This window comes from Sander lucioperca, chromosome 6 (genome assembly GCF_008315115.2).
Source record: "Sander lucioperca isolate FBNREF2018 chromosome 6, SLUC_FBN_1.2, whole genome shotgun sequence".
In the NCBI taxonomy this organism is placed as follows: Eukaryota; Metazoa; Chordata; class Actinopteri; order Perciformes; family Percidae; genus Sander; species Sander lucioperca.
This window is the reverse complement of record NC_050178.1, coordinates 35,866,465-36,154,822: the sequence shown is the minus strand read 5'-3', so window position 1 is coordinate 36,154,822 and position 288,358 is coordinate 35,866,465. Positions and strand designations below refer to the sequence as shown.

At 39.6% G+C, this 288,358-nt stretch overlaps 13 protein-coding genes and 1 long non-coding RNA gene across 32 annotated transcripts in view; 10 read left to right on the top strand and 4 right to left on the bottom strand.

Annotated features, from left to right (window-relative positions):
- Positions 1-94,333, bottom strand: part of slc2a9l2 (solute carrier family 2 member 9, like 2) — a 99,244-nt gene extending 4,911 nt beyond the window's left edge. For 2 of the 11 annotated variants that reach the window (XR_004897633.1, XM_036002269.1), the window contains exons 1-12: positions 93,569-93,719; positions 87,172-87,257; positions 82,649-82,750; positions 79,053-79,213; positions 77,165-77,289; positions 74,876-75,021; positions 64,407-64,539; positions 52,592-52,779; positions 50,308-50,418; positions 41,453-41,554; positions 40,588-40,663; positions 16,062-16,189 (exon numbers count right to left, since the gene is read on the bottom strand). Coding sequence is in view for 10 of the 11 variants with exons in the window: in XM_036002269.1 (XP_035858162.1) it covers positions 16,062-16,189; positions 40,588-40,663; positions 41,453-41,554; positions 50,308-50,418; positions 52,592-52,779; positions 64,407-64,539; positions 74,876-75,021; positions 77,165-77,289; positions 79,053-79,213; positions 82,649-82,750; positions 87,172-87,240 (1,341 nt within the window). In the remaining variant the exon portion in view is untranslated. Of the gene's footprint in view, positions 1-16,061; positions 16,190-40,587; positions 40,664-41,452; positions 41,555-50,307; positions 50,419-52,591; positions 52,780-64,406; positions 64,540-74,875; positions 75,022-77,164; positions 77,290-79,052; positions 79,214-82,648; positions 82,751-87,171; positions 87,258-89,677; positions 89,767-92,211; positions 92,610-93,568; positions 93,720-94,178 lie in introns of those variants that run through there. The other 9 variants (XM_031277660.2, XM_036002270.1, XM_031277671.2 and 6 more) reach the window with 9 other exon arrangements.
- Positions 53,498-54,449, bottom strand: LOC116034938. Its single transcript, XR_004101245.2, has 2 exons — positions 53,880-54,449; positions 53,498-53,818 (listed from the first exon to the last, which is right to left on the bottom strand). It is a non-coding gene; the product is annotated as an uncharacterized LOC116034938 (long non-coding RNA).
- A 2,970-nt stretch (positions 94,334-97,303) lies between the features above and the next one.
- On the bottom strand, positions 97,304-107,323 carry wdr1 (WD repeat domain 1). The gene is made up of 15 exons (XM_031277650.2): positions 107,075-107,323; positions 105,615-105,736; positions 104,287-104,377; positions 104,043-104,190; positions 103,326-103,506; positions 102,423-102,500; positions 102,101-102,181; positions 101,480-101,713; positions 100,929-101,016; positions 100,570-100,726; positions 99,869-99,956; positions 99,601-99,711; positions 99,260-99,433; positions 98,988-99,132; positions 97,304-98,151 (listed from the first exon to the last, which is right to left on the bottom strand). Exons 1-15 carry the CDS (start codon positions 107,088-107,090, stop codon positions 98,045-98,047), a joined length of 1,821 nt encoding a protein of 606 aa, XP_031133510.1. The 5' UTR covers positions 107,091-107,323; the 3' UTR covers positions 97,304-98,044.
- A 5,261-nt stretch (positions 107,324-112,584) lies between these two features.
- On the top strand, positions 112,585-121,717 carry idh3b (isocitrate dehydrogenase (NAD(+)) 3 non-catalytic subunit beta). 2 transcript variants are annotated; one of them, XM_031277643.2, is made up of 11 exons: positions 112,585-112,671; positions 114,397-114,570; positions 114,833-114,953; positions 115,079-115,139; positions 115,232-115,364; positions 115,909-116,042; positions 116,200-116,302; positions 116,424-116,570; positions 116,829-116,923; positions 117,106-117,166; positions 121,160-121,717. In XM_031277643.2, the coding sequence occupies exons 1-11, from the start codon at positions 112,630-112,632 to the stop codon at positions 121,235-121,237; spliced, it is 1,149 nt and encodes a 382-aa protein (XP_031133503.1). In that variant the 5' UTR covers positions 112,585-112,629; the 3' UTR covers positions 121,238-121,717. The 2 variants fall into 2 exon arrangements, with proteins under 2 accessions (XP_031133503.1, XP_031133494.1); XM_031277634.2 differs by lacking the exon at positions 121,160-121,717 and adding an exon at positions 119,178-119,867.
- Positions 121,718-122,822: 1,105 nt separating this feature from the next.
- Positions 122,823-151,909, top strand: ptpra (protein tyrosine phosphatase receptor type A). The gene is made up of 22 exons (XM_031277624.2): positions 122,823-123,311; positions 133,009-133,055; positions 133,331-133,412; positions 133,522-133,959; positions 137,292-137,391; positions 137,593-137,666; positions 138,083-138,219; positions 139,598-139,688; positions 140,338-140,414; positions 140,506-140,542; positions 140,665-140,762; positions 141,280-141,399; positions 141,639-141,805; positions 141,909-142,044; positions 142,158-142,307; positions 142,461-142,554; positions 142,712-142,788; positions 142,958-143,092; positions 143,689-143,814; positions 143,974-144,125; positions 144,736-144,871; positions 148,102-151,909. Exons 2-22 carry the CDS (start codon positions 133,035-133,037, stop codon positions 148,174-148,176), a joined length of 2,523 nt encoding a protein of 840 aa, XP_031133484.1. The 5' UTR covers positions 122,823-123,311; positions 133,009-133,034; the 3' UTR covers positions 148,177-151,909.
- Positions 151,910-155,251: 3,342 nt separating this feature from the next.
- gnrh2 (gonadotropin-releasing hormone 2) lies at positions 155,252-157,902 on the top strand. Its single transcript, XM_031320786.2, has 4 exons — positions 155,252-155,363; positions 156,088-156,233; positions 156,357-156,440; positions 157,654-157,902. Exons 2-4 carry the CDS (start codon positions 156,099-156,101, stop codon positions 157,690-157,692), a joined length of 258 nt encoding a protein of 85 aa, XP_031176646.1. The 5' UTR covers positions 155,252-155,363; positions 156,088-156,098; the 3' UTR covers positions 157,693-157,902.
- Positions 157,903-158,450: 548 nt separating this feature from the next.
- On the top strand, positions 158,451-165,497 carry zmat1 (zinc finger matrin-type 1). 3 transcript variants are annotated; one of them, XM_031277614.2, is made up of 8 exons: positions 158,451-158,589; positions 160,999-161,105; positions 161,211-161,294; positions 161,613-161,748; positions 161,895-162,188; positions 163,273-163,363; positions 163,571-164,613; positions 165,011-165,497. In XM_031277614.2, exons 1-7 carry the CDS (start codon positions 158,451-158,453, stop codon positions 164,550-164,552), a joined length of 1,833 nt encoding a protein of 610 aa, XP_031133474.1. In that variant the 3' UTR covers positions 164,553-164,613; positions 165,011-165,497. The 3 variants fall into 3 exon arrangements, with proteins under 3 accessions (XP_031133474.1, XP_035858199.1, XP_035858200.1); XM_036002306.1 differs by having other exon boundaries at positions 163,571-164,616; positions 165,009-165,497; XM_036002307.1 differs by lacking the exons at positions 158,451-158,589; positions 165,011-165,497 and adding an exon at positions 158,625-159,117 and having other exon boundaries at positions 163,571-164,552.
- A 3,561-nt stretch (positions 165,498-169,058) lies between these two features.
- On the top strand, positions 169,059-173,723 carry cd8b (cd8 beta). The gene is made up of 7 exons (XM_031277604.2): positions 169,059-169,288; positions 170,574-170,924; positions 171,842-171,928; positions 172,243-172,329; positions 172,474-172,507; positions 172,636-172,686; positions 172,838-173,723. The coding sequence occupies exons 1-6, from the start codon at positions 169,234-169,236 to the stop codon at positions 172,643-172,645; spliced, it is 624 nt and encodes a 207-aa protein (XP_031133464.1). The 5' UTR covers positions 169,059-169,233; the 3' UTR covers positions 172,646-172,686; positions 172,838-173,723.
- Positions 173,724-180,253: 6,530 nt separating this feature from the next.
- On the top strand, positions 180,254-182,935 carry cd8a (CD8a molecule). 2 transcript variants are annotated; one of them, XM_036001846.1, is made up of 6 exons: positions 180,254-180,502; positions 180,811-181,137; positions 181,227-181,340; positions 181,430-181,537; positions 181,815-181,854; positions 182,425-182,935. In XM_036001846.1, exons 1-6 carry the CDS (start codon positions 180,466-180,468, stop codon positions 182,474-182,476), a joined length of 678 nt encoding a protein of 225 aa, XP_035857739.1. In that variant the 5' UTR covers positions 180,254-180,465; the 3' UTR covers positions 182,477-182,935. The 2 variants fall into 2 exon arrangements, with proteins under 2 accessions (XP_035857739.1, XP_031133450.1); XM_031277590.2 differs by having other exon boundaries at positions 180,367-180,650.
- Positions 182,936-183,671: 736 nt separating this feature from the next.
- cast (calpastatin) lies at positions 183,672-220,440 on the bottom strand. Of its 3 annotated transcripts, XM_031277573.2 has the most exons (36): positions 220,219-220,388; positions 210,597-210,647; positions 204,245-204,313; positions 202,020-202,151; positions 201,555-201,665; positions 198,348-198,479; positions 197,643-197,768; positions 197,211-197,255; positions 197,035-197,127; positions 196,841-196,921; positions 196,149-196,187; positions 195,274-195,360; positions 194,980-195,051; positions 194,771-194,902; positions 194,627-194,686; positions 194,412-194,516; positions 194,162-194,278; positions 193,403-193,495; positions 193,185-193,301; positions 192,333-192,452; positions 192,131-192,235; positions 191,862-191,978; positions 191,651-191,743; positions 190,368-190,484; positions 188,213-188,317; positions 187,924-188,040; positions 187,578-187,691; positions 187,350-187,457; positions 187,156-187,260; positions 186,954-187,046; positions 186,678-186,722; positions 186,436-186,573; positions 185,578-185,664; positions 185,245-185,274; positions 184,817-184,923; positions 183,672-184,710 (listed from the first exon to the last, which is right to left on the bottom strand). In XM_031277573.2, exons 1-35 carry the CDS (start codon positions 220,291-220,293, stop codon positions 184,825-184,827), a joined length of 3,330 nt encoding a protein of 1,109 aa, XP_031133433.2. In that variant the 5' UTR covers positions 220,294-220,388; the 3' UTR covers positions 183,672-184,710; positions 184,817-184,824. The 3 variants fall into 3 exon arrangements, with proteins under 3 accessions (XP_031133433.2, XP_031133440.2, XP_035857738.1); XM_031277580.2 differs by lacking the exon at positions 210,597-210,647 and having other exon boundaries at positions 220,219-220,440; XM_036001845.1 differs by lacking the exons at positions 192,131-192,235; positions 192,333-192,452; positions 193,185-193,301; positions 193,403-193,495; positions 194,162-194,278 and having other exon boundaries at positions 220,219-220,389.
- A 13,569-nt stretch (positions 220,441-234,009) lies between these two features.
- On the top strand, positions 234,010-249,085 carry pcsk1 (proprotein convertase subtilisin/kexin type 1). The gene is made up of 14 exons (XM_031277562.2): positions 234,010-234,568; positions 235,824-235,928; positions 236,030-236,152; positions 239,357-239,503; positions 240,590-240,666; positions 241,428-241,516; positions 242,278-242,450; positions 242,724-242,936; positions 243,106-243,206; positions 243,302-243,535; positions 244,735-244,892; positions 245,323-245,456; positions 245,576-245,737; positions 246,865-249,085. Exons 1-14 carry the CDS (start codon positions 234,380-234,382, stop codon positions 247,291-247,293), a joined length of 2,334 nt encoding a protein of 777 aa, XP_031133422.1. The 5' UTR covers positions 234,010-234,379; the 3' UTR covers positions 247,294-249,085.
- Positions 249,086-249,877: 792 nt separating this feature from the next.
- Positions 249,878-253,546, top strand: LOC116034799 (globoside alpha-1,3-N-acetylgalactosaminyltransferase 1-like). 2 transcript variants are annotated; one of them, XM_031277541.2, is made up of 3 exons: positions 250,346-250,626; positions 251,506-251,568; positions 251,906-253,546. In XM_031277541.2, exons 1-3 carry the CDS (start codon positions 250,593-250,595, stop codon positions 252,838-252,840), a joined length of 1,032 nt encoding a protein of 343 aa, XP_031133401.1. In that variant the 5' UTR covers positions 250,346-250,592; the 3' UTR covers positions 252,841-253,546. The 2 variants fall into 2 exon arrangements, with proteins under 2 accessions (XP_031133411.1, XP_031133401.1); XM_031277551.2 differs by lacking the exon at positions 251,506-251,568 and having other exon boundaries at positions 249,878-250,626.
- Positions 253,547-258,165: 4,619 nt separating this feature from the next.
- ell2 (elongation factor for RNA polymerase II 2) lies at positions 258,166-281,568 on the top strand. 2 transcript variants are annotated; one of them, XM_031277435.2, is made up of 12 exons: positions 258,166-258,388; positions 264,539-264,586; positions 266,344-266,468; positions 266,582-266,745; positions 272,038-272,297; positions 272,743-272,867; positions 274,466-274,538; positions 274,620-275,319; positions 278,099-278,171; positions 278,601-278,772; positions 280,070-280,114; positions 280,277-281,568. In XM_031277435.2, the coding sequence occupies exons 1-12, from the start codon at positions 258,215-258,217 to the stop codon at positions 280,391-280,393; spliced, it is 2,076 nt and encodes a 691-aa protein (XP_031133295.1). In that variant the 5' UTR covers positions 258,166-258,214; the 3' UTR covers positions 280,394-281,568. The 2 variants fall into 2 exon arrangements, 1 of the variants encoding a protein (XP_031133295.1); XR_004101191.2 differs by lacking the exons at positions 280,070-280,114; positions 280,277-281,568 and adding an exon at positions 279,842-280,039 and having other exon boundaries at positions 278,601-278,853.
- Positions 281,569-284,698: 3,130 nt separating this feature from the next.
- Positions 284,699-288,358, top strand: part of glrx (glutaredoxin (thioltransferase)) — a 7,333-nt gene continuing 3,673 nt past the window's right edge. Inside the window, exons 1-2 of the mRNA XM_031277504.2 lie at positions 284,699-284,995; positions 286,942-287,073. Of these exons, the coding sequence (XP_031133364.1) occupies positions 284,789-284,995; positions 286,942-287,055 (321 nt within the window). The 5' untranslated portion in view covers positions 284,699-284,788 and the 3' untranslated portion in view covers positions 287,056-287,073. The remainder of the gene's footprint in view (positions 284,996-286,941; positions 287,074-288,358) is intronic.

Here is a 288,358-nt window from a genome sequence, read left to right as displayed (position 1 = left end):
TATAAATAAAATAATAAATGCATGTATTGAATTATACTGAGTTAATAGTCATCCTGTTACAGAGAATGTCATAGCTTTGCTTCACCTTTTGATTTGCTTTAGTTAAGTTGTATAAATGGATAATTACTCCTTTAAAAATGTTTGATATGAAGCCGAGCAAACTGCTGCTCTTTGAAATGGAGACACTGGTATTTCCTTGTAACCCTGGAGCATAACAATGCTCAACATTGCCACATTTGGGTAGACTTCAAAGATAAAAACATAATTCCATGTTTCAAAGTGGGTGTCAATAAATCACGTTATCAGCTTGAGTTCAACTGAAATTATTGATGCTGGGAGTCCAGGGTCAGGTGTGTTCCCCCAACAGAGACAGTGACAGGTAGTTGGCTTGTTAGGATCAGAACTTCTGTAAAAAATTACCCATTAATCCCATTAATGTTTCTTTTTTGGAAAGGCAATCAAACAACCGCAAAGTGATGCGAAACAACTACAAAAAACAATGTGGTCGTGTCTTTTGTGTCCTGCTCGTTCCTATGTAGTAGGAACCTTTTGCATATCTGTGTCCAAGGTCCTGTTGTCCCGTAATGTGTCCACGGCTGTTGGCTATTTGGAGTTACAAATGGCAGCTATTTATTATTTATTTTAAGTTGTTTTATTGGCATGTCTTTATTACATTTAATAAACAATGCAACCATCAAAAATCTACAGTTTATTATTAGAGCTTTACATTTGAATTAGAGAATTAGAGTTTTAAATTTGAATTAGAGAATTAGAGCTTTAAATTTGAGTCTCAACCAATTTTTACTCATCTCCCAAATCTGCCACCCTTGTTTAAAACTGTGCTCCAGTCTGTCCAAACTCCCATTCAAAAGTGTCTAAACCCACCCGTGCAGAACCCAGAATGGCACCTCAGCAGTGGGCTGTCTAAAGGGATGTGACAGTGCAGCGGTGTGTTGTCTGAACAGGGGTCAGAGCTGGTTTCATGTGCCAGTCAGTAACCAGTGAGTCACTGCTGTGAGCTGGTGAGTTCCTGGGAGTAAGTGGGCCTGGCAAAACCCAAACAACACTGCAATATTTGTGGCACCGGGTGACTAAAAATAACCCTCTGTCGCTTTCTCTCTCACACTTGTTCGCTCCTTCCTCGCCTTGGTCAGCCACTCTTTTCTTTTCCTCTCCAAATCCATTTCTACGTGTCTCCTGTGGCATCACAACCTCTTTGCTGTATGCCTCTATCGTCTGTCTTATTACATATTCAGCTCCACCTCTACTTGCCCTTTCACTGACTGACTGATCTATTACCACCAGACTCATTGTACATTGATCAAATTGAAGGGTACATCGCATTACATCGCTCCTCTCTGTCTTCCTATCTATCCATGACACAGTCAGGCAGAAAGCATCATATGTTCATTTATATATATATATATATATATATATATATATATATATACTGTATAAATATCAATAAATGAATATATGAGCTCACTAGATCCAATCAGGCATTAGAGCATGATGTGACAGTGTAGAGAGACAGTGGTGAGGTGTATAATTAGTGTCCCGTGGATTTGCTGACACTCTCCATTGGAGTTTCCTCATACCAATGTAGATCTGGTACCGTTCTGATAACACAGCAAGCCCCTTCTAATCATTTAAACTAGTAGACATTGATGTGGTAGCTTATAGGATTACACATACCATAGCCCTTTCCCATTTCCTAAATTGTGCATCCCCAATTCCTCTACTCAATTCCTCGTTTTGCGTCTTAGTCCTGCCCACAGGAGATTTGAGCCGAGGAGTCGAGGAATAGAATCATGGAGAGAGGAGTCGGCATTTAACAAACATGAGACATCTTTGCCTCAGAGCCGTCGTTTAAACGCGATGTCAATTAAATATGACGTGCGGCACAGCTGCATCAGCTGTTCAATGTTTTGTCATACCCTGTATTTTATGATCTCTGTCAGATGAGCAAAACAGTGTTCATGACAACTTCTATAGCATATTTACTTTGAATTCAGTTCACAACGTGGCATAATATGATAAGAATGTACAGATGTCATATGGATTTTTATTGGTTTATAACATTTATATAATATAGGCTACATACAGTAAATAGGCTATATATAGCCTTCATAGGCTATTTTAGTGTAAAACACTACAAATGTTTGTATGAAAAGAACTATAGAACTATACAGTAGGCTATATTATATACACACAAACACCCTATCTTATCTATTATTATTGCGTGGATTGGCTCTTCATCCGAATCTGCACATAGGCTTAAAATCATCCACCCTCCACCCACCTGAATGAATTATTTTCTCCGATGTAAGAGACTCGCATGGACACTTCACTGCCTGTCTACAAACGCTCTATCCCTTTTTTAATCTCTCTCTACCGCTTCTCCTCTTTTGCTTTCTCTGTCACGCCTCTTTGTTTACATGCCACGGGTGAAAAGACATCCGCAGAGGATTCATCGGTGTATCCACGATTATAGCTCCTCCAGGGAGCCTCCTCAGTCCTCGATCCTTGCTCCTCGATGTTCATTTTAATAACTGGGACGTCCTTCAACTGAGAATAATTTCCAGGTCACAAGCCAGAGGATCAAGGAGGTACAAATTTGATAAATGGGAAAGGCCCCATATGTCTCTGACATGTTGAAACCAGTGGAGTTCAACACATTTCTGTAAATATGTCAAAGTTACTTCCACAACAGATATGTATCTATGTAGTGGAAAACAGGATGCCTCACTTACATTTGTATTAAGAAATAAACTTGTGGAGGATTCAATGACATGACTTTCCAGGAATTGTTAAATATTGGGCAAAATGCCTGGGAAAACTCTGACGAACTACCGGCATATTTGAGATTTGGTCTGCAAGTCAGTCTGGCCAAGAACCCATTCAAACCCATTTCCAATTTTTCCAAATCGAGGCACCAATCACAACCGTTGAGGCGAGCTTTACACAATGACGATAGAGCAGCTTTTTGTTTACATTCAACATGGCGGCTACCGAAGCGCAGCAACCCGTTCATGACGCTGTTGCTGCTACGTCACCCAGATCGTTGGTCTGATTGGTTGAAGGACTATCCAATTGCGCCCAGAGGCATTTGAGCGGCGTCCGTTGGTGATGCCCCTTTGGAAATGAGCTGTGAATGAACCTTCCCCAGACCCACTCTCAGTTACAACGGAGAAGGTTCTGGTGTCAACCAGGCTAGCAAAATGGTACTATTTGAACAAAGCAACATAATGTAATAATAATAATGCTGTATTAGTGAACTGTGCCTTAATTCAATAATGCATATAAATTCTCAATTTCTCAGTGTGTTTTGTGTTTTTTCACTGTAGAAGTGACTACATCAAGTAAACTCAGTTTTCTGTTTGGCACCTTTTATCTGTGTATAGATAAATGACAATGTGCCTACTGAATTAGCTGGATATGAAATAAGTAAAAAACATTGTTCTGCAGCACCACTAGTGGTCAAAAAGTCCACAGCGTACCTTAAGTGTTTGTATCTTGACACCTGAGATTTAAAGAAATTACACATACTATCCTTCTGTGAACATTGGGGAGCTAACCCATATCATACAGGAAACCTAAGTACTGGTATGTTTTGACCTTGTTTTCTTTATGTTTGTGCCCTGTTTCTGTTTCATCGTCAACAATTAACCGATCCTGTTAGAATAACTTCCTCCTCTAAGAAACCACTATCTGTGTGTTTGATATGCCCTTTTCAGTTACTTTGGTTCACTCTTTTCCTCCCACGCATGACACACTGCTGCAGCTGGCTGAAAGGACAAAATTAGGTTTGTCTGCAGGGGCTGCAGAGAAAACAGGCAGAAAACATTTGATGGAAGGTCAACCCAACGTCAGTACGATGTCCAGCATGCCGCAAGCAAAGGTTCACTCTGATCTCAAACTTCCGGACTGACTTTTGTCTAACTCTTTCTGTTTCTCTCTATGAACATGTCCTTCAAGTTACAGCAAGAGTAACAAAGCTTGCATGCATGCATGTCTATCATTGAGCGGAATGATGCATAATAGTTAATCCCTCAACCTTGTGCAAGCCCTTTCCTCAACCTAATGACACCTTTTAGTGTTTTGTTCACCATGACCATGTCCTAAATTGTATCTGTAGTTTGAGAAAGTATAGTCTATATCGATGACGTTCTCATTTATGGGATTGTTCCACTGCCACAGGAGGTTCTGCAGGATGTCCCTCATTTTTGGCTGGATGTCCCTCACCTTCCGCTTTCTTTGTGTTGCATTCTAAACTCTGGGTCGATTCAGAAAACATCCTTCGAGCTAGAACCGACAACCAAATTATATTCATCTTTTTTTTTGAGTAATCATCACACACTCGATAGCCATTTTAATTCCAGAGCTTGCCTCCTTACCTTCACATGTTCCACCAAAACAAGTTCCTTCCCAAGGCAATTTTGCAGAGGCATGGTACGTGCGTCCGGCGCTTAGCGCCGCCCAAGACGATTGTGATTGGTTTAAAGAAATGCCAATAAACCAGAACAAGTTTTTCTCCTATCGCTGAATGTTGTTTGGACTAGCAAGACCTTCCTCCACAGCGCTGTGGAGATGCGACTAGAGAAAGTGTAACTAATGTAATTTACATACTGTATAAAAGAAGTGGATGTAGCCACTGCAGTGTCACCCATTGGTTTGTTGACTGCCGTTTTGAAGCTTTGAGTTTGGCGTTTTGGCTGTAGCCATTTTTGTTTTTTGGAGCCAGAAGTGATCACATTTGCCCGGGAGGGTGGAGCAGGGGAATATCGAGTGGTGGATCAGACTAAAGTATATTTATTAAGCAGAGACATATACATGTGTAGATCCACAGGTAGTACCTGCCCTGCCTCTCAGAGCTTTGAAGCATGAATGCTTTCTTGCATTAAGTTTAAGTCAGCCACTGTTTTGGGAGGAGTATTCAAGGACAAATTACTTCATCAAAGCAGTATACTCCAAGTTTGTTCCCAATATTGGAATTATAATCATGTGTGTAATAAGCCATGCTTCAATATCAAGAAAACTTGTGTGATTTATTCATTCAATCATAAATGTAATAATAGGAAAATGCTATATCCCCTGTATAGTATTTTGTTGCGGTATGCAAAACAACTCTCTCTGAAAGATGAAAGCCTTAAGCAAAACCTCTCAACCTGCACCAAGTACTTCCATTAAAAGTAACTTATTGTTTGTAAGCAGCTAAAACCAAGCCCCCGTATCTCTCTGCAAAGGAATGCCAGAATGGAAAAGTAAAGCAGTGCTTGGATAAGTTGAGATAACTTCTAGGATTTAAAGGGCATGAACTTCAGCGTACATATCAATATTTTTTCTGCTCACGAAGATTGAAATGTCAAATGCCATTAGGCTCTAATGAGGGACAAGTGGGACATTATGACCGAGGGCAAAGTTGTGCCTCTATAAAAAGCAGAGCTGAACTATGTCCTCGGAACAGAGGGCAATCATTAGGCAGACAGTAGGACTTCGCTCATAATATACTATTGAATATATAAAATTCTATCTTCTGTCCTGTACATAGGTGACAATGATGGTCTAAATGCCTTTTTTATTGTTTCCCTAAGACTTTTTTAGACAGTTTCCAGATAATGGCACATTGTGTTTTGTTAAGAAGTTTTTTTTCATAATGGAATGTGCTGTTTTATCACTGCTTAAAGGTACAATATGTAACATTTCTGCATTAAAATGTCTAAAAACGACCATACCTATGTTATATATTTTTTGAGTTGTGTAGTTACACTATCCCAAATGTTTCCACCAAATGTCAAACCCAGAGAAATCTGTATTTTATTTTCAGACACGGGACATTACCTTTAGTCGCCTGTCAGTGGCGTCATATAACCTTTCACCCTCTAATTACTCGTAACTTCCGTCAAAACACGGCACCCAGATGATATGTTTGAGCGTAATTGTAAATCATACAATGTTACAGAAAAAAAATACTCCTAACCGTAATACTGCTTTTTCTGCCACAAGGCATCATTTTGTGATTAATTACACTTTGCAACACAGTAATACAGCAGAGATCTTATTTCTTGATACATATCAATATCAATCCAGCTTACTACAATGTGTTGGTTGACAAGTATGGGTTGCAATAAGATGCTTGTACAAAGACTTATGGGGTGGTTTTTGGGGGAGGACAGTCACAAAGTGTGATCTGTTATAGAGAGAGAGAGAGAGAGAATGAAAAACAATAAAAATATAATTGTGGAGATGTACACATGTAAAAAAGGTGAAAGGAACACCCAATGAAGTCAACTTAGCCAAAGTCCTTGGGAGAAAGATGTGATTGTACTGTGAAGGAACAGAAGAGGAGGACGCGAGAGAATGGAGACATAAAAAGAACACAGGGCTGTTGTACAAGTGCGTGGGCAGTAAAATAAAGAGCTAGACTTCACCATTTCAAAGTAAAATGTCACATTGATTTCTCATTCCAACCCGAATATGCTTGTGTATGGTAGAATTTACTTTACAAGCTGATGTATACTTTAGGTCAAGGTATCCACAAAAACGTCAAATTTAGTGTAAAGAGTGATGATTCATCCGATAGATTTTATAGGTTTGTGACCCATCACCTCTTGGCTGAGATGAATGTAAAGATTTGACATGCAGAAATAAAACAGATCTGTGAAAGATGATTATTGAAGCATCAAAGTACATCGCAGCCAGTTGGATCCAACTTGGTGCAGTAAGGATGAAAGAGGACCTCATTGAGGACGCCTGCCGAGACATTAAAGACTGCTATAAAACTTTGAATAGAAAGGGAAATTAAGCACAAGGCAGAGAAGGAGAGACAGTAAAAACAGGATACACATAAAGGCTATGGTACACTCCCCTCTCGTCTTCATCCTATCCCTCATTATGTTGTCTACACATTGTGCTAATCATTCCTTCACGTTGCATTTGCACAAAGTTCCTTCTTCTTCTGTTGTTCTCCATGGCTCGTCTAATTAATTTACAGTAGCTTACTAAGAAGAAAAAAATGTTTTAGTTTCTCTCATGAGGCAGCACACAATGGGTCAAGTACACCAATGTCATGATCATCAATAAAAACATGGGGCATTTATTGAGGTAACTGAAATGACAACATGTGTGATATTGAGTTATAGCACATAGTGCCTGTGGGATTTGTAATGTTCTGGAAATAAAGTAAATAAAAGGCACAACATATAGGAATTATAAATGAAAAATAAATCTTTCTTCAGGCAATATTTGCCAATTAGGAGTTATGGTGTGCTACCTCACTGCAGCATTCAATAATCCTGGAATTTTGTGATTGTAAAACAAAGCTCTGACTGCATCCAAATCTATAGGTGGTACACATTAGCACACTGCAGTCAACCAGATGGCTCTGAAACCACGCAGGATTTTACAATTTAATGTGATAGAATACCCTGCTCTCTTTGTGGCTTGACATGCCAGTAGAAATGATGATCCGCAGACTTCAGAGTCCAGTCTGAGCACAGCAATAAAGAGACACGGCTGAGCTGCTGGTGGGTTTTCAGTTGTCATATTCTGTTGAGAACAGGTGAGGCTCATTGATTGTGTGTGTTCCAAATCTTGCCACATAAAGACACTGTTCACTACCACCATTGCACACACTCTACCATAGCACCTTATCATGGCCATTGCATCACTAAAATGTCCCTCGGGATGAATAAAGTATCTATCTCTCTATCTATCTATCTGCTCACTGTAGGGTATTGTAAACAAGGTTTTGGGGGGATTGGGCGGGACATGAATTTCAAAACTCCGCACCAAAATGATTTATTATTTTTATTCAGGAATTCAACTGTCTGTCATGTATACCCGAAAATACAAATAAAAAATCATTAAAATCATGAACTCAAGTGTCATTATGAAACAAATAAAACAAACATAATGACTGCGCTTTAACATCAGCAACATCCAATCCAATCACTCCTTCTCGTGGCCGCCTGCACGTGCACTTTCCCTGGCCTCATGGCTGCAACTTGCGCTCTCTTTATCTACTCTATAACATAAAAAGGGGACAAAAAGGTTGTATTTTTTGTAATTAACCTGTGGTTAAGTATTTCAACCCCAGACTGTGATGTCCCTTAGCTGTGATGCCACCCCGTTGTCTCCCGACGGGGATGGGAGCTTTTATTTTGGAGACGAGGAGGGTCGCAGGCAGAGCACCCCGGACCATCTGCTGTCAATCACCATGAACAGTTTTTAACGTTCTATCAGACTATAACTACTTGAGAGTCTACTCTTGAGACTTTGCTCTAATTTTCAGGACAATTAGGGCAGGATTCGGGATTGCTTGGATTTCGGGACTGTCCCGAATTTTTCGGGACGTCTGGTCACCCTACTTACAACTCGACCCAAAAGACTTCAGACTTGACTCGGATTTGAGTTTCAAGACTTGTCAACAACCTGTTTTCATGCAATTATTGCTTTTTAAATCTAAATTTATTAATGTATTTCTATTTTCTTTTATTGGTGCATATACGTTGAGGAAACGTATGACGAGCTGCATGTCCCCTGTCCTTTGCCATAATGTGCAACGTAACGCATGCGCTATGCCTTATGTGCGCACACTCAGAGTTGTGCCTTTTGTCATTAGTTTTGCTTTCAATAACTTGGTAAACAGTGGCAGTAAGCGAACAGCTAAATGCAAGGTGTGTGGCACCGGATCAACAACGTCGAACTTCATCAGGCATCTCAAAACGCATCCAGATAGGTCAGTCACTTGCTAATGTGAAAGAGACGTTACATTTAGCATATATCGTCACAGGTAACAAGCTAACCATCGCAAAGTGTTGTGCTAATACTGGGAACAGGCACATTGTATCTTTATAGTTAGTAGTTGCTGAGGCTCAGACATCCATGGCGCACAGGAGGCAGGACGCAAGGATCCATCTCCCCAGAACAAACGCTGTGTCGGGTGATGCATACTTGATCCCGTGGATGATTTGTAGGCTACTAAGTGAACAAGGTGTACCCAGTCCACCAAACACTTGGCCGTCTTGACTGTCTTAATTCTGCACACATTTCTGTTACTGTAGTCCTATTAACTATTTCATTATTTCATCCATGCGTGGCGCAGCGGATCCGTGCGCACTGTCACCTGCCGTGGAGACGCTGGCCTCACTAACCTCTCCTCCTCTGAGTCGGATCTCCCTTGCGCTGGACTCAGTTTCACTGAGCGTACTAACGCTTAAAATGAATAAATTACATTACATCAGTGAGTTCAAACTGCTTATTGTGCGTAATTTGGACTGAGACTGAGATGCATGTTTTTCTGTAACTGGTGTGGCGCTGCCACTATTCTCTTGATTTCCACTTCGACATTAGACATTTTTTTGAGTGAAAGAGACGTTACATTTAGCATATATCGTCACAGGTAACAAGCTAACCATCTCAGTGTTGTGCTAATGCTGGGAACAGGCAAATTGTATCTTTATAGTTGTATCCATATGATGTGACTTAGGTTAATATTTCACCAGGTCCGAGGGCTAGAGGGATGTGTTAAGTAGACCCCATAAAGTTATCCTACAACTGATTTTGATACTGTACTGTATGGATGGTAGTTACAGGACATGCTTTGAATTCATAAGATTTAACAATACAATGTTAGGGACAGACCAGATGGCCAGAGACTTGAGACTTGACTTGGACTCGAGCTCCAAGACTTGAGACTTGACTTGGACTTCCAAAAAATGACTTGTGAACATCTCTGTCACAGACTCATATTCTCTAACCCCACTGGTACTGATGTGGGATCCGACCTTGTTGTTGTTGGACACCCTGATTCAACATTCTTTTTTAGAAAGTGAAAAGAAAGTGTTGTTGCTGAAGACAGCTTTGCTGCTGGCACTGGCCTTGGCCGGAAAAATGCAAATAGTCTCAGAGCTGTCCGGGATGTGCCTGCATGCTAAGCCTGATGATGACTTCCTCACCTCTCTGCATGTCAATAGAGCTGGTGGTGCCTCACTAATCTCATTGATCTTCTTAAGTGAAATGTAAATTAACTTCTGTCTGTCTAGTGTGTACGCGTTGAGGCAAGTTTTCCACTATAGGATTTTAGCCCTGATTTTCTGCTCATGGACGGTTTTGGGAGCTCCCCAACTAAAGCCGCAGATTGGAAGCAAATCGGCTTTGGCTCGGTGCTCGCATGTTCAAGCGTGATGTGTGAATTGTTCCAAAATGCAATTCGAGAGGCTCACTGGTGCCTCGCAGACACATCCTAGATATCTAGCAGGCTAAATATCTGGAGTTGTTGCGGACTCTGCTGGGGAGCTCTAGCCAATGAGAGTGCAAGACACAGGCTGAGGCGAAACCAGGGTGGAGGGGTCGCCTGTTACTTTACTGTATGTGTTGCATTTGCAGCACGGACCGAAGTTGTTGCACCTAGAGAAAGCAGGCTATAAATAGTAAAGACATGTGGAAACAAGCTATTTTGTGAACAAGTGTGCCAACCACAACACCCTCTAAAAGCACTCTGTCTGATCTTTCTTTCCTTCTGGTGAAAGATCTAGTAGTGTTCGAGTTCCTGTCACAGGTCAGTCAGGTAAAGGTGTGAAAAAAACAGCAAGACAGCAAGTTTTGTAGTGAATTGTACAGCGAACTAGCAACTCTTGTAGTGGGAACTTAACTTTCCTCTCACTGATCATAGTCTGCCCCTAGAACGGCTAAGCTCAGTGTCTCTCCCACTTGTTTGTGGAGGACAGTTTTGGCTTATAGATGTAAAGGGATGAATGTCATCATGGGCCACAGACCCTACTCTAGACAGGGCATCACAGGCCTTGTTAAAAGGGGGTGTCTATACAGGACATTTGACCCCTCAGACTCATTGCAGATTACAAAGGGTACTTACTCTCTTTGGGGTTGTCTATAGCCTCGTTTCCAACAAGCAGTCTGGTTCAGTTTGTTACATATTAGAACGGCTATTTTTGCGTTTCCATTGTCAAAAGTTGTGGATGGTACCAATAGAACCACTCCATTCTGTCCTTTTTCCTGTTAACCCTCTGTTGTGGTACCCAGAACACTGATCCAATTTAAAAAGGTGGAGCTAGAAACACTGCACTCAGTGATTGTTGCAGATGTTCCTCTGCATCATCAGTGAAAAGGAAATACTGAATACTGAACTGAGCATTAAGGAAAAAAATGTTTTTTCAGCTCGTTTTTCAGTACATGGCTGTCCACAGCTCTTACCATCCGGTAACAACCTCTCCTACAAACGCAAAACAGATTTAGTGTTTAGGTGCATGTCCGTACAGGTTACCTATGGTTCTAAAGGTACTATACTGAAAGTGTTTGATGGAAACGCGGCTTATCTGGATAGGTTGGCTTGGGAGGGCAGCAAAATGGGAGCAGTCCCTATCTCCTATAGATGCTGAATTCATTTCAACAAGGCAGCAGTTCCCTACCTTGTACTTGTTTCAGATTCTACTCATGTTAATACTTTACATGGTTTGAAATCTAACTGATAAGACTACAAGGAGGCAATGAATAAACTATAAAGTGCTTTGGATAAAGCAGTCAGCTATGTCTTTTTCTCAGTGTTCTTTAATGTTTTGGTCACATTAGTCAAATGCACAAGCGTAGCAGAGGCCTGGCGGCAATTAATGGAATAAGAAGACAGCACTAAGGGACTCAGGACATTTACCTGGAGGCATAAGCGGAGTTTGCGGGGGCCCCCCTGGTGGCTGAAACGGGCAATTGCATTGTTTCAAAAATGAGTGGAATAATTACTTCTGGTATGACCAGATATTTTATAAATATTTAAAATAACACAAAACAACTAAATGGTGGTAGGTAATACATCTGATTTCATATAGGCCTACTGCTTTAGTAAAAAAATATTTTTTCAGGGCTCCGGCTCTCACCTGAGACCATTGTCGACGCATATGCAAGACGCAAAAAACGAAAATTACTGTTGCACTAGTCTGGACATCTTGCCGTGCCAACCTTGCAATAAAGGTTTCCTAAATGCCATGTATATACATTTGCTGTCATCTTACTAATTGATTGGTTAAACGACAAAGTGGATCTACTGATCGCTGTGGATTACTTTTTTTTCGTGTCATTGGATTACGGCAAAATACGGATCTTTTTTCTTAACGTGACTTAATGTTTTATGGTGTGATTGCGCTTTGTTTCTGCGTTTGGAGAAGCATCTCAACAGACTGTAGGTCAAACACTGATTATTCACTTTTACATTTGAGTTGAATTTAAGTGTCGGGGCATTCCGCCACCGTCTGTCTATTGCGTTCCAAAACAGCCGTGCCGCGATTTGATTTAATAACGACGAATTTGTAACAATGTAATTTAAAATCTGCTTTAAAAATAAACATATGTTTATTTAGCATGTTTGTTTTGTCCATATGTGCTCGTGCTGTGTTCCCCAAGTGGTAGGCCAGGTCTCAGCTGCTACAATGAGGGGAAAACAACAATTTTGTTTTTCCCCTTCCCTGGCTCGAATGTCAAATTCCGCTTATGCCTGGAGGGGGGATTAAATCCTGTAGAACAAGTGGAAAACTGCACACTACATCAGACAGGTCTGACTATTGGTGTTTTTCCACTACATGGTACCTGCTCGACTCAGCTCGGCTCGGCTCAACCGCGGTGTCCCGTCCTCCTTTTTCCATTGCAGATTTAGTGATGATGCAGTTATTAGTGATGATTCTCTCCGACCAATTAGTATTCTGCAGGTTTTCACGTCACCTTTTGGTATCGCCTCAGCTCGCTTGGAACTTTGACGGAGGTGATACTAACAAAAGTACTTGTTGGCAGGTACCAGGTACCTTTTTTTCATAATGGAAAACCAAAAAAGGCGAGTAGAGTCGAGCTGAGTCGAGCAGCAACTGCTGTGACATAGGGCCACCGATACATTACTTTTAAACATAAGATCAAACATCTTACCATCATTCTTACATGTTTTGGGCAGAATTGTATTGTACAAGGTCATTGAACAGGATTTTTGAGTCAGAACTTTTTAAAGTAAAGCCCTTGTTAAATTAAAAATAAAATAACTTTTCATTGCAGTACTGTTTTGGAGTGATTCATTATTACTAATGTATTTTACATATTAACTCTTAATAATAATAACACCAGTTGAGTGTACGTTGACACTGTCAAGTGTTATCTGATCACTGGCACAGTGTTGACTAGTTACTCCATGAGTGTCAATAATGAGTACATTTTGAACACCAACCTAGTGTTATTTTACTCAGTTGTGGTGTTAATATATTACACTATAAGAGTTTGTCATAGTGTTATAATTTTTAACACTTTCAAAAGTGTTAATTTAACACTTTTACAGTGGTTCCCATATAAACCCAGGGAGAGTGTTAATTTTAACTCTGAGAGTGTTAAATTTGCGTTTTCAAATTTGCTGTGCAGACAAGGATGTACTTTCTTTAGTTATTGTGTGATAATTATACAGACACTCAATAAATCCCTTCCTGATAAATATATTTTCAATCACTGACATCTTATATTGATTCCAGCTACTTTTAGGAGTCACTCATTCACTACTCCCTACAAACAGTAAATATAGACTGAATAATTTACTCTATAGTGAGCAGGACATTGAAATTTGGGACATTTATGAAACATCATAATCTGTGTAATGACACATAGTCACACACTGGTCATTTTCTATAAAAATGTTCACTGTGGGTTTGTTAGCAAAAAGTAGTGTACATGCCACATGCACTACTTTTGTTTCGCTCTGCTGTAGAAATTTTCGAGTGCACTAAATTTCAGTCAGAATTCACACAATGAAATAAAATAGCGGACAGTAATTATAGTGAACTATACAGTATAGCAAACTGGGAGTGATTTCAGACACAACCTATGAGTGAATTGCTGAATGAAAAGTGAAAAGAGCTACATCCAGTGATGCAGGAACAAGGCAAATAAGATCATCAGACCCCAATCACCCTAGCCACAAACAGCTCTGCATGCTGCTGTCTGACAGATGGTACCGCAGTATCCGGTCCCACACCATCCGGTCCCACACCACCAAGCTCAGGTTCATCCCATAGGCCATAAGACTGCTGAACTTTTGAACTCCTCAACTCTTGAACTCATCACTTGACACTTTACTCTTTGCATTGGTACACTTCAACTTTATACTACTTCTACTACCTGTTTATGAGGCCAAAGAAAGAGAGGCATAGAGGGAAAGAAATGGACGAGGTAAAATGAGAGGAGGCAGTGATGTGAAGCCGCCAGGAGCAACAGTCAGGTTTTAGAAGTTGAAAGAGGACCCTGCATTTCTTGGTAAAGCATTTCAGTGTCAAACACTAATTGGCTCTTCTGTCTAAAAACTGTTATATTTGCTTATTATACTCCTTACAAAAAGTCCTTAAAGTGGAGTACTCAGGATGTTCATTATTTTTAACAAAAAGATCAAGTAACAAGTAAATAGGATTAAAGGATTCTACAGTAGAGGGCCAACGCCTGGCCAACTTCTGTGTTAGCCTCTGCATCACTGCTTTTCATTGCTCAGTGTATTTGCTTATAGGGTTCGTTTAAAAGGTATTTTTGTAAAGCTAAAAACATGATAATGTTTTGTTTTCTGACTATATTTTAAGATAACCAGATATCCACTTCTGTACTGGCTGAAAAACACCTGAACACTTCCTTATTTCAACCAAAATCAACAACAATTATTATTTTGGTAGCAATGACTACAGCTCCTATGAGGCTTTGAAAGTGTCTAATACTTTGTATTCAGCTTTCTTGCAACATCTCACATTTCACGTGTAACATCTTGCTTACAAGGCCAAGCAGCAAAAGCAGTATGTCAGCAGCACAACAGTCAGTGTCCACACTGGATCTGTTCATCCACAGTACTGCTGGGCACTCTAAGCACACAATACAAAATCAGGTACCTAAATCAATCTGCCTAAGAGGTGAAAAAAATGAGTTGAAAAAAACATCTGAAACATGTAATATGATGTAGATGAGATTTGAGACTCCAGTGATTTAGCATTGCACTTCCAATAAGTCACAACAGATGAGCTCTAAAACACCAGATCCTACATCTCCCATAATGCACCTCAATGGTAGAAACCCTGGTGACATAAGAAGGGGTATTTTCTAAAATTAATGCAGAGCCACAAAACACATTACACAACTGTTTCTGAGAAATATCTGTGTTGTGCTCCTTTACAGTATGTTTTACTGCCAGTATCTTGCAGTTATGATGAGAAAATCTCACAGATTGCCACATTAACAAGGGAAATAAAAACTGTGCTTTGTAATCAGTGTAAAGCAAATGCCCATTGGAACACCCATAGTTTAGCTGCTATTCCCATAGCTATAATATTGTTTTATATCTATGGCTGTTCCTCACTGCTCTGCCAGCCGAAGTGGTGATCCCATTGGCTCACAGTAATGGAAGTGGGACTGGAGTTTTCATTTCCAAGTCTATTGTTAGGTCAGGTCTGAATTTAAAAGCATCTGCACCAAAGCTAAGAGGACATTACCTTATGGTTAGGTTAACAAGTATGATTAAATAGAGGACATCTGCATCAGCTTGCTTTGTATAATCCAGTATTGTTATTCAATTTACTAAAAAGGAACAAAATGTACAGCACATGTTCAGTCAGGAACACTTATCATTAAGTTAATACCATTATTGTGAAAAGCTTGTAAATTAGTCACTGACTCTTCCAAGGACAACCATTAGAGCTCAGTAGTTGCATATAATATAAAATACATAATGTAATGTGATAGGACTACAGAAATATTAAGTATGTTGACTAATGAGGTGGAGGTGCTGATGGAGAGCAGGCAACCAGTCGACAACATGGTGTAAGCAGCAACTGCAGGGATTAATGAGGGGCTGACAACTTTAATGGACTGTGAAAGGCTGAAGCGCCAAACCTGGGTTGGTTTAGCTGACAATCAGTTGATGACTGTGTGTGTGTGTGTGTGTGTGTGTGTGTGTGTGTGTGTGTGTGTGTGTGTGTGTGTGAGACGCTTTATTTAAAAAAAAGTGTCACTTGCCTCTGTTGACGTTGTAAACTGAGGTAGAGGTAACTCACTTGAATAAATGGGAACAGGAGGCCCACAGCAAAGTTGGACAGCCAGTTAACTGTGCCAGCAATCATGAAGGCGGCAGGTCGGAAGGATTGTTCAAACAGTTCCCCGGTCAGAACAAAGGGGATGCCACCTGACAAAAAAGGGAGAAGATCATTAGTTACAACATACCAATGACAGCAAATAACAGAAACAAAACTTCACTCTGAGCATTATTCTGTGCTTACAAACTACATAAAGAAAAGAATTGCTCATTGTTTTGCTCCTACTGCAGGGTAACTGTGTTTAATTCAGATAAGGCGCAGTTAAAATAAATGTGATGTCATTATTAAGTGATATTTTCTCATTTTTCTTGTCCTCTTACCACATAGTGTAATGAATAGCAGTGCATGTCTAACACCATATAGCATCCTCCTGCTAAATTCCCACAACACATAATCCCTTCTATCAGAAAAAAAGCTCATATTAGCATTTAATGGCCACTTTAAAGATACAATCAGCAATTTATTTGACTGAATTGAAATCTTGAATATGTCCATGTTGAGTTTGACTCATGTGGATAAACACTTTTCAAACTTTCTTTGACTGTTACTGTAGAATGTAGTTGTAATTCACTCCAGAAAAAAACAAAAACTTAATATACAAAAAGTGCATGTAAAATAAATTCAAGCTCTGCTAATAATTTTGGATTGTAAAAATAAAAATGATAATTTGTAATAAATACTTAAACAATTCAGTTTATAAATAGAGCCATGACTATATGTTTCAATAAGGGCTGACATACCACAATCACAGTTTAAACATTTTAATATGTTGGAAGTCAAAATTCCTCTGGCCTCTCCTCGAGTACAATGTGCAACCAACATTTTCAAACCTCCGAGAGCAGATGTTGACATTTGGATGTTTTGATGGGCAATGACATCCAACTATAAGGCTGAAATTTAAAAACTTGGCCCACTGAGTTCAAATCTAAAAGTAGTTCATCTTGAAAGATTATTGCAAGATCAGTGGAGAGCACGGGGCAGTCATTCAAAACACATATTCTCAAGTTAGGAGTAAGGAACAATGCTGCTGCTGTCTCATTTAGCTGTCTAAAAAAAACTGGTAGATTTATTTATCTTTTCTCTTCCCCCTAAAGTTGCATTTGGGTGTTCACTTTTGACAGTAATTAAAAACAATTCTCAACACAAACCCAAGAGTCTACTGAATAATAAAAAGTTCTCAGTTCACAGTTAGTTTTAAAGCAACAGTAATACGTTGGAAGAACGTTTTCAGCTTTTAAAGGACTGTGGAGGCCCATTTTGAGACTTTTGGAGATTTGTGGGCACTCAATCAGGGAGAGTGGCTTTAAGCTGAGTGATTAGGTGTTTCTTACCTCAGTGATCATTTCCATTGAATCAGTTTTTTTCCCCTAACACACTGTTAAACAAATAGATTGTAATGATTCAATCAGGAGAGCTTCCTGTTCCTTATTAACATGCTCAGTCAGCAATCTTGATATTTGGAATCGATTGCTTTTTAACGATTCCAAATATATTTTTCTGGCAATTTCAGATAAGAACAGCATAAGCAGCAGGTAATTGGCACAGTGAATGATATGATAAATAATATATGAAGCAACTAAAAAACATTATAAAACGATGCAACACATTTTATTTATGAGAATCATTTTTGGTCTATTGAAACGGAGAAAGTTTTTACTGTATTGAAACAACATTGTTTTACATCCCTGAAGAGACACAGTTGCACTTTTCCTGAACACACAAGACTCATCTAGACAGGATTTGAAAATGTCTCTTGACCATATTTCAGCAGAGAAAAAAACCTTCAGGCATTCTTATATGAACCCCTGCTGCAGAGATTAAGGTGGAAGAGAGGCTGTGCTGCTAGTGACGTGTGCGGGTACTGCATACAGTATTTTGTGCAGCAAAACACGATTATGGGTCTATGTTGTCGTTTTTGCTTGAATATGTAACTGATAACATTTCAAAAGTTTGAATTCCCACATTATCAGTACTATTTTAGAAACTGCACAAACAAAAAGATAAAAGTGATGGAGGAGAGACACGAACAAGTACATGTAAACATTGTTATTCACAGCCAAGGCACTTGATAATATTATAAGTTATGTCTTATCTAGACTATGTGTTATCTGGCCCTTTCTGAATAAGCTGCAGTCTGACAGAGTATAGGCATATGGGTGTAGATAGTGTTTATTGTGGGGAAGGCATGCTGTGAAATGGTGTACAGTATGTAAGCAAACTCAGGGAGCTAGCTAGCCAGGTAGCCGCATATCTCACAGTTTTTCCTTAGATATATTGGCCAGGTTGAGCCTGTTTTACATTAATCTAATTGTTAATGGTATGAATGACATTATTATAACATTATGTACTGTACATGTTTCTGCAGGCTTGTCTTTTATCATCTGAAAAACCCACAAAAACATAAACAGAGGTTACAAAATTGTACTGTGTATACCTCAAAATCTGAGGATGTTGCATTTTATCCACACAGCATGTTATTTATTATACATAATTGCCTCTGAGCCTGAGCTACAAACCACATGAGCATTTTTGATTAGAGCTGAATAAAGGGAGGTATGGCTCACATTATCCCTCAGCATCCTGTAGATTTAATTGCTTGCGATAATAAACCAGCTCATTATTTGAATAGCACGCCTTGCTGTTTAACAAATGTGACCAGCTAATTAAAAGTGACTGTGTGTGTGTTCATTCATGCACAGAGTTGGCCAGATTGCATACAACAATAATGTGCATAGTAAAGACTGATCACAAAAAAATACAATAAATTAAATAATGGTCACTAATAAGGAATGCAGATGTCCTTCCCCTGAGAGTACATTACATCCACGCTGAGGAGGATAAATACGGAAACATGCTGTGTCCACACTAGCGTTTTTAGGTCGTTTCTGAAAAGTTCTTCCACAGTAAAATACCAAAGCAATATGAAAATGGCTAATCTTTTCTTTTTCGATAGATTCTTTATTGTCCTTTAACAAGGAAATGTGAGTGAACATTACTCATGGCTATGTGACTACACCACAACAGGACTACATAGATATCAGATACAGTCACACATATACATAGAACCTACAGTAAACACGTTTTCTTTCCACTTCTTTCGTTCAGCAAAACCCCATAATTGTGCATTATGGGACAGACACAGCCTGGTTACTCCAGTTGCTCTGCTTACAAAGAATGTTTGAGGTGAAATGTCTCCTCTTAACTTAAGCGTTCCACTGCACCAAATTCCTACCTGGTAGTTTTGGAGAACCTCAGTTTTCCACGTCCATGTGGTCTGTATCTGGATACATTATTTGGATTTCTGTCCTTGTTTTAGATGTCTGTCTATTCTGTGTAAGTACTGTACATTAAGAGCAACAACAAATTGGAATCAAATTCTTTGTGTCTGTACACCTAAGTTCAAATAAAGTGAAAGTCACTCACTTTATTTGAATATTATTTTTTTTGTCCTGCACCAGCAACTATGTGGATGTGCACAAAATCATCTTTCTTGAACCTGTACACAAAAGTTTCCATTAAATGTGATTATAATTATGACATCATATCCACTGGCCTTTGCATTTACACCTGGTATTATTAAACTTTCTCATTATCTCAAATCTGAGATCGGATCTCAATATGCAAATTAGTTAGGCAGAACTGCAGTACTGACAGACTTTTCATAACAGATGGCAAGCAGGCCACCTCCAGACGTGGCCTGCCCTCCAGATGTGGCCTGCATGGTCACATACTGATCACAAGCGCATGTATGCCTTAGATTAGCATGCATTTTTCCTTATCCAGACAGGCTAAACTAGATACGGATCACATGCTAATGTCATGTGTAAATGAGGTCTATACCTTGAGGCCTGAATATTCAGATTCATCGACTTTGAGTTTTTGAAAGGCTCAGAATTAGTGTGGACAAAAAGATAAAACAGAGAAAGATATGTATTTCCAATTTTAGCTGACTGGTGTGAGCGTGCTGTGGCCTAAGATTTAGAGAACAACCAAAAAAGACAGCAGTGTGTTGATATGCAATGAATCAACTGTAATACCTAGTGTGACCAGCAGAGGGAATTAGTTAGTGATATGACCATGGTGTATGTTGGTGTGGGCACGGACGAATAAGAATGGCTAGGGAAGCTAGGTTGTGATGATGTTCAGTCGTACATTAAAGTTTGAGCACAAGCTCATTGTGGATTAAGAAAACTAAGTCTCATCTTTAATACTCAAACAACACAAGCAGCAGCAGATAATAAAAAACAGAACCGAACATTATAATTTCTGATATGAGCCCAAGGTATTTACAAATCATTGCATTCTTTGCAACTTCCTGAAAAAAATAACATAAAATCCCTTGCAATATGAACACATACTGCACTGTGCAAAGATTTTGAACAGTTTTATTAGTATTCCTCTAATTTTAACAACAAAATAAATCTGGAGCAAAGTTTAAATGTCAGCTAGAGTCGTTATTAACACAGTACTGCTCTAATGGTCGTTTTACATTGTGTGCACCAAATATAATACATGAACTACTGACTACAAAACTGCACGTCAAGGGGGATCACAAATTGCATGGGCGCTATCTGGGAAATGTTAGTAGGTACGTCCTGTTCTTCTCTCTGTTACAGTAGGAATCCCTCAAACAAAGGAAATGCAACTTTAATCAATATAAATGTAATACGTTTCCAATAAAAGTAGGACAAGCAAGCAACAGTAAGGGATTTTTTTCTGGATGCAGCAGCCACAACAGCACTGATCTCAGTTCTAGGAGAGGACAAATCTTCGCAAATGATGCAGGGAGGGTGGGGTTTTTGAGCGTTTGGTATAGATCTGTTCCAAATTAATCCGCTTAGCACAAAATAGTGTTTTCCAGGGACATGTGTACCTAATAATATGTGAAGCTTGTGTGTGTGTGTGTGTGTGTGTGTGTGTGTGTGTGTGTGTGTGTGTGTGTGTGTGTGTGTGTGTGTGTGTGTGTGTGTGTGTGTGAGTTTGTGCAAGAGGGAGAGAGAAGAGAAATAGGTCAGCCGAAAAATAAAGTGATGGTTCAACAATCATTATTTTCTTTATAAACACTGATAAATTAAGCTACTGTTAGCATTACACATTTATGTTAGCTGCAACCTGTATTAGTCATATTTCACACAATTCTGATCCATAATATTGTAAAGTATTTCCAGCCTTAAAACTGAGTGCACTTGTTGCTACAGCATGTTCCATGTCAAGCCAAATGTATGAGTGAGCCCAGGGAATGTACACTAACTAGGACATGTATGTTATTTGGCAAGCATATGTTTGTGGAGGGCCTCAAAGGAGACAGCATGTGTTGAATTATGTGGGATGAAAGTATGCAGACTTGTATTCCAGGCAAACACCACAGCAGCACACTGATGTACATTCAAGCAGAGAGTAACAGTCCAACAAAACATTCATCTTAAAGGTCCCATGGCATGAGAATTTCACTTTATGAGGTTTTTTTACATTAATATGCGTTCCTCCAGCCTGCCTATGGTCCCCCAGTGGCTAAAAATGGCGATAGGTGTAAACCGAGCCCTGGGTATCCTGCTCTGCCTTTGAGAAAATGAAAGCTCAGATGGGCCGATCTGGAATCTTGCTCCTTATGAGGTTATAAGGAGCAAGGTTAACTCCCCTTTCTCTGCTTTGCCCACCCAGAGAATTTGGCCCACCCATGAGAAAGAGAGAGGCATCATGGCTTTCAAACGAGCAAAGTGGTAGTTGGTCAAGGCCACACCCCCACTCTCCACCTTGCCCCAGCCCCCCCATTATGGATTAATTTCCATAATATCCACACTGAGAAATGTATGTATTTTATGTATGTTTTTCCTGCTGGAGGGATTGACATATATCAAAGTCATACTGGCTAATGTCATCCATTAAAACAGCTGGGAATTCTCAGATTATAATTGGTTTAATGCTGCAAGTGCAACACAGAGCAAGTGGATGGAGAATGCATCAATTCCCACAGTCTGAAATAACACATTCAAGTTCATGACGACTCAAACATACAAATTGTTTTGCTTGTACCAAGTTCTGACATCCACATTGCAAAAACTGTAAAAGTTTTCCCTCAAAATCAGTATTGGGAGCCTCTTTGATAATCAGTTCAAAGTCATTACCTCTGGAACGTTTATGGTTTCCATTCTAGCCATGGAATCAGTAATAATTTTACAAGCATAATTCATTAACTGCATTTCACCAACTGACACAATATAAATGGGCCATTCATTTTCTGAGGTGGACCAGAACTGGATTAAAGGACAACTTTCCTAATGATTATTAACTGAACGGATAATTATTGGTGGTGACAGATTTAAAAACCCAATTAGAAAAGATCTAAATCACATCAGCAGCCCAAAATGACATTATAACACAAAGATGATCAGACGGAAATTCTTTTTGGTTTGGATTTGTGACAAGAGCTTGTGCGCTGCCTTCTGTTTCAGCTTGACCTCGTGAGACCATACATTTTCGTGGGTCAGCCATACTCGACCAGTGCCAGAGCCTTGATCTGTTGTGCCTCAGGCAGAGAGCCACAGATGACAGGACAGCGGTGAGAAGGTAGCACCACAGGGCACTGCTTTTTTCACTCATAATTGGTTCTGACAGAAGTTTTAACTAGCTCAACTGAATAGTTTATCAGTGTACCAGCAATCTTATTTCATGGCTGAGAGATGGTTAGGATTATAAACCACATTTTGATACCCTACATTATAAATACAGAACACATTATTATAACAGAAATGAATGGTTGCATCAATCTAAAAAGGATTTTCTTGTAGTACTACCTTTGCCCTTATAGTGACTCACATGGTATGCTTGTGATATTACCCAACAACAGCACACACAGTATAAATAAAGACTAAATAATATTACCATTTTAAATGGTAATATAAAAATATGAAAAAAAAAGTTGGTAAGGGACTGTTCATTATTTATTTCAGGGTTTTGGGATCTGTCAAATAGACCTGACCCTCCCTTCACCAGCAATACATTTTGGATGACCCTCCAAAATGATAAAGAAAAAAGGGATGACCATCCCCAACAATTCATTGATGCCTTCTGTACTGGTTTGAGCTTGTCAAAGATGTACAGATGCCTGTTTTTTTTTTTTACAGCCATGACATACATGACTAAACCTCTGCATTCTCATATTATACACCATACTCCTCTGTTATTTGAGGATTTGGCACTGATTTACTCACTAACATTGTTATGGAAACGCAATAAGCATGAAAACTAAATGCACGCTTCCTGCATTACTGCATTACTTCAAATACTAAGTTACTTCTCTAGTAAACAAGTATTCCCATGAAATAAGACAATAAAACATTGAGACCATTCAGCAAAGCACACTGGGTAATAACTAATTCAACACTGGTTGCTGTGGACTCGTCACTAGGCTTCCTCAGTCATTGTATATTTTAGCATAGGTAAGCTTGCCGAAGCTGAACATTATCCAAAACTCCATTTCTCAGATGAGCATCAATTTGGGGGCTTGCATGCCACCACTCCTTCCTTCTCAAATGCCTTGAAAAGGCTGTCGTTTGCACAATTTCACAAATAATCACCGGGACCGAAAGGATATTTGAGTCGGGTATGGCTGCAGCCTGCAGACCTCCCATCTCATGTATGCCCTCCCGGATGGTGCAGCCGCGAGCATTGACTTTTCAAAATAAAAGCTTGCGTCTGGTATGTTTTCATACAGTGTTTTGGATGTTTTTGAACTAAACAGTACGGCAATCATGCTAATGAATAAAATTATTTTTCAGCAGATGTCTTAGTTACAACACGATGGGGCTAGCAAAGCAGTTTTGTGCTAATATGTGTGAGCGGGATTTCAGTTTGGGAAATCCCACGGTCTCTACAGCTCAAATTGTCTGGCTGACTAAACAGCTGACTAAACAGGCCCCTATTGCTAGCAATAGGGGCCGAGACTGAGAGCTACATGGAGCTACATGGATAAATATGCACCAAACAATACCAAAACAAAAACAAAACCATACTGTCCACTACCACAAACAAGGCCTGGCTTTTAAAAAAAGTTCCTATCCTAACCAGCATAAAACGGAAATATGATGTTAGAATCCGAATGCGGTTGGTTTTATTCATGGATGTATTTTTTTCCTTTAACCATGGGAGCGTAAGCAAATAAAGTGTGTGAAGGAGCAGAAATGGGGAGACGGATATGAAGAGGTCCAGCCAAATAAATAAGATATGAACGCGTCTTACGCAGCCTGGCGGAGAAGTAAACGATGCTGTGGAGAGAAACAGATGGCAACTATGATTTAAAAACGTGAATAATAACAAAAAAAACATTTTCATTTTCACTTTTACCAGAGGCTGTATTACCGAGGGTCAGAAGCGCTGTGCCCGGGCTCTGGAGCACCGGAGCCGGCTTGGAAGCCAATGAAGGCTCAGCGGTGCCCCATATATCTATGGCAACCAAATTTCACTGGTGAGACAAATGTGGGACGGACAGGAAGACGTTTTGGCAGGGGGAAAAACTGATCAGAAAATGTAACGAAAATGTAACGGAACGTTGTAGAAATGTAGTGGAGTAGAAAGTATAGATAATTGTTGCAAAATGTAATGAAGTAAAAGTCAAAAGTATGCACTATTGATTCTACTTAAGTGAGGTACAGATACGTGAAAAATTGACTTAAGTACAGTAACAAAGTATTTGTACTTCGTTGCTAGGCTCTAGCTTAGGAAACGCAAGGTCTGTCGGTCTGTCTGTCGATCAGTCCACCACTTTGGTCCAGACTGAAATATCAACTACAACTACTGGATGGATTGTGATGATATTTTGTACACACATACATAGTCCCTAGAAGTTGATTTACTACTTACTACTACTTGGAAATCTCCTGATTTTTCCTGTAGTGCCACCAGCTTGTTGACATTTTATGCTTTTAGTGAATTTACTGAATAAATTGCCATGGAATTTGGTACGGACATGTATGGTGCTTAGAGGATGAATTGTAATAACTATGACATTCATGTAGTGCCACGTTAAAGTCAAACTTTCCATTTGGTTTATGACCAAATACCTGCAAAACTAATGACAGCTGTATTTTGTGTTCACTGCCTATTAGTAAATGTTAGCATGTTAAACAAAGATGGTGTAAATGGTATGTATACCATCAGCATGTTAGCGTTGTCATTTGAGCATGGTAGCATTCCGTCGCTAGCATTTAGCTCAATGTACTAGCATGTATAAGTACAACCTCAAAGAGCGGCTGGCATGGCTGTAGACTCTTAGACTTATTCTTGTCATTGCCTTTTATTTTCAACATTCATCTTGGTCATGCCAAGACTATACAACAGCACTTAAACTTATCAGCTACTAGATCACCTAATACACCCTGTTTTCGCTGAGGCCTGTGACAGGGAGTTCAGCTCACATTCTGCCCAGTCTGGAAAAACACTAGTTGAAGTACAACACTGCAGCAATTGGTCTCTCAGCTTGGACTATAGATTGCAGATGGAAACCAAAGGAAAGGGTTGTTGTGTTGCCCAGGAGAGAGCAGAGTTGTGACACGCATGGGTGGATCTGATTGGAAACAATATTACATGGCCGTCCATTGAGACAGAAAAAATGATGATTAAGCCCACTGGTTGTTTGACTTGTTGATGGTCATTTGGGCTGTGGAATGAAAAGAGCAGCCTTTAAGATCCTGTCAGCAAGAACCATGACAGTGGAGTTAACTGTGGCGTGAGGGAGGAAGGCCATGATTAAAATCCAGTGAAAATAAGACCAAGGTTGCCTGGAGGACTTTAACTGAGCTTGCAGTCACAAGGGAATAAATATCCCACCTCGGAAGCATCCTCCACTATGACTTAGTGTAGAGGGTCAGGGATACTCAATACTGGGGCAGTGATACAGCTGCACTTTAACTATTGAAAATGCATGTTCAGCCTTTGCACTGTATACAATTAGCATTCTTCTTGCTAGTGAGAGCATTGGTGCAGCTGTGTTTGCAAAACACAAATTGGCATTATGTATGTATATAGATAATTGTTTTTAATATATAATTTAATGATGGGCAAAAAATGTATCATTGCTTTAACAAGCACTTACTAAACAATAACTAACTATAAAAAACATCAGTCCCAACTTTACAATAGCCATCCAGATAATGTTTATAGATGGTTTACCAACCAACTAGTAACCCTTAACAAAGTGTTAGGACTATCTGGTCCATCTACTGTATCTATGTAATGTTTATAGATGTTTTTAAAATGTTTTCTTAAAGGTGTACAATAATTTTTTTAAAATTTCCTGATACCTAATATAGTATATGAGGGATATAATGTGTGTAACAATAAACTGTTAATTTACAGCACTACTAATAATTAGTAAACATTATTAATTATAATGTCATTGTTTGTTAAATGACTGTTTGCTAACAGTTAAATGACAATTAACTAAAGATTAATTGACTGTCATTGTATCATCTATTAACGACGGTTATTATAAAGTGATACCCATTTTGTTATTTACATTGACAAAAACAAATCGTTAAGAATCTCTTGGAGGGCGTATTTCATCCTAAAAGGCATCCAGGGTGTGAAACAAGGCCAAATTGCATCACCACATACACATTTTTCTTTCACAGGCACAGTTTAGCCCACTTAAATCGCACCAAGCAGTGAACACACACTGCGGCCTCACAACAGGAGACCATCAAGCAAACCCATACTGTTGTGGTTTGATAGCAGGTCTGTGTTCAGCTCTCAGTACCTTTAAAACGTATCACTGAATCGCTGTGATTTGGAGTTTAGTTGCACTCCTCCGTTCATCTTCCTACTTTCACCCTTGTTTTACTGTTGACTGATGGAATTGTGTTAAGTTACTGCAGACAACTAAAGAAAAACCCGCTGCAGCTGAGCGAGGGATGAATCCAGATGTGTGGACATTTCAAGTGTACTCTTCCATAGCGGATGTTTCAGGACCCCAAGGAGAATAAATCCTTCCCTGCTGAGGACAGGCCCCTGGCAGAAGATCAATGTCACAAAAGTGTGTGAAGAAAACATTGTTTCCTGCTTTTTCTCAAACACCTCTCAGGGGTCTGTGTACACGAGTGGAATATTACATAAGTCTGTCTAACAAGAGACCTCAGCCTTGGGAAGCACCACAGTATTTGTGGGGGAAACTAGGCAAGGAATGACAACATCAGGACTCTGCTCCTCAGGAGGCTCTAATTATATATGGGATGCAAACAAACCAGGGGCAACTGAAAATTACAGGGAATTCTCGAGATTTATGGTTATAATTTCTTTTTTTAAGCTAAAAGTTAATGTGGCAAGGTGCACATTAAAAAAGGTCCTTGATGTTTTCACTGATAAATCTAAATTATGGTTTATTCAAACCACATACAGTATGGCAAGACTTATTAATCTGTGTACTATAAAGATAAGATAAATAACAAGACATTAACGAAATGAGGTAGTAAACACACTATACACACCCATACAAATAAATTCAGGTGTTCAGAGACCATATCTCTTTCACAAATTTGTAATCCATCAGCCTTTAATTCTTCCTTCATTTCTTTTGCCCTTCTAATTAAATCTCGAGCTAACGCTGGCTGCCACACATCATTAAGTTTCACCTTGGCTCGAGTTCAGTCTCCTCTCATTACCTCTGCCCCTGGATATGTTGCTCGTGGCTCCTAAAAGCAGCAGGTGCCACTCTTGTCAGGACGTGTTCACATCTCACCCCTGGTATTTCTTATTACCTGCTAACTCTCACAACAGCAAGTCTGACTGTCCAACATGTGTTGGTTCCCAGGTGAAAGGTGATTCTTCTTGTTCAATGGTCTTCTGTCTTACTCTCTATGGCCTGTCTGTCACCAGCACTTTGTAACCCCCTCTCTATCTCTCTTCCACTTATCTTTTCTCTTCCCAGGAGAATTGAGTGAACACACCATCCAACTATATCATGAGATCACAGGGTCTGCTCAACCATGCTGTGTGTGCACTGACTGCAAAAAATGCCATGGCTCTCAAGCAAAAATGCACTTGTTCAAAAGGGGGAACGAAATTAGTTGCAAAGTTACTGCATTTACAAACTTTTAATTGCTGTACTTGATATTGAAAAAAAAGGGATCTGGGATTGCCTCCACGGCTCTCACAGACCATTCCCTAACTCGTCAACTACACTTTGTCACGACCCCCTGATACCGACGCACAAGGCACTCACATGCACTCACATGCATACACAGGCACTCACATGCACACGTGGCTGGACCGGCAATCAATATCAAAACACAGAACAGAGAAGCTCAGATTACAACAAACACAGAGGAAGTGTGACTTCAGTCTTGCTCAGGATGGCAATCTCCCACTATATCTTTATATAGCAAATAGTTGTTTACTGCTATATTAATGTTCTGAAAATTGAGTACAGTCCCTTATATTTAGACGTAATTGAATACCTTCATTACGTCTACAACACATTATTTGTGAAACAACAACTGTGATTTCATTTGGTGCCCATCAAAGCTCCAATAACATTCATATTAAAATATTTCCAGGATGAGAAAAATAGATTCAACCCATGGAAGTACAATATTCCAGTAGAAGTATAAAGCAGTAGAAATTGGAAACATTTAAAGCACTTAATTCCACCTGTGTATGTGACCTATGTGTATGTGAGACCTATATAGGAACTGATTAGAAATAGCTTAAAGTTGTTAATTGTATGTCAAATGACTCCCTGTAATGTGCAGGAGATGCTAAAATACTGCAGATCCCGACACACTGCTGCTTAATGCAGCTTTAAGAGCTCATTGAAAATGCTCAGCATTCTTTACTGTTTGGTGAGTGAGAGGAAGCAGTAATTAATGTGTTTGAATAGCTAAGCTGCTTCTTGAATCAATTAACAAACATCAATTAACTGTCACCACCAATTCATTCAATTCAATTGTATGTATAGTGTCAAATCATAACATAAGTTATCTCGGGACACTTTACATATTTTACAGATAAAGTAGGTCTAAATTACTCTCTATAATTTACAGAGACCCAACAAATCCCCCCCAAAAAAAGCATTTGGTGCCACAATGGCAAGGAAAAACTTCCTTTTAACAGGCAGAAACCTCGGACAAAAGCTAACTCTTGGTGGGCGGCCATCTGACGCTGCCGGCAACATTAAGTGCTTAGTGCTTAGTATAGTGCATAAGTATTTTATTCAAATCATGGATACACATATTTTGATAAAGTCATTGTATTCAAGTAGAGGAAAAATTAAACAAAACCAGGGGAGCATTTGTATCTCGTCATCTGCCTCTAAAAAGTGAGGACCACGCCATTTTTTTTTATGTTGACACACAATTTACATTAGGACAATGAAGGGTTCGGTGTGATTTGACAGGTGACAATTATCACCATATTCTCCTCCAGGCAGTCTCACCATAGTGCACAAACGAATATCATTTGCATTTTATCTCACAAATAAAATTCAGAAAAACCCCACTGAAGTGAGACAAATGTTTTTTGTTTAAATCATGATCAGATCATGCACTTGTAAAGATGTTGAAGAAAATATGAAAAATGAAATGTGTGAGCTCATAACTGTGTCGAAAAAGCAAGCACAGAAGTATTTGCCTATACAGTACTGCCTATACAGTACCAGCAGCAAGCCCTGATCAGACAGATCACAGGGAAAAAGACAAAAGAGAATAGGTTGGAACACAAGGGGTGTATGCGGTTTCAAGTAAAATGTTTGCTCCTTGATGTCAACTTCCTAAAAATATTATATCAAGTCCCTAAAACCTTAAATTCAGTTTAAATTTATATAAACTCATATCAGGGAAGTAATATTCTGTCTAGTTTTTACTTCCAGCAAGGGCACAAAATGCTTGCATGCTTTTGTGTATTCCACAAATCACTGCAGTGTGTGGGAGGTTGCATGGGTCAGACACTAGGTGCTCTCTATCAAAAAACAAATCCTGACATCAAAAGCATTTTGATATTTAATCTAAAAAGTTATGCATGCAGATATGGAAAATGTGTGAGTGCTTCTTTGAATAACTAAGCTGAAAGAATGCTTGGCCACAAATGTAATTGTGTTTACTACTGTTTTACTGACACTGCTGACCCCACTGCCAGTCCTCTTTTTTTAGGGATCAACGCTGTCATTTTAAAGTAAGAAAAATTGACTCTCGTTTTTTGGTTGTAAGGGCCTTTCAATTTTAGCTTCCATTGATCCCTCACCCTTGCTCTCTTGCTGAAGAACAGAAGGCTCACTTTTTTAGATCACAATACATAAAGGGAGTGAGACAAGAAAGAAAAAGTAAGGAAGAGGAGAGAAAAGTTTGTCCCATACACAAAGTGAGAGAGGATATGAGCTTTTGTAATGCTGGAAAACTACCTTGTATAACACAAAAGAGGCACAGGCTCTGTGGAGTTGCATGACAAACCTGCAACACACATATGTAGGTGTTGTGAGAGGTGGCAGCATGGGTGTGAAGTTTATTTTTATCCAAGGCAACAGTCTAATCTCTGTTTTACGAGACAAATGAGTCACCAGAATTAATATCATCTGTGAATTGAGCACACTCCAATTACACATTATGATTAGATCTGAAAGTATGATACCTTCATGAACGAAGGCCACTGTGCCAAGTATATTGGGTGTAAGTCTCGTATTACCAGACCTTTCTCCACACTAGATTTGCACTGCTGACAGAGCAGGCTGAACACACACTCACACATACAGACACATTAATTCTCACGCTTATGGACAACGTACAGAATCACAACTTGCATGTCTTCAGACGCCTTTAAGCCGCCTACACATTATCAGCAGTAAAATCGTGAGGAATGGCACTGGGCAGGGGCGTCGGACTGGGGGGAAAAAGGGGACTGAGTACCCAGGGCCCTCATGAAAGGAGGGCCCAAAAATATGCTAGAATGAATAGCTGTGGATGCGGGGAGGGGCCCATAGAAAATGCCTTTCTACAGGGCCCAGAATTTTGTGCTACGCCCCTGGCACTGGGCATAGTGCAGACACTCCAAAGGCCAAGTGCAGTGCAGGTATACATCATCATCGCTTCTGGCTGACTACTTTTGTCATTGGTTGCAATTTGAAAGACCAACAGCAAAAAGGTCAAAATTTAGATTATTTGAATTTTGGGCGCAATGCTCAGTGACAATATCAAGCAGGGGCCACCCTAACTGTAGCACTTCCTCCTAGTTGTCTCCACCGCTCTTCCCATAAGAAAACAATGGCACAGCCAGCACAGATTGTTTTTACCACTGATCATGTGCAAGCGGCTTTAAACTGTGCGACAGCCATAATTGTGTATTTTTATTACATGCCTCACTGTGTGAGATGGATCTAATAACATCTTGGTTGCAATCTGTATCAGATTGAACGATATCAATTTGAAGATGTCAGATTGTGTGATGATGAATGCGTGTTGTTTTGGTGTCTGATAAAGCTTTAAACACATTAACCTGTTACTCCAACTGGACTTATTGGTTCGTATTTCATTTGCTCAGCTGTACAGTATACCTTAAACAACACGCTCCCACCAATGCAGCCCCCCTTGGCTGTTTTAGCACAGGGCTGTTCCTGTCCAACGCAAATGTCCATTTACATGAAAAAAAGTCATGCAAATGACATCTGCAGAGGAAGAACAAGGGTTCAAGTAATTCAAACTTTGGAGAAACAACTAGCACCTGCAACTGCAGCTGAGTCACTGCTGTCATCAAGAGAACTGCAGGACCATAAAGTATGATGAAGCTGCACCAAATGTTGAGTGAGACACAAGCCGAGAATATTGTTTCCTTCGATGAGATGGCTACCACACAATTACACTGCATACAGTATAAATCAAAAGGAACTTGTTTATGAAATAATCAAAAATTGTGAATACATTTGCACATAACATTTTTACCCAAACCCATGCTAAATCAAACGTTCAGAAGCAGCTGACTGCATATTCCACATATGTTATTATCACCCAATCACCTAATAAATAGGTAAATCATTCACATGATGTTAATTAGTGTGAATTTACACAATGCCACTGCCATAGAAACATCACATTAGAAAAAACTTAGAAAAACATCTTCAAAATCTGACACAAAATGACACTAAAGAAAGCGCAAAATATATATGTTTCTCAATAATGAATGCAAGACTAAACATTAGGAAGTAGATCATGCTGTAGGTGTTTGTTTGTCATTTTGTCCTCGCTGTAAAAGGTGTTAAATTGAAGCTGCTTGATTTTAGGGTCGTAAACAGCATCTCACAGCCACTTAAAGAAACACACAGTAAGTACCGTAGGAAAAAGCTTCTGGTCCCAAACTAATGAGCACATCAGTGCATCCTTGGGGAAGTGTTTGTCTCTGCTGTCCCACATAAACAGTGATAACCTCTTCAGTGTTGATACTATTTACTTATCGCCAGAATAGAAGAGACAGGCAGTAGGAAAATATTTGTCCATGATTTCTCAATTTTCAGGAGGCTAATATTCATTGACTTCTGTCATGTGTGATTTCTTCTACATCGACAGCTCCAGGTGTTATAATTATAATGTATACAACACTAATCCAAATGACAACTTTCATCCCATTCCCCGTGCAGAATTCAGAAACAGAGGCGTATGTGGTCTGTTTTGTTTGTTTGTCATATTTGGTCTTGTTAGTTTTTCATATATATATGCATCATCATTATAACGGTTGTGAAACAGCTCGGGGAGAGTTGTTTTCTCTGGTTTGACAAGTTGGCAGAATCTGACACACTCAATAGGAGAGTCAGAAAGAGAGAATGAACAATTTTCAGTTAATGAGATGACAGTGTCAGCCTGCAAGAAGAGGCAAAAAAAGAGCCAAGAACCTTTGTACTGAGTTAAAATCACACTTTTTTGATTTCTTTGTTTTAAATGGAAACTAGTTTTATGGTCTAAAATTAAGTCTAAATGTCAGCTTTTGAAACAATACTGTACAAGAACTTTGGAGTGCACGTTTTTGATCCACTGAATTAAGAAAGTGGAAATACAGGAATGGAATAATCCTGCAACTACAGCATAACTATTGCCATTCCCCTAAACGTCAAAGTAGGATCTCCATACCGTTTGCTCGCTGTCTCTATGGTGACAGCCGAACAAATACAGTGGAAGATATACAGTGACTCCCTTTCACAGCCTCCAGCAGGGAAAGGACCCAATTAACCTTGACTAGACATATCTGAACCATGGGTACTGCTCACTAGTGTAATATAGACATGGCCTTGGAAAAAAACACACAATTAAGCAGTATTATGATACTTGACCTTATAGGTCATTATAAACATTCTTTATAATGTGGTATGATTGTTGTTATAAAGCATTATGAATATTTCTGAGTGCTTATAACTATACTTATATAGCGCTATAAGCAAATTATAACACATTATAAATGCATTTACAATGCATAGAGACAGGCTTCATAGAAAGTATTACCAATGTTAACCTTGATAACTTGTAATGTTTATGAAACCTATTCCAAATCAATAAAAATCTTTTCAGTGTGTGCAGTTGTCAAACTGTTTCAAGAAAACTGACTGTTTTCTTGAAGGATAATGTTTTGACCCAAAGCCCTCTAAAATCTCTTGAAAAACCCATTAAAGAGACATAATTCTAGTGCTATATACAATAATATCTTTATTACAATGAGCATAGCTAGCGTAGTTTATTCTGATGTCACCTTTTTATTGTTTCAGTATCGCTTTATTATTACATAATAGTTATTGTCTTTGGCCCTTCAAAATCCAAAAATTCCATCCCTGCCAATCTTGGTCCCGTTGCCCCCTATGTTAAATCCCATGCACGTAACCTGGGTGTTATTTTAGACTCCCATCTTAACCTGGACAAACAAATATCATCTGTTGTAAAGACCAGTTTCTATCAATTAAAGGGGTGATAGAATGATTATATAGGGTATTTTATACTGTTCCTTAAGGTCTCCTAATAGGGTATGTAACATTAGTTGGGCTGAAAATTGTCCGAATGCTATTTTATTAGGCCCTTAACTACCCTGTGAATATGGCTCTATTTGGAACAAGAGCTTTTCTTCCAAATATGGTATGCTCATGAATATTTAGATGAGCTGCGCGCTGATTGGTTTGAGCGAACCACATAGAAACACATTGGAGACGAGACAACAGGTCTCATATTTCAGACACTGCAAAGTTATACATTGTTTGTCGGGCTATTTCGTTATTAAATTCACTTCACTTTTCACAAATTCACTTTTTTAAGCGAGAAATCAACTATATAAAGCTCAAATATGGGCCATTTTACGAAAATTGATGGCTAATTGCAAATTTCGTAAGACGTGTCGGACTTTAGCTAGGAGCTCCACACAGTCTGATGAGAAAGCGGCAACCTGAACCTCCATACCCAGTGAAAGTCACCGTTTCTCGGGCTCGGGGCTCCTGGCTGGCTGCCAGCTGCCGGCATAACTAGAGTAACTATATTTACAATTTGAATTTCGTCACGCCACTTATATAACATGTACCCCAAGGTCTTATAAAGCTAACAATGGTGTCCGATTTCAATTTAATGCATTTCTGTGAACATTAGGGATTTCGTTAGCTGCTACTGTCCCTTCAATCCTACGTGTACAGGTAGCAGCTAGTTAGCTTCACTTTCGGCATAATAAACATATATTTACAGTTTGAATTTCGTCACGCCACTTATATAACATGTACCCCAAGGTCTTAAAAAGCTAACAATGGTGTCCGATTTCAATTTAATGCATTTTTGTGAACATTGGGGATTTCATTAGCTGCTACTGTCCCTTCAATCCTATACAGATCGCGGCTAGTTAGCTTCACTTTCAGCATAATAAACGTATATTTACAATTTGAATTTCGTCACGCCACTTATATAACATATACCCCAAGGTCTTATAAAGCTAACAATGGTGTCCGATTTCAATTTAACGCATTTTTGTGAACACCAGGGATTTCGTTAGCTGCTACTGTCCCTTCAATCCTATGTGTAGCTACAGATCGTGGCTAGTTAGCTTCACTTTCGTCATAATAAAAGTACATTTACAGTTTGAATTTCGTCACGTCACTTATATAACATCTACCCCAAGGTCTTATAAAGCTAATAATGGTGTCCGATTTCAATTTAATGCATTTTTGTGAACATTAGGGATTTCGTTAGCTGCTACTGTCCCTTCAATCCTATGGGTAAAGATCGCAGCTAGCTGCAGGCCCTGGAGCTCCATCAGGGCCTTGGCATTTTGTAGTCCAGTAACCCAGTAACCGGTGACTTTGCGCGGGTATGGAGCGCCGCTGGCTTCCCTTTGTGACGGAGATCCAGCTAGCTCACAGCGAGTCTATGAAGTAGGACACGCTGGGTGGCGAGGCAGCACCGGCCGCTATCACGTAGCCTGCTGAGCTCCTGCTGAACTGCGACACACAGTCGGACAAAATTTGCAATTAGCCATCAATTTTCGTAAAACAGCCCATATTTGACCTCTACATAGTTGATTTCTCGCATAAAAAAGTCTCAGAAGTGAATTTAGTAATTAAATAGCGGACCTCTGGAGATCTGCATGACCTAGCTAGATTCAGAAGACTAAGCTGACCTCAGGTCATTGGTGTAGCCTATGCAAATGTTTGGGCGTGACAAAGACTAGGAATTGAGATCATGACGTCAACATCCAGCTTTGTTGAGATTCGCCCGTTTTCAGCGGCAGTTTCAAAATGTGAGATTTGCAGAGGATAGGGGTATCAATGGGATTTTGAGCTTCTATGTATGTCCTATTTACCCACCGAACTGTCGTTATTCAACTATGACAAGGTAAAATCGGTTTTGCATTCTATCACCCCTTTAAGAATAATTTCCAAACTCAAGTCTGTCCTAGTCTCCTTCTAAGACAGGTGGAGGATTTCCCAGTCTAGGATACAATTTAAAATACTGCTGATGGTTTTTAAAGCTCTTCACGCCCTGGCCCTCAGCTACATAGCTGGTATCATTCATCCCCATGTAGCCCCCAGGTCCCTCAGATCCTCCAGTCAAGGTCTCCTCCATGTCCCACGGTCCCAGCTTAAGTTAAAAGGTGACAGAGCCTTTTCTGTTGCTGACCTTCAGCTGTTGAACCAACTGCCACCTGACATCAGAAATGCCCCTTCAATTACAATATTCAAAACCAGGCTCAAAACTCACCTATTTACATTGGCCTTCCCTGTGTTTTAATTGTCGTACCCTGTTATGTCTGTAATTAAGTGTTTGTCTCTTGATGTCGTCTTAGCTTAAATCACTGATCTGTAAGTGTATTTATTTTATTTTATTATTCTGTGGTTAATGCGCTATGTACAGCACTTTGGTCAGTGCGAGCTGTTTTTAAATGTGCTATAAAATAAATTTTACTTACTTACTTACTATATAAACAATGGAGTTCTATTGCACAGAGGAATAAACACAAACAATACCTGTTCATAAGATACATTTATTGTTGGGTTTGTTGATAGTAAAAATTTAAAATAACACAGCTTTATCCTTTGCGTTTTTAATAGCTGACCCTATGATACATGAATACTGCAGTAATTTGTTGTGTTGGATTTTATAGGGTTTACTCTCACTAACACCTACAGTGGAAAAAGTATCTTAAATAGAAAACCAGCTTATTTATAAACTGAAGCCTGTAATTTAAAACGTCTGTCACAATTTCTTACGACTTATGAATTCCAAAAAACATTTCTCTAAGCTATAGTTTTATGAGTTGTCTATTTTACTCTACTATTATCTAAATTAGTCTGCTTTATAACAGCTGTACCATCTGAGTGGTTTGTCCACACTCCCCAGGTTCAGCATCATCCATCATCAAGTGACTGCTCTGCCCACCTGTGATATTACCCTCAGGTGTAGAGGCATTTAACAGAGATCGTCCAGTCCAAGTTATTTTATTGTCTCATCCCACGACTGTTACATATGATTTTGAAGATAAATGAAATACTGTACAGTGAAAAAGGTAATAATGATGTGAGTGAATCAAACAAGCTGATATTGACCCAGTGTGGAGTCTTTTCATCCTCAACACTTGGCTCTGCACAAACTCTGAATGACAAAAACTGAGCGTTATCTCTTATTTTCAAGAGGTACACATTTCAAAACATGTAATTCTGTAATCACGGCATGTATCATTACAAGTATGTGTGAGTTCATGTGTACCAAGCGTGTAATCGCCACAAGGGATGGGGCGTTAAGTCCCCCCAAGTCATCACAGCCTTAAAATTCATTCAGAAAAAGGGGAAGATGTATTGTACACGCCTGGCTCAATCTACTTCATAAACAACTCTAAATGATATATCCATCTGTGTGGTGGAGAGCATACACACAAACTGGCACATTACTGTTTAGTAGTTTTATTGCCAAAGCCAATAAAGAAAATTAAAAACACAGCCAGCTCAGTGAAAGCTCCACATGTCACTTAAGGTGTGTATACTCCTGCATTAAAAATCACACCATAAGCTCAAACATAAACACAAGCTGGTGCATTTTTCCACTTTTACGGCTGATTTAAATAAGCAACAGGCTTTTACACAACCCAAAACAACTTCCTTATCTTTGCTGCAGACCCAACTGCTGCAGAGGGCAGCAATTTGCAGGAAATTACAGTTTTTAGCATCAAGATTTTAATCAAACAGTTTTCACGCCAAGCCTAATCATCTCAGTAGGTGACAAAGTGGCCTGTCACGACGAAAGACCTCTTGTACACCTGGACCTTAGACACAGCGAAGAAATTAAACTGAAGCCTTCTGTCTGTATGTCCTTTTGACATTCATTTCTAACACTGCTACCAGGGAAACTGATGAAGACCCACCCCCTTGATTTAACACCTAATTTATCTCAGTGTGAAGCTCCACTGAATAAAATAAAGGACGTTTGATGATAGCAGATCTGAAATGGGTCATAATGCATAATATACAGTATAATACTGTATTCACAGCAAACTTGCCTCCAGCAAACCATACTATACAGTGTGAAATGCATTCACCCATACATCTACACAGTATTTATCCATGTGAGCATTGTGTAAACTGAACCATTTATCCAATTTTCTAAGAAATTATGATTATGATGTCACTAGCAGCTAGTTGTTATGGTCCTTTTTTAATTGGCATGTTAATGTTTTGCAGCCACACAACCATGCAAACACACATACACACACACACACACACACACACACATACTCCATCACCCCTGTTGTAGCATTACTAATGTGAAGGTGTTGAGAATATTCTTCTGACAGTGCAAAAGTTTGACAACTGCACTACTGCCCATGACAGCCGTATCCAACAGGCAAACAAATATTATGTACCTCTTACTTGTTTTCAAGATGTTTAGGATGGATTAAGTGCACACATACAGTAACTTCATATTCCTTATGATGTCTTATGTACAAAGTACACCTGCTCTGTTTATAATTCCACTATAGAATCAAGATCATAAATCTAACTTCATTGTATAATACCGGTAAAAGGGTAGGTGGAGTAAAAGGCCATTTATTTTGTTCAATAACCAGGCTTTTGATGGGTAGGCCAGCTCAGGCAAACTTAGAAAATCAGCAGGCTGACAGAACACCTACAACAGGAAGTCAAATCAGTCACGACAGCAAAGATGCAACATACAGTAGACAATCTGGCAAACAAGATGTGGAGACCTAAAGGAGAAGCTGTGCAGGCAGGGGGCTAATTGCAAGGGCAGTCAGGTGGTTCACAGAGAAGGAAACACAATGAAAGTGCCCAATGGGTATGGCTACACTTTACAATAGACATAGAGGCCAGGGAGAAAGAGTGTGTGAGGTTGAAGAGAGAGTGATGATGCAGGTGTTGCAGAAAGATATTCATGACATAGCTTACAAATAAGTTCGATAAAAGGATTTATGGGTTACTATATAGTATAGTATGAACAACATATTTTATATAAAGCATACACTAAATCACCCCCAATTAAATTCATACAGCCAGATAATCTTTGTGTTTTCATTAAACTTTTATATATCTGGGCCATTGTTTTCATGGTAAAATGACTTGAGAGGATTTGTGGCTCCTCACATTACACGCTTACAAGCTCAAAGCACCACTGGGGTTATCCCTCATGCAAATTTTCTTCTGTTTCCCTCCCAGTCATTTACCATCCCTAAGCAATGAGGGGCATCATTTGTTTCAATAGGCCATAAATCATCGCTGTGAGGTCAAAATAATGAGAAATGAGCTCTCTTCCTTCAACAATTACCACAGAAGTGCACCTGAGCAAGGCACTGAACGATTAAAAGCTGGTGTTAAACAGTGACATTGGCACTGTGCAGCTTGCAGTTGTGTGGATGTTTTGACGTTTTTTTTGTCTTCTTTCTCTTCTTCTCTTTATTAAAGAACACAGCCACTACGGTTAGGAAAATGTAACGTGCTTGCTCTAGTATTCTGTATGTGGTAGTTGTAAAACGTTTTTCCACATTTTCTACCACTCCACTGTTCTCATCTCATCCTGATACACTCAGGCACTTCATTGGATTAACACTCCCTGGAGACATTATTACTCAGAAGTGAAGTATATGTGTGATGACAGCAATAGCCTCACCTTGAAACTCAAAGTCAACCTCCCACCGAGACCAACTGTGCACACTCACACTGTGCAGTGCTGTGCCATACACAGTATATACTGTAGGGCTCCTATTTAATATCATAGACTGTATAATATCAATGGACAGAGCATGTGTGACGTCACCCATTGGTTTGTGGAGATCTGCTATGAGTCGTCAAGTTTGCCGTTATGGGCACAGCCATCCTGGTTGCAGATGTGACGATTTTAGACGAGAGGGAGGAGTGAGGGAGGAGCTGCTTACACTCTATGTTACGTTACACACTTTCACTGGTAATCAAACGTCCTAAAACACCCCCTGCTTTATCGCCGACTTTAAAATCAACGAGACCATAATTAAAAAAATGAACATCATTCTGTATTGCAGAAGACATAAAACTAGCGATTGAGACCATAAACTCATTATGAAAATGTTTACTGAGGCAATAAATCAAGTGAGAAGTGGGTCACTTTCTCATAGACTTCTACAGAAACCGACCTCTTTTTGCAACCGCACATGTCGCCCCCTACTGGAATTCAGATAGAATGCAGGTTTAAGGCACTTCCGCAGTCTTGCAGAACTTCGCCGAACCGGATGCTTTGTCCATTAATATTATACAGTCTATGTTTAATATGCTAACATATGACAGCACCTTCGACTGTGATTCGAATTACTGACACACTTGGCTGATTATTCCAACTGTTCAAGTCTAAAAAAGCACTGCAAAAAAACAGTTCTGTTTCCCTTTGCCAGTTTTAAAAGTGAACGCAATCTGATAACAATCTGCAGGGTATTTTCTCATTCTCTTTTAGGTGCAAGAAGAGAAGAAGAAAGAGAAGAAGAAAACGGAGAAATCACAGCCAGTAATGTACGTCAGTAGTTTTACCTGGCCCAGAGCAAAAGGACGCTATCACAGCCAGTATAGAGATGTAACTGAAGTAGGGCATCCATGACAGCCTCTCCTGGATAAGAGAGCGGGAGAAATGAGATTGCAATGACCATAATCATTATGTTGGCAAAAAAAACTCTAAATTACGACTCAGGTTTGAGCAGGAATATCACAGCAAATATATCAGGGAAATGAATAATTAACAGCTACATCCTATATTTTGTTTTGCTTATGTGTAAGGAGCCAATATCACCAAATAATTCCTGAAAAATGTAATAAATATATTGTTATGATAATGTGTGTGTGATATATATATATATATATATATATATATATATATATATATATATATATACACTATCGGTCAAATGTTTGGGGTCACTTAGAAATGTCCATTCCACTCCATTATAGACAGAATACCAGCTGATCTGAGTGGGTAGCTGATCTTTAATGCAATAGCTACATTGCCCATTATCAGCAACCATTCATCCAATGTTCCAAAGGCACATTCTGTTTACTAATTTGATATCATTTTAAAAGGCTAACTGAGAAAACATTGGAGAACACTTTTGCAGTTATGTAAGAACATAATTTAACCTGAAAACTGCTGCCCTGATTAAAAAAACAATGCAATTTATCTCAGCTGGTATTCTTTCTACAATGGAGTGGAATGGAAATTTCTAAGTGACCCCAAACTCTTGACCGGTAGTGTATATATAATGCAGATGTGATGTATAATAACCTCAGAGTAGGAATCCTGATGGCAATTTGTTCACAATATAATTGGCCCACAGTACAGAGCACCTTTTCACTTACAGTGTGTCTGGGATGAGGTCAGTAAGGAAGAGAAAGAGTGGCTTGCCTGGAAATTGAGGAACACTGTGAGTAGGCTGAAGAATACGGCCATGGCAGAGAACCCAAAGATGAGGAGGGGCCTCCTCCCAATTCGTTCAATCACTAAGCCCTTGGAACATGACAAAAAAACAGTATAATATTAGAAGCATTTCAAGGGGTTTCTGTACAATGGCTGTGTGACTGATTATCAACCTGTTTTTGCTAGAGGCATGGCTCTAGGGCAAGGTTATAATCGTAAACGAACAAAATGACGAAAACTAGGTGGGAAAAAACATTGTCGTAAACTGAAATAAACGAGGCATTACAAAAAAACGATAACTAACTAAAACGGTAATGTCTGTTTGCAAAACTAACTAAAATAAAATAATCGAGTAAATGTCCTTAGTTTTCGTCTTTGTCAATGTCTTTCATAGAGCAAATAACGTTATATCTTTCAGAGTTGACATTTCCGACTATATACCTGTTTTATACAGTCTATGCCGTAGACATATATAGTTTCGGACTGGAAACCCAGAAATTCCGATATTCCATGTCAAATTGAACACAACATAGTCCATGCCCCTCGCCTGGCATCATGGCGGTACTGAAAGTCAGAAGAAAGTGGCAGAGACCTATTTGATTATGACTGTGTCAGATAAAAGCAAGTGCCTTGTAGTGGAAGATGGTAAAATATGTGGACAATTTATTAAAGGGAAAAATCCCACTAATTTGAAAGTACATTTGAGAAGCACGCACAAGGAGACTAACCTAGCTTACCTTAGCAAGGTAAAGGAGAAAGCAAAGCCCCCTTTCCCAGAAACAGAAGCTACAGGGCATGGATGTATGGGTACAGGGCCAGGCAGCATGACGGAGACAACCGTAGGACAGAGAACACTACAGGTTAGTACGCAGGAACACTAAAAGCGAGAGGAAGCGTGGGTTAATATGTGAATTGATACTGGGCTGTCTACACAACTGTGTGAGTCGATTGACTTCAAAAAGTTCACCACTTTACTTGAACCAAAGTTCAAAACACCTGTTGATGTATGTCTTCTTTAGTCTATTGGCTATTTAGTTTTTTTCCTGGAACATGTCACTTACACATTTTGCACTTACTGTGGCGTCTTGTGTAGACTGTTTACATATTCATGCTCATCATATGTACATTGTATGTACTGGTGTTATTATTGACTACATTGTGAATACCTTTTCTGACCTTTTTGAATCTTGCCCCTGACAAATAACCTATATTACAGAAAAGACTAAAACTAACACTAAAACTAAACTAAAACTAAGCATTTTCAAAAAATAAAAATTAAACTAAACTAGCAAACCCAGTTTAAAAACTAATTAAAACTAAACTAATTAATACTGAATTTGAAAACAAAAAGTCAAGACGAAATAAAAATAAAAACTAATGAAAATTGCAAAACTATAATAACCTTGTCTACGAATGGCAATGTCGGTCAGTCCCACTTTGGTCCAGACTAAAATATCTTAACAACTGCGTACTGAATAGATAGCCTTGAAATTTGATGCAGATGTTCATGTTGTCCAGACGATGAATCCTAATGACTTTGGTGATCACCAGTGTTGCCAACTCTTTTCCAATGAAAGTAGCTAGCACCAGCTCCAAAAGTCGCTAAAAGTAGCTAGATGACGTCATACGCTCATTTGCATATTTGTGACGTCATTACACAATCATTTGCATAAAGTTTAGTGGTTGTGTCAGCAAGGTAGATAGAAGAAATAGAAATCTTTAGCCAAATAATCACAAATTCAATACAGGAATTTATTTTACCTTATAATTATTATTTAGGTAGCATATCTTTGAAGTAAAAAAATAAATTTTACAAAGGGAGGGAAAAAGATAATCGATAAAGAATTCTTAAAGAAGGCTGGCTTGCCCAGGACCCCCGCACCCTGTCCCTTCTCCCCTTTCTACCTGCCTGCGCACTGTGCGCAGTGCTGCTGCACATGAAGAGAGCGGGGATGGGCTGCTCCTCTGTTCCGCAGTGAGTCACAGCACAGAAGAGAGAGGAGACTGTTTTGGCGGCGACAGGAGAGAAATACCTTGCGTGCCCGCTGGACAATACTGATTTATCGCTAGTCGCTTTTTTGAAAAAAAATTCGCTGAGGGGGTCTGAAAAGTCGCTAAATCTAGCGACAAAGTCGCTAAGTTGGCAACACTGGTGATCACTTAACTTTTCATCTAGAGGTCAAAAATCCAATTTTCACATTACTTTGGTTTGTGACCAAATACCTGCAAAACACGTTAAACTAAGATGGTAAACATTATACCTGCTAGGCATCCACATGTTAGCATTGTCAATCTGAACAAGGTTTACATGCTGACATTAGCATTTAACGTTTGCATGCTGATATTAGCATTTAACCCAAAGCACAGCTATGCCTAAGTACAGCCTCAAATGTCTTTAATGTCCCCAAGGGGCAATTTGGTTCACAACAGATAGCCAACACATACACATTTGCACAAAAACACATAAAAACATGAGATACTAGATTGATAAGAGCATAAATACACATATACACTATACGCAAATAAATGAAAAAAACAATGTGCTGTGACATGGTCAGGGATGGCAGATGACCTATAGTTTGTTGAGAAACCCAACAGCTGATGGTACAAATGATTTCAGATATCTGTTGAACCTGGCACATTTCCGAAAGGTATAACTCCTTCCTGATGGTAGGAGGCAAAACTCAGAGTGTAGTGGGTGAGTGATGTTAGCCAGAACGGCCGTTGCTCTCTGCGTGGCTCTGGCCTCATACACATACCCAATGTTACAATCTATTGAAGAGATTGTGCATTTTCCCAGCTTTCCATATCATACTGCGTGCGTCATATGGTAACATGACATGACAGTCCAAGACACAGAAATAAAAACTAATTTGAAAGCAAATATTTGTTGAAAGAAGAGGTAGCATAAATACATTTATTTGCTTAACCTTTCAAACCCCCAGTGAATTCTACAGAAAGCTGGTGGTGGAGAATACTCTATACATAATGCATCATATGGTGATATTTACTCACAATACTGCATGTGGCTCATCAATAATTTCACAGGCACTTCTCACTCTCCACCCAGGTGTCTTTCTACTTTGGTCATAGATGGTGGAGGCCCGACTCATTCACGGCCTGACTCAAGCCCAGACTGAGCCCCAAGCCAAGCCCTCGCCACAGCAGCAGGCCCTCAGAGCAAAAAGCATTCATGACACTGCCCTCAAACTCACCTAACCAGTAGGATTTCACAAAGTTGTGGAATAATGGCACTGGTATATGTATGGTATGTATACCTACACGGAGGAGCTTCTGAATAAAAACAGGTTGGAAAAGATAATTTGTTTTTCCATGTGAATGTTTGTGTGGTGTAGGAGAGGTGCTGGGTTTCCTCACGATAAGAAAACAGGATCAAGATCATCTTGTCCAGTGTGTGTGTGTGTGTGTGTGTGTGTGTGTGTGTGTGTGTGTGTGTGTGTGTGTGTGTGTGTGTGTGTATGTGTGTGCGTGTGTGTGTGCGTGTGTGTGTGTGTTGTGTCTGTGTGTATCTCAGTACATTCCACTGGTCCCTGAAGGCATAGGACGTTTCTCTCCAGCCACACACAGACAGAAGCACACACACACAGCAACCACCTGCCAAAAAGGTCTCTAAAGGTATAAGAGGCTATAAATAACACTATGAACTACTGAAACTGTAATAAATGAACGCACTCGCACAATAATAAACACAACTCTGTGCAGACTAGCATAAACACACTGACATTGATGCTTTGATTGTTTTCACACTGGTGACAATCAATGCACAAATTACCTTGTAGGACAAAGATTAAAGAAGAATACTAATATGTTTGCTTCTTAGATTGTGCCAACCATCTATGTAGGCTGCTTTACATTATCCCTGCTTATGTCAGCAGTCCAAGATAATAGGGCTTGTGTTCCTGCCTGCACAGAAAGTCATTGGCAGATAATCGTATTTGTAAAGCATTGACAAACAAATTCCACAGGCAGAATTAGTCAGGCTAGAAAATCCATCACAATGAACATGAAGCATTAGCTTAGTTTTGTTAGTGGGACTATTACTATTCTTTCATTACCTTGTTATCATAAGGTCAGTTTTTGTATTTCGTGATAATTTTTTCCTGTTTAGACTTTAACTAGCCAAAGGGCTACGGAGTGTGACGACACGGCTGAATGTGCTTGATTTAATGTGGGGTGGCACACACTCCACAGTTCTTGTGTGTTAGCCAGCCTTATAGTGACAAGTGTGCCGCAGTGAAAGGGTGATGGCCCAGTAGGGCACTAGAAAAGGGGGCAGGAGGTGAGTGGATAGCATTTTGCATTAAAGGTGCACTATGAGTTCCTGCATGGTTTCAGCGCAATTTCATTTTTGTCTCAAATCGTAGGCATCTCTCCCTGATCCGCTAGCTGCCTGCCCCCTGAATACACTGTGAAAAAGCCCGGTTTCGGGAGACAACACAGGGGTCATAAACGTCAAACAAACACTAGGGGCACAGGCTGTGCACCAAAATACAACAAACCATGTTTCAGCCAATCAACGACAAGATGGTTGGGGGAGGGGGTGGGGGTTAATGCATCTTTTTCACTGAAATTAAGGCTGCTGCTCTAAAAGCACCCCCTCCCCCAACCATCTTGTCGGTGATTGACCATGCAGGAACTCATAGTGCACCTTTAAGTAATCGTACATTGTAACAGTTTTTTTCTTTTTTCTTAATGTGTTTCACAATGATGCTATAATAGCTGTGTTGCGATCCAACTATAGTGAGCAGCGAAAGAGAATTTAAAATAGAATAGATAAGTTAAACAGAGCTTAATAAAAGCAGAATAAACAAGTCTTTGGTTGATGCTTAATGGTGCATTCAGATTTAATGAGATGCAAAATTCAAAGGCAGCATAAATGCATAAAAGGCCAATGAAAAGACAAAGAAACCCAAAAGGACATGAATTGATAAAAATGTCACACCAGGCAGGCGCGAATGGTGGGGAAGATGTTCAACTTGTTAACATCTAAACACCAAGAAAATTTAAATTATTAAAATGATCTTGAGTTGTATGACAGCACTCCATTAATGCACAGAGATGGGAGCACAAAGGAGAGGGAACATTGGTGCTATCTTGCGAATTAATCCACGTTTCCACCAGTTTTGAGCGGAACCATTTTAATCAAGGCTGTGTCATCAATGGAGGAAGTAAACAGTAGTAGCAAGATGTCGGATTGCATGATTGCTTTTTTTTATTACAGATATTTGTTTTCATTCCAAAAAAAACAAGCATGGACTAACTAACTCTGCACTCTCTATTTTTCTGACAATGTGTCACTTGACTTCTCCTTCCTTTCTTTCCAACTTGTAGGTCAAGGAAAACCTGCCATTTGTTTGTTCCAGCTGGGAATCAACTTTTGATATTCTGTTTAATGTTGCCTTCTGTGATCATGGTGCAAAGCGACAGACCTCGATCATTGACTTGTGTTAAATAAAAGATGTGCACTTCTAGCCTTCTTTGAAATGCAAGAAGAGAGCAAATCCTCATCATGAATTACATCAAAATGATGCCGTCTTATTTGTTTTACTTGTGATACAGTCACTGCTTATACTACTCTCAAATAAAATGACAATAATAATATGTCACTTTAACATTTTCATTTTCACGCAAAATCCATAAACGAGAGCCCTCTTCTTCTGGTATCTTTAGATAGGTTTCTATAGAATAATACCAGGTTAAATGGTGTCTTCGCGGTGCACTTGATGCCCAAAACTCATTAATACCAAATTACAGAATGCAAAAATAATTGCATTATTTTAAAACAAATAATCTTTCCTTGGATTTTGCAGGTGACCTACCCCTCCATACACCAAGCTTTCTTCCTTTTTTAGATCATTTTTGGGGCTTTTTTAATTTTTGCTGCAGACGGACAGGACAAGAATGTTTCTCTTTCCTTTCTGAATATTGTAAATATGTTTAGGCCTATGTCAGAAATATTAGTTTGTGTGTTGCCAGGTTTGTGTGGTGTAAAGGATTTAATAATAGAATAAGGTTAGAGCTACAGCTAAATACAGGATGTGGTGTTTTAAATAGCGTATATCCCAGGATTTAGGGATTAAATCTCACCTTTGAAATGTTTGCCATCTAAATGAAAAAAAAGTCTTTTTTTAAAGCCAGGTGACTTTGATTTGAAAAAGCATAAATATTTGAAGCCCCTGAAACCACGAATCAAATTAATCTTTGTCACCAGATGTCATGAACATGAGACTCATACAAATGGTATCTCTTCAATGGCAATTAAATATTAAAACAGCTCTGTAAAACTCTTGAGGTTTCTCTCAAAGAGAAAGCTGTCAAATATTCTGCTTTTTTCCCAAAGGAAATTCTGTCTGTTTACTTTTTTTTTCCCTGACAGTGGCTGAAAGCTTGTACAGTTTATGGTTATAGCATCTTGTTCAATATATATAAAAAAAAATTGACTATCACCATGAACAACAAAAAAGCAAAAATCTATTTATTAATTCGATAATATAATTAGATCTGTCTATTTCCTTAATTAAAATTCAGTTTTACAACTGATGGATATGTGAATTTAACAGAGCCTTATATCATCTTTCAGCTCAATGTTTTGGTTTTACAGTATGACCTGCACCTTTACACATTGTGTATTTTTAAAGTATATTCTTCAAAATGCAAGAAAGGTTTCTGAAAAATCGTATGTCTGTGGTCAAAAACGGTCATCGGTCATAACGAAATCAACCAGCTTTTAAAGCTATCCTGCGTAGTTTCTGTCGCCCCCGTGAGGAATTCTAAGTAATGACAACAACACTGTCAGCGTGTCCACATGACCCAAGCCTTCCGTGATTGCGCACGCACACCCACCTCTCCTCCACACAGTTGCTAGTAGCCATGGAGGACACAAAGGATTAAAAACACCTGAGGACTCTTTAGAAGAGGTCATTATCTTCACACAAGCTTCTGCGCGGGAATGTCACCGGACGACACAATCTTCTGAACATAGCCATACTGAGAAATACAGAGAGAGTTGTGTGGAGCTGAAAGTCTTAATTAGCTTTGTAGCAAATCATTTGGCAATGGCTTGGATGTAACAGACGTTCATTAATATCAAAAAGTTACGCACTAAAGATTTAAGGTAGTTATTGTGTGAGGGGATAGCACAACACAGCCTGCACAGTTCTACCTCACTCAGTGTAGTCTGAATCAATAGCACACTGCCATCAGTAGGTCAGTATTCCTTTTCTCTCCTGTGGAAACCTTGTGTCAAAGCAGTTTGTTGCTTGGGAACAGAAGATGTGATGGAAATAGGACAACACTGAATCGGGACTCGTCTCTTGGGTATGTGATGCTGCTACATGTCAGAACAGTGGTCAGTGGACAGAAATCATCACATAATGCTCTGGAGTGGAATGCTACATTCTCTGCCTAACAAGCTGCCAACAGAGACTCTCCCAATTGATAACTCTACTGAGCTGTTGAGTGCTCTCTGCTCCATCATTTAGCGACAGATCCGCTGCCAGAGCGGGAATGTACTCCTGCTGACAGCAGTGCCTTTTCAACCGAGCTGAGGATGTTTGAGCAGCTTTGCAGTTCGCGAGGTTCCTTCACAACAACCAAGCATTACAGAGCTTTGGTCATTGGTGCATTAGAATTACGAGTGGAAAACTGCGAAGAGGAGATAAGTTTGGTCTCAGATTAGCAAAACTTCTCTAAAAAAAACAGCAAAAAGGTCTTTCTATGTACATTATTTCCTGTAGGAGACGTATTTCAATGTCAACTACTGCCTATTTATGTATTTACTGATTATTTGTATGTTTTTATATAATAATTATATGGTGAAGAGACATACTGCTTTCTCTTTTTCTGCAAATCTTTGCATTTTCACATGTCCCATTTTGGAGAAACTAATCAACAAACTGACAGTAAAACAAATCTTTAGTGCAGAAGTGAACTGCCAGTAGTGCAAATATACATTCCTGCACTGTGGAGTTCTGTGGACAGCTTTCTTAAAGTGCCCATATTATGAAAAAATCACTTTTTCTGGGATTTAGGGTGTTATGTTGTGTCTCTGGTGCTTCCACACACATACAAACTTTGAAAAAAATCCACCCATGCTGTTTAGAGTGAGATACGGTTTCTGAATGTGTCCTGCCTTCAGTCTCTAGGTGAGCTGTTCAAAATCGGCACGGCTTGTGACGTCACAAGCCGAAACGAGCAGGCTAACCGCAACCATTAGCTCGTAGCGTTAGCATGCTAACGCTAATGCTAACGCTAGCATGCTACCTCGTTCTCAGTAGCAAAGCACTGCTACAACACACACAAGTTCACCATAATCTACAAAAGAACTACTTACATGTGCACCCTCATTTAGAAGTCTCCCAGCTAATCCTGACTTGTAACTGACCGAAGTCAGCCTTTCTTTTACTGTCTATGGAGCTAGCTAGCTGACATGATCTACATCTGAGCTACTGGGCATGTGCAGTGCAATCAAAGATAGTACAGAAGAAGAAGAAAAGAGGTCTCACTCTGTAGCTAAAACAGAGACCAGCTGAAAAGAGGATCTGCAGCAGTGAGAGAGAGCGGTGCAGTACAACAAAAAGATGGTGTTTTTTGAAAATTAAACCATGTAAACCTATTCTGGTACAACCTTAAAATACAATTATGAACCTGAAAATGAGCATAATATGGCTGCTTTAACATCAAGATTGTAAGAGACATTTCCTTAAAGGTTTCTTTGTGCTGTCTTTTTAATCAACTGTGCATAATGACAAACTGGACACATACATACATAGTAAAGTCCTTTTCAATTAATAGTTTGATTGATTTAAAGTAACAATACTCACCGAGATGATGGCAGCCAAAGTCTCTATGGCCCCAGTGCTCAGTGTGATGTAGGGGATAATGTTTTCGGCAAAGCCTGCTTCCCGAAGTATCCCATTGGTGTAGTACCAGATCTATGAAAAAATAATGTATTTATTAAGGAATTTGATGATGATGAGCTGATATTGTGACAGAATATTTCTTAGCTGTCAACCTCAGAATCAGTTTCACTGCAGTCCAATACAGCTCTGTAACATCACTCAGTCACTGTCAGACTATAATATGTACTGTCATTCGACAGGTCTGATGGGGATAGCAAATTCAAATAAGACCTCCAGATTGACCTAAATTAAATTCCTGTCTTCTTGAAATGAAAATATATGTAAATCAAATCATGTTCATATCTGTGATAAACCAGGTGAGCTTTGTTATTTGAAAAACTCCATCAACCTATCAAATGTGAAAATTGAACACAAATATTATTCTTTATGATATTCATCCTGGAGATGTATTTGGGGACACGATAATTATTAATAACAATTTGTTTGCATTTCATACAGCCTACAATATGTCGGTCAGTGTGTTTGCCCACTTTAATTTTAGGAATTTTAGTTTTAATATGACCAGTTTGGATGGCATCCGTCTTGCTAGTAGAGCCTTAGACACATCGAAGTTAAAAACCACCCCTGTTTTTCAATAGAACAGGAGCTCACTTGTCTTCTGATGGATTTAAATACAAAACATTTTTTTAAAGGATACAGTATTAACTTTTAAAAATGTACTTTTTTGCCAATCACTGAGATGTTTTTACCTTATTCCTGATGGAGATGGAATGTACATAATTTAAGTCCGTTTTTCTCTCAGTTCACTGTTGTCATTCTCTTTATCAAGTACCGGATGGCAGCAATAAGCAGCAACTTTTCATGGCATCTATATGGAAATTGCATTGGAAATCCAATTTCCTGCTACATGTGATCCACTGACAAGCAGGCACTTTGTCACTGATAAGACGGTGATAGGACTGCATACCCAAGTGTTTCTGCAGTTAACAGTCAGTTCTGTAATTCTCTGTCCAGCATTCCTGCACAGTTTTTTTTTTTTAAACTGAATGAGAGAGTTAGAAATGCTTTTGCGTATACTTAAATCTACTGTTACTAGAGCTGTAATCTGGCTTTAAAAGTTAGGCCCGACAAGGCCCGAGCCCGACAAAGTACATTTTGATTGACAGCTTTTTAAAAGCCCTAACCCGTTTACAGCCCAACATTATTCAAATGTGCGCACGCACACAGCTCTTTTGCCTTTTGTCAAGAATGAGTCATATATACATTTTTTAACATAATTTATTCATGACTAACGTAGGCTATAGGCCACTTGGAAGTTTGAACAAAGAAATAAAATAAGTCCTCCAGAGGCCAGCCTCTGTTTCACCTCCTCAGCATCCATTTTCACGCTAATCACACACCATCTGCAACAACTGGCACCACCACACCAGGACTTAGGGACTGAGCACCTCTGAGTGTCAAACTGTATGCAATGTAAGCACTCCCTTACCATCCATGCTACCTCATTGTCTTATGTATGCATTGGAGATTGTGGGTATGTGGTTTTTTATGTTTTTAAATTCTATTTTATTTATTTGCAAAGCACCAAGAGGAATTCCATCCAATTTCATTGTGTCCTGTACAATGACAATAAAGAATTCTATTCTAATCGAAACGCATCACCTGACCGCTCATTTACCGCTCAACCTGGAGCGCAAGCCCGAGCCCGTGTAAAATGATAGAAATTAAGACCGAACCCAACCGAACCCGTCGGGTCCCGTCGGTTTCGGGTAAAGATCTTCAGCTCTAACTGTTACTCCATTGTAATGCACCAGGGAGTTAGCATTCACATGTCAACCTAAGACTATGCAGCAAGCGGGAGTTGTTTCTCAGCTTAATAAAAGCCTTGTGAAGCAGTAAAGGGATGTTTGATTCGACAAAAACTACAGCTCCAATGTGAGGGTAAACCAGGCTAAGCATTAAAGCTACACTCATTAATATTGTTATATTACTTCATGCAAAGGGTGTTGAAAGAAGGTATATCTATAATCCCATTGTACCACAAATTTGCATTATTGATTATTTTTATAAAATGTGTTTCATATTTAAAATTTGTATAATTATATAAATACCAAAGAAATTGCTGATTTTTGAACTAGAAAAGAAACAGTAACAATGTGTCCTAAACATCTTATATATAAGATAGTGTAAAGAACAGGATTCCACTGACAATCTGAGAAAAAGTGAAATAAGAAGTTCATCTCACAGCATTGAGGCCACAGAGCTGATAGCAGGCCATGGTTATGATGATGGTAATGAGCTGCCAGCGAACACCTGGGCTCCTCAGCAGCTGTAACACAGAGGCGGTGTGCAGGTTCTCCTGAGCCCGAGCCTCCGCATGAACCTCCTCCAGCTCCTGGGACACATCTTTCTTTCCCAAAAACCTCTGAAAGGCTGACACACACATACACACAGTGTTAAAAATATCCATAAATAAAAACAACCATCAAGCCGAGATCAAAGAAGTTGAGGATTTATTCCACAGCAAATGAAGACATCCTCATAAATGGATCAAATTGTTAAAAACTGGACACTCAGACTAAACTAAAATCTGTTTTCTGTAGCTTTATCAAGTAAGCTGTGTTCAACTCCTGTATGTTTGTGATGTCTAATCTGAATTCTAACCATGAATTATGCCACTTTATTTGACTCTTTTGGCCTTCATAAAGTGAGTATTATGGATAATGCAGTCTTGCAGTCTCCAGGTTGTATGTGATCGATGTGGATATTAAAAGTAGAGTCTTTGACTACTCAAGGTGGAGAATTTTTGTGGAAAAACAGAATCAGCAAACTAATTTATTTCGGTTCATGGCTTTATTTATTTATATGCTTTTATGTTTTTATTATTTAAATGAATCTATCAAAAGTTCTGTGTGAGTTAATCACGAGGGGCACTAATGACCAATGTTTTGAGTCGGTCCCAGTTATGTTTATATTGTGATTTTTTTTTAAAGATTTTTAGAAATAAAGAATTGGTTTTGCAATTGTTTAATGAGGATGGAAATGCATTTGTACATTTGTTAGGCCTCAGGGATACACACAATGCATGTTGATGAGAATAATGAACATAAACTTAACTGATCTTAAAGTGATGTATGTGTGACCTATAATATAAAGATTGACATCATCAGTTGGAGCTAATTGGCTTGGGGCTGAGAGCCAGGGAAAATACTGGAAGCTGCTGAGAGATGGACTATGCATTATTGTTTAGGTCTTCTCATGGGACTTGTTGACAATAATAAAAATATAGAATAACGCCACGCTTACCGTTTACAGTAAATTAAAACACAAATGCCTCCACATTTTCCCTTTCAGACCCTCTAAGTTTTTGGGCCACAACAGCGACATGGAGTGGAGCCCCATTGTCTTCCTGCATTGAAAATAAAATAGGATGCCTCCGTGGGTACAATGCCACTGTTACAACTGATATTGACTGCTCCAGTATCATTCTGAATTAAAGCAGGTTTCCAGAGTTTCTATCAGCAGAGAGAGACAATTGAATGTTCACTTAGATTCTCATCTGGATGATAATGTTGAGGTAAGATCTCATGGTGGGCAACTTATTCTGGTATCAGAGGATCATTTCAGCATGATGTGTTTTTTTTCTTCTTTTTTGTCCTTTCTTTCATTTCTTATGGCTGTCACAGCTCGTCGTATCAGCAGCAGTTAGTAGATGTGTTTAGCTGCTACAGAGCTCTGCGACACCGGCTACGTTGCTCCGCATGGTGCTCCGCATGGGGCTCTGTCAGGTCAGTGGTAGTTGGTGGTTCCATTCTCCGAGAAAAGGGGACTGTGAGCCGGGTACAGAGCACCGCAAGCTGCCAGTCATTTCGGCAGAGATTACGGTTAAGTTTAGGCAAGAAAAAGTGAGCGTTATGCGGCAACAAAATTTAAGTTTTAGGTACTAAAACGACTAGTTATTTAGGAAAAAGATTGTGGTTTGTATTAAAACACTCCCAAGGAACAAGCATTTCCTGGGTGAAAGTCTTTAGTTTTCCCCGGGAAGCAAACTCAGCTCCCTGGCTTGAAAGTCCTGTGCGCTAATGCCCATCCATCACCCCGACTTCCTCCCTCCGTGGCAGTCAGTGTGGCGCACATAGCAAAAAAAAAAAAAACATTACAGTGCTTATCTATTCATAGCTTTTCGAACATGTGGTTCATGAGTACAGGCTGAAAATAGATATAGGCTATATTCAGACAACTATAAAACAAAAACACTTCTAGCTATGATGTGTAAAAACGAGTTTCAATTAATTTGTACAATTGTACCAGGTAACATAGGTGAGTCCTGCTTTCTCTGCACTCGCACACTGTTGAGGAATTATGTTACAGTATGTGATTTATGTCACTCTTTAGCATTGGTTATTTCCTTCCTATAGATGCAGAACGTACATTCCTAATACTTTGGGACAATGATTAAAAAAACGGAATATCAAATAGTGGGACATTCAGTTACAGCACACTTGTAAGTTTCAATCTTGAGGTGGGTTTCTACTATATTTAATTATGAGGTATTTTCTGAGATATATAGTATCAAAATCCTGCCTAGTTTTGTCATCAGCCTGTACCCACCTTGAATCCCCATAACACCAAGGGATTCACCTTTACAGGAGAAAGAATTAAAGTGAGGTAAGAGGATTCTTCCCTCGTCCAGTCCATCACGTTCATGTAGCACACATTTCAACATCCTTCATCTGTCCAAGCTGCTTGGACAGATGAAAAAAATGATTGCCAGAAACCTGGTTAGCTCTGTACACACAAATATAAAATGTGTGTGTATTTCTGTTTTGCTTCCCTGCCTTTTAAAGGAAAGGAGAAAATATATACGCCAAAAAATCCCCCTTTAACGTCTGTATAGAAAACACCGGGCATAGCAGCTGCTCAACTGCGGAGCTGTAAGATGACGTAGTATTAAGAGCGACAACATTAGCGAGTAGTATTTGTCGGTACACGATCCGTTCTGCCTGCACGATCCGTTCTGCACATGCGCAAGATAATACTGTTTTACGTATCCATACGACCTGCACGATCTGTTCCACGCTAGCCTATGGCTAGCCTCCACCGGGAAGCTAACGTTAGTTTAGCTAACAGCTAATTCGGCTAACCGCTAGCTGACAGCTAGATTCAGTCTAAAATAACGTTAACTCAAACGTAATGGGAAAAGCAGGCTACAGCTAAATTAAGACTTCACAGTAATAACAATAAAGACAAGTATTGAGTGATTGTATTTTAAATGAGCACAAGTAAAGTAGAACTGACGTAACAGCTGTTATATATGTCAACGTTTATTTTCAAGTTTTATTTTGAGGGTCTTTTAAAGTTATTACATGCTGTCTCAGCTAGCAGTTAGCCGAATTAGCTGTTAGCTAAACTAACGTTAGCTTGGCTGTCGACCGGAAGCGTGGAACAGATCGTGCAGTGTCGTAAATCCTTGTACAACCGCGCATGCGCGAACATTTTGCGCATGTGCAGAACGGATCGTGCAGGCAGAACGGATCGTGTACCGACAGTATTAAAGACCCATGATCCTTTTCTAAACCTAACCGTCCCGTTCTTGTGCCGCATGTCATTTAAACAAGGTATTTGGTCGAGACTCTTGGCATCACTTTTCGATACTCTGGGTCGGGACGGGACATTCGGCACAAGAACGGGACAGTTAGGGTTAGGAAAAGATTGTGGGTGGGTTTACATTTCACATACATTTCAGTGTCACCCGAGACAAGAACGGGGACACGAACCCCGGTCTCTTGGATAAAAGTCCTGTGTTGTTTGACCCATCCACCACCCCAACCAACCTCTTTGTGCGGATTTTCAGTCTTTCATACTGCTCGCTACCGTTGTCGCTCTTAATACTAAGGCCGGCCACACACCGGCTGCGTCGCGTGAGCGTGGCGTTTCTGTTGCGTGTCAGCTGTGTGGATTTTTCAATGTCTTTTCACACCAGAAACGTGTCTGATGCGACGCTGCTGCTACTAGCCTTGTCTCTACCCATGTATGTTTCCCATTGATTTACTGCACTCGAGCAGTATACTTTATGTTACATAAATATATTAGGGCTGTCAATCAATTAAAAATTTGTATCTAATTAATTACATACTCTGTGATTAATTAATCGAAATTAATCGCATACATAATTAACGGTGCCTGAACCGATACTTTTTAAGAAAGTAAAAAAAGAAAAGAAAAAAAAGGGTACTAAACAACAGTTGGCAACATTAAAGAAAGGCTTGTTTATTGCTAAGGCCATATGGTCAAAATTAAATGATTTAATAATAATGTATAACAATAACAATAACTTATTTTACTAGTAAATTGCTGTTGAACGACAAAAACAACAACCAGATAGGAAAAGGACATTTACAATAACTTCAAATGCACCAAGAGGCTGTAGTTTACCAGTTTCATTGAACGCACCGTCTGTGTTGTTTTTCCAACGGCAGCTGCAGATTGTTACATACGGGTGTTGAATCCTCTACAGCAAAACACAGTCAAACTTTACACCGTTTAGCGTTAGCTGTCAGCATTTTAACCGTGTTTAATCCAGCTACTAGCTAGAGGTAGGCTAATGTTAGCTGCTGTTGAGTATAGTGTTAACTAGCGTCACATGCAGCGGTGTTTGTGTTTGCTGTAATGTCTGTTTCAGAGCATCAGAGAGAAGCGCAGACATATCAGTGGCACCAGATTTTCGTCTGTATGCAAACGTCAATATGGAATGGATTAATCTGTTTTTTTTAACGCGTTATTTTTTCTCAGATTAATTAATCGAAATTAACGCGTTATTTTGACAGCCCTAAAATATATACTGATTTGATTACAGCAAAGACAACGTCGGCAGTATTGACGGCAAAATAGGCTACAGAATATTTCGTTCTGTATAGGGCTTGGGCGTCGTGACGTCACTACTTGGTGTGGCCGCCATGTTGATTGCCTCCTTTACCGCTACTCGGACTACTGCGCACTGTTTATAGACGTAACGTCCCTCTCAGTCGTGTGTCTTAAGTGAAGATTGAACATTGAAAATAAGGGAAATTTCCCGGGTTTCTCACCCAAAATACGGGAAAATTTCAACATTCAACATTCATCTTTCTGTTGCTATCCCTCTGCTGACAGCAAAAATTTGTACTACAAAACTGCTGCATTAACTAAGCGAGTTGTGTGAAGCTAGATCTAATGTGACTTTGCTTACAAATTGGCGTGAAATCGTGCTCTCACAACAACCACGCTGTTAAAAAGGCCAACATCACGCTAAGGTTGCTTTCAAGTAAGCAAAACGATGCTTTGAAAACATCTGTTTCGCTGGAAGGGCAAGGGGTAGCAACAGGACAACAGTACAGAGACTGACAGGTCCGATGGAAGGGCTAACATTAATGTTATGAGAGTATTCAAATACGGGATATTTTACAGGAAAATACTAAAATGGGAAGACAGCGGGAAAAGAGCTCAAACACGTGAGAAACCCGGAAAAAACAGGAGGGTTGACAGCTACTAACTACACTTTTGAAACACATAGTTAAAAGTATTACATGTGTGAATGGTTGTTAACACTAACGGTTACTAAACTAGCAGGAGCGCAGCCAATTTTGTCCACATACCGGTCCCTGGCTTCCCTATTTAAAGTATCCCGGTAAATTCCACATCCTTTTCTGGATTTTAACATCTTTTTTTATTTATTTTTTTTCTTCACCACGTCCCAGAATGCAACGCGGCGCCCAAGCCCTATTGACAGGTGCAAATATTTAAAAATCAATAATTTTATTTATTTTTTTAAATTACATTTATATTTGCATTTATGTCAAAACCTACAGACTTTCAAACATCAACATGTCATTTATAAATATGTATTTGTGTCAAAATGACATATAAAAATCTTTTCCTATTCTATTTTGCCTGGAAACGCTTCCAACACACTTGCGTGTCGCGTGAAAAATAGGCGTCGGTCCTATTTCTAGCATGCACGCGTTTTCGGCACGGCTCGAGCCGTGCCTGAGACATGCGTGTCACGCAGGCAGTGTGCAAGCTCTAACCTGTTAACATGGGAGCCGAAATAAAAACGGACACGCCACGCAGCTGACACACTCACGCGACGCAGCCAGTGTGTGGCCAGCCTAAGACATTTTACAGCGCCGCCGTCGAGCAGCTGCTCTGCCCGGTGTGTTCCATAGAGATGCTAAAGGGTGGTTGAACAGACTCAAGGTTGAAATTATTTATTTTGTGAGAGCAGCTATAAACAAAGACAGATGGCAAAACAAGAGTGAGCTAAAAATAAAAGTCCTACATCAAGAGAAGTACAAGCACCATCCTTGAATTCCAAACACTTTTAGCATTAATAAGCAAAAACAATGTGGCTGAAGACTTCCAGTTATAAAATCAAGCCTCACAGTATTATGAACTTGTTGTGGCGTCTGATAAGCCTTTAAACTCATAGATCTGTTACTCAAACCCGACTTTGTGGATCCTATTTTTATGTCTTGCTGGTACCTGAAGCACCCCCAGCAGTACCATCAATTTCAACATGGCTAATTTCTACAACAGAGGTAGCCAACCTCCTATGCATGGTAGGATCTTCTCCCACATAACATACTTTCTTTCAAGCTGGTCACAAGCAAAACACTTGACTGAAATAGCTATCGCCCCTGCCACAAAAGAACAATTGATTTAATTGTAATAGTTTTAAACATTTTGCAGGTGCTTGCCTCAGGCAACAAGGGCAACTACCAGAGAGGTCTGTGTTGTACAATACCGATGTAGAAGTCTTCTCAGTCAGAGCCACCCACTACTGGAATAATCTCCCTATTAATTCCCTAACCTCTAAACATACATTTAAGAGATGGCTTAAAGCAAACCAAACTTGCAATTATGAGTTATCATACTACCTAAAACCTGGCACTGCCTTTATTTCATTGCATATATCTGCTACTTTTGTAATGCATTTATGTATTTTATTATTTTGTATTGTATTGTATTGTATTGTAAAGTGTTGTACTGTAGTATTTACCATTAGGCCAATGGTAATAACCCGCGAAAGGACAACAGATGAAAAATAGCTCATTACCTAACTCTGGTACATTTACACTGAGGTGGAAACTGAAATGTTGAATAATGTGCATTAAAGTGATTTTTGTCATTAATTTAATTTGGTGTGTGCTGTGCCAACATTTCCTCTAAAGGGGACACATGTGGTGTAATCATCATGTATTGTTCTTAACATCTTATTATGTTTCTATGAGATGTTATTAATACCTTATTATATTCCAATGAATGAGAAAGGCATAATGTCTCACATGCTGTATAGTAGGGTACAGCAGTGGTGACAATTTCATCAATTATGTTCAAATGTCATAAAATCAATCATTAAATGTTTCCCCCTTTTTTAATGTTGTTTTATTATTACCAAGCAAGTCTATTTCATATGTATGACTGTATTTTGGATGCTTTTGTAGCATTTTTTTTTGTATTGCAAGAAAGTTACAGTACATACATAAGAAGTCAGGTAACCCCAACCATTTGATTTATATTTTAAAAGTATTAATACAGCAGAATAAAATGAATTGTTCAAATGCATTCATAGTTTTCTCATGGGTTTTATGTATTTTATAAAATAACAAACAGGATGGTCGACATTACAAAGAACACAATCGACCAAATCTTTAGAGACTGCCCATCTATAATGAATACACATAGTAGCAGTTTAAGCTACTACGCCTCTGCCCCATGCTGTTCCTTCTCATGGTCTGTCAAACCTTCCCTGTTTAGTTTTTCTGGTCCTTCAATATCTGCTTATGGAAGCTACAGTATGTTTACACTTTAGCTACTAAAATAATTTGGTTTAGGAAAGATTGTGGAGATGGCATGGAGATGGTTAAGGAAGATAAGCAGATTCCCATCTGCTTTGCTGAATAAAAGCTATTTGTTGTGCTGAATGGGAGTGGGAGGTTATTTTATATTTTTTCTAAATAATGGAATATTAAAGAAACATGAATTAATGTGTTTTACTTTTACTTTTACTGACCTGACTTTTAAATCTCACATACAGTACAGTAGCACACAAACTGAAAACATCTGTAGCACACGAGGACATTAAGCAAAGATACTGTGTGAAGTGAATTTGAGTCAAAAATAAACCGTAACTCAGTTAAAGGAGAATTCCGATCGACCGGAATTCTTCTTTAAATCTTAAAGCTATAGTTCATAGTTTCTGTCACCTCCATGAGGATTTCTAAGTAATGACAACAAAACTGTTGGCGCGTCTACATGATACAAGCCTTCCATGATCACGCACAGCCCCCCCCCCCCTCCACGCAGTTGCTAGTATCCAAGGAGGACATGGATGATTAAAAAAACATGGACTCTTCAGAAGAGTTATTATCTTTACTCGAGTTTCTGCTCGCGAAAGTTGCCGGACAACACAGTCTTCTGAACATAGCCATACTGAGAAGTAGAGAGAGAGTTGTGTGGAGCTGATTGTCTTATTTAGCTTTGTAGCAACTCATTTGGCAATGGCTTGATTGTAACGGACGTTCATTAATATCAAAAAGTTACGCACTAAAGCTTTAACATAGAGATGAGTCAAAATGACTCCTAACACCTGTGTGGTTTAGAGTAAGTTACACAGGTGTTAGGAGTTATTTTGACTCATGTCTGTTATACTGTAATGCTGCAAAGCATATAACACTAAACTGTAATTTAAACTTCTGTAGCACTAAATGCATTGCAACATTTTGACAAATGCAATATCATTATCAAAAGAAATGAAATAGCATTTCTTTTTACTGTTGTCTTACATTTATAATGTAATATAAATATATGAGGTGGCTATATCTGAGGCTGAGGACTGAGCCTGTAATTTTATGTTTTACATAGGGCTGTCAGCATTAAGGGCAGAGCATAACGCGTTCATTTTTTTTTTAATCGCATTAATCGCATGCCACCATTTATTAATTTATTTTACACTTCACTCGGCTTCGCGTCGTGCCTAACAGGCTACTATTTTCACCCTTTGCTGCACCTTTACTTATCATCAAGCTGCCATACTTCCTCATAACATCCTGCTGCTGCAGGCTGCAGGCATGATGGAGAAAGACAGCAGCAACACAATTCTGAATGGCGCTTTTTATTTTCCAAAACTCCTGGACAGCTCAGTAGACAAGTCGAAAGCCACATGTACATTGTGTAAAGCTGAATTAAAATATCACGAAGCAGGTCAAGCTTGAACTACCACCTACGAGCTAATTAACGTGACTCAGGTTGATATAGTGGGCTCATGCAAAGCACTATTTTGGAGAGTGCTACTCGCCAACCTGTTGATGAAACCAAATCCCAAAAAATTACTACAGCTCTTGCGAAATGGGTGGCAACTAACTGCAGACCTGTCAGCATCGTAGAAGACTTGGGTCTTAAAGACGTACTACGGTTGGCATGTTCTGACCCATCTTATATTATTATTATTATTATATTTTTATTATTATTATATTACCGGTGATTACTGGCTTTCAGTGAGTAATCAAAATTATTTAGAAGTTACTACACTTCACTATACTACTGCACTATATTGACTCTGGTAAGGATAGGGATTTTTAGTTTTTCAGTTAGGTAGGCTACTTGGAGGAATTGTGCAATAATGACAGATTCACACAATTTTCTTTTGTTTACAGTAAATAAATAATAAACAAATACAAACCTTAAAGTCAAGTTTATAAAGCAACTTTCCTTACATTCATTTGATTCCCAATCAATATACACTGGTAAGAATTGCTTTCCATTGTTAATATGTACTTAAAAACTGTTCTGAAATGCAAAATAATAGAATTTTAATCATGTGATAAAACATGTGATTAATCGCGATTAACTATAGAAATTCAACGATTAATCGCAATTAAAAAAATGAATCATTTGACAGCCCTAGTTCAAACCAAACTTCAGAGCAGCCATTTATAATGTATGGACATAGACATCAAAGAGTTCAAGCCAACCCAGAGACAAAACAGATCTCATATCTGACGTCACATTTTTCTACATGCATCATTAACACATGCAGTTTAAGCTACTACACCTCTGCCCCATGCTGTTCCTTCTCATGTTCTGTCAAACCTGTTTAGTTTTTCTGGTCCTTCAATATCTGCTTATGGAAGCTACAGTATGTTTACACTTTAGCTACTAAAATAATTTGGTTTAGGAACAATTGTGGAGATGGCACATGAAATATGGTTAAGGAAGATAAGCAGATTACCATCTGCTTTGCTGAATAAAATATATTTATTGTGCTGAATAGGAGTGGGAGATTATTTTATATTTTTTTCTAAATAATGGAATATTACAGAAACATGAATTAATGTGTAACTTTTACTGACCTCAGACTTTTAAATCTCACATACAGTACAGTAGCACACAAACTGAAAACATCTGTAGCACACGAGGACATTAAGCAAAGATACTGTGTGAAGCAAGTCAGCTTTGCATTACGATGACGTTCAAACCAAACTTCAGAGTAGCCATTTATAATGTATGGACATAGACATCAAAGAGTTCAAACATCCACCAAAATCATATCTGATGTCACTTTTTTTTACAAGATTCATTAACACATGCTGTTTGAGCTATGCCTCTGCGCCATGCTGTTCCTTCTTGTGTCATTTTAATGTTCAACTAGATCAGATAGAGTTACGCCCATAAAGTCTTTGAATTCTAAAACTATTGGTTGGACGAGATGATGATTGGTGGAGAGTACGTACCTAAATCATTTCACATAAGCTACATGGACATTGCATTATTTTGATTGACACATTCTTGAGTTTTCAGACTTCTTTGTCTTTAAGGAGACTGTAAGAACTATAATGAGCCATAACACAAGCGTCAGTATTTTACGAGTTGGGAGTGAGAACGGGTTGGACAGGAAGCATCGTACACATGTTAAAGTGTCGTTGGTCACAGATTAGACACGACGAAACATACTTTAAATACCTGCATTTGGAAATATGCTTCACCCTCTCTCTCTGTGGTCCTGTATGGGAGTTTTAAAGTGTCTGTGACAGAGAGACTTCAGTTATTATAAATCTTTAAGTTCTGTAAAATACAGTGTTTTTAAGGTTTTATATAAAAGACCTTCTTGAAAAGGCCTTGGACTTCTTTAATTATTTATAAATAGATGTCTCTCTCATGTGTCTCAGTTTGTGTTCAGACTAAATTTGTTCAAACTGATCAGACTGACACACTTTTAAGTGGTTGTGATTTGTGCTCAGAGAAACCCAGTACAGCTGGTTGGCCCTTCAGTATCTGCTCATGGACGCTAAAGTATGGTTAAGGTATGGTTACACTAAAATAATTTGGTTTGGGAAAGATTGTGGTGATGGCATATGAAACATGGGTAAGGTATTGTTGAAGATAAGCAGATCCAATCTGCTTTGCTGAATGAAAGATCTTGCATGTGCTTAATGAGAGTGGCAGGTGATTTCATAGCACTTCTAAATGATGGATATTACAGAAATATTAACTAATGTTTGACTTTTAGTGATGATATAATGATTTTATAGGACGAGGACATGAAGCAAAGAAACTGCTTTAAAGCAATGTCCAATATGAACAGGAACAATGATTGCAATGTCCATATGGGAACCTGGCGATTGTTATTTAGACAGACTTGTACAATTGTGAACCTATTTTTTAAGAGTTTTGCACATTGAAGCTGTGTTGTAAATACTAAGCTAAAGCAATTGTGAAATACTGTAAAAGCCACAAATCTCAGCAATGGGAAAAGTAATCAATGAGTCTGTGGTTAACAGCTCTATCAATCCCTTACAGATATACTATGGTAATTTGTGCAATGGTACAGTGACACTCTTACGCTTGTAGAATGATTTTTCAAGCTCCAGAAGTGTGTGTGGATGTGATTGGTACAGACCAGAAATGTCTTAAAACATAACAAGCATTGCAATGTATTTGAAACATGAAAGCCTAGTGCGGTAGCATTCTGCAGATGTACTTGAGTGAGAGGGATGACTAATGTGTTTCTGTACTGCATACAATACCTCTTTCAGCTCCAGCCTCATCCCTCCTCTCTATCAGCAGGTAGCGAGGACTCTCAGGGAGGAAGGGCAGCACACACAGCTGCAGTATTGCCGGCAACGCCAGGAAGGAAAACAGGTAGCTCCACCTGGATTCCTGCAGTCAAAACATCCACAAACGAGCTACATCAAAGCTTCAGACATGGTACAGTATATGATATATATCATATTATACAAAAAAGTTACACAAAACTGGTGCTCCATTGAATAAGTCAATGCACATCTTATTCTCATTAAGAATTTCTGCAATCAGTAATGATTATCATTTTAATGTAAAATAACAATGTGTTACAATGCTTGTAGCAAATATGGCATAGTAAATGTTTGAATGTGAAAGCTTAGTATAAGACGATGTTTTTTAAGTTATGCATTTCTTCATTCATATGTTTCCTTGAAGTAAGAAGCAATGTCAGTGCCTGTAATAGATGGATTTTGAATTGAACTAATACCCGTTTTCTGAACAAGCACACTTCATAAATGGTTTTGTTTTGAAGGAGGAAGTTACTTTACAACAAAAAAACATTTATTGCTGGACTTGGTCGACACCAACTAGAATATTTGCTGAGACCAATGGCCAAGTCTGAGACAAGTCCGAGTGCAAATACCTACGAGTCCAAGACAAGCGCAAGACAATAGAAAAACGCCTTGAGTCCAGAACCGGACTGCTGTGTATACAAATGGTGACTTTGTAATATACCTCCCTATAATATTACAACTGAATAGATATATACTAGAATAGAAAAAAGTGTTGTGGTTTCAGTTTTGCCCACATATCTAAACAAATACAAACATACAAAATCATAATTCTTGTTAGGTAACTCTCATTATGATCGCCTCCGTAGATTCATTTACAGCATGTTTATGTTTTTAAGTGGCACCTCCCTCTTGTCTTACGAGTGATTTTGGTCAAGGGCGTTTCTGCCTTAATAGATGTGATAAACTGAAATATTGAGTTGGCTTTTTTCCACAACTATGTTATGGAGTGAATATAGCCTGCATGGATGCAGAGAAGACAAACAGCCAAACACAAGTGCATTAAGGTGCTGTTAATCATCTAGGTCGACTCAGTTCTATTTCACAGTGATTTTTTTCACAAAATGCCTGAGGCTAAATATTTATCAAAGTCTGCTAGATTCATGGAAGCTGGTAGTAAACATGGTCGATGAAGCAGCAGCAAAGAGCACTTGAGTCCTTCAAAATAACCTTGGATTTTTAAATCATCCTCCATCTTTTCAGGAAAATACAAGTTGCCACGTGTTTACTCGAGAAAAAAAAAAGTTCTATTCTAACATAAGATATCCTATTTGATACAAAGTATTCCTTGAGTGCATCAACACAAATCTGAAAGTGTAGTCATCCTCCTGGGCTTATTATGAAAATGATCTCACTTGAGCAAACGGGAGGGAGACATTTTGTTGTTATGCATAGACTGTGGAAAGAAGCTGCCCTTTGGAGAGAAAATGTCAGCTCTCAACTCATAAAAAGTCTGTTGGGGTTTCAATTACCTAACTTTTACTATATGAAAAAAATCGTATCCGACTGTAAAAGTTTAAAAAAAAGAAAATGTAATTAATTTTTCTTTAACAGCTCTGATGTATTCAGCCCAAGCTGTAAATTAACTGCAAATTCACAAGTTATGTAGTTTGCAGAACTTGTCCACCAAAAGTTAGCAGTCCAGTCAGTTAGTGTGTGTGTGTGTGTGTGTGTGTGTGTGTGTGTGTGTGTGTGTGTGTGTGTGTGTGTGTGGGGTGGATTGATTAATCTGATGGCCTGAGGATGAAAGATGTACCTCGTCCTGGAGGTCCTGCATTTAATATGTATGTATATCCTGCTAGAGGGCACACATGTGAAAAACCTGTGTCGGGGTGGTTGGAGTCTTTGATGATGCTGCAGGCTCTTTTGTGGACTCCTTGTAATCTTCAGAGCAGTCCTTATCACTCTCTGGTTCTTAGTGGTGCTGTTCCCATACCACACAGTGATGTAGCTGGACAAGATGCTCTCTATGATGCAACTGGAGAAGCTGCTGAGAATCCTGGGTGACATGCTGAATTTTTGTCTCCTTAGAAAGTACAGCCTTTGGCTCGTCTCATCCCAGCTAGAGATGAGAGTGGGCGTTTTGATTAGACCTCTCAGAGGCTGCTACACAAAGAGTTGAATTCATGTTCTACAAGATGTGGTGTGATGTCTGTGGTCTTTACGACATACATCTTATAAAAAACAAACACATTTTTACCTCTATATTATTTTCTGGTACGATATAATATAGGCTGCTGATGTTGACTGCACTCACATACTGATTATTTCTATTGACAGGCATGTTAGTTATGTCCCAAAAAATAAAAGTTGACTGGATGAAAGAAAGCCCTGCTATGACCTGGAGTGATACTCTTTTATTGTAAACTGAACAAAGCAGACAAATGGTTTAGTGCTGTATTGCACAATCCTTGCCGTGTTTCCTTTCAGTTCTCTCCTCCGTAGAATGCACGAGGCTGCAGGGTACATTGTCATCCTGTGATTGTACATAAGCAGAGAATGAAATATCTTGTTTTGTGTCGCGCTGAGAGGTACAAAACAGAGGAGAATGGGCACCTTATGAAACTCCGGCCAAAGACAGAGAATGTTTTAATGTGAACAAGTAACCTCTCAGAGAGGTAATGGAAATGTCAGGTGGCTACATATGTGATGTATCCAATTATACAAGCTAATATTATCTGTGTTGGGTTAGTCTTAATTACTTTACGCTGTTGTGCTTTCTGGACCAACTGGGTGATGTTACATGCCTAGGTGAGGGCATTACTGATGTGGATGCCCAGGAAATTAAAGCTGCTAACCCTCTCCACCTCAGATTCCAAATCATTAGCAGTTAATTACGTCTTGTCTCCTTTCTCATGTCCATTATTATCTCCTTGGTCTGGTAATCTGTGTTGAGAGAGAGGTTGTTGTTGTCACACCATGTCATCAGACTGACCACCTCTCTCCTGCATGCTGTTTCATCACCCCCAGTGATCTGACCAATGACTGTGGTGTTGTCAGCAAATTTCAGGGTAGTGTTGTCCTTGTGTGAGGCAACGCAGTCATAGGTGAATAGTGCATAGAGCATAGGGCTAAGGACATATCCTTGTGGAGTTCCAGCGTTCGTCACCACATTGTTAGAGGTTAGATTTCCAATCCTGACAGATTGCGGTCTCTCAGTAAGGAAGTCTAACAGCAAGTCACAGAGTGTGGGATTCAGGCAAAGATTGTAGGGTTTGTGGGGGAGGACTGTATTAAAGGATGAGCTGTAATCGATGAAGAACATTCTGATGTAAGCGTCTTTGTTTTCCAGGTTGGAGAGTGCTTTGTGCAGAGCTGCAGAGATAGCGTCCTGATTGGATCTGTCGGGGCAGTGTGCGTACTGTAGGGGTCCAGTGACTCAGGTGTATTATGCTGGATGTGGCCCAGAACCACTCTCTCAAAGCACTTCATTATGATTGGAGTGGAACTGGCCTGTAGTCATTCTGACAAGAGCCTGGGTTCCTTTTGGGGACTGCGATGATGGTGGTGGTTTTACAGCAGGTTGGGACTGTGGCCTCTGCAAGAGACAGGTTAAAGATGGAGGTGAAAACATCAGCCAATTCTGTAGCTCATCTCTTGAGGGCCCACCTAGTGGAATTTATCTGGGCCTGCTGCCTTACGGGGGTTAAAGGCATACTATGTAACTTTTCCCTCTTCGGTCCCCCTACAGGTTGTCTCATTGGAACTACAGCTCGTGCGGCTGTAGTTCCAATGAGACAACCTGTAGGGGGACAGAAGAGGGAAAAGTTACATAAGCCGCTTTCTGACCAAGTAGTTACAGGAACGTAGTTATAGGAAAAGTCCACTTCTAAACAGATCTACTAACTACTCTCCCCCAAAACCGTTTTTTCCAATTGCATTCGCACTGGCAAAGTGGCCATAGGGACTGGTAGGAGGGGTAAGGGAGTGATGCAAGCATGGCAACGGTCTTTTATAGCGTTAAAATTAGAAAACAAATACACCAAAAAAAGTATGAACTAAATACTAAATCTAATGTATATAGCATATTTGTCATAATTTAAACAAGTCTCCCGAAGAGAAATGTATAGATACATTTCTCTTCGGGAGACTTGTTTAAAGTCATAGACGGAGGAGAGAGAGCTCTCGCTCCCCCGTCTCTGCCTGCTGCGCTGTGGACGTGTGTGTGACTGTGTGTGTGTGTGTGTGTGTGTGTGTGTGACTGTGTGTGTGTTTGTGTGACGGCCGGCCAGCCGCAGAACACGCTTGTGGAGTTTAACTCCGAAAAGACAGTTAACCACAGGTTCCCGTTAATCTTATGATGGACATGTGTTGTGATATTTAAACAAACAAACTGTCAACGGCGAAATAAAAGCCTTTTATTTATGAGACCGGTCTGAGAGACCTCCAGCTTACAGCAGGGTCTCTGAGCCAGTCATGGCCGAGCGACGAGCTAGTGGCCGGGGCAGGCGCCTGCTGGCTGTCGCTTCATTTCATGGAGCTTCTCAACTCCGAAAACTTTGAAGCAAATTGTCAATTTGGCATCAATTTACGCAAGACTGCCTATATTCGAAATCTAAACAGTTCATTTCTCACCTAAAACGTTGTCAGAAGTGAAATTAGTGATGAATAAGATGGCGAAAATTGTTAAAATTGTCCCGTTGTTGGTCTGTCTGTACTGGAAACCCGACCCTCGTTGACCTAGGTTCATATCCTGAAAAGGGAACAGCGAAAAGACCCTGCCCTGAAGTAGGAGCTGAAAGAGTTACAGGAACTGCGGCCAGAGGAACTTAAAAATCCCCAAATTGGTCCAGTCGGAACACGAGAAAAAAAGGGTCATAGGAATTTTATGTTCTAGGAACTGCAAAAATCCCTCCGGTCAGAAAGCGGCTATAGTATGCCTTTAACTCTCTACTTTGTCTACATCAGCTGATGAGAGAGTCAGTGGGAGTTCACGCATGTTCTAAGTGTATGTACAGTAAGTGTATGTATGTAACATGTGTATTCAGTTAAAAACCTCTATGGCAGTAGGTAAATATGCTGAAATAAAAAATATATCACATTTACATGTAACAATGATTAAAAATGAGAAAGGGAAGGAAGAAGAGGAACCAGAATGAGTGAATCCTTACCTAGCTATCTTATGCAACATTGTTGAAGTTTTGAGCTTGATTATCTTTCTCTGCAAGGCCCTTTGATATTTCTTGGAATATGAAAAAAAATTGAAGATGTAGGCCTTTTTGCCTCTGACTGATAAAACGGGCTTGTCTACACAGGTGACAGCCCAACTCAACAGCTAGAGATGAGAGTGTGCATTTAGATTAGACCTCTAAGAGGCTGCTACACAAAGAGTTGAATTCATGTTCTACAAGCTGTGGTGTGATGTCTGTGGTCTTTACGACATACATCTTATAAAAAACAAACACATTTTTACCTCTATATCATTTTCTGGTACGATATAATATAGGCTGCTGATGTTGACTGCACTCACATACTGATTATTTCTATTGACAGGCATGTTAGTTATGTCCCAAAAAATAAAAGTTGACTGGATGAAAGAAAGCCCTGCTATGACCTGGAGTGATACTCTTTTATAGTAAACTGAACAAGGCAGACAAATGGTTTAGTGCTGTATTGCACAATCCTTGCCGTGTTTCCTTTCAGTTCTCTCCTCCGTAGAATGCACGAGGCTGCAGGGTACATTGTCATCCTGTGATTGTACATAAGCAGAGAATGAAATATCTTGTTTTGTGTCGCGCTGAGAGGAACAAAACAGAGGAGAATGGGCACCTTATGAAACTCCGGCCAAAGACAGAGAATGTTTTAATGTGAACAAGTAACCTCTCAGAGAGGTAATGGAAAACTGGTGGCTACATCTGTGATGTATCCAATTATACAAGCTAATATTATCTGTGTTGGGTTAGTCTTAATTACTTTACCTTGCCAGACCATTCCCTAAGTGAGAAATGAACCTGCTCCGTACTAATCTTTACTAAGTTTGGTACAGGCAGCAGTTAGTTCATTGCAAATCTTTATTGCCACAGAGGTCGGTGAAATTTAATTGGCTGCCACTCACTGTTGGCTGGTTAGAAACTAATACAAGATGGATTGCAAGGTGCATTTCAGGACAAAACCTTGAGATTGCCTTCTATTTATATTTAAATGTTCTGCTATTCTGGAAGAGCAAATAAGTGGTAAGTTACGTAAGTATAAATAAGTACTGTTTTATCGATCCAGTGATGCATATGACATGCCAAATGATGGCATCTGCACAGATAGCAATCTGCTTTTCCATTTATACTTTGTTTCTCGTCACGACTTAGTAGTTTGCCACTCAGCTGAAAGATAAACATTTCTCCGGAGATGTATGTCTGTAAAAAGGATTAGCACAACAGCCCTTCCACATTTGATTCTCACGAAATGAAAATCTTCTTGGTAAAAACCTCACGTCACCACAATCTCAGCCTTCAGAATACTATATAGGTGGAGATCTGCCAGGATCAGGAGAAAAGCCCATCATCCCTCTGCCTGCAGCTGTTTGTAATGAATGGCACCTGCTCTATAAGCTTATTTTCCTGATGCTCTGTCAGAAGAGCAAAGTGGCATTTGGCCCTTGCAGTGTGTGTGCTGCCCCATTCTTAAAATATTACAGCAGCGCTCCAAATAGTTTGGGGAAATGGTTTTCCACTGGGATTCACACCTTACAGGAGCGGTCAAAATAGCGAGAATGTGATAAACAATGTTACAACGTAAAAGGGATCACTCGTAGCGATGAACCAACAGAGAATTATCACCTGAACCTACCCTCAGCAACTATTCCTTTAATATTATATGACTGTACAAAACAATTACTTTTAGATTTTCCATTTTCGTATTTCATAGTCAACAATGCCTGAATGTTTATCAGAAATTTGGAATTCAATCTGAACGAAATAAAGTGTTTCATGCTGTCTTCACAATAGGTCAAGTGCTCAGCTGCTCTTTTTTGTTTTCTTGTGTGTGGTTGTACAGCATACTGTGTACTGTATGTTAAACTGCAAAGAGCTGAAATCATACTCATACAGTACAGTACACGCACGGCACCTTATATAGCAGTCATCAGTAATTTAGAACACGTATGACTCTTGTGTCTGATACCCAGTGTGACAACCATCTAAAATGAATTGCACTTCACTGACCATCCCCACATGTAACAATCCATCTTTTTTTTTTAATTATTTTTTACACAATCTAAAGGCAGGTGTGATGGGGAAATTAAAGGACAGACAAGGGCCCATCATGGGAATTGAATCTAACCTTACTGGTGTAATCTGCATTTGAAGCATGCTGATTAGTTCCGTCTCTTAGGGGAGTTCAGTGACAGACTGCTAAAAGCCTGTTCTTGCTGTAATAAACATGCGTCCCTACTGGGAGAAGGTCAGTGGCTAAGCATGAAGGTTAGGGTAATTATCATTTGTCAAAGCTTATCACCAGTTTGCTCCCCACAAAGTGACATCTTAGACTGGCTCCCATTGCTGTCACAGAAGCCTCCACTGAGATGAAAACCTGTTTAAGTCTCATAATCAAAGGCTGGAGGGCATAGTGAGGGGAGAACTTGGTCAAATCCTTTGAATACAACCATGAACAAGGGAATTCACAGCTCAAGACATATTTCAGGTTCCAACAGTATTGATGTTTTCTTTCACTTTACTTGAAAGTAAAAATACACATTGATTTACAGGAGGAATACATTTGCTTTCTATTTTTGTTAAGGATCAGACATCAAAGTAAAGTGGTTTGAAAGATGGCAGCAATGTTTTATCCAAAGCAAGAAAAGAACAGGTATTCCATCTTCTTAAATACATTTTTTTTTTTTTTAATACTTGTATTACTTTACTGTCTCTCAGTTTTATAACAAACGCTCATGGAATACATGTTTGTGTTCCAATGTTTACCAGATGATGCTAGATAGCACCCAATATACGTGTCAACGTCAACACGGCATACTGTGCCGATGTCAACACTTGGGCTTCAATCAACACCATTCAACAAATGTTACTGCATTGTTTATATTTTACATACACTGCTACATAGCTACATGCTATAATGTCAGGAAAACCTGTGATCTTGTTTGCCGATGTTGTTATTGTTGTAATTATTTCTATGCGCAAATTATTTCTCTGTTCTCAGTTGTGTAGTTTAGAAGTGGTTTAGAAGCCTTTATTGGTGATTGTGCTGCTATGCTCAGTAACAGTATTTCCACTGCTACATGTAGCTAATCTTGGTTGCCAATGTTGTTAATTTCTCCCTGTTTTTTTACAGTAGAAAGTGCCGCTATACTTTGTTACACTGATGGTACCAGTGTTGCCTTGCAGCAGGGTTCAAATAACTGTCTGCTAAATGGTGTTGAAGCCCAAGTGTTGACGCCTGCGCAGTACGCCTGTGTTGGCGTTGAAACATGTACCGGGCAGTTTTCCAATCTGACTGAGGGTTTTGCAACTATGAACCACCAATAAGTTCAACTTAATTTAATGGCAGACCTCCAACAATACCATGCATGTGCTGATGTTGAGAATGTTGTTATCTGGTAGACTCCACACAGTGGCCCAATTCCAATCCAGCACCTACAGCCTCAATCTACCCACTTTCACTCTGTTTTCGCGTTCGCATGGAGAGTAGCCAAATGTCACGACCCTCAAACTTACTGCACATCAGCCAAAAAAGTACATGTTTTGAATTTGGGAAAGCAATTTAGAGGAAATGTATTCATCATTAGTGTTTTAATACAGTGCCAAAAGTGGGCTAAAGTCAACAGAATATGCCAGTGCTTAAAATTATTGGCTTTCTGTTCACATTACACAACTGAATTTATTTGGCTTTTAAAGCATAAGTGCCGTAGGCTAATGCCTTTCATCCCTAAATGATAAACTGAACATTGAGCATGAATAATCAATTAGATTAAGACTGGATCCCTGTCATGAAAATGTCTCAGCAGTAGGCCGAGTCGACGACGCTTAAATTGTGGGCATGAAGGTGAGAAGGGGGGAAAGTTGATAGCATTTCCTCTGGGTAGTCTGGCTCAACCCAGGGGATGAGAGGGGATATTCCTCCCCTCTCGCTATCTCCACTATTAAGGCTTAGCGCCACCCAGGACGGTTGTGATTGGTTTGAAGAAATACAAAAAAGCAGAGCGTTTTTTTTCCCCCCTATGCCAGAATAGATAGGTGGTGTAGCCAGACCATACTGCAGCGCTGACACAGCACCGTGGAGATACTGTATGTCTGGCAATGCAAGATTTCCTCTAAGGTAAACAAGGTGTGAGAATTCCTTCTTCTATCTTATTGAAACAAGGGACAGAACCAATCAAATACTGTGCAGGGTAAAAACATTATTCTTTGCCAAGAAAAAAAGTGATGTAAAATCATTAAGTGCCAGTAGAGGATTCTGTCTTTTTTCTCAGGTACAAGCTCACTCTTGGATGTCAAGTGGTAATGAAGCGAGCTGCTGGACTGTAGCTCTAGAGTTGAAGAAGTCTGCCACTCCAAGAGGCTTCATCTACTGACAGACGGAAAGGTCCTTGGCAATTACAGCTAATCACACCGTGATGTCACATGAGAGTCGCTGAGGTTGTTTAGATCACGTGGCAGACGTGACAGACACAATAACTACAAGAATTAAGATGTGAATTGGTGTGAAACCGGGGGATATCAGGATGGCTTTATAGCAAATAGGGATGGCACCGGCTCCAAATGCCCCAAATAAACTGACTGTATACTTGGGCCAGTTTTAATTAACTGATAATATATTTACTTTTTATCACAAGGTTCAGTTGTTCCCATGCCTTTAGGAATTTCAAAGTTAGCAATTTGTGTTTTGACATTAGTATTCCTATCATCCAGTGTGATTTAATGAAGATTCTGAAATCTGATGTGTTAACCTGTGCATATACTTTTATTGAAAAGGCTTTACCAAACAGGATTACACTATTATTGATTTGATATTAATTAAAAGGTTGGGTTTGTAACTTTTATAAAAATAAGTTTTTGTCATATTTACTGAAACTGTCACTATATCCTACGAGGCGGATAATCTGTAAAAAAAAAAAAATATATATATATATATATATAACCTGCTATATATATATATATATATATATATATATATATATAACCTGCTATATATATATATATATATATACCTGCTATATATATATATATATATATATATATATATATATATAGCAGGTTCCTCTGCCTCCTCCTAGTGCTCCCAATGACATTTGTAAGATTCCAGTGATAGGAAAGATTGCAAAAAGCTTAATCTAAAGCCCAGCCTTTCAAAATGTCCTTTGAAAAACCTATATAGTTAAGTTTATATGCAGGTGACATCACAAATATTACTTCCATGTGTTCCTATAGTATACAATCTCTAACAACACTGACCTGACCCAGCAGCTCGGGTAGTCCCAGCACTTGTCCCATGAACACTCCCAAGCAGATCAGGATGGAGTTGAACTGGCCTATTGAACCTCGGATATGTCTTGGCGTAATCTCTCCAAGGTACATTGGGAGGGCACTGAGAGCTATGCCTGTAAATAAAAACATATTCAAATCTTGCTATGGAAAGGACAAAAGACTCATGTTTGATGTGATACATCATACCCGGCTTAAGAGCCGAGGTGATCGAGCTTTTAAGTCCATAGCACCTGAACTATGGAATGCTCTGCCTCATCCTTAAACAACGGTCCGCTGTTTGTGAGGATTCTTTTAAAAATCAGATAAAGACATACCTGTTTAGACAGGCGTTTTTGGTTGACCGGTCTGCACCTGGTCTGCACTTTCAATATTATTGTGTAATACTGATTGTGTATTGTGTTCTCATTCTGTTTTATGTTTCTTGTGTTTGCCCATGTAAAGCACTTTGTGACTTATGACTGTGAAAAGTGCTTTATAGATACATTTTACATTTTATATCAGCCTAAACACTCCAAATTATAGAGGGAGCATCACTTTTATTTATGTGATACCACTCCCCTGAATGGTGAGAGGAAAAACAAGGCGAGCAGCTGGGTAGAGCTGTGGTACCAGGAGAAGATTCTATTATCTTGAAATTGTATGTCTGGATTGTTTCTGAATCTGGATTGTTTTTCTACAGAAATGCACAAACACAGACAAAACCAATGACCTTAAAGGGGCACTATGCAGTTTTGGACATTTCTTCGCTTTTTGCTCGCAGGTTTCTCTATAGAGCTCCCCCTACAGCTTCAGAATAGATATTTGGCAGCTCCTATGTTTACTTGTGTCTGACTCCTCGCTCAGTCAGTCTGCCGATTCCTCTTTCTCTGTTCCTCCGACAATGCTTTCCTAGCTTTTTGCTTCTTTTTTGCCGGCTCAGCCATGATGATAGTGTGAAAAACTCCATCACTACCTTGTTAGCCGGTTCCTGAATGAGCGTATGTGTGCAGTGCCGTGAAGCAATTCGTTACATCGCGAGACCTGATATCACGCGATACTTCCTGACGCTGAGGCCGGCGTCAGGAAAGCCGAAAGTTGCAAAGGTGTTTTTTCCGCTCACAGGCGCTAGGGGGAAGCGAGACGACCACCATTCAACTCGAAAAAAAAGTCATATAACCATTCCAGTGACTCCGAAGTTGTTCAGTTAAGGTAAATTAAGCTAAAAAAAAACTGCATAGTTCCCCTTTAAACCCACACTGACTGATGATTCAACATCCAGCAACATTTGAGAAATACTGTCTTGAATTGTGTGGCAGTGTCCTGGGTACTCACATGGCCTCGCCTGTGCATTAGAAATGGTCTGCTTTGGTGGAACATTTAATCCTTAGACAGCTTTTTGCACAAATCAATTTCCATGGTTTAGAAATTGTGATTGTGCTTTGCAGGAAATAAGTATATTTCTTTAGGTACCACACATCGGTGCTGAGCTGGATATTGTTCCTGAACCTCTTAACATTAAGACCTTAGACTTGCTTGAGGATGTAGGTAGCGCTTGTTCTGCAAAATCATTGTATCTCACTTACACATGATCAATTTCTACCAGGAGCAGATTTTGTAGTTACTACAATTTCTCAAAATCTCCTGGAAATTTGTGTCTGCAGGTAACACAACCCACAGAGATGAATGAGCACTGATTTTAAACTCTTCCTCCATGATCGGAAAAATTCTCTCAGAAGGGAAAGTTAGACTAGTAATCAATGTTTGTTTGTCAAGTTAACCCCCTTGATATCTGCCAATTCCAATAGGTGTTTCTTTTTCCTTGGGGTGGATTTAGACCAAAAGTCTTTATTCATCTTTATGATTTGCAACTTTATTATTTCTTACATTTTTGATCTTATATGAAGCTTTTTTTTTTTTAAGTTTTAAGTTTCTCTGAGGCAATGTTCAGCAACTCAGGTAAATGTGTGTTTATTTTTTAAGAGGCTCTGTTTACTGTAGCTGTGATCCAAAGATGGTTACCCAACTTCATATCTAAGTTTTGGGAACATTAATATGTGGTATTCTTGGGAACAAAAGTATTTGTACAATGTTAAGCAAACACAGGTTTCTTTCACAGGTAAGCTTGTCTGTGCAACTTTTGATATTAGTAGTTCAGTATGCTGACAAAGTCTGTATTTGACTTACATTATTACATTTTCTTTTCTCTCTCTACCATGTAGTAGTTTCCTCCACACTGTCTTTTGTGCACTGCCTGGTGAGTATAAAATAAACACCTACCAGAGTTTACCCCGATTATGAGCCGGCCAATGATAAGCATCTCAAAAGATTTGGCCCTTTCACCCAGAGTCAGCAGCAGAGCAGCTATTACAGCAAAGATGTTATTCAGCAGCAAGGTTCCCTTTCTAAAGTCAAAAAAAGAATATGGTTGAAAAAAGAAAGAAACATCACATACTGGCACAGGTGAAAATTATCCCACTCAAATGCTATATCAATTCTAATCTCAGATAATGTATTCACTTCAGTGCAATTTGTCAAAATGAGCGCAATTAGGTATTTCTGATATAATTTTGAAATAGCAGAATTGTTCACAGCTAGCTAAACTAACTTCTGAAACATATAATAAAATGTATTGATATAGCACTGCAGATAAAAGCAAAAAGAAATGAAAACAACAAGGACACTCAAAAACCCTGGAGGATAAAACATAAAAAAAAATGTAAAACAGCAAGAGTGGAATGATAAAAACCTAGAAACATAATAAATCTTCATAAACATGTTTCTATTAAAAAACGTTTTAAGAAGGGGCATTCAACAAAGTGTTTTGGAGCAAAACTGGCAGGTTAAAAAGCTTTCATATAAATGAAAATAAGAGTGGCAATTCATGGCTTCAAGAGGATAAAAAAGGAGTTAGAAGGAGGTGTAATATTCTTCAGAGCCAGCAAAGCAGAAAAATCAATGTGTATTCTCCAAAGCAGGCTGCTCAAGGCCGGTCAAGCTTTATGTGGCTTTATGCGTGAGAAAAACCAAAGAATGATCACTTCAGAATTATCTTTATAAAGACTGAAAGGTGTTTTGTGTCTTAACAAGTGAGAGAATAATAACAAATGTTTACATATATGAATTTGACTATCACCCTTGGGATAAGTATTATACCAAATTAATCATGATGTGGGTGCAATGTCACCCTCATAGAAAGAACAAACAGATCCACACACCAAGTAGCTCCCGTCAGAAGGATTTTAATGCTAGTGACATTTCGAGCCAACGGCTCTTCCTCAGACAATGTCACCCACACCACACTATGTATGTGTCCTAATTTGAGTTCTGGATCTACCAAAAGATGCAGCTGATTAACACGGGTCTTTCAGAATAAGGCCAGTCTGAATCTTGGCATATTCTCATCTTCTTCGCCTTACGAGACTCAAACTAATGGTGCATTCAGGCAGAGAGACCTGCCCATTTTCCACCTAAACATTTTTTTTTCCCACCATTTTCCAGTTTTTGCACATTTTGGCTGGACCGTAGGATCGTAGGACCAGCCCTCCAACCTCAAAACTCTGTCCCTCTGTCACTGTGTGATGACGTTCCACCATTGGTCAGAGTGAGACGGAGTGTGCTGATGTGAGTATATGACTGACTCCAGCGTGTCTGTAGAAAGCTTCCAGACTTTACGGGCTGACAGGAAGTAACAGTTTAGTAGAGAGTTGTTAGGGCAACTTGGGGGCCAAAATCAACAGGAGTTTTAATGTCAAACTTGTGCTAATTTCATGGTGGGGCAGCTGTGATTCTCGGTGGTGCTTAAGCCCCATCTAGCGCCACCTATGTATCCAACATAGACACACAAGTATCAGCTCGTGAAAAAAGGACTGTACTTGAAGAAAAAACAGAAAATCCAGAAGAAACAAACTGTAACAAACAAGACATGATTGACACAAAGGCGATCTCAGTGTGAAATCAAGAGTACAGTCATGGGAGGTTTTCTAGTTGTTTTGGCCGATTGGCAGTTTTTAAAGTAAGTGTATGTTGTTTATGTTGCAGTTTGCTTGTGACAAAATTCACAGAAATCTGACAAATATGCAAACAGTTTAGAAGTTAGGAATGTACTTTAAATATGAAGCAATATATTACTTTACACATCAATATATGTGTAAGGGAGTCAACTCACCTTCCCAGTACTTTGAGGATTATAGAGACGGCGAGCGCTCCAAGAAGGCCACCGATAGCAAATATGGACACCGTGACGGACCAGAGGAGGGTGGCTGTCTCTGCTGCAAGAGGCTCCCCATATCTCTCAATCCATGTGGTATTGTAGAAAGCTTTAATGAACTGCAATACAAAGACACCTATTTAAATTCATAGTTAATTTAATTACACGGTTGCCATTTTTTAATAACCTTTAAAAGGCAAAAACCCACAATTCAAATGTAACCAAAAGGTAGTTCCACTATGACAACTTAAAACATAAGGCTGGATCACGCAATGCAGAATGTGTAAGTGTTTCATACCTAAGTGTATAAACTGTGAGCATGAGGCAAATGCACATTGACTTGTGCAATGTGGCTTCATGATCCCAACCAATCTACATCATTTGCCTAGTTAAAAATATTTTAAAAAATGACTTTTACAAAATGAGTACTAAATTATCTGAGGAACTCATTTACAAGTGTACAGAAATGGACATACTTATTTAATATGTCTGTTTACATGTCTTAATGTAGGGGTGGTATACTGTATATCTGTGTTTTAAGCCCCCAACATTCTAGTGCCTTCCAGGCAGCATTAGGATTAGGCAATGGTTATGGTTAGGGTTAGGTGCCTTGAAGTCAACGGCCGCAGTGCTGCCTGGAAGGAGACGCTGGGGGCTTAAAACACCATCGAGCTGATATACAGCAACCAGTTGTCCCCGGAACAACCTGATCTCACAGAATTCCATGAAATGAACACGGCCCCTTAACTCAAAATCTGTGGCAGTTTAACGTAATCCCCCAAAATTCCGTGATTGGCCCACGGAAGAATTCCGTGAAATGAACACGGCCCCTTAAGTTAAGGAAAAGATTGTGGGTGGGCTTACGTTTCCATGACACGCGGGACAACAACGGGACGGTTGGGTTTAGGAAAAGAAGAACGGGACGGTTGGGTTTAGGAAAACAATAACGGGACGCGGGACAACAATGGGACGGTTGGGTTTAGTAAAAGAAGAAAGCGACGGTTGGGTTTAGGAAACGTGACACACGGGACATGATCCCCGGTCTCTTGGGTGAAAGTCGTGTGTTGTTTGGAATTTTCACACATTCCGTGCCACCACCACGTAATGCGGTGTTAACAGTTCTTGAATATTTCACGGAATTCTGTGAGACCAGGCTGCCCTGGCTAACAGGTTTAATAGCAGACAACATTTAAACAGTATAAACCTAGTGGTAAAAGTCCGATGGACAGTGGTACTGCAGTCATTTCCATTGCCTGCTATGGCTGTCCTTGCAAGCGTCAGGCAGAACAGCGGTGAGTGCCTACCACGTTTAGCATCAGACTGAACTTACTTTTGACGTGACATCTGAAAAACACTATTATCCTTACTTTTATTGAGATTAAAAGAAGGGCCCACACTGGTTTCTACCAGGGTTTTAATGTAGTTAATGTAGTTAGGATCTGACTTTGTTACTCCCTGCAAACATACACCAAGCTCAGTCAGTAATGAGTTCACCCAACTGTCCCTCTAATTCCCTTTGTTAAAGCAATCCCTGTGCATTTGCTATGTCACAATTAAATGAAAAGTATTTGTATTTGTTGTTGCAATTTAGTTTTTTGACTTTAATAATGGAACTAATTGTTTTTTGCTGTGACATGATTTTTTTTACAACACAGAAAACTAAGTGAGAGGTGCATTGCATTTCGGAATCAGAATGAAATCTATTGCCAAAGTAAGTTTTCACTTGCATGGAATTTGCCTTGGTGTGTTTGGTGCATACAACAAACATAAGAAAAAGGAATACACAAACAATAAAGCAAAGTACTGCAACAATTAAGAACATAAATATAGAATAGAAATATTGCAATAAAAATAAGTAAAAGACACAATAACAAATTTGTTCAATATAACTGTTTTAGAAAGGAAAGGAAGGATGTACCTTTTGTGCAGGGAGTGCAAACATATTAATCAGGGGATGTACAACAGTACAGTTGACAGTATATACAATATGTGCAATTCAGGGATAATAGTCCAGGATGCGTGTTGATGTAGTTTCAGTGTTAACCTGCAGAGAGCAACAGGACTGGCAATACTATATGCAAAGCAGTGGTGCAATACAGCTTTTTCTTTTTTGAAATGGAAACCTAACTATCATGCCAAAGTGAAAAATAATCAACTGTCCAATCAAACTTAGGGGCCGGGCCATGGGCATACATTATCATCGCTGACATGAGCTGCCCTCTGCTGAACAACACTGAAATACAATACACCTCTTCACTTTGTTTTCTGTGCTGTAAATTCATTTGGTTATTATAAGACAAAAGCCTGAATAATCATGCTTTTAACATGTGTTTTTCACTTAATGATACAGCAAATGCATATATTAAACCAATTACAATCCTCTTGGGCAGCGCTAAACTCCAGATGCAGTGACGGTGGCTTTGCAAAATGTTCTCGGGAAGGAACTTGTTTTCGTGGGACAAATTTTCTTCAAAACTTGCCATTTTCAGCTTGTAGCTACCTAGCTCGAAGTTTGATGTTGTTTCTCGAGGCAAAGGGATTTCGAGAATGGCAACACACAGAGACCGGAAGGTGAGGGACATCGCGTCGGTCATCAGGCAATTATCCTGGAAATGTACTTACGTTGATCCAGACTAGTCCTGGTGTGTCAAGTGTCATTTTAAGTCCCACTTTATATTAAAATATTTTGAATATGAGGATGTTTTGCTTCTAGAAATGATCTTTCTATGATCCCTACCCCTGTATGAAGTCTTTGTAAGGCACATGTGAAAAAGCTAATTGAAAAATGGGTAAAGCAAAAAAATCTGGCTGGGTAAATAAGATCAGAAAATCAGATTTCTCAAAAAACAATAACATTAACTACATAAAGCCAACAGTATTTCATCACCTTCCAACTGATTTGGAATGGAAGAAAGAGGAGTGATCAGCTATTGTTCTTGTGAGCAGAAGCTGTAGAAAATTAAGTTTAAGCTCAACATATGAACTGGTGAATTAGCTGCATTGGCAGAAGGAGAGTATCTGGGATTTTGACAGGAGCCACTGAATTAATGAGAAATGACTATAAGAAATACATCTCTAATTCCCTAAGTGAGCTGCACCGATAGGTGATGTTGGCTGTCCGTGGTGCTAGAGGTAATGCTGGATACACTTTAGCGTAACTTTGCTCATTTAACGGTCTGTAATCCATGCTATATTTCAAAAATACATCACAAAGCAGAAGTGGTGTAAACGACACAAATGGAAGTCAATTATGTAGGAGATATACTTAGGTTTTGGCCAACATTTCACCTTGCCTTTCAGGGCTTCCGTACAAAACACAGTGTCTAGTTATTAAATGACAAATAATAGACAACTCTACAGCAATGAATATGTAATGGGGTTTAGTATACCGATAGTCTTTTTAAACTTGTGAACATGTGTATTTTTTGGTTCTGAAGCACCATCTAAAACAAACAGCGAGAAATCCTTGGGGCTTCTCCACGAGCCAGGTCGGCTCGTGGAGAAGCCCCAAGGATTTCTCGCAAAACAGTTTCTCGCAAAACAGTTTGACTCACCAAAGCAGGAGCGTTGACCACGGAGAGGTTGTAGCCGTAAATGAAAGACGACCCCAGGGCACCAAAGAAGGCTGCGCTCAACAGACAGGCTGTGATTGGCTGCTAAAGAGAGAGCACACATACATAACAAACAAGTGGTTCATACTAAGCTGCAAACACAAACACGTTAGAGGACTTGTCAGTGGCAGGCACATTGTTGTTGTTGCTCAACGTCAAGATTGGACCAAAACCGAACAAATTCAGCATAGGCCCAGGTATCTAGGCCAGGAAACTGGGTTATTCCCTTCACTTTGCCACTGAGCGCATAATTGACAACATGCATGCACTGACATAGGGTGAGCAAAGAAAGACCACTTAATGGAAAATGATAAATGCAGCTGTCATACAAGGGCTTTTACTGGAATAAGAACTAGACTTTAAATGAACAGTATGCTGTAGCTGTCATCAAAAATGATATGCTACTAAGGAGACACATAACCAATCATCTAGAAAAGTGAATGGCATTGCCAAGACATAGGACTGCATAACTAAGTTACCATAGTTATGCGGATGACACACAAATGTATATAACCTCATCGCTTAACAACTGACTAAGTGCATTGAACAAATTAACGACTGGATGTGCCAGAACTTTCTTAAATTAAATGAAGAAAAAACTGAGGTGGTTGTTTTTGGAGCAAAAGAGGAACGATTAAAAGTCAGCATTCAGCTTCAAACGATAATGTTAAAAAACAACAGACAAAGGCAGAAATCTTGGTGTAGTCATGGACTCAGACCTGAATTTTAACAGCCACATTAAGACAATTACAAAGTCAGCCTATTACCACCTTAAAAATATATCAAGGGTTAAAGGACTTATGTCTCAGCAGGATTTGGAAAAACTTGTCCATTCTTTTATCTTCAGTAGACTAGACTACTGTAACGGAGTCTTTACAGGTCTCCCTAAAAAATCAATCAGACAGCTGCAGCTGATTCAGAACGCTGCTGCTCGAGTCCTCACTAAGACCAAGAAAGTGGATCACATCACTCCAGTACTGAAGTCACTGGCTTCCAGTGCCTCAAAGAATTGATTTCAAAAAACTTTTGCTGGTTTATAAATCACTAAACGGTTTAGGGCCAAAATACATTTCTGATCTGCTAGTACACTATGAACCACCCAGACCTCTCAGGTCGTCTGGGACAGGTCTGCTTGTTGTCCCCAGAGTCAGAACTAAAAAGGGGGAAGCAGCGTTCAGTTTTTATGCTCCACATATCTGGAACAAACTCCCAGAAAACTGCAGGTCTGCCGCAACTCTCAGTTCTTTCAAATTAAGAAAGACTTTTCTTTTTGATGTTGCCTTTCATTAAATAACTGTTCATTTCTTATACTGAAGTTGCATTGTTGACATTGTATGACAATCTATATAAGCATATAAAGAGAAATTCCGATTTTATCTGCTTTTATATATTTAATTTTTTTAATTGCTCTTCAATGTTTCATTTCTTATACTGCACTGTAACTTTTATTCTCGTATTTTATCTGTTTTAAATTTAATAATCTGTTTTCATGTAAAGCACTTTGAATTGCCCTGTTGCTGAAATGTGCTATACAAATAAAGCTGCCTTGCCTTGCCTTACAGTAATATTAGATTAAAATGATGCTGGGAATAGGTAGTGCAGGTACAAAAGGAAATCATTGCAAGACTAAAAGTATAAAGGCTCTCAAGCAGTTCATTAAAAAATCATAATGGAGATCTTGCTACTCAGACAGCCTCACCACTTAATAAAAAAGTTTAATAATAATAAGTTTATTTGATATAGCACCTTTTACAGACAAGTCACAAAGTGCTTCACGTGATAATCATTTGTTAAAATATAGTAGGATCCAACATAAAATAAGCAAGGAAAAATAAATGAAAGACCATTGAAAATCATTTAAAAGATTAAAAACCTAAATCCCAAAGTTACAAACATGAGACAAAAGTGAGTTAAAACAAGTGCGTCTTCAGCTGCTTTTTAAAAGCATCAACAGAGATTGCAGAATGTAAGACAATAGGAAGGGCGTTTCACAGAGCCACCACTTCAAAGGAACGGTCACCTTTAGTTTTTAAGCGAGTGCGTGGGACCATCAGTAATCCCTGGTTAGAAGACCTGAGTGACCTGTTAGTAATGTATGCATGTAGCAGATCAGAGATATAAACAGGGGCCTGACCATGCAAAGCTTTATAAGTCAGAACAAGAACTTTAAATTGGATCCTGAACTTGATCGGAAGCCAATGTAACAAGGATGAAATAGAAGTGCTGTGCGACATTCTGCTGGACCTGGTCAACAGCCTTGCAGCAGCGTTCTGGACCAGTGGTAGACGGACTTGTTGAGGCAGGTGAAAACAGTAATCAGTAATCAGTTGCAGTAATCAAGCCGGGATGATATAAAACCATGAATGATCATCTCAAGCTCAGAATGTGAAACAACGGCTCTAAGTTTGGCAATGTTTCTTAATTGAAAGAAACATGTGCGGGTCAGTGATTTTATATGTTGATCAAAATACATGTTATGATCAAATATAACACCAAGATTTCTGAGTTTGGACTGTACAGCTGAAGAAAGGGAACTCAAAAGCTGAACAACCTTGGGAGCTGTAGTACCCGGAGCAACAATAAGGACTTATCTTCATTAAGCTGTATGGGGTTGTTCGCCAGCCAGTCCTCGATGGAAGACAAACATTTAAGCAATTCCAACACTTTGTCAGTTTCTTCCAGGTTAAAAGAAACATACAGCTCGATGTCATCTGCCAAAGGATAAGATATCAATGATATCTTGAAATCATTAGGTACCACTTACAGTTACACCAACAGTAGTGGTGTTGCTGAGTTGGCTCAATTGTGTGGCAAATAAGACAGGGGTAGTAACTGAATAGATGTTTAGAAATATCTCAGCTTGGACCTTGCTCAGTTGGCACAGCTCAAACCTGCAGTCCAGGATCGTACTTTGGAAGATTGGAAACCAACTGGCTGTGTTATCTTTGAGGAGTGGTTTACTGTTGATTAGTAGGAGGCTGTCAATAAAACCGGCATTGCCCAGGCAGCTAAATCAAAGCTGTAACTCTAATGTTTGCATGCAGTTCATATTTTTATAAAAAAGTCATCATTAACACACATATATAGACACTAATGAACAAAGCAATAAACATGTTTAAGTAAAAAAAGAGAGAGTTCTCTGCGCTTCTGCAGACCACAACAATCCAGTGCAACCAGGGCAGGACAAAACGGTGTAGAGTAAAAGACATCTGTGTTGCACGACGATTGACGATTTTCTTTTACTCTACAATAAACATGTTTCTTTGAATTTTCGCAAACATATAATTCTACATATTAAATGTAACTTTTTAAGATAACTAGGACTGAATCATAGCATTTTTCTTTATTTTTATATTACTGAACATCATTCCATAATGTTGTGTGTCAAAGGTTACCGCTTAATTACATCATCAATACAGTTTTTTTTCCTTATTACTTAAAGTGGCCATATTATGCTCATTTTCAGGTTCATAATTGTATTTTGAGGTTGTACCAGAATAGGTTTATGTGGTTTAATTTTCAGAAAACACCATATTTGTGTTGTACTGCACATTGCTGCCGCTCCTCTTTTCACCCTGTGTTCAGGTCTCTGTTTTAGCTACAGAGTGAGACATCTCACTGCTGTAACATCTTTGTTGGCAGTCGCACATGCGCAGTAGCTAGGTAAGGATCACATCATTTAGCTAGCTGTTTGTTTCTACAACTTCAGTAGTACAAGGCAGGATTAGCCGGGAGACTTCTTCTAAACGAGGGCACACTTCCAACTTTGCGTGGAATACCTGCAGAATAGGGACATGTAAGTAGTTCTTTTGTAGATTATGGTGAACTAGTGTGTGTTGTAGCAGTGTTTTGCCATTCAGAACGAGCTAGCATGCTACGGTTAGCCACCTCGTTTCGGCTAGTGACGTAAAAAGCCCTGCCAATTTTGAACAGCTCACCCGGAGACTGAAGGCAGGACACATTCAGAAACCGTATCTCACTCAAAACAGCATGGATGTTTTTTTTTCCAAGTTTGTATGCGTGTGGAAGCACCAGAGACACAAAATAGCACCCCAAATCCCAGAAAAAGTTCATAATATGGGCACTTTAAATCTAATATCGATGTGATTAAAGCACAGATTCAAACAGTGGAGAGGGCCTCTGTGTCAGCAGCAGGTCAAAGCCTCACAAAGTAACAGCAGGATTCAGGATTACGTCACAGAAATGTGTTAATATGTACATTACAAAGTTCATGTAAATACTGTATTTACTGAAGGGCAGTTTGCTCACAAATACATCCTGTCCATGCCTACTACCACCATAACTGGTTAATGTATGACATAACAAGCAAATAACAAAAACATGTTAAACAGCCATGACCCAGGACAGGACTGTCAATCTGTCCAGCCAGTCAAATTTGATACAACACAAGTTATAAAGTCATAAAGATATGAGCTTGCCCATTGCATATTCAGTAAGACACTAACCTGTTCAGAGTTCTTCCTAGAGTCGCTTATCTTGTGATCTGCTGGGTGGTCATTCTGTGGTTTGCCCATCTTAACGTTTCAGCAACCTTAAATGAGAAGGTCATATAATATTAGACATCTAGCTCACACAGAATAGGGGAAGACAAGACATGTTTCACAACAAAGAGAGGGAAGTGGAATTTATTTAAGAAACTGATGAGTGAAACATCTGCTGAAAAGGAAATAACAGTGCCTCAATGTGCTGACGTGCACATAGTGACACTGGTACAAGAACACAAAGGATTATGGATCAGAACTTGGTCACAAGTTTAGGATTTACCCAGAAGTCAAATCAGTTTTCCAACATGCAAAACACTTTGCAACATTTAGAAATCTTACTAGCTGAACCTTGGCTACAGTTTGAAGCATTGGATTTTTGTTCGGTTTTTGAATAAAAAACAAGTCAGAACTTCTACTGCATCACATTATAGAATTGGAACAAGGGCTTTTATAAAGCTCAAGTCTCCCACCTAGTGGTTGTAAGAATGATAACACTCAGAAATACTGGACAGCAGACATGTAAAAATGCAGAAATTATATGAAGGTCTCTAAATTAGGCATACTATTTTACCAAACACAGTTGGTGCAAGGCATGCTGGGGTGTATTCCAAGCGTTTTATATCCTTTGTGGGGGGAAGCAGCTAGGCTTTCACCTTCTAAACACACTTAACAGAAAGGAGTCAGTGACCTGCAGTGCTGCTGATTTCCTTTCCTACCCCACACTTGATAACATTTAATAACATTCGGTCAGCTTCCAGAATGTAAATGAGTCCCTGATTGGATGACTAGAATGAAAACCAGCAGGACTCTGTGTCCCGAGGAGCAGGATTAAAAGCAACAGCTGTGGAGTGAATTCATAAGAAGACCTTCCCTCACTACAACTATTTGATTAAACCACTGCTTTGATTTGTGCCATTTATTCCAATGCCATTTCAAACTGGATCTTTTCTATTTAAGCTTTCAGAGATTTTTTTGTAACCCAAATTCCTGAACCGTTTAAGTACAACTTAAAAAAAAAAATCACAGTTCATGTTAACAATTTGTCTTCACTATCGAGGCTCCATTATCACCAAATGTAATATAATTGAGCATGAAAGTTTACCCTTAAGAACAGTTTGAAAAATAAAATCTGAATTCAAATTACCACATGAAGAACTTCCTGTGTGATAACTGAGCAAACCAGAAGTTGCAGTTAAAAGGCCCCAAATTGAATGTACATACATATATCACACAAATTAAAATAAAATACTGTAAACATTCAATGAGGTATGAGACAAAATTCACCATTAGCCAGAGAATGTGGTTGTGCATGAAAGCCAATTTAAGCTATAGTGGATATAAAGTGTGACTGTATTTGCAATTACTGTCTATAGCAGAAAAAAAGAAGTTCATTCAATGGGATCAGAAGAGTCAGCTGTCTTGCTGTTTGTATTAACATTCTCAGTGGCATCCGATTTAGCTTGATACCCTGACTTCATCTTCTGTTGTGCTGCAATTCTTTTACTATTATTATGTCTATTGTTTTCTCCTGCTATAATGAATGTTTGCTTTAGTGTTTGTTTTGATATGTGTACCTGTTCAGCATGTTGGACAACTTTTTTTAAATGTGCTAAGTTTAACTTGATTTGACTTAAATGCAGAGAAAATCAGGTTTGGTTGGTTATCAGGAAATGTGGGTATTGTCTTTAGTATACTGTAACAGCCCCGGGCGTGAGACATGTAAAATATTGTTCTGGAAAGAACAGGAAAATGATGAGACCGGCAACAGGTATTGTGTTTCCTTTTCTCGTTTCTGCCAGACTTTATTATACACATACAACTGTACTCCAACTGTGTTCTCAATTTCATTTCATGACCAAGTAGCATAATCACACAACATAAGTGTTTAACATGACAGGGGTCTTACCAAATAATATCACAAAGGAGCCTCAAAATAGACTGTTAGTTCTGTTAGTCAGTTAACTTGCACGCCTTTAGCTGTACCATTCCAACCACATCTGTGTGTTTTTACCAGTGAATAACCTGTAAAGAACAGGTAAATGATGAGACCGGCAACAGGTAGCCTACTGTGTTTCCTTCTCACTTCTGCCAGACTGAAAGACGGGAGTTGGCTACAGCCATAACTCTTTAACTGTTTGTGAGTTATGTGGTTGAAACCATTATGTGGATTTGACCAAGGATATTTCCTGATATTGTTATGGATCATGATATGGCAAATGTATGTGCTTAATCATTCATTTGGACAGCTAAAACTTGTAAAATGATAACATATGATACAGTATAATTCAACTGAAAGTCAGTGACTGATAATACTTCCATATACTACAGAGGCTAATACTTCCAAATCCATAAAGTTCTGTGAATAACATCTAAGAAAATTGTTTGGTACAATAAGTACATAGGTACAATACGAACAGACCATGACATTTTTCAACAGACTGAGAAGTATCCCTACGGGTAAACTTACCCACGCAAATACTGTGTATCCAATGCTTCCAGGAAGACTAGTGACCCAATAGTACCAAGACATGACAGTCATAATGAGACTGACAAATGTTTAACTTTGATAAGCCCCTCCCTTTGTCTCACTTTTTGCAGTCATATTTGGGTCAGCTACACTCCAGAGAAGAGAAACATTAACTGCATTTTTGTGTTATTTGAGACCACAGCTCTACTGAGATTTGCAAAAATGTACTTACTCTTACTTACAGAGCACAGGGGTGGTTTGATATAAAACAAATAGGACAGTGATGAACGATAAAAGGTACTTATTCAGTAAAGTGGTCCACATTCATGTGGGAAATGAACATTTCAGATTTAAATGTATTTATTTTGGTGATGCCTGTGATTCTCTGTGTTTAAGTTTGGAGGTAATCAAATGAGAGTCAGCTCAGCAGCTGAGCTATTAAAGAGTGACTTAACATCCCCTTAATGTTTTGTTTTTGCTGACCTCCAGTGGTTAAACTTCTTATCCTCTTGCACTGATGTGAACATGTGATCCCATGACATCACTGTTGGGTGTGGTTACAGGTGCAACAAAGCACATTTCCAAATCATACCCAGGAGGTGTTCAATGACAAATCTTCAAACACATAGGACAGTTAAACACTGCTTTTCAGCCTGGTGTTAAGTTTCTCCTAAAATAAGACTAAAGCTCGGCAGACACAATGCATTTTTATGAATCGGGAACGTTGTTTCAATTTACACTGCATGTTTTCATCAGCCAGAACCTGTGACTTTTACACTGTACGGGTAACAGATCAATTGAGCTGCCAGAAATGAACGTAAGCATGAAACTCCCGTCAATTTTGTCCCCTGACAGTTTAATCAAACTAGACAATTTCATCCTCAACAGTGTCGACAAAAGAAGAGAAAGACAGCATTACTTTGTGTTATTCTACTACTGTCTACCGCAGGCTGGAAGATACAGACAATATGGTCTGTCTGTTTAGTTTCAAATCACAGCAGTCTCACAACATGTAAAATACTACTCCAATAATATCAAATATATCAATAATATCAAATAATATCACTATAGTTTATAACTGATCTTTTTATAACAGCCATGTGGGAGATCAGGCCATAGAACTGCTCAAACTGCAAGACACCCAACCAAAAGTTTGGACATGCCAGAAATCCAATCAATCGTCCGAGAGCCCGATTGTTGATCGTTCAGTCAAGTAATCAGACGCCTCAAACTGCTCCTCAAACGACAACCGACTGACTGAAATTCAGACAGATATGAAAAGAATTGGTTGCCCCCACTGATTGGTCATTCTTTGCAAATTAGCACTAAACACAAAGTACAGCTGAGACCCATGGGAATCTCATTAGTTGTGCAGGTATTTAGTCATAAACCAAAGTATTGGACGAATTAAAAATCTGACCTGATGATGGTCATTCACCAATGTCAGAAGATCACAAAAGCCATTAGGATTAAGGGACCACTTTCATTCAGAACTATATCAATACATCATCATCTCCATGAGTTAACTACCAAATAGTTAACCAAATAAAAGGTTCAACATCACATTCATATTAGTTATGAAGCATTTATTAACTGAGTATTTCTTTTCTCTGAATAACAGACACTGAAAGAAAATGTTCACAACAAACTACCAAGACAAGCAATTAAGTATGATGTACTATTCATAGAGATGATGTACTTTATTTTAATTCACCTAACCCAGCAGTCTGGATTAGGTTCAACTTCATGCATTTAATCACATCAGATACAGCGCTCACTTGAGTGAACTTTACACCAACTATTTATTGACTGATGTCTTTCATGGCCGACCAGTAACACAGAGTGCCATCTATTTTTTCCTGTTTACTGCACAACATCACAGAGTAAAAAATAATGACGTGGCACCTGTTTGACTGGGAAATGGAAAGAATTAAACCCCTTACAAACAGAGCAGAGTAAATGCGGCCCATCTAAGTGTCAGTCACAGGTCAGATGTGGCCAACATGCAGAAAGTTGAAATCATTATTCTTATGCCATGTGTCTCCATAGGCTGGGGAGAAGACCCTTCTTTCCGAAACTCTTTCTCAAAACATCCAGGGTCATTTAACTTTGAAAGATTATAGAAATATACTACACTACTCCCTACAATCATTACAACTGCAGCTCTGTATGGACACTGCTGTTGAGTTAATCACATTACATGTCATTTAGCTGACGCTTTTATCCAAAGTGACTTACAATTGCTATATATCAGAGGTCACACACCTCTGGAGTAACTAGGAGTTAAGGGACACATTGGTTGATGTATCACAGTGGGAATCAAACCCTGATCTCCCACATCAAAGGCATGTGTCATATCCACTGCGCCACCACCAACCCAAAACTCTGAGAACCAAAACAAACATTAACATTTGCTTTTAATGGGGTCTTGCCTGATAATCAAAAGTGTATTAAATTATATTTCCAAAAACTAAAATGCCAAAAAATGTTATATGACATGTTTAGTGACACTGAGCCCCTCTTCTGGTACTTACCTTGGGTAGTGTATAGATACATCATGGCACTCAGTCAAAGTTTAAAATCCGAACGTACAGATACTGTACTGGAAGAAAATGTCTGTTTCTCCTACCATAAGAATTATAAGAACAATGGACAGTGCACTTCCAGCGTACCCATGCTCCATTGTACTGCAGCCTTCCTTGCAGCATTTATGTTAATTTCCTGATAAATGGAGCGACAACGGTATTCTAGACGAAGAAGAAGAAAAACTTTCTGCTACTGGTGGAACTTTTGCACACACACTACAATGTGAGGTACATACAAGAGCACAAGAGCTTGGTCTTCAATCCCCAAAAAATTTCCTCTCCTCATGCAGCTTTTTCACTGATCAATGGCTGCTTTATTCTCCCTTGGCTTCACATTAATAATATTGTTGAAACTACTGGCTGGCAGTTGTCTATATTACAAACATGTGAGCCACATTTATGCTATGTGGAAACTGCATGAAAGAGCACCTTTGCAAACAGAAGCAAACCACATGACAGTTTAATGGTTTGATAGCTACAGCACAGGGCTGGAGGAATGAGCAACTCAAAGTGTACAAGGTTTGGGTCAGGAGCTGCCATGGAAAGAAATATATGGCCAAGTAATGAAACTCAGGCTTGTAAGTTGAACACCCCCTTTGGGAGATCTTTTCTCAGCCCTGGAGTCTAGGTAACTGACATATTAGGTTCCCCAGGGTGTAGATAGACGTTACAGTGGGAAAGGAATCCATGGGCTGTGTGTGAGTGTCAAACCATTGAAAGTATAGTTGAGATGACTAAAATCTGTTTTTTCTTCTGATATTTACATTTCAATTTCACCTATTCATTTTGAACAACTTTAAGCAATATACAATCACGTTTGTCATATTTTTATACAGCACATTTTCTAAAATCTTGCACTACTCATGTCTACAGAAGAGTCCACTCCAGACTACATTATTACAGCTAATGTATGCATCTCATTGTGCACTGCTACAGATATTAAATAATATATTATCTATGCATAGTCTACTGTCATATCATACAACACGGTCCACTCTGTATGTTAAGTATTACTGCCCTTGTGCCATGTGTCCTAACTAAGTAGGAAATAAAAAGCAATCTACTACTGATTCTGTCAACATTGCTCAAGTTCTTGATTTTTTTCAGCTGTAGTGCATGGTCCTTAAAACTGATGTCAGCAGCAGTGTTAAACATTGACTCTTCCACTGTGTCACCTACAAAGAACCAGTACGCACCAGTTATTGTGAAGGAGTGGAAAAATTAAATGAGCATAAGTGTTAAATGTACTTCTTACAACAAAGGAAAATTCACTCTGTAAGAAATCAATTAGAGAAAGAAAACTTACAAGGCAATCTCAAGACTTTCGCCGTCCAAAATCAGGCTATTCTTGCAGATTCCACAACCAAAGTAACTGCAGGCACATAATGAAAAAACACCATTATCACATGAGAACTAGCTGGCTAACTTAATTTACTGTGGCTGGACATGAACCAAAAGTGGTTGGAGGCACAGTGTAGAGTGCTAAAAGAGGCAACCCTCATTTCTTATCAGTCAATCATCTACTCTATGTACTGTATTCTGTATGGTGAAGTTAATAAATAACTTAATATTAAACAGCTTGTCCAAACAGTATATTTATACTTTGAATAAATCCCAAAGTTTTGAAAAAACAACAATTAATTACTGGAGACGTTCACAATGTAATGCATCACTGTTGTCATGTGAAATCCCTGTATATGTAGTTTGGGTAATTTTCCTGTAAACATTGATTAAAACCTTGAAACCTTTTGAGATTAACTCCAAAATGCATGGTGGTCAGGCTGAAACAGGTTTAGTGTAACAAACATTAGTGACACATTATTCATCCCATAGTATGGCTACATCTAAAACCTAACACAATATGCTATGCTACTCTTACAACCTGAACTGCATGAGTGTGTGTATGATCCACTTACCTTTTATATTTCCTTACAGATTACTCTGACAAACCCAGCCAAGTTATTCCATTCCAACACAAATGATGGTGATGGAATCATGCAATTTGTTAAATGATCTACTGCATCTTCTAACAGAAGTAGAAGAAGCATTAAAGTGTTAAGTTATATATGCTGTGGAGTCAGCCAATAGGCACACCATTGTTTGACCCACTAACCTGTAGTGGCAGAGGGTGAGGAACGGCTCCTCAGATAACCCTTATCTGTTTTTTTTAGGAGCAAACTGTGTGCATAAATATTGTGAGAGAAATACGGCCCCCTATTTCCCTCCTCCTCCCTGGAACAGCAGGACTGGAAAGAAACTGGACTTGAGAATACACTCTGACCACTTGCATGTTACAGAATTCTCTAAAGATACAAGACAGAAATGGCTAGTGTTAATTATCATTTATGTTGGACAGCTTGTGTATGATATTATTAATTCAGTTTGCTTTCCTGTGTTCTACTCTGAGTCTAGATGAAGGTAAGTCAAAGTATTTTTGTAAAGAACGGTTGTAAATGAGTTGTGTTGTAAATTGAAGATTGGCATATACACATTTCCAACATTAGAGCCTGAGGTAAGAAGGGTAGACCCAAATGTAAGGTCCATTTGCAAAGCAGCAACATTTAGCACTAGGTTCACTGCCTTCTCAGCATTGGCGATTTTAGACCCTTTTTAGGGGGGCTCAAGCCCCCTAAATTTCATCTCAGCCCCCCTAAAAATTATAATAATAAAAACAATTTATTTTTTTTATTTACAAAAAAAGTGACAGATAGTTAGTGACAGAGGACAAACAATTACAAGTTCAAAGGGCTTGAAACAGGTTTAATATTCTGTGTGGCTGTCGCCGATGCTATGCACCTGAAACCCAGTCAAGGAAAGGGTTAACAGAAATGTAGCTTTGGTCAATCGGAGGTGGTTGTGCCAGACTACCGCCACTACAATTGCTGAATGTTAGAACATTGTGTCCAATTGGTCGTTATTACTGAGACTTATAAAGTGTCAGGTTTAGTTCCATCATAGTGTCAAAAAACATTAGCTGACGTTTTTGTTCAGTAGCTATCTCAGAGATTCAGGGCTTAAAGTGAAAAGAAATCCTGAGCCTGAAACTTTTTTTTGATTTCATGATTTTGTCCATGTTGATATTAGTTGCTTCATGTACATTTATTAAAAACGTCGCATTGTATAGCTTTTCATATAGCTAGACGTCTAAACTCTGGGGCAAGGCTGTTATGTTTAAATAACTGCCATGCGGATTCCAAACAGACAGCTTTGTCAAGGCAGTTTGGGCTTCAGATATGAAATTAGAATGACAAATCGTGTTCCGCTATGAACGTGCACACACGTATTGTTTGTATCACAAACACGGTTGGTCAGTGAAGGAGCAGTCGAACGGTAGCGGTAGCCGTCGTTGCCGTTAACGTACTCGTATGACAGAGTGCACGGACCGAAGCTTTGTGACTAGCAAGCACTTTCTTACCGCTGTTGCCGTACAGTATCTTCCTTGAACATGCGCTGCAGAAGCACCCGGCTCCCTTAATTTGAGGCATAAGTGCTAAACGGCTTCCCGTCTCCACCCTTTACCTCTTGTCCTCTATTCATGCCCAACGCCATTTGTTTTTAACTCCTTTCTCAACTAAAGCTGTATCTACATGCTCCAAGTTTGACAAACTTTGCATCCATATTTTTTAGCCGCGTTACCACGGAGACCACACCGCACTCTCGCTTTTCGGCAAAGACCTGGCCTACTTTGCATCTGATTGGCTAGAACTCATTTCATTGGTAGGTGGAAGTTCGATGATTGGTTAAATCCAGCGCATCAAAACAAATCCCATGTGGACTTTTAAAATGTATTTTTCTAAAATAGTCAAACGCCAGAAATCGGGCACCAGGCCCGAATACTTCAGCCCTGCGTTAGTTAGAGCTGCGTTCCTCTCATATGATTGGTAGGTGAAATCAATAGACTTGAAAATAAACGGCATGAAAGTTGAAAGTTTTTTTTTTCTCTCACAGCCGCATGCCGGAGATCCGGCACGGTGCCGGAATACTTTAAGCCCTGGAGATTATCGGCTAATGAAATTACTGATTTAGCTGGGCACTGCATCCGTGTCACATTCTCATTAGAGGCTGAGCCCCCCCTAAAGGTCTGATCCTAGAATCACCCCTGCTTCTCAGACAAGGACATTCAATATAAAGTTATGGCCCTGGTAGGTAAGGTAGACCTACTAACTTTATTAGGCTTACGTAAAGCTTAATTACCATGTACCTCTCTCTTCTCTCATTCGATTCATGACAGTAACAAAGAGAATTAAAACCCTATACTATGTAAAATATTATAAACCAGGATATGATGTTTACATGTGCAACACATAACCAGGATACTCCAAGAACCTGATCATAACCAGGATGGGTATGTGAACACACTCAGTAATGGTTGTGGTCAGAAACCTGCGTGTCACGGTGGGCCTAGGTGGACCACACATACCTGCATGAAAATTTCACTATGAGGTTTTTTAACATTAATATGAATTCCCCCAGCCTGCCTATGGTCCCCCAGTGGCTAGAAATGGCAATAGGTGTAAACCAAGTCCTGGGTATCCTGCTCTGCCTTTGAAAAAATGAAAGCTCAGACGGGCCGATCTGGAATCTCCTCCTTATGAGGTCATAAGGAGCAAGATTACCTCCCCTTTCTCTGCTTTGTCCGCCCAGAGAATTCAGCCCGCCCATGAGAAAGAGACAGTCAGGCAGTTGGTCAAGGCCACACCACCACCTTGCCCCCCCCTCTCTCCTCCTCAATAGCATTTAAAGCTACAGACACAGAAATGGCACATCCTAAGTAAAGCTCATTGTGTGACTGGCTCTAGTGGCTGTAATTCTGCACCAAGGCTGAATTTCAGGAAAGAGACTTCAGATACAGTATTAGGGGACCACTAAGGCCTATATAAAAGTATCCAAAGAGCAGCATGTCATAGGACCTTTAAGAGGGACCCCTACTGGTAACATTGGTGTGTGTCTGAATGCCACGTAACGGTGATGAAGATACCCACTAGACAATCTGCACATAAATGTGTTTGACAAGTAGAAAGAGCATGTATGAAAGGGAAAATGCATAAAAAGTTTTTATTATTCATGAATTACTTCCACCTTGGAAGCAGATGCATAAAGACATGGGGAAACAAGTAAGTGCGACAAGCATAGTGGGCCCAAACAAAAACACAGCATCAACACGGGACCTTCAACTAAACAGACAGCATCTTGATTGTATACATACTCTGTTCTTTCAGTTCCCATTATTGCTCCCGAGTCCAACAGGAAAAGTTGTGAACATAAAAGCATGAAACCTAAGACAAAGCAAAACACCCAGCCCCTTAAAACCAAAAGGTTTCATTTCTTTCAAACATGATTTTGTTGATTTAAAAAAAGAAACAAGAAACTCGCTTTTAGTTTATCCATTAAGTTAGGATGCATTGAGCCAAACCACAGACAAGGATTTTGGTTTAAACTGAGTGAAAGCTATTACCTATGGAATGTTGAGCTTACAAATATTACTGTGGGTCCATCAAGCTTCAGGAGATGTAAAAGAACTCGTGGTTACATCATATATTTCAAATATTTGTCTCTGTGTAAATTGAGGTTATCAGCATGAAAGAGACGTGTCTTGGATTATTTTTTATGGGAGCTTTCCCCAGCCATATCAATTTACAATTCAGATGTTTACAGACAGCATAGAACACCGTGTAGATAGTGAAAATACAGTTAAAAAAAAAAAAAAATGAAAAAAGAAGGAAAGATTGAATTCTACAGTAGTCCTTGTCCCTGGAGATGTGGATGTTTGTCTGCTTGCAGCTCAGTATTTAACAGTCCACTGCTTGATGCTGGCATCATGGGAGGTGGTGACTAGAGTGTGCTCATTGACCCAGGCCAGGCCACTAACATGGTGCAACCGGTGAGTGTCTGCAGACATCAAAGCATCAAACAACCTTGTTACAAAAAAGGTCTTTGGCAGAGAAAAGTATTACATTAAAATACTAATATTTGCAGCCAAAATACATTTGTTCAACAATCAATACATACTGAGCTATGTCTTCAAGTTATAATTCTTGATCTTTATAAAATCAAACCCTGTTTTTTGGTACTATTTATGGTCAGCATTTTAATGCAATAGCCATTTTATGTATTTATATTCTGTAAGAACCTCTCTACATTATTTTCATCATTAGTGGCAGAGTCTACTATTCCAATGCTGGCTTCATAGAAAATGATACATGCATGTAATCCTACTGTTTAAACAGGAAACAGCGAGGCTGATACAATAACATTTCAATCTCAGTTTCCTACTGCTGCTACAGACCGCATGCCTCCAACTACACAGCAAAGTCACCAACTTCACTGTGCTTTGCTGGTGTGTGGAAAACTTCTTGCACAGCATGACACTAAATCACGGCATCACGTCATTTTTAATGACTCATTTATCAAAACAACATGAGCTGGTTTGGCTGCACTATGAACAAATACACGGGTTGCTTTTCAGTTTTATTTCTGACAAGGTAGCTGCTCGAGGAGTCTCTGCAATAGTAATAAACCACAATTGCTGTTACTTTAAGTCCAGCTACATGCACTAAATGCATGATTTATCTCAGCTCAAAATCTCCTGTTGCCTTTTATTTTGCATGTCTGGAAATTGTTGCCAAGTGGATTTATATAGCTCAAACAGAGCAACTTCCACATCTGTGTATACCTGTGTGCATGCCAGGCATAACTGAATGCACACGTTCACGTGTATGGCCTACCTGCGAGCTTAATCCTGTTGTCCGGATCACCAACTGTCCAGATAAACACCATCATGTCCATCCCACTAGTTGCAAAGTGCTCATTGTCAGGCGACCAGGCCAAAGCCACAGTTCTGGCATGGTGTCCGTAAAACTCATCTTTGACCTGGTAAAAAAATAATAATTTTTTTTATTTTTTTTTTTTTAAAAGAGACAATGACTATAATTTATATAAAACCGCTATAGGCACTGGATATTGAGCAATCCACAAAATATGACAGACAAATGTTTACCGAGTAGCCGTCAGCCACAGTAAAAGTTGTGGCAACTTTCTTATCATCTATGGCAGCCAGATAGGCTCCATCATTAGAGTAGGCCATGTCTGTGATCGCCCCTTTAGCCTCAATAGCTTTACCCTGGTCCTTCAGAGTGTTGCCCTGAATGGAGTACAGACGGATTTTCCCATCCTAAGGAGAAAAAAAAGGAGTGTGATGAAGAGTGTGTCATTTCCTGTAATGGTTACACACTGAGAAATGCTGATTTTTTTTTTTCTCCCTGAACTCAAAAAGCATTTTCTCAAAAAGAGCAAAGCAGACTAATCTCATGTTTGATGAGATCTAAAATTTCCACTTACTGCTCCGCCCACAACAGCAGTGGTGCCCCCAGGGTGGATAGCTCCAACCTCTGGTTCATAGTCAAGACTGTCCAATGTGAAGACTCTCTTCTTATCTTTCAGCAAGACAACCTAGAAAAAGCGAGAGATGAGGAGTGATGCCACCAATATTAAGACACCAAAACTTTAGAGGGTTAAAATATCGGGTGGGTGATGTGAAACCTTGAAAATGCAAAAAAAAAATGTGTTCACAGGGGAGACATTGAACTAAGCGAGGTAAAGGCTTTACCTGCCCAATGCACACAGCCAGGGACAGCCCTCCTGCTGCTACGGACACACTTTTAGGCTGGAAGTCCATCTTCACCACATCAGAGGCACTGAAAACCACCGGTTAGGGTTATTTATATGATAACTAGGCATTGTAACATTTAGAAGAGGACACTAAATGGAATCCTGAAAGCCAATATTAAGTTTAAGGTACAAGAGAAAAAAAAAAGATATTCCAATGACATCTAAGACTTAAAAAGGCTAACATAATGGACCTAATAATAAATAATAACAACAACAACATATAGGCTATGATAGTCCTAGTGTTGGACTGTACATCAGTTAATTTTTATATTTAATTTTTTGAAATGCCATTTTCCATGCATGTACTACTAAAACATTCACTTTGATACACGTCAAAACATTTTTCTTGGTATTGTGAATGACAAAGAAATGTGTATAAATACATGTTCTACCCATACATTTGTGACAGTGAAGTAACAATATTAAAAAGGAACAGATCACCAAGCGTAGGCATATCCACGTATTACCAACAGTCATAATAAAGCTTAATTCAAAACTTAAAAATGTGTTTTCTCCCAGACCACTGCCCTGCAAAGACTGACTTCCATTGTCCTTACTAGACAAAATGCAGAACAACACAATCCCCACTAAGTTCATATCATAGCCGTTATCTGCCCAGGAACACGTAATGACCCCTACCTGTACTCCGTCTTGTTGATGTTGGTGTAGCGCAGTGTATCATCCATGCTGCATGTCACCAGCTCGTTGGCTTCGTCGGTCACCATCTTGCTCACCTGGTTGCTGTGGCCCTTCCCCGAGAAGCAGTCGTTCTCTCCAGTTTCTGCATCCCAGTAATGTGAGGCATTTGTTAAGGGGACAAAAAAAATCAACTGTAGACATGGATAGTTTACATTGCAGGAAAGTGGCAATGAAGTGCAAAAGTGAAGCCACTAAGAGAAATGATTAAAAACAACATCTGCCAGAGCAGTTTTAAATGATCAAAGATAATCTACATACAGTAATAAAGAGCACTTTTTTTTGAATCAATGAAAGGATATTAATGTGTCCATCGTGACTCCCTGAGTAGATGTATGGTCGCCCGTCCTTTTTGTGAACTGTCAGACACTGGATGGATTTGCTGTGACCCTGTAGGATGAACAAGTACATGTTTTCAGATTTACTTATAAAAAGGCACATAAGAACAGTTAATGTAGACCATTATACATATATAAAATACACTTTAATACATCAAATCTAGTCTTGTGGCTGGGTCAGTCCACTACACACTGACATTTTGAGGGGGTGGAAGTTGAAGAAATACTAGTGTAATAAATAAAAACTTTTTTTTTTTTTTTTTATTCATTCATTCATTCATTCATTCATTCATTCATTCATTCATTCATTTATGTATTTATTTAACAAATGCCAATACATGTTTGCAAAATTCTGGTTATTTATCTTCAATATTAACCTTTTTTTCAGCAACAAGATTAAAAGCATCCATTTTTTTTCAAATGTTTTCCCCACTTAAAAAAAGGTAATATGCAAGGTTTAACACAAGGTTTTATCATTATCAAGAAACTCTATCTATCCAGGTAAAGAGTCTGACCTTGATGGTGCGTATGGGCCGGCCAGGGTTGTTCTTGTCCAGGTAGTTGATGTATCCCGACAAGGAGATGGTGAGGAGGTGGTCTTTCTGCCACAGGCAGCCCAGCTGCTGGTCTGTCACATCAGTGCCCAGGTTGAAAGTGGTGACGGCCGTACCTGCACCAACATCCCAGAGTTTCACCGTCTTGTCCCCTGAGGCAGAGATCAGTTGGGAACTGTCAGGGCTCCAGCTGACCTGGAGGATTTAAAGCACGGGGGCATTGAAAGAAAAAGTTACGATATTAATATGCATGTAACCCAAGTTGCAAATGTTGTGTTTGAAGACTGTTCAAGTGCCCTATCAATGTTTACTCAATGACAGAAACACTAACGCTATCTAGACAAAGAAATAATCAGTTACTTGAGGACAGGAGGAGGTCGCTTTCAGAACACATAATTGCTAATTTGAATAGAAAAAGAAGCACTTTCTGCATCCACACACTCTAGGCAGACTGCATGCCAACTCTATTATTATTATTATTATTATTGCTCTTCTGATAAACAAAACCCATCCAGCCAACCACCATATACTGAATGTGGTGTATTCTTTCTTCATATAAAAAAAAAAAAAATAAATACTTACAGCATATACTCCTCCTTTGTGGGCCTTCTCTCCACCCAGTGAGCAAACACGCTCACCATTTGTTCCATCATAGACAAATATCTGTGGGAAATAATACTCATTAGAAAGACGAGGAACATTTCTTTTTGTACACAACTACATTTTTGTGATTCTTTCTCTTTAAAAACCTGCCACTTAGGTTGAGATAGATTATGTTTTTATTATTTCTGTAAACATCATAGTGATAGTTACTTAGATTATTTTAACAAAAGGTAATCTTACTTTAAAAAAAATGTTCATATAGTCACATGGCCACACCTGGTAAGCCTCACTGATAACTCACCTGGCCATCAGCGCCAGCTGTGACAAACCGACTTCCATCTGGAGAGAAACGAACACAGTTGACAAACTGGCTGTGATCCTTTAGCAGTCACCGGGGAAACAGAAGGGAAAAAGAATAGAGGAAAATGATCCATTAAGAAAGATTGTGCACATTAAAATACACTCCATAAAAATACACTCCATATTTGTATTTTATTTGGCACAGTGTTTGACTTTCAATCTGCCATCGTATAAGGCATAACATACTTCATAACATGTCACATAAGTCAAACTTGAAAGTGGAAAAAATACACATACACATTCTCGTTCTCTGACAGACAGACATGCACAGTCCTTCCTCATTTTAGACCATCAGGGCTGAGATGAGAGACACGCAACTATCACAACTGAGCATCAGTCAGCATTAAATAATGTGCTATACTTGTATAAGGTAAACCAACTGCAGACAGACCACAAGGATTTTTAAGTAGAGGAAAACATTTCGTGATCGAAAGTGTATTACATGTTTCTAGCAGGGAAGGTCTGCTTTTAGAATGTGGCTCACACATTCTCCAAGAAATGACAGGGGAAGTGGGTTACGTAACAGACAAACAAGGCAACACTGTCAAAAACCACCAGGGTGTGACAGACTTGAGATGACCAACGGGCATTACAAATAAGACAGCTGGTTCAAAGTCACAGAGAAATTCCTTAATCCACTACTATGTCTGCATTTGTTGAAGGCCAATATTTTGTTCCTACTAAGACTGCAAGTTGAAGAGGGCTTTTAGCCTTTGGTTAATATGGTCCAGCAAAATAAGCTTGGCTCCAAGTAATTTGTTTAAAACCCAAATGCCCCATTCCAAAAGCTGCACAAAGACCTACGGGGAGAAAAAAAGAAGCAAATGTTATCTCTGCAACTCACTCGTAATGTGAACTTGAACTTGAAGGGAGGCCCCTCGAAGAAGGACCCACAGGTGTCATCACTGGCAGTGGCAAGGCGGTAAGGGCGTTTCTGCCTTATGTCAACACTGTTGATTAATTTGGCGTGGCCGGAAACTTCCCCCACTGAGGAGCCAGAGTCCCACAGGAACACAGCTCCAAACCTACAGCAAGAGATAAACATGCATATAATCGTTTCGGGTTTCTGTGAGGTCTGAGAGAGGAATAAAAACAACAAAAATATATTTTATAAGTCTATAAGTCTCCCAGGATGAGGAAAAAAATATATTCTACTTATGCAGAATATGGTTTCATATCGACAGTCTCACTAAAATATTAATTATGCTATGGGTTTTTTTTTTCTTTTCACAATTGTATTGATGGACAGTTACCCAACATATTTGGTAAGGCAAGCGGTGTGCTGGAGGACTGAAGGTGTCTTTACTGCTTAACAGTGATGTACAGTAAATAGCATTCACTGCACAACAATTCTATTTTGTACAATATGACATGAAGCAAGACAATCAATAATTAAGATACAATTCAATCCAAACACCAACTTGTAATGTTAAACATAAAAATATCTAAAGAAAACAATGGACTTGTGTACAGTGAAGAAGCTTCTCATGCTGGTCTGAGTTTAATGAGGTTAACAACTCCTCTCATTTCTTAAACATGTATGAAAACCCCTCATACTCACTTCTCTCGTCCGTCCCCAACAACAGCAATCCTCTTGCTATCCTCAGTCCATGCAATGTCCTTGATCTTGCCTGAAATAGGGGTGTACTCGTACTTGAGAATGTGCTCCTTCTGGGTGGTGTCCCAGATACGGACCTTTCCTGATGCATCTAAAAAGTATTTAAAAACAATTGTTTTATTACCAGTACACACTCACACTCACACTCACACTCACACTCACACTCACACTCACACTCTCTCTTTACCTCCAGATGCAATGTAGTATCCACTGGGGGCATACTTGGCAACAGTAACCGTATGGGCATGTTCGGTGTAAATGTCTGCAATAGCCGGATTCTGTAAAAGACAGGAAATGTGAGACAACAGCAGGTCTACGACTGACAAATGACACATTAGGCAGTTCCCTCCTAAATTAGTCAAATGGAAAAATTCTGTTTCATTTGTTAACCTAGACCTTATTTTCAAGGTTTTGGCCATTGTTCCTATTGCTTATGATGACATTTTAATCATTAGATGAATTGAGGAGATTTGAAGGGACACAGCATCTCAGCTTGACACAACCCTGCGATGAAGAAATGCAAGTGATCTCACACACACACACACAATTTTAACAAATGCTCAGTTAAACCCTAATATTCTAAACCACCAAGCAAATAAAAGATAAAAACTGGGGTGCCTGGGTAGCTCACCTGGTTGAGCGTGCGCCCCATGTACAGAGGCTCAGTCTTTGCCGCAGCGGATGCGGGATCTATTCTGACCTGTGGCCCTTTGCTGCGTGTCATCCCCCCATCTCTCTCCCCTTACATGTCTTAAGCTGTCCTATCAAATAAAGGCCTAAAAATGCCACCAAAAATCTTGTTGCCCAAACTGTCACTTAAAAATCTTCATTAGATTTTGTTCAACTGCTTCCTGGTTAAAGAACAATTGAATACCAGCTGAAAATCTTATTTTTGCTAACCTGTGGTGTTTGAAGGTATCACCTTGCTGTTAAACTCAGTGTTCAATACACCCTGACATCACCCATAGGTGTGGTTACAGGTGCAACAAGGTCACACTCCATTTGACCCATACTCTATGTGGTGGCATGGTGCAGGTGGCGAATGATCAATGATCTATTAAGCAGCAGGTAGCGGGGATGCTGTTGTACTTGTTAAGACTTCTTGTTGAGGATGACTTGTGCAATTATCCTAGAAATAGTTCAATGTAAGGAAGTGCAAAATTCCAACCATGCGAAACCATTCTTTATATGCAACAGACAGCTTGCAAGCGTTGGCAGAGACTGAGCAGTATAATTTCAACCAACGCAAACCGACATTATGCCGACTGGATATTGGAGTGCACTAAGAGCACACTTGTGACCACACCTAACACAGATGCTTTTGAGGTTTGTGTTGCTTTACCCTTTAAAATTGGACTCACAGAATTCAATCCAATCAAAGCAATTTACTGTAATCTGTGAGTAAAATGTCATCATGACTAATATGAATAATGGCGATAACAAGCCCCAAATTGGTATAAATAAATAACATGCAACACTTGTTAAATATGTTTTTTAAAAAAAGATGAACATTACTTCAATGTTTCTGATGATGACACACTTCCCATTGGTATACAGGAAGTTGTTGCCTTTGGGATCACCGCCAATCACTTTTGCAACTCCCCTCTCCATCTGTGGGAGACTGGCGAATACATGTTCTAAAAAAAGTAGACATGACATGTCAAACAGACAGACAGATAATGAAATGCATTAAAAAAGGTTAATTCAGTTTAAATCAGCATACACTGAAAAAAGCATTAAACCGAACTATTTAATAAGGGATTGACAGACAGCATTACATTGTACATCTCGGGCTACATGAGTTAATAGAGCCTGAATTCTTGCACTGCCTGGATGAATATATTTTTAAGATAGGATACAAGTATTCAAAGTCAATCAGCATCACTTAGTTCTTCATCAATCATTTGGAGGACTTGATGTGTTGAACATGGCTACTGACCTTAACGGATCTGTGTCAATAAGAAGTTTGTTTGTGTTTTTTAACCAAAAAAAAAAAAAAAAAAAGATGGTAGAAAGACACAATGTGGTAGCATTTAAGGAAATACTGTACACAAATATTATCCTGTGTGCAAAAAAAATAAAATAATAATAATAATAATAATAATAATAATAAAATAAAGGATATAAATGCATTTCCTGAAATTGTGCCTAATCTCTTTTGGCATTTTGTGGCAAGAGGTTTCCAAGATTATTACTGCTAACTGAATGGTTGATGCTGCTTTATTTTGTAGATGTAACGTTAATGTTTGGGTTCTTCGCTTTTAACATAAAACTTAAATCATCACTTATAATTCTCTTGGTGAAGTTTTATATACATAAATTCACCAACAAAAACCATCTGCTGCTGTTTACCATGAAGAATGGGAGAAGTAACTGACGCCCATTAAATCTTACACTAACAAGAAAGCTGGAACCTAACGAGGTTGTTTCCGCTTTGGCTCTAAAATCTGTTTTCTGATTGAGCATATTCGCTTTCATGTCCACCAGCTTGACATAAAAATGGCAGCCAAAAACTCTTTACTTCATGCTTATTCAGCAGGCACAAACCATGTTTCTGTTAGCTACTTCCCAAACAGCAGTTCCTGACTATCATCCAGCCTCTGTCTGGACATGTCATAACAATGCGATGTGAGCACAACTATTTCCTATGACTGATTTTAGCTCAACTAACGTTAGCTAACGCTAACTTAAATGAGCAGTCTGTAATGAGCTGCATTTTGGGCCAGAGCATATCCACAACAAACCCGTGCGTATCACTCACAGGTGTATATTAAATGTGAATGAATCATCGCGTCGGGATTTTGTCTTTAGTATGCAAAATGAAGTGTCAAAATCATGCAGCTATGGGCGAGGCTAGCTAGCTACGGACTAACGTTACCTGTCTGACTCGCTCGATCTGCTGAATAATGTCGCCAAACAAAAGAGTTTCATTGCATTTTCTCTCCGCCGTTGCCATTGAAAATAAACAGACTTACTCAGTTCAAGCGACATTTTCCCTGCTGGTCACTTTCTTAACGTTACTCTTTACAAATGAATGAAATAGTTGAGCTCCTCCGGCTGTGCACTCCCTGATCACACAAACACGGAAGCGAGTGCAGCTCTCCTTCTGCCTGTCTTTGCCCATATATAGTAAACTCAGAAACTACGCTGCGGCTGTCAGCCACTAGCTATGCACGGCTTTGTAGGGTGCATAAATCCCTAAATACAGTCTTTCAGGCTCCAAGGCAATTACACCATTCATTAGCTCCACCAATAAAATTGGATAGGTTAACCCGTTTGTGCTTCATATGTGCAATCATTACATTCAGGTCACAGAGCTCAGCATTCGTTTTTTTATGAAAGATAAATCCCAGATGCCATTTGAAAAACCATTAAAGAATATAACAACATTTTGCGAATCCTCAAAGACTCATTAAACATATTGATAAAGCTAGCTAGATAGATAGAGAGATATATAGATAGATAGATAGATAGATAGATAGATAGATTTCTGGCAACCATCTTTATTTGGATGAGGAGAGCTGTAACATTGAAATGGGTTTAACATATTGTTATCATACAGGAGATTACATTTTTTTCTAGGGGTTCACTATGGATTATGGAAATACTCTCATTATAGCAGAAAAACTGTGGCGCGAATGTAACAGTTAATGTATGAGAGGAATCAAAATATTTAGGAGGCCTAATTTGTTCAAAGAGGAGGGACTGCCTGAGAGTCCTGGCTCAGGTCAAATTCTACACAAAGTATTAGATGCCTAGCTTTGCCCCCAAAATTATGCTAGCATGAATAACCATATGAAATACCCATGCCCAGTAAGGTAAAGGGGGACTATTTAAGTGTGAGAGGGTAGCCTGGTGATCTACAGTTTCATAATGGGGATTTTAAAATCCGATGTCATCCTGTGTGTCAGCAGAGCATCACTTGCCTGGAATAGGATTGGGAATCCCCTGAGTTATTTAGGATGGACCCGTTTTAGAGGGTGGGGGCCTTGGCAGCAGCAAGTATAGTGTTACAACAATACAAAATGTTAAAGCTAACTAAAAGTTGGACTCATAACTGTTGCTGAGGTTCAAAAAGCCATCAAATGATTGATTGATCTCCTTGCGCCAGTCCTAAAATAAATGTACAATGAGGCTCTTTTACATCACTGCCTACCGGACACCCTGTCGAGGGCCAATATTTCTCTAATTCTTAAAAAAAGAGAAAGATCCCCTGCTTTGTAGTAGCTAGAGACCATGCACTCTTAAATGTAAACCTCAAAATCCTATCCAAAGTTATTTCGCTCCTCTTCAACAGGTGATGCCCTCTGTTATCTCGTTTGATCAAACAGGATTTATGGCAGGCCGACAGCCCTCCCACAACCAGGGGGTCATCATCCATTCGCAGAGCAATAAGGTCCCCGGAGACAGTGACTGTTTATTAACTCTTTTCCAATTAAATGATCTAGCGTAAGCTCCAAAAGTTGCTAAAAGTCTCTAGATGACGTCATACCCAAGGGGGTAAGCTTCGCTTCAGAGCCAAGGGGGTAAACTTCTCCTCGGACCGCGAACCTCCTATGGCACTATTTTGATGCTAATAAGCCATCACCTCCCATTAGCATTCCATTGACTGCCATTCATTTTGGCGCCACTTTGACAGCGAATAACTTTACATCTGAAGCGTTTAAAGACTTTTTTTGTCCATTGTTTATTTCTAAAGAAACACGACAATGTATAAAAGGCTCCATTACCTTGTACCTCACGTTATGGCTCCGTAGTATACGTTTTTGTAAAAATAGGCTAACGATTGTGTCATAACCACGCGACTTACTGTCGCATAGTAGAGGAATTACCGTATAGTACAGGAGAAGCGCGCAGGCAGTTTCGACTTACATTAGCTGTTTAAGTGTAATTACTAATGTTAACTAGCATTTTAGTTAGCAATAATTAGCCTGTGTCCACGTTATCTCCTTACATATACCTACGCTCTCCGTCTCTGCTAGATTGGGAATGATTGAGATTTCTCTTGGCACAGCTACCAGAAGACTTACAACTTTCAGACACGTTGCTCACGGCACATCTACGTCGTCTCTCTCAGTTGGAGGCTGCGCAGTAACGCTCAGCCATCACCGGAAAAGTGCTTCTAATATCCTTCACTGGTCTCCGTCCAGAACAACGGGATCTGTTGGTCCATTTTATATATGTCAATGTTCAGAGCTTGAATCTCCTATGGCGCCATTTTGATGCTACAAAGCGATCACCCGACGTTAGCATCCCATTGACTGCCATTCATTTTGACGTCACTTTGACAGCGAATAACTTTACATCTGAAGCGTTTAAAGACTTTATTTGTCCATTGTTTATTTCTAAAGAAACACGACAATGTATAAAAGGCTCCATTACCTTGTACCTCACGTTATGGCTCCGTAGTAGATGTTTTTATAAAAAATAGGCTAACGATTGTGTCATAACCACGCGACTTACTGTCGCATAGTAGAGGAATTACCGTATAGTACAGGAGAAGCTCGCAGGCAGTTTGGATTTACATTAGCTGTTTAAGTTTAATTACTAATGTTAACTAGCATTTTAGTTAGCAATAATTAGCCTGTGTCCATGTTATCTCCTTACATATACCTACGCTCTCCGTCTCTGCTAGATTGGGAATGATTGAGATTTCTCTTGGCACAGCTACCAGAAGACTTACAACTTTCAGACATGTTGCTCACATCACATTTACGTCGTTTCTTTCAGTTGGAGGCTGCGCAGTAACGCTCAGCGCTCACCGGAAAAGTGCTTCTAAAGGCCTTCACTGGTCCAGAGCATAGACTGTATATAAGAGCATAGGCTGTATATAAGAGGGTCCAGAGCAACGGGATCTGTTGGTCCATTCTTATATACAGTCTATGGTCATACCTCATTTGCATATTGGGGACGTCATTATGTGTCATTTGCAAAAAGCTTAGTGGCTGTGTCGACGGACTGCCTGCTGCATGGCACAAGAGTAGAGGGAGAAAGAGACCCGTGCTGTTGGCATGGGAGCCGTGTACTGTGATTTACTCTGAGGAGCATGCATGGAAATCCATTAAATCTATGGTGCGTAGTTTCTGTCTCCCCCATGAGGAATTGTAAGTAATGACAACAATTCTGTCAGTGCATCCACATGACACAAGCCTTCCATGATCACGCTTCACCCCCACCCCCATCATATTTGCTAATAGAATGAAGTACGTTCTGGACTCTATCATAGATGAGTCACAATCTGGATTCATGAGGAAACGTCACATTGCTAACAATGTTAGACTGATTTTGGATGTGCTAGACTATAACGATCTCATCAATGATAACAGCTTTCTCTTGTTTCTTGATTTCTATAAAGCTTTTGACTCTCTTGAACATGGCTTCATTTTGAAAGCTCTTGATAAATTTAGTTTTGGTCACTTTTTTTGTAAAACTATTAGAACCCTGTATAAAAATGGCAATAGTGCAGTAAAATTAAAACTTGGTACATCACCAAGGTTTAATGTGTCTCGTGGGGTTAAGCAAGGTTGCCCTATCTCACCCTACTTGTTCTTAATAGCTTCTCAACTCCTGGCTCTTCATATCTCAAACAGTGCCTTACAAGGAATCTTAATTGCGGATAGGCAGATTATAATCAGTCAACTTGCTGATGACACCACAATCTTCCTGAAGGACGCCTCCCAAATTCCTCTATCATTAGAATTAATTAAAGGTTTCTCAAAAGCCTCTGGTCTTCATCTGAACTTAAAAAAGTGTGAACTTATGGCTATAAAAGATTGCTTGGTGCACTCTATACATAACATTCCTGTAAAAGATCAGGTCACTTATCTAGGAATTATCATAGCCAAAGACTTATCTACAAGGTGCTCTCTAAACTTTAGTCCTACCTTTCAGAAAACACAAAGGAAACTGAATTCATGGTTATAAAGAGACTTATCTTTAAGAGGTAGAATTTTACTCTCAAAAGCTGATGGTATATCCAGACTCACTTATGGTGCTCTCTCTTTAGCTGTAGATAGTAGTGTGTCCAAAAATATTTATTCAATGTTGTTTAACTTTATATGGAAAAACAGAATACATTATATTAAAAAAATCTGTTATAATGAACTCTAATCAATGGGGGGGTCTGAACTTTTTAGACTTCACCACATTAAATAACACATTCAAAATAAACTGGATTAGACAGTTTATTAATAACCCCACATCCTTATGGAACTTTATCCCTAAATATATTTTTTCTAAAGTTGGTGGCCTGAAGTTTTTATTGATGTGCAATTACAAGATTAGCAAAATCCCAATCAAATTGTCCAATTTTCACAAGCAAATGCTTTTGACGTGGTCTCTCATATTTAAGCATAACTTCTCACCTCACAAATGCTACATTTGGAATAACGAGAACATTCTCTACAAAAACAAATCTCTTTTTTTTTGAAAACTGGTTTAACAATAACATTACCCTTGTTAGTCAACTTTTTGATCCGAACGGTAAACTATACGAATACTCAGATTTCCTAAGAAAATATCAATTTCCAGTAACTGTCAAGGAATATGCTATTATTTTTGATGCAATTCCCACTGGGATTATAATGTTGTTAAAGGGTAATACTCCCCCACAACCTCTTACTCATCTAATCAAATTAACGGATACTTATGTGGGCCGTTTGTGCTTCTCAACAGAAAATCGCAGTATTAATAAGAGAATTAGAGCTTTATTCCAGTCTGACATTGTTACTATTCCCTATGTTATTCCATACTGTAATGGTATAGTAGAGAATATTCCCTGGAAGAAAGTGTGGTCTTTACCTGTTAAATACCTTGTTACTAATAAAGTGAGAGAAGTCTCGTTTAAACTAATACACAGGTTTTACCCAGCAAAATCTTTCCTCAAAAGATACAAACAGGATATTGAGTCTAACTGCTCATTCTGTAATAGCACTGAGGAAAACGTGTCACATCTTTTTTGGAACTGTCCCCATACAGTAAAATTCTGGTCAGAGTTCCTAAAATTCATTCACTCTGTATTAATCCCAGATTTTTCATTTTGCTTTAAGGATGTTTTCTTTGGTATGTTTGACTTTGCAGCTGAATATGAAGGAAAACACTTTATTATAAATCTTTTATTTCTATATGCTAAATACCACATCCATAGAAACAAATTCTGTGGTTCTAAACCATTCTTTTCTGGTTTTATGTCTGAGTTTAGAAATTACATTAATTCAATTAAGTACTCAAAAAACGCTAAGGCCGTAAGAACTCTGGATCTATATGAGTTGTGTGTGACCTCAAAGGTTTATTAATGAGGTTTTATTGTTATATATATGTATCTATTTATTTCTCTGCCTACCAGCTTGTCCACTTAGGCCTATTGTGACTGTGGCTGTACCCCTGTATACTGTATATCTAATGTCATGTTGTATGTCTTTTGTTCTTTGTATTTTGTGTTGTATTTGTCTGTATAAATAAAAAAAAAACAAAAAAAAAACACTGCACCACAGAAGAAGAAGCTCAGTCGCTGCCTGCTGCATCTGTAACAATGGCGGCCGCCCTGAGAGGAAGCTTGGTAACATTGGTCAAGGTGAGTGCATAGATGGTGTACAAGCTTATTTTAATCATACGTCGGTAGGGAAACGTAGGGAAGGAGTTGCAGGAGTTAAAGTTGTATATGTTAAACTCAAGCACCATGTTATCTTAAGAGTTTTACTGGCTGGTGCCATTCGTGTATTGTCGCTAACCACGAGCCTCCGTTGATTCAAATAGCTTCAGATAAAAAGTGATAGCTAGTTGTTGTTGTTGTGATGTATGGCTCCATCTGGTTTGGTCAGTTCGTCATCGAGAAAATAAATCTTAGTCGTTAGTAGGTACTCGTCAAACAAGTGAATGGCCATATAGTTCAGAACTGTAGCTTGGGTTATGTGAGATTAAAGTGAGCTAACGTTAAAGTAACGTTGGCTAACTGACATGGTAAGGCAGAGAGCAGGCCAGATAAGTCGGTTTGCCTCTTAAGATAACATATAGGCCTATTACGCTTGTGATTTCATAACTTTGTTTAGTTGTCATCTTCCAGTTTTCTCTCTTGCCAAATTCTTGAAGGTCAGTGGGAGTCAAAAGATGTGCAGTTGCTTAGATTATCACTTTAAAACTAGCTACAGATGGCATGGTGAGTTCCCTTTTTGACAGAGGACAGCAAGTGAATTGTTTATATTATTTCCCCCCTGTAGATCACATTTTGTCTACAGGTCAGTGGCTGATGACCATTCAGGATCCTCTGGAAACAGAGATTAAAAAAAAAAAAGAAGGAAAAAAAAGTCACACCCATCTCTACTACCTCAATACTGTCTAATAAAACGTGCACCATTGTGACTAGCAGTGGGCAATATGGATAAAATCCTCTGTCAAATTATCACAGTGTGTGTTATTTTATATTGTAATATTGATGTATATATTTTGATCAAGATCATTTTCTGGAAAATAAATCAACTTTATGGATAAAATAACTGGACAGGAATGTCTGGTTTGGTTTATCCAGCCAATTTGATATCTGATATACATGCAAAAATCCTATAAAAATCCAATATTGCCATAAAGCCACATTTCTCATAATACTAATCGACTAATCATTTCAACTCTACCCAAAATATGTTTATTTTTGTAAGCTTTTTCTCTATTCGTTACCTTTTTCTCCTCTGAAATTGAATAGGAAGATGGGAACATCCTGGGAATTGCGTACATCTCATAGGCATATGCAAACTGTGACAAGGGGTCAGACATTGCTTTGTTTTAATGGTTCACAAATTAAGTTGGTAATCATCATTATATCCAGAGATATAAAAGGAATAGCTACAACTACATGTCTGAGAGTAGGCACATTGATATTGTTTTTTTGGTATACCATGTTGTAGGGCTGGGCGATATGGAGAAAATCAAATATCACAATATTTTTGACCAAATATCTCGATATCGATACCGCAACAATATTGTAGTGTTGACTATTGGTGCTTTCACAAAATATTCACACAATGAGATTTTTGATAAATAATCATCAGTAATGTGGATATAATGACTAAGTGGGTAAAGTTAAATAATAGAACAGTTACAACAGTCTGGTCAGTTCAGAAAATGACATCACTTTACTGTAATGCAGCCTTTAAAACCAGGAAAAGACAACACTTATGCCATATTACGATATCCAAAATCTAAGACGATATCTAGTCACATATCACGATATCGATATAATATCGATATATTGCCCACCTCTACCATGTCGTGCTTGTTGTAACTGTGTCTTCTTTCCTATCCTCAGGGCCTGAGCGGCCCCCGGTGGCAGCAGCTGACCTCTCGACCATTGAGTGTGTCTGCTGCTTTGTGTGGCCCAGAAGCCCCACCCGCCCGTGCTGATGCTACCTTCAAGGTCACAATGGTGCCAGGGGATGGAGTGGGACCTGAGCTGATGACTGCTGTCAAGGAAGTGTTCAAGGTACATTTTACAATGACGGAGATGGAATGATCGCTGCCCTTTGTCTTTTTAGAAATAATGTGGGGCACTATAGCTATGAGTAGAAGAAAATAAACCAAAGAAGAGGATCTTTTTTTCTCACAAACATCCATAGTAAAAGGATTTTCACCATCTCGTAATTTCATTTTTGTCCCACTCTTGCTCACTTATTCAGCCTTTTATATATGTTGATGGCATGTCTTTTTAAAATAATAAAGTTGGCTGTTTTTTGTCTTGTCACCAGGCAGGAGATGTCCCAGTAGAATTTGAGGAGTTCCACCTGAGCGAGGTGCAGAACATGGCCAGTGACGAGAAGCTGGAGCAAGTGTTAACCTCAATGAAGACCAACAAAGTGGCAATGAAAGGTAGCTTTACTTGTTATTTTGTCTCCTTTCATAGTTCACCCCCATTTATTAACAACAAAAGATGAGTTCATTAAAAGGCGGCAACGGACCTAACGTTTATGTTTGTCACATGCTTGGTTATTCAGGAAAGATTCACACACCGATGGAATTTAAAGGGGAGCTGGCTTCATACGAGATGAGACTGAGGTAAAACAAGTTGTGCATTTTGATGTGTGTACTTTGTGTGTCTTTGATGTTTAAATAAAAAATAAACGTATACCTCCCTATCCGTTGCCCAGGCGTAAACTGGACCTGTTTGCTAATGTGGTTCATGTGAATAGCCTGCCGGGCTACAGCACTCGCCACAACAACCTGGACCTGGTCATCATCCGCGAACAGACCGAGGGGGAGTACAGCTCCCTGGAGCACGAGGTAAACAACAACAACAACACTCCTCCTCACTGTAGTCAGATAAACCATGGTTTGTAAAACCCACGTGAAAAGGATTTTTTTTCTTTGAAGAGAGGGAGATATCCCTTCAGCACCCAGAGATTTGGCCAGCCATAAACGGGTATCAAAACAAACGTGTGTGTGTGTGTGTGTGTGTGTGTGTGTGCTACTTGCTACTCATATGATTCTTTAGCAGTCCTGTATACTTTGTCCTGTAGACTTTATTATGCAAATTTGTTTGCAGTGTAACCATTTACACCTTGTCTTCAATGGCCACCTGATGGACTTCAAGTCTAAAAAGACAGTTTGCAGTGATACGTGTGAAATACGAGCTGTTACAGTGTAGACAGCTTTGCTCATTAAAATTGAAGTGAATCTGGTCCGACAGACATATGATATAAAACTGAAAAATGGGTCTGCTGTACGTAGGGCGTAATGTGTTTTCATTCTATTGCACTGTTAATTAGTCCGAGCTTAAATAGGAATGGCTTTATTAAAATGTATGTACCCTCTTCTTGCTCTGTAGAGTGTGACGGGTGTGATCGAATGTTTGAAGATCATCACCAGAGATAAGTCACGGCGCATCGCCAAGTTCGCTTTCGATTACGCCACTAAGAAGGGACGAAGCAAGGTCACAGCTGTTCACAAGGCCAACATCATGTAAGGATATCGCAAAGCTCCCTCTTTGTTTTTTTTTTATCGTTTTTTCTTCTTTTAAATCATATTCTTTTATTAATTCTTAAAATGGTGTTAATTAGGGTTGTGATCTGCATTATAGTCACAGTAACACATGTCCTCATCTCCTGTCTTATTACAGGAAATTAGGTGATGGCCTGTTTCTGCAGAGCTGTGCAGAGATTGCCCAACTGTACCCCAAAATCAAATATGAGACCATAATCATTGATAACTGTTGCATGCAGGTACATACAGCCACACAATTCTTTCCCCTGACTTTATTAATCAATAATTTGCTGATTAGGTTTTAAGTGTCACTTTTCCATTTCTTGTTCAAACTTCTCATTGTCTGTTACTTTGCTTCAGCTGGTCCAGAACCCATACCAGTTTGACGTGCTGGTGATGCCCAACCTGTACGGTAACATCATTGATAACCTGGCAGCGGGGCTGGTTGGAGGAGCAGGAGTTGTTCCTGGGGAAAGTTACAGTGCAGAGTATGCTGTGTTTGAGACTGTGAGTTTCCACTTTTATTTATGTATTCAGCCAGTCCTTCTCTGGTTTTATTCTGATTCCTCTGTTTATGGTTTGTCCTTTATACTCTAGATGAGAATGTATGGCAGAAAATATTAATGATGCACACTATAGAAAATAGCAATAGCTATGGACATAGTTTTACTATTAATTCAACTTCACTCTTCTCTGGTGCTGTAATTGGTGATGGAGAGGACTTACAGGACTGTAACAGTGTCATTCTCTTTTTCTTTCTTTCAGGGTGCACGCCACCCCTTTGCACAAGCTGTAGGAAGGAACATTGCCAACCCCACAGCCATGCTGCTGAGTGCTGCTAACATGCTCAGGCACCTCAAGTGAGTCAAGACTCTTAGGTCTTGTTGTAAAAAGTGCACCATTTCACACTGTACAGTACTTCCTAATCCTCTGTCTTGGCTCTAAAGCCTTAGAAAACCACCTTAAGTGTGTTTGTGTGAATTTTGACAAGCGTACAAGAAAGTTCAGGCCACCTCTTAATTGTCACTGTATTGTGTTGCAGTCTGGAATATCACTCCCAAATGGTGTCAGATGCTGTCAAGAGGGTCATCAAACAGGGAAAGGTAAGGATGTGTGTGTCTGTTACGTGTTAGTTCTACCTACTGTATGCACACTGGTGCATTCAGGCTGTGAATGTGGAGATGCCTGCCATGACAATAACACTATTAACACTCCGAGGGAATGTTTTCCATTAATACAAGCCGAGCAAAATAAAACGGGTTGTTCTGCTTCAGAAATGTGGAGCCAACCGAATTTGTATGCCCTACTCATGTCAGCTTGTGTTTATGAATTAACATGTTGCTCATTAGTTTTGTGATTCACAAACAGTCATCTCATATGTACATTTTCAAAATGCCGCAGGCGCTTAAGAAAATTAAAAATACAATATAAATTTGCAAGAGCATTTTCACATAAATCAATCAGATACCAGCTTTAGCTGTTCTTGACCCACTGTTTCTCAAATCGAGGTATGCGTACTCCTAGGGGTACTTTGGAGTACTGCAGGGGTAAAGATTTGTTTAAAAAAAAAAAAAATGTTTTATGTTTATTGAAAAAAATATCAGTTATGCATAATTCCTAAAATAATTTTACACTATAATGAATGGATTTAGTGATTCTGAACATTTAAATCAAGACACTGATGGCGCAGCTCTGTGTTGTGCCACTTTATATAGATAGGAATTTATTTTCTACCGTTTTCTTTTTTTTTTTGGGCTGGCCAGGGTGTACTTGGATGAAAAAATATATCAAAGCAGGTATATTAGTGAAAACAAGTTTGAGAACCACTGTGTTAGAGAGCCTTTAATTACTGTTGTTTGAGACTCTATGTATGCGTATGCATCTTTCTTTAGCTCTTCTCTTGCATTTCTTTCTCAATTAATTGTGTCCTTCTTATAGGAATCTGCACTTGTTACCACCACAACTATCTGCCTTTTGCACCTGCTCCATGTTGATACTAACATACACTGACACAAACGCTAGCATAAAGTTGGCCTTAGTCCCTCAGATAAAATGCAAGGTCGATTCAGCTCTATCGCTGCAAAGATCAGTTGATTAATCGATTAGTTGTCAACTATTATATTAATCACCAACTATGTTGATAATCGATTAATCATAAATATCTTTAAAAGCATAAAAGTCATTTTGAAAAAGTTGAAAAATTCTTTGATTTCAGCTTCTTAAATGTGAATATTTTCTAGTTTATTTACTCTATGATAGTAAACTGCATATCTTTGAATTGTGGACACGTTTGCGGACGTCATCTTGGGCTTCATATGTGACTTGAACATGCAAAGTCTTATAATTGGCACACAAAACATGTTTCCATGCTGGTACTCTGGGACATACCAGCCTTTTATATTCTGTTCTCTGGCAAGATCCTGTAATTTCTAATGGTTTTATGTCTGAACATCAAGTCAAAACATGGTTTATGTATACTTTCCATCCATCCATCTTCGTCCGCTTATCCGGTATCGGGTCGCGGGGTTAATGTGGCTCGGGAAAGGGAAGTTTGGGGTCCCCTGCTGGAAAAAAAAAAAATTTATACTTTGATATTATTTATTAACTTCAAGTTTTAGCTTCATTGCTACTTGATTTATGAGATATGAATAATAAATAAGATAAAACATTTGTGTGCTAAATCCTTGCGTGAATGTTATTTCAGAAAATATTTTTTACCATTCTGACATTTAATACACCAAACAGCTAATCAAATAATCCACAAGTTCAGTTTCAGCCCCTTTTCAGCTCTAAAAAATTCATTTTCAGCAACATCTCCATGGCAAATTGTTTTTTCTCTTTCATTGCTCTTAAAAAACAAGATGGCAAAAGCAGTTTTTTTAGTTGGGGTAGCATTACAGTATATCTGAAGCAACTGTGTGAAAATATAATTTTCAAGGAAAGCCTGTCATTGGAAAGCAGATTTTGCCTGCATGTTGTTTGAAGTGCCCTTCCTCTCCCTCTTCCCTTTCCTTTAATTCCCTCCTCTCCTTGTACCCCATTACCCTATATGTATGTATGTGTGTGTGTGTGTGTGTGTGTATGTGTTTGTGCGTATCTGTGTGCACGTCCCAGGTACGGACACGAGACCTTGGCGGGTACTCTACCACTGGCGACTTTGTGCGTGCTGTTGTGGAAAACCTGCGTCACCAACCTATTAACTAAGATGTGTCGTCGCACTCCTCGCTGACATTTCCTTAAATCTGGACATTGTTCTTAACATGAACTGGACGCATGTTAAGACTCACCTCACCTCTCATTGCCAGATGACAGTTGTGCCACACAGTTTAGACAAACACCATCAGTTGGATCATAATATATATGGTTTATGCCGGATTTTCTAAAAGATCCAGTGGAATCAGTGGTGCCTTGTGTTGTAATTTACTAAAATATGTGCAGTTCATTAAGCTTCCTCTCATGGATTTACATCATATCATCTATATTATCTTTCCTCATAGTAACTGTCCATCTCTTTGCATCTTCTACTGTTGCAGTTTTTACTTGACTGATTGAGATCATCTTTTCACTCATTCTGGGGGACCTTTGTGTCTGCTTATTTTATGTCTTTGTCCTTGTTGCTTCAACCATGTTGGCCATACACAGACTACCTCTCTGCTATCACACAGTCTGTAAAGCAACCAGTTTATATCGGCTAATCTGCTTTTGCCTCACACTTCAGCTCAACTTACCTCACTTTTATCTCATTTGCACATTGTAAATTACTATACAGTATGGTATCACTGCTACATCATGATCAAATAATACCGTAACATTTCCGACCTACAAATTTGTTCATGTTTTTAATAAAACTCTGTTCTGCCATTGCAGTGCTGTAAAGCTAACTGAGTTTTTTTTGCAGTGAGTTACTGTATGGCAAAGGCAAAGCTATCCTAATGCAAAATTCAGGTTTGTTGCTGGAGATTATCAATACAGATGATATTTTAACATTAGCCTTTCAAGAAAACCAAAAATATACAATACTTTCAGGTATTACTCCATTGACTGAGAAATTAGAACTGTTCTAATCATTTATTTTACAGTTTAATAGCCACAGAAAATCTCCCTTTATGTCGTCACATTTCCCATAAAGCCAGTCCTCTATTCATTGTGAGTGGAGCAGTGCACAACATTTACACTATGTTGAATTATGAATTGGTATACTGCAGATTATCTTAGTTTTTAGTTTTGCAGCAACAAATTGATTAAATGGGTAAAGGCATACATTTTATATATTTATATATCATTTCCAAGGACTCCTAAAAACAAGTTTTGTATAAGATGGTGCTGCTCATTCCCACAGAACTTTTCATGACACCAATGCTGAAAGAGTTTAAAACACTGCTCTGTCTCCTCACTTTGGCTGTCATGCTTTTTTTCTTACTGTGCTACAGTTTAAGACTTCACAAGTAGTCGGTTAACCACCAATAATAAGAGATAAAGTACAATATAAGTCACTGAACTCTTGTTTTGACCTTGTGGTGCAATCTAATTTTTTTTAAACTTTCTGGAGAATGTACACCGCCTCGTGTCCTTTTTTGTTTATGAGATTTAGTTTCCCTAATTAGGGAATAGTTTTCCCTAATGAATATGTTATGGAGATTTCATACCTGCAACTTCTCAAAAGTGTGATGTCATTTTGAATAAATAACATTCAGTCTTTTCTACATAGTCACTGTTGGACTGAATGATGTTTTTATGGCTCAATAACTAATAAGATAAACCTATGTTGGACAATGGCAATGTGTTTCTTCTATTGTTGACATTACTACTGTATCTGGTTTATAGACGTACCTTATGTGACTTGATATATTTTAATTCTCAGCCTCAAGTAATGCAAAAGATTAAAAATGTGAGAAAATAAAGAAGAGAACATAGCTTAGGAAATGACACTGCTGATTGTTTTCTTTAAAAGTACACATCTAGCTGATCACACTATTTGTGTATTCTGTGAGTGCAGTTTTTAAAGGCTCTCTAACATGCAGGCCATGATACTGTGTGTGGACATGTGTTGCTGCAGCTGTGCATATAGTAACAAGCTGTCCTTATGTTTGCAACAGGTGCGCACCGGAGACCTGGGGGGCTATGCCTCAAGCGACGAGTTCACCCGGGCTGTCATTGCTAACCTGGCAGTCTAAGTGTTGTATTGGCATTGTATTATCTGTCAGCTGCTAAGACGCACACACTTTTTGTTATTTTCATCCTGTTTAACAGATCTCCTGACTGATTATACACATACAATATATTCCAGCAACAAGTTTCACACTTTCCAACTTAAACACAGTGAAATGCAGATGAAATGTGTAGCTATAATCACTAAAAAATGGTTTAATTTGAGCATAACACATTAACTATGACATCTAAGGCAAAAAATATGTGACTTGAACATGCAAAGTCTTATAATTGGCACACAAAACATGTTTCCATGCTGGTACTCTGGGACATACCAGCCTTTTATATTCTGTTCTCTGGCAAGATCCTGTAATTTCTAATGGTTTTATGTCTGAACATCAAGTCAAAACATGGTTTATGTATACTTTGATATTATTTATTAACTTCAAGTTTTAGCTTCATTGCTACTTGATTTATGAGATATGAATAATAAATAAGATATAACATTTGTGTGCTAAATCCTTGAGTGAATGTTATTAGAAGACTGATGTAGCATTTAGTGTTATAAAATGTTTATCATCGCTGCTGGTGGCTCTGATTCAAATTGCTTGTTTTGTCCAAACAACAGCCCAAAAGGTCCAGACCCAAAGATATTCACTTTGTTTACTATAATAAAAGACTAAAATATTTACCAAAATATTTATATTTGCATAAACATTTACCACTGACTAACATAATTTCTGACATAGATGGTAGTAAAATGTTATTAAAATTATCACCATAACACATTGAGCTATTTATATTGACTTTTAAGGCAATAGGCCGTTTCCTGTATGATATAGAGCCTCAACACTGAAAAAAATGTATTCAAATTTGATCAGACAAGTCAAAACAGTACAATAAAGGTTTAATACTTTTCCTTCAAACGCCAATCACTTGGTTTAAAAAGGCAAAAGTGTAAAGCTTAATATTTCTTTTTACACTTTTAATTATTTAACTAATATATTATTTATTAATGTACTTAGTTATATTTTGTGATAACCTTTTTCTACATGTTCTCAGTTTCTGGGGTTTCATTCCGGAACCTGCTGTTCTTAATCATTTTTTCTTATGATTCAAGCTTTTATTTTTTTGTTCAGGGTTATGGTCTGTTTGCAATAAACTCTCACAATCACTTTATTTATGAACAGTTCTTGTGGACCACAAACCACCTTCAAAACATGTAATGTAACATTTATTTTAATTTTATTTTTTTTTTATCAAGGAGAACACATATTAACATCAATACAAATGTAGCCTAAATGTATCAGATTCAGCGAAAAAGCTCTTTTTCATTTGTACAGCCTGGATAGGTTGATGATTAAGTAGCCTAGAGATTAATAGAAACAAGCAAGCATAGACCTATATGCCTACAAAAAGCAGACAAAACAACGTCAGCTCATCTGCGAGGTTCTTTATTAGTTGATGGGTTGACTGAAGCAAACTGAGTCAGTGGCCCTTCACGGACCTCTTGGAGTTCCCCGTCGGCCCTCGCTGTGGGAAGCACTGGCCCAGCTCGTTGCAGTGACTGTATGGCACAGTCTGAACCGTGTAAGCTCCAGCTCTGTCAGCAGGTGTCGCTGCGGGCTATGGAGGAACAGAGTGGAGAAAAGACGGGGCCTGGCCTGGGAATTTGCTGTTCGCTTCCCATTCTTCCTATGCAGACAGTCAGACACACAACATGGCGGACTAGAATAGTCGGCCGACGCGCCCGGATACAACGGATAAACCGTGGGATTTCACATCCAGGAAGGCCAAGAAAGTACATTCTAAAGGGAAGATAAGTTAGGGCGAATCAAGGATTTTGGGGGGGGATGCCGTCCTTGCCTGGATTTAGCAGATAAACTGACTGCGAAGTGTTGGCTGTGTATCCCAGACCGTGCTTCCCTCCTCTGCTATCACCCAGGTCCCCCCACCCCGCTCACACTCTCGGTTCCTGGGGTGTGGAGACAGGGGCCGGGGTTGAAAAACGTGGAAGAGAAAAGAGAGGATAAATTCCTACTTGGCCTTAATCCCCCCCCCCCTCCTTTCGGGTTTCCTCTGGGTGCTACAGGAGTTCTGGTGAGTTTTCTTGTTTTGTTGCGCAAAGCCCGAATCACACTTGTTACAATGTCGCTGTACCAGCATGTTTCCTCTCGCTGTAACATTATGTCACCCACAAACAAACACTTTGTCCCCCCACATGCAGTCTTAACAGGATACATGATAGGCCTACCTGTATCACAGCGGAGTTTATGTTGGCTTATGCAAAGAGTAGGGCTCTGTTTAATAGTTACACACCTCTTTGTAACGCTTGGACGTTTCAGAAGTAGCTCGGAGGCAGGGAGGGAATTTTTGGCGAAGGGGGCTCTCGAGAAAAGGGGGCTCAACGATGAGTGCGACAACATTTTAGAAGTCAGAGGTTGTAACTCGGTTTGTTGCGCTGGCAGTGGAACAAAGAGAAGGTCCAGGGTCGGTCCTGCCTCACTGGAAAGTACACTTTATTGATCAACGCTTTGTTATTACACGTTCCGAGAGGGTGGGGAGCTGGCTGGGTGTAAGGGGGGGGGGGGGGCTTCACGCGACCCACAACAGGAATTAGGTCGCCCTAACATTAACATGTAGGCCTATGCCTGTGTCAAATCACAACGAAGGCTGCTCTGTGTTTCTTCTTCTGCACCCTGGACACGGAGTCTCTAAAGTGTGCATTCCCCTTTACAACCTCTCCCAAAGTTTTTTTTGTAATGATTAATTGTCTCCTTTCTTTCTGAATGTTGGGTGTAACGGAGCATACAATTTCAATATTGTGGGTGTTAAGGGCTGTTTATGGGGTTAGGGTGGACTGCAGGTTATGATTTGTTAGCTCATTAGAACATTATTATTAACAGGAGTATTCCTTAAATGACTTTGTCATTGGAAATGGTGACTATTAGCCAAAGAATAGGAATGAATCCAACAGTTGCTGCTTCATTTGAGCCAAACGTCAACTACAAGAACATTGCACCAGGTAAAAGTGTTTGAATGCCTAAAAGTCGGAGCAGAGAGAAGCATCATCCAGGCTTAGGAGGCATGGCTTGACATATATGACAAAGCCTTTGCAATGTCTGCCTGGACCTTGACTCATCACGTCTGGACCGATTTACTGAACTGCAGCACACATCCACCATACCACAATCTCTGTGACTTTCAACAACAAGCTTTCCACTTAACCCAGGTCACCATGTCATGTTAGGGTCATCCAAGTGCAAAACTCAAGCTGCATCTCCCGCAAACTTATGTGCCTACCTTGACCTCTGTTTGTCAGGTCTGGACACGTTTCCCAAAATGCTGTGGTTGTATTGCAACCCCATCTTAGGAAAGCCCGACAGTGTAGGAAAAAAAAGGCAGAGCTGTTATCATCTTGCTTGCTCTGTCCATATCTTCTCCAACCTATTTCAAGAAAAAGGATTTGTTTCCGTCTTGGAACCTGAAAGGGTTTTTAGCAGAGGAGCTTGAGTGATCCTCACACCACACATTTCATGATTGGCCTAGTTTCTAAAAATAAGAATAAAGTATAGCTTGAAATCGCCTTGTGGAACTTTGCGTGAAGTGTCAATTTGTGGGATCTTTGAAATCCCCCCTCCTTGTTGTGAAATTTCACAGTTTTAGGGTGCTGACACAATATTATGAGTTGGCTCTTTGGGTGGGGCAGGAGATATATTTTTGTTTCCACCTGTGGGCCAGGCCTACATATTTTACTGTGGAAGAGCACTGTAATTCTGCCTTGAACAGGATAAACACAACTGCATTTAGAGGATTATGAAGCATTATGGAGCCTGATTTCAGCCACATGTCATTCGGCCTCAGTGGCATTTGTTTCACAATACAGAAAATTAAACTGGTTGATAACTAACCATTCATAAATCAAATGTCTGTCTGACTGGGAAGACTTCATCCAGAGTCATTCAACTTTGTTCTGTCCCTCTGTAGATGCAGAGTAGTAGTTATGTAAATTATTGTGTAAATCTTTGTTTTAGATCCTCCTGATGTGGGATGATTGATGGTTCTTGTTCACCACAGCTGTGATGGATATTCATAATTGTTTATGTCTTTTCAGTGGACTTCAAAGACTAGGTGGGACTTTGTATTCAAGAAGGATTTTAGATGTGTGAGAAGTTTCTTGTGATCTTGTATGCTCACGTGTGATCCGGTGAAAATCTAGGGTGCTACTTCCTTATTCCTTCATCAGAGTTTATTTTAGGCACTGTTTTTTTGTCACCATAAGGTGGGATAATGGCACTAAATATTGGAGTTGTGGATGAAGGGGAGGTGAGTTTGGCCAAAACAGTATATTAACACTCTTACACATGAATGATTACACTAGTCTGTGCCTCTATACTCACTACAGGTACATACATTCTTTGATTGCTATAGAGTACGTCTTGGTAACAGATACAGTCATGTTAATGTGCCCACTATTAACTGTTTTTGTGGGCTTAAAATCCAGATTTTCTCATTTTGTTAAGGAAAAAACAGAAGTTATGAGCAAAATGACACATTCAATCACATCATATTATTGTCTTTCAGTCCGTTTTTGCTTTGTTTTTCTTAAACAATGCCTTCATTGTCGAGGTCAAATTTAGGTCGGATTCAAAACCAGTTGAGAGCCGTAGTTATAAATATTTAGATTTGCCTTTGGCATCAGCCTTCGAGCCGACCGACCTTTTTGCCCTGCTGTGAAAAAATGTTCAAAGAACATGCTAGCAAGCGTGCGTAGTCTATGAATGCGCCACTTAATAAAGATGGGCGTGGAGGAAAAGGGATTTTGGAGAAGCACTGTCATGACACTGCTGTGAAGTTAAATCTCAGATGATTGTCTCTTCATCTTGGATGGACTTCTTATCTTTCAGAGGAAGAGGAGGGGACGAGTGCAGCAGGATGGTCACTTCAGATACGAGAACCTTGACTTTGGTTTCCCATTGTTACAGAACCTCAATGACCAAAGCAAAGACAGAAAGTGTGGTAGGGAAATTAGGCAGTACCTAGTCTGTTTTCCTGCTGCGCATAGAGCTGAATATCATTTCAAACGTTTTGATATTACCAGTGGTGGAATGTATCAAAGAACATTTACTCAACAGTATTTATTATTTAATGCCACTTTATACTTATATTCTACTACATTTCAGAAGTAAATACTGTACCTTTTACTCCACCATATTATTTGTCAGGTGTTAGATACTTATTTCACAAATTAAGGGTTTATATAAGCACATCTTTAGAGCTTATCATATGAGGCATTGTTATAAATTGATCCACCCAACAGTATATAAAACAAATAAGAATCAGATGAACCTTAGCCAACTATGACAGCTACTTATAATACATCAGTTATAATAATTCAGTAATATAATATATAGTAGGAAACACTCACAGGGTTAATTTATCCTGTATTTAGTGTGTTTACTTTTTATACTTGCAGTACATTTTGCTCATAATACCTCTGTACCTTTTACTTAAGTAATTTTCAAACCAGAACTTTTACTTGTAAGAGTATCTACAGTGTAGTATTGCTAGTATTACTTAAGGAAAGAATAAAACATTCTTCCACTGGATATTAGTGCAAATATGGTACCTGAATGTTCTAATACCAAAATGACTTTTTTTAATTCTTAAAAAGATATATATAACAAAAGATATCAAACTTCTTACATGTGGTCATAACACCATCAACTCTACAGGACTACATTTGTCAAATTAGAAAGGTATTTTATCAAAGAATTAGTGGACAAGACTAGGAATTCGACCAGGCATTTGATGCCAACTTTCAGGGCTTGAAAGATTTTGGCACTTGGTGCTACGGATATGTTTTGGTCCGTACCAAAAAAGTATTAAGGTTTGATGCCCAGCCATAGCTGCATGCTAGATGTAGAAATCCGTCTTGGTATTTATGGGGATAGTGAATGAGGTTTCGTTGTGGCCCTAAGCTGGCCGTTTGGCCCCACACCACGCTTCGAGGTCACAGTGGCTTCTGTGGGGAAGCCATGCTTTGCGCCTCTACATCCTCTGTGTCCAATGTGGGAAAGCTTGAGAGGCCCCTGGCATGCTCTGTGAGAAACCCCACAACGAAGCAGACACAGAGCAGAAGTTCACTGACTCACCACTTTCACTCATTGAAACAAGTGAGTTTTCTTGATCCTTGCAGCCTGATGGAACCAAATCATCATTACAGGCTTAATAACAGACACAGCGGTCACTCTTGCCTGTGTGATTAACCAGAATAGTAATCCTTGGCTTCTCTTCGTCTTTTCATCAACTCACCAGCCCATGAATGAAGCCAACAGGAACACAAACCACACCAGCAGGGAGTACTATCCCTCAGAAAGGGAAGTCCAGAGGATTGTGGCTGTTGTATGTGGCACTGGGGACATATAATCTGTGGTCTGTTTCAGAGCAACAGTCCTAGCGGCCCTGGGCTAGGCCTACTTCAGTCTCCCGTGAAGAGAAGCATTCACAGTATTCCTGTTGCCCCAGTCCCCCACCCCTCAAGACATAGAAACAGTATTAATATGCCATGAATGGAGACAGACAGACAAGCATTATCTAGCGCTGCAGCAGCTAGAGGAGCAGGATGCCTTGTAGAAAGCCAGAGGGAAATATTTCTCTGCATGAATGGTGAAGTCTTCTTGGCCACCACTGCTGGTGTCAAGTCAGCAAGGCTTGTGGGGTTTGTGTCTGTTGGTTTTCCTGCTCACCAATTTGCCTAGGGGTATCCTCTTTGAATTATTAATACGATTTTGTTGATTTTTTTATGAATAAATCCAAACATAGATGTGCAGTGTTAGTAGTTGTATCCGTTTGGCCACATTGGGATTCTGCAAAATCAAGATCAAACAAGACTTAATAAACTGAGGAAACAGCTGGAACTATTCAGGAGTCTAGTCTCAGGATAGAGTATTTTCTTCCCCAGAGAGATCCCTTTTGTAAAATCTATCTTCATCGTGAGGTATTCATTAATTCATGTCCGTGCAGTTGGGAAAGATACTTATTACTTCACCTAGGGTCGTGGGTAAATACAAAAGCATTAGTTAAATCCACAGACTTGAGTGGGAACTCTCCATAATAAATGACTACCTTGAATTGATCTTACGTCTTGGCCTTTGGTTGTCATGGAGATATAATTGGACTTCCTTTATATTCTACCTATAAGTGTTCCTTTCACTGTGTGAATGAAATGGCATGGGAACAGCCCAGCTCTTTCACAACTGTGTGATTGCACTGCCATGAGGCCTGCAGTTGGCTGCAAGGCAGAGAAGCAACTGTCGTTATTAGTTGGTTGGGCTCACTGCTTGCATGCACATTGAGCATCAAGTTCTGCTCAACGGTACTGACTTAAAGTTCAATATAGTGCAGAGAAAAATAAAGACCCTTTGGAGGTACTGACATTTATGCATAATTTAGCCATAAAATGTGGTCTGATCTTAATTAAAGTCACTATAATAGACATATACACTATGAAACTAATAACATTCAAATACCGGTAAGTGTTTTCCGAATTGGCATATTTATTAAAAAATTCAAATGGGAAATGGTATGTGAAGCCAGATTTTCCCATCAATGAGTTGAACTTGTAGTATGTGCTTAGTTGTAATTTCATCTTATTTGCCTGTCAACATGGTGAATATCTGTATGGGTGCATCCCTAAAAACTTTAATAATAAACACAGCTTTCTTCAATTAAAGAAATATGCCAATCTACTGAATGCATCAGTATTAAATAAAGATCTTTGCCTGGATAAAATACACTCCAAAGTTATAAAATGTTTTGATGCTCAAAATGCTATGTGCAGATTTTGGTAGTTACTCAACTGGTATTAAGATTTAGCATCCCTGTGTAATTCAAGCTAGTACAGTAGATTCTTCTGATACTGCAGGTAAGCTTAGTGTATAATAAAACTAAGGGGGAAAAAGAGATGATGGAAAAGGAAGAAACCATAGTCAAGTTTGATTTCCATCAAAAATGAAGAAAGTTTTTGTGTTGTGTTTTTCTTATTCCCTCCACTCAAGCTATCGATTCTTGCTCGTTATAGTCTTAAGAAAGCTGTGGCAGTTTGCAGCTTATCCCAAAGGCTTGATCGATGCGCTCTTCCTTGTCTTGAGAAATATTCACATGGTTGCACAACACATGCCCAAAGTCAGAAGAGCGTGAGCACGGCATGACCACCTTTTTGGGTACATTCATTCACTAATAGATGGGCATTTACATGTTTCCTCTGCAGGGAATAGTGTGATAAAGCTGTTGGAAACAAGACATCAAAACATATTTATCTATTTTTTTTATATCATATATCATATTACACCAAGTGAGAGGCTGGATTAAAAGAAAGCAGACTAAAGATTTAAAGGGCTTTATCAATTAAATCTGTTTATGAAACTTAAGATCAAATCAATAAAAGTATGTTTTGTTTTAAAAGAAGGCTGCTTTAGCCATTGTGTATTAGCCATTGAAGGAACATTATTAGAGCCTTATAAAGAAGAGGGTTTTACTTAAATGATATTGTCCTGTATGTTAATGTAATTACACATGCAACCAAATTATTGGAAAAAGTTTCTTAGCTATGTCTGCTGCATCCTTCATGATTTGAGTGTGACCTATACCAACCCATCGTCCAGAGTAGCTTTTTAATAGAGAGCACTGACAGCACAAAACCTAAAAGTGGCACAAATAGAAGCACTTGCCCAGTACCTCTTAAATTAATTATGTCCTCTGCCAACACACAAGTCTGTTAAAAAAATATAATGCATGCATTTTCACACACACAGACACACACACACACACACACTGGAAGACTGCTGCTTCTCAAGAGGCCAAAACACTTTAAAATGCATTTCTAGGGAGTTGTACTCCCAGGTCTACAGTCTCTAGATAAAAACCTATTGGGCTCTCTTGCAGCATTTGTGAAGTGGAGGTTAGAAACAGGACCGGCTTAAATCACTTACACCTACACAGTGACACGTCATCCAGCCTCCCAGGATGGCACGCAGAAAACAATGAGTCATGCTTCATTAAGAAAAGTTTACCCTAAGAAAAGCTTGTTGGTGAACATACCTCAGTCTCTCACGAATTTAGCCTAATACAAATGCCAGATGCCTTTTTATAATGTTAATTCACGCAAAACAGGAATTGTCTGTTGTCTGTATTATATGACATGACTGAAAAGAAAGGAAGCAACATGCACTTTGATTTATGACTTAAAGCGTAACTCTCGGCAAAATGCAACCTAGGGTCTTTTTTATGAATGTACCCGAGTCAAACTTTCGTTTAAAAGCATATTTAGGACGGAAGCGCCACTTTTAAGATGTACCGTATTCTCGTTTTTCGGTCAAATGGCCTTTTGAATGGGAGTGCTAGGGGCACTTTCATGCTAGCCTCAAAATAGCTATTTTACTTATTTTAACACTAAGAAGGCTTGACACAACATGGAACTTTGCTCGAAGTATGCCCAGGGTCTCTAAACCTTAACGAAAGCATTGACAACATTGTTTGTGTACCCACAGTTTACTAAAAGAAAAGGTTTTGAACAACTCACTGTAGCTCTTGTTGTTTCCGGCTGCTACCACCTCGGCAGTCAAAACGAGTCGATAATAAAACAAGTAGCCACAGATTTAGTATATCCCTTGTGCACCGGTGTAGTTAAGGTGTAGAGCCCCTGGTGAAACTTGGAGCAAAGTTCCATGTTGTGTCGAGCCTTCTTAGTGTTTTAAAAATAGCTATTTTGAGGCTAGCATAAAAGTGCCCCTAGCACTCCCATTCAAAAGGCCATTTGACCGAAAAACGAGAATACGGTAAATCTTAAGAATTTACGCTTCCATCCTAAATATGCTTTTAAACGAAAGTTTGACTAGGGTACATTCACAAAAAGACCCTAGGTTGCATTTTGGCGAGAGTTACGCTTTAACAGAAGTCTGGACAAACTACCAGTGTAGAAAGACACAGTGCAACTATAGTACTTTCTGCTTCTTTTTTTTGGCCCACACCTGTCACTCACTGGCAGAATTTAAATATATATTATATGAATTTAAAATACTATTTGGCCAGCATGTACCTGCATCTCATTAACTGTGAAAAATGCCAAGGGTATGTAAAGGCTGTTTTTCTGTCTTTGAGGTGGTTAAGACATAATAGAGTTGAAACAATTTTTTGATTAATCAATTTGTTTTGTTGACAGAAATGTAATAGGCAACAATTTTGGTATTCATTTCAAAAAAAAAAAAAAAAGCCAAAGTTCTCTATTTACAGCTTCTCACATGTAAATAAAAACCATTTTCTGACATTTTATAGACTTAGCGATTCAGCAGTTCATTGACAAAATAATCTGCAGATTGATAATGAAAATAATTAGTTGCAGCCCTAATGGCAATCTAATTCAGTCAGTAAGGTACAGAGAGACAGTTGTGATTCAAGACCCTCCTGTCAAATTTAGAAACATGTCGATGTAGAGAACAGAAGCACATCCTGCTCTCATTTCTCTTTAAATAGTGTGCCAAAAGAAACTTTTCCAAAATCCCTGTAGTGTGTATACCAAAATGGCAGTTGTAGCATTTTGATAATCATACTAAAATCTGTCAAATGACTTCCTAGATTTATCCATTGTTCTTTTTTCTCAAGGCATGAATTGTTTTTTTTGGAAGCAGATATTTGCTGGCTAAACGGATGCATGGATGGGTGACAGAGAGAGAGTGATGGCAACAATTAGATTTGTAGGTTAATAGCATTCTCATTGACAACATAACTTCAGGCTGCAGTCAGAGCCAAACAGCGCTCTGCTAAAACCAGAGTGTAAGTACTGCAAATGAATGAGCTTAGTTGGAAACACCAGGAGATTGGCAACTGGCACTATTAGAGCTTTTAGCGACCAATTTATCTTCTGCCCACTGATGCAATAATCCCAGATGTAAAGTATCAGTTTGTGTGCGGTAGCACTGCAGCATTTGGCTCGGTGCAGTGCTGAAGTATCTCTGTAAACAGTGGCAGACGGTCTGGATTATTCCAGGGTCAGGACCATGGGATTAGGTCCAAGGATTATAACAGTTCAGTCAGGGAGACAACAGCGTTGTTGGCCTCTGGGAGTATACAAAAGACTGACAGTCAGCCAGGCCGACCACCCAGCCGCTGTCATGCTTTCTCCAAGTTTGTCTATCCTCTGGCCTCCAATCGCTCATCCCCATATCTGTGGATGAAGAGCGTCGTAAATGCTGATTCACTGTTGCTGCAGGAATTTAAATGTGACACTAATTCTGTTTTGGTCATGCTCCTGGTGATGAATATATCACATGTAACACACACAGCACATTTTTAGGATGAGACCCTGTTGCAAAAAGAGAAGAGCTGGTGATATAGTTGAATTATGTAACAAGTCTTTTTTTGTTAGTTTTTAACTCATATAAACTATAATTTTAATATAATATAATTTGAAGCACCACATTTTGTAGAATGAAAATATGATATGAGCATATCAACATCAACATGGTAAGCTTCCACTGGAAGTTGCCAGTTAATGTAAAGGATGGTCAAGCCCTAATAAAATTTTAGGGAAAAAACTTGAGTTACGTGCTAACTTCACACCTGTGTCTCTGAATAGACCAAATATGTCTGTCTATGTGTCTCAGAATAATGCTGTCCTACAATTTTTATACTGATCTTGCAAAAAACTTTTTGCAAGGAGTAACATTTAGTAAATAAATTATATGTCGTCTAGACTGTTTAAAGCACAAGAAAATAATGTCTTCTGTTTGCGTTCCAGGACCACGCTGTGCGAATGAGTGATTAATGCCAACTTCGCTTCTTCAGGTAAGTGGCATTTGGCACACACATGGTAACATTATGCAAGTATTTCATTTTCATTTCAAATGTGAAAGCATTAGCTTCCAAAAATGAGCATGTGGGATTAGGATAGAAGATTACAAAAATATATAGTGGATTATACAACACATAAACCCTGAATCTCTTGATCTAAATAAAGACAAAAATTGGGTTCAGTAACTTTTATTATTGATTTGAATGAGGTTTGAGGTTGTTTTGACTAATACCCTCTTGTCCCCTTTTGTTGTGCATCCTCCATGTAGGGCAGAATGGGTGTGTGTCCCCTGCTCCTGCTGCTCGGTCTAGCCCTCGGGGCCTCAGCCCAGGATCATGTCCCCATCACAAGTACGAACCATGTCCACCTATGTCAAATCGCTTAACTAACTCACGGTTTTAGGTTAAAAGGCTCAAAGTGAAAAAATGAAATTATACTTTGCTGTCTTCTTCTTTCCAGGTCCTCCAAATATCACTGCCAAACCCACAGACCCCCCAGCCGCACCCTCCCTCAACTTCACAGTCGCACGCACGCGAGCCCCCACAGGCCCACCCACAACGCTCGCCCCCGCAGTCTTCCCGGTGACGACAATAACAACAACAACAACAACCACAAGCCCAGCTGGTGAGGAGGATGTACAACTGGCGGGTCCCAATGCCACCGGGCGGGTGTTACCAGTCCCTGCTCCCTCACCTCCAGCTCCAACTCATGCCCTCCAGGCACAACCGAGCACCGAGCCTCCCCCTCCTCCCACCCTGGCCGGGGTTGACAACAAGACCACAGCCTCCCCTACAGACACCCTGACTCCAGATTATATTGATGGGGATGTATTCACTGTGGAGACTGAGACCACCACAGAACCTGGGATGGGGTTCACCTCAAATACCAGCCCACTTGGTGAGTGTGCATATTCAGGACACTGTGTGTTTCTTTATTTAGTGTGAGAATATATAATCTCTTTTTATTTCTTTTGGGGGGGGGGGGCATTCCCCCTGAAGCACTATCCCCAGAGTCAAAGAGCAAGGGCTTGTGTGTAAACTTACTTTAATTATGCAGCAGCTTTCTACAGTCATACTGGAACAAATCATAGAAGACACAGAGATGCCAGGTACGCTACCAATGGGAGCCTCAATGGTCCAGAATGCCACGAAGCAACAGAAAGAGATGTTGAGTTGTGATTAGAGAAGCTCTGACTCATTGTATCTTGAATGGAAAAACACCCACCTGCCATGGCGTGGGTTTTGCTATCACTTTGTCCGTGCATAAAACGTACAGCTGAATGAAAGAAGTTACCATTCTTACATTCCCTGCAGTTGTTCAGAGTCATTCAGAGAAGTGTGGTAAGTCACTAAGGCACTGTTCAGCCCATGTGTGTGTTGTACCTAGGTATTTGTGGATTGTGTCATATGTGGGATTTTCTTTGTTGCTTACATTTGAATTTCGCTGTGGCAAGAACTCCAGCTGCTGCTAAAACCGAAAAAATAGACTTGGTGACTGTTCTGTAGTGGTTGTTCTTATCCAAGTTGTTTGTCACTGGCAGATCAACTGTATACAACTGTGTCAGGGAGGGTTTTCCTACTTTGCACACACTATAAGATGACTGCGGTCCTTATGCGTGCTTATGTGTTCCTCCTAAATTGGGTTTGAATTCTCAACACATTTTGGGTGCATTCAAGCATGAATTTAGCCGCCACTTGTCATCAGATCATCCAAGACACATTTTATTGCTACGTGTGAACAGGGCCTAACTGAAGTACAAGTACACAAAAGGTTAAGGGAATTTGGATACAACAAAAAAAACAAAGCGTCATTAGAATACATAAACATCACAGATTGATGGTATACTCTAGAACCACATAAGAGTGTCAGGGTGTTTTTTTGTTGTTGTTCCATCTAGCTGTGTGTTATTCATGCAGGCTGGCAAAGCAGCAGCAACAGCTAGAAAGAGTGAGCAAGTGAGCTTTCTGGTCAAGAGTCAACCTTTAATATTTTAGATAGCTGGACACTTTTCTGCTTTTAGACTCCATTGTAGCAGCGCCGGAAATATCCTGACGTGACATACCTGCATTTGATCAGTCATCCACAAGATTCAGAGTACCGCCAAACTAGACGACCCGGACACTGACGAAAGCTGTTATTTTAATATGAAAATAACCGGCGTTGAGGGAGGATTTATATGCATCGTCTTCATTTTATGGAACATTGCTTTTAGGTCAGTTTAGTTTTTAGCATTACACTTAATTTCAATACTTTAAAACTTAAGAAATGCTCAATCTTTTTTGTCTGTTTACTGACCATCCTAATAAAATCCTTGTAACATGACCCATACCCCTTTCTTTTACATGAATCACTCATATTACATGATTATGGAGAAATACTCAAATCACTATGGAATGTCACTGATTGATTCAGATAGATAGTATGTTAAAGATTTTGAAACTTAAGGGAAGCTGTAGAAGTTCAGATAAGTATTATTCACTTCTGGTCAACATAAACACAACAGATGTGCCCGTAGTGCTAATATGGTCTGTCCATTGTATAACATAATCACCTCATGGGTTCGTAGGTGTTATGTGATTGCTCTATTGTCTCCCGCTGGCCGTCTGTGGACCTCGTGTGGAAAGCTGTGAGCCGTTCTAGATGCCATTAGATCTGTCAAGGCTGTGTCAGTTCCACATGATACCCACAGCCTTTTGTGCTGCTGCTCTGTTCAATGTACACATTGTCCGAGGGTGAACACTGAAAAGTCCTGGGAATTTTGTCTGAAAATGCAACATAACTGGGCGGCGTTCCAAACTGCTTCCCCCAGAAAAGTGCATATGGAGCATGAAGTAAAATGATGCATTCTGTGCAGCATATTTTGTCTGTAACGTTAAGAGCTTTCTTGAATTTTGACTCGGTCAATGGAACAGCTGATTTTGTCATTGCATTGTCATCACCACGCTGCAGTTTTCTAGAAAAATCTCTTCTTTTGTTGTGGCCTCGTGTGTCTTCCAGGCCAGTCATCAGCACACAAACAGCAGCCTGTTTTTTGTACACCAAACTCCTGTTGTTGTTGTTGTTGTTCTGGCAAATGTAACTGTTAGTGAAAAGTCGCCAGGAAGACTAATGGATTGCCTTCAACTCATGCACATGGTGAAAACATATACAAATTGGTCAGCTATTGTAATCAACAGGATGCATCCCAAAGAATGGATAACTTGGTCCATGTAATATCTAATTCGTAGTGTTAAGCCTATGTGACCACAGTGCTTTTTCACCAGCCAGTGGCATCACGTTTTTTGGTTTATGACATAAAGTATGTGATGCAAATATGTGATGTAATATTTCCACTCTAAATAATATATATATTATAAAGATATAATTCACAGCAAACCTCTTAAATGTTTCAGTACTTTATACCATCACCTTGTGTTTGCTGTCATCTTGGGTAAAACCAGTTATAGAAGCGGAGGGTCCACCTTTAGTTAAACTTTGATTTATCGGCTCACTCCAAAGGACAGCTGTCTGTCTGCTGTAGACGGCCAATGAAATATTAACATGGTTAACCATTATGGAAAGGAAAGATGCAGGCCCGTTTTGAAAGAGGCAAAATGTCACTTTATGTCCTTAGCTTATTTTATTTTAACCAACATTCTAACATGTTAACAAGCTGAACATCTGTTTTGTCTTATTGTAAATGAAAACTGTGTTTTTGGGACTCTAAACACCCACTAGACATATCTATTCAATTGTAGATGAAATATAAGTAGATTCATGAATTAGTCAGTAATGTGCATATATCACTCTCATGTCTGCACATTAAATAGAAAGCTGTCGCCACTTAGCTTAGCATAGCATAAAGACTAAAAAAACAGAGAGACTGCTAGCCTCGCTCTGCCACCTATAAAACTCACAAATTAACAGGTTGTCTTGTTCTTTTGTGGTTTTTGGGTTGGTTATATGCTGGACTCTTTCTTGGCTGCACAGAGTGACTGCCTTTTTAAAAAAAAAAAAAAAAAAAAAAGGTATATAACATGTCAGATTTTGGTAGAATCACTCTTCAGTGTTTTGTGTATATTGTATTATTTCTTGATAAACAAGTGTGACAGTAGTAAGATTTAATTAAACATCCACAATTAACATATAACACCCCAAGCTTACACCCTCATTGATTTTCTTTGTTTTGTTAAAATCTAATGCATGGTACAAACAATGTATGTTCCCTTTTCTTTCTGTCTCTGATGTAGACAACAACCAGTCTGATGACATGCCAATCATAGCAGTCATGGTGGCCCTGTCCTCCCTGCTGGTAATCATCTTCATCATCATCATCCTCTACATGCTCAGGTTGGTGAAGTGCAGTCGATTACACACGGCACACTTAGCAAGAGACCTGTGGTGAAGGCCTAAGGTGCTCCTGTTACCATGGCAATGACTGATTGGCATTCAGCTGTGAGACTAACGCAATGTGTGTTTATTTGGGTGTGCGTGTGCATGTGAGAGAGACTGTGTGCATTAATATGCACTTTGATCTGTGTTGATTGGCAGGTTTAAGAAGTACAAGCAGGCAGGAAGCCATTCAAACTCCTTCAGACTGACCAATGGTAGATCAGATGATACAGGTAAAACACCCACACATGCATTAGTTTGTGTCTACTTTTGATTTGTCGCCAAATGTGACCGCATACGCACTGAGCACTAATTTATTTGTTTTTGGTTTCGATCAGCAAATATGTACAGCCAGCTTGACCAAACTTGTTACTGAGTTGTTTCTGATAAGACTTGATTGATCTTGCTTCCCTAACAGATAACATTTTGCAGAAAGCTTTTGTTCACCATGATTACCTAACCAACAGGGCTGCAGTTAGCCCCCTCACGTCAGTGTTGAATCACATCGCCATCTGGTGGGCATCTTTAGAGAAGCCAACTCATTTTCTCACCCTCTTCTCCCATGTCTTTGTCTCCACCTGTCTCACCCCTCCCATTCCTTCCCTCCTCTCCTCACTCTTGCCACCTCCCTTCCTGCTTGTCTGCACAGAACTTCAGAGCGTCCCGCTATTGGCCCGCTCACCCAGCACAAACAGGAAGTACCCGCCCCTTCCCGTCGACAAACTCGAGGAAGAAATGAACCGTCGCATGGCCGATGACAACAAGCTCTTCAGGGAAGAGTTTAATGTATGGCACACTCAAACACACACACACACCCTCTGATAACATACTGATCCTGATATTCACCTTTTGTCCATATCCCTGTAGCCGAAATAAGTGAGTCCCAACCAGGGTTACTTGTAGCCCAGGGCGTATTTCAGTCGCCAGTGGCTGATCGTGGAAATATCCTGGAATGTTTTTATTATTACAAGCGCAACTAATTTGAAAAAATTGAAAGCTTGATTTGATTTAAAAATAGATCCACATATTTGTGTTTAGGGAGTATTAGGAGAAAAATAATCATCCAAAAAAAAGATTACAAATGAATGTGATGCTGATTTTTAGTACATTTATAGTCACAATAACCAGTAAGCCACCAGCTACAGTAGGCTGACTGCACACTACATACCTCCCACCAACCTGACACAGTTTAACTCCTTAAGGTTGCAAAAAGTGTTGCAATTGAGAGTGCATGGAAACTAGTTAGCAAGCTAGCAGAGTTTAAAAAGTTGGCAAAAAACGTATGGATGAATGGTTAAAATGGTTAGCTAAAAGAAGAAAACATTTGAAAAATTAGCTAAAAGTAATGCATAAATGGTTTAAATAGTTAGCTCATATAAATAATAAACAGCTGAAATAATTAGCTTCCATGATGTTATTAGACGTGTGAGATCTCACCTGATTATAATATATAATCAGCCTAATGCTGCAGCACATTTGCACAAAATTACATTTGGGGTTATCTGCATAAAGGCGCTGACACACCAACCCGATAATCGGCCGTCGGACAGTCTGGCGAGGTCGGTGACTCGAGTCTGTTCGGTGTGTTTATCTGAGGAGCTGTCGGCCTTCATTTTGGCCAACCTGACACGTTGCGTCGGCGGGCAGTCGGACTCCATGACCAATCTGATTGGTGGAGTGCTAACCCGGAAATGATGAGCGGAATGAGCGTGACTAACGCCTCTCAAAATCTGACGAAAATCTTTTAAACTGACCTTTGTCGATCTGAAATGAAGACAGATTCAGAAACTGCACGGCCTATTTCTCGCTTAAAATGTTTTCAGAAACACGTTTCGGTGAACTATTTTAGTACAATATGAGATTGTATTCTGAACAAGCCGCCATGACAGTCTGGCTTTGAATTTCCAGAGAAACCAGACCCACGTTACACGTTCGGCATCTCTTCGGGTGTGTTCCGAGGCACTTTTTTTGGCCAACTCGGACTGCCTTTTCTGCCGAAGGTCGCTGTCCGGTTGGTATGTCACCGGCTTTAGACACACAGCGGCAAAAAGATGAAGCCTAAAGGAAATGATGTACAGGGTCACACGGCAGGATTTGAAACTGAAATGCATCTGTCTGCTCTACCTCTGTTATCTAAATGTATTTTTTTTCCCCGTGTGTTTAGTCGCTGCCAGTCTGCCCCATCCAGGCATCATGCGACGCTGCTTCCAAAGAAGAGAATAAAGAAAAGAACAGATATGTCAACATCCTGCCATGTGAGCGACAACAGAACCACGACACTGTCTGACATTAATAAAGAAGCACTCGGTGTAACTGAGTTCTTATCTGCTATTTCAAGCTTTTAGAAACATTACACAGTACACTCATATTTAATATCAAACGGCTGACAACTAAAGACAGTTTACAAAGTGATTTACTGAGTTATATTTAAGTGGGCAGAATGGAAAGATTGTAGTGTACCATGTGTCATTAAAATTCCCTCTCTCATTGTTAGGGATGGGAATCACCAGAGGCCTCACGATATGATATTATCACGATACTTCCCTCATGATACAATATTATTGCAATTTTAAACATATTGCAATAGGCTGCGATATATTGCAATGTATTACCTTTTTTCCAACTTCAAATTTTTCAAATTATGTCCCCAAAGGAAAACTTTGTCAACATCCGTTTTATCTAAAAAGATACATCTCTCTGTTTGTTCATCTCACTTCAATTTTATTGCTGCAAAATGTAATTGTCGAGCAGACAAACTGACCAACACATATATAATGATAGATCAATACTTGGCGGCTGTGTATTGATACAGTATTGCCATGGAAAATATCACGATACTATGCTGTATAGATTTTTTCCCCCACCCCTACTCATGTGCTCCTCCTCCTCTTCATTTTCTCTCAGATGATCACTCCAGAGTGCATCTCTCATCTCTGGAGGGAGTCCCAGACTCTGACTTCGTCAACGCCTCCTTTATAAATGTTTGTATAAGTGCAGCATTTTGCCACAAAAAAGACTATTCTGCTCTAAATATATTGTGTCACAACCTAACATCACTTCTTTATTTCGCAGGGTTACCAAGAGAAAAATAAGTTTATTGCAGCTCAAGGTAAGGATTGTGCCTTCATTGGCAGCCAAGAAACAATGCTGTAGTTTAATTATCAAACAAACTACCTGATTATTAGCTTATTACTTGTCCTTTGAGTTTCTGTATCTGTCTCGGCCTCTCAGGGCCCAAGGAGGAAACAGTAAATGACTTCTGGCGGATGATCTGGGAGCAGAACACAGTCACCATTGTCATGGTGACCAATCTGAAGGAGAGAAAAGAGGTAGGGGAGCAGGAGCGATGATGATGCTTGTGTTTATACACTGTCTTATAAGATGATACAACAGCTTCAAAGGGCACGTATGCATTTTGTATAGAATATACATCCGCTGTTGAGATGTAAAAGAGTGGTTAACCCTGTTTTAAAAGCACCAGGGACCAAAATCACCTTCAACCTCTGCATTGGTTTCATGTTTAACATGTCTTTATTTTCAAAGTAAATGTTTTTATCTATAAAGTTAGTTAAACTGTGATTTTTTTTTTTTTTTTTTAAACCCCCGTGTGAATTGTTGTGCGAGGGCAAGCATGATGAGTCTTTTAATCACGAGTTCACCTGAATCTCTCTTTGCTTTTTCACTATACCCCTTCTGTCATAGATGCAACATAGTTAGAATATTGTTCATTTGGATAACCTCAGTTTTATTCGCACCCTTTTTCTCCCATAACTGAAACAAGTTGATGCTGTTATTGCACACCGCTTTATGAGTGTGCTCGACGTTAAATCACTCTCTGTGTTTCAGTGTAAGTGTGCCCAGTACTGGCCGGACCAGGGCTGTTGGACGTACGGGAACATCCGCGTGTCTGTAGAGGACACAATGGTTCTGGTGGACTACACAATCCGCAAGTTCTGCATCCAACAGGTAATATCTTGTTAGTGTGGGTACCAGGATATACTTGTTTAAGTCTGTGTTCATCCTCCACACATACACAAGAAACACTGGTGTAGTTTGTATCTACAATCATCTTTTGAAAAAGTATCGGGGCACACACTACAGATTAAAAATACATTTGAAACTTTGGATATGATGTCATTTAAATTTAGTTTAGATACTCATTTTGTCGTGGCTTGGTCTATGACCTGGTTGTATTTGTATCTCAGGTGGGAGATGTGTCTGGGAAGAAGCCTCAGAGGCTCGTCACCCAGTTCCACTTCACCAGCTGGCCAGACTTCGGGGTGCCCTTCACCCCTATTGGCATGCTCAAGTTCCTCAAGAAAGTCAAGAATTATAACCCCCAGTATGCCGGGGCCATTGTGGTCCATTGTAGGTAAGTGGATAGAAGCTTACCCTCTTACTTTTGCCTAGTTTGTTGTGTGTCTTTGTTTGCGTGCCACATACAACTCACAACCGGTCATATTTCTGTCTGTCAGTGCGGGCGTGGGGAGGACCGGTACCTTCATTGTGATCGATGCCATGTTGGACATGATGAACACTGAAAGGAAGGTGGACGTGTTTGGCTTTGTCACCAGGATCAGAGCCCAGCGCTGTCAGATGGTCCAGACTGATGTGAGTCCAGTGTCGACACACATGCATTCACTCTCTCCCATGATGCGGTGTTTTCAGCATTTGTTTGTTTTTGGCTTCCAATTTCTCTTCACCACTTTCTCTCTGTCCCACAGATGCAGTATGTGTTCATCTTCCAGGCATTGTTAGAGCACTACCTGTACGGAGACACAGAGCTGGAGGTGACTTCTCTGGAGTCCCACCTAGCCAAACTATACTCCCCCTCACCTGGAGCTGGCTGCAGTGGGCTGGAGGCTGAATTCAAGGTCTGTTTGTGTGTTATAATCTCCCAAAAAATGACATGTATCATACCTCTGCATCTAAACTGTTTAGGGTGAGAACAATTGGTATCCGAAGTTCTTCTGACATATTTATTTTGCAAATGCTCTAAGGCTTAAGTTGTGATCTCTTCTTTTTAGAAACTGACATCCATCAAGATTCAGAATGACAAGATGAGAACAGGGAACCTGCCCGCCAACATGAAGAAGAACAGAGTCCTGCAGATCATTCCATGTGAGTGATGCAGCTGTGGGTTTATACAGTATCAATGTGGCTACACACAGTGATGAGCACCATGATGCACATAATGAAAGTGCAGATGTATAGTCCCTTGGTCAACTCTAAAAGCTTTTCCTCAGTCAAAGTTAATGTTTGTCCTTGCTTCTAACAGATGAGTTCAACAGAGTGATCATTCCAGTCAAACGAGGAGAGGAGAACACAGACTATGTCAATGCCTCTTTCATTGATGTGAGTGTGATAGCAACTGGATAAGAGTGGATCATTTCATTAATGCAAGCAATCAATCGGGTGTTTAAAGTCTGCATTTCTCCCTCCTGCTGTTTATTTTTGTATCCTCCTTTCATCCGTCCTTTCCCCTTGGACCTCACTTCCTGCCATTTCCTGCATCTGGTCACAGGGCTACCGCCAGAAGGACTCCTACATGGCGAGCCAGGGCCCCCTGCAGCACACCATAGAGGACTTCTGGAGGATGATCTGGGAGTGGAGAAGCTGCTCCATAGTCATGCTCACTGAGCTGGAGGAGAGAGGGCAGGTGTGTGTGTCTGTGTGGATGTGTGCGGATACAAACACTCGTATTAGATATCAGGTCAATAACTGGCTAAAATAGAATATTGATATTAGACACTTTACTCAATGCTAACTTGACGCCACCAGTCTTGTATAACATGGTAATAATCTGAGCAAAATGTCTGGATCTTTAGTGGATATCCAGCATTTCTTAATTATGTCATGTATTTAATAAAATGTGATCTAAAGTATTAGTGACCAAGTTATCCAGATGTGTTTAAATGCTACAGCAAAGTAATTGTTGGGAATTGTTGAAGTTGATCAGTCATACCACGAAATCATCTTTGATGGCCAGCACTGGAAGTTTAGAATCCAGTTATTTCCAGCAAACATGGTGGATTTGATGTCAGTTCCCTTCTCACGCTCATGTAATTAACGATTATGGTAGTTCAAATTAGGTTTTCTCTTTAATAGTTATTACTGTTTCGCCATCTGCAGAATTCTATAATTACTATCCGGAGATTTAGATGACATTAACATTTTAGATTTCCTTGAAATGTTCAGAATCTTAGCATGCCGTTAAGCTTGGTAATTTGACCATCTCCATTATGGGTCCTTCAGGAAAAGTGCGCTCAGTATTGGCCTAGTGATGGAGTGGTGGTCTTTGGGGACATCTCCATCGAGATTAAAAGGGAGGAGGAGAGCGAGAGCTACACAGTGCGTGACCTCCTGGTCACCAACAACAGGGTAACGAAAGACTTAATGAAACAAGCAGACGCTCCCAATACAAACACACTAAATGTTGTCAATTAATATTGTGCCTTTTTGAAGGCCTGACAACATACCAACAGCAAACGTTGCAATACTAACTAATCTCTTCCTTTTTGCCGTCGTCCATCTTTCCAGGAGAACAAGGCTCGGGCGGTGCGTCAGTTCCATTTCCATGGCTGGCCAGAGGTGGGCATCCCCACTGACGGTAAAGGCATGATCAACATAATCGCTGCGGTGCAGAAACAACAGCAGCAGTCTGGCAATCACCCCATAACTGTGCACTGCAGGTAAAACACACAGTTTGTTGATGTTTTAACCTGTATGTACCAGTGTAAGAAAAAATGGGAAACAAAGCCGGTGATAATAAGATAATTATATTGATCTTTTGTGTTACTGTTGCACACGGAAATGCTTCTGGCAATCAAGTGTGTGAGTTTGTGTCTGGGACATTGTCGCAGCTATTAAATCACAGGAAAAAACAGCTCAGGAGGATTGTTCTCTTCTTCCTTGTGACATTTGAACTGCTCCCAGAAATAGTGCTATGCTCTTTCTTTTAACATGTGTTCTCACAACAAAGTCTTCTGTGTGTATGTTACACATGCACATGCTGTTGTACTGTATGTTGATGTATGTTCTGCACATTACTTGTGTGTGTGTGTGTGTGTGTGTGTGTGTGTGTGTGTGTGTGTGTGTGTGTGTGAAAATGCATGCATTATATATTTTTAACAGACTTGTGTGTTGGCAGAGGACATAATTAATTTAAGAGGTACTGGGCAAGTGCTTCTATTTGTGCCACTTTTAGGTTTTGTGCTGTCAGTGCTCTTTATTAAAAAGATACTCTGGACGATGGGTTGGTGAAAGTCACCCTCAAGTCACACTGTGTGTGTGTATGTGTAGTGCTGGTGCTGGCCGGACGGGGACTTTCTGTGCGTTGAGTACAGTCCTGGAGAGGGTGAAGGCAGAGGGCATCCTGGATGTCTTCCAGACAGTCAAGAGCCTCAGACTGCAGAGACCACACATGGTGCAGACACTGGTGAGTGGACCTTTGAACCTTAATAGGAAATAACTTTAGATGATTCCTTTAAGGGCCCAATAAGAAACTAGTTAATCTCTGAAAAGAACATTTTGAAAAAGTGAGACATTTGCTCTAATCACATGTATTCATGAACTTGTGATAATCCCTTTTCTAAAAATGCATATGTTGCCCTTTTTTCCTCAAGAAGCAACAGATTGAATTACGAAACCAAAAGCTTGATTTAATACTACTGCTGAGGATGTATTTTCACAGCTGTAATTGTATTTCTCAGCACAGGGTATCTCAACAACTTGGGTATTTCCATTAATATTGGTATTCAAATTGGGCTCTAGCCAAGGAGCAACTAGTGAGATTTTTAACTGTGGAACCAATAAACGTAGAAAGTTGATCCCAGGTGAGAAGGTCGATACTACTCATGTCTGTAAGGTAAATATGTAATTGGATCCAGTAGCTGCTTAGCTTAGCTTAGCATAAAGACTGGAAACAGGGAAACGGCTATCCTGGCTCTAACAAACACGTTATATCTCGTTTGATTATTCTATATAAAAACCAAAGTGTAAAAACAACAATTCGCTGTCTCAAGGTGAGTTATGGGCTGGACTATTTCCCGGCCGACACCAGTTGCTTGGCAACAAGTGGGGGTTACTGGTCCCAGTTAAGTAATAGTCCGACACATAACCCACTCAAACGAGATATGACGTGTTAATTAGTAAGCTTAAGAGGTGCTTTTTCAACTTAGTGTATATTCTTCTGTGTTTTACATCTAGATGCAAAACAATGTTTTAGGAACTTTTAAAATGCATTAATACTTAAAGTGCTCATATTATGCTTTTTGGCTTTTTCCCCATTCCTTTATTGTGTTTTATATACAGTACTGTGCAAAAGTCTTAGGCAGGTGTGAAAAAATGCTGTAAATTAAGAATGCTTTCAAAAATATAAATAATGATTGTTCATTTTTATCAATTTACAAAATGCAAAGTGAGCGAACAAAAGAGAAATCTAAAATCACATCAATATTTGGTGTTACTACCCTTTGCCTTCAAACCAGCATCAATTCTTGTAGGTACTTGCAAAAAGTCAGGGATTTTGTAGGATTACAGTCAGGTGTATGATTAACCAATTATAGTATATAGGTAGTTATACTGCATCAGCAAGGTCTCTCCCAGACAAATATTTCAAAGCGGACTGGTGTTTCGAGATGTGCTGTTCAAGCTCTTTTGAAAAAGCACAAAGAAACGGGCAACATTGAGGATCGTAGACACAGTGGTCGGCCAAGGAAACTTAGTGCAGCAGATGAAAAACACATCAAGCTGATTTCCCTTCGAAATCGGAAGATGTCCAGCAGTGCCATCAGCTCAGAACTGGCAGAAACCAGTGGGACCCTGGTACACCCATCTACTGTCCGGAGAAGTCTGGCCAGAAGTGATCTTCATGGAAGAGTTGCAGCCAAAAAGCCATACCTCCGACATAGAAACAAGGCCAAGCGACTCAACTATGCACGAAAACATAGGAACTGGGGTGCAGAAAAATGGCAGCAGGTGCTCTGGACTGATGAGTCAAAATTTTAAATATTTGGCTGTAGCAGAAGGCAGGTTGTTCGCCGAAGGGCTGTAGAGCGCTACAATAATGAGTGTCTGCAGGCAACAGTGAAGCATGGTGGAGGTTCCTTGCAAGTTCGGGGTTGCATTTCTGCAAATGGAGTTGGAGATTTGGTGAGGATTAATGGTGTCCTCAATGCTGAGAAATACAGGCAGATACTTATTCATCATGCAATACCATCAGGGAGGCGTACGATTGGCCCCAAATTTATTCTGCAGCAGGACAACGACCCCAAACATACAGCCAAGGTCATTAAGAACTATCTTCAGTGTAAAGAAGAACAAGAAGTCCTGGAAGTGATGGCATGGCCCCCACAGAGCCCTGATCTCAGCATCATCGAGTCTGTCTGGGATAACATGAAGAGACAGAAGGATTTGAGGAAGCCTACATCCATAGAAGATCTGTGGTTAGTTCTCCAAGATGTTTGGAATAACCTACCTGCCGAGTTCATTCAAAAACTTTGTGCAAGTGTACCTAGAAGAATTGATGCTGTCTTGAAGGCAAAGGGTGGTCACACCAAATATTGATTTTATTTAGATTTCTCTTCTGTTCATTCACTGCATTTTGTTAATTGATGAAAATAAACTATTAACACTTGCATTTTTGAAAGCATTCTTAGTTTACAGCATTTTTTCATACCTCCCTAAAACTTTTGCACAGTACTGTATTTTTGTGCACTTTATAGGTTAACAACGTGAAAAAGCCTAAAGTCCACCCCAAAGGGACTTACCATCTCCAACAGAAAACACTGTTCACCAACTGCTCCAAACAGCTCTATTGTAGTCCAGCCTTTACTTCTGTGATGGATGTGCGTCACTTTGTAACATACGTTATAATGCTCGCCTAGCTGCTAGCGTGGCACGCCCTCATACTCTGTAACTGACAGCTAGTAGTCCTTACAGAGCTACTGCGCATGTGCGACTCCCAACAAAGATGGAACAGAAGTGAGATGCCTCACTCTGTAGCTAAAACAGAGAGCTCAACACACAGGGTGAAAAGAGGAGCTGCAGCAATGTGTAGTACAACAAATATATGTTAGTACCACATAAACCTTTTCTGGTACAACCTCTAAATACAATTATGAATTAGAGGATGGATACCCGAAAAACCCCGTTCGGACAGAGGCATTGAACATTTTAAATTTAAAAAAGCTTATTATGTAGGTGCACGCCTGTGTTACATGCGCTTGTTGCCCGGTGTGTGCTGATGCGCTCATCTGTTGACATTTTCGAATGCCTTCCTACAGTTGCATAATAACAGCGGGCTTTCCACACAAACAAACGTATGTATCATTAGTATGAGGGAAAAAAAACGAGATTTTAACTGTGTCGGGCTCGGACATAAATATCTTAATGCCTGTCGGGCTCTGGCCGGGTTCGGTTACTGCTCTGTCAGACGCGGGCAGGGCTCGGACAGAAAAATGCGGCCCGATCCCCACTCTATTATGAACCTGAAAATGAGCATAATATGAGCACTTTAAACTACAGCTGTGTGATTGTACTGCTGTCTGTACTGTAAGCCTTTAATACAAGGGATCAGTGATTGATATGTGACAAATTTCAGAAAATTATAGTGTTAGTAGTTCCAACTGACATGGCTGTTTCTCCTGTGCCCTTCCCCATCCTCAGGAGCAGTACGAGTTCTGCTACAAAGTGGTCCAGGAGTATATCGATGCCTTTTCTGACTACGCCAACTTCAAGTAGGAACCTGCCATGGAAGGATGGATGGATGGATGTCTGCATACACTTCATACAAGCATATGCACGCACCAGAACACACACACACATACATTACCATGCAGAAAGCTGCATATTCCCATCTGATGGATTAAAAAAAAAAGACTCATCACAACTTGATCTGTGGATGGGATGAACTGCCCGCAGGAAAAGGGAACCGAGGCCTCGGCCCGGAGGACAGGGCAGCGCAGTCGGACAGACAAAATAACGGAGATGCCTTCTTGAATATTTTGTAATATTGGTCTTGTTAATACAGCCCTTCACCCCTATTTGCTATCCCCCCCCCCATATGTATATATACTTAACTGTGTTGCATGTTATTACTTTGGTTTCAGACACAGTTTTGAGTTTGGCTGCATTTTTGGGTGGCACCTGTAATGTATTTTATTGGTATATATATAAATATATAAATATATATGAATATAAATCCAACGCTTTGGAGGCTAATGTAAAAAATCCAGAGTCGAGGCAATGATGTTTGGATTTTTGTTTTTTACTTTTTAGGGACAGAGACTTAAAACATTTTGGCTTGGCCAGAGCCATGCTAAAGCAACGTGTGTTGTAGCAGAACCCTAAACATTTACAGACAAAATCTGGACAGTTTTTCACTCCTAGACATTCATACAGTACACACACACACACACACACACACACACACACACACACACAAGCAGAGCCATTTGTCTCGACACATATTTAGTTCCATCTATCGAGCCACTTGAAAATGTATCCCCTTTAAGTTTCAGGGGTTCAAAGTTCACAATTGGATATCAGAACCTCTGTGATGTAGCTCATAGACTCAGGTTGACACACACACACACACACACACACACACACACACACACCAAAATCCAGGAGCCATTAATTTGTGTGTGTTTGTTTGAACTAGAGCTTAAGCTAGCAGAGAAGACTGTTTTGACATCACTGTCTTCTATCTGCTGAGTGCCAAAGTCATTCACTCCTTTGGTAATGCGGCTCTGGAGTCTGAAACCATGTTTAGACATTCAGTACAAGACCGCTGTTTTACTGTTCAAGGATCTGTAACCAACACACTGCTGGACTATAACAGGAAGTTACTGAAGTAGAAATAAATACACATTTTTTTACAGCATACATTAAGGAGAATTGGTCAAGCATTTATGTTGAATCTCTAAAATTATTATATTTACAGTATCGTTACAGTATCTGCAGCAATGTTGATCATGTCGACAAGCCAAATCACAAATAACACAATCGCAAGTAACCCCATTATTGCATTATAGAAAACAACGTGTTATATACCCAGCATATTTCTTTTCTTGTTTACAGACGCATGTCAGTATTTCTTGTAGATTGTATTGAGCATTTCTTTTCTGTAGGGTTGTCCTTTGAGTCTGCCTGAATTAACTCACATTTTTTACATCTTTTATATCAGCCTTGCATCATTACGCTGTACTATCACTTTTAAAGAATGAGTCCCTTTTTATTTGCCACCATGAACACTGATGCCGAAGAATGTCTCTTTTAATTTGAATGCTGTTGCTAACGTATTCCTAAAAAATTTATACATTGTTACTTAAATAGTGGTGTGCCATGCCATGTTTGCTCAGTTTTTCTTTTTTTTAATGGCTGTCCTGTGAGGACACGAACACTTGAATTATAGTGGGGGTTTTTTTTCAGATGAGGTCACATTGAGGCTATGCACTCATTTGTGATATTTGATGTCAGTTAACTGCAGGGCTTCAGGTCAGTCATGTCATCTTGTTCAGCTCAGGAAATGATTGATTCCAGAATTGTTTAAATTTACAAATTGAAATGAGTTCATCTCCAAAGCTGACTCACATTTAAATGGTTTGACCTCCCCACCAGAAGAATATTCAGACAGCAAGCCTTGTATGGATTTGAACAGAATTTAATGACATGATATTAAAAATGAGATTTTTTGTAAGAGTTTTCAAGCTATTTCAATGTTTATTTTAACAGAGAACAGCCCCATTATTGTACATAATTACATCCCACAACAGTCTAAATCACACTAACAGTCCCTTATTAAATTACTTTTCCTTACGTGAGGAGCACAATCAATCCTAATTTATTGATAGTGGACGACTATCAATATGCTGATTTATTTTATCATTTTTTTTTAAGGAAGGTTAATGCGTCAATGTTAATTGTTGAACACACTGCACTATTTGCACCAAAAGTAAAGCCCTTAAAAATACGGAACCAAATGAGAGATGAGGTGAGAATGATGATATGGCCTTGAAATCAGAATATGGCAACTATATTAGCTCTTTCAGGTCTCAAAGCCCTGGGTTAAGCCTTCTGTAAGGCCCCTGTAGGGACTTAAAGTAGCAGATATTTTAATTGACCAGTCACTGAAATTGTTGGCTGTTCGTGCATCGTCATTGTCATATCAGGTCTTCTTTCATTTCCATTCATCACAAGTGTCCGAACTATTGGTTAGGTGCCATTATGTTCTTCATGTATTTACTTTGTCACTTATCGTGTCTTTAGTTAACGGAGGAAGGGATGCTTTTTGTTTGCCAATTCTGTCTGTGCTTAAATGACATGGGTTTATTGTGTGTGCTTGAATCGTGACTGTCTCACTGCAATTTGACAGCAAAACATGACACTGTGCCAACCCATGAGACCCACTATTTTGCTATTATAGTGAAGTTAAAAAAGTGCCTCACTTGTAGGTTTTCAAAAACAAAAACATTACATAAAATATGTGCTGCAACCACTGTCATCCTAAAGGCTTTCCTTTGCATTTTCCCAACTCGCATGTATTTTCTCAACTGTCACCTGCAGACCAATGACACACCTCTTTGTATGACAAATCAATAGGGCCAAAACTAAGAGTGGGTCCTTCCTTTTACATTCCCTCTAGTCGCATATCCGTAGATTCCTTAGTTGTGCAGATCAAACTAACATTGAGGTCACTTTTTAAATAAATGCCATCTTGATTAAATGGCTTCATTTAATTCCATATCACTGAAATGTGGTATCCATGACAAGTAATCAATTGTGGGTACCCGAATGTTCAACAGAAAATCATAAATTTTCCCCACAACAAAAACAATTGCATATTTTATGCATAATCACCAAGGGAAACCAAATAGTTGTCTGTGTTTCATATGCCTTTATTCCTGGAGCTTTTCACCAGTGGAGTGTTTTCAATGCCCCGGAGAATTAAAATACATCTCCATTTCTAGAGCGTCGGACTGGAAGAAGACTAGAGTCCAATGTCCTTTATGTCTCCTGTCCAGTTCCACTCTCTGCTGTCCACTTATCGCTTTCTTTTCCTTTTTTACTTTGTCCTAGGACAAAGGCCCACTTGCTTTTGTACATAATGTAAGGTTATTTATATTGCATTCCTGTTTGCTGCCTTGCTTATTATATTTTCTTCTCTCTCCACCCCCCCCCCTTCTTTTTTGAAATAAAAAAGATGTATATTGAACTGTATCGGGACCATTTTGAAATGTATTAGAGATGTTTTGTTTCGGGCCATTTTTAATTTGGTATAATTGTCTTAAGCAAATCCTATTTTTTAATTTGCCAATGTTTGTTTCTAGTGTTTTGTTATTCAACATTTGAATATATGTATATATAATTATATATATATATATATATATAATAAAATTATATATAATTATATAATGCCAAATGGCCTTTCTAAGCAAGATACTGTTCAAACCTAATAAAGAGCTTGACATTTTATCATTTCTATTTCTTATGTATTTAAATGTAACGTTAAACACAGGTGCAGTTACATTACACCTTTCAGACAATGTGTTTTTGCTTGTTTCACTTCAGGACAACCTGATCATTACAGCTCAGTCTACAATGAAGACTAATGGTACAGTGGTGCAAAAATAATTGCCAATCGTTGTGTATGTACCTTATAGACATATGGGTTTTCAATCAGTGTTTAACCCTTCACCCTGATCAATATTCACTAAATAATTAATTACTTGGAATACATTTTAGGAAACATTACATTTACATTAGGGTATAACCCTATTGAATGAACCTGTTATTCAGTTTGGTGGGGTTTAGACAGAGGGATGAAAAGATATCCAGTATAATCCTAAACAACGTGATTACATCCGTTCAGTTTACTCGTCACAAGGACTAGTACTAAGCCAGTTGTATAATGTCTGCTGCAGCTCTGGACGACTTTTCTAGTGTTTGAAAAAATAACCATCCTGATCTCACAGAATTCCGTGAAATGACCCCTTAACTCAAAATCTGTGGCAGTTTCACGGAATCGCCAACAATTCCGTGATGGGCCCACGGAAGAATTCCGTGAAATGAACACGGCCCCTTAAGTTAGGAAATGGTCATGGCAGGAAAACGGGACGGCTGGGTTTAGGAAAACAATAACAGGACACGGGACAACAACAGGACGGTTGAGTTTAGGAAAAGAAGAACGGGACGGTTGCATTTAGTAAAACAAGAAAGCAACAGTTCAGTTTAGGAAATGTAACACGCGGGACATGATCCCCGGTCTCCTGGGTGAAAGTCCTGTGTTGATTTTCGGGCTTTCATACTACTCGCTACCGTAGTCGCTCTTAATGCTATGTCATCTTCTCGTTGACTTTACTTTGGCATTGTTTTCCGTGGTGGCCACACAAAATTTTCTGTTAACAGTTTGTGCTCATTTCACGGAATTCTGTGCGATCAGGCTGAAATAACACTGGTGATGACATCATCAGGGTCAGCTTGAGACTTAAATGATTTAACACAAAGTCTGAAGAACTGAGCATTTAGGAGGTTGAAAGGAAAAGATGGTTTCAAGTTGCATTAAGGGAAATGTAGGATCCAGGAATTTTGGAGCTTGACTCATACTGGAAAGTCAATGTCTGGAAATCCTGGCATTTGCTGCTTCGATGTTGACCATTCTTTTTTTTTTATTCTGTCTCTTGTGAGTCCCTAAACTTTAAGTTTAAGTGACCTTTAACTTTAAAGGAACACGCCGACTTATTGGGACTTTAGCTTATTCACCGTATCCCCCAGAGTTAGATAAGTCCATACATACCCTTCTCTTCTCCGTGCGTGTTGTAACTCTTTCCGACGGCTCCACCGGTAGCTTAGCCTACCAGGGATCCTGAAGGTAATCGGTTCCATCTAGCCTACTGCTCCGAAAAAGTGACAAAATAACGCCAACATGTTCCTATTTACATGTTGTGATTTGTATAGTCACAGCGTGTACAAATAACAACGTCACATGAGACACAGCCATCTTCTAACCGTATATAAACTGGGAACTATATTCTCAGAAACGCGAAGCAGTGCTTCTTCTGCTACTTGGGCGGAGTGATATGCTAGCAGCACCTGAGAAGCCCCGAGCAGAGAGTAGAAATGCTTCGCCTTTCTGAGAATATATATTTCCCAGTTTATATACGGTTAGAAGATGGCTGTGTCTCATGTGACGTTGTTATTTGTACATGCTGTGACTATACAAATCACATGTAAATAGGAACATGTTGGCGTTATTTTGTCACTTATTCGGAGCAGTAGGCTAGTTGGAACTGATTACCTTCAGGATCTGTGCTAGGCTAGGCTACCGGTGGAGCTGTCGGAAAGAGTTACAACACGCACGGAGAAGAGAAGGGTATGTATGGACTTATCTAATTCTGGGGGTTACGGTGAATAAGCTAAAGTCCCAATAAGTCGGCGTGTTCCTTTAAGTGCAATGGTGAATCACTAGAGTACCCCTTTAAGATGAAATGATTAAGGATCAGGAAAACGTTGATCCACATGTTTCTTTAATACATGAATAAACAATTTAGTAACAAACCTTTTACTGTCAAGCTCAATCTGCAGAGGCCCGTGTGGAGGAAATCAAGAGAGGGTTAATTCGACATGCATACCAGCAAGATATTCACACCAGTGTGTTTATCGGTTAAAAGCTTGAAGACATTTTCGTTGAATTAATGCTGTGAAATCTCAGGACAAAATACAAGGTGACAGGATGGTCAGACCTCTGATATTAAACCTCCATGTGCTACACTATTAACAAGAAAAAGAAATTGCAGATAACAACATGGCCACCTATCAGTATATGTAACATTTGTAAAGGTTCATTCACAGGCTTCTGAAGGTAATTGCTCTTGCTTCACATTGACAGGTGGTCATGTCTCATCAGTGACTCATCTTGGAGTCATCTCGCTTCAACCAATCAGTGGCACCAAACAGTCCTGTGTCACAACGCTCAAGCTGGCAGTTAAACTGAGTCAACAGCAACATGTCACACTGTCAGTCACTTCCTGAGTAAGAACTGGCTCTGCATCTAAAATACATTTCCTCATCAGTGGCCTGGACAGGAATCCACTATGTTTGTTCCCGTGTCATCAGATGCCCCTGTTTCCCCTCACGGAAGGGTCAACAGGGTTGAAGGGAGGATGTGGTCGGTCACTGTGGTCAAAACAGGTGCAAAAAAGAGGAAATTGGATCTATTGAGTTTTACATTCTGACAAGCACCTACTGTAGTTTGATCTGAGCGATACGGTGAAATACTATCAGACAGACATAAATGTCGCCAGGGCCCAGACTATAGAAGCCAGAAACTAGGCTATTAAACCCCAGCACACATTTTCATGAGTTATCTGTAAGTGGCCCTCTACTTTTCCTCTATAGATTTAATACATTAAATAGCACTTCAGAGACATTTTCCATATTTTAGTTTCTTAAGTCTGTGCTTTAATGTACCTGAGAAATTATGAATGGTCCCATCATTATGTCATTATTCTTCTAATTGAATGACTTAAATCTGTTATTCAGCCAGAGTGAGAGTATTTGAACGTGGATTAGGGGGATGTATGTGAGCAGATGAGCATCCCAGGGCTGTCAGTGCTGTTTGCAGGTCATAATTTGGATTGAGCATGTCTTCTGGACCTCTTGTCCCCAGGGACCGTTCATTTCACCACTGGGAACAGAGGGACCAAAGGGGTCAGTGATGGGCGGGGCAATTAGGGAATGATAATGGAAATGTGAGTTGGGAGGGGTACATATATTGAGGAGGAGGATGAGTTTGAAGACAATCTCTACAGTAATACACTTGTAAAACTGTGAGATACCTTTAGCAACTGACCAACTGAAGGGCAAGCAGAGTGAGCTTCTGGCAGGACGTCAACGGACACCTGTAGTGATAAAGTTGTGAGACTAAGGTAAGGACGCTTACTTACACTTCTACATAGTTTTACTGTACTCTGTCTGAAGTAGGCATTGGAAATATTAGTATAAATATTACAATGAATGTTGTTGGAGACCTGAAGATTTGATATTTTAATAATTGATATTTTAGTTCAGCAGTTTAACATTTGTCTTAAGAACTCCATGTATCTATAATTATCACAGCATAGCATTGGGGAAAACTGTCTATTTAAAAGGCAATAAATGATTAAAGTCTCTGAAATGATAGCCCATGTAACACTGTTGTTCTAAATGTAATAACGTGTTTAGCTGATTTGTGGCAAGCAAGCATTTTACATTTTTACTTGTCAAATGAGAGAAAAATGGAGACTTTTTTTTTTTTTTCGCAAACTTGCAGGAAAATATTTCAGTCTAAATGTTAAAACTCATAGCATTATTGTATTTTAGCCCAAGTGTCTTGATATTATTGCATAATAATTAGAGCTTTTTGGTGACAGACACCTCTACTCTATTTACAGTATGGTCTAGTCTGTTGAGTTTTTATTGCAGGAAAAGCAGGATGCCTTTTCAGTTAAATTTTTCTGCTACACAAAAACTATATTCCAAATTTGAATGATGGAAAATATAATATGGTATTTAAACGCTTTGCAATTTGATTTTTCTAAGTTAAATACCAAAGGATCAAAGATAATAGCCTCTTATAGTCAGAGCCAATCGAGTGTCCATCTTTGCCTTCAGGTGAGAATACCATGTGTGTGTCTCGACTGGTTTTGCTGCTTGGGCTGCTGCTATGTGTGGGGGCTCAGCTGTCCAATGCCCAGCACTGGTCCCATGGTTGGTACCCTGGAGGCAAGAGAGAGCTGGACTCTTTCGGCACGTCAGAGGTCAGGATCAGTGTTTGTGTGCCAGTTTTCTCATTCAGTGAACATTTCCCGTTAAGACTGAAGCTATTCTTTACCTCTTTACTATTCTCTCATATTCTGGATCTCACTCTCTCTGTTTCTTAGATTTCAGAGGAGATTAAGCTGTGTGAGGCAGGAGAATGCAGCTACTTGAGACCCCAGAGGAGGAGTATTCTGAGAAACATTATTGTAAGTGAACTAATGGTACCCTATCCAGTGCTGCATGGATGCAGGTTGTATAAATAAAAGTAATTTGAGCTGCCTAATGTCCTACTGTAATCAAAGGGGTGTGTTAACCAGTTGTGGTAAAGAGGTAATTAGCTGATCAATAGCTAATGTGTTATTCACCAAACTAGTGCAGTGCCCGTTGAAAATGTCCCTTTTTGGAACGGGCCGATTGCTTGGCCTGTGGTATTGCTGCTTGTAGAATTCATCAATTGTACCCCAAAATTACTTACAGAAGGACCCCAAACCACTTAATTATGCAACTCCCCTGTATACCCTACTACTAACTTACTGATTTACCTGACAGAGAACGTTGCAGATTCAGAATGTAATCACAAAATATCACAATGAAAATGTGGAGTAACCAGACATTAGCCTCATGGACTCATGGCAGTGCGCTACCCACCCAGCCCATTATGAGAGCTAATCAGCACATATCTGCATTCATTAACCACCAGAACCGGACTGTGTGTGTGTGTGTGTGTGGCACACTATGTGCACAGAGAGAGAGAGAGAGAGAGAGAGAGAGAGAGAGAGAGAGAGAGAGAGAGAGAGAGAGAGAGAGAGAGAGAGACACGGTGTCTCCTGTCGTATGATCGTTAACAAACTTTAATTTCAGCAGATCTGAGGTGTATTTCACATTTTAGCTGCCAAAGCTCCGCTGCTTTCTTACTCAGTGTGCAGTGTGAGAGAGGGAGTGGCCAGGAGCTAGAGCGGCAAAAGCCAATGTGTGCTTCTTTTACCGATCTATATTTAACAATATATTTTGCATTTCTAATCCAAACAACGTCAAACTTGACACCGCACTTACTCATGCCCGTAGCAAGACACGTGTCAAGTTTGAAATCCATCGGACTAACGGTTCGAGAGATATGAGCATAACACACACACAGGCGGACAGGCGGACAGACAAACAGACAGACAGACAGACGTTCCTGCAATTTATAGATATAAAATCCATGTCAATATAATTTCTTTGATCGATACATGATCAATTTTTTTCATATGCAAATTTGGAACAAGATAATATAATCAGATCATCTACTCTACAGTACAGTGAATCTTGATCTGTTTTGTCTTTACAAGAATGTGTCTTCACACAAACGCATACAAAGTTGTACTATAGCTATTTATTAAGTGTATAGTGTATCTGACTTTCATGTATCACTCTTCACAGTTGGATGCTTTAGCCAGAGAGCTCCAGAAGAGAAAGTGACAGCTTTCCACTCTACACTGCTTTTCTACCTGGTGACCTTCTTCTTCAGTGTCCTTTTCTTGACGTGAAACAGCTTTATGTTGATCATCTGACCTCTTCTATTTGTTATGTTTCTCAGTAAAGTTGTTTTCCACCATACATTGATTTCCCCTGTGGCAAACAAATGTTGACATTGTAATGTCCCAAAATAAAGTATTTATTTTGATATGAATTTTTTTCATTTTTTGTGTCCAAGATTATCTATATGTGTACGGTAAAAAAAAAAAAAAAAAGTAGGAACCTTAGATGTTAAAAAAAATCATGAATTTCATTTAGATATTTAGGATCCTGGTATTGTGAATGCTGGCTCAGTGTCTTGGTTTACCAGTACACTTTAATAGAACAAAAAAAACTCAATTGAAAGAAAAGGGATTTTTTTTTTATTATAGTTTTAATTTTAAACGTATTTTTTTATCAAATAGGCTATATTTTGATAATTTTTCAATTCGTTTTTTTCATGGGGATACCATAGGCTACATTAAATAAAACAAAATTTAAATACATATATTAGCCCAGTGGTTTTATAGGCTGTGTCTCGCAAATTATCATTTTGTATGACATTTAAATTATACTTTTCTAAGGATTATCCCAGTGACTGTAAAAAGAAGATTATCCATAGATTTATAATACATCCATGCAGGCAGGATTTTCCTTCACAGCAAACAGAGCCAACACCAACGTGACGTCACGGCGCAAGAACCAAACTGCTAGGGCAAAACATGGACGGCAAAAGTGTCTGTACTCCGCTGCTTGCGGAGTCAGAAGCTCAAAATAACACTACTAGTACCCCTAACGCGGCTTCTGTCACAGATGCTGACAAAGTAATAAACACTAAAATAGATAGTACCCAGGTTAAAGGTGAGTTTTGTCTAGAACGTGAAAATGCAGCTGTGTAGTGTCCTCTAATGCCGAGCCAACGTTAGCTTTTTAGCTAACTGGCTAGCCAGCTCGACAATCGAGTGAGCTGATTTAGCTTCTTAGCTAAATGCGCTAATGTCAACTATATAACGTTAGCTGTAACCTTAGGAGTTTGGCTCACTGTTTTAAACCGGTTCGTGCGTACATGACTCGTAAAAGCTATCGCCCACGAAATCCTTAGACCACCCTAATAGTGAAACCATACAAGTCAAGAGGTTGCTCGTCTTCCGAGGTCCGGGAATAGTTGGCCAGTTGCTAGCTAATTGTTTTGCGAACTAGTGTCTGCAAACTCAGCCCCAACCCAAGCAAACTTTTGGTTTAAATTAACGCCAGTCTCACATACCAGTGGTTAAGGTTAGCTAGCTGGTTGGGCAGCTAGCATGTTTTGGTACCGGAGGCCACCCAATAACTAGCTTTACCATTGGGTATGGGTGACATTCAATTGGATCATCTCTCTGGCAACAGCTGGTAACTTAACTTGAATTAGTCAAAGCAATGGACTGCAATACACAAGCTATTGGCAAAATGTACAGTCTAAAATGTAGTTGTGTAAAAATATATAATATTCTCAGGTTGGTGGTGAGTTTGAAGGATCTCAGACTGACGTTAAAATGGCCATCTGCCCCGCACTTGGTGGTCTCGCTTACCAGTAGAATACTAAAACTCTCAAAATAAGGGTGTGAATAGAAAAAATCTCCTATTCAAACATGTTACGTTGAGATACAGTACCCACAATCTCTGTTCTCTTGATAACTGCTACTGTGATTATCATTTTTGGTAAGTACAGTATTTGAAATGTATCCACAGACATATCAAAGTGTGCATTATTGTCCTCATGGCAGTGCTTAGTTTATTTGAGCTAGATATATTTTACATAGATAGGCTACAGAGGGAAATGCTGTATTTTAGTGCATAATTGTTGTACTGCATTACATTGGAGAAAGTTACAGTTCTGCCATCACACTAGTATTGGGACTCAAGATATTTTGAAAGTATTCCATAGCTCTTTATTCCAGTGTCTTATTTTTCATAACCTCAGTTTCACACTAGATAGGGCTGCAATGGTCATTTTCAGTGTTGATTAATATAACCATAGTTTTTGATAATTGGTCAGTGATTTATTCAGTGAAAATTTATATCAGAAACAAATATGTAATGTACAATTATATTGTGTATATAAAACAAAAGCGAGCACATCTTGCATTTGAGACATTAAAAAATATTTTTTTTACTGAATAAATTAATGTAAGGTAATTGGTTTAAAATCAGTATTTTTTTATGACTATTTGAGTAATCGACTGATTATTTCAGCTCTATTTACAAATTTTCAGTCACCACCAGTCATGTCCTATGATTAGCTCAATACAGCATATCATGTGGAACCATACAAATTATGAAGATGTATTAATGATTGGCAGCAAGCATGTAAACAAATTGAGTTTCACAGTAACAGCTCAGTTCCTATGTATTGATTTAATTTTAATATAATATCTAAACATGAAAATTCACAAACAGCACAGTTTTGGAAAGATAGCCAGACTTGAGCTATTATAAATAATACTCATCCATAGTGTTGTTGCAAGATTTAGTTTCAAGTGAAAATTAGCAGAGCACGATATACTTTTGATATACTATTGATGCGATCATGGCAAAGCGGCTGACCTCTTCCTGCATGAAAAAAAAAAAGTGCAATGAAAAATGAATATTTATCAGACATTGACTAAGTATAATTAATTCACTCAAGCATTAAACCACGATTTTCTCGCATGTTAGCAATATGCTACAAGTGTGGTTTTGTTGTATCGTACTGTAGGAGAAGTGTTGAGTTGGAATAATAGTAGCAATTCTTATGGCAATTTAGGAATTTTAATGATGTAAGGAACTAGTTTACTGCTGTCCCAAATAATCCTTTTGATAAATATATGTATATATAATGTTATACAATGGATAACATCTTGCTTTAAATATGGTCTAAGGGGATGGGTGCATCTCTTTCTTGCTGTTGTCATGTGCAGAATTCCTGATTTTGAATGTTGAATGAGACCTTTCTCACATTCAGACAATGACAATTGTAGGAATTAGCATTTAATTCTGCAGCTTTTAATTTTTCAAAAAGTAATTTGTCTTCATATTTATCAAAATAAATAAATAAACAAGAGCACCAGTCTGATTTTTAAGTAGTTTAACTATATGTTATCTAATATAGGTTTGCATTATATAGAACTGTGTAAGTGAACAATGAATGAATGAGTAACTGTAATATAATATGTTGATTGTTCATCATGCTCAAATAATCTTCCATTTTATTCTGGCTCAGTTGTAACGCTGATAGTATATTCTGCCACACAGGAGACACGAGTGAAGAGGAGCTACTAAAGGCTCTCCTCACCGACGACTACTGCCATGTGTGTGAGGCTGTGCTGCTCTTTGAATCTCAGCGGCTGTCCCACTATGAGGTGTGTGCTACTTTCCAGGCGTTAGTCATGGAACTGCGGTTCAGTTTTATTGCCCTCACAAGGTCGGAGCCTTTGTAATAATGTCTCCCGTATCCCCGACTGCAGGGAAAAAAACACGCTCAGAGACTCAAGGTGTACCTGCAGGCCAAGAGAGGTGAAAAGATGAACAAAGAGTCCACAGCACCCCAGGTTAGCACTCATTTAGACATTTTACACTTCACGTGTAGGTGCAATCTTTAATCTGTAACATTAAACAATGTTAGAAGAATCAACATAAACCATAATGCTGCAAGCATTTCATGGTAAGCATTTTAATAAGAGCTGTAACTTTAGTGATATCCTTCGTTATAAATTATGATCACATAAGAGAGAGGTGCACAGAGAAGATCTAAGGGATCTTCTAAGACATCGCTATTGTTCTCTATTCATTGTTTTGTTTTCAGTTTACATACTTTGTCAGCAAGCATATATCTGTCTCTTGACAAGTCTTGTGGCTGTTTTTTGCAGCGGACCATGACTACTAATAAGAACCATTTCTGTGAGCTGTGTAACATGGTGTTTAGTTCCCACGTGGTGGCAAGATCACACTATGAAGGCAAAGTCCATGCAAAAAATCTGCGTAAACAAGGCATTCAGCCCCCAGGCAAGTGTGGGTTGTGTGATGGAAAAATACTGTAGTGATCTGAATTTTAATATTTACGTGTCAAAAGTAAATTCTGTTGACAGTATGATTTAACTCTCTGCTCCAGTTAGCTCAAATTAACGATTTTTGATGATTTCTCGTTGCAGTTATAGACAGGTACACGGAGGTGCGTACTTTACCAAGTCTGACTCGGGATCCTGATGATGCTGACCAGAAATCAGCCCCAAAAGGTAGCATGGAGCATCTTCTGGACCCAACAGCCACCACAACTACCCCCAGCACAGACGTTGATCTGAAGGACCGTAACAAGTACTGTGCCCTGTGCGCTGCTTCCTTCAACAATCCCCAAATGGCTTTGCAGCACTACAATGGACGCAAACACCAGAGGAATCAGGCTAGACAGGAGCTGCTCAAAGAGCTCGGAGACGATGTCCAACAAGGTAACACGCTCCTGGCTATCCGCAAAGCAGTAATAATACAAAGGGCATCAGACCCCAGGAGTCCGGCGCAGTGCGCACTCCACATAAAACACCACATTACATCACTTCCAACAAGCTACACAGAGAACAGTGAGGGCAAAACAACATCATGCAACTGTTTTACCCGAATATTCTCTGGTCCAGCTCAGCTAAAAACACAACACAGAATCAGTCAGCACATTAGCGTGTTGTTCGTTACAGAGCCTGTTTGTAACCGTTAGGTTAGTACAGTTAGGCTACCGACAACGTTATCTTCGTGTCAGAAGAATACGTACAGATGCATCGTTGCATTTTAAGTGTTGCATACGGTAACTTAGCCTGGATGTATCGTGAGCTAAACCGGGTATCCCTGTCACTGTGTCACGTGCCAAAGCATTAAGAGTTTGTTGTAACAACCAACATAATAATAACTTAGATTAATATAGCGCATTTTATGAAACCCACGGACGCTTTACACAAGTACAGGGGGACAAGGGAAAAGAAAATAGTAGGCCAACACAAACACGGACTAAAAGGACTAAAACGTCCACGCTAAATGGAAGAGGGACGTAATTTAATGTCGGCTACTGAGGTACAACCTCATCGCGCAATCTAATGTTATTTTAAGAATGAAATAGACATATTACATACCTGAGGACCAATTCAGGGTCAGTTTTGAATAATTTACAATCCCGCAATTGTCTCCATCTGTTAAAAAGTCAAACCGAGTGTGACTCGGATTTCGCCCGTCGTCTTTTACTTTCCGTTAGCTTTTAGTTGTTCTTCGTTTAATTTCTTTCTCTTTGTGATGGCTCTGCCCCACTATCAGCCATAACTAAAGCAGATAACTTCTAAAGTACAATTAGAATACAATTAGACCTATATAAAGAAATCTCCTGCTACCCTTTACCTGGCTGGATACACTAACACAGGCTTTTCCGGTGTTATGCCGAAATCTGTGACCCATCAGAATGTGTGATCTGCAGCGCCGTCTACCTGCCGTAAATAATAAAATTTGATCATTGATGCTGTCTTACCTCCTTTCCCACGTCTACGTTGTTTACAGCCAACTCCCTGATGTGTCAGATGTGTAGCGTGCAATTTAATTCTGTGCAGATGTACCAGGCCCACATGCAGGGAAACAAACACCAGATTAGGTAAGAGCAAGAATTTCCTGACAAACACTTCATGTTGAGTGTCATTGTGTCATCATTTATACTGCACTTAAAATGTAATCACTGCTATACTGTACTTCAACTAGTTTTTCTAGATCTTTGGCAAAATGAAAGCTCTATTAAGTGACTTCTTTGATACTTAGACCAACTGAATAGCAACCTACTTCCTGTTTACATGTTCTTGACCAGGGAGAAGAAGGTTGTTGACCTGTGCAAATCCCAACAAAAAGACTACAACACGTTTGCAGATGAACTGGCAGATTACATTCAGGTTCAGAAGGTGCGTGGAATCATCCCCAAGGCCAGTCAAGTCCTCCCTCTGGCTGACACTCAAAAAGAGGATGAGGAAGAAGAAGAAGAGGAGGAAGCATTAAACAAGGGGGATATCATACAACTGAACAAACCTATGCCCAACCTCCCTCCCACCTCTAACCCTTCTCATCACCCCCGCCCCGGTTGTTACTATCCAGTTGAAGGGTGGCGTCCTCCATATGAGGGCCCTGCCTGGCCGTCCCGTGGCTGGGATTACAACTGCCCTCCTCCAGTCCTCCCAGGCTCAGACTCTCCACTGTTCACTAGTCGGCCCACAAAGAGAAGGAGGCACAGGAAGCAGTCAAGCTCCTCCTCGTATACTACTTCATCATCTTACTCCTCCTCCTATAGCAGCAGCACAAGTGACAGTGACGACAGTGAATACAGACGCAGAGGAAAGAGACGGATTAGAAGATCCAGGAGGGAAAGAGACAGGAGGGCAAGACATGAGGACTCAGACAAGGAGGAGAAGAGGAGGAAGCGACGGAGGAGGGAAAGAGATAATGACTCAGAGGAGAGGAGAAGAGAGGAATCTGGAGAGTCAGAGCAAGAGAGGAGGAGAAAAAAGCAAAAAAATCACGGCGAGCGGAGAAGGCGAGAAAAGAAATCCCGGGAGGAGGACTCTGAGGCGGAAGGAGGGGAAAGGGTGATGGACAATTCAATGCCAAAAGACACGATGGGCAATAGAAAAGAGACTGACGTGCGTATTCAGGCTGAAATGAATGTTGAGCATGGGGAAGATGGACAGGACAAGCCAGCCAAACCTAAATACAGGAAAGAGAAGAAGAAAACAAAGGAGAAAGTAGACACTAGGACAGAGGAGGAGAAGCTGTGGGATGACTCCATTCTGGGCTGTTAAACTCAAAAGGCCCTGTTAAACTTTGTCTGTTGAACTGCTGACATTTAGGCAAAACATGAAGTTATCATGTAGCCTGGGTAAACCCTGACGAACTTCCGGCAAATTTGAGATTTGCTCTGCAAGTCAGTCTGGCCAAGAGCCCATTCAAACCCATTTCCAATGTCCCCAAAATCGAGGCACCAATCACAGCCGCTGAGGCGGGCTTTACACCAATCACAACCGTTGAGGCGGGCTTTACGCGACGACGATAGCGCAGCGACGGCGAGCAGCTTTTTGTTTACATTCAACATGACGGCTACCGAAGCGCAGCGTCACCCGGATCATTGGTCTGATTGGTTGGACTATCCAATGCGCCCTCGAGGCATTTGAGCGGCGTCCGTTGGTGACGCCCCTTTGGAAATGAACTGTCAATGAACCTTTCCCAGACCCACTCTCAGTTCTGGTGTCAACCAGGCTAGTTATCATGAGCATGACGTTGAAAAACTCATAAACTGTCTATGTTAAAATAATCTTTATAGCAGTTAACAAATTAGTTTTTACTATCTGCCCTGACAGCCCCATAGTGTTGTTCTCCATAGATGTGCTAGCTGGCTAGCCATGTTTAGTCAACTTGTATTTGTAAGGAATGAATGAATTGCATTTGGAGGGGTTTCTTACACACATCCACAACTATAATAGCTTTATTTTTCACTATGACACTTATTAATATCTTAGATTGAATTCATTTGCACATCTTTATTAACTGTTGGCTATATTATGTCTTATTTTTTTGCCTATCCTTTGGATTATCAAGAAGTCCTCTTGACCTCTTAATACATCAATATGTTGCTGTATTTTTGCTTCTGGCAAGGACTTGATAGATTGTGATCCCTTTAGCAGCCTGTGGTTGGCACTGTTGAGCTTCATTCAGAGCATCAGTAAAGCAAATAAAAGCCTATAGATGTTTGAAGCTTAGTCATTTCTTTTTTTAAGCTGTGTGCTTTCACTCAGAGGCACACGCTGAAAGAAGCCTATCAGAGTGCATCTCTGATAGCCTAGACAGGTTTAATATGTATGTTGTAAATAATGGAATGATACAATTATAATAAGTTGTCTGTTGCACATCAAAACTATTTTTGAAAAAATGAGAGTTGACATTGCCCTAGTCTAGAGTGCATTGTCTGCATGTGCATGTGTTATGGATGTATTTGCACATCCAAGCAGCTCACAAAGTATTTGGGGTCAGACAGGTGCAAAGGTTCAAATGAGGACAGCTCTTTACAAACTTCAAAATTTATGTTCAGATGCAGTCTGTGAAGAATTGAACAAAGGCAGTCTACGGTATTTAAATGTGACTGAAAAAAAGAGGCAAAGTAAAGTTGTTGCAATTAATTCCAATTTCCAACTGTCCTCTTGACTCATAAGGAGTCAAGAGGACATATTTCTAAATAGGTCCTGAAGAGACTAAAATAGTCTAACAGTCTAAATGCCTAGGCTGGACCAGCCGCTGTTTGATCTTATTGGCACAGCATTCTTATGCTTGCTGTTTTTTGGGCCACGTTGCAAAACTTTATCAGTAAGTGCTACGCAAGTTTCTATCTAAGGCAGCTTCATGAATTGACAGAGGGCTTGTTTGGCTATGTTAAAAACTAGATTTCCAGAAGATTCAGGTTTTAGGTTAGCTTGCACTATGGACTCTGATAACAGACTAAAAACCTGCTCAAACAGGCCTGCAGATTAAATATCTTATAAAAAAATAAACATTACTTGTTTAAGACGTGTTACAGTACATGGACTAACTTTAAAGTCTGGCATTTGTGCGGTTTATTGCTGTATGTCAAATATTTGTTTGCATTAGGATCCTGAGAGCACAATGGTGCGCAATATGTGGCTCTTTGGAACAGGAGAACACAAGATTCAAGCCAAAATAGTGTTATACATCAAAAACATGAACGCAGCTCGTAGTGAGTTTTAAAGTTAAGTCGTTGTTGAAAAAACTTAGATGTCAGCTTGGATACTGTTCAAGGTACCGGTGTTGATAGCAAAAGAAATGTGAATGAGAGAAACCTTCTGAAGGGAGGTCTCGACTTTAAATAGTATTTGTTTAAAGCATTGCTACCAATGACAATCAAACAAACTCCTAAATCTGTGACACTTACAATAATATGGACATGAAGTGTCTTATCTGAAAATACTAAACTTTAAAAAAAAAAAAATGAGCTGATGAGAGGGGCAGGGAAATGAAATAAGAGGCAAACTTCTCTGCAGGCTGCTTTTGACTCTGCTCCGAGTCAAAAGTCAGACCAACAAAGGCTTGATAGCTCAGCGATGTGTAACGAGCAGCTCTGAAGCCCCCTGAGATCTCCTGTTTTCAAAGAATCCTGTGGTCTCGTTCCCTGTCTCACTCGAGTCTCCGACCCCCGTAGAGCTATAGGGTACCCACATCCTCTTACTTTAAGACCCCCACCAGACCGTTCTACACCCTAACCTTTCATGCACACACAAAACAATCCTGAGACAAAAAAATCCACAGAAAACACTCTTAAGTGCAAATTAGGTTTGCAATAAAACGCAACTTTATTGTCTAGCCAAGGCCAGAAAATCCTCTTTATTAAGGAAGTTCTGAGGATAATCAGACATTTGGACATTCAGTCCTCATTTTAAGGGCAGAATGGCAAAATAAATAGAAATGCCAATAAATGTGACGTATTACTTTTAATGTGGAGCAAAGATCATAAAATTAGGTTTTTAAGTAAGATATCAACTGCAACAAAATCTTCAGTGCCTCCTCGACACTTTCTAATGCAGTGTACCTCCGTAAGTCATTGCTGTTCATAAATCGCAATATCGTTCACATATGGTTCAGGGTTGATGAAAAGACAGTGTCAGCCTCAGTCTTTGGAATATCCACATACAAATTTTATTGCTAAAACTACTACTTTATTAATCGATTTTTCAGTTGTTAGAAAATTCATCGACAAATTTGGATAATCGGTTTATTTTCACTTTTGCAAAATGCCATTATTGCTGCTTTTCTTTGTTTCATGTCATTATAAATGAAGTGCCTTTGGGTATTAGACTGATATTTGGCAACAATTTGAAGACGTCACCTTAGGCTCTTGGAGATTGCGATGGTCATTTTTCACTGATTTCTGACATGGTTAATCGATTATTAGACACATTACTCAATGCTGAAAATAATTTGTAGTTGCAGCCCTAACAGACTCATTTCAAAGGCAGGTGTTTCTAAAAGTCTTTTTTTCATCTGTAAGTGGCGAATGAAATTGAACTGGCACGCATGCATACTGTACACATCGATCTGTCACCCCTGCGTTATCATTAAGGACAGAATGAAGAGAGTTTGCTACTTTTTACAGTTGGAGTCTATAATGGATTTGTGCAGATATTACCTTCTACGTCATTAGGAAATTTAGGAAGTACATGTCTTCGTTTGATATTTTTAAGCATGTATAGACTTAACACAAAAAAATAAATGAGTTTGGGACATTCATTGTCAACTGGAGAAATTCAGAGGACAGGTTCTTTATAATTCAAATTGAACTGAAAGATGCCATACTAAATATTAAACATATTCAGTTTGTTAAACTAATTGAGAAATAGCTTTAGTCTATTGGAATAATTGACAATGAAGGATTTGACTATTGAACTTTTTTATTACATTTTTTCCTTAATGAATTGAAACAAATGTAGCTTTTAACAGAAGGTAAGCGATAATATTAATGTATGTGATTTGTTTTGACAAAATGCTTTGCGTCAGTTTGTCACGCAGAAATCTAACAGGGTTTTGTTGTAGTGCTTTCTTAATTGTGTCTTGATACACTTTATACCCCATACTTTATGCAAAGTTAAATAAGTGATAAGAAAGAACTGAAAAGCTGTATACACACACACACACACACACACACACACACACACACACACACACACACACACCAGTGAATATCTAACAATAATCTACAGAATTGTGGATTAGGGTTTGTTTCACTGATCCTTCGTTCCCAGTACCTGAAGTTTAGGCTCTGTACATTGGTGTACCCTCGCCGTGCTCCGCAGTGAAGCTGCATATGTAGAACTCTGCTGAGCTCTAGGTCATGCACCTGGGCAGAGACCACAGCACTGCAAAAGTCTGCTCTGAGAATAAACAACTTTTTTATTGCTTGATATGTGTTATCATAGCTCTGATAAAACTTCACCACAATTTCAGCTGTTTGTCATGATCACTGTATGTTGAACTGCATCTTTCTTTTTTAACAACCCGCATCTCTGAGGGCTAAACACAATTGTTATTTGTTGGGTATATATGTACTTTTTAAGTAAGTCAAGAATGTCAAGACAGATGATTAGCATTGCTTTGTCTGTTAGGTTTTATGCACATTTCAATTTCAAGTTTGTGTGTGTGTGTGTGTGTGTGTGTGTGTGTGTGTGTGTGTGTGTGTGTGTGTGTGTGTGTGAGTGAGAGTTCCTTGGCTGGTGTATGGCCCTGTCTGATAGGCCCTGTGTGTGTGTGTGTGTGTGTGTGTGTGTGTCACACTGGGGAGTTACCTTGACAACTCAGGGCCCTGTCAGCTCAGTTCCTCCCATCGTCTCTGACAGATAGATAGCAGGAAAAGAAAGTATCAGCACCGTCCCTCAGCTATTAGTCAAGCTACACAGCTGGTACACACGCTTGAGACCGGACAAAATGATTCTGCTGCCACTGGCATGGACACTGTTGACAGTATACCTGTCGTCACCAGGTAAGACCACAAAGTTTCTCAGATGTTTCGTAAGCCTCAGGCGTTCTTTGGCGTTCTCAACATCATACCTCAGTCAGGGGCCTGTAGCGAGGGATGTGTTGTTATCCACTCTCAAACTGAAGCTTGTCTTATGTTTAACTTAAATCATGTCTACATTTATTAAATGCAGTCATAACCATATCTTGTGTTGAATGGTGAAATTTGTTTTTAATAGTCCAATAGATGACACGGAAGGTTTAAACAGACTAAGTACAACGCCGTAGCTTTTTTGTTCATTTGTTATAACTGTAACGCTCAAACTGCCAGTTGATATAATTTCATTTATCAGAATTGAACAATTGAACTGGTATAAGTTTTTGATCTTATGCAACATCAATGTAATGTGTACAATCTTGATTAAAGGTTCAGTGATGATAAATGATGAGGGTAACAATACACTACCTGTTTGTGCTCTGCGTTAGGTCTATATAAAATTTTTTATTTACATTTATTTTGTTTTTTTTATATATCAGCTCTATCAAGGCATTGAAATGGATTGTATATTTGTACTGTATAGAGCAACTCGTTGGATAAAGATTAAATCAATTTGGTGTGTTCTTGAACGTCACGCAATTTGTGCATTTCATACATGTTGGGCAGAACAAAATGATCATCCAAAAGACGTAACAGGGAGCCTTTAACCTTTTGAATAATGGAAGCTTTTGAATTTCTGCTTACCTTTAGATATTTCATAAGACTAGTGATTGCAACAGGTATATGCCTACATACCTGACTAAAAACAAATCAAATGCCAAATCAGTCTTCCTATTTAGCAATTTCAAAATGTCACCTTCACAGAGTTTAAAATACGTTTCTTCATAGTTTGGCTTCATTTCCATTCTTGCAACACTTTTGGTGATAGTTGTGTTTCTATGCTGTATTTCTAGTTATGTTTGTTCACTCTGCCTTGCTTGAAGCACAATTACTTGTCTGTGCTTTAACTTTACAATTAGTTTTTATTTTGTTAAGTAGGATAGACTGCACATGCCCTGTTGCCTAAGACTTTTCCTTAAATCTTTCTAAACACCAAATGATGGACAAGTCGGCTTGAGACATCCCAAAGAGTAACCTTTTTGAGAAAATACACAATTCTTGGGAGTTTGGGTGTTTGGCCTTGACTTTGTTCTCGTGTTTTAGAGCCCCGGCTGTTAACGATATATGACCCGAAAGTCGCATACTGGACTTTATGAGTTGTACAAGCATGTGCATGTTGAAATCTCAAACATCCCTCTATTTCCACTCCTAGGTTCGAGCCAGATCCTGCAGCAAGAACCCGTCACCAATCTTTATCCCAAGATCCTCAGTACAGAGGAGATTGGGTGTAACTGGGGTAACATCTCCTTTGACTATGTCTACTGGTTCCGCAGTATTTCCAACCACCGCAAAGTAGAGTTCCTAGGCCAATGTACCATCGTACGTCCTACATATGCGGAGAATGTGGACAAGACACGATTCAAATTCATCTCGAAGAGCATGTCCTTTACGCTACGCATCATCAATGTGACAGAAGAGGACGCAGGGATTTATTCTTGTGTTCTCAAGAGCAGGAAAACAAACGAAGAAATATGGAAGCCTGGGACTCTTCTTCTGCCTGGAGGTTTGTATGCTGAAATCTCAAGCGCTTCATTTACAGTAGTTAAATATGACGTGAAATATCAAGCAGCTGTGAGAGTTTCAGTGCATCTGTCTGAATTCAGGTGGCAGGCGAGGACTAAATATTTTAGAGGCTCAGTGCAATCTATACCAAACCAAAGCATTTAAATCTGGTGCTCTATGACATTGTGACTACAAATAATTATGTGCCGCTATGTACCATGTTGAGTTCATCGAAGGAAGTTTGTCTCACGTCACCCTCTCTTCTTATGTTTTACAGTATAACTTTCCACTACTGTACTATAACTCTATGATGTATTTATCCTTTTTCTCCAGAGTTATTAGTTCTGACCAAAATCTTGGAGCTTCTTATAGTTTGTCTTGCAAACCTCGGTGCGACTGTCTTCTACCACCACATAGACTTAGTGGACACTCTAAAGAACCTCAATAGCACTGTTGTTGCTTTTGTTAAGAGATGTACACATGTAACAGGCATGTATGATAGATATTATAGTTTTCATAGGTGTTACTTTGGATTGTGGTTGAACACTTCTTTTTGACTGGCTGGTGCCGCCTTTCCAGATGATGGATAAAATGAAAATTACATAGTTACAATAGATTTATCATAGCTATTTAGATATGTGTGTAGAGTCTATTAATCAATATGTGAATGTATTTAAGCTGAGCTGTCCACAGCCCTAATAGGACTGTACTGGAGAGTCACATGCAGGCAAACAGCATACATTATGTATATGTTGATGAGATCCTAGTCATAATAGTTTTTTTATGATGGATAAAGATGGGGAAATGGGGACAGGTCAGAAATTACTGGGTTCTCCTTGATTCTCTCTCTTTACACTCTCGCTTCACTGCTGTTTAGTCATCACTTGTCTTTATGGTTGTTTGGTCTTTATCTGACAGTGACCCCTCCAACATTACCTCCTAAGGCAAAACCCACACCACCAGTCAAGTCAGTCTGTCGCTGCTCTGAGAAGAATTCTTCACAGGGTAAGTTATTAAGGATTTTTCATTAAAGGAAAAATAGCACATGTATGCACGTTTGTGGTAGTGCGTAATTAGTATGATGCTCTGCTGCTTACAAATTTGATGTTATATGTGTCTGATATATACAGTAAGCATTTTTGTCTGTGAATATGTAGTGTAAAAGTACAAATCTTGTGCATTGTACCAGATTGCGATGATGTAAATACAACCGGCTGTACTAAAAGAAGAAACTATCTAACGATTGATTATATCACCTGGCGATACAATGCAACAAGTTATAAGTTATTTAAATAAAACCATGTATATGTTTGTTTTAGGCTGTGGCTCCCTGGTTCTGTGGCCGTTGGTTGGACTTATTGCGGCCCTTGCTCTAGCTCTCATCTGCACACTGTACTACTTCAGCCGTGAGTAGTCCTTGGTCGATACAGCACATTATGCTCACAAATGGTTGTCAAAGTTGTTTAACAGCTTTGAAATGTAAGAGTTAAAAAATTTTTTGGTTGTATCTCTGAGTGTTTTCTTTTGTTTGTACACGTTTTTGCTTATAGGGCTCCCCAAAAAATGTCGGCACCACTTTGTGAAGTAGGTAGATTACTACAAATGGTGAAAAGATCAGTTATTTTTTCTGTATAATCAAAAAATAATAATTTCTGGATTCTTTATATTTCGTCCAATACTTCAATCTCTTTCTTTTGTTTTTCTCTATGAAGGAGGCGATAGATGACCCAAACACTGCATCTACAGCTTATATCTGAATCAAAGTATGTACCTAATGTGTGTCATTGTATTTATTTATATGTAAAACATTTACCATACAAAACTGTTTCCAGGTGCGGTGGTTTCCAAGGTTGATGCAGTGTATGAATATTGAAAATCTTTCACATCCACTAACACTTGCCTCTGTGATTGCAGTAGCTGGAGTGCTCCCTAAAGTGATCCCTGAAGATCTCCTCTGCCAACACCAACCTTCTGCTGATGTCAACTTTATTAACAGCGAAATGTGCGCCAGTCAGAGAAGAGTTATGTTTTCAAGAGCAGCAACCATGTTAAGTAGTGTTAGGGAGTGTGGACTAGTAGCTGCAGAGATGCCAGTTCACCTCCTGAGCACTGCTGAGGTGCCCTTGAGCAAGGCACCGAACCCCTAACTCCTAACTGCTCCGGGCGCCTGTCCATGGGCAGCCCCTTCACTCCGACATCAATACATTAAATGCTTGTGTATAGTTCCTGTTTGTACATGTGTGTATATTTCAGTGTGTGTGTAATGTGCATAAACAGTGAAACATTTGAATTTCCCCCAAGGAATTAATAAAGTATGTCTTCTTCTTCTTCATATATTGACTTTTTTTATTTTGTTACATATATTACAAGACAACTCAATAGGTTCACCACGTTTAATTATAATAAGCTCTGCGTTGTAACTTCTGATCTATAATATTTTTTGATTTGTCAGTATGCAGATGACATCATCATTTATCCAGGTGCTTTTTTTCATTTCAGCAGATCTGTGATCTGTAGCTTTGGTTTTTAGATTATTATTATTATTAAATCAAAACCAAACCGGGCAGTACTTTTTCTCAAAGCCCACACCTAATCTGTTTATTTACATACAAAACACATAGACCTCTAACCAGCTACATGGAAATACAGTATATGTTCATTTGCTTTTTGCTCTCTTTTCGGTATTTATTTGTATTTTTGTCATTCATAGTATTGCCAAGCGTTTTGTTTTAAACTGCACTGTAAAGTGGGTTTTCTGTGAGCATAATTCTGTTTAATCAATAAAATTGTATATTTCCAATCAAGTGGTGACTCTTCTTTTTATAGGCGTTAAAAGTTATTGTATTATCCTATAAACAAATTCTCTCTTTTTTTTTTTTACAATGATTCAGTGCCTCATTACATCCAAATAAGTGCCAAAAGGCAGAGTTACCCACAGATTAGTGAAGCTTTGACACCTTGCTCAGGGGCACTTTTGCAACAGCAGGAATGATACAGGTATAACCTCGGGGTCAAACGCTGTGTGTGTCTCCAGTGACAGCTTTGACTTGTGCTCAGATAACTAACAAGTCCTGTTTCAAAATGCTTGCAATATTGCATCGTACATGTAAACAATTTCTGTTCACACGTATGGAAAAGAAGAGAAAGAGGTTTGGAAGTGGGTGTTGTACATCCATTGTCAATATTGTGTTTGGCGGAAGTTGAGTAGGTGAGTGACAGGGTTTGGTTTCTTTCTTCACCTTTGATGTGTAAACTTGCATCACATTCAGTTTCTGCTAAACTGCCTCCTGTATGTGCCAACATGCTTTATTGTTATAATCCTAAATTACAGGCAACAAAGTCATTTTATAGCAAAGTGTGTGCTGTCTCTCTCTCGCTCTCTCTCTCTCTCACACACACACACATACACACACAAGCAAAACACATGCACACCTGTGCGTTTGAGGAGTGTGAAGAAACGACTGAGTTGGTGGCTGGGTCTCAGGGAGTGTGCGCGACCCTTTCCTGTGTGCTGGAGAGAGAGAGAAGAGACAGAGCCGTGTTCACTGAGATACTATCACTTTGCTCAGCTTTGAGCTCTTCATCTAGTCTCTGAAACAAAAAGACCACAAAAATACCACAGACTGAACCACAAGCACTGACAGAGACACAGTGAGACAGAGAGAAAGACAGAAGCGTTACAGTTTTGAAATGAGTATTGTAAGAAAAAAAACCCTGAAAACTTCAAGACATCTGCTGTTGCAGTGTGTTTTATTGGCTATAATACACTATTATAAAATGATATTACCAAATGCGTTTAATTACAGTGTACATGGTTTGGTAACTACAGGTGGGTATCTACATAAGAGTGACATGACAGTGTCATGAACACATGACACATGAACCCTAACCCTAACCATAACCCTAACTTGTCATGACAAAAACCGAATGACACTTACTGACAGAAGCGTTATGTCATAAACGTTTATGACTTGTTTCTAATGTTTATGACACGTTCATTGTCATGTCATGCTTATGTAGATACCTTCAAGTAAAGTGTAACCCATGGTTTTAACTGTGTGTGTGTGTGTGTGTGTGTGGGTGTGTGGGAGGGCAGGGTGTTTATTTGTTCATTTTTTAAATCATAAGTTACTATTGTAGTCAATTATAAGGACAGTAAAGGAACAAGTTTGATGGATTCCTTTTAATACAACATGGGTTAAGTTAAATGAACAAAATCAAAAAAAAAAAGCTTCATCAACATTCATTTTCATGTAAAACTGTTTACTACATGTTTTATCACCAAGATAACAAGCAGTTGCCAGCTACACTCTCAGTATAACACAATACAGTGCATCAGCACCACAAAATGCAGCCTCCAAAAAGACGATAAAGTTGAATCAACACTTTTAAACAGTTTCAAGAAAACTGAATATTATAACCTTTATGATGGTAGGATTTTGTTGCATCATACAACTTGAGTTATGCCAGGTTTCCCTAATAAACTAACAACTGCATGTACAGTATTTTATAATCATTCTGTGTCGATGCTTGAGAAAATAATTATTTCGTGTTCTTCAGTTCCAGGAAACATGAATGAATGCAAATGTCAGCAGTGGATGTGTAGGACGTCAATGACATATGATTTATGCTGTTATATCTGCTGTTTTCTGGTGACAAGGTGTGGATAATAACACACAGACTGTAAAAATTAAATACATGTAGAGACGGTAAACTGTACACAATATATTTTGTAAACCATTTGTGTGTGTTGTATCCTGCATCTTCTTCTGATAAGTATATTCCACATGTGTGAGTTTGTATTGGTACTACATTATTTGTAGTTCATTTGTTCATATAATAAAATAATAATATTACATATTATAGTAAATAAAATGATCTGTTAACATGTTAAATCCTTAGAAAGAAACATATGTATGTTAATATTAGTGTTTAAGTGTTTATTTTTTTTATTTTTTTACTTCTATTTTAGTGTATATACCCCTTACTATTAATTTTTTACTTTCTCTATTTATCTGTATTTATTTCGGTCTTTGTGTTGCTGCAACAACCAAATGTTCCCTCTGAAAATTAATAAAAGCTTATCATATCTCTTAAAAGTTTAAAATGTTAAACAAAAATACACCCTACTCTAATAAACTGTACATGAAGACAAAATGCTTTCTCTAAAGGTATTTTGTAACATTAACTTCTGTCACAATTTCAGCTGAACACAGTCAATTCATCTCAGAGAACCAGAAGCATAAAAGACAGAGGAGCACAATATGTGGCAGATGTTAAACTGAATTATAATCACATGTAACTACAGTTTATTTTATATATTTTATATTTATAAGCATTTTTATTTTAATGTATAGTTATATATAACAAAAGACACTTGTGAATTCATCATGTGAGACAGTTTCACATAACAAATTCACATTTAGGCATATGTGATAATAGACAGTTTCCATGTGGAATGTGGGACTAAACATTTAAAAATCTCTGCTTTTTCAGCAAGAGATAGTTTGTACATGTTCATGATTATAAATATTACATATAAAAGACGTATCAGATATATCAGTGATAGGTTCTGTAAAATGCAACATTTAAACGATGAAACAAGACACACCAGCATATCAAGGACACAAACTGCTTATGTGAATGCAAAGCAACAATGTCGAATAATGCAAATACCGTGTGGTGAAATCCTGTAGACAACATATTGTGTAATATGTCAGCTTATGCTTCACAGGATCAACTTTTGTATATTTTAAAGGTTTAATTTGTCACACGTTTAACAATTAAAGTCACAAACTGCTGGATGAGTACCCTGCACACAGTATATTCACGTATGATGAAAACAGTGAATAATTTCTTCTGAATAAATCAAACATAACACATCAAACTTTTCCCAATTCCCAATTAGACATGTTTTTTTCTTAGCAAAAGGTAAGTATAAATATGGAAATTATTTCCAGAAACGCACATCTACAATCCTAACAGTAAGATATGAGCAAACATGTATTCGTGTACAGGCACCTGCATGTGTTCAAACTTTGTCCATTTCCGAGCTCTCCATTTCTACTTAGTCCTCTTGTTGCTCTTGGTTTCCTTTTCATAACTTCATATCCCATAATGCCAGGAACCGCCAGTACAGCAACAGAGCAGTGACAGGTCAGTCAAAGTGATGAAGAAATGGTGAACAAGCACCTCGTATTGATGTTGATTTACTGGTATTAAAGGTGTTGCTATTTTCAGATTGTAAAGACGTCTGTTCTGAATGCATTTGAATGTCAAGCTATGCGATGCTACTGTACAGGGTACTCTCTTTCTCACTGGCTTTCCCTGGTCACCCACTACACACACACACACATACACACACATAGATGTCAGTTTCAGGTTGGAGACCCCCCTGTGTGACTAAGATAGGGAAGCCCATGCAGGTGTCTTTGTGAGTGACTCAAACCTGAAACAGAGAAATGGAAAGGTGAAGTGGGCTAACTGAGAGCGATTTGACTGGGTCTTCCCTCTAACACAGAGCATCAACAGAATCCCCTGCTTACTGACACCTGAACCTGGTTTCCATCATGGTTTCATTTGAAGTGAATGTCAAAATAATGTATTAAATAACAAAAAACAAAGTTAAGTAAGGAAATTGTGTGGCGGGGTGAAGAAAATGCTCTATAGTACAGGTAAATGATACACAATATTGTCTCTCCCCTTTCTGTCATTTAAGTCTCCCTCTGTTGGTTTCTCTCTGTCTCTCTCCTCCCACCCATGGAACAGATAAATCGCCCACTTACCATTACTAAATCGGTGCATTTACTTTCCATCACTGAACAGGAAATAGGACGGGCTCTCAGTTCATCTGAAGGGAGTTTCACTTCCCTTCAACTGTTAGACAAACTTTCACATAAAGTGACAGATAGACTTGTGCTTAATTGTTGCTAGGGTAGAAGCTATGTACGTTGTTGTTAATGGAAAATGCTGTTTTACAAACTGGGTTCTATTTACGTCCCTATTGGTTGTGCTAACTTTTTACTTACCAGTCCAATACAGCTTTACATGGGCCATCAGATGTCCAACATGTCCAGTTATCTGAACCTGTAATGTAATCCATTCATTTAGAAGGTAAATGCACAAAAAATAAAAAAAATAGTTTTCTACTTTGGCGCCCTTGCATCTTCAAACTCTGCCTTCATTTTGATCTTTGTAAAGTTTTGTGACTGCATCTTGCACTGTATTAATGTATTGCAGTGACAAAATCTGGCCGCAGACAGACATATAAACACCTGGCAAAGTACTCAAATCCTTTTCTGTGGTACAAACGTAGTTCCTGCTACAGTAGTTGTCTCCAGGACCACATTTTGCCATAATGACACACACACACACACACACACACACACACACACACACACACACACACACACACAACAATGTTGTGTTGCGACTGGTAAAAAGCTGAAATCTCCAAGTCCAAGCCAAAAGCATTTCATTTGAAATAACCCTGATGACATCATCAGGGTTATTTCAAATGAAATCTATTTGAGGGCCAGTAATTGCACTTCTATGCACAGCAGTTGTTTTCCATTATCTTTTTCCCCCTCAGCTGTCAAAGGTAAAACACTGCGGTGACATCACTGGTTAGGATGTGGCCAGTAATGCAACACACTTTAAAGTTCCAGGCCTTGCAGAGCAGAGCAGCAGTTTTGTGACTCATGATTCAGTGATTTACTGTTTAATCAATGACAGAGCTATAAATCCTGCTTTTGCTGCCATCTAGCGGTTAAAATGTTCACCTTGCTGCATTGATGTTAGACTAGTCTATATCCACAACGTTCCACTTCCGGGATTGCTCCGTTGCCGTCGGAAACCGCCAGTTTTCACTCTTTTCGGCTGGATGCTCGTTAACTTAGGCTTTCTCTGTGTTGTAATTTTAAACTCCGGTGGATTTCTGAGGACTATGGCTAACTGTTCCTCAGATCTCTGCAGGGTAAATCCAGACAGCTAGCTAGACTATCTGTCCAATCTGAGTTTTCTGTGGCACGACTAAAACAACCTTTGAACGTACACACATTCCACCAAAACAAGTTCCTTCCCGAGGCTATTTTGCAGAGGCACCGTGGCTCTGTCTGGTGCTTAGCGCCGTCCATGACGTGATTGGTTTAAAGAAATGCCAATGAACCAGAGCACGTTTTTCTCCCATCCCAGAATGTTGTGTGGACTAGCCAGACCCTCCTCCACAGCTCTGTGAAGGAAGGTCTGGCAAAGCGATACTAATGTTGGACTGCATTATATTGCATTACATTGGGTGTCGGGTGTGGTTAGCGGTGCAACATGGATGAAACTGTTTTTGATTAGCATGCCATTGTCATACATTTAGAAAAAAATATTTAAGGTGATGTTACAATTTGACAGGTTTATTTTAATGCGCCAGACGGAGTGATATAATCAGCATAACTAGACTCTTACTACCTAACATATTCTTAAAACAGTTAAGCGTGTAAGCCAAATACTTCAAGTCCCACATGAATAAAGGTCCAAAATGAAATGTAACTCCTGCTAAAATAGAATATAATAGATGCATTGTGTGGACTAGGTGTAAACAAAAGACAAAGTGAGGTTAGAAACCACTTGAAGCTACTCAGGTGTAGACCATTTCTTGATGTCCTACACTACTCTGCCTTTTGTCTTCTAAACCAGGAAACCACACCACACACAACAGCAGGCAGGGACATCACAGCAAATCTAATGTCTTTCTGCAGACAGAATATGAGATCAATTCAATTTTATTTATAGTATCAAATCATAACAAGCGTCATCTTGAGACACTTTACAGATAGAGTAGCTCTAGACCACACTCTATAATTTACAAAGACCCAACAATTCCAGGAATTCCCATAAAGATCAGTGCACATTGTTTAGGATATATAGCATTGTTTACCTTTTATATCCCTTTACTAGTATTACTTTTGTGTAACATTGCTTGCACTTGCCTTTTTTATTTTAAGATTATTTTAACCTTAATCTGCCACTATACTTTACTATACTTTTACTCTGTGTAGATCCATTATTTGCAGCTACAAGAAGTAATTTCACCAGGAAAATCGATTTTTTTTTTGGAATTTCAAAGGATAATTTCAATCCTTTCACAGCTCCTCTGTGTCCCATCAAACTCAGGAGGGAGGTCAAAGTCAGCTACAGAGCAGTGTGTCCCTGCAGCTCGACGACACTTCAACAGGCCCACATTGGGTATAAAGACTAAAGAGTCTCGTGATATTTTCACTTCTTCAAATTCACCATTTGATTTGTGCAGAAACAGTGTTGAGTTGTGTTTGTAGAAAGTGGGCTGCCTGTTTTTACACTTCCTACCTGCATCGTTCTCAGCCTACATACTGTGCACTGCTGCGTTTGTGTGTCAGTATCTGGTGGGTAAAGTCAATGCTGTTCAATGCTTCACACCAAGAGGCAAAGGTGAAGTGCAGATCGGTGGGCTCCACTTCAAACATCTTGCAGACCACGGCCATGCTTGCAGGAGGTCTCTGCAACACTCTGCTGCAATGATCCCATTTGACACAGCAGAGAAGAAGGTTACAGGTGGGGCGTGGTTTGATATCTCACTGAATTATCTCCTAGCAGGCTCCAACAAACACCACAAAGACATGTTTAGCAGCTATCGTCGTCTGCAACATTAAAATGGACCAAAAGTGGATTCCAATTCTGGTGATTCTGGTGTTTTGCCAAAGTAAGTTTAACCTGAATTTTGAAGTCTATTCACCGTCGCCATCGTGTAGCAGCTTTAAATTGATCTCTGGTCTGTTTCTTAGTCTTTTGCCGTTTGGTTGCCTACCTAAAACACGGAGAGGTGAAAAATATAACTGATCCTATTTTATCACATCTTTTAGAAATGACTTCAGGAGCTGGTGAAGACATAGTTGCAAAGGAAGGGGAGCAGGTTGAAATCACATGTAAGCCTCATGACATGGGCAGCATGGTCATCTGGTTTCGAGTTCTGGACACATCTGGCATGGAATTCATTGCATCTTTCAGCAGCATTGGTCTCACAAAGTCAACCGCAGCCTCCTTCCCTTCTACCTTCAGTAATTCAAAGATTCAGCAAAATATCCTAATACTGAAGTCATTCAACAAAGCTCAGGACAGCGGCGTTTACTGCTGTGCGGCTCTCAAAAACAATGGACTGAAATTCGGCATAACAACCCGACTGGTCGGAGGTGAGTTTTGTTTCATACAGTTGGTCTTATGATGATATGATGCATGCTTTTCAGACTCACTTTCTATCACATCTTTCCTCTCCCTTCATAAAAAGGTAAAGTCGCAGTAGTGGAAACAACACAGGCTGCCGCCACCACCACCACGGAACAAAATCTATGCACAACTGCTGCATGTGTTTGTGACAAAAACAAGAAGAAGCTAGGTAATTGTTCACAATCACAGCTGTGTGTAGTGAGCCCTTATCATCTTCATATGTATGATGCTGGTGGTAAATGAGCACGTGCTTTGCAGGGGAAACCAGTCCTCAAATGTTTTGTACTCCAATCATACTGGGCCCACTGGCCGGCGGCTGTGGCCTTCTTCTTCTACTCCTCATCATCTCCACTGTGTACTGCAACCGTAAGTTCATCGGATATCTAAAACGCTGTTGCACAAAGTTTAATATGCAGTCAATAAATGTCTTTGGGAAGCTGAAAATTATTTTAAATGCTGCAAGTGTTCCCAGAATTTTGTTTGTCTTTTTTTTGTTGTTGCTTTTCTTGATTTAAAACTTGGATGATTTGGCTGTGATGTGTGTGTGTGTGTGTGTGTGTGTGTGTGTGTGTGTGTGTGTGTGTGTGTGTGTGTGTGTGTAATGATTTGCAACGTGTTTAATAACACTTTGGATTTTATGTAGATATAAGGACACGGAGATGCCCACACCATTACAAACGAAAGTAAGTGATTTATTTATTTTCTTTTAATTTAATAGTGTCTTTCCATTTAGGGCCGTAGCCAGACATTTAGGAATACTGAGGTCAATAGTCCTAAATTTAATAAAACGTTTTCAAGGAACTTTCTCTGAAAATCAAAAGTTGTTCATAAACGCAGCTAACTGAACTAATTGAAATTACTGTCTGAACTTTGTGGTTCTCTTCAGTGCTCTTCCTAGGAAATGATAAGAACTTACTCGCCCGTAAAATAAAGTCTTTTATTTCAGAATGCTGTTTTAAAGTATTTCCAACACTGCCAGGATTATTGGCGGAGAAATACTGAATTCTTTACCTATTTATTAAATCCAGTCTCACATGTCGTAAAAAAATGTCAAGTTTTAACACATTACGGAAGACATAACCTCAGTGTCCTCAACTGTAGCTACAGCCCTTTCCTTTGTGCTTCCATTTTGACAACAGAACTGAGTCACTGAAATAAACGATTTATTATTATTATATTATTATTATTATTATTACTATTATTATTATTATTATTAATAATAATTTTAAATACCCTTGTTTTATCTCATATAGACCACGGTCGGGGGATCTTGAAAAACTAAAACTGGACAAACGACAAGTTTAATCCAAATGGTGTGTGTAATTTCATGGACACTGCTTTAAATGGCAATTATATTACAGGCTTGTGTTACTGTTGCAGAAATCATTTTTTCATCATTTATTCAGTTTAATCCCATTTCTGGGGAACATGTTGCTGCCAACTTAAAAAAGTTCTTCATGTGAAGTGTTTAAAATCTTATAAAAGATCTTCAAAGCTCTTCGCCAACATCTCTAGTTTGAACGTTGTTGTTTTACGGCTGATAACGCTGCGCTGTCACATTACGATTGAACTCTTCTAATGAAATAACATGAAATGAAGTAAGCACTCATTTACATGTATGCATACATCATGCAAACAATTGTATATAATTAATTTTGCTTTTATGTAGAGCCAAAGCCAATTTTACACTGACTTTTTCAGCAGTCTCCCTACATAGATTTTTGACCGTAATAACTGTACAGTCCTTTAGATTTTGTGACATTTTTTAAACAAGAAGTTAACTTGCCTTAGCTTGGAAATATTTAATAACCACTTAAAAAAGAAGAAATTGCTCAGATTTTATTTTCAGCAGGATAACTTGAAATGTTGAAACATTTGATTTAGTTAAGCTTTGGATTCTAAATTTATTATTTTATTTTTCAAAAATGTCTTGTTATTCAAATGTCTATATGGTTTCAAAGTTAGGAGGAATTGTTTTTCTTTTGTAAAATTGGATGTACAGCATTTTAGAAATATCCCACTTTCTGAGTTTTTGTAACTTGAAAATATTTTAAAACTAAAATAAAATATATTATCACTCAATAAACAGCTAATTGTATTTGTCTTTATTCATGTTTCATTTTTACATGTAATTTTGTTTCGCACATCCAACCCAAGCATTTGCATACCCATCAGTCATTCAGGGTCTTGGCACAGAAATATAAAGTTTGTGCGAAAGACATTTGTTTTGTTGTAAGCCCCCCAGAGTAAAAAGGAAGTGGGCTGCTACAACTGTATGCAGAGTGAAAACCCACTATGCCTGGAGTAGATTATGTTTCTCTTCATTCTAATATATACACACACTTCCCTTGCACCTTTAAGAAAACAATTATATTATTATTATTTAGCTTTCCTTTACATATTAAGGCAGTTCATGTTAGTTTTTGTTTCGGTAACAATCGTAGAAACCAGACTCGACAGATAGCAACTACACCTTTACACCTTACAACTTTTTTTTAAAATTTTATTTCATTTAATTAGTCTTCCCACATCTAAAATACCTCTCATATCTTTTGACTCACACTCACACATAACACCTTTGACATGAAAAAAAACCTTTGGGGCCAGTACATTGATTTTTAACTTTACAGTTGAAAGCCTTTTGTAAATTATACAGTGTTGTCTTATATAGAACAAAAAACTTTTTTTTACTTCTTTTTTTTTTTTTTTTTTTTTTTTTTTACAGTATACAAACAAGGGAAGTTGTAAAAGCTTGTAACCACCTCGGTTCACTAAGTGCACTTCTGGACACCAGCATATTTTTGTTACAGAAAGTAAAATGCATTTGCAAGGGATACAGAATTAAGCAGAACACCTCCTGGAAATCCTCCACATATTTAATTATGTAAACTATGTATTGTCCAAAATATAAGCAAACTAAGCTGTCCAACTAGTGTCTTAATGGCATCAGACCACATCATGATAGAAAACTTGGCTTTTCTGTGTACATTAAAATTGCACAAACATCCCGATCCTACACCCACTCCGTACTGCTCCCACGTAAGCTGACGGTCACCGCTGGTCCAACCAATGCCACAACACCACCAGGCTTTAGATTAGCAGTATGTTGTGATATTAGTGTTTCATTGGAAAACTTTCAGCTGATATGTAGATACAGGACTCTGACGAGGAACGCCTTCCTTCCCTCAGCACGCTCAACACATCAACCAACAAAACCAGCAAAGGCGCTGCTTCTTTTTTTCCAAAGACTGAAACCTAAACCTTCTCTTCCTTAAATACATGTGAAACAAAAAAGGCACCGCATGCAGAGTGTGTGTGTGTGTGTGTGTGTGTGTGTGTGTGTGTGTGTGTGTGTGTGTGTGTGTGTGTGTGTTTCTTATGGGTTTGTGTCTTATGGGTATGTCTAGGTCTGTCTGTAGACTGTCTGTCTTTCATCCAGTATACATTCTCGAAGATTTAGAAAAATAGAATCATTATCCAGAAAGCAGCTCCCTCACTGATGCGTCCCTGTGGCCGGGAGGACAAATTCTGCCGACAACCTGCAACATTTGACACATTCAGCAGTCAGTGGAAAGAGGTTTATCCTTATCATGTTGAGCATCTTTGATCAGATACAATTGTGCAATAGATTACAACGAACCTTACCAAGTGGTCTAGCTCTTGCCTCCCTTCTTTGTAGATGTTGGCACAACGTCTGAGCTAAGCTGATCTGATAGCTGGTCAGTGGCAGATGGCTCCTCTGCATGGTGTTTCTGAAGTACAAGGTTAAAGTTAAAAAAAAGGAGAAAAAAAATAATAAATAAATAAATATATATATATATATATATATATATAGAAAGGAAAAGAAGAAGCAGCGCCTTTGCATCAATAATTCTATAAATGTAATGCAATTACTTTGTGGAATTAACATCAGCCAAAGCAGACGACAGAGAGCATCACATGCAGCTTTGTGCAGGCTCTACCGATGGAGTTTTTGGATTTGGTTTAATTAGAAGTGCACCGATTTATTTTGTCCAGCATCGTGCATATTCAACTGCATTTTTAAGTCTACATGCAGCAGTCAGTTTGCTTACTTTAGACTTAGACTTTGACTTGCTCTTGCCCTGTAACAAAGTTGGCACCTTGGTTAGACTCAACAACTGCTCGTTGCTCCATGAGGAGGTGACCACTGATACAGTAAATGCTAGTAAACAACCTGCGGAGGGCGCCATGTAACAATGTGACTAACAGTGTGTAACATCAGTACTTATGAACTGCCATTAGTTAATAGAACATTGTTACCATTAAATGTCAAGCTCTACATTTACATTTGGTTTTCTTTCACTTTCTTTCAACTTTTACTGTATCAGTAATTTCATCTGATAGAGCGATCTTACATCCCGATCTCACTCGGAGCTTTCTTTTACCTTTGGTTTGTCCGTCTTAGATTTGAACTCTGGGGCGTCTGGGAGCAGGGTGTCAGACAGGGACTCCAGGACAGTACCAGCCATTGGCTAGGAAAGAATAATAAATAAATAGATACATACATAACTAAATAAATGATAAACATATCAAACATGATTAGCTTTTAATGCATTCATGCACTGAACTAACACAGTTGTTTTAAGCTTTAGTGCGCAACTTTTTGATATTAATGAACGTCCGTTACATTCAAGCCATTGCCAAATGAGTTGCTACGAAGCTAATTAAGATCAGCTCGACACAACTCTCTCTGTATTTCTCAGTATGGCTATGGGTGGGGGGGTGCGATCACGTAAGGCTTGTGTCATGTGGACGCTCTGACAGTTTTGTTGTCATTACTTAGAATTCCTCATGGGGACGGCAGAAACTACGTACTATAGCTTTAAGTCAGAATCTGAAACAATTCAGCATACATAAATGTCCACCTTGCCACTTTCAATTGCTAATTTGCTGTACATTGCTGTTCTGAAGCCCCAATGTTGGTAAAGGTTGTATCTAAAGAAAATCCTCAAGAAAGCCATTTGTTTGAGGTGATATCTGGGAAGTGCAGTACTGAAACATGACAGCAAAGGGCACTGCATAGCACCATAATAGGCCTTGTTCACAGCAGACATTTTACTGCCCTAGAAGGAAAAGTACAGCTGGAACTAAAAAATATTGTGTCCCAGGAAGCCATTCCAGCGAGCCTACATGCAAAATATCTAAATTTGTCCTAAATGAAATGTGACCAATATTAGTTACAATTGTGCTTTTCTCACTATGACATGTCAAAATGTGTTGCAGGTTTTTTTTCCCTATGCTACCTTCAGGGTCCCTGAGTCCAGGACAGGAGGAGCCAGCTTTATGGTGCCAGCAGATGATGTGACTGGGTCAATGGCACTGGGAGCACTAGAGAAGTCACTGGACAGCAGGTCCAAGGCGGTTTTATCATCCATAGTTTTCTGCAGAAAGACAGGAAATCAAACCATCTGCATGTTGTATACTGTATCATTTAACAGTGCACGTCTGTCTAATGTCATAATCTGTGAGTGTGTGCATTTTTTACCCCCTTGGGTGCGGCAGCTGCTTTTGCCTGTGCTTCTGTTGTTTTCTTTAAAATGAAATTGATGAACATTAGACACACAGTAGAATCACTACTACTAACAAGCATGTCCCAGTAAACATTCAAACCAACACCCTCACACAATATTTTTGCCCCAGATTCAAAGTTAGATAAGTCAAATCTAAAACTGTTTTTATTGGTTTAAGCATGCACTTCCAACAAATAACTCTCCAGCAGAACTGACAACAGTAACAGAGAGAGTAGTAAGAGTTTTATTACCTTAAGATCTTTCTCAGTGGGTCGATACTCTGGTGGCAGCGAGTCGTCTCTCTCCCCCATCTTAATCAGCTTCTCTTCGACAACCTTTTTCTCCTGCAACAACCATACAAATCAGCTGAAGTCACTGGCAACTTTTTTATCAAATCACAAAGCACAAATATTCTCTCCTGTGCTGGCTATGCCCTTGAAGCACACTGGCTACCTTGACAATGTCTTTGGCAGGAAGTGGGGCAGGTTGAGGGGCGGGTGCGATATCCTTCAAGGTGTCTGACAGAGCATCCAAGGCATTGCCTGCTCCTCCGGACAGCTGATTGCACAAACACAGACAAAAAGGTTATAATGTAATTGCAGGGTTTTAGAGAGTCCAAAAAAGGCTTGAGTTGTTCTTGTGTTTACCTCTTGGGCAGTTTCTGTGGGAACACAAGCAGCGGACTTCACCGTCGAAGCGGCAGTGGAGGAAACAAATTCTCCCGCTAAGGCATCCAGAGCAAAGTCTGCAGAGGGCTGAGGGAGTGACAGAATAGAGTGTATAAAATCAGCGTAAATTTCTAAAGTTCCAAAGTATATGTGCATCATATTTTATTATTTAGAGATGCAGTAAACAGTGCTGGCTCCAGAGTGTACCTGTGCAGGAGGAGCTGAGGGGGTGATGCCAGCAGCATGGACAGCAGGAGCTGAGGAAGAGGTCATGAAGCCTTCAGACAAAAGGTCCAGAGCCTCACTAGTATCCATGGTGGGCTGCAGGAGGAGGGGAGAATGAAGGGGAAATGATGAGGACCTTTGATTAAAATATATTCATGGGACACCGTTTTATGGTTAAATATGGCTGAGATCTTTGCCTTATCAATGCACATAATGTAGAGAATGTTTTTCAAAAGAAAAAAGAAAAAAAAAATCATTGGAGAAAAAGGAACTTTTCCAAAAAACAATTACCACATCTCAGTTTCAATTATACGTGAATTTGTCTCACCTCAGGTGTAGGAGCAGGCAGATTTTTGAGTTCATCTTTATTAAACCTGTATTTTGGAGCAATTGAGTCCTCCCTCTCTCCTACAAACACGCCCTTCTCCTTCTTGTGTTTGTCCTCCTGTGAAAAGGAGAAAAAACAAAAAAAGAATACACACATGGAAATAAACAAAAGAATGGCATTGATATAATTTTTTTATACCAAATCCATGCATTCCATAACATTGACAGTGTGTGTGTGTGTGTGTGTGTGTGTGTGTGTGTGTGTGTGTGTGTGTGTGTGTGTGCCATACCGAGACAATGTCCTCAGGTCTGAGTTTTGGGAGTTCAGGTTTTGGTTTGTCTACGGGCAACGTGTCACTGAGAGCGCTGAGAGCATCCAGAGACAGAGAGCCATCCTGAGGAGAGAACAGGAAGCATATAATGTAACTGTGATAGTGTTGATGGTAAGCTTAAGAAACACGCCACCGAAATTGAAATAGGGTTATTCACCGTCTCCCCTAGATTTAGATAGGTGGGCAAACGTATTTCTGTCTCATGCATTCAGTGCATGCATTGTCTTAGTCTGGCAGCGCCACCGCTAGTTTAGCTTAGCATAGTGAATGGAATCCTTTGTTGCCGAATAGCATGTCGTAGGTAAAAGCGAGCCAAAAATAAATTATATATATTACTTATTGTGGCCACAAGTACAAATAGCAATGCAGATTAAGACTAGGCGTTTACCTAGGCAGATATTGATTTGGGACTATATTGGGGCGAAGCACTGCTACTTGGGCGCAGATATCAAGCAACACCTGAAAACCCCCAACTTCCGTCAACATACCGGCGTGACCTGCACCGAGTATCTTTGCTTTTGGATTGTGTTGAGTTTGAGAAGTTACAGCTACAGTTTCAGCAAACATGTTAATTGCCTGCATAACAAAAGGTAGTGAGAACAAGCAAAGGACATACATGAATGTCATGTTTCACAGAATTCCACTGAATGTGGAACAGAGAAATCAATGGCTAGCTGCTCTGGATATCATATCTCTACTTCAACACCTCGACAAAATTAACCAGTATCGTGTTTGCGAAGAGCATTTTGCACCGGAGGACTACGTTGAAAAAATGCAATATGCGCCAAGAAAGACAGTGTTGCACCGAAAGCTGTGACCCATCAGAAACTGTGAATGCAGAGGGCGCTGCTGCACATCGTCTGCCCGTGAGTGGTAGACAATGGAGGGCGAAGAAGAGCGTCTATGCAAACGGTGTCACGCTAAATAATAAATTACTGCTATGTAATGTACCTATCTCATTATTCTGTGGCTAACAGCAAAACAGATCTGTGTGAAATCTGGTCTAGCCTTTTTTTTAATTTTCTTATTTAGGATTCAATTTACAAATATTCAGTTATCACAGTCCGTAAACATAAAACTATACATAAATAAGTGCAATTAATATAATATGAAGGTAAGTATAAAAATAATAATTTTAACAAACACAAATAAAAAGATAAATAAATAAAGAAGTGACAGATTTGCAAACTTCATTAATGCTACTGACAGCAGGAGTTCTTAGTTAAATCATTAAATCGTATATATCAGTTATTGAATTACGTTTCTTATTTGTTACCAATTTAAGAGACTCAAAGTATATGTCAGTTTAAATTTGGAATAGTTTAAAACATGGTGTTGATTTGGAAAATTTTGCTTTGTGAATATGGAACTTTCCTAATAAGATAAAGAGGTTTACAATATTACATAAATGTCTATCTTTACATTCAAAATAGGTTGGTCTAGCCTACCTGTGTGGGGCTGGTGAGGAGGGGGAGGGTCATTGTCGCAAAGTGATGCATGCACAACTCACATCTGCACTCGACTCACATCGAGCAGTGACAACGGCGTAAACATTAAAGTGCCGTGAAGCAATTAGTTACATCACGAGACCTGATATCACGCGATACTTCCTGACGCGGAGGCCGCCGGCTCGCCAGCCGAAAGTTGCAAGGGTGGTTTTTCCGCTCACAGGCGTTAGGGGGGAGCGAGACGACCACCATTCAACCCGAAAAAAGTCATATAACCATTCCAATGACTCCAAAGCTGTTCAGTTAAGGTAAATTAAGCTAAAAAACCCTGCATAGTTCCCCTTTAATACATTACACCCACGGGTGCAAGCTGTATGATTATTCGCGGTTTGTTATTGCTTCCTAAGGAGAAAGAGTAAACCACTGGTGACCATATTAACCACCTCAGGCATAGTAGCATATGTTTATCTGAAAGTAAATAAAATATATTAAGGTACATTTTCTCTGAAATGTTTCTAAACATGTATTTTTTTGTGACTGCATGCACGAGTTACATTTGTAAATCTAGGGGAGATGGTGAATAACCCCTATTTTAAAAAACGGTGGCATGTTCCTGCTATTCTTAGAAAATAAGTGAGTTAAGTAGAAAGAAGCCAAAGCTTTACCTGTGGTGTCTTCTTTGCAGAAGGAGTCCCTCCTTCTGCCTTAACTCCAGAAGCTTTAGTTGGAGCAACAAAATCTCCAGAGAGTAGATCCAGAGCTGACAAATCCTCTACTTTGGTCTGAAAAACAGAGACAACAGCTTTCAGCAATAACAAAGTGAGGAAATGAAAAAAGCACAACATGCTGATTCAAACAAAGTATTACAAATAAAAGTTCAACATGTTAGGAAATGCACTTATTTGGCTTCGTGCTGAGAGTTAGATAAGAAGACCGATACCACTCTCACTCTGTAAGGAGACCTTTATCTTAGCTTAGCATAAAGACTGGAAACAGAAGGAATCAGCTAGCCTGGCTCAACGTGTAGCTTTTACACTCCGGTTTTTGTATGGGTTAAAAAAAAATGGGTTACAGTCGCTGGTAGGCTGATTTGTTTAACTTTTGAACAGGGACAGGAAAGCTGTTTCCCTGGTTCCGTTATTGATCCTATGCTAAAGGCTCTGACACACCAACCCGACGGCTGACCGTCGTCAGAAAAGGCAGTCGGACTGAGCAGTCAGCTCCCATCTCTCCGAGTCGGTCAAAAAAGTGCCTTGGAACACACCGAAGCGACACAGACTGCGTGTGCGCGAGATGTAATACGTCTCCATAACAGCAGATGGCGCTAATCTGTATTGTCGCCCAAAAAATTGCCGGAAATAACGGAACATCTCTCTAGACCTAGTGAACACAGAGCACGCTGTCGTCAGTCATTGTTTTCATCAGAGAGTGTTGATAGTAGTCAAGAAGGATCGTTTTTGTCATTACTCGCTGAACGGAAGAAAATACGATGGCTAGTAATAAGAAGATACTGGCGTTGTCAGCTCCGGTTTTCTCGTGCACTGATTCGCTAGTCAAGGGCTAGCACTCCACCAATCAGATTGGTCATTGAGTCTGACTGTCCACTGGCCGATTTGACTTGTTGAATCGGCAAAATGAACGCCGACGGCTCCTCCGACGGACGACAGCACGGAACACACCGAACAGACTCGAGTCACCGACCTCGCCAGACTGTCTGACAGCCGATAATCGGGTTGGTGTGTCAGCGCCTTAACACAAGCGGCAACTGGCTGTAGCTTCAGATAAACATGAGAGTGGTGTATTCATATTCTCTTCTAGCTAAGCACCCCAAAAGACCAAATACTACCATCTCTACTGTTTCTGTGTACATTTGCCATCTGCTGGAATGTGTCATCGCTACATCACCCAGCAGATGTTTGCTACAGGAATTGAATCTACAGTGTTTTACCTTTGCTGGAGCAGCATGGGCAGCAGGAGCTGAGGAAGAGGTCATGAAGCCTTCAGACAAAAGGTCCAGAGCCTCACCAGTATCCATGGTGGGCTGCAGGAGGAGGGGAGAGTGATGGAATAAATGAATAACATGCAATTAGTGTTTATTTAACATTTTTAAGAGCCAAACCCTTAAGAATATTTAATTGATTTTTTTTTCCCAGTCTTACCTCAGGTTTAGAAGTCGGCAGATTTTTGAGTTCATCTTTATTTAACCTGTACTTTGGAGCAATTGAGTCCTCCCTCTCTCCTACAAACACGCCCTTCTCCTTCTTGTGTTTGTCCTCCTGTAAAAAGGAAAAGAGGAGGACATAATAATGCCGGGTGAGTCTTTCTGTGAGGAGCTGATACACAAATGCTACCGATAAGCCAACAGCAGGAGGCTTTCTGCAATCAAAAGCTGTGTGAACTCTGTGCCCGTGAGTGTTTGTGCTCCTACCGAGACGATGTCCTCAGGTCTGAGTTTGGGGAGTTCAGGTTTTGGTTTGTCTACGGGCAACGTGTCACCAAGAGCGCTGAGAGCATCCAGAGACAGAGAGCCATCCTGAGGAGAGAACAGGAGATTGTGTTCTACTGGTCTGTCAGTTTAACTATTGAAATAAAAGGCATCTCCCATAAAAGAGTGACAAGACATATCTCACCTGACCAGTCTTGAGCTTGCTTTCAGTGGCCTCCTTTCCAGCAGCAGTTTTCTTTACTGTGACAGGAGCAGGAGGAGCAGGACACACAGCCACAGGGGGAACTGCACAGGACTCAACTTTCTACACCAGACAATAGAGATGACATTAAACTTTATATTAATGGCTATCTGGAGCTGTATTTGTTAATTTTACAAATATATCTGTGACCAGATTTATACTGGGAGTGGATGAGGGCCTACATCGGAAGTTAGTTAACTGCCATTGATCATTTAACTTAAAACTATCTAAACCTCTGTGTTTTAAGCAATGCTACCAACGTGGCTCTTTATGTCTGCTGATCCCTGACTGAATACTACTCTTATTATCACCCTCAGCCGTACTTTGTGATTAGTTCTAATTAGCAAACGGTAGCATGCTAACATGCTAAACTAGAATTGTGAACATGCCTGGTAAGATGTATACCCTGCTAAACACCAGCATGTTAGCATTGTCATTGTGAATATTTTAGGTTGCTGATGTTAGCATTACGCTCCAAGAGCCACTGTGCCAAAACACAGCCTCACAGAGCTGCTAGCATGGCAGTACACTCATATAGCTCTTTTGTTTTGAGCAAATCTGCATCCTGCTTTATTGCTACAAGTTCCTGTTTGCACCTGGCTTACTTTGATGCTTTCGAAAAAATTCAGAATGAGCCAAGATCTGAAGTCATAAGAAGCGCCTTTTATATGATGTCCAAATTAATGGACATTCAGTCCATCATATGGACTTTTATCCTCAATGGACAAAGCTTTCTTTTGGGTGATTCGACCAGCCAAGAGATAGGAAAGGAAAGGAGGCGTGAGCTTGCTGTACCTTGCCAGTAGAAGAAGTAATTCCAGCCTCCAGAGAGAAATCATCCTTGACTTTCTCCATCTTGGCTTTTTTGTCAGCAGGAGGACACACAGCCACAGGAGGAACTGCGGGGGCTTTCTACAAAAACCATCAGAGACAACATTTGAAGAGTAGTAGATACTGTATTTCTGCAATTTACATTTTTGTCTGTAGTTACCAGTAACAGATCTACAGTGTACCTTTGCAGGAGGAGCCTGGACAGCAGGGGCTGCTGAGGAGGTCATGAAGCCTTCAGACAAAAAGTCCAGAGCTTCACCAGCATCTATGGTGGGCTACAGGAGGAAGGACACAGAGGAAAGAGAGAGAAATATATTGTATATCAATGTTCTGTACTACTGTATTTGTATCACAGTGATACTTTAAAAAAGGTACAATATGTGATGGATTTTCATTAAAAAAAAATGTAAAGACGAATACAAAAATTATCTCTCTCAATCATTTAAATGACCCACTAGAAATGTGTGGTGGTATCTGTATCTGCGGAGACCCTGCCCACAGCCTGTATTTTTCTACAAAGAGCCTTTGGGCTCCACGAGTGTCTATCACCAAGCCTATAACAGCACGCATGTTGTGCAGCCCTCTTATTCCCAACCGCCGCTTTGTACCTCACCACAGACTGACACAGACACACAGAGAAACAGACGGATGAAGCTCTGCATTCACTCATAGTCCGGCAATGTGACACCTTCCCGCAGAGGTGTGTGTGTCTGTGTGTTTATTTGTGTTTTAGACCATAATCGCCGTGAAAATACATTTTCATTCCTCTTAATAACTGATTTTTTCGGCGCTCCCTCTCTTCATTCACTCTCTAGCTCACTCAACAACTGCTGCACTCTCTCTCCCTCTCTCCCTCTCTTTGTCTCTCTCTCTCACAGACAGTGACACTCATTACATATTGTGCATTTAAGGACCATAAAGTGGATTTGTCCGAGTCTCACCTCAGGTGTAGGAGCAGGCAGATTTTGGGGTTTGTCCTTATTAAACCTGTATTGTGGAGGAAGTGAGTCCTCCCTCTCTCCTACAAACACGCCCTTCTCCTTCTTGTGTTTGTCCTCCTAAAAAAAAAGGAAAAGAGGAGGACATAATAATGCCGGGTGAGTCTTTCTGTGAGGAGCTGACACACAAATGCTACCGATAAGCCAACAGCAGCTGTGTGAACTCTGTGCCCATGAGTGTTTGTGCTCCTACCGAGACAATGTCCTCAGGTCTGAGTTTTGGGAGTTCAGGTTTTGGTTGGTCTGCTGGCAATGTGTCGCTGAGAGCACTGAAAGGATCCAGAGACAGAGAGCCATCCTGATGAGAGAACAGGACAGGAAGTTAATAATCTACTAATCTGTCACAGGAAACAGGAAAGGGGCATGGGGAAAAAGTATCTAGTCAACTTCAACTCCTGTAAATCTCACCGTCTTGGCTTTTTTGTCAGCAGGAGGAGCAGGACACACAGCCACAGGAGGTACACTTTTCTACAACAGCCAACAGAGACAACGTTCAAGAACAACAACTTTTTTGACCAACAGGGAAGAAAAGGAGGTGTGAGCTTACTGTACCGTGGCAGTAGCAGAGGGAAGCCCAGCCTCCAGAGAGAAATCACCCGTAGCCTTCTCTATCTTGGCTTTTTTATCAGCTGGAGGAGCAGGACACACAGCCACAGGGGGAACGGCAGCAGGGATTTCAGATTTCTGCAACAGAAACAGACATTAGACAATAAAATTCTTAGCTCATTCAGTCAGAGAATTCAAAGTTAATTTGACTTTACCTTTACAGGAGGTGGTGCAAAGTTAGCAGGACCAGCAGATGAGGCACTGACACTCTCAACATAGTCCTTTTTCTACATATTTCATAAAGAAGAATACAAGATGGGAATTTGTTAGACTACTAAAAAAGCACTTCAATTTCATACAAGAATGTATGTATATATTCAGGGGCTCATAAAGTCTATAACAGACATGCCCAACTGGAAATTTTAGGTATGAACTGTCAAGACGGTGCATGGGGTGTAACGCTGGAGGATGGACTAGCAGCTGAGTGCTACATGCTTGAAGAGTCTGACCTCTTGCTTTTTGGGTGCAGCTGGAACGGTTGAAGCCATGAATCCATCTGAAAGAGAATCCAGGGCGTCGTCTGTGCTCATTGGTTTCTAAGATAATAAAAAAACAGAGTGCGTCACCACCAGATAATAACACATTACCTAGCCGTATCAGATTTTTTTCAGACTAATAATCTGATTAATTTAGCCATATTTAACAGCAACATGATTTTCCACTAGAGGGCATGCCTGTCCAAGGCAAACAAAAGTGCAAAATAATGCAAACCAGCCTGTATGTACCAGGGGAAATACAGACACACCCTTCACATTCCATTGAGTCAAATACACATTTTACACATAAAATCACTCTGATTTAGCAAAGATTATGATAAACATCGAAACACAAAAAATAACACTGGAGGAAAGTATGAGACAGAGCTAAAGAAGCTTCTTGCAAGACAAAATGACAAAGTGGGAGTAGGCTATGATGCAAATGTGGGTGTGTTGAGGGTGAGTAGAAAGTAGCCTACGTATGGGTGGATATCAAAGTGTGTAACAGATGTATCAGCGTGTTAGCGTATGGACGTGGGTCAATGAAGTTGTGCTTGTTTGGGTTTGGTCGGACAAGAACCAACGGGCTCAAATACAGAAGGTGGGTCCTTGTGCTGTTTGCTGAGACAACACCCACCAGTGCAATGCAACATTCCACACTCTAGAGGAACCAGGAGATCATGCAGTGGAAACAGTGCTTCCTGAATGTGTGTGTAATGCGACTGCATGCTCATTTGCTTACACATGTTGAAAAAAGTTTACAAAGATTGAGTCTGATTTGTACCACAATTAGTGTAATGCATGAGGTTGTGACGCCACTAAATGTGGGTTAAGAAAAGTTAACTTACAGGAACATCCTTGGGTTTAACATTTGCAGGAACTGGAGGCTAGAAAAAAAAGATTCATTTTAGATTGAAAGAAAAGAAAAGAAATGCTGAAGTAATTCAGGAAGTCAACAAATAGAGTTCACCCAAAAAATCCCCACTATTGTCTCCTCTAGTGGCATCTGGCCATGCAGATAGTTTGGGTTCCATGCATAGAAATACAATTTTATTTCTATTAATACCATAGAAATAAAACCACAGAAATAAAATGTTATGTCTATGGTTCTATGTGTCCAGGTTTTGAGATATCTATATCTAGGGCTGAGTATCATTTGAATTGTATATACAATAGTTGTGCCAATTTTAATGCCAGCTTTTGGTACTTGAGTTTTTTTTATTTAATGCTAAAGACATATTTCTGTTGGTACCAAAATCTTGATGATATTTGACACTCAGTCCTATACATCTCCGCCCTATATAAGGGGGGTGAATGTAGTTTGTGGTGCTCACAGAATCAAAAATGACATTTCAAAACTTCCCCAATACTCCAGATAATCCACAGATGTGTTTTCATAGGAGCTACTTCTTACTGAAGAAATAGTCCCTTTATAAACGTATTGACAGTGAAGTCTGTCAATGGGACAAAAAACACACTCCGCAGGCGGTGTGGCAAAGCTAATTAGTGAAGAAGCGATGAAGAGGCAGGGAGAACTGACCATATTTTCAAATCTGTAACCTGGAGGCAGCGTGCTGTCTTTTTCTCCACACTTCTGACCCTTCTCAGAGATGACTTCATGCTGTGACACATGCAACACAAACGGTTACTCACAGCAGATGCATGCTTCAGCTCAGTGCAATCACATACCTGCTCAGTTTATAGACACACACATGCATGCACACTGTGCTATACCTCTTTGACTTCTGGCCCGCTGTATACAGGCTGTTTGGGTGCGAAATGATCAGCTGATGGCAGTATGCTGGCCAGGGCATCCAATGGATCCACCTGCGCATGCAACACAACTCAGCACACTTGAGCAAGCAACATGCTTTTCAAATCAAACTCATACTGCTTCGCTAAGTATTTACCTCTTTGGCTCCTTTAGCTGCTGCGTGAGGAACCTCTACCTGCACCTGCAACACAGATCCAGGATCAGTACACAGACCTCAATGATATGAATCACGCATCACACGGACATTGATAGCGTGGTATTTACAGTGTGTGTGATTGTGCTACTACTCAAGAAACTGCTAAGTTGACTGAAAATTCATCAATGTGCGTCGGGCCAAACCTCACTTTTTCACATGAAAATATCATTCATCATATCATCCAAAGAGACATTTTCCCTAAATCTGACACCAATGAAAAATCTCACAAGGCCCAAATGGCACAGTATTGGTCTATCCAACCAGAGCACCATTAAAAGTATGTAATGCAACATATCCATTGATATTCGACAGACAGGAAATACACCAAATAAAAGTCATCAGACTCCACCCGTTGGTTTCAGGATCGTCTACCTTCGTTTGTGTTGGTTTCCCCTGCACAGATACATTTCCAGCTGCAGTCACGGCAACTGGCTCTGATGTTTTAGCAGGATCAACTTTATGCACATCAGCTTTGACTGTTGTGGTAGCAGTGGCACTCTAAAATACAATGCATTTGAATCTATTATAAGCCAAGTACATGTCAAGTGAAATTACAGGTCCCCTGTACATGCACAAAGTCGGTAATACACCCAAAGAAAAAAAAGACAGGATAGTGAGACCTTCTCCAACAAAAGTGATCCTCCACCAAGTTGATGACAGACATTAGTTTAGTGTCAGCAGTTGTTGGGCAATGAAACTAGAGCTAGAAGACACACAAAAAAAACTGTCGGCCTCTCCTCTCCATTTGTTTCTCCCGCTGAAACAGATTTCTGAGGTATGTTGTGGGGTGTTGCAAGTGAACAGGTGTGCATTTTTTGCAAATACAATAACAAGTTAAGGCATGTGAAGCAAAGGGCTGCAAAGTAAAGAACACGAGTCCTTTATACTTCCCAACTGGTCCTCTCCAAGCGAGCCATGTCCAAAGCAAGTATCTGAGTGTTCTCAGGCAAAGAAAGTAACAAAAACCTGATAAGAGCCTGCGGCACAGAGGAGATGTTGCAGAAAGAAAGCCTTGAAGAGTACACCTTGAGGGAGTCACAATAAAGAGTCTGAGAAGCCTGTAGCAATGGAGTCTACCTTGGCTGTGCCTTTGGGTGACTCTTTGGGTTCGGTCACAGCAGTGGTCGCTGCGATGCCAGCGGCTGCAGCCACTCCACCAGCAGGAGATGGACCTGTAGCTGGGGCTTTGGCTTGGGAGACAGCCGCAGTCTACAAATATGCAGCCAAATGATTACTCAAAAACACAAGGATGAAAGATTCACAGCACTTCTAAATCCAGTATTGACAAGAGATGTGGACAACATTTTAACAGTGTTTAACAGTAAAAACAGAGCAGGAGAAAATGTACAATGATCTCTGGTCAGATCTGCCACTGTATTCCAACTAAAGCAAGAATACTCACTTCAAATGTGCTGAGTTATTAACCACTCAGGTCTACTGAGACTAATCTGACCATTTATCAGTGTAATTGGTTAAATGATGGTGTTTTTTCATGGTTTAGCCCATTGAAAACAAATGTTGTATAAATACTATACTTACAGTACTGCTGACATTTTTCTAATCTCTAAAGTGATTTTTTATCTCCCAGGTACAGTAGCTCACAAGAGCCTTGAAACTTATCAGCCGTGTTAAGATGTATAAATATTAGGGGGCGTAACGATACACGTATTCGTATTGAACCGTTCAGTACGAGGCTTTTTATTAGGTACGCATTACGATCCGAATGATTCATTGGACCAATCCAATTTCATTTAGAAAAAAAAGAGCTTAAATTGTGTGAAATATAATGTTCAACAAGGCAGCCCAAACGATGTAACAGACAATGTGCTGTCTGCCCTTCCCACTCCCAAAGAAAAACACTCTACTCCAGTCAGGCATGCCATGCTGAACTAGCTCGTTGCAATATGGCTAGTAACGTTAATGCAAATATTACCAGACCAGAATTAGAATATCCTCCAATAACCAACAGGTCTGGCATTTGGAGCCACTTTGGTTTCCCTGTAAATTATGAGGGTGATGGCAAGAGAGTGGTGGATAAAAAAACAACAGTATGTTGCATCTGCTACACGAGAACAGGCTACACCAGTGGGAATACTACAAACATGTCAACTAATTTACGCCGACATCACCTTAGTGTGTCAATAACTGGAACTAGATGAAAACGAGAAGCAACACACACACTACAAACTATCCCCGCAGCATTTAAGCAGCAATTTCCAACTGATTTAAACAGGGCAAAAGACATCACTGCAGCGATTGGTACATTTATAGCTGCGGATAAGAGACCCTACTCTGTAGTGGATAACGCAGGTTTTACGAACATGGTTAAAGTAATTGAGCCCCGTTAAACTATTCCTTCACGAGCCCATTTCAGCCAGACCATAATTGCTGCTTTGTACAAAAAAAACAAAAGCCCAAATAGAGAACCAATTGTCTTAAGTACCAGCAGTGGCTCTGAAAGCTGTAACATGTATATATTTTTAAAAGGAGCTGTTTTTGCTTATATGCTGCTAAGAAGACACCCCAGAAGATGGTAAAGTCAAGTCAAGTATAGCTCTGTCATTGTTCAAAATACTTTATGATGTTAGTTTTAATAAATTAAAAGAAATTGTAAATATCAAGTAAATTTCTCTGGCATTTCTTTCTTTTTGATATTTCGAAACCGTACCGAACCGTGACACCACTGTCTCGTATCAAACCGAACCGTGAATTTTGTGAACCGTTACACCCCTAATAAATATGGCTAAAAATATGGACGGTTGGTTAAAATGTATAACATTATGAAAAATATGAGTTCATGCCAATGACCATAGTTTGTTTGATGAGCCAGCACGGCCAGCAGGTGTAATCAGCCTAACAGCCTTGGTTAGCACCACGGTATGTCATTCTTAATTGTTTATTTTTTATTTGAACATCCTAAAACTAACAGCCATTCTCAGGCTTAAGCGTGATTTTTTATGGTTCTGCGGAGGCTCCATCCAGAGCTTTCGCCATAGCCTACGTAAGTGGCCTGAAGTTTATACTTGTGTGGTGGTGTGCGCATCGATCTAATAGCAGGGCTGGCATGTATGCCTGGGGAGTGTGTGGTAGAGCGAGTGAGAGGGTGACGGTGATTATCTTTGGAGCGAGTACCGACTCTAGGGGCATAGTGAGAGAAACATAAATCATGCTTTAGCTGCAGGCTGCAGGTCCCAGGTGTCGATGAAAAGCAGAAACAGGTTATCACCATAGAGTGAACATTGGATATTGTACGAGAGCAATAACGTTCATAAATCCGTGATTGATGACGAGGGTTTCTTCTGCTCTCTGCCGGCCTTCCTTTACCCCGTTTTCCCCTTTTATACAGTCTATAGTCACCCACCCCTGCCCCCCTGCATCTACTACTCTGAATATTTCATGGATTTGTGAGTACTGATAAACTTGATGTGGCTTTTTTTTATTGCTTGTGTGAACAGGTGAAACGGCCATTTCAGTGTTTAGGCCTCAACACTTCCACGCCACGACTCAGGCCTGCAACAGGGTTTTTTGATTCCATTTTTAGTTTTAGTTGCTGAGTGAGAGAGTGTGTGGGCCCACAGAACATTGTTGAGGTTCACATGTTAAATATGTACTTTTGATAAACAATTTCAGAGAGAATTGAAGATAATAAGAGGAGCAACAATTATCTTTGTGTTTATTAATATTGGGTACTATTTTTATTTGCATTTATTTTTTAATTGATCTGAAGGGATATTGTTTTGTGTACCTTTTTACTAATACCTAACTTAATTGGTCTTATTGCATTCAAAGTACTTGGTTGTTCATATTTCATTATAGCCAATTCATGTTTTGGAACTGTTTAATAGGGTACATACAATTAAGACACCAGATTAAAAAAAAAACCTAATAAGAGGCAGATACTTTTATTATACTTGCTTAATCTTATTGGAGTCACCGCCAGTTATTTTTAATTTCAGAGACAATGGACCCATTGTACTACTACATAGAGAAGATTTACATAGCTGCATCGGGCGGGTGTTACATGTGCATTTAGAAAGGCTGTTCTTAAGCAGCTGACACACAAATTGTGTAAGTTGGAGTTTCCCACAAGCACATGGCTTGACCAACAGGGACTCACAAGACATTACAACTGGACAGCAACACAACCTCAATAAGAATTAGGGTTGATAAAATTAAGGAAAGTACCTGCAAGCTGCCTAATTGGTAGAAAATCAATCATTTCAGTGAAATGATCAGCAGTAATGTAAATAAAAAGAAAAGCACCGAGCATGAGGATATCATTACCTTTGACATCCCTTTAGGACCGCCCCTCGCCCCTGCTGATGTCATGTCAACAAAGGTAGCCCCAGCGGACGACATGTCAATAACAGTAGCACCTGCCGGCGTAGTGTTAGTCTACAAACCAAGGAGCACGTGTTTAAAGAAAGTCATGGGAAAGTTATTCAGCTTCACAGTCTGTGACGAGCATTCATCCCAAGCGTGATGATATGAGAGCTCATTCATGTGATACAGCAAGTGTTCAGCTTCTGAAAGGTCAAGATGTTTGGGTTGCTGAGCCAGAGAGACACAGAGGAGGTAAAAACATGTTTTTGCCAAGATGAAAAGAAGATGAAGCCAGTGATGAAGAGATGTGAGCTGCGTCACAATGAGGACACGCTCAGAGCGCAGAAGAAAGCAGTGGTTCATGTTACATCACACCAAACAGCCAAAAGCCCCCTCCATTTTTATTTAGGCATCCAGTCCGTCTACCTCTGGCATGGCTTTTCCTGCTGTCCCAATTGAAGCACTTCCTCCTGTTGTGACACCACTCTGTGTGGCTCCGCCTGTTGCTGTGGTAACCAGCCCAGGCTTTGTAGCCATGGTGGATCCTGACGATGCCTTCTGCAACGCACCGGGTGTGGAAATGTTAAATTAATTAAATCCAATTAATTTTTAAAAGGGGAAATCCAATCCACCGATTTTACATACAAATGTCATTTTACTTGTCATGAGTACTACTCAGCCTGTGTAAACGGCTGTATAATGTCTTCTGCGGCTCCAAAGATAGCTCAGAAAATTACCCTGATGACATCACCTTGACATCATCAGGATTCTCTCGACTTGGGGCTAAAACACACTAAAAAGTTATATACAAATTTATAACTGAAAGAATCCGTTACAAACTAGGGGGCAATATGTTTGAAATAGGTAGATGTTTGCCAGACAGGGAGCATTTAATTAATTTATGCTATTGGTTGCATTATGGGAAATGTAGGATCTAGTACAGCAGTCTGACGACAAACATCTGACAGTTATTATTTGGTCAGTTTCCTATGACATGGGCATAATATGAATAAGCTGATTATTCATTATTATATTAGCCATATAATACATATTATATATACAGTAAAAGTAGTAGTAAATAATGTAAATAACATTAATAACTTAATTATCAGCATCCCTGTGTCGATTAAAGTTAAGAATCAGAGCTCTTGATCATTTTCACCACAGAAACACAGAGATGCTGCTACACATAGTAAGCTTGTTGAGCTAGTTGTACGCTATAATGCTGAATGTTTTAAAAATCCGATATCTGTGGCATATGTGGTGATGTTAATGCCATATGACCTCTATAATATGGATGTGTGTTCCTGTAATAGGCTGTTTTAATCAGGACCACAGCTTTTTACTTGCATTTAATATAGCCAGTGTTAGCAACCAGAAGCTAAAAGACTAAACCAGAAATGGAACAGGCCGCATTAGGACAATACTCAAATACTTAAAGTCAGGATATCTTCGCCTCTGATGCTTCCATTTTGAACATTCTTTTTAAATCTGTCCCCAACTTTATGGAAGTGAAACATTAAATCACTGTAGTGCCCCTTAAATTGAAAAAAAGAGGTAAAGATAGTCCTTTAGAGGGCCTTTATTGATGCACCATAGTGGTTGTTTCTATGGCTCCACCACATGCACAGACACTGCACTGCTACTGATACATGAGCAGCTGTATCCCACTATGGCAAAGTAGGAATGAAAAGGGACACCAAGGTCCATCCTAGGTCTAGCCTATAAATATCTTGGTAAGTTTAAAACATGTCATTGTCTCACAGTATACTATTTTAAATAGTGTTGCACCTATTTTCTGCACACAGGCACTTATTAAAGTTAAAATAGTCCACCGAAGCATTTCTCTATGAGTCAGGCTCCAAAATAGACAACGTCGAAGCCCAGTTGTTGAAGGCCAAGTGAATGTAGTTCATGCAGAACCAAGCAAAGGCAGCATAGTGCTGCCCCAGTGTGTGATTTCACATAGGATGCCCTGCCTTCTGGGTGCAAAAGAGGCATGCATGTAACACAACAGCATCGGCGTCTGTTGTGTGGGAGCCGATCCCGCCGCATTAATCAACCACGTGAACCCAACCAACAAACCTATAAAGTCTTTGTTGAAGTCTGCCAAGTGTTTTCTAGCAACAGACATCATGCTGGTATGTTGAAAAAGAACCAAGATCCTAAAAATAAATGTGCAAAACTGACCTGTAGTCATAAACTGTTTTATAGTCAAAATTCCTGAGTTCTTGATTAACATACTGGTGAATTACTTTAACATGTCCAGTTCATTTAAACAAAGATTTAAGAGCTATCGTAACATTTGGAAATTACTCCAATCCACAACACATCAAACGGAACATGAAGGGTCATTCACTTCAATCTATTGTTTGAGAGCAGCTTTAAGAGGTTAAACTGCTTCCCACTGAGAAACTGGGTGTTACCTCTCTTGTGCTTGTATGGAAGGAAACGGCAACTTTTCTTTTCTGTGTGCTACTACTCTGACACAGCTTAACCTATTCCCTCACTCTACTTAAAACTACTAAAAGTATGAAGCTGGAACAGGAGAGGAAGTAACAATACTACGCATAGTCCAGATAATGAGTGGGTCAGAGGTCAGTCAGACAACAATCCACTGTTACAGGGCATTGAAGAGAAATGTTTTATACCTCAAACTGTGTAGGCTTCACAGTGGAGACCTGGGCTGCCAGTTTGGGTGTGGCCTGGCCAGGCTGCGACTAGAAAGAGACAAATAGAGAGAGAGAGAGAGAGAGAGAGAGAGAGAGAGAGAGAGAGAGAGAGAGAGAGAGGTTACTTAAAATCTAACAAGAAACTATCATAATCATTTCAAGGTTTACACAGAGCAATGTGTCGGTTTCACAAGAGCCAACATTTATGAAAAATTTAGAAACAAAACACACCATGCAGCTCATTTCTGGATGGAGAAGAAAAACATGTTTGTCAACAGGTTTAAACTTACATTTTTAAGGAAAAAAAAAAGAGAAAGACAGAAAATGACAGAGATCGAGAGGTAACAATCTATTATAATGGCCACCAACACATCCATCATACTGCAGTCAGAGGTGCTTGATTAAAGCGCTACATACATTCCAGACTGAAGGGTGTGACTGTTTGACAGCAGAGAGCAAAGGCTGAGTATTGTTGTTGTCTGCAGGCGCCTCACAACCAACAACAATGACAAAAACTATAGGATTCACAACTTGCTCTTCAGCTGACGTCACACAGTGTAAGATTATCACTGAGACAATTCCCATCAGTCTTTAAAGAGTCAACGAGGTTAGCCTTTAAATTGGGCCAACCAAATGCAGCCATTTCTCAAACTCACACGGCAGTGATATCTGTGCTGCACTGTACTTCCTCACACTAACTAATGTATCAAACTGTGTCAGTGTTGCTGTGATCTCAGACTTCCTCTTGATAAGATTTGAGGTTTTTTTTTAGCTGAGGCTATTTTCTGTTCAGTCACAAAAAATATGCTAAAGATCCAATTCATCTGGTAATTGGCCTGGTAATCAAACTGCTGCCACAAACGATATTTTTACTCAGGAAAGATAAATATGAAGTTTATCAGGAAAGATATTAAGTCTATTGTTAAATGATAGTAAAATAAGCATACAAGCTTAGTTACTTTACCTATTGGGAGTGTCCTATTTGGTCTATTACCTTTTCCCTCTTTTTAAAGAGCCATTGCCCCGCGCCCTGCTATGCCCGGTTACACCCTGCTACGCCCTGCCACGCCCTGCAGTGCCCTACTATGCCATGAACTACTACAACTACTAGTTCATGCAGTAGAGTGTGGTCTAGACCTACTCTATCTGTAAAACGATATAAAACAAAACAAATCTAGTGCATTGACCTCATTCAGGGAACAGGGACCATACACTTTTCTTTTCTGTCTAAAGGAAAGTCCTCACTCACTTAGACAGAACAATTACAAAACTGATATTTCTTTACAATGTAAAGGACCATTGTTTTTTTAATCCACCACTCTCTTGGCATCACCCTCATAACTTACAGGGAAACCAAAGTGGCTCCAAACGCCAGACCTACTGGTTATTGGAGGATCTTCTAATTCTGGTGTGGTAATATTTGCATTAACGTTACTAGCCATATTGCAACGAGCTAGTTCAGCGTAGCATGCCTGACCGTTGAGTGTTTTTCTTTGGGAGTGGGAGGAGCAGACAGCACGTTGCCTGTTACGTCGTTTGGGCTGCCTTGTTGAGTGCAGCGGCACTGAGAACATTATATTTCACACAATCTTTTATTTATTTCAGATAATTTTTTGGGGGCATTGTAGGCCTTTAATTGACAGGACAGTTGAAGACATGAAAGGGGAGAGAGAGAGGGAATGACATGCAGCAAAGAGCCCCAGGTCGGAGTCAAACCCGGGCCCACTGCGTCGAGGCGTAAACCTCTATATATGGGCGCCCGATCCACTAACTGAGCTATCTGGGCGCCCAGATTTCACACAATTTCAGCTTTTTTTTTATGAAATTGGATTGGTCCAACGAATCTTTCGGTTTGTAATGCGTACCTAATCAAAAGCCTTGTACCGAACGGTTCAATACGAATAATCCTAATATATATCCCTAATATATATATTAGAGCTGTCAGTCTTCCTCTATAATACCATTTGTATTTCATTTGTTATTTTTTTATTCGAATAATATTTGAATATTAAATGCTCAAATGCAGCCTGTTATATGTACTACACTACTCAGGCTTATGCAATGTCAATGCCAATAAGCACGTGGTTGTTGTTCCACTACAGCAGTGGTTCTCAAACTTTTTTCAATAATATACCCCCTGTGAAACATTCTCTGAGCCAAGTACGCCCTGACCAGAGCAAAGCATTTTTCGGTAGAAAAAAAAGGCTATATAAAGAGGTACATTACAGCGCTGCACCACCACTGTCTGATTGACTATTACATTACATGTCATTTAGCTGACGCTGTTATTCAAAGCGACTTACAATTGCTATATATATGTCAGAGGTTGCACGCCTCTGGAGCAACTATGGGTTAAGTGTCTTGCTCAGGGACACATTGGTTGATGTATCGCAGTGGGAATCGAACCTGGGTCTCCCACACCAAAGGCATGTGTCATATCCACTGCGCCATCACCACCCTAAACAACAACTTTGTAAGTGAAAAACACTTAAATGCTACTTCAAATGTTTAAAATCCATGACTTAATTAATTTATTATTATAGTATAATTTTTCAGGGAATTATGCATGACTGATACTTTTAAAACATATTTAAAGAAATCTCATGTACCCCCTGCAGTACTCCAAAGTACACGTTTTACCCCCATTTGAGAAACACTGCACTTGAGGGACTTCCAACATTAGCTTGGTGTCCTTGAAGGGGACCTACGTCACGGCGCATTGCATTTCTGGCACGCCGCTCTCTGTTTACATTATTTTCCACCACGCACACAACGACAAACACAAATCAACAGAGAACTCTGTAATGAAATGTTATCTAACAAGTGTAGTAAAGCGGCTCTGTGGTAAAGATTAACGGTGCTCGGTTAGCACAATGACATCATGTTAGAAAGCACAGCCGAAATGATTTGTCATAAAGTAACAATATTGTTAGCCACGATGCTAACGGCATTGATAACTAAGCCAAACGGTGCTGTTACTACTATTTTAGTGATTTAGTGAAGCAACCTGTTTCTTGCAGATTGTCACATTACTGAGAATACAGCTGTTAGAAGGTAATATATGAAGTCGAAGCTAACTCTTGACAGTAGGGCAGCTAACATTAACAGCTGTCTCCATGAAGCTCCCAGCTAAGCGCCGATAACTCGGTGGATGTTGATTTTAAAGTCATGTTAAAACTATTTCCCACCCTTCTTCTGATTTCCAGCCGCAGCCTGTCACTCCCCCCTGTACTAACGTTACTCTGTACGTTGCGTTAGCTCACAATGCCTTGAGTTTCTCACTCTCGTAAATTAGCTAACGTTAGACAACCTATTTATAAAAAAAATCCCATGTCTACGCACCTATAAGCCTCTGAGTGAGTTAACCTGTTAAGCCGTTTTACAGTTACACTGAGCTGGCAGGATGGAGGGTAAAACCAGGTTATATGTCTGAATGACTACAGGGAGTGAAGAATGAACAAGAGACGGGACAAGACAGAGAGACAGAGCGCATATGCGCTCTCTCCGACGGTTCAGAGTGGTGTAATTCACAATATTGTGAATTACACCACTCTGAACCGTCGGCAATCTGGGACTTATGATTTAGAAATGATCGCAACTCAGTCATGATTGCCTTACACACTGATTACTGTACATTTAACACAACTAAAGGTCATAACCCAGCTCAGGATTAGCATATATGGGCAATAGCCTATTACAACTGATGCATTAGAAGGAGAAGGAAGTAAGAGGACCAATATTACAGCAAATAAATAATAATCAACATGCCCCTACCTGTCCTATATTACTTCCTTTTTTCTCTTTTGACATGTTTTTTCTGTTTAGAAATAATTATTATTCAACTGACTGTTGGAGGGTCAACATAATGCTGTTTAGAGAGAGGAAGTGGCACAAAGGAGGAAGTGAGGTCACAAGCAGCCAGGGCATCCCATGTCATGTTGCTTCTGTTACTGCAGGAAATGTTGATTAATGCACATGCTAAGTTACCACAAAAAATAACTGAAAGAAAGGAAGGAAGCAGAGTTGTGCTGCATGCTGGGTGGTAATGCATGATGAGTCAGATGTGTTTTGGACCCTTGTGTTGTCTTCCTGTCAACCTTGAAAAAAACACTTTCTCTACGTTTTTGACACATTTTTTTCATTGATGATATAAACATGTGTTTCTACAAGAAGCTTTTTATTGTTTTCATTTGAAGCAATAGTGCGACATCATAGGAAATGCTGCTTTCTTTTTTGCTTTCTTGCTGAGAGTTAGATGAGATGATTGTTACCACTCTCATGTCTGTACGGTAAATATGAAGCCACAGCTGGCAGCCGGTTAGCAAAACTTAGCATAAAGACTGGAAACAGGGGGAAACGGCTAGCCTGGCTACCCTGCTATGGGTACAACACAGACATAATTTGAAGATACACTGAATAAGTAATTTCATTTGATTAAAGGGCTTGTGGTCACAGTGGTGTGTTACCTTCTTGTCATAACATGTCAGATTACTCATCGGAAATAATTACATCATGTCCCTGTGACCAAATGAATGACATCATTACTTACTGTGCTCTATACTTTACTTTTACAGAAAAGCTCTTAAAGACCATTTCCGAACTTAATTAGGAACTTGCCACACATTTTAAATCAAAGTGAAAGACCAAACCATGGAAGCATGTGTTTACCTACTGATCTCAAGTTAAAGTGACATCGCTTTTTTGCTCTTTGACCCCCCTGCATTAATTAGCATCCACATGCATTTGCATAACCGTCTGTGTAGTCTCGCTTTGACAGACCTTCCTCCACAGCGCTGCGGAAGACGGTCTGGCTAGTCCACACAGCATTCCGGGATGGGAGAAAAACGTGCTCTGGTTTATTGGCATGTCTTTAAACCAATGACAATCGTCATGGGCGGCGCTAGGCGCCGCATGGAGCCCCGGTGCCTCTGCAAAATAGCCTCAGGAAGGAACTTGTTTTGGTGGAACAATGTATACGTTCAAAAGTTGTTTTAGTTGTGCAACAGAAAACTCAGATTGGACAGATAGTCTAGCTAGCTGTCTGGATTTACCCTGCAGAGATGTGTGGATTAGTTAACCATAGTCCTCATAAATCCACCGGAGTTTAAAATTCCAACACAAAGAAAGCATAAGGTAACGGACATCTGGTCGAAAGAAGGACATACAGCGGAATTTCCGGCGGCAACGGAGCAATCCCGGAAGTGGAAGTTGGTGGATATAGACTTCCATCAGTGAGGAGATCTATTTTGAAATAAAACAAACAAAAACTTCTCCCCCGAGGCTTGGTCTGAGATCAAAACCTTTGCACAAGTGCCCCACCAGCCCTGCCTTCAGATGCCAGTTAACAAAAGACAGGTTGGGCAGCACATAAAGCAAATCATCCAGATATACTTTTGCAATAGGCAAACAATTATTTCATTCACAGCCTATTAGGGAAACAATGCACCGTATAACAGACAGGATGGGCACTACATAGTGTGTTTACAAGATGACTCTTGCTGTATCAAATTATAAAAATGATCAATAATACATAAATTTGGAACAAAGTTTTCTCAGAGAAAAGAAGAAAATGTATATGCTATGCCTATACACATTATTTGCATAACGGCAAGAAAAGTCATTAAACTGTAAGCAAGTTTAAGTTAAGCATTTATTATCTACTCCTTCACTCATCGATGAGGTTCAGTTGTATGTCTAAAGCTAAAGCAGAGGTTTGTTATTACAACAAACTGAACTCTGTGCTCACCTGAGACCCATCCAAACACTTTGCATGCTTTCTGTGTGCTGTAACCCCAAACTGCAGCATTCCTACATTCCTCATGCAGGCTGTTCTCTGCTAGATAACATACTGTCCATCCACTGACACAATACAAACAGCACACATACAGTGCAAGCTAAAGTTTTTAGCACATGCCTTACATATTATACCAACTGACCATTGAATTTGGACAGAAAATCATTAAGCCTCCATCATCATCTTTAGCTTTTCACAGAAACCCACATTAGGGGAACAGAAGCTAGCCCCAAATAGTATGTGACTTTGGCTTTGATTTACACAGCATGACTTTTCTCACACAGCCAAGATGAGTAGTCATACATGGGGTGGACAAAGTAACAGAAACACCTTAAAATCTAATATATCCTATTAAACCCCTGCAGTAAATGTTACCTTTATGATGCTATTACAGTGTTGCTGACACTGTAATTCAATACTGCAGATTGTGATGTCACTATGCTATGCAGCATTACTCAGTGTTCCTGTTATTCTGTCCAGCCCTGTACACAGACAAAATAAACGTGTGCAAATGGTAGACATTTCACACAGTTGTACCTGGTAGAAATTTTGTCGGGGTAAGGGAAGGGGCCGATAGTTGCCGTGTATCTGTTTTATAAGGGACATATAAACAGCTGTTAAACAGAAGATCACAGCTGACAGACAAGAAAGACTGTGAACCAGGGCAGATGTAGACTGAAACATATAAGCACTATGATACATGTGAACACATACACTTAACCATATATGCACAGAGAGCCTGACGTATATTCTCAATCAATGCCATTACAAGTCACCAGGATTTTAAGTCCATGTCGGGCTCATACAGATCTACAAAGAAGCAAGTGATCAAACAGTTTATGGGACTGACAGCAAGAGGGAATTCTGTTCTCAAAGCAGCTGCAACCTCCGTTCATCAAAACCCGAGAAGTCACACAGACAAGTTTTAAAAATCTGACAGTGAGACATAAATCCTAAAAACCAAAACCCACTTTATTTGAGGTGCTTGATCATATCTCCGTGGTGAGACACATGATGACACCGACACATACACTTACACAATCTGCATGCACATAGACTGAAGCCACAGAGCTTTGGCTTTTGTAGCAGCAACCAGTGAGGACAACACTGACTGACGTAGTTGGGGACAGGACACTGATATGAACATCATGGCCATTCTAGGAGAGCTGTGGTGTGTGTGATCAAAATAGACAAGATTTGAGAGTGTGGATGATGGCAAGAGAGTGCCATTTGAAACCACTGCTCATTTCAAACTGGCATTCATGCAGTTTGACACATCATCTCAGACGGAAACTGTCGACGTGCTCGAGGTTTGCCGCTTGACTGCTTGTCCAGTTTTAGATGGCTACAATGCCTGCACTTTCGATAAACCTCAGACCAAGAGGGGACCTGCTCTCTGCATGACGCATTTAACTCACTAAGTATTTGTTCAGTCAGAAGTAAAGAAACAATGCAGTATATCCAGGCATTACCTAGCAACAGCTTTCAAAGCAGTAGCTTGTGCCTGTAATGAAAACTGATGACTAATGCTGGGCCCCACCCAACAAACCACAGACATGTAGACACGAGAATATGGCTGAAAGCAGCTTCGTAGCTTGTGCTACGATTTCAGTATAGCACTGGCAACTGACTAAATGGTCAGTAGTGATAATACGGATCACCTTGGCTCAGTGGGGGAAATGACGAATGCTGCAGTCAGTGTTACAAGGAAAGAATGTGGAGCAGAAGTGTAAAAGTACCAACGAAGCTAACTGTTGTCGTCTGACTGAGGTTCCAGTGCAGAGCTGCATGAAGAATGAATATTATTGTTGTAGGGAAGATCTTATGATGAGCAAACAGACAGCTGGGTAAACTCAAGATTGATGTCATTAGTCACACCTACTGTTATATGTTACTTGTGCAAACATTGTGCTGTGAATACGCATTACAGTCACATGAATGACAGGAGAGAAGAAAAAAAACTTTAACAGCACTGTACTGGTTTCATGTATTAGTTTATCACACTGTACTCCGCTTCATTCCGTGCAGGGTGAATATATGTTACTTCTCTCGGTTTGGTTTTCATTCATCAGCTTTTTATTGCAAACTAACATACATTGTTACAACTAAGAATCAAGAGGAGAAGCACATGCAGTGATCTTCTATTTCACAGCATTTGTTCTATATTTGTCCATCATGTTCACACTGACGCACACTTTTTTTTTTTTTCCTTTTTTTTTTTTAAATCAACAATAACCAGCAAACCCTAGTTTATAGAAGTCTGGATACCGTTAGATAATTTTGTTTAAAGCCCCATTAGCAGTTGCTGTCAGATCCTGATGCCGTATTAATTATTATTAAACATTAGTGCAGTGCACTCATAGTATATACAGATGATTATTTACTGTTTATTTTGTTGTTACCTTGGCGACAACTGCTCTCTGGGTCCATAAAATGATACCACTAACACAGTAATCTTCAGTCCTCAACTTTTCTTAACTTGACATGCGAAAGGCAGCTAACCTGACCACTACAAACTGCTCTCACACAAACACAACATGGCGAACTGCTGTTAGATGCCAACACAGAACGATAAGCCTCCAACCATCTGATCGTAACCACAGCAGTAATTCGACAGGTATCAGTCAGACAGGAAGCCTTCCACACACACAGACATTTACAAAAGAGCGAGCATGAAGTGGAAATGCAGTCCAGATACATACCATAAGTCTGATTGTGAGTGTGTTTCCTCTATATATGTATGCTGCTGTGTATACTACCAAGATGCTCTCTTGAGGCTGGTTCACCTTAGATTCCCGCCGTGGAAACACTGTATGTCAAGCACACGCACATTCATACACACATATGTAAACACACATATAGAAAAATTTGCTGCTCCACCTTCATGAAAGGGGCACAACAAGCCTGTGCTGCTCTGGCTCCACCTTCTCAGTCACAAGGCAGCAGAGCAGGCTCAGTCAGATTGGACAGTCGGACACACAAAGACCCACCCACTGCTCACTGCCTGCCAGGAAAAATAAATAAGCCTGCTTTAGGGAAACTTTGGGCTGGGTCGGGGCAGGCTTTGAGAGGAGGGATGTTGCAGTACGATAACAGACAAGATGGCCTACACTTAGATATTCACAGGAACAGTTACGGGGAGAGTTGAAGGATGAAGCTGTGATGATGAGGCAGAAGTGGATTTGCTGCAGCAGTCTTGTTTGGCAGAGTCTGGGTGTGCCTGAGAGACTCACTGCTTAGGAATCTAGACTGCAGAGCCAGTGTGTGTGTGTGTGTGTGTGTGTGTGTGTGTGTGTGTGTGTGTGTGTGTGTGTGTGTGTGTGTGTGAGAAGAGAGGAAATGGGATCGTCCCACATTGTCCAATCCACACCAGAAGACAGACAGAGCAGAGAAAAAGAAAAACTGTAAATTAAAGAAAGACACAACTGGGCAGAAAACATTCAGACATGTTTTCTCTGGCCTTTCACAACTTTTTAAAGTAGCCCCTGAACAAAGGAACAGACAGGAAACACATCTTCTGGACAGCAGCCAGAGGTTACGTAAGAATTTTAGAAACACAGCACTGTTACCTTTACCATCTAAACACACACACACTTTCAGCAATGATTAGTTGATAGTTTGGCATATGCTTAAATGAATCCAGACACTTTAACTACTTTTCAGATTAAGCACAAAACATGTCAAACATGTTAAAGGGGGAGGTTTTTGGAGAACAGCACCCCCCTGTGTCTAAAATACTCATAGCACTTAGATGAAAATAAATAGAGGGTTGTCCGAACATCATCTGAAACTGCTCTGTGGGCTCACTTTGTCTGCCAACTTGTGTATCAGTCTGTTGTATTATGCTGAATGGACACTATGGACACTGCCATAACTAATGCAAAGCAAATTAACAATTTGAATATTACTAAAACTGTCCTAGGTTATACATAACAAAACGTTTCAGTGTTGTTTGGTGTTATTTGCTCTGTGTTTAGCAAAGAATTTGGCATGACATTTATTATTTACGTCATCCCACAGTGAACTGTTAAGAACCATATTTATTCTCTTGGAAGCATTTCTGAACATAAATTAGGGCTGGGCAATATATTGATTTCATATCGATATCGTGATATGTGACAAGATATCGTCTTCGATTTTGGATATTGTAATATCGTAATATGACATAAGTGTTGTCTTTTCCTGGTTTTATGAGCTGCATTACAGTAAACCAGACTGTTCCATCTGTTCTATTATTTGCCTTTACCCACTTAATCAGTATATCCACATTACTGATGATTATTTATCACAAATCTCATGTAAATATTTTGGGAAAGCAGCAATTGTCAACCGTACAATATCTTTGCAATATCGATATCGAAGTATTTGGTCAAAAATATTGTGATATTAGATTTTCTCCATATCGCCCGGCCCTAACATAAATAAACTTGCTTTAAAGGGTAACTACGATTTTTCCACCTGGACCCTGTTTTCTTATGTTTTTGTGTCTAAGTGACTGATGGGAACAACAATCTGACATTGGTCCAGTATTAAGCGAGATCGCTGCAGTCAGTAGCGGCAAAACAATACGATGTAAGTTAATAGGGTAATTGTCCAGCTTCTATTATACCTTCACAAAAGTGCTCGTTTTGCCACTGACAGGCTCAGATTAATATTCTAAGTGTCTGACAACATTATGGAAAGGATCCCTTCAGAGATAGACCTTTAAAACCTTTGAGACCTTTCTGTTTTACCAGAAACCGCTCTGAAGTCGCTAGCCCTAAACCCACCAGACTACATTTAAAAAAGCAATACTTTTAGCGTGTATAGAGCCAACATATTTCTACATGTAAATTGGTAAACTATGTGTTTATTTCAACGAAAACTAGAGTTGTAATGGTTGTAAAAGTGGAAAGACGAACGAAAACGGCTTTTCATAGTTTTATTTTGTTTCTGTTGACTTTGAATGAAATGTATTTTACAATGCTTAAATTACTGTTTATTTACATGGAGTCTGGTGGGTTTAAAAAAAAGTTACTCTTTAACTGAAAGGTCGACCTCTTTAGAAATCCTTTCCATAATGTTGTCAGACCCTTAGAATATTAATCTGAGCCTGTCAGCGGCAAAACGAGCACTTTTGTGATGGTAAATACAAGCTGCACAATTGCCCTATTAACTTAAATTGTAGCTCTGTAGAGCTTGCTTAATACTGGACAAATTCCAAAGATTGTTGTTCCCATCAGTCACTTAGACACAAAAACATAGGAAAATAGGGTGCAGGTTAAAAAAACGGTAGTTACCGTTTAACAACAGCCAAAGCAAGCTGATGATTAAAGGACGGAGGGTTATCACCTTAAATAAAGCTGCACAGAGATCAGAATTGAACATGGTAAATGTATTTTCGGTATTTTCTTTTCGAGAGGAATGGTCTGCCTTATTTCTAAATTCATCTAAATTGCCCTCTTTATTAAAAGGGCAGGTAGGCAAATATGCTCAACGTTTTGCACAATCCCTGCCCTGGCATCTCCGTGGCAGAAATGTGTGTCTGTTGTGGGACCGTTCAAAATAAACTTCTCTAACAGCTTCACCCTGATTGACTCCATAAACACAACAGAGCCTTCCCCTTTGCTTTTGTGTCTTTGACTCTGTGAGTGTTTATGTGTGTGCGACAGAGCTGGCATGTTTTATGCATGCCTATACTAGATCCAAACGCCTTACTTGGTAAACCCTGGTAACATTTATCTTTGTTGACAACTAATGAGCTTATGCAGACCGTGCGCACCCACCCATCCAGGCAAATTGGCCCATCAAAGCTGGGAACGGGGGGGGGGGGATTCTACTCTGAATCTCTGATTCTGGTTTTAGGAGCTCACAGGAAAAGTGGGAGGCTGTAACATATCATGTTTCTTAAACTAAGTCTGTGGGAAAATACAGGACTGGTGTTGTATACTTTTGCTGGCAAGAGATCCCAATGAAAACATTTCACATTGAATCCATACTGGTAGAACTTAGAGGGATTGAGGCGTGTTTTACTGTTTTGCCAAAAAGTTCTGGAGGTTATAAAAGAGTGTGTGAATCCGTAAAAAGAACAGTACCTGCCAGAAGGAATACTCTATGTGTTAGGGCTGTGCAATAAATCAAAATAATTTTAATCGCGATTACGATTTGGCTCCTAATGATTAAAAAAAAAACAGACTAATCGCAAAACTCGATTATTTTGCACATTACATTTTGCAAGTAAACTCTTATTTCGTCTTGTGTTCTGAATGGAGAAAAAAAAAATTCAAATGGGAAAAGTATTAAGGGACATTTTACAGTTCAAGATGTTTTCACTGTTGATTTGTTTAACTGTTTCACTGTTTAAAGTTCAATAAATGCAACATCTTTCCAAAACACAATGAGTATTCGTGTTTACTAGTTTGACTAAAAACACTGGAAAGTATCCATCTAATCTCACACACATTTTCAGTCAATGATTGCATATATTTTCCTTGAAATTAAGTTAATGTATTCTGTTTCATCTATTGGATTTTTGAAATGAAATACAACTGTCTGCATCAAGCTAAATGTAACTTTCTCTCACAAGCCAAATTTACTCAAATATTATTACTCCTATAAGGGATGTTCCTATATCCAAATTCCATATTTGGTGAAACATAAATGCATTTTATTAAAACATTTGTCCTTTCTCACTTACTTTGGTATTACTTGGTTTAGTCTACCAAAAACACAAACCAAACCAGCGCTTTAGCACTCATCAGATATTCTTTGCATCACTGTTGAGGATTGCAGAGCAAACAATAGTGTTATTGTCTGATGCGTGTTGTTCCCATTGTCTGGACATCCACTCTGTGTAAATGAGCTTGTTTGAGATAAGGATCCCATTACTGTGAATATTTTTTATTTTTGTTAAGGGTGCCATATCACTGTGTCGTAATGCATTTTAAGGTGCAGGCTATTGACTTGTGGTGCATTCAAGAGTGGTTGAAATGCTTGGAAATCTAAGATAGGAGAGTTGGCTGTTGAACAGCGCTGCCTGTATCGCAAAGCTGAAATCAAAATCAAACCCAGAGAACACACATGGGCCATGAGAAAAGGGATAATGTAAATGTTACAGCTCCATTCAATAGAAATCATTTCTTTTTAATTAAAACATTTGATTGTAGAGTAGTGACATCAGTACATCAATATCAAAAAGAGTGACAATGATAAAAAAAAAAAAAAAAATAGTCACCCCTGTGAAACTCTATTCTTGTACACACACACACACACACACACACACACACACACTCACTTAACAGTAAACTATAGCTGCATGGCATGTCCATGTACCATCTCTAAATTTAGCACAGCACTTTCCTCCTGGTTTGTTGACCCACATTTCATCACACCATAAACACACAAAAACTAGACCCTTTCTCTACTAACCTACAGTATCGTTTAGATAAGGCCTATGTCTTAAATTTGCGGAGAAATCAGCGCCAAACTCTTTGCCTAACATTGAAGTATAGAACAGAATACATCTTTAGAGCACAAGAACTAAAATAACATCAATATATAGTTGGGAATAGTTACCAACTTCAGCTTTCCACTTCCATGTGTTTATGTGAAGCAATACTAAGAATCTAAATCATTATATCACATTACAATTTCCAGTTAGCGTCAGTCTGCTGGGTCTTCCATGACATCATCTTACTTGTTGGGACAAACATTACTGTATGTGGCTACGAGCACCAGCTTTTCCTCGAGCATGGTAGATGTAAACAGACAGCGGAACACATGTTCAGAGAGAGTTTTGTGCTGAACAACAACGTCTCGCTAAAGCACATTCTCCGGTTAGCCCAGAGGCCTGGAAACTCTCCCTGAGTTGCTTTTATATAACTGGCGTGACAAAAGCAGTCAACTCAAGTCAAACTGACAGTGAAGTGAGAAATCTGACGAGTCGTGACGAGACCTAGGAAATATCTCACAGGCTTCCAATGGGATAGAAAACATATTTAACATATAACACATATTTAAAACACATCTAACAGGAAATGGAAGGCTAATATTTAGCTGTGCAGGATATGTGTCAACAAAAATGTCTGTGTATTTATGCTCATGAACACAACATGCTTTCGCTCTCTTTCTTCCACAAACACATCACAAGAACTTAATACAAAATGCAATGTAATGAAGCATCTCATCAATACAGCTGATGTCTTCCTGCCTTTAGAAACATTTTATTTTTTAGCTTTGCACGCAAGTGGCTCCAAATAGCAGTGAGAGTTCTAGTAAATGGCTGTGGATGACATTTGAACTTCAGCATCCACACACCTTGTGACATGATGTACATCACACAGGCTCCAGGTGGTCTGTGGTGATTTATATCAATTTTGGATATGTTGTTTCCTTCACACTATGTTGTACTGAAGCGCAACGTTGTGCTTTAGGCTGATACAATAAAACCAACCAGTGTCAGAACCTGTTTCAAGCTCTGTTCTTATATACAATTTAGAGGTACTTTACTTGAGTATTTCCATTTTATGTTAATTTATAATTCTAGTTCACGATTAGTAAGGGTTTTTTTGACTGCTATCCTTACTAGTTTATTTTGCCCATTAAGATTTTACAAACAAAACCTGTAAAGACCTAGCAGTATGTAAAGTAGTTAGAATCAGTTCCAACGGCAACAATAAAATGCTGCTTACACGTACAATTATCACAATACACCAATTATATAATAATAATATAAAAGCTGCAGATTCGGGTGACACCTGTCACGTTGTCGTATTGTTATTATAAAAAATATCTATTATAGCTGCTTTAAGTAAGTCATTTTGAATTCTGAATGTGCAATTGTTACCTGTAATGGAGTAATTTAACACTGTGGTATTTTGACTTTAAAAACATTTAAACTCTATTAAAACAGTGCTACTGTACTTACAATATTGCTTAGTGTAGAGGTAATAAAAACGTTGTTCTCAGTAGGTTTTGAAAAATGCTGTACATGATGCACATTAGAAATCAATTACAAATCAACTGCACTAGTGTTGAAATAGTCAGTGGTATCACAGCATGCAAACACAGTGTTAAACATCCACTCAGCTTGTCTGTTTGCTATGTCTATTATCTTCTTGTCATTTTTAGACTTTGTGCATGTCCAGTCAAGATATCTTTTCTCAGTGGCCATTTCCTGTTGGTCTAAGACTGACGACAGTGAGTTGTGGGGGAAGCAGACTGCTGCAGCTGAGAATATTTGGCCCAAAACACAACAATGAAAACCTTAACCTTAACTAAAAATCTGAAAGCTATCTGTGTGCAGTCCTCCTCCCAGGAAACATATTCACCTTTAACACATAGAGTGACTCAGAGCAAACTAACACAACCCTGATAACAAAGTACTGACATCAGGAGAACCAATGTAGACCGGTCATATTTCACACTCGCTTTGTCTGCACGACATGTAAAAATGTAACAAAAGATAATGGCACTGAGGTTACAGGATGTGACCTACAGAACATCAAAATTCCAAGTTGTGCAAAGAAAAAAAGAACACTAAGCTTATTCCAGCTACACACCCTTTCATATTGCTTCATCTGCCACTGCAGACTATCACAGGAGAATGCTATTTGGGCGAGGCCTACAATTTTAAAACCCCTGTCCTGAAAAATACCAAACTAATGTTTATCTTCAATAAATGCAGGACACCTATCTCTTTTAATAACCATCACTAACAGGGGTCTATCAATTTTCCCAGTGGATGGTACTTGTAGCAACAGGTAGCAAACAATGCAGGCCTTGTCCCAGCCTTGGTTTTATTATACTACTACAAAACTCACACTGTGGTTCTGAACTCGCACAGGCTGTCCTGGAGCCTCACATTCCAGCAGAGAGAGGGAGAGAGAGAGAGAGAGAGAGAGAGAGAGAGAGAGAGTGTTGTCTGACTTGGATTGGAGCCAAGACAGTTTTCCTCCTTATGCGTTTCCCTTATAAATAGTAACAGACATACAACACACAAACATACAGGACAACCTGGACTAACTAAACAACAACTGCAAACAGAGCATTAATACATGAAGCTTGATACTTTCAAGCTGACTTACATTTACAAAACACACATGGATACTTTTAGATTAGTTCATCACAAAACCATGGCACAAGCACACACACATAGACACGCACACACATTTGCACACACCTGCTCCTCCACGGACACATCCTGCAGGGCCTGGCCGTCCCGTGGGCCTCGGATCCAGCTCAATATCTGGCCCATGTTGGCTGAAAGTGCCTACGAGCGTGTGTGTTATGTGTGAGTGTATGTCTGTTGGCCTCTGCCTTGTCTGACGGTTTGCAGCATTTTTCCAACTCACAGGGAGAGAGAGAAAGAGAGAGAGAGAGAGAGGGGGGGAGGGCGAAGGGACCAAAGGGGGGCGTGGTCCGGGAGCAGAGAGGGCAGTGGAGGAAAGGCTCAGATGTGGAAGTCATAAGAGGCTGGGCCATAACTCTCTGGGCTATAAAGGGAAGCGACCTGACCATGGACTGACACCCACCTGATAAGGGGCAACATCTGAGCTGCTTTCAACACACGCGCACACACACACACACACACACACACACACACACACACACACACACACACACACACACACACACACACACACACGCACACGCACACGCAGGTGTGTAAAACTATGCAACTTTTTAGAGCCACTTATCAACAAGCACACACCCAGATTTATGATGATATATAGTCATTGAGCACACACAGGCATAGAGACACATGCATGCTTATATACACACAGCAATAAAAGATTGTGCAACCACCCTGGCTGCCTAATTGCCTATGAGAATAAAGGGAGGGGCCAGAGTTTTATTACATCTGCGTCAACTATCTGAGACAACTTTCAACTTTATCCTATATTGCAATGACGTCATCACTTCTCGAGGATAACCGCAGGGAATGATAATGATTTAACCCTGGTTATTTCAACATCTGGTCACCAGGTGAGAACTATCAATATAGACACTGGCTGTGCCAATGAAAGACTATCTGTCTGTGGCAAATTGTATCATGATTCCGTGCATCAAAACAGCTAGGACGGAAGCAAATTTATTTTTGAAACCAGAATGTAGGGAGTGTTTCTATAGAACACATGACTAACACATTTACTGAAGCTTAAGACATGGGTGTTGGCTTTCTTAACCTTCACTTCCATACTTTTGAGGGGTGGAGTTGAAACGGGTCACATGCCTATTTTCACAAATAAGAGGAAAGTTTTATTTTTGTTGATTATTTTGAATGTAAAATAAAGACACACTAGAGCGCTGCTTACTGTGCTCCAAGGCTGCAACACAAGTGCCTGGCCGCTTTGGAAACCAAAACGTGCGCATATTAAATTGGGAAGCGATGATCAGATTTGAAACCAAATCCTCTAAACGATTCCAAACGATTCCAATAAAGAAACAATTCTACTGGAATCGTAATTTTTGAAACGATTCCAAGTAAGAATCGGTTCTCGATGCCCAATCCTATCTACACTACCAAAAATACGAATACAGTGTGTATATGGGAGAAAAGTATATTCAGGTGTATCCAAAGCCATTACTTTGCTGCCATTGTTTTCATGTCATTTACAAGAGGCAATGCAAGTGCAAAGTGCAATTCCAGTAATCTATTGAGCCTTTTTCTCCTACCTATGACTTGGGTGTATTGCACATCCCTTTGTGCAGTTCTTGGGTGGGGTGTGCAGACAATACAGTCTTTGAGTGAGTCACTGTGATGAAATCAGCCTTTTACTTGTGTTTCAGTAGCACACCTCAGCAAAATATGAAAATAATGTACTGTCCTATTTGAGTTTAAACCAGCCAGACATGAAACTCCTGTTGTGGCAGCACACAGGTTGAATGGTCACTAAAACGACCCTCCTTGTTGCATGCGACATAAAAGGGTTTAAGGATGCCAAATTTAATTCAACCTGTAACATCACTGTAAGTGCAATACTGAATACAGTGAATGGCAAGAAATCACATCCCTCTTAGATTTCTTCCAGAATTAAGACATATACACATAATTTAATACTAGCAGACATGGATGATTAAAGACTATTAAAACACACCAGAGGGCCAATCTGTTGTGCTGATTAAATATGAGAATCTGCTGATACATAACTGTTTGTTAAGGAAAAGCTCAGGAGCAGCACAACTCATTTTACATACGTGAAGAATGTTCGAGAGACTTTGATGACTTACACAGGGGCATTTAATGAACATTCAATTGAGGAGAGAATTAAGAAGGCAGTACAGTATAAGCACGATGTGTTATTGTGCAGTGCTGTCCCAACTCTCTGAAGTTCCTGTCCTCCTGAAGGTGTATTTAAACTCAACACAGATTCTCTCTCTCTCTCTCTCTCTCTCTCTCTCTCTCTCTCTCTCTCTCTCTCTCTCTCTCTCTCTCTCTCTCTCTCTCTCTCTCTCTCTCTCTCTCTCTCTCTCTCTCTCTCTCTCTCTCTCTCTCTCTCTCTCTCTCTCTCTCTCTCTCTCTCTCTCTCTCTCTCTCTCTCTCTCTCTCTCATGCTTAAATGTGGCCAAAACATTCCCGACCTTTCCCTTTGTCTTATAATACCACAACATAGTGTTTCTGAAAATTCCACCACACTGTGGCAATCAAATTTCAATTGCATAGCAAATTCTGTAAATGCAAAATAAAGACAAATTTCTGCTTTTTTTGGACACAAATAAGGAGACAATAAAGTATTTTCTATTATATTCTATTTTCTATGCTATAATTAATCAAAAACTAATAACTGTTGTGTATTTAGTAGAATTTCATGTTATGGATTCCAGTCAGCCAGTGAGCAGTGGTTGTGACAGCTCATGGAGCCAATTAAGGTACTTTAGAACACTTAATGCACAATTTGCATCAAAAATCATTCTCGGAGCCATAACTCAGTCAAACTAAATTTCGGTTATATATTATATATATTTATCCTGTGCTGTAAACCTATGGACATGCAGGCAAAAATCAGGATCAGCAGTTGTCTCGATTTTGTCTGATGGTAGGCCCACAGTGTCAGACTTTTAAAACCTCTGCTGCATTCCATCTGATAACCCAGTTTGTTTACACGGCAAAGGAATGTTGTCATACATGTTTGCTTTTCTATACCTTTTCTGTATCCAATGACTTAAAAAGATATACAGCCGCCGCACAGCCCTGCAGTATTACTACACGTTGCAATGTTCATGCACTTCTGCAAATGCTCAGGCTTGCACATGTGTGTACACATGCACACCCCCCCCCACAGCATGGCACACTGCCTGTCAGACACACCTTTGCAGATGTGAAGTGCCAAATGACCCAGCCTGTAAAACTAGCTGGTGTGCCATGGGAAACCAACAAGATATGTCTTGTACTGTAACCTCCCAAAGCCTAGTAGTAAAACTACTATCACTTATGTGACCTGTGTTGTGTGTTTCACCTGTGACTAAAACTTATCAGATTTGCACAAAAAGATTCCGTTGAGTGACAGGAACAAGTGATAGTTGAAGCTAAACATTTAGAATAGGATTGTTCCCTGAGATAGGGCTGCTTGATTATGGAAAAAAAAATCATAAGACAACAATTTCGTCAATGTTGAAATTACCATTATTTAACACGATTACTCATTGACTTTTGGAAAGATGTTGCATTTACAGTTAAATCAATAGGGAAAACACCTTGTACTGCGAAATTTTCCTTTTTCCTTCCTTTCCTTTTCCCGTTTTAACTTTTTTTTCATTCACAACACAAGACAAAATATGGGTTTACTTGCAAATCGTAATGTGCAAAATAATTGTTTTGATTGAAAATGAATGGAGGAAATGCCAGATGTTGTCATAAACATGTTTGCGAGTGCCAGTGCCAAATAAGTGCGCATATGTAACTGGACTCCAATGCTAAACTGGCCCTCTTCTTTATATTTAGACCCGTGTCGTACTCTATAGTCAACACTATATCCACTACTGCACTTCAGACATCTACAAACTCTGCCCATCACCACCTCACACGCTCGGTCACCTACGCAGGCCCCTGTTCCCAGAGGGATTGCAGGGCTCGGCACAAACTAGACAGGCAGCGTACGATGCTTAACAACTCTGCAGCCATTTGCAGATACATAATTGTACATTTTTACAGAATTTTAAAAAGACATTAAAAAAAACATACATATACACTTTCTATAAAGATAAAGAGGAATTCCTAGTAACAATACATGTGAGTTTTAGTAAAGATAAAAGTATTTCAGGAATTTCTGGGTTTACCGCACCTCTTCAACAACAGAGTGAGCACAAATAGTTTTCTCGGGCGGCAGCTTTACATACAAGCAGCTCTTATCTGATCAGCCAGCATTTGCAAGCTCAAGTCTGACTGCTCAGCAGGGGGAGACAAACACAAACGTTTCTTCACATATATACAGTATACTGCAATCTAGCAATGGCCTTTCACTTCAGAACTACACGCACACATCTACAGTGATGCAAGTAAGTCACAAAGTTGCTTACTTTTCTGACCTGTGGCCCCATTTTTAGGTAAAAGGTCAAATAAAAGGGAAAAGCCCCAAAAGTCAAAAGGGGAAATATCACACATTTAGGGGAAAATAATGCCTTTTAAAGTCAATCTTGCAAGAAGTGAGTGTGTGTGTGTGTGTGTGTGTGTGTGTGTGTGTGTGTGTGGGGGGGGGGGGGTTCAGTTTCTATGAGACAGCAGGAGGTAATGTCAGTACCTTGCTATAGTCAGACCCTGCGCTGGGGTAGTAGGTTGAAGACCTGCTACTATGGTGGACTTCAAGTGGAGAAGTAGTTGCTCCTCGTTGCTACACACACAAACACATACTGTACATGCACCAGCTTGTGCTGAATGAGTTTTTGGCAATAAGTACAATGGAAGGTCTGTACAGGATGCTGTTATTTCAACCTATTGTGTTGGGGGTTTATTGATTTAACATCTGACGAAATGTTTCATGTACAAGTCTTATCATCTTGTTGCTATTCTTGCTTTTTCTAACATTTTTTGTGAAAGTCTAATGCTACATAACAATCAAAATGCAAACTTTGGTCAAAGTATTTTATTATATTTAGGTATTTTTGTAAGCAATATTTATGATGTTATTCAAATAACACACTGAGTTGAAACAGTAACATTAAGACACTGCAGTGAATTTTACATCTGATCCCCACTTCGAGGAATAATGAACTAATTCACTGACACAAGTGTGCGTGTTGAAGCCTATCTCAGTTTAAGCAGTCACACACCCTCATATCTAAACCCTGTATGTATGACAAAGGCCCTTACAATAATTTATTTGAATTCAAAGCTTATCTTGTGCAGTCCATGCCAAGTTTTAAAGAGCACTCCGCAGCTCATACACCTTCAGACAAGTTGTTCAGGTTTACTATAATACATCAACACATGCAGCGTACCTACCAGTGCCAAGCTTTACTTAAGAGGTAGCCTATAAAAGTGTAGCCTATTGCCAGAGGGTCAAACAGAAGAGAGAGGGTGAAAAGTAGCAGATGTACTCACAAGACTCATCCAGTATGCTGCATACGCCATGAGGGATCAGCAGGCGAGAACACTACCCTGAAATAAAGGTTTTACCCTGCACTGCCACTCTCTCCTGTCTTACTAAACAGTGAGCCACTCCCCACACACTTGAACTCACTGAACAGTGAAGGCAGAGAGAGATAGACCAACAGTCCAGGAGCCTAGTAGTGGTTTTACTTGTATAGCCTATCTTTTGAAATGGTGTCCATTACCCAAAGAAGAATCAAGCGCGACCTGTATTTAAATTATGTGAATACCACGCGCTCACTCCCATCACCTCTCACATATTTTCAAAAAAAGGAGCTTGGCATAGTTGTATCGTGATAGTTCCCAGAAACAACGAACGACGCTGCTTGGGGGGGTGGGGGGGTGGGGCGTGGTTGACCACATAAGCTTGATCTGGTTGTAAGTAGGCCTAGTGGACATAGCATTAGGCGTATATGGATTGGCCGATGATGCAGACAATGTAGTCTGTCTGGCTCAACCGATACATTTCTGGGATAAAGCCTGTTATCTGGCGTGTCCCTCCCCTCTCGTTATCTCCGATACGACTGTTGTGATTGGTTTAAAGAAATACAAACAAGTCAAAGCGGTATTTTCCCCTATCGCAAATTAGATATGTGGCGTAGCCAGGCCATACTGCAGTGCTGACCCAGGGCTGTGGAGATGTAAAAAATATATAAAATAATATATATATATATATATATATATATATATTACACCCTATACCCTATACACCCTATATATATAATATATATATATATATATATATATATATATATATATATATATATATATATATATATATATATATATATAATACAGACTTTTGGGTGTTCCGGAGGTTATTTGCATCTGTAGCCTAAACAAATTTAAAACTTGTAGCATACCATCTATTTGCTCCGTCATACAATAAAAAAACTACTTACTTCTTTCGCCTCTTGTGTGGTTTTATGGTGACCATGGCTTCTCTTTTTGCGTGGCATCTTCAAAACACGAGTGGATAAACTTTGTAAATGTCCTTCTGCGCCCTCAGTGCTCTGTTGGGAATATAGTCTACGGGCTGATCTGCAACACTTGGAGCAAAAGAAGTTGCCCCTCCCGCTGAGAAAACTTATGTCTTTGATGATTGATCATAGCTGGCACAAGCAAATGTTTTCGCAATAAGTGTGTGTGTGTTTAAGATGGAGTTGCAGCAAGTAAGGTATTGTACTTCATCAGGTTCTTTCTACTGTATATGATGACACCAATTTGATCTGATGAGAGGATAAAAGGGTCAGTGTGAACTATGTCCGTCCATATAAACTGCATTCACTGCGTCATTCTCCGTATGATTCAGTGCATGTGGATAGATATCCGTGTATTTTTCAGCTTGAAATCAACATGCAACACAGGAAGGGTGTTTTTTTTTTTTTGCCTGACGGGACACGCCCCACAGACCACTGGAAGAGTTGACTCACCGCTAATGCTATCCTTTTCCTCTGAGAGAGTGCCTTCATTTAGCACATGCGGCCCTCTGGTGGATAAAACACAAAGCCACCACAGGCCACATAACTGAATGTAAAAAAAAAGGATAAGGAAAGCATAATAGGATTTTATGTTAGAATGCTAAAAATCTAAAATGATTAGCCATTTCATTAGTCGATCAACAGAAAATCTATCTGCAATATTCTGTTACTCGATTAATCGTTTCAGTCACTTTTCAAGCAAAGCATCCGGTTTCTCAAATACAAGCATTGGTGGCTTTTCTCTGTTTACATAATTGGAAACTTCTTTGAGTATTTTAACAGTTGATTTGTCAAAAAAAGGCATATGAACACGTTAAAATATAACACAGACTTGGTCTTTCAAGGTGCACAGCTGAAAGCTGGTCATGTGTTCTCGATCAGTGTAATTGTTTTTCATAGATACTGCCAACACATTTCTGTCTGCTTTACGTTGATGTTTGTTCTCCATGATAAGTAACAATGATAATGGTAAAAGTGTGAAAAAACACTGTTTTCAGTACAGACAGCCCTGATGTCAGTGATACAGGGTGGTCGAAAGTAATGACTTTTATTTCTGAGCATGGACAGTGTGCATTAGGAACGGGCCGGTATAAGATTCTGACGATATGATAACCTTCAGCAAAAATATCACGGTTTCACAGTATTGCGGTATTGCAATTACAGCTTTAAAATGTTTTAGGGCTGTCAGCATTAACCTTCCAGAAAAATACGTTTTTTTGTGATTGTTGTGGGCAAAAATCCTTGATTATGAGGAACGTTTTCTTAAAAAATGCGATGGAACATGCAGGATATTTATGCAATTTTATGCGATGAAATTGCGGGAACTTGCAAAAATTGCGGAAACTTGAAAAACTGCAGTTTCATCATGGCTTCTGCTGCGTTCACAGACATCGGAAAAACATTTTTCCCAGTGAAAACGTCATCATTCACGTCCCTTCCTGTGGCAATCAGAGGTGGGAAACGGGCTAGATTTTGCTAACCGAGTTTCCCAATTGGTGACACGTTGTTGACAACTGACGTTTGATGTAGGCGACTTTGGTTCACTGAAAATATTTCAATGACAATAAACTGTTTATTGTGGACAAATTACTCTGCCAAGAAACATAACATGTTTCAAATTATTCATAAATAGGCCCATGTATAAAAAAACAACAACACCTTATCCGTGTCCTTTCCCGTCCGTTGTCCTTCAGATAACACAAACAAACACCTGTCCATGTGCTGTTTCTATGCTCGTATAAGAAAACAGCAGCAAATCTTTTGTTATTGTGGCCTCCATGTTTTCACACACCTGATGCTCTAGGCCACGGCCAACCGTTGGTGGCAGTCATGCAACAAGTTGTTATGCCAAACGCCAATATAACAGAAGAAGAACACGCATCCCGACCATCCTTACCATGTGAACGCTGGCAGTCGGAAAAACAACGTAATCACGGGGGCGGTCCCTGTTATTCCCAGGTGGCATGAACGCAGCATTCATCGCGGGGTTTGCAGCTTTTCGATGATGTTCACGTCGTGTAATTACGTCACTTCATAACGTTCCCATGGCAACAGGGGAAAATGGCTGCTCTTGTGTGAAGTAAACACAACATTGTTCAACTTTCTGCTAAGATATATGTGATTTTTTTTGCAATGAAAATGCAGGGATTATGAAATCATGCAAGCCCCGCATATTTTGCGCGGAAATCGTCACTGGTGCTGTTACCGAATAATCTTTGCTACAAAGAATGGCTACGCTCTAGAATCTTTGGCTGCTATTATTTTGACCCTTTGAGGCACCTTTACTTGTTGTCAAGCTGCCACAGACACTTCATACCTCGTGCTGCAGCCATGGAGATGAACAACACAGTTCTAAATGGCACGTTTTACTTTAAAAAACTCCCAAATGGCTCCGTCGACAAGTCAAAAGCAATATGCACCTCGTGTGAAATGGAACTAAAATATCACCAAAGCACTTCAAGTTTAAAGGTGCTGTAGGTAGGATTGTGAAGATCCACGACTTAGCCAAAAAATTTGAACATCGACAACTTCTCAGTCCCTCCCCCCTTTCCACTAAAGCCCGAAACTGTCTCCTAAGCCCCTCCCCCCACAAGGGAGAATGAATGCATGTGCATGAGCAGTGATTGACACGCAGTTAGACACACCCCCTGGCCCTGATTGGTGCATCTGAACAGGGAGCTGTGGATTTTTGCAAATCACACTACAGGCTGGAGGTGGTGCCAGAGGAGCTGGATTTTTTTTTTTAAATTACCTGCTTCATGTAGTTCTACTCGAATATAGGGTCAGTTTCAGCAAATATGACAGAAAGTTAGTTTTATAAGTTTTACCTACTGCACCTTTAACCTACCATCTACGAGCTAAGCACGCAACTAGTACAGCTAGGTTGATGCTAGCAGACTCAGACAAAGCACTATTGTTTTTAGAGTGCAAGTCGCTACAGACCTGTGGTTGAAACCAAATCGAAAAAAATTAACTGAAGCGCTTGCGAAATGGGTGGCAACTAACTGCAGACCATCTTGACATCTTGTGCATGCACTTTTGCTGTATAATTTATTTTTACATTTTTAAAAAGCAAGCTTAAGGCAAGCTATATTTCTGAAGACACTGATTGTGTTACCTCAGTCTCGTTGCACATCTTTTGATTTGAAATAATCAAATAAATCTAAAAGTCAAGTTCATAAAGTAACTTTCTTTGCATTCATTTGATTCCCAATCAAGATATACTGGTAAGAATTGGTTTACATTGATAATACAGACTTAAAAACAGTTATGAAATAAATGAATTTTAATCATGTGATAAAACACGTGATTAATTAATGAACTATTGAAATTCAGCGATTAATTGCAATTAAGAAAAAATGTGCCGTTTGGCAGCCCTAAGTTTTTCTTTTTTAAATGGTCTGGTTAAAAAAGAACTCTTGTTATCCATTCAACACAATGTATTTTATTTTTAAACACACTGCACACTGGCAGGGAGATGGATTACTGAACTGCACCTTCTGTCCTTGACCACTCATAAAAAACATCTTATACCTTAGGAACGGTATGACAGAAAATTATAGTGGTTTTGAAACCTTGGCTTTTTCAAACCGCGTTATACCTTGAAACCGGTAACTGGCCCATGCCTAGTGTGCATCACTCTGATGCCATTCAGAGACAAAGTCCATCTGACATTCACACTTCCTGATAAGAGCATGAACCCCCGTCACATCCCCACAGGAATAAACAGTCTATCACCTGCAAAGTGATGCCAATCTGGATGACACCAGAATGCCATTTTTACAACATCTTCTGATAACAGATGGCATTTGATTTAGCTTTGTTGACGTGAATGAATGAAACAGTTGTTAACCTTTGCTAGTTTTGTTTCAGTATTACTCACATTTAAAACAGCTGACACATTTCTACAGCGAGTTATTGAACAAACTGTTGACTCCTTCTGCTGCTTCTTTGCTATGATAACGGACTTCTCAATAACAGCTGGAACAAAGATAGTCAATAAACTAAATTCACTGTCAGCTATCACTAGAAGAGCAATACATCTGGATGGACCAGTGGCCTTTATTAAAATTGCAAATTGCATCAAAATGCAAATTGAAAATTTTGATTTTAGAATTGTATTGTTTTTAAGCACAATTTGAAGTAATCTATGATACTGTAGGTATACAGTACATTCATATGTGTATGTATCTGACAGTGTATGTGTTTATATACTGTAAGTTCATATTTTTATTTCCTTATTTTATTGTTTTACTATTTCATTACTACATTTCTACAAAGGGATGCCTTATTTTTTATTTTTATTCTTGTTTTTACTGGCATGTGAAGCACATTTTATAAATGCCGGTGTGTGAGTATTCCTGGCTATATAAAGTTTATTACTATTACTATTTATACATAAATCCTTCTATTCTCAGGCTAAATGTATTAAACAATTATGTGATTGTGATCTAGGCATAGATTACTCTATTTATTTATGTATTTATTTTTATGCTTGAATGGCTTTTGTTCACCTTCTGGAACCTTGATTTTACCCTTAAAATTTCCTTTAAATTGCTTTAAAATCAGCATGCTTTCGTAAAAATGTCATAATCTGACGAACATTTTATTCCAGTTCAGCACCGATCAGAACATCATGAAAGAAATGTATCGGACACAATTCAATCAGTGTTCTACAGATCTTATAACATAGTAACTTTTGTTTTTTGAATTGTCATACATTTTCCTTCTGATGGCCATATCATGATTGTTTGTTGAGTGTCACAGGCAGCAGATTTCACAGGGTTGGTGGGTGACATGGGAGTATATCAGTCCCATTCACTGGTGTTATTTGTCTCTTTTACTTCATACTCCATCATGTGTATAATGACCATATTAGACTACAGTATGTTGATGCATGACAGACTTCAGTTTAATTTACTTAAAATAATTCTATTATCAAACCTTTTTAATATTATGTCTTTGGAATTTGAGTATGTACTATGCCTTGCAAAAACTGAATATAATATACATACAAAACCCGACAATAACGTATCAGCAAATAATTGTGACAATTGTGAAGAAGCTACAAAATACAGTAATTGTCACTGATCCATAAATGTACTCTGAGATCAGTGGGAAGTGCAGTTGAAGTCATCACATCTGCCGTATTTGCCACACCTTATTAATTTTGGTTGAGTTACTGTCTGTTGAGGTGGCTGCAGTCACTGCAACTTCATCTGCGTCATCCTCCAGCTAAAAGCAGGGGCTTTCCTTCACCGCCCATCTCTGGAGCTGGAAAAATAATTAGCTGACGAAACACGCTTAGACCTTTGACCTCATTTGACAAAACTGATGCGTGTATTGCTTTTGTGCATTGGTGTGTGTGTGTGTGTGTGTGTGTGTGTGTGTGTGTGTGTGTGTGTCCTCATAGGGGAATAAGGAAGGTCAAATGAGTATCTCAGACCACTCTAGTGTTATAGACACCCTCACAGCTCCGCGATAAGGACAGAGAGTACTCAGAATCAATGAAAACAAAGCCAAAGATTCACTGCCCTGTAATGAAACCATGAAGTCCTGCAACAAAGACTGTCCATCTTGCCAGTATTTCTGTTGCTCTTTAGCTGTGTGTTTCTGTGTGCCTGAGTGAGTACCTTGGTCAAAGCAAACAGCTGTTGCTAGGTGAACATGGATTAAACTCCAGATTTGTTGCAGACCTGTTTGCACATGGCCAGGTGACCCAAGGTATTAGTCATTATCAGTTCTGACGAGTTTACCTCACAATAACTAACAAGCACACTCTATTTTTAGACAAACATTGTAGATCTGAATTAAACTGAAGAGTCCCTTTGTAGAATAGTGGACAAATAACATCCACTCTTACAACACCTTTAACTCTGGATCATTGTAGGCCTACACCTGTGATGTCACAGCACGATGATCCACTGCTTTAATCAGGAAACAACTCAAACATCATCTGATGCTGACAATATATCTGCCATAAAAACCTTTGAACTGCCTGCAAACACTGTTTAATTTAAGTTATCGAAAGAAAAGCAGGATACATTCTACATTTTACAATGAAAAAAAAGCAATCAGAAAATATACCTGTAATATTATCACATTGAGTCAAATGTATTCCTTGCAAACCTATGAAATTAATTCTGAACAACCCTTGCATACAACAGTATTCATTCTGGAAATAAGTGAACCAAAAATCATGATTCATAACTCTCAATGCTGCATGATTACCTCTTTAAAAACATGTTACACTGTCCTTGACGTACATTTATCATTCCCATGTCACATTATTGTTACAGAGTAGATAGATAATGTAGATGCCATTTTTTTCTCTACAAATCCCTATATTCATATTTAGTATGCCAGTTTTGCTTGTTAATTATATTTCACTACAAATATTGCATATTTTTTAGTATATATGTCATATCCATCTGGCATGTCTGATAATGTAAATAGCTCAGCGTAAAAATAGGCTTAGGCATTTTTTTTTGACCTTTTTTTTTTATAAATATCGATATACAAATATACATGTGTCAGTTTCAAGTCGAGCTAAATTTAGTCAAGCTGAATCAATGCCCAACTGATCATGCATTTTATTATTAACACATGTGCGTTTCCTACTCTGAACAAAGTCCAATTGTTTGCTGTGAAAACAGTCTTTATAGAGTGCACTAAACTTAGCCTCTCTAAGTTTGTCAAAAATATTGTTAGCTTATTATCCATCCATCCATCCATCCATCTTCGTCCGCTTATCCGGGGTCAGGTCGCTTATTATCATTCTCAGCAACTAAGTTAATTTAACTGATTTGTCTTTTACTCATACGTTTTGAATGCATTGGTTTGCACTGTGCTATTACTACTTTTATTTCAGTGAAGGATGTGAATACTGCACTGCTTGCCTGTGATTTAAATACTTGTAATATGACTGAGTTAGAACAACACATTTTCATTATGATGTATTGTTGTAATAGACTCCTCAGCTGCTGGAGTGACACCTTTCTCTTCACATCCCAGTGTTTGGCTTCAGTTTCATCATCTGATCTGCGGTGTGAGCGAGGAGCTGTCCGCGGTGCTGAATCCCCTCTCTCTCCCTTTTCTGGTGACGTGGACACATGAGCCTGATGAGAGAGAGAGAGAGAGAGAGAGAGAGAGAGAGAGAGAGAGAGAGAGAGAGAGAGAGAGAGAGAGAGAGAGATGTAGCTATAGCACAACATAGCAAAAGAGCAATAAGGCTTTGGTCTCGCGCAGGTAACCAGTGAATGAAGGATGCGGTAGGAAGACATCCGCCTCATGATGATAAACATGTATAAGCTATAGGATACATATTATTGTTGTGTTTCTTCCCCGTGTCTTCTCCTCCTCCAGGGACAAACAGTGGGATATTTTAGTCGCCCTCCCCCGTTCACCGCCAGGTAGGCTCCTCGAACTCACATCTTACCAAAGGTAGACGCCAAACTGACGTAGGAGCATCCGTAATTTGACGTATGTACACCCCCCATCGCGATCACACACACACACACACACACACACACACAACGCACAAACCAGCCCTCCCCATCACCAGTATTTCCTCTTGGCAGACGAATAACGCACAGTTTCTCGCTCCCTCCATCTCAGCCAGCGGTTTCTTAAGGAATAAGCTAACCAGAAAACAAGGGAAATTCTTTCTTATCACTACAAAACATTTCGGAGTTTTCTCTGCTTTCTTCGGAGCATCTAAGCTGTTTGTAGGCTACATATATATTTTTTCCTCATCTGGTTGAATTTCCTCTGAGATGGAAGTGAGATGTCGTCCAGCGGTGATGTGTTGTGTTTTCGCCATCCTTTTCTCCGTGGTTCCCCGGTCGCTGGAGTCCTCTTACAGGGACAGACAGTACCTAAACGAGTGGGCAGTGGAGATCCCAGGCGGACTGGCCGCTGCAGAGGGGATCGCCAGAGAGCTGGACTACAAACTGGTCCGACAGGTAGGCACCAATGTCCCGGAGCGGCTACCAAAACCAAAGCACCCGTTAAAGACATCAACAAAAAAAGTCTTATAATTATTCTAAAATGAGGTTTGTGCAGGCAGTTGTAATGGATATTCTTTATTTGGCATAATATCAAAGCAAACTGGGGCCTGAATAATGTCTCATTTTAATATCAAACATCTAATTTAAAAGCACCCCAACAGAAACCATAAAAGCAGAATGAATCATGAAATGTAAATGATGCCTGCAGCCTACAATATCAGCTGTGGAGCCAGCCAATAGCTATATCAATTATTATAATTTGCTCGATAAGAAGACCATTTCACTGGAAACTATTTGCTTTTATTGTGGCCCAAAAGCACTTAGTAGCCTGCAGCACCCTGCTAAATTAAAGGATTTAATCAATCCATGACTCACTGTTGACACACTTCTGATAACTGGTTTTCATTTCCCTGTTCTGTACGTCCCTGTCTTTCCCATCATTTTACAATGACTGATGCTGTCTTCTCCTATTCAACACCTGGGTCTGAATCATAAGGGCAGCTCATTAACATGAAACCTGTAGTTGAACAGCTCTGAACAGCAGCAGCCAATGATTATCTGAGCTGTCGTGGATACTGAGGCACACTATATGCAGTTTTCTTTCACTGTGTCAGAAACATAATCACTCAAATATAGTTTTTTTTTATATTATATTATATTCATTTAAAACACTTCTGTATAAAGAGCTACATGTCATCAAAAATGTCAACTGTGGCATGGACACATTGTGACTTTACTTAAAATAATTTACTGCTTAGCAGTCCATGGCATTAATGTGTATATAACACATTTTACTTTCACCAAAGTACATGTAATGCATCCATAAAACAAAGCATACACACATGTAGGCCCTGTACACTGTGCTTGGTTTGTATTCAATTATAATTAATAAAAATAAAACGTGAAAATGCTATGTCTGCTATAATCTGATTTCCAACCATGTAGTTTGCAATCCACTTAATAGAAAATACCACACAGTGTGTCATAGATAAAATAAAGGTAGCAATTGAGATGTAACACTGTAGTGACACATTTTACTGTCTGAATTTAACTGTTTTCTTTGTTGCTCCCCCCAAAAATGGAATTCCTGAAGCTTTTTCTGAGGTATAATAATGTTTCTAGACTTGTGTGACAGGTCGGCGACCAGATGGCCGGTATTATGTAATTTCCTATCAAATGTTCAGTCTGTCTCATGATTTCCTCTCTGCAGATTGGGGCCCTGGAAGACCATTTCTTGTTCAAACACCGCAATCATCCTAGCAGAATGAAACGAAGCGCCAGCCATATCACCAGGCGGCTGTCGGAGGATGATCGGGTGAGTGGCCACTTTTAGCTATCAGCTTGTCCTGCTCTGTGCACAATCAGTTTGTCTCATTTTAAAAGATGAAATAAATGTGTCCTCTTGTCTGTGTTTAGGTGCTGTGGGCAGAGCAGCAGTACGAGAAACGTCGCAGCAAGCGAGCATCCCTCGGGGAGTGCAGGGACTGCCCAGTGGATAAGCTGTTTGATGATCCCATGTGGAACCAGCAGTGGTACCTGGTGAGTCTCCAATAAGGCTTGAATCTTACACACAACACAAAGCAGCAGATTGGGCTTGTCTGCCACAGCATTGATTGAGAAAGTAGGCTACATGGGAAAATCAACAAGTGCTCAACAATTAAAGTAGTTCTTGCTGTTTTTTAAAGATCTTTCTATTTAGAAAATATTTGAACACTGTACTTTCCAGAGTTCCAAAAACCACAGATTTAAATTGATGTTCAGGCTGCTGGTCATATGTTATGCACTTCTGTTGTGTCTGGTTGAGCCCTCTGTTTTCATGCGGCTGGTCTGCCCTCCCCTGAGACTCTCTGAAGCCCTTCGACTGCTGGACAGCTCCACACTGTTCACTGCTCTGTCCTCACAGGGACCTCATGTCTATAGCAGGAGGCCATTGAGTGTGTGTGCAGTCTATGTGTGCATTAGCAATGTATGTGCATTTGTACATGCACAGGGCTGTGTCAGTAAGTCTCTATGCATGCATGCATGTGTGCAGAAATGCAAAGACGGAAAAAAACATGAAACAATGAAACAATAGCATGCTATTAAGCAGTTCTAGTCAAAAGAGCCATTTGCTTAATTGGTAACAGTCTGTGTGGAGATGAGAGGGGTGGAGGGACTATAATCCAGCAGGATGTAGTAGAGTAGAGCGCCATGCATTATGTCCCAATTTACCCTGAATAGGACGGTTTAGCCCATCAGAGAACAGTAGATTGTCACAGCTGTGCATCCCCTTCCAGATCCATTATTAACACATTCACATTATCCTGACTGTAGGCTGACCCCGCCATTTACCACTTTGAATGGCATTTTTACTGACTTTGATCCATAAGCTTGGATTGAATTCAGCAACTGTCCCATTGACAGTTGATATAACAGTGGTTGGATGCATTTCAGGGAAAATGGAGTGAATATGTTGGATACTGCTTGTATATTTTTTTATCATACCAGATCAAACAAAATACATTAAGATAAGTTACTCCATTGTGGCTGCAACTAAACAATTTAATTTAACTAATTGTTAGTTCAATTCAATTGTTTAGTCCATAATATGTCAGAAAATAGATAGATAATAGTGGACAGTCCAAATGTATTTAATTTACAATGACATAAAATGAAGGTAAAAAAACAGCTAAAAAAAACAAATTAAACAATTAATAAAAATAAGTTGCTGATGTCTACTGATTGACTAATTGATTAATTTTTTTTTAGCTCAAAACACCATAATCAAGCATAATTCTGACCAATTATCATAATATGTTGCTGTAATATAATATAATATTCAACAATATATTCATGCCAACATACCGAATAACAAGTAATTTGATTTACTAAACTTACTGTAATATATAGTCTGATTAGTTATTAAATTGATCAAGTTGAGAATTGATTTGACAAAAAATCAGGATGAAAATGTGTGTTGCATCAGTGTTTGTGTGTGCATTCGGAAAAGCGAGAGAGATTCTCATCTACGTTCTCTCAGCTTCCACTTCGCCGCACCTGCGCTAACCAAACATGAGTCACACGCTTGTGGGGAATAAGAAAACAAATTGAGATGAATCATTTTTTTCCGATGAGGGATGATGAGACTAATGGAATTGGCCTTAAAGTGCCGTTTAGTGTGTTTCCACATCAGCCCTTGTCTGTATCACTGAAAGAGCCACATTACTGTAAAGTTCATATAAAGCATCATGATTCATTCTCCTTGTCTGTCCAGCAAGGACAAAAGCTATGTAGAAATAGGTAAAACGTTGGAAAGAAAAAAAGGTTTCAGGTGTCACCTTCGAACCAACCACCTGCCAACCTCTAGTATTTGCAAATAAAGATGCACAAATGATAATGAGGCAAAGGGGGAGAGGTTAGAAGACAGTGACGTTCACAGTGTGGTGGGGGGGAGAGAGCTAGGCCTGAGAACAGGATGAGTTTCTTTATCTATCACGAGTGAGTGCCTGATAATTTCATCAAGGAGTGACTCATACTTGAAATTCCTCCTGCTTGCCTGCCTGCATGGCTGTGTGTGTGTGTGTGTGTGTGTGTGTGTGTGTGTGTGTGTGTGTGTGAGAGTGAGAGAGAGAGAGAGAGAGAGAGAGAGAGAGAGAGAGAGCATTCATTGCAAGTGTCAGTCTGTGTTAATTGTGCATTGAGGGATCTCATTGTGCTCACACGCATGTGTCCACTCACTTGTTTTATATGCGAAGCTGCAGAGAGACTTGCATAAGCTGCTGTGTGTGTGTTGTGTACCAGTAAAATCTATGCATGGCAGGCCACTGAGAGCCCCCTCAGCTGCTGCCAGCGTCAACAAGTGAGTCATTTGGTGTTACACCAAAACAGCCAAGCTGTAGATATGAGCTGGACGGGAGTGAAATCCTCTTTATCAAATTGCTATTAAAACACATTGTGTTAAAGTATGACATCTGCTGTGTATTTACATTGAGATTTTTGTTGTATTCGCTGTCAGCTGGAAGTGATACTGTCAAAGAGAAAGGGAGGTAAAGACAAGATGCTAGTGAGAGGATGGAGTGAAAACAAAGTGGGAGCCAAGGAGAGGGAAAAAAGGGTGATACATCAGAGGGATGAGTCACGTCTTGGGGTGGCATTCCGCAGTGTCTGTGCATAATGCGCAAAGAGCGAAGTGAGTTTTTTTTTAGTCCTAGCTGTCTCCATCTCTGAATCATACTCCCCAAGCAAGCAGGCATAGGCCCTGCTCACTCTCCCTCACTCCCTGCTGATTTTTTATTTAAAACAGGCTCCCTCACTCACTATGTGTAATATTCTATAGCCTCAGAGATGGATTTCTTAATAATCCGACAGGGTGATTAAATGTGAGTCGAGCCAGAAGAACTGTGGCTTGAAACACAGCACATCTTGAGGCAGTGTAAGGCATCTTGGAGGTTAAATGAATCGGTAGAGTTGCTGTATTATTAGACAACACAAAAGACATGCAATCATTATGACCCTCTGGCAGCAATCTGCCTACAAATGGGAGAGCCTTAGGAGAGGACTCAAGCCCCAACAAGCCAACAATCAAGTACTGAATTTCTGTAAAGGTCAGTGGAAGAACAGACAGGTTTAGAGAGCTGGAGGACTTTGGCTGACCTTTTTAACATATATGATAATAAAGCCTGTTTGGAGCTTTAGAGATAATCTACACACAATTTAGGTTGAATTACAGATGTGTAATTTTGTACTTTTGTCCCTATCTTCCAGCAAGACACACGGACTTCTTCTTCGCTGCCGAAGCTGGACCTGCATGTGATCCCTGTGTGGCAGAAAGGCATCACAGGAAAAGGAGTGGTCATCACCGTTCTGGATGACGGGCTGGAGTGGAACCACACAGACATCTACTCCAACTACGTAAGACACCGTTTCCATGGAGACAGCCTCCGTCGTCTGGGTCTGCCGTTGCCATAGCAATGCTGTTGGTGACACCTTACAAGGAGATTCATAAAGACAGTAATAGATCTTCTAGATGATAATGTCTGCATCCAAAGAGCTTTTTGGTTTTTGATTCCTGGATGCAAATTGGGCATTTTGCTGTGATGCTAATTTTGATGTGAATGACTGTACTCCTTGCATTAAGGGATGCAGAATATGAAAATATTTCGTTTTTTGACAGTCCAAAAGGGGATGCAGATAATAACAAGCTGGTGAAAGTGAGGTGGTCTCATTTTGACATAGTTTCTTCTGTTGAGAGAAACTGTAAAAGCCTTAAAAAGCCCTATCTGTGGTTTGGTTTCAAACAGAGCTGATGCTCTTAGAAGCCACTGCCTTGCCTGTGCAAAAGAACGGAAGAGGAAGAGAGGGATTGAGGGAGAGAAGGAAATAATGTATGACAACAGGGCTGATGGAAACTCACACTGTAATTAAGTTAATGCTAATTAATCAAAGAGGCTCAATCATCCGAGACGCTCATCCCTAACAATCAAGGCATATGAGCGGCTCGCATTTGCATAACTCAATCGCATTAATTCTAAAATGACAGTCACAGGCATCTGATTTAAATCAGATATTACAGCTGTTACTGTGAACCAGAAACTGAAAGGAAGCATTCATTCTGATTTCCTCTTTAATAAAAAGATAATTTGTACATTTAATTATATTTTATAGTGCAGGAGAATGATGGGGAAGACAAAAACAGAGGAAAGACATGATTTGCCATACCACATACATTGTAGCAGTGTGTCAAACTAGGACACAACCCCTCAGGCAAAAACACTTTTTCAAGCAATCAGCATGTTTTAAAAGATGGTTGTTGACAAGCACCCTTATATCCTCATTGTCATTCAATATGTGTCATTTCACTATTTAGACACAACACTCTCTCCTCTTGTCACTTATCATATGTGTCTCCATGACAGCAGATTGGACAAATGTGCGTTTAAAGCCTTCGTCACTGATGTACTCTGACGTCAGCCTATTTTCTGTCTCTTGTTTTTAAAGGATGCAGCAGCCAGCTACGATTTCAACGACAACGACCCGGACCCTTTCCCCAGATACGACTCCACTAATGAAAACAAGTGAGTTACCTGTTGAGCTGTGACATTCTCACTTTACCTGGACATTTTGGTTGTAACACTGGTTTGGTGGTTTGGTTATTACTGGGTGCATCTCACTGTTATAATACAAAGGATTGGAAGACTCAGGATTCAGTTTACTGCCTCCCGTGCTTCTCCTCTCCAAGTGTTTCTCCATACCTGAAGTTAATGACTCACCCTCTGCAAGCTGTCACACATACACACACACACACACACACACACACACACACACACACACACACACACACACACACACACACACACACACACTTCTCTCTGCCAACAGCACTGTGCTCTTTTGTTATCAGTATACTTAACAGTTCAAAGCCTATAATTCCAGATGGATGATTACAGACCCACACAACCAGAGAACCTCCATGACCCTGTCGTTACGATCGATATTTTCTGCATTAAACATGACCTTTTTTACTAGAGTAGTCATGCAATCAAACAATAAAGTGGCCTTTTGTAATGAGTTTTGCATCGTATGAAATAATAAGGGCAGGTAAAACCAAAATAACCATTAAGGAAACACAATGCAGTGAGATTCCTGCCAAAAGCAGCACAGCAGAAACTTTCATTTGTATGTAAATATATGCATGTATATGTACAATATATACAAAATCACAACCGATCACTCATCTGACTTGATGAATGTATGGAACTTATGCAGGATTAGTGATAAAAGCACAAGTTCATGTTTCAATTAAGTGTATAATAAAAACATGTAATTTGGTTCATAGACATGGGACCAGGTGTGCTGGGGAGATCGCTATGCAGGCAGACAACAATAAATGTGGTGTTGGGGTGGCATACAACTCCAAGGTTGGAGGTAAGAGCTTCTTTTTCTTCGTGAATATCTATTTTTGAGCATGCTACATAACAATAAATCTGTGTCTGTGTGAAATAAGAGACTGGTGACTGAGAGTAACATTTTTATAGTTCTGGTTGCTGTCACTGCTGTGTGGGATTTAAATGATTATTACTCAAATCAGTGTAAAAGATCATGAAAAATAGAAGCATAAACTCTGAGAGCCTTTGTTTTCATACTAATTATAGAATTGATACAGTAAGCAGGCAGCGATACAGGTGCAACAGCAGCATTGGCAAGGCAGAAATGGGGAAATGTGTAGCTTAAATAGACCAAATTGATGGGGTGTGTTTTGTAAATGATATGGAGAGTGAGGCAGGTCACGTGTGTGTACAGCGGTGCAGCTCAAGTTGGCTGCCTAAACTAGCTCGCAGGCGTCGTCCCATAAGGGAAGGTCAGATTTTTTCACAAGATAATTGCATATTGTTACTCTCCAAAATTACTGATCTCTAATCCACCCAAACAATAGATTTGCAATATTAGGGCTGCAACATCTGAAGGGCCAGAGTGTTTTTTAGGACATCTTAAAATATGAACATGGCAGATCTTGCTGCCCTAAAACAAAGCCATTATATTCATAATCTTTAAATTAAGGGCTTTAATGCATTTCATTTTCTCATTTTCTCTTTCTGAGTTAGTGGATTGCAACATTTGATATCAACTTTACTTCATCCTTACGATGTGGCCATAAATTGATGATGTTCCTGCATCTCTCTGCTCAGGGATTCGTATGCTGGATGGGATTGTGACTGATGCCATCGAGGCCAGCTCTATTGGGTTCAATCCAAACCATGTGGACATCTACAGTGCCAGCTGGGGACCCAACGATGATGGCAAGACAGTGGAGGGCCCTGGCCGCCTGGCCCAGAAGGCATTTGAATACGGTATCCAAAAGGTAAATGAGAAGAGAGGCAGTTGTGTGATCTTAGACTGAGATTCCTAATGAGAGCTGTTATCTGCAGCATTGATGGGAATCAGTACAGAATCAATAAGGATTATGTATTCAGCTGCTACAAATAAAGCCATAGGCCAGTGTAAACAAAGATATACATTAGACAGTGTCTATTTTATGCTTGAGTTACATAGAAGTATCAGAATCAGGCAGTATCTGAAACATATCTAGCGTTTCTTGTCGTCTTCATCTCTCTCTCCGTCTGGTCTTCCAAAGGGCCGTGGTGGAAAAGGCTCTATCTTTGTTTGGGCATCAGGTAATGGTGGGCGCCAGGGCGATAACTGTGACTGTGACGGTTACACAGACAGCATCTACACCATCTCAATCAGCAGTGCCTCCCAGCAGGGCCTGTCCCCGTGGTACGCTGAGAAGTGCTCCTCCACTCTGGCTACAGCATACAGCAGTGGAGACTACACCGACCAGAGGATTGTAAGTAACTACACCTGGTATGATATTTTGTTATGTTATGTTTTTACATTGTTATATTATGTTACATTATGTCATGTCAAGTAACTTTAGGTAGTCTTGTCATGTTATTCAATGTTATCCTAATACATGAATTTCTTTTTCATGTTGCACTTTGCCTGCTTGCTTTCAGACGAGTGCTGATCTGCACAATGAGTGCACTCAGACTCACACTGGAACATCGGCCTCTGCCCCCCTGGCTGCTGGTATATTTGCCCTGGCACTGGAACAAAAGTATGCAATACTGCATATTGAACACCTGTGTTACATGTGATATTCCCAATGAAATCTACAATGGTCTGCCTCCCTGTCTATCTTCCCTCCTTCAGCCCAGATCTTACCTGGAGAGACCTGCAGCACATTGTGGTCTGGACCTCAGAGTTCGATCCTTTGGCCAATAACCCAGGCTGGAAGAGGAATGGAGCGGGGCTGATGGTCAACAGCCGCTTCGGCTTCGGCCTTCTCAACGCTAAAGCCCTGGTGGACCTCGCTGACCCGGCCTCTTGGAAGCATGTGCCTGAAAAGAAGCAATGCATCGTCAGGGATGATTCTTTCCAGCCCAGGTATGTGAAGGTTTTACACCTGCTCTCTTCTACCTTTTGATTTTTGTGTGTTGCTTTGATAGATACATACGATACGATTTTTGGCCACTGTTTTTTTATATGATACACATAGCTGCACAATACAGCTTATCTCTCATATATGGGGTTGTAACTAGTATACATAATAATGGTGTGGTATAATTTGTGACCCAATGCAAAACTATTAAAATTCACTGTTACAGTCTACACTTACATTTTTACATACAAAGTATCTAATTTAAGAGATAAAGACAGAGTTCTGTTTCCTTCTGTCCTGACATTTTAGGTTCTACAAAGCAAACAGATGATCTGTGTCATTAAAGCCGCATCTGTTGCTTTTTCGACAGGTCTTAAGCCTGGGAGGTCTTCCTGTGCCATTAAAATGAAATTTAAAAAAAATTCATGACTCTCATTCATAATGACAGCTGAGAGTATTTAAATTTGAGGTTAATTATCAATTCTGAACACTTATAAATGGTAATTGTTAACGATGGGATTAAATAACTAAATCCAAAAACTGCCAACAAACTATGGGAAATAATCCACCCCCCCAACTGTTGTCTCAACAGATGTTCTGTTTGCATTCCTTTATGGATTGATGAACCAAGAAGATCGAGGGCTAATGCTCAGCTGCTATACTTTGTCCTTGAAACAGCCATTTGATTTTACATTGTTCCACCAGTAGACATACGGCCAACTGAGTTCTGTGTTCCTTTAAGTTTCCATTTTGCAATTTGCTTTGTATTATAAGACTCAATAGCACCAATACCCAGATTCCCCATTACCTTGCTACATCCCTGTCTAATCCTGAGGATTTGGCTCTACATTTCCGTCAACGCTTAGTGGTCTACAACCCCCTCCAGCTTTATGCCAGCTTGAACACGGAAATCCTTTCATTCATGTCTGGGAGAGATGGGGATTATCTGTTTTTGCAAATGAATGACCAAAGCTGTCTGTGCATCTTATGTACGCTGGTGATGTCTTAGATATTTCCAAAATGTGGGATTGTCATTGAACTATATAATGTGTGCAGTAGTTGTAGCAGTAGTTTTTTTTTTTTTTTTTCTTTTTCACTCTGCTGCGGTTTACCTGACCTACGAACAGTAATGAGAAAATGCCAAAGAACTACCGGGAGAGCTGTTTGTGTGTCTCATTCCCTGCTATTTTAATGCATCCCACAGGGAGCTGAAAGCAGCAGGGGAGATCACTATAGAGATTCCAACCAAAGCCTGTGCAGGGCAAGAGAACGCAGTCCGCTCATTGGAGCATGTGCAGGTGGAGGCCAGCATTGAATACACCAGGAGAGGGGACCTGCACATAACACTCACCTCCCCAGCCGGTTAGAGACGTGTGCACGCACACACACACACACACACACACACACACACACACACACACACGCACACACACACACACGCACACACACACACACACGCGCACACACACACACACACGCACACACACACGCACACACACACACACACGCACACACACACATCTCACACACACACACACACACACACACACACGCACACACACACGCGCACACACACGCGCACACACGCACACACACACACACGCACACACACACATCTCACACACACACACACACACGCACACACACGCACACGCACACACACACGCACACACACACGCACACACACACATCTCACACACACACACACACACACACACACACACACGCATACACACATTTGAGTGAATTAACCAAGTTCTCAACTGATCTATCTGTTTGGGTTTTCCATCAGGTACAAGCACAGTGCTGCTGGCTGAGCGGGAGAGGGACACATCCTCTAATGGCTTCAGGAACTGGGACTTCATGTCTGTCCATACATGGGGAGAAGATCCTGCTGGTACATGGACCCTAAAGATCACAGATACTGTGAGTTACACACATATTTGGTGAAAGAAGATATTTGGCTCTTTGTTGTTTGTTTGTACAACTGCTGAGCTTCTGCCAGTTTTTCCTAAGATCCAACCAACATTATTTTTCGCTCACAGTCGGGCCGTATGCAGAACGAAGGTCAGATTTTGGACTGGAAGCTGATTCTTCATGGGACGTCAGAGAAGCCAGAGCACATGAAGAAACCTAGAGTGTACATTCCCTACAATGCTGTGCAGAATGACCGCCGTGGTGTGGAACATATGGATGACATGATGGAGGTGAGTACAAGGCAACAGAATGTAAAGCTAAAGGTTAATGACAAAATAAGCACCTGGTTTAGATGTAGAGGAATGTGTGAGAGTGGGTATATGTTGTGTCATGTTAACATGTCATTTCATATAGATGTTATGTCATGTCATAGAGAATTAGACTTAGAATTTACACTTGATAACAAAAGAAAAAAAGCTAAGTGATATTATCACTTTATATATTATTATTATCATTCTCGTAGCTCTATGAGGCTGTATTCAGGCAATGCAGTGCTTTGTAAACCTGTTTGAGTCGTGACTCACTCGGATGACTCAAGTGACTCAAGTGACTCGCAAATCCCGGATTAGTTTAGTGAGTGACACAGAATAACCCGAATCCTTAAAAGGAATTGAGTTTGCCAGGCCTAGCTTTGAGCTAAATGCTAAATGTATGGCATGCTAACATGCTCACAGTGGCAATGCTAATATGCTGCTTTTAAGCAGATACTGTATAATGATGACCATGTTACCATCCCAGTCTAGCATGTTAGCATGCTAACATTTGCCAATTAGCACGAAACAAAAAGTACATCCGAGGCTGATGGGGATGTCATTAGTTCATTTGAAATGAATTCAAGGACAGAGCAAATGTGTCAGATTGTTGGAAATAATAATATTAAATACATTGCGGTGTTAGTATAGTATGCACAGTGACATATTGCTTATTGTTTATAGCTGTTTTTATGTGCTCTACAGGACATTTCAAATAAAACAATAACTATGAGGTTAAAGTGTTGACTTTCAGTTTAAATTTGAGTATGTTATATCTATATTTGGTGAACAGTGTAGAAATTGCAGCACTTTGTATAACCACAATGTTAGCACAGTGTAAAAGTACAATCAAAGTCATTGTATATTTTAGATCCATTGTGCCAGAAATAAAGAAAATGGGTCACTGTTCAGGTGCTTTGGGACTGCAGTGTATGCATATGTATTTTTAAATACATATTATAAAACTGTTATGATACCAAAATATAGATATAGAGATATATAGAGAGAGACAATAGTTATGTTGTACACACTGTGAATCATGTTTATCTCACAATTTTCATCACCCACCAATAACCTGTCTCCTCTCTGCCTGTCTGGTGACACAGGAGCCCACACAGCCCTATCCACCTCCAAAGACTGAGACTGCACAAGATTCCCTTCCTTCCAACCCAGAGAAGGACCCCAGAAAGCCCTCAAATCCACCCTACTCCCCCTCCATGGCCCTGCTGCGTCTTCTTCAGACGGCCTTCAACAGACAGACCCCTGCCCAGCAGCAACCCCAGTCCGTAGCCAAGACCTCCTCCACCTGGAGGAAACAGCAGCCGGGCCAGAGCCTCTCTCCTCCTGCAACAAGACTCCCCTCTCAATCATTGTACCAGGCTCTGGACATGATCAACAAGTACCGGGGCCGGGCCCCCGAGGACAGTGTCTACAGTGACTACACTGATGGCTTCTACAGCACCAAGCCGTACAGGCACAGAGATGACCGACTGCTGCAGGCCCTGTTTGAGATGATAGATGATTACCGTAATTGAAGGCCTTGAGGAAAGGGGAGGAGGAGAGGGAAGAGGAGAAGAAATATATAAGATTATGGGGATGCATGGTTACGTGTTGGTTGGGGAGCAGAGTAACAAGGCGAATAGAAGAGAGGAAGCATTGGGATTGGATCGGGTATTGGATGAGTGGAGGAGAAGAGAAGAAATACACGAAAGCGAACTCTTCCACTAGTCCCACCCCCCCAAAAAAACAAGCAAATGCTGCATATCTCACATTTTTAATCTTCATTTAATTATGTCATTCAGTCATGGAAAATTTCCAGTCCACACGTGATTCAAAACTTGTTTAGGGCCTCTCTGCTACACAATGTATCTCCATGTAGTGCAAGTGAAAGCATTTAAATCATAAGAAAAGAGGGGTAGGCCTTGTCTCTCTTCTCTTCACTGCCTGCTTAAGCATGCCACCTTTAGAATATAAGTTTTGTATAAGTATCTCTCTATAATCTATATATTATACAAAGACAATGATTGTAATATGGTTTTGAAAACACATCTAAAATCTTCACTTTCCAAAAAACCTTTTCCATTTCTATTCATATTGCATATGTTTTATTTTCAATATGTTTCACACTATTATGGGACACCTACTCACTTTAGAGGAAAAAAAATCATCCTTAAAAAACTGACATAAAGTCATGAAATTGAAGTCAGCATACATTCAAAATGAAGCAAAATTCAAAAGCAATCCACAATTTGATATGTTTGATCTGTGTTGACAAAAGATTTATTCTCAGGGTGTCAACAGAGCTCAAGAAAGTAACAAAATCATATTCTGGCCTCTTCTAAGTATTAAGAGAAATATATTGTGTAAAAGATTATATACTATAAAGGTATGCAGATGAGACTATACAGTACCAATACACTATTATAAAAGACAAAATATAAGCAACCTCTACTCTGGTAATAGTAACAACAGATAGGATTTCTTTCAGTTGGAGAATAGCGATACATTCAAAGTGGAGGAAAATTACAGATTAATCTTCATGTGTGCTATTTGTTTAATTTTGTATAAGTACAATGCTGCATTAAAAGAAATATTTTTCTAAGGATCCTCATAGTTTATGGAAATAATATATACAGTATCGAACCCTTGAACAGTTTATTTTCTTGTGGCGTAGTTCACTTAATATCTGAAAAATCAAAAATGAGCACTGCCAAAATATTTGCTGTCAAAAAGCTTCCGTGTATTTCAGTGAAGGTGCGAGTGGCTAACATGTTGTTTGTTTATCATCTGCAATATGCCAACAACAAACAGTTCCTTGAATCCTTGACAGAGTATTGCATTACAATTACTTCTCTGTCATTATTTATTTGATATTAATGGACCTATTACACTTCAGAAAAGGACCAGAAACTCTGTAGAATAGGGGGCTCTGCACCACAACCTTCAAGCACATTCATCTTAAACGCCTTAAAATATGCTGTAATAAATGTGCATACTCATCACCCCATGGTGTAGATCAATGTACAGATGCTGGTTTAAGTGTTTATGACATGAATAGCTATGAATCCTCTATGCAGAATCTCCAACCTCCAGCTTGGAACTGCCTGCCCCGCTTCTCTGCCAACAAGGTGTCAGGAAAAAGACGATGTTTGGGGCAATGCTTCACATGCACCCTGTAATTTATCCATTCTTTAGTGTAGCCCGTGCTGTTTACTTGTTTTGTTTTTTTCAGTCCAAAGTTGTTTACACAAACCAATATTATGTTGCAATTTCTGTATCGATGTACAAAAAAATTATGACATTTATCTTAATAAACTGCAAAGTGACCTCATGAGTCTGTTTGAGCCTCTGGCAGCACTAAAGTAACAAACTGTGGTATAATGAGAATGTAGTGCTTGGTGAGAAATTAAACTTAATTTGAATTAGAGTTTTAGTACTTTTGTCGGACTACAGAGCCAACTCAATAAAAAAAAATCACATATGTGTGCAATGTGAATACAAATGGGATTTTGTCAAGAAACGACAACAAGCATTGGGAGCAGATGCATTAGTGAGCAGACATTTGGCTAAATCGATGACAGTGTCAGCCTAGAAGTTCGGTCCATTTCTTTGGTCCAGACTGAAATATCTCAATAACTAGTCGATGGATTGTCATGACATTTTGTAGCTAGTCTTGAATTTCCCCTTGGGGATCAATAAAGTATCTATCTATCTATCTATCTATCTATCTATCTATCTATCTATCTAGACATTCATGTTCCCCAGAGGCTAAATCCTAATGACATTTGTGATCACTTTACTTTTCATTTAGCCCCAATATCAGGTGTAGTAAACATTTTACCTATGAAACATCAGCATGCTAGCATTGTAACTGTGAGAATGTTATCATGCTGATGATGTTAGCATGGCTGCAGACGCTCACAATCACTCAAAAATATTCATCAAATTTCATCACATCAGCAACTAGATAAGGATCCACTTGAGCGCTCTTTATTGATAAAAAAACATATCATTGACACTATATACTTGTACAACTTGTCTTTTAATATCCTTACAGAATATAGCATGATTATATATAATATTTAGAAACTTTTTAAAGTGCGTTGTCTTCTGATGTTTTCTCCTGACTGTTATATTAAATTTCCTATTTAATGCCTCCACCTTGTGGACAGAAAGAATATGACAACACCCTGCTGACAAACTGCAGCCTGGTTTAAAATACTTATGTCTGCCTACTTCCTACTAACTCTCCTCTATACAGGATCATGAAAGACTTAAAATCATGTGTGAAGTAGGACTTACTGTAAGGAAAATGCATTTGAGGAAAATATGAGCATTTATTGAGATTGCCCCAAGAGTTTTTGAGTGATTAACCATTGTCAAGCGTTAATCGTCATTCTTCCAACGTGAGAGGGAAGAAAGAATGTTAAAATCGACTTCCCTCTTCACTGTATATTAAGTTCTGTCGTGTCTTATTCTCCACTCCTCAGCTCCTCCTATTAGCTCAGACTTCACACACATCTGGTTGCTTTGGTTTTTCTCCAAAACTGAATACTGCAAAAGCCTGAGGGGGAAAGTAAGGAGGGGAAAGGAGGGGGGGCGAGAAAGAAGATATGTGAAGAAAGGGGAGTGGAAAATATGGACAAGAAAGAGAAAGGAGCAAAGTAAGAAAATAATCACCGGCGGAAAACAGTGAGTTCAACAGCACATTTCCAGGAAGAGACAGTTTGAGCAGAAGAGAAACAGAGAGAGAGAGAAAAAAGCAGAATTTGTTTTGGCAAAAATAGTTATCTCAGGCAAAGGTTTGTGTGTTTATCCACCAGCAGGTCACAATATGGCGCTATTCCCATTCTTCAAGAAGCTCGCAGGTCAGTACAACCTCAGCCACTGCTCCACCTCTTCTGCACGTGTCATATCAGGTTGTTTTCCCCTCACTTGTCATTGATTTATGACAGCTGTACTTGTACATGCTCAGTTAAAACACTACAGCTTTTATTAGAGGTTTTGATGTGTAATGTGATCCTGAAAATATCTCCAAGAAGGCAAAAATATGTTAATTCAAGAACGTTTGTACATTTGTCCCACATCTCTTGACTGGTGAAAAAGCATACACATCAGGGGAATAGAAAGTGGAGAATATGAAGATAAACATAGATCTACAATCACTCACATGTGCTTTGGCTTAAAGTTCTATCGCATGTAACGTGTAACTTTTGGTTCAGAATAAATTTCTTCTCCTAAATCTCTGACACAAATCAGTGATATGTCTTTTGTTTCTTATCTTGTCTTTTTACTAAACCTCCTCAAAATCCGAACAATACTTTAAGCACTGTGCTTATCTAATTGTATGTCAATAGTTAACCGGAATCCTTTGCTTTAACATCCTTCAACAGACTACTACCCCATACATTTAATGCATACACATTATTTGGCCTATTAAGATTTAGTAAGTTATATATAATGTGTATACAGCCTATAGACATCACAAGGGCTATAGTAAACAGCGTATAAGCATATACGTATTGCATATGCTTTAAAGATTACATTATGTGTGCAATCGCAGGTTGCTACACTGCCAAAAGGTGATATTTTTGTACCAGCACATTCTTTTCATATATGAGCTTGGGTCTTTTTTTTACCAGGGTTTAAAGGAACATTTATAAGTAATAAGTGCTTACTGGAAGAGCATAACAACATGTACTGGTTTCATATAATTGCATAAACGTGTGTGTTTGTCCTTCAAACAGGACCAGTCAGAGTGACCAGAATACAACTGGTTATGTACTGTTTTCTCCTGTCTCTTATCATATGTAAGTGTACAGAATACTTTGTTTTACTCTAACTGTAACACTTTGTCCCGGGACACAAAATGCACATAGAAAAATGTGCTTGTGGTAATGTAAATGTAAACCACAACCTTGTTGTTGCATGCTATGTAGATACTGTCCTGTCCTGTTCAGAAAGGTCTATTTGTTTGCATTTTGTCTTGATTGTGACTGATTATTATAAATATTCCAGACACAGACATATAGTGAAAGTTAAAAAGTAGCTGAAATAAGGCCAGTCTGTCTAGTCTACCATCTCTCACACAAAAAACTACTGTGGTGTTAAAATAAAAAAAAATAAAAATATGTTTTGCCCCTTCAGACTTCCTCCATGGACGTAAAGCCGCTGTCAGTGTGGAGTCGTCTCATCCTATCTTTCATGCCTTGGGAATGGACAGGGGAAGAGTAATGACAGATGTGAAGGTCATCAAGGCACTGGCACCACAAACTCCTCTGGAGACCCCATGGGGTGCTCCTTTAGTGTGGGGTGACACCCGTAAATCAACTTGGCGCAGGGCTAAATTTGCAAATCAGGGAACCCATACAGGTCTGCTGGCCGTCGTGCTGGGAACTTATGCCCAGTTTGTTCGACGTTTCCTCTCATCAGCTGAAATCCACTTTCTCCCTGGTCAGATGGTCACCTACTACATTCTCACGGACAATCCCCGCTCTCTGGATCCTCCCATTTTGTTGGGGCCAAAACGTCAGCTGAGGGTGGTTCCTGTTGCAGAGCTGCCTGGTTGGGACAGATTGGCCCGTCGCCGGATGGCCATGCTTGCTGATGCTATCAGGAACCCAATTGGCAGAGAGGTTGAATACCTCTTCTGTGCTGACATCGATCAGGAGTTTGTGGCCCCTGTGGGAGAGGAAATCCTGGGAGACCTGGTGGCCACATTGCACCCAGAGCTCTATGGGATGCCACGAAATGCATTTCCTTACGAAGTCGAAGAGGTCTCATCAGCTTGCGTGGAGGAGGATGAAGGGGACTATTACTACACCTCTGAGTTGTATGGGGGTTTGGTTTCTGAGATGTACAGACTGGCTCGAGCCTGTTCTTTGCTCATTTTGCAGGACCAGGCTAACGGGGTAATGGCCAGGGGCTTCGAGGAGAGCTACCTGAACCGCTACTTGATCGACCACAGGCCAACCTGTGTGCTGTCCCCAGAGTACAGCTGGTGGGACTCGGCCCTGGCTCCTGATGTGCTTGTACAGAGACTTGTCTCTTTGGGAAGGAACCAGAAAAGAGAATCAATGTAAAATGAGGGACAGAAGGGTTCTGCTGGCTGAACGCATTGAAGTATGGATGCAGATCTCATTCCCACATGAAGAACTACTGTTTTTAGTTTTAAATTTCCTTTTGGAGAAGGTCTCTGCTCAAATATTAGCAAACCGTGTTTTGATAAGGACAAGGAGATGAAGGGAAAAGATGAAGAGAAAGCATATATTCCAATCGTCTTTATTCAATTCATAATTCATAATTTCCATTTCATTTTCTGTTCTATTAGCCAATAAATGTAGCCTGCAATCACACCGAAGCAAACTGCCCAATCTGCTCTCAATTAAAGACCCATTTGTGTGAACAGGATCTCTGCATGCTATCTCCTCCACAGCAGACAAAAAAGAAATTGACCTGTCTCTTTAAACAAAGCACTGTGCTCTCCATTAATGTCAGCCTCAGAGATACTGCTCTAGTGGCTTTGTGGTCAGCCGTGATAAGAGTCAACAGTGTAAGAGCACACTTTCCCTGCAGTGGCCAATCATTAAGTGGAAGAGCTGCTGTTTCAAGGTCTTTAAATACCAGGTGGGGGGGAAATGGCTACAACGAGATGCTGTTTCTCCAGGTTACACGTGTACAGAAGCTTCAGCAAAAGTTAAAATAGTTTTAAAATGGGTGAAACTGGTTCAGGTTCATTAAAATGAAAACATTTCCCCATTATCTGTAGGAGTAAAAGGTAAACTCAAATGACTGCGAGTTTGTCTATTTCTTTATCACACACACATGCTCTCACATTCACTCTGCTTTCTCTTCCTTGTGTGCTGTATTTTAATGGGAGGGTTAAACAGCAGCAGATGGCTTTTTCTCACTGCCAACAGAATCTGTCCTCAGGGCCAGATCGCCACGTAAACTCCATAGACTGTAAAATAAAGTAAACTTCAGATAATCCTTTGAAACTAATTTTACTAATCTACAAAAATCTAAATTTCCACTGGCACTTACCACACAGATGTGTTAATGTGGGCCCATTATCAGTTTTCACATGTCATTCAGGTTATACATTCTATTCAAATTTGAACTAAATTATGATATTTACATCAAATTTCCATTCCACTCCATTATAGACAGAATACCAGCTGAGATCAGTTGCATTGTTTTTTTAACCAGGGCAGCAGTTTTCAGATTAAATTATGTTCTTACATAATTGCAAAAGGGTTCTCCAATGTTTTCTCAGTTAGCCTTTTGAAATTATATCAAATTAGTAAACAGAATGGGCCTTTGGAACATTGGATGAATGGTTGCTGATAATGGGCAATGTAGATATTGCATTAAAGATCAGCCACCCACTCAGATCAGCTGGTATTCTATCTATAATGGAGTGGAATGGAATTTTCTAAGTGACTCCAAATTTTTAACCTGTAGTGTATATTTATGCTTTCTGTCTCATAACACCCTAATTCCACATAACAGCATGCACATATAGCACAATATGATCTGCAGATGCTCCTAAATATAGATTTGCTTTGGTTCTGTTATGAATGCCTCAGTCATCTATATAAAGGCTTTTTACATAGGCTACTTGATCCATGCTGACTACCCCTTTTCATGCCATAATGGAAAGCAGTTTCAAGAATTATTGGCTTAATCCCTGTCATGTGGTGTCACTGGTGTTAAAGGAGCCTATTGGCAATATATAACCTAAGGCAGAGGAAGAGGCAGTAATCCTTGACATACACAAAACCTATACACATGTAAGCCTAATTTCTATGAATAGCAACTACTAAATCTTAATGTGTGTTGAAAGATATAATGTCCCTTGTACAGATGAAGAGGACAAACAGGCCTATATGTTGCTATACAGAAGGGATGATGTTTGAGGACATTTGTCAATGGCATATGTGCCGTAGAGGAGCAGTGGGCTTAAGTCAAGTTGATGTTGATGTACCTGGCATTTGGTGATCATTAAGGGTGTCTTTTCTAAATACAAAGACAACATATTATTGACAGCCCTAGGCCATTAGCTGAATATAACAGTAATTTGTGGGTGAGCAAAGCCGTTGTATTTGCATAACAGAAGTGTAATTTATTAAGTTTGGGTGACATAAAATAAAATGGGTAAATAACAATTTAGCCTATGGGCTGCTCTGAATAATACAGCCATGTAGTACGGTGGATTTTCAACAATACAATGGTGAAGGATGAGTTTATTCTGATTATTCCATGACTGACATACCATAATACTATAAACGTTGATGCTGCACCTTATTTTATACAGTCTATCTGCTGTACACTTAGCAAGGGAGAACATATTGGTGACTGCACAAACGAGTAGATTAAGTCAAGGTGAGTCCACTTTTTCCTGAAACTATTTGTGCTGTAAATCAGTCCTTTACATTTAAGCAAATTAATATGGGGACTACCTGGGAACAAGGAACACATATAGAAAATTATACAATTTATCAATTTACAAGTGTGATTTTGTCCTTTATCTACATCCACAGATTGGCAAAAACCATATACTTTCAGTCTTCAGGTCACCTGTCCTGCATGTGTTTGCACTGAGGGAAGAAATTGGAGCATCTGCATAAAATCCAACCAAGGATGTTGCTGTGAGGCCAAAGTGCTAGCTAATGAGCCACTGTGCCACTGTCATGCCTGCTTATTAGTGTCAGTTACAGGTCACTCAGTTAAGTTAAACTGCTGGAGACTTTTTGATGATAGTGCAATTATTAGTCACGAGTACTGTAGGTGTTCATCAATAAATCATCATTTAATTCCCCTTCACTTCAGTTGTGTTAAACTATACACATAAGTTAGCTATGTTACAACATTGTAGAGGTTTTACATATTAAGGTGAACTTTAATATTGAACCAATTCCATTCTCTAGTTAAGCAAATATCCATTTTTTTGTTTCTTATCTGCTACATATACCACACAAACCTAATTCCGAGATATTTTGATTAGTTTAATAAATACCTCAACAGGCCGAGGTAAGTTGTGATGCGTGATGAACTGGCAATGTAGATAGAAAGCTAATACAATAATTATCACCAATCATTAGCAGTGTCTGCATTAACTGTTTCTTAACCCAACAGAAACACCTGAACCTGAAAGTTTAATAAAAACAAAAGACTCAGTTTACCTCTTTAGCAAAAAAGATAAACAGTTGGTGTTCATCAGAGTTGCTTTTCATTCATATAATGCATAAGGAACCTCTAAATATTTATGTTTATATGTGAGTAGCACTACTTCTTAGTTAACTTCATTAGCATAGTAAAAGATCACGTTAAGGAGAAATACAATTCTTAAGAAAGAGCCACTTCAAATGCAAACCTTTGATCTAGCAACAGAAAAAGAGCATCTTTATCACTTACTGATTTCAGACTCCAGACTTTAAGACTCTGATTAGCACCAAAATCGGAGCCTGGCCAAATAATACACCTATTAATGATTAACCTCTGTAGTTATTCAGAATTGCTTGTAAGGTAGAAGGATATCCCTGGTATTACACAGAACTGTGATGAAAAGTAATTTAGAAAAAAAAAAGAATCACAGAGTGGCAATCGGGCAAATGAGCATATTACATTGCCTCTGTGTTGAACAAAAAATTAAACAACACATATAGCCACATTTGAAAGATAATGGTCAGTGGTAATCTTCATAGCAAACTGGTAAAGCAATTAAATAAGGGTTTCACAGTTAGGTAATCCATAATCTTCCTGTGTTTAATGTTTGGCCCTAAGCAAAGGATGTGTAATTTTGAAGTATTCTTCTCTTGAGCTTCATCAGGTGACACCTTCAGGGCCTCTGTAAACAAAGCTCTAAAGTGAATGAGTCCTATCCACTCAAAGGCTTTATTTAATTGTTTACACAGCAGGCAACCTGTCAGACAAACCAGAGCACCTCTGGAGTTAAACAGACTTAAAAATCGGCATGTATTTAAACCAAGAAAAGGCTCAATACAGAAAATGTAATGCTCTGAAAAAAAGGTTGTTTACAGTAACTACTGTAAATGAAGGGTACTCATGATATTAATGATCACAACATTGAATATTGTTTTAGATTTTGCATTCCACACATGTATTCATCTTTAAATTGACTGCATATCTGTGTGGGGCAGTTTATTTTGAGAAATAAGAAGAACTAATTTGTCGATGGGTTTATTTGCAGGAAGTCTTGTATCTTATATGTGCGTGCATGCAGGTGCATGCATGTGTTTGTGTGTGTGTGTGTGTGTGTGTGTGTGTGTGTGTGTGCGTATGCTTGTGGGTGTGACTCGTCAGGGGAATGGGTGGGGTGAAGAGCTAATGGTAATCTGCTGGATTCACACAGGCCTTTCCCCACCCTGCCAAAGGCTTCTCCATACCAAAACATGCTGCCCTAATCACCAGGTCAAGGGGACTGCCACTGAGAGATAGTGGAGGTGCAGCTCACAGGGGGACACACTTGTGCCCATTGTGCCAATGTCACATAATGTCCCATTTCATTAAAGGGAACCACATGAAAGATGATTGTAGGCCAACATAGGCGAAGTAGTTCAAAAAGCAGATAAAAGAGAGGATTGAAAGCATAGTGCTTGGCTTTACTATTCACCTCACAGTGTGCTTGTTGTGGTAGAAAAATAGGAAGAATATGTGCAAAAATGTATGCATGTATATAAACCAATATAGGCAGTAGTACCAATATAGGTAGTAAGTAGTTCAAAATCGTATGGTACATACATTTAGATGTTGGGGATATGTATTGCAATGCTTGCTAAACTGTATATGAACAAAACTGAGTTCACACTGAAGTATAGTCTACACAAGCTACATTTAACAGTTTCAGCAGGCTAGAATTAGTTCTAGCATGTCAGCAAAAACACAGCAGGCAGAGGAAGTTTTGCCAAGAGGTAACTACATGTATGTGTGTGTGTGTGTGTGTGTGTGTGTGTGTGTGTGTGTGTGTTTGTGTGTGTGTGTGTGCTTGAGAGAGAGGCTATGGGAAACTAGTTACTAGTTTCCTCTAATAAGACTTTAAAAGACCAAATATGACAACATAAACCCAGTTGTATAAGTAGCCTAAATCTTATATTCTAAAGCAAGTGGTGGAAGTAGCTAAGATCTTTGACTGTATTAAAAAGGTATAAAGTAGCATTATAACAGTGTAGAAATAGGCTACTCTTTTACATGTAAAAGTCCATGCCGGTACACTAGAAATACTAAAGTAAAGTACCTCTAAATTCTTAATTACTTTCCACCACAGTCTAAAGCACAATGATACATGCTATAACGTTACTGTAAGTTTACTATGGTTGGAAAGTGAAAAACTAACAAGGTAGCAAATCAAGACCAATCCACTACTTTCAGCCCTGTGGGCAGCCGCTGTAGTCCCTCCCCGGGCCAGAGTGAGCACAGGGAGCCTGGGCTGCTAAAATGCTCCAAGCTCAAAGGGACGATGGTGGAGGGCTGGTAAAGATGGCGGCGCTCTCCGAGGATGGGAGGTACGGATTAAATTGTGGCCAACAGAGCGCAGATAGAGTCACCGTATTACACGTCAAATTGACCGAGACAGCGCTGAGAGCAATAGAGAGCTACCAAAATTGTATGGTGAGTGAAACGGCCGTTTATTTCAATATAAATGAGCCAGGACTGTCGGGCTGACACAGCTTGTCTCAGCTGGGAAGCCCAGCTGCCACGCACAGCTAAAGCTACAAAGTTAGCTAAGCTGTTGACAGAGCGACTTTCTGCTTGTTTTTTGATTGTATTAGTCTTGTGTCATTAAATTAACCAACCGAAGAAGGTAAATGAGGCCTTGGCCTTATGCTCTGGCCTGGTTTTAAGAACTGACAAATGTTATTTAACCTAGAAACCCTGTTGGTAAAGTTAGACGCTCTGATTAGCCAGCGTTAGCTCTTTAGTGCGAGTCCCCTGTACTGTGCTGTGCTGGCTAGCCAAGTCAATTTTTGCTTTCCAAACTAACGTTACTTTGACCAAATTAGGAAAGATGTAATTTCATATCGACGAATACACTCGTCACCAGACACGTTTAAGGAACGGAGAGTTTAAAGTAAAAGCTTAATTAACTAACATAAACTTTCATTCGACGATGTTACATATGCGGATAAATTAATGTAACTTGATAACAAGTTAGTGGCGTTTCAAGCATGTCGGTGACTGGTCAGCTTACTATATGATTAGAAGTTTTAACTAGTTGGACGAAGTCGCATTACAACCTCGGAGGGGTAAGAAGCTCACAGTCAGGCTCATCCCTTTTCAGCCATTTAACTTAATTATAAAATGTTGCAGCAAACGAGCTGCCACACTGTAGCTACAGGATGTATAACGCTACGTTATGAGCAAGTGTGTCAAAGGTGTACACGGGACAAATATGGAATTTGGGCTTATTTGCCAAATTGTTGAAATTATTTTGTATACTCCCATTTACTTCAAGTTGCATGAGAGGAGTTTGCCAACAGTTACAAATATATGGTATCTGATATCAACAAAATATTTATGTATATCTAATTTTCTTTTAAAATAATATAATTGTTCTTGCTATCAGTGTCATTTTGTTCAAAATACAGTTTATTCATGTACTTTCTAGCTCTGGCTAATAATGTACTGTATTTCACCCCTGAGCTTGACACCACCACGTCATTTCGAAGCTTTTGAAACTGAGTGTGCTAATACCTCACTGCATACCTGTGCAGATTAAATATAACTTTAATCTTGAACTGTTCAAATGGTGTAATCTTGTAGAAGTGCTAGACAGGTGAACTAATATGGACCTCTGCAGTCTTGAGTTGCAGAGGCCTGAAGCCAAGTTACCTGACCTTAAATCTGCCAACAATGCCGTTGCATAACACACTGACTTGGCCTATGTCTCTGCTTAGGGCTGATGCACCGTAGTTTAGCATGGGGCTGTAGTGTTCATAGGTCTCTGTGACTGCTTTTTATGGCACATGGTCTGTGTCTGTATGCCACACACTACTCACATCCATGTATGTGAAACATTTGCTCACTGCCAGCACAATATAATTAAATGAAATGTGGATCAATAACACAATTTAAAGTGATTATTTAGTTATCCTAGTTTCAGATAACTGGAAAACTGAGTCGTCACTCAGTTGAAGGAATTCTTTTGTGACAGCCCATGCTACAACCTTATTGGATGTGGTAATGTTGGTCTGTACGCTGCATTGAACGGCAGCCTGCAATCTCTTGCTGACTGAGCAGCCAAAACTGCCTGCTTTTTGTTTCTCTCTCCCTCTCAGTAATGTGTGTTGTAGCTCAACCAGTCATCGAACTATAGAAGCTGGCTATCTTTGTCTTTCTGTGGTGATGTGAAATGTGATCAGAACTGTGTATAGGACTTGTATGTGTGTGTGAGTAAGTGTATAGATAGTGGGGGAGGGAGTCAGTCATTGGCTTGGAGTAACAACCATGACATGGTTCTCCTTAAAGGAACACGCCAACTTATTGGGACTTTAGCTTATTCCCTGTATCCCCCAGAGTTAGATAAGTCCATACATACCCTTCTCATCTCCGTGCGTGTCGTAACTCTGTCTGACGCACCCACCGCTAGCCTCGCTTTGCACAGATGCTGGAGGTAACCGGCTCCATCTAGCCTACTGCTCCCAATAAGTGACAAAATAACGCCAACATTTTCCTTTTTACATGTTGTGATTTGTATAGTCACAGCGTGTACAAAAAACAAGGTCACAAGAGACACAGCCATCTTCTAACTGTATACATACTGGGAACTATATTCTCAGAAGGTGAAGTACTGCTACTTCTGCTACTTTGGCGGAGTGAGGAGCGCAAATCGCAGCACCTGAGAAGTCCCGTGGTGAGGAGCAGAGCGTTAGCCTGGAGATCGCTCGGAATTGGAGTAATATCACTCCACTATGCTAGGCGAGGCTAGCGGTGGGTGCGTCAGACAGACGCACCCACCGCTGAGTTACGACGCACACGGAGATGAGAAGGGTATGGACTTATCTAACTCTGGGGGATACGGTGAATAAGCTAAAGTCCCAATAAGTCGGCATGTTCCTTAAGTCTGAAACAGGTAAACATTTTATCAAAGATTATATGCATCTTCATTCATGGATGAGTTATCAAGCATATTTTAATGTATGAAGAGAAGCTGTTGTTAATAAAACGCACATTCCACTTGAACCAATTGATGCAACATTTAAGAAGTTAAATGATGATCTATAATCTAGCCAACTGGTTTCTTGGCCTTAGCTGTGTGAAGAAGCAGGTCCTGTGTATTCCCATCCTAACCTATACTGAACTAAAGCAGCCACTGCATATTTGTGGCTGTCAACTCAATTTCAAGTAGCCACCAACACAAATCTGCAAACCTACACAAAACAAAGACATTTTTAAAATATCTTCTTCAAAATATTTCCTGTATTTGAGTGTTGTCCAAAATCCACTGCTTATGTTCAGATGAAAACGACAATTTTACTTACCACCTACCTCTTAACCACCTAAAAGGAAGATACGGGTAAAGTTGACTTAAATGGTTTCTCTGTAGAGACCAAGCCAAATGTTAGCTTGGGCTAACATGTATTGTGTGGGCTGTCATCAAGTATTTGTGGCTGACAGTTAACCATGGTTTCTGTAGCCAGACTGCCAGTTTCAGATGATGAACAGAAAGAAACTGCAACTATTTCGCTATCGAGCGTCATTTTTTAAGCAAAAACACTGACAATTCCTGAACTCAAGCCTCTCAAATGTGAGGAATGTTGTTAACTGAATGTATTTAGGTTTTAGACTGGTAGTCAGACAAAACAAGCAATATGACACCACCTTTTGGTTTAGAAAATTGTCATAGTGATTTTTATTTACTATTTTATATGTCTGTCTAGAATATGCCGGTTGCAACCAACATATTCTAGACAGACACATTCTTAATTCATATTACTGACCTAGCAAAACACTGTTAACAGATTCACAGTTGCATTAAAATTAGAGAGATTGTCCTTCTGCAATGCTGGCTCTTCAGGGTTTCTCCTTTTGCATTATGAATACATATTACCCCCTGGTTTTTTCTCTCTCACACAGGCACAGAAAGTCCCCTTGCTGCCAAATGTAGTCATAACACAATGTTAAAGTGCAACATTTATTAGTATTGTATTGTCAGTGCTAGGTTTGCAGTATGCCTGGTGTGACAGGAGCCCAAGGCTCTGGTGGTTTTACAACCAAATGTTTGGAATTCTGAAGTCAGTCAAATAGTATGGCAGGTTCTAGTAGGGGTGGAACGGTACACAGAAGTCACGGTTCGGTTCACACCTCGGTTCAGACATCACAGTTCGGTACAATGGAGGGAAAAGCAAAACAAAATTGCAGAAACCAATGTCTTTATTGTGCATGTCTCAGGCTGTACCACCTAGTGTCATACAGTAGGCCTGCACGATAAATCGTTATAAAATCGCAATTTCGATTCACCCCGTTCGATTTATTTTATTTTTTTTCTCCAATTAATTTATTGAAAGCATTTGACATTGACATTAACATGTTTTAATTATGTAAATACATGTCCAAGGAGTTCAGATAGAGCCTGTATCAGGGCCATATTTAGTTCAATGTGTTATGTGTCATTATTTTTGGTAGCCTACTGTACTTATATGCCAAGTATGTACTTTATTTTCTTTTCATTGAAGCCTCTATGTTTACAGGCTTGTGGTGATGTGCAATGTGCTATAGGTGTTTTGGTACTGCCAATTTGTTTTGTCATGGTTCATGTGTGCAATAAACATTACACTTCGAGATATCAATTCTAAGCTAAAAAATCGTGATTCATATTTTTCCCTGAATCGTGCAGGCCTATCATACAGTCTCTCTCCTGAGCTAGCTGCAACAGCCTGAAGTGTATAAAGTAAGATGTAAAAAGTAGTGGTGTAGCCTTAGGGCCCTGACACACCAACCAGACGGGCCGACCGTCGGCAGAAAAGCCAGTCGGACTGATCAGTCGGGTCCCGAGGTACAAAAAATGCCTCAGAACACACTGAGGCGACGCCGACTTGAGCGTACGCTCTGCGCGTGCGCGAAACGTAATACGTCTCCATAGCAGCAGGCGCCGCTGCTCTGTATTGTTTCCATTAACCGTCTGATTATTTCCCAGAAAATGAAAACCGGCAGCTGATTGGACGAACGCATCACGTGGTTCTTTTTTCTCCGGAAATTCACAGCCAGACTGTCATCGCGGCTGGTTCAGAATATGATCTCATATTGTACTAAAATAGTTCACCGAAACGTGTTTCTGAAAACATTTTAAGAGAGAAATAGGCCGTGCAGTTGCTGAATCTGTCTTCATTTCAGATTGACAAAGGTCAGTTTAAAAGATTTTCGTCAGATTTTGAGAGGCTCATCCGCTCCCCATTTCCGGGTGAGTCCCGACTGCCCTGTCTCCGACTGAACATGTCGGGTCGGCCCAAATGAATACTGACGGCACGGGACACACCGAGCAGACTCGAGTCACGGACCTCGCCAGACAGCCCAACGCCCGATTATCGGGCTGGTGTGTCTTCTCTCTTATAGGCCTCGGGGATGTCGGTGTACACCTTGTCCAAGATTCTGTCCCCTCTGGTCGGGCAGGAGACATGTTGGTAGAACTTGGGGAGTACAGACTTGAGGTTTGAATGATAGAAATCCCCTGCAGCAATAAACGCCCCTTCTGAGTGTGCAGTTTGCTGTTTGCTAACGGCAACATGTAGTTCTTTCATTGCTTGCTTAGCATTGGCATCAGGGGGTACATAAACGGCCATGATAGCAGTACATGTGAATTCTCTGGGTAGGTAAAAACGCCAGCATTTAACAGACAGATATTCCGGGTTCTCAGAACAGTGACTCTCGGTCATGACAGCGTTCGTACACCATGCATTGTTGACATAAATGCACAAACCACCACCTCCTGGTCTTACCGGAGTCTTCAGTTGTTCTGTCAGCTCTGAACATAGTCCGCCCCTCCGGTTCGATTGCAACGTCCGGAACACGGCCGTTCAACCAGGTTTCACTGAAAATCATGATATTACAGTCCATAATCTGTCTGTGAGAGGTAATTCAGAGTCATATTTCATCTAGTTTATTCGCCAGTGACCGCACATTGGCTAGGAATAAGCTTGGTAGTGGTAGCTTATGTGGGGTTAGCCATAGCCTAGCTCGTAGGCCACCGCGCTTTCCCCGCTTCTGTTGACGGTCTTGACGCCGCCTCCGGGCCCTCCTTCCCGGGAGAGCTGATATGTTAGACCCCGACGTCCTGGCTATCTCCGGTGGAAGTTGAAGATTTGGAAAAACGTTGTTCGTGCAGAGTGCATGGATGTCCAAAAGTTCTTGTCTACTGTAGAATATATTCCCATGGTTGTATCGAGGGAAAAGCGCTGCCAATAATAAAACACTCACTAATTCGCAAAAACTGGGGAGACGTAGAGCCTCGCGCTGTACTCGCGACGCCAGCTTGTCCTGATGGACAACCCACGTATCTAACAGTAGTTACGCATTACATTAATTAATTTGCACATGAGTTTTATTTATTTTTATACCGTGTAAATTCATGCACCGAACCGTGACGCCCGTACCGTTTCGGTTCAATATGAATACATGTACCGTTCCACCCCTAGTTTCTAGACCATTTATTTTGTTAATGTAGCTATTCTTTGTTACTTATCCAGCTGGTATTGCTCTCCCAATAATCTTTTACATTTCCAAAGTGTTGGTAGGGGTTAAACTGTTGTTTCTCCTTACTTTCAGAATGTACCTTCTTTGCAGCCAACAATACAATTCAAGGGACTCCAAGGGGTAAGTACTTCCCCCTCCCCAGATGAGTGGTCACATCACAAAAAAACCTAGTTCTGTTTCAGGTGGTTAGCATTTTTTAAGCATAATTTTGCATCCATTAATGACAAGTTACTTATGTATTAATTCCTTAAAGATGCAGTAGGTAAGCCTTATAAAACTAACTTTCTGTCATATTTGCTGAAACTGACCCTATGTTCGAGTAGAACTACCTGAAGCAGGTAATTTAAAAAAAAAAAAAAAAAAAAATCTGGCTCCTCTGGCACCACCTCCAGCCTGTAGTGCGATTTGCAAAAATCCACCGCTCCCTGTTCAGATGCCCCAATCAGGGCCAGGGGGAGTGTCTAACTGTGTGTCAGTCACTGCTCAGGCACACGCATTTCATAGCGTCCTCCCCTCCCCCACCAAGGGGGTAAGCTTCGCCTCAGAGCTCGACTCTCCTATGGCGCCATTTTGATGCTACAAAGCGATCACCCGACGTTAGCATTCCATTGACTGCCATTCATTTTGACGTCACTTTGACCGCGAATAACTTTACATCTGAAGCGTTTAAAGACAGTATTTGTCCATTGTTTATTTCTAAAGAAACACGACAATGTATAAAAGGCTCCATTACCTTGTACCTCACGTTATGGCTCCGTAGCAGACGTTTTTGTAAAAATAGGCTAACGATTGTGTCATAACCACGCGACCTACTGTCGCATAGTAGAGGAATTACCGTATAGTACAGGAGAAGCTCGCAGGCAGTTTGGACTTACATTAGCTGTTTAAGTTTAATTACTAATGTTAACTAGCATTTTAGTTAGCAATAATTAGCCTGTGTCCACGTTATCTCCTTACATATACCTACGCTCTCCTTCTCTGCTAGATTGGGAATGATTGAGATTTCTCTTGGCACAGCTACCAGAAGACTCACAACTTTCAGACACGTTGCTCACGTCACATTTACGTCGTTTCTCTCAGTTGGAGGCTGCGCAGTAAAGCTCAGCGCTCACCAGAAAAGTGCTTCTAAAGGCCTTCACTGGTCTCCGTCCAGAGCAACGGGATCTGTTGGTCCATTCTTATATACAGTCTATGTTCCCCACGCACGAGCTGCAGATAGGTTTCCTCCCCTTCCCCCCTCTTCACACGCGCGCGCTCTATCGTGCACAGCTCTCCCTTGTGGGGGGAGGGGCTCGGGAGACTGTTTGGGCTTGTCACTGCCCAATGTGAGACGAGTGCAGATGTGAGTTGCGCATGCTCAGATTTAAACGGTTTACAGCATAACGTGTCATACTGAAATTTGTGAAATCCATAAAATAATAAACAAACAATAACAGAAGATGGAAATCATTTCAAAAAACTTTTTCGCTATCTATGATTGTTTGATTGCTAACGTTAGCTCAAAACGCCATTCAAGTGACAGCCTTTGTTGTGTTTGATTGCTAACTTGTAGCCAGCAGTGAACAAGCTTCGTTATGTAGGTTCATTTTTATTGTATTGACATTACAGAAGTCTCTCGTTAGCAGGTTGTCACAAAGTGACGCATGCGCAACTCACATCTGCACTCGACTCACATCGGGCAGTTACAGGGCTTTAGCAGAAAGGGGGGAGGGACTGAGAAGTTGTCAATGTTCAAAATTTTTGGCTAAGTCCTGGGTCTTCACAATCCTACCTACAGCACCTTTTAATTTACTGTTTTTGCTTACATGTGCTAAGTTGTAGATGTGTATAGATACTATAACTTGTTATTCTACCTTTTTGTGTGTGAATTTTTACAGCGCATTAAAATTCCCAAGACCGATTCCTCCTCAGACACCTTCCACAATTTTGATTTCTACCTGTCTAATGTGGGCAAGGACAACCCTCAGGGAAGTTTTGAGTGCATCCATCAGTATGTGTCGAGGTAATGGTAACCACTGGTCAGCTGAATCAACTGTTACTGTCTTACCACACATTGCTAGAAGGTAATCGCTCTCTGCCTCACATTTCTCTCTCATACTGCCTCTTTGTCTCCAGCTCAGGGGCCTCACACCTGGCATTGTTGGCAACCGTACAGGACAAGGTCACAGTGTGTGCCACTAATGACTCCTACCAGGTGACCCGGGAACGCATGACCCAGGCCGTGGAGGACACACGTGAACGTGGGACCAAAGTCATCAAGCCTGGGGGCCAGTACAGAGGTAAGGCCCTCACTACAATCTAACTTCTGCATGTGCCACAGGCAGATGCCAGGTTTGATCCGCGGGCACCAGAATGGCTTTACATTCTATCAACACCTCTCCTCTCTTTTTAAACTTGGCCCCTTTTTCAGGGACTGAATAGGTGATAGCTGATGGCCTGACTCCTTTCAAAGGCATTATTGTGACTAACTAAGCCATTTTGCCTTCTCAGTCTTTTCCAGATTAGCAGTCTGACTGATAAGGTCCGAAGGTTGCTGGCAAAGCTATTTCTGTTTTATTGACTCACAGCCTGCCAAAATTATTCTGAAAGTGTCACTGTCACTTGTGTTTAGCACATATCACTTGCGAGGACTTATTTGTACCGAAACCTGGTATTAAACGAGTCCCGGGCCTAAAAACTGTAGTATTTATCATCACGCTGCAGCCTCTCCCCTGCTCTGTGTCAGGGTTGAGCTCCTCCACACACACAAACATACACACACAAAGTGATGTCAGCGGACAGCACATCACAGAGGCCGTTGTAGAAACAACTATGATTGTTACTGGTGGGGAACCGTCAGGGCCCTCCAGGCCCTCAGGCAGGGCCTAAGATATTCTAAAAAATAATATTTAAAAAGTCATCAGTTGTACATTTATTTTATCAATTCATAATTTGACAATCAACATCTAAACAAAACATTTTTGAGGAAATAACCCCTTAAAACCTGCCTATTCAGTTTGTATTGGAATGTAAAGGGTTAAATGAACTGTCAACCTATCAGAATTTTGCTGACTGCTGTTGCTAGGAAGAAAATATAATGCTTTCCGCTCTGTGATTGGTGGTCCAGCTATGAATTTCCAGAGGGCAGATAAATAGTTTTCAATGAGAGAATAATTTCATTTAACAGTCAAATTGACCAATCATGTCTTCACTCTAAATGGGTGGGCTTTATTACCTTATGACAAGTTCCGCCTGCTGTGAGAGACAAGAATCACAAGCTAGCACCGCCGATAGCTAGCCTGTTGGTTCACAATAGAAGCTATGCGGAGGACATCGTTGCAAATTTGTTATCCAAGCCGTTTTCAAGATGAACTTTTATTGAAAAGTTGGAGTTAACTGGAAAATACTCTCAAATAAACTATAACATACAATACATGTATATATTTAATAGGCCGCTGTACCAATCTAATAATATAATTTATTAACAATGTTGCTTGTTTGTAGTGGTGTGTTCCAAAATGCCACGATAGCTGTTCACTGTCCATGGTCTGAAGTGGATGTTGCTAATGATTACTTGGCTGTGTGCACGCTGTCATGTGTAGGCACATACAATTTATTTTTTTTTGGTTTTGTGTGGTAGGACAGCGTTTTGCACCCCAGCTCGTTATCACCATATTCCGCTGAAGTGCACACACACGCAGCTTGTGTGATGATGCGATTATTTCTAAGAAGGATTTGCATTTTGTTTAAGAAATCAGCTGTTTTTTGTTTTGGTGATACTGTAACTCTCACTCTCTGTGCTGACTGCTCAATGCATTGCTAAGGCTGGTCTAGCATCTTCATTTTTGTATTAGAGCTGGAATTGTCATAAGTAACCTTTGCAGTACTATAAGAGGACACGGTAAGCTAGGCTGGTAGGTTGCTTTTTTCCCCAACGAGGGAAGTGGGGTCAGAGGGCCAAGGTTTAAAGGCTCTGACACACCAAGGATATCGTCGGCCGAGCGTCTGTCGTCCTACTTTTTGCAGTGTAGGGTTAGGGTTAGTCATGCATCGCCGTTACTAGTCGGTTCTGGTCTGCCTTTTTCCCATCTGTGTCGTCCCGAGGAATCCATCTGATTGCCTACTCAGCTTAAGTGAATTATTACACAAGATGAAAACTGGGAGTGAGGAAAGCAAACAAATGACTGAGAGCGCACACAGAAGGCTATTCTAATTTTTCATCATCATCTTATCTGATAAATATAATACACATAGGGCTGTCAAAACTGGCCAAAAATGACATTGAAATGTTTCTTCTAAAAAAACACAGGTTCGAACTTGAATATCTATTATTACACATTATGTCCATAAGATGGCAAACATACGAGCTACTTAACTACTTGTGTAGGTATATTTATTTCAACATAAACGTGTCTTTTAAAAGATGTATGTTAACCTACACGTTACAAAACAACCTAATAAAATAACCGTTAAAACTTAATATAAAGACCGTAGACCTCTCTCTCTCTCTCTGCACTGTGGTTGGTGCTAGACTGACTGAGCCCCCTAACAGCTAGCTAGCTAACTAGCCAGCAGCCACTAAATTAGTAAAATGTAACAAGTTAATGTTTAATTCACACAATCTTGTCACGTGATAGGAAAGCACATTGCTATCTCCAGATGAGAACGCTGTTTGACTCATTTTCTGTAACCTGTGTAGCATGAAGGCATGTTGGGTGGAATTAGCAAACTGTTAGCTAACTAGCTAGCACCTGCCGCTTGGTCCCTCCGCTTGGTTCCAGCAATACAACAATACACCTGTTCAACAACAAACATGCAGACATGTAGAAAGCGATATTTTAATCTGCTCTGTCGCAGTCTCTTATCCACTGCCTACACAAGCACAGCAGTAATTTGGTTCTGATTTTAAAGACAACCACACTGACATAGGAAATGTATAGTTAATATGCACACTTCAATATTTGTTTATCACCAGTCATATCGTCATTGTAATATTGAACAATGTTATTGCAGATTTTCCTCATATCATGCAGGCTTAGCCCATTGCTGAAGTGTATACAGTATACCTGCTTACAATGAATAAGTGTTACCATGCTTTTTGAGTTTTACACCAAGATAATATGGTAAAGATATATAAAAAAAGAGCATGCCAGTAAAGGAAACCACAAAGGAAGAGTAGCGTCCCTCAGTCTCTTATCATGTGGAAATGGTTTGGCTATCAAAGGTCTAACAAACCACAGAGCAATACTAGATGCAAAATAGTTTGGTCTGTGTAAATCACTACTAGGGATGCATATGCATAGTATATAATAGTATATAATAAGTTAATAGGTTACTATTAATTCAATTACTGTGATCTGACTGGTGAGTTCGGTCGGTTTGTCTAGAGAACTTAAATCAAGTATCCTTTTCTCTTTCTGTGAGAAGCTCTTATCTCTTCCACTCACACACCAATACATTAAAAAATTGTCTCTGGAGGAAAGATAAGACAGCCAGGTGTACTTTGTTAAGAGTGCTTGTATTGTTTAAACAGAAGGATCTCTGTTAATACAGTTTTCACTTTTTTGTCACTGCTCTATGAGTTTGACTGTAACTTCATTTCTTGCGGAGGTCTTTTGTCTTTTGAAGGCATGAGACAGACACACAGACCGACAACTGCTTCCTTGAATTCACTTTATTACAGTAATTTCTACAGTTAAAACCTCCTCAGGCCTGTTTTTCTAAGCCCTGGGGATACATTTGCATACAGTGGCCCAGATGGAAACTGGGAAACGAGAAGAGCAGCAGAGAAAAGGGGTGGAACAGGAGCTTGTAGCAGCTGGTTTGGAGTGAGCATTCTAATGCAAAAGGGCCTTTAGCTTCTTGTTTTCACAGGCTGTTAATTTCAGGTAACAGTCTGTAACAGTGTTTCTTTTTTATCTTTGTAGCCTGTATATTTTAAGGAGAGCTGCACAACCCGTGTCATTTTAAAATCAGTGGCAATTAATGTTCTTTGTTACTAAACTCTTGTTCTACTTAAGTTCTCAATGTACAGAATGATTATTTCTGAAGGAGAAAACTTTGCGTTTACTTTGTCTAATAGCAGATTGACGCAGGTGAAAAGCTTATATAACAAAGTATGTAAGCTTAAACCTCCTCACATTGCTCCTAGCCTCTGCTTTTTTACCCTGAGGGACGGGAGAGGGGTTCCTTTCTCTTCAACCAAAATTTCTTAACCCTTGTGTGTTGTTCAGGTCTGTGGGACCCGTTTTCAATGTTTGCTAAAAGAAAAATTATGCTATTTATTATTTCTTATTTTCTTCTTGGCTCATTTTCTGTGAAGAACATAAAAAATAACTTATTTTCAATGACTGCACACAGTACACCCCCCCGCCTACACATAACTATTACATATGAGGTGTTCGGGTCTACTAGACCCGAGTGTATTTAATTGTAAGTGCTATGAAACCATGTTGTCTTTCTGCACCTGCTATTCCCACACAAAGTTACAAAATTGTTAATTTTAAGCACTTTCACCTGTTCTGATTAAGTTCTAAGAAATGAGCACCAATAATGATCAAATATCTTGTTTATATTTTTTTTACCTTTTTTTATAATTTAATTTCCTTGTTTTCTCACAAAAAACGAAAATGATCGTATGATCATAAATGTGATCTCACAGGGGTAAATGGCAAATATGAACCATAAATGATGTATATATTATTGGTAATTGAGCTAAAGTAAACCTCTGTTAAGTATTTTTACATAAATTGTTATGGCTGTATTGATTTTAAAACCTAATAATGTGGTGGGTCCACCAGACCTGAGAACATTGGCTGTGTAACAAAAGTATGAACACCTTACAAGAGCTTTAGAATTTCATTGTGACCATTAAGCAGTATAGGGAAATGTGCAGGCACCCTGACTAACCATATGGCTCAGCACCTCAGAACAGAGGTGTCTTGGGTTCTAATCACCTAGACTTTGTTTCCTTTTCTTTTATACGATAATTTAGAGAGAGAGAGAGAGAGAGAGAGAGAGAGACTCTGCAGTAAGGACATCCTTAGTAAATGGTGCGCACGCTCAACCAGGTGGGCTACCAGGGCACCCCTAGACTCGTCTTCTAGTCTTAGGCTACATCTACACTACTATGTTCTCATTTTCAAACGGCATTCTGAACCAAAAACGATCTCCATCCACACAAGCGTTCAGGCTCCGTATCAGAAATGATCTCCGTCCATATAACATGTCTGACAATGCATATCACATGACCATTTGCATACAATGCACATGCGTTTGCCGGTGTTAACAGGAAGCAGATTGTATTAACGATACTCTGTGGTTGAAAATCATGGATGAATGAGTTGAAATCTCTCTACTTTAAAGTTAGTGGCACAAGAGTTGATAAATCCATATGTCCTTAATCTCCAGTTTTTATTGTCATGGATGGGTAGTGATGTTTGTAGGTACATATTATACTGGCTTCGGTAAGTTAGTTGAAGATGGTAGGCAGGAGTGTTGTTGAGAAAATATGTGACAACATAAAAATGTAAGATGAACTTCCCTGCAGAGAAGAAGAGGCTTTTAACATTGTCTTTTCCTTCTGTGTCTAGGAAAGCAAGTCCATATCCGTAAGCCGGCGCTTTCAGCCCCAGATGTGGTCCCAGAGCGCAAGCGCTCCACACCCATCAACCCAGCCAACACTATTCGTAAGTGCCTTTCCAATAACCCTGTGTCACAGCGGCCATTCCGGGACCGCATCATCCACCTGCTGGCACTGAGGTCCTACAAGAAGCTGGAAGTGCTTGCCCGTTTGCAACGGGATGGTATTAACCAGAAGGACAGAAACTCATTGGGGACCACCCTGCAACAGGTACTGTAAGGTGTTTGTTTTGCCACGATATGCTTGTCATTATTAAAAGAGAGCCACTTAAAATAGAAGTGACCCAGTGAGTAGTATTTACACATCCTCCATTACAGAGAAAAATCCAGCAGTAGTAATTTCTGTTTTTGCAAAAGCTGTTATTTAGGTATTTTACACTAAGACCTGTGTTCTTTAGGTATCTTTAATTTGATCCCACAGATCCCCTCACCCCCCTTAAACATGAGATCGAGGTATACAAATGTGCCTGAGGAAATCCGGTTCACAGTTTAAGGTCTTCATTCACTTCGACCATAAACTAGCCACTTAATCGTTTAACATTATTTGCATGCACAGATGTTAGGCCAGCACAGGAAATGTGAAGTTTCTGTACGTATGTATACTTCTAATGCTGTCAGTTTAACTTTTAAACTGTATCTCTGTGTGTACAAAACAGGTGGCAAACCTGAACCCCAAAGACAACACATATTCATTGAAGGACTTTATTTATCGTGATGTCCAGCGAGACTGGCCTGGCTACTCTGAAGATGAAAAGTCCCAGGTTGACCGGATCCTGGCTCGGTACAGAAATTACCTTTTTTAAGCATTTAATTTTCCCTCTGGGCTTAAATACACAGTTACTTGAACTAATGACGCATTTGCATGGTGTGTAACTGCACTAAAGTGTAAGTATTAGTTTAAAGTGGTAGCCTACCCCCCTGAGGGCTGAAGGTGACAGTCAATTCAACAGTACTGTGTAAAGGACAAAGGAGCCAACTGTAATGTTATGTGTTACTGTGTATCCCAATATTTATTTTTAATTAATTTTTTTATTTTTATTTTTTGTCTGTGTTGATAACTCGTCATCATTGGAGCACATTGTAACGGACACAAATTTACCACAGCTGTGGCCAGCAGCTGTTGTGCTCTATGAAGGACAAAACTAGCAACTTTGGACTGCCACCTTTTCAATCCTTTAAATTATGTTAAAGGTATAGTTCAGTATTTTAAAGTTTATCAATAGCTCATGTAAGACACAAGTAGGTTTTCATTTTCCACTAATAACTCATTTACCTTATGTTAGACATGATACTGGGTGGCAATAATAACACACACAGTGTAATGCAATCATGTTGTTAGGTGTTCATGTTATTTAGTCTATCCTATATAAATACAGGGAGAGGGCAAAATGGCTTATAGATATGATATTTAATTAAATTATGTTGGATTAGTGAAGAATGGAAAAGATTGGAGAGCTTCTTGGAACTAGTGTCAGTGAACAAGACGGTGCTCTTTGGTAGGGGGCATGAACCAATTCAATAGACATCAAGGAAGAACCCAAGGCACTCGTCTTTAAGAAAAATATTTTAAAATTCTTTTAATACATCTGGTACATCTAAATCATTTGATGGTTTAGATTTTAGTCACTTCTTGTTGATTTGTTTTTTTTCTATTTTGTATGTTAATGCTGTGGGTTTGTAACTTTAGGTTGTTGTTGTTAAGACATGTTTCTCCTCTTTTGTCTTGTCCTTTTTTGTTTTTTCTTTATCTTGAGAAGTCACCCTGTTGATCTTTGGGGACGATGCCCCCCTGCTGAAGTCTATCAGTCTATCACATTCTTTGTGATAAACTGAGTGAACAGTGTTGTAGAGGGGTTTACCCTAATTGCTGACCGTCTGCACCTGATGATGAGCTCACACCTGGTGCTTTGAATTGTTTCACCCCACTCCTGTGCATGTAACTCCCTGAAGAAGGCTGGACGCCAAAACGCGTTGAAGTAGTTTTTTTTATTTTTTTTATCTTAAAGGCATTTTAAAATATTTTTCTTAAAGACGAGTGACTTGGGTTCTACCTTGAATCTTTACAGATTTTGTGATAATTTATTGTGAAGGATTGTAAGTTGTCCCAGTTAAAGATGTCCTGCCAGTGTCTGTCTCCAACTTTAGCGGCGGCTGGTTTGACCACGGAGATGCGAGTGACAGACAGCAAGCTTGACCGCAGTCTATTTCTGTGATAGAAACACTGCAAGCTGCTACAGTTTGCTGCTCTGCTGCATCGCAGATTGCTAAACACACCTGACTACAGGAGACATTAGCTCAGACTTGCGGAGTATGTATAGTTGGAGCGGTTCGAGTTACACCATACTCCCCCCACTGACAACACTTTCCTTTCTTTAACAGCAAATCGGGGCTTCCTGCTGAGACCCTCTCATCAAGCAGTTCTCCCAAAGACACTATCCCCACATCCCCCCAGGTATCTGAGCAAATGCACACTAACACACCCACAGTGAAGTATGCAATTTATTTTAGCTAAATTCTGGGTGTTATCTTCCAGAAGCGCCAGTCAGACTTTGACTTCATTGATCCTTTGGCACCCAAGAAAGCCCGCATCTCCCACCTTAACAATCGAGGGCCAGCCGCGTCTTCATCCTCCTCCTCTGACCGCCGTGAGGACGAGGGCAGCCCCAGCTCTAAACACTCGTCCCTACCCTCCAATGTCACCTCTGGCCCTCCCACCCATCTCCCCATCTCGTCCCACCCCCCTGCACCCTCTCACCAGCAGCCCAGCCCAGCCTCTAACTCCAACTCACCCAGCACCCCGGAGGGCTGTGGCACCCAGGACCTGCCTATGGACCAGAGTTCCTCCTGCAGAGACCCTTCACCCAGCCCCTTCTCCTCGGATAGGACCCTGCAGGACCGCTATCGACACCCTGTCCCCGTCCCAAGACCAGCCGCCTCCCCCAGCCCTCCTCCTCCTCCTCCTCCCCCTCCTCCTTGCACATCACTCACAGTTACCTCCACTGTCATCACCAGCCCCCCCTTGTCCAGCAGTACCAACAAGAAGTTTAAAAAGAAATCCAAGAAGCACAAAGATAAGGATCGAGAGAGGGAGAAAGGGAAACGGACAGAAAAAGGTAGCAGAAGTCCTCCCAGTGTAGCAGAGCAAGCTGAAGAAACTCGTAGAGCCAAAAAGAAGCGAAGTGCTGAGGAAGAGAGCAGAGACGTTGTCAACAAGAATCCTCACAAAGATCAAGGTGTGTTTCTGTCTTAATTATTAATTATCAGCATCACTGAACCAAATGTATCAAGACTTAAATGACAGTACCAGTTTTTTCATTGCATGTATAGCCCTTTTGCTGCCCTACACACACCTCAACTTTTTCAGCTTGCACATTGCATTTGTTAATATTTAAATATTTTTTTCCCATGCTCTCAGGCAGCACTTTGTTCTCATTCATTTCACTAATTACAGGTTTTATTTAGTCAATAACTTCAGTCAGTGTGTGTGGTAATTTAGGCGTGGGAACATCTTTAAAGGTGTATTAATCTCTTTTTTTATATTAACACTGAATTAGTTTACACGTGATGTAAAAGGGGTTGATCATTGTGTCAAGCCCACAGAGAATTAGCAGCAGCCCGGGTAGCATTTGAGCTCTGTATAGTTAATTGTTAATTGAATTAATAGCCCACACATATCTATAATGGCAGACAACTGTTATTTGCAAACCAGCTTTGATTAACACACTGTACGCCACTTGCCCATCAGATAGCAGACCGATGAAGTTGATGACTAGCTGTTGCTAGCATCTAGCTGCTAAATCTAGATATTTTCTCAGGAGTTTGTGGGGACCAAACAAATGCTCAATGAATATTGAAATAACATTTTTCCAATAGGCCTTTTTCACAGAAGCCTATTTGACATGTAACATTAGGAAAAGCACAGGTGTAAATAATGAAATTAACAATGACTGCTACTGCTGTCAGATTTAGGGTCCTGGTATTGTACATACTAGCTAAGCTAACAGAGACGTTCATATTCTCAAAGTCAAACATCTAATAACAATCTATTCATAACAAGAAAACACAGACATTTAGTAAAAGCGTCTGTCATGTACTACAGCGTAATTGAAAACTATAGCAAAACAAATAAATGGTGGGTGGGTGTGGGTGGGTGTGTGGCATTGACATGTATTGTGACTGACATGGCTCCAGTTTATCTTTCAGACTTTGGATTGTTGCTCGCCATGTTTCAAATGTTTATCTGTCTGTTACAGTTTGATATTTGATTACACGGATGTACTGGACGTTGTCTGAACATGAGGCATTGATCTTAGTTTTGGTTTACCAGATATTTTAAATGTTGTAGTTGGAGAGACTTTTTCTTTTTTTTTTTTTTTTTTGTCTCAAGAATATGCTAATGCCGGGTTTAATAACTGCTATTAAGCCAGGAGCTCTTATTTTATGTATTTTCTATTCCGTCAGTATATTCTACACAAACAGCAGAACCCACCAACACCATTGTGTCAAAACTAATACAGAATACTCCTACATCATAAAAAAGCAAAACAAAAACGAGAAAAAAGATCTTGTTTTTTTTATCGGAAAATGTAAATCATCACTTTATTCACTCATTCTCTTGCAGAAACGGGCATATATAATTCTCTGACACAGCATGGCAAGGGAATAACAGAAGAGTCAGACGTCGGGCTGATCAAGAGTTAGAAGAAGAAAACTAACTAAAATTAGGCAGAAGGCCTAAATACAAATAGACTAACATACTCCAAGGGGGTCCCTGTCTATTTAGAGACAGACTGCAGAAGGAAATAAGATAGTTTAAGAAAAAGTTATTGACTACTGAAAGGTTTTTGTCTGCAGGGCTGTACCGGGTTTTTACAAGGTTTGCCGAAAAAAGAACCGAGCCTTGTGGTGACGATCACATTGTAAGAAAAAAGTATACTAGCTTCTGTTATTATGAGTAATGAAAGCTCAAAGCCGTGCGAAGCATCTGGGCCCATTGTGGGTGAGATGGTTGGAAAAATATGGACCGGACTGCTTGAGATGTTTGTCATATTGGTAAAAATGGAACACTAAGTACAAACAAAGACTGAAGTTGCATTGTTGACGCTGTATAACAATCTATATAAGCATATAAAGAGAAATTCCTATTTTATCTGCTTTTATATATTTAACTGTTTTCTTTAATGTTTCATTTCTTATACTGCACTGTAACTTTTATCCTTGTATTTTATCTGTTTTAAATTTTTTCTGTTTTAAATTTAATAATCTGTTTTCATGTAAAGCACTTTGAATTGCCCTGTTGCTGAAATGTGCTATACAAATAAAGCTGCCTTGCCTTGCCTTTAAAAGGCCTCCGAGGCTTGCTTAGGATACTTAAAGTGCTCATATTATGCTTTTTGATGTTATATATCTTTTTTGTGCACGTTATAAGTTTACAAAGTGAAAAAAGCCCAAAGTCCACCCCAAAGGGACTTACCATCTCCAACAGAAAACACTGTTCACAAACTGCTCCAAACAGCTCTGTTGTAGTCCAGCCTTTACTTCCGTGGCTAACGTGGTCACTCTGTAACACGTTATAATGCTCGCCTAGCTGCTAGCGTAGCACGCCCTCGTACTCTGCTTCTGACTGGCTACCAGTGCTTACCTCGGTACTGCGCATGTGCAACTCCCAACAAAGATGGGATAGAAGTGTGATGCTTCACTCTGTAGCTAAAACAGAGAGCTCAACACACAGGGTGAAAAGAGGAGCTGCAGCAATGTGCAGTACAACAAAAAGATGGTGTTTTTTGAAAAGGAAACCATGTAAACCTATTCTGATATAACCTCTAAATACAATTATGAACCTGAAAAGGAGCATAATATGAGCACTTTAAAACAAATGATGCTGTGCATTTTAGATTTTTTAGATTTGGCTTTTTCTATCCATGCTGCTAAATACAGTTGTCCATCCAGTGTTGATTTTGTGTAATATGTATTATCAGTGCAGTATTTACATTCTTACACTTTTCTCCTTAGACTCATCAGAAAAAGAGAAGCCAGTTCAATCGACTGAATTCTCCTCCACAATTGAGACGCCTGACTATGTAGTGTGAGTAACCTTGATATACACAGCGTGACCCTCTTTACCTTTTCCGGTCTCTCATTTCACAATTTGAAACATTTGGACAGGAAAACAGGGAATTGAGAAAGAATTATGACTCGGCAATAAATCCAGATGCATTTTCTTTCTTTGCTGTAAAAGAAGTGTTTTGGCACTTTCCGCGTCATTGGTAAAAGTGGAGGGAGCATGTAATCCATTGCACAAATGGAGAAGCTCAACAGATGTTTAACAGGACTCTCACCTTTTCTTTAAATATCATGACCTGTTTTTAGCGAGGTGTATTCACAACAAGGAAAAATAGGGGAAAGTTTGCTCGTGGAGTGCTGTTTTTTTTTTTTCTTTTCTGAAATGATAATTTTACGTGTTTAACCACTTTATCATCAATCATTTAGTTAAATTCCGTTTCTGTGTTCACAGGAAGTACATGCCCATGGTGTCCATGGACCAGCGGCAAAGCTACAAGAATGACTTCAATGCAGAGTATGATGAGTATCGCTTGCTACATGCCCGTGTGGAGAGCATCACCCGCCGCTTTACTCAGCTGGATGCCAAGTGCCGGAAGCTGGCACCTGGCACCAAAGAATACCAGGTCACATCAGTTAACGTGAAACACACGTGATGATGTTTTCGTTGTAGTATTAGTGTTTAGCGTTTGTCATCAGACATTCAGATTAGGGCTGCACAATTAATCGAATTTTAATCACGATTTTGGCTTCCCACGATCAAATTCACGTGATCGAGCGATATTTAAAATGCTTCATTCCGTTCATAGAACGCTCTGTATCAAAGTTTTTTTTTTTTTTTTTTTTTTCAAAGCTCCGTAAACCACTCTCTGATCACGTACCTCCATGAGCCAATCAGAGTTGTTCCCTGCACCGCGCAGCTTAGTTTAGATGTAGACAGTCACATAGGACAGAGTAACATGAGGAAAATTCCACAACAGATAGCAGTCGGTCATAAGTCGTCACGAGGTTTATCAGTTTACCAGTAAACGCAACATTTTGTCCCGTCTGTTGTTTTTCAGACATCAGTGACCAGTGCTAGTTTGAGTCTTTTAGCTCATAACTTTAGCAGCAAACTGTTGTACGTCCCGCTGTTGTAATCCTCTACAGTGAAATACAGTCACACTACACCGTTTAGCTGTCAGCATTTTAGCCGTGTTTAATCCAGTTACTACTGTAGCTAATGGTAGGCTAACGTTAGCTGCTGTGCAACATGTTATTAGTGTTTACTAGCGTGACATGTAGCGATGTTTCTGTTCCCTGTAACGTCTGTTTTGGACATTTAAGTGGCATGGTAATCCGCGTTGCTATTTCGTCCGGTAGATACCGGGCACCGGTGCACTATTGGCACCGGATTTTACCATGCGCCGTTAATGTGAACAGAAAATTGCATTGCCTGTATCTTTTCACGGCAAACGCGCATGTTTGGGAAGCGGTCGCACAACAGCTGAAATGGCATACTCCTCCTTAGTATCCTTCAACAAAGGAGGAATGTAGCACAATATGGATGTGAAAGCAGTTATAATTAGCCTATGTGACAATAAAATTAGTTTTGGTTAAAATCAACAAATAATTGTGATAATTAATCGTGATCAATATATTGATCAAAATAATCGTGATTATCATTTTGCCCATAATCGTGCAGCCCTAATTCAGATTCCCTGTTTAGGGAGCTGCTATGGTGCCAAGTTATCACAAAGATCAACTTTGAAGTTTTAAATTTTAAAGTTTCTCTATCAGCTAAATGTAGCATTCACAGCATTTTCACCCATACTGGTTAACACTTTTTTCCTGTTACAGAGATAGTAAATGCAAGGTATGTCATTTGTAATATTTATAAATGATGTGGATTTGCATTCAACATGACCATTTTTATTTTTACAGAAGGTGCAAGAAGAAGTCTTGAAAGAGTACAAAAAGATGAAACAAGTGAGTAGTTGCATAGACTTCTGTCTGATAAGGATGTTTTTTTTTTTTTTTTTTTTTTTCTATAGACTACAAAAACGTGGCCTGTTGTTTCTCATATTGTTTGCAGGAGTTGCTGTGGGTTGATGGCTGGAGTCTGATATTATGTGTGTGTTTGTTTTACAGCACAGCCCCAACTACCACGAGGAGAAACAGCGCTGCGAGTACCTGCACAACAAGTTAGCCCACATCAAGCGGCTAATAGCTGATTTTGACCAGCGCAGAGCCCAGGCCTGGTGCTGAGAGCACAGCACACATCTTCACTAATCAGTATTGAGAAAGGAGTGTTGAACCAGGAGAGGGTGTCTAACTGGCTGTTATTTATTAACACCCCTTCAGTTACTGCCTCCACAACAGCCCCTCCCCCACCACCTATCTTCCTTCCCGTTTCCTTTCTCATCATCCTTTTTCATTCCTTGCTTCTTTTCCAATCTTTGATTCCACTGGCATCACTGTTGCCTGCAATCTTGATAATCTTACTTTGACTTTACCCCCCATCTTTTGCTTTCTCTCTGTTTCTTCTCAATGAGCTCCTGTGGAATTTCATACCACTGGACCAGTGGAAGGGGCTGCCTGCATGTGTGAAGGGGTTTGGGGAAAATCTTCAACGCTTCTAACTTTTGAAGGACTTTACCTTCAGGCAAAAAAAAAAAAAAAGAACAAAAAAGTATTTTTGAGTATCAGAGAAAATATTAACTTGTATTTAAGTAAAAAAAAAAAAAAAAAGAGGAAGATCTATTTATTTTGGGACTCACAGTGCAAAGAAGAGTCCGCAGATGATATATTGTTTAACTTTTGTTGAAAACAATGCAAAAAAAAAAATGAGGCCTTATGTGTTTTGACTCTGTGAAGCCATTTTGCACGCAAGATCCATTATGTCATCTCATTTGGCAAAGATGACTCTCCTGCCTCATTTCCTCTCTTTTCTTAAAGATTGTACTGGATAACCTTGCTTCAACACATTACTGTTTGTTTGAGGCTGAAGGGGAGGGGGTGAGACAGGCGGAGAAATCACTTGAGCTAGTATGTGTGCATGGATTGTAAATTTAGTTGTAATGGCCACATGGGGAGGGTGGGTTAACTAAAGGAGTATTATCCCCTGTCAGTACGGGGAAGTATTCCCTGCACCAACAGAGTTTAGTCTTCACGGTGCATTATGGGTGCCTTAAGGAGTTTACACTCAGAAATGTCGAGTTGGGCTGACCCTTAGAGTCCACAGGCTACACAAAGGAACTATAACTGCCTGGAAACAGGTTGTGTGTGTGCGTGTGCATGTCAGAGTAGTGAAGGAAGGAAGGGATGTTAAGTCTGGAAGGAGTGTTACAAATTGTGTGTGTGTGTTCGTACGGTTGTGCATTATGTGAAGTGACAGGTGTAAGGAAAAACAGAAATGTTGAGAAAAAAAGTAAGAAACATGAAAAACAAAAAAAAAAGCTGCTATAGTGTTCAACCAACCAGAGCGCTCAGGATGAACCTGGCTGGAGGAACAGTACCTGATCTTAATTGAAGAGATGTAGAGGATCCTTATTTTCCAGAATGGTTCATCTCTAGACCCTGGAAAGGGTTGCGTTCACCTCTTCAGCTTTATCCAGCGGCAAACTTCCTGTTTAAGATGGAAGCGAAAACGTGTCATCCATCAGAGGACACATCTGTATTATGATTTCAAATGTATTTGATTCTCAGTTTGAGTTCAGTGAAAGATTTCTTTTAAACATTGATACGAATTTAGTTTGATGGATGAATGGCTTCTATGAAAAGTCTTTATTTCAACAAGGGAAAAATTGTTTACAAACCTGTGTTAGAATGTTTGCCAAAATTAAATACTTGTTCTGGTACTGCATCCACGGAGTAAAATTTCTGATTGGGGCTTTATTTTAGGAGACATTAATACTGGAATATATGTCTCATTCAATGAAGAAAAGTAAAACACCATTACATTTGGGGATGTGAAATGGAACGGAGTCTGTGCCCCCAGAAAGGCCAACAATTGAAAGACGTTGACTCCACTTTTGTAGTGGTCAGTCCCTTCTCAACAGTCTGGTCTGATTCGGTCTATATTCAGCTAGTGTAGACATGTGGGGGTCTGTCCTGTATTGGAAAAAATGTAGCCCCATTTTTTTTTTTTTCCCTCCAGAAATGGAGATTTAAGTAAATATTGGTCAGTTCTATTTCTCCATTTTATATTTTGGTTGTGGCATTCTATCAAATAGTCGGTCTCTGCAGCAGACTGGCTCTTTTGTTCAACTGTCAGAATCAATTTAACATAACTACAGACCTGGCTTGACTTGTCTCAAGTTATTTTGGACAGAAAATCAGCACTTGTATCTTGGATGGGTCACAACAGCAGATAAGAAATGTTCACAAGAGTTCAGGCACTACTTGAGATTTACACTTACTTTAGCTGTGGGCTACAGGATCAGTGTTTTGGTTTTTATTTTTTTTTCATGTTTTCCCTTGCAATGGCTCAGAGCCAGAAAAGGCCACTACAACAAATGTATGATGGAGGCCAGGGCTTTACATGTAGCCTTCAAGGTGTTACCCATCATGTGTGTCTTCTTCTTAGCCTTTTGAGCATTTCTGATCAACATGAATTAGCATTGTGTGACTCATGGCGGAAGGGACCAAGGGAAGAGGTTTGATCAAGAGTCTTAATAAGAAAGTGACAGTTAAAATACCCTGGCAGATATGAGAAACCACTGAAAATCAAGTGAATTTTGGGTGAAATCTGATCCTGCCCAGCTGAAATGTATGTGTACTTCAATAAAAATCAATTTAGTTTTAACTGGAAAATGTCTTATGTTGTATGTGCATTATGGTTTCTTTTTCAGCCATTTCGAAATTGTAATATGTTAAAATATTTAAATTAAAGAAACAGGATAAAACTTAGTCTTTTCATACACTGTCCTTCAGAACGTTCATATGTCCAATGTTGAAAGATTTCAGACTGCTGTCATAACACTGAATACCAGTTCCATGTAAATGTAGACATGGTATTACATTTTCACACAATTAGCTCCATGGCTAATCTAGTATGGTTCAGAATATTACACTGGTCCAGTATACATCACATTTCGTTATAAACTCATTCACTGGTAAAATGTAGATTAGTTAATGCATTGATTCTAAAATATTAGTCCCATTGCTGCATGGGACGCTATAGTTAACACTAACTGTACACTTGGCAGCAGGTAACGTGGAGGTTAGCCCACAGTTAGCAAGTATCTGGATTAAACACGGTTAAAATGCTGACAGCTAAACGGTGTAAAATGTGACCGTATTCACTGTAGAGGATTCCAACAGTGGCACAAACTGCCGTTAAAGCTATGAGCTAAAAGACACAAACTAACTTGCACTATGGTCATTGCTGTTGTCGGAAACACAACACAGACGTGACTAAATGGTGCGTTTACTTGAAACTGGTAAACCTCGTGATGCATTCATAGTTATTGTAATACCCTTTTCTCATCTATTTGTCGTTTAACAGCAATCTACTGGTGAAAGAAGTTATTGTTAAAAGTTTTTATTACATTATTAATAAATCATTTAAATTCCCCCCCTTTTTTCTGCTGATCCGAAAATTGAACCGATCCGTGACTCAAAACTGTCATCTGAACTAAGAATTTGTCGTCTCGACTTTTCATCGAATAATAGGAAGTATTGATAAAGACTTGGATCGTTAAGCAGTCTCAAAAATGGTATCAATATCAATTTATCCCCATCCCTAATTATCATTGCAAACCATAGACTGTATAATATTAACCCTCTCTGAATATCCTTAAAGTGCCCATATTATGAAAAAAACACTTTTTCTGGGATTTGGGGTGTTATGTTGTGTCTCTGGTGCTTCCACACACATACAAACTTTGAAAAAAAAACATCCATGCTGTTTAGAGTGAGATACGGTTTCTGAATGTGTCCTGCCTTCAGTCTCTGGGTGAGCTGTTCAAAATCGGCACGGCTTGTGACGTCACAAGCCGAAACGAGCAGGCTAACAGCAACCATTAGCTCATAGTGTTAGCGTTAGCATGCTAATGCTAACGCTAGCATGCTACCTCGTTCTCAATAGCAAAGCACTGCTACAACACACACAAGTTCACCATAATCTCCAAAAGAACTACTTACATGTGCGCCCTCATTTAGAAGTCTCCCAGCTAATCCTGCCTTGTAACTGACCAAAGTTGTAGAAACAGCCTTTCTTTTACTGTCTATGGAGCTAGCTAGCTGACATGATCTACATCTGAGCTACTGGGCATGTGCAGTGCAATCAAAGATAGTACAGAAGAAGAAGAAGAAAAGAGGTCTCACTCTGTAGCTAAAACAGAGACCAGCTGAAAAGAGGATCTGCAGCAGTGAGAGAGAGCGGTGCAGTACAACAAAAATATGGTGTTTTTTGAAAATTAAACCATGTAAACCTATTCTGGTACAACCTTAAAATACAATTATGAACCTGAAAATGAGCATAATATGGCTGCTTTAACTTGTGCACACGCAACAACGTGTAGTATCTCTTTAAGAAGGGGGAGGGACCTTACTTTTACGTCATTCTTATTAACAATTGACAAAACAGAGCGACGATCTTTGTTCTCTGCCTTTGATACCACTTTTTCATCTTCTGACTACTGGGCCGAGCGACTTCAAATGGCGCAGCAGTTTGTCCAGACTAAAATTAAAGGAGACAAAGTGGTGCTGTTTATTAAGCCCACGTGCTCGTACTGCATTATGGCAAAAGATGTTTTGTCAAAATACAAATTCAAGCCGGGACATTTGGAGTGTATTGATATAAGTGGACGCAGCGACATGGACAACATGCAAGAGTATTTCCTGGAACTCACCGGAGCCCGCACGGTAAACACAAAGTTGCTTAGTCATATACAACCGAAGTGTTTGAACAACCTGAAAACACAAAAAGGTTACCCATGTTGATGTAATGATATTATGTGTACCTTTTTAGAGGTGGAAAAAGTGGAGGTCATTTTAATCTCACCACAGACGATGAATGAACGGTTCTATAAACTCCCGGAAGTTAAAATAACTGTCGACAATGTTAGCTGTATTATTAGATGTAGACATTTCTGATTAATTTGCTGGTTGTTATTCATTTCATTTTGACTACATGATCCCCATGAAATCCATAAATGAGGAAAGTATGGTGGAATCAATAAGGGAGTTTCCAAGAGGAACTGCCCATGCAGCAACAACTTGCCTCACTTGGCTTTTACTGTAAGTCAGAAAGTCACATGACTGATGAAAGAATTGTCATCTTATAAAATAATGGTTTAAAACTCTGTGTGTGTGTGTGTGTGTGTGTGTGTGTGTGTGTGTGTGTGTGTGTGTGTGTGTGTGTGTGTGTGAGAGACACACACAATCCATAAAAAATCCATAAGTGAAGTGGATCATATGAATCCAAAATAATATAGATAAAATCCTGTCACGTGTTATGCAGTGGTGGAGGAAATCAGATCCTTTTCTGTAAAAATACTCCATTAAAAGTAAAAGTAAAATAACTCAAAGCAAAAAATGTGTGACTATTAAATACTATATAACTAGATTATTTATTACTCCTGCATTAACATAAAAGCAGCATTTTATCGTTGTGGTTGGTCGAGGTGGAGCTAGTTTGGAACTATTTTGTATCGGACTGCACTAATGATTATTTCTTCATGTATTAATCTGCTGATTATTTTCTCCTTTAATCAAATTGACTGTTTGGTGTGTAAAGAAAGGCCCACTAACTTCACAATGCTTGTTGTCCAACCAAGAGTCCAAAACTCAATTATAAAAAATAATAATAATAATGAAATAATAAAATGATAAATAAGCACATTTTTGCATTTGAGAAGATGTTAAAGGGATACAGTAGTTCCCATGATATTAGTCTACATCACACATGTCAAACTCAAGGCTCGCGGGCCAAATCCGGCCCCTTGCTAATTTTGATCCGACCCCTATATACATATAGGTTCACAATACATTTGACCCACCTAATTTTTGTCACTTTTCACAACGTTTTTTTCCGACATTTTTGATGCTTTTTCCAAAGTTTTTGCCATTTTCTTCGACATTTTTGTCGACCAAACTGTAAGTCAGAAGACTATATGAGACATGCAATAATACAGTCAAAGATATTTGACTTTTCCCATGACATAAAAGCATTAAACTCTAGGTCTGGCCCATGATATGATTCTCATTTTCTAGTGTGGCCCTTAGGGGAGTTGAGTTTGACACCCCTGGTCTATGGTCTATATCCACGACCTTCCATTTCCGGGATTGCTCCGTTGCCACCAGAAATTCCGCCAGATGCCGCTTTCTTTGTATTGGAATTTTAAACTCCGGTGGATTTATGAGGACTGTGATTAACTGCTCCTCAGATCTCTGCAGGGTAAATACAGACAGCTAGCTAGACTATCTGTCCAATCTGAGTTTTATGTTGCACGCTAACAACTTTTGAACGTACACCAAAACAAGTTCATTCCCGAGGCTATTTTGGAGCGGCACGGTGGCTCTGTCCGACGATTGTGAATGTTTTAAAGACATGCCAATAAACCAGAGCATGTTTTTCTCCCATCCCGGAATGCTGTATGGACTAGCCAGACCCTCCTCCGCAGCGCTGTGGAGGGAGGTCTGGCAAAGCGAAACTACCATGATATCAACATTATGGTAGAAATGGTACAGAAATGTCTCGTGGTATAGGCCTATGTCATGTCGTCCAACTCTGTACAACACTGAAAATCGACGACTGCATATTAACCAGTTGCATCCCTGTTTCTCTTGTATTGATTTGAATGTACTAGGTCCCACGTGTGTTCATCGGTGAGGAGTGTGTTGGAGGCGGCAGCGATGTAGCGGCGCTGCATAAGAGTGGTCAACTGGAGAGCATGCTGCAGTCTATTGGAGCCCTGCAGTGACCAGCGCCAGACCTCCAGGTACAGGACACTGCACACTGGGCACAGACTCGCACACTCAAGTGGAAGACTAAATAAGTATTTTTTCAACCTGGACCTGGACCTTTTTCCTATGTTTTTGTGTCTAAGCGACTGATGGGAACAACAATCTTTGATATTGGTCCAGTATTAAGCAAGATCGCAGCAGTTGGCAGCTGCAAAACAAGCTACAATGTAAGTTAATAGGGCAATTGTCCAGCTTGTATTTACCTTCACAAAAGTGGTCATTTTGCCACTGACAGGCTCAGATTAATATTCTAAGTGTCTAACAGCATTATGGAAAGGATCCCTTCAGAGAGAGACCTTTAAAACCTCTAAGTCCTTTCTGTTTAACCAGAAACCGCTCTGAATTCACTAGCCCTAAACCCACCAGACTCCATTTAAAAAAAATAATACTTTTAGCGTGTATAGAGCCAACATATTTTCACATGTAAATCGGTAAACTATGTGTTTATTTCAACCAAAACTAGAGTTGTGATGGTTGGAAAAGTGGAAAGACGACCCAAGACGGCTTTTCATAGCTTTATTTTGTTTCTGTCTACTTTGAATGAAGTGTATTTTACGATGCTAAAATTACTGTTTATTTACATGGAGTCTGGTGGGTTTAGCGAACGCAATTTCGCGGATGTTTTTATGTATAAAAAAAGGATCTTACTCTTTAACAGAAAGGTCGACCTCCTTAGAAATCCTTTCCGTAATGTTGTCAGACACTTAGAATTTCGTGAACTTAGAGTTTCACCACTGCTGACTGCAGCAGTCTTGCTTAATACTGGACCAATTTCAAAGATTGTTGTTCCCATCAGTCACTTAGACACAAAAACATAGGGAAACTATGTGGGTGTGGGAAATTTAGGTGGGTGTTGCCCCTCAGAAGAGCCAGAATAGGTCATTAAGTGTATAAATTAGTAACAGTAAGCTCTCGTTAGTGTGGAAATAAATTAAAGGAAATAAGATGCCCAAGGTTGTGCTCAAAGAGATAAGAAATAATTGCTTGGGGGTAAGACAGGAGTAAAATGTGCTCTAGGCCCACACTGTATCACATCCTGATGGGAATGTACAGACAAATTGAAGGAAATGCCTGAATAAATGAGTGAGGAAACATAATGAATGCAGATACTTACACACAGCGCACAAGGGGTCACTGAATGGTTTGATGAGTATAAAAACAATGTTAATCATATGCTATGGCCTTCAGTCACCAGATACAAGATTTTGAAACGCATTATACTGAGATCAGACTATATGATATCACCCAGAAAATGGCCTG

Coding starts and splice junctions, on each gene's coding strand:
- wdr1 (XM_031277650.2), bottom strand. Junction 99,133..99,259: donor CTGTGGCTGACGGCTACTCG/GTAAACATTTGT, acceptor TTTTTTTACCAG/GTCAAAGATGAGTTTTACGG. Junction 98,152..98,987: donor CAACAGGATTAAGCTCGCAG/GTAGGCCATACA, acceptor TGATGTCTGCAG/ACACTCACCGGTTGCACCAT.
- idh3b (XM_031277634.2), top strand. CDS start 112,630: ATGGCGGCCGCCCTGAGAGGAAGCTTGGTAACATTGGTCAAG. Junction 116,303..116,423: donor TTGATAACTGTTGCATGCAG/GTACATACAGCC, acceptor ACTTTGCTTCAG/CTGGTCCAGAACCCATACCA. Junction 116,571..116,828: donor AGTATGCTGTGTTTGAGACT/GTGAGTTTCCAC, acceptor TCTTTCTTTCAG/GGTGCACGCCACCCCTTTGC.
- ptpra (XM_031277624.2), top strand. CDS start 133,035: ATGCCAACTTCGCTTCTTCAG. Junction 133,056..133,330: donor TGCCAACTTCGCTTCTTCAG/GTAAGTGGCATT, acceptor TCCTCCATGTAG/GGCAGAATGGGTGTGTGTCC. Junction 144,872..148,101: donor CACACATGGTGCAGACACTG/GTGAGTGGACCT, acceptor CCCCATCCTCAG/GAGCAGTACGAGTTCTGCTA.
- gnrh2 (XM_031320786.2), top strand. CDS start 156,099: ATGTGTGTGTCTCGACTGGTTTTGCTGCTTGGGCTGCTGCTATGTGTG. Junction 156,234..156,356: donor ACTCTTTCGGCACGTCAGAG/GTCAGGATCAGT, acceptor TCTGTTTCTTAG/ATTTCAGAGGAGATTAAGCT. Junction 156,441..157,653: donor GTATTCTGAGAAACATTATT/GTAAGTGAACTA, acceptor CACTCTTCACAG/TTGGATGCTTTAGCCAGAGA.
- zmat1 (XM_031277614.2), top strand. CDS start 158,451: ATGGACGGCAAAAGTGTCTGTACTCCGCTGCTTGCGGAGTCAGAAGCT. Junction 161,295..161,612: donor AAGAGTCCACAGCACCCCAG/GTTAGCACTCAT, acceptor TGTTTTTTGCAG/CGGACCATGACTACTAATAA. Junction 161,749..161,894: donor ACAAGGCATTCAGCCCCCAG/GCAAGTGTGGGT, acceptor TTCTCGTTGCAG/TTATAGACAGGTACACGGAG.
- cd8b (XM_031277604.2), top strand. CDS start 169,234: ATGATTCTGCTGCCACTGGCATGGACACTGTTGACAGTATACCTGTCG. Junction 169,289..170,573: donor AGTATACCTGTCGTCACCAG/GTAAGACCACAA, acceptor TTCCACTCCTAG/GTTCGAGCCAGATCCTGCAG. Junction 170,925..171,841: donor GACTCTTCTTCTGCCTGGAG/GTTTGTATGCTG, acceptor TTTATCTGACAG/TGACCCCTCCAACATTACCT.
- cd8a (XM_031277590.2), top strand. CDS start 180,602: ATGGACCAAAAGTGGATTCCAATTCTGGTGATTCTGGTGTTTTGCCAA. Junction 181,538..181,814: donor CTCCACTGTGTACTGCAACC/GTAAGTTCATCG, acceptor GATTTTATGTAG/ATATAAGGACACGGAGATGC. Junction 181,855..182,424: donor CCACACCATTACAAACGAAA/GTAAGTGATTTA, acceptor TATCTCATATAG/ACCACGGTCGGGGGATCTTG.
- cast (XM_031277573.2), bottom strand. CDS start 220,293: ATGGGCCAGATATTGAGCTGGATCCGAGGCCCACGGGACGGCCAGGCC. Junction 188,318..190,367: donor CTGCAAAGAAGACACCACAG/GTAAAGCTTTGG, acceptor TTCTCTCCTCAG/GATGGCTCTCTGTCTCTGGA. Junction 187,692..187,923: donor TGCCTGCTCCTACACCTGAG/GTGAGACAAATT, acceptor CTCCTCCTGCAG/CCCACCATGGATACTAGTGA.
- pcsk1 (XM_031277562.2), top strand. CDS start 234,380: ATGGAAGTGAGATGTCGTCCAGCGGTGATGTGTTGTGTTTTCGCCATC. Junction 243,207..243,301: donor GCCCTGGCACTGGAACAAAA/GTATGCAATACT, acceptor TCCCTCCTTCAG/CCCAGATCTTACCTGGAGAG. Junction 245,738..246,864: donor ATATGGATGACATGATGGAG/GTGAGTACAAGG, acceptor CTGGTGACACAG/GAGCCCACACAGCCCTATCC.
- LOC116034799 (XM_031277541.2), top strand. CDS start 250,593: ATGGCGCTATTCCCATTCTTCAAGAAGCTCGCAG. Junction 250,627..251,505: donor ATTCTTCAAGAAGCTCGCAG/GTCAGTACAACC, acceptor TCCTTCAAACAG/GACCAGTCAGAGTGACCAGA. Junction 251,569..251,905: donor TCTCCTGTCTCTTATCATAT/GTAAGTGTACAG, acceptor TTGCCCCTTCAG/ACTTCCTCCATGGACGTAAA.
- ell2 (XM_031277435.2), top strand. CDS start 258,215: ATGCTCCAAGCTCAAAGGGACGATGGTGGAGGGCTGGTAAAGATGGCG. Junction 272,868..274,465: donor GTTGACCGGATCCTGGCTCG/GTACAGAAATTA, acceptor TTTCTTTAACAG/CAAATCGGGGCTTCCTGCTG. Junction 278,773..280,069: donor CTGGCACCAAAGAATACCAG/GTCACATCAGTT, acceptor TTATTTTTACAG/AAGGTGCAAGAAGAAGTCTT.